General features: G+C 36.5%; 15 protein-coding genes and 4 pseudogenes across 26 annotated transcripts; 14 read left to right on the top strand and 5 right to left on the bottom strand.

The window, feature by feature from the left end:
• Positions 1 to 192: 192 nt before the first annotated feature.
• LOC141827709 (protein HESO1-like) lies at positions 193 to 20,989 on the top strand. Of its 2 annotated transcripts, none has more exons than XM_074715028.1 (9): positions 193 to 432; positions 1,059 to 1,251; positions 2,574 to 2,711; positions 19,310 to 19,488; positions 19,563 to 19,658; positions 19,792 to 19,858; positions 19,983 to 20,107; positions 20,268 to 20,363; positions 20,448 to 20,989. In XM_074715028.1, exons 2-9 carry the CDS (start codon positions 1,083 to 1,085, stop codon positions 20,718 to 20,720), a joined length of 1,143 nt encoding a protein of 380 aa, XP_074571129.1. In that variant the 5' UTR covers positions 193 to 432; positions 1,059 to 1,082; the 3' UTR covers positions 20,721 to 20,989. The 2 variants fall into 2 exon arrangements, with proteins under 2 accessions (XP_074571129.1, XP_074571128.1); XM_074715027.1 differs by having other exon boundaries at positions 2,568 to 2,711.
• A 1,194-nt stretch (positions 20,990 to 22,183) lies between these two features.
• Positions 22,184 to 23,396, top strand: LOC141827712 (noroxomaritidine/norcraugsodine reductase-like). Its single transcript, XM_074715031.1, has 5 exons — positions 22,184 to 22,288; positions 22,355 to 22,562; positions 22,639 to 22,855; positions 22,976 to 23,082; positions 23,177 to 23,396. Exons 1-5 carry the CDS (start codon positions 22,206 to 22,208, stop codon positions 23,351 to 23,353), a joined length of 792 nt encoding a protein of 263 aa, XP_074571132.1. The 5' UTR covers positions 22,184 to 22,205; the 3' UTR covers positions 23,354 to 23,396.
• An 8,433-nt stretch (positions 23,397 to 31,829) lies between these two features.
• LOC141827711 (noroxomaritidine/norcraugsodine reductase-like) lies at positions 31,830 to 33,934 on the top strand. The gene is made up of 5 exons (XM_074715030.1): positions 31,830 to 31,945; positions 32,005 to 32,212; positions 32,288 to 32,504; positions 33,188 to 33,294; positions 33,396 to 33,934. The coding sequence occupies exons 1-5, from the start codon at positions 31,851 to 31,853 to the stop codon at positions 33,570 to 33,572; spliced, it is 804 nt and encodes a 267-aa protein (XP_074571131.1). The 5' UTR covers positions 31,830 to 31,850; the 3' UTR covers positions 33,573 to 33,934.
• An 11,787-nt stretch (positions 33,935 to 45,721) lies between these two features.
• On the top strand, positions 45,722 to 47,164 carry LOC141828292 (noroxomaritidine/norcraugsodine reductase-like). 2 transcript variants are annotated; one of them, XM_074715693.1, is made up of 5 exons: positions 45,722 to 45,846; positions 45,921 to 46,128; positions 46,201 to 46,417; positions 46,531 to 46,637; positions 46,744 to 47,164. In XM_074715693.1, exons 1-5 carry the CDS (start codon positions 45,752 to 45,754, stop codon positions 46,855 to 46,857), a joined length of 741 nt encoding a protein of 246 aa, XP_074571794.1. In that variant the 5' UTR covers positions 45,722 to 45,751; the 3' UTR covers positions 46,858 to 47,164. The 2 variants fall into 2 exon arrangements, with proteins under 2 accessions (XP_074571794.1, XP_074571793.1); XM_074715692.1 differs by having other exon boundaries at positions 46,734 to 47,164.
• Positions 47,165 to 72,423: 25,259 nt separating this feature from the next.
• LOC141828293 (noroxomaritidine/norcraugsodine reductase-like) lies at positions 72,424 to 73,792 on the top strand. The gene is made up of 5 exons (XM_074715694.1): positions 72,424 to 72,556; positions 72,625 to 72,832; positions 72,912 to 73,128; positions 73,232 to 73,338; positions 73,458 to 73,792. Exons 1-5 carry the CDS (start codon positions 72,477 to 72,479, stop codon positions 73,632 to 73,634), a joined length of 789 nt encoding a protein of 262 aa, XP_074571795.1. The 5' UTR covers positions 72,424 to 72,476; the 3' UTR covers positions 73,635 to 73,792.
• A 16,123-nt stretch (positions 73,793 to 89,915) lies between these two features.
• Positions 89,916 to 90,946, top strand: LOC141826941 (L-ascorbate oxidase homolog). The gene is made up of 3 exons (XM_074714257.1): positions 89,916 to 90,058; positions 90,094 to 90,355; positions 90,434 to 90,946. The coding sequence occupies exons 1-3, from the start codon at positions 89,916 to 89,918 to the stop codon at positions 90,944 to 90,946; spliced, it is 918 nt and encodes a 305-aa protein (XP_074570358.1).
• Positions 90,947 to 92,564: 1,618 nt separating this feature from the next.
• On the top strand, positions 92,565 to 93,840 carry LOC141826212 (tropinone reductase homolog At5g06060-like; annotated as a pseudogene).
• Positions 93,841 to 107,434: 13,594 nt separating this feature from the next.
• LOC141826213 (tropinone reductase homolog At5g06060-like) lies at positions 107,435 to 108,773 on the top strand. The gene is made up of 5 exons (XM_074713457.1): positions 107,435 to 107,557; positions 107,624 to 107,831; positions 107,906 to 108,122; positions 108,226 to 108,332; positions 108,431 to 108,773. Exons 1-5 carry the CDS (start codon positions 107,478 to 107,480, stop codon positions 108,605 to 108,607), a joined length of 789 nt encoding a protein of 262 aa, XP_074569558.1. The 5' UTR covers positions 107,435 to 107,477; the 3' UTR covers positions 108,608 to 108,773.
• Positions 108,774 to 109,248: 475 nt separating this feature from the next.
• LOC141826211 (tropinone reductase-like) lies at positions 109,249 to 155,433 on the top strand. Of its 3 annotated transcripts, XM_074713456.1 has the most exons (5): positions 109,255 to 109,349; positions 109,426 to 109,633; positions 109,702 to 109,788; positions 109,904 to 110,058; positions 110,127 to 110,203. In XM_074713456.1, exons 1-4 carry the CDS (start codon positions 109,255 to 109,257, stop codon positions 109,904 to 109,906), a joined length of 393 nt encoding a protein of 130 aa, XP_074569557.1. In that variant the 3' UTR covers positions 109,907 to 110,058; positions 110,127 to 110,203. The 3 variants fall into 3 exon arrangements, 1 of the variants encoding a protein (XP_074569557.1); XR_012601627.1 differs by lacking the exons at positions 109,426 to 109,633; positions 109,702 to 109,788; positions 109,904 to 110,058; positions 110,127 to 110,203 and adding an exon at positions 155,228 to 155,433 and having other exon boundaries at positions 109,249 to 109,349; XR_012601626.1 differs by lacking the exons at positions 109,255 to 109,349; positions 109,426 to 109,633; positions 109,702 to 109,788; positions 109,904 to 110,058; positions 110,127 to 110,203 and adding exons at positions 155,055 to 155,149; positions 155,228 to 155,433.
• On the top strand, positions 152,101 to 153,319 carry LOC141826208 (noroxomaritidine/norcraugsodine reductase-like). Of its 2 annotated transcripts, none has more exons than XM_074713453.1 (5): positions 152,101 to 152,210; positions 152,279 to 152,486; positions 152,563 to 152,779; positions 152,866 to 152,972; positions 153,074 to 153,319. In XM_074713453.1, exons 1-5 carry the CDS (start codon positions 152,131 to 152,133, stop codon positions 153,248 to 153,250), a joined length of 789 nt encoding a protein of 262 aa, XP_074569554.1. In that variant the 5' UTR covers positions 152,101 to 152,130; the 3' UTR covers positions 153,251 to 153,319. The 2 variants fall into 2 exon arrangements, with proteins under 2 accessions (XP_074569554.1, XP_074569555.1); XM_074713454.1 differs by having other exon boundaries at positions 152,866 to 152,944; positions 153,074 to 153,283.
• A 6,873-nt stretch (positions 155,434 to 162,306) lies between the features above and the next one.
• LOC141826206 (noroxomaritidine/norcraugsodine reductase-like) lies at positions 162,307 to 163,715 on the top strand. 2 transcript variants are annotated; one of them, XM_074713452.1, is made up of 5 exons: positions 162,307 to 162,467; positions 162,550 to 162,757; positions 162,831 to 163,047; positions 163,168 to 163,274; positions 163,380 to 163,715. In XM_074713452.1, the coding sequence occupies exons 1-5, from the start codon at positions 162,373 to 162,375 to the stop codon at positions 163,491 to 163,493; spliced, it is 741 nt and encodes a 246-aa protein (XP_074569553.1). In that variant the 5' UTR covers positions 162,307 to 162,372; the 3' UTR covers positions 163,494 to 163,715. The 2 variants fall into 2 exon arrangements, with proteins under 2 accessions (XP_074569553.1, XP_074569552.1); XM_074713451.1 differs by having other exon boundaries at positions 163,370 to 163,715.
• Positions 163,716 to 166,907: 3,192 nt separating this feature from the next.
• On the top strand, positions 166,908 to 168,256 carry LOC141826209 (noroxomaritidine/norcraugsodine reductase-like; annotated as a pseudogene).
• A 14,491-nt stretch (positions 168,257 to 182,747) lies between these two features.
• On the top strand, positions 182,748 to 184,148 carry LOC141826210 (noroxomaritidine/norcraugsodine reductase-like). The gene is made up of 5 exons (XM_074713455.1): positions 182,748 to 182,840; positions 182,899 to 183,106; positions 183,180 to 183,396; positions 183,503 to 183,609; positions 183,746 to 184,148. The coding sequence occupies exons 1-5, from the start codon at positions 182,779 to 182,781 to the stop codon at positions 183,920 to 183,922; spliced, it is 771 nt and encodes a 256-aa protein (XP_074569556.1). The 5' UTR covers positions 182,748 to 182,778; the 3' UTR covers positions 183,923 to 184,148.
• A 30,317-nt stretch (positions 184,149 to 214,465) lies between these two features.
• On the top strand, positions 214,466 to 215,919 carry LOC141826205 (noroxomaritidine/norcraugsodine reductase-like). 3 transcript variants are annotated; one of them, XM_074713450.1, is made up of 5 exons: positions 214,466 to 214,576; positions 214,635 to 214,842; positions 214,926 to 215,142; positions 215,249 to 215,350; positions 215,482 to 215,919. In XM_074713450.1, the coding sequence occupies exons 1-5, from the start codon at positions 214,488 to 214,490 to the stop codon at positions 215,598 to 215,600; spliced, it is 735 nt and encodes a 244-aa protein (XP_074569551.1). In that variant the 5' UTR covers positions 214,466 to 214,487; the 3' UTR covers positions 215,601 to 215,919. The 3 variants fall into 3 exon arrangements, with proteins under 3 accessions (XP_074569551.1, XP_074569549.1, XP_074569550.1); XM_074713448.1 differs by having other exon boundaries at positions 215,249 to 215,355; positions 215,459 to 215,918; XM_074713449.1 differs by having other exon boundaries at positions 215,249 to 215,355; positions 215,477 to 215,885.
• Positions 215,920 to 222,369: 6,450 nt separating this feature from the next.
• Positions 222,370 to 223,493, bottom strand: LOC141827683 (factor of DNA methylation 1-like). Its single transcript, XM_074714993.1, has 3 exons — positions 223,325 to 223,493; positions 223,043 to 223,255; positions 222,370 to 222,874 (listed from the first exon to the last, which is right to left on the bottom strand). The coding sequence occupies exons 1-3, from the start codon at positions 223,469 to 223,471 to the stop codon at positions 222,647 to 222,649; spliced, it is 588 nt and encodes a 195-aa protein (XP_074571094.1). The 5' UTR covers positions 223,472 to 223,493; the 3' UTR covers positions 222,370 to 222,646.
• A 3,742-nt stretch (positions 223,494 to 227,235) lies between these two features.
• Positions 227,236 to 232,439, bottom strand: LOC141827682 (factor of DNA methylation 1-like). 3 transcript variants are annotated; one of them, XM_074714990.1, is made up of 8 exons: positions 232,353 to 232,439; positions 232,162 to 232,268; positions 230,772 to 231,670; positions 230,486 to 230,667; positions 228,736 to 228,825; positions 228,156 to 228,443; positions 227,874 to 228,086; positions 227,236 to 227,703 (listed from the first exon to the last, which is right to left on the bottom strand). In XM_074714990.1, the coding sequence occupies exons 3-8, from the start codon at positions 231,664 to 231,666 to the stop codon at positions 227,476 to 227,478; spliced, it is 1,896 nt and encodes a 631-aa protein (XP_074571091.1). In that variant the 5' UTR covers positions 231,667 to 231,670; positions 232,162 to 232,268; positions 232,353 to 232,439; the 3' UTR covers positions 227,236 to 227,475. The 3 variants fall into 3 exon arrangements, with proteins under 3 accessions (XP_074571091.1, XP_074571092.1, XP_074571093.1); XM_074714991.1 differs by having other exon boundaries at positions 232,190 to 232,268; XM_074714992.1 differs by having other exon boundaries at positions 232,195 to 232,268.
• A 9,725-nt stretch (positions 232,440 to 242,164) lies between these two features.
• LOC141828056 (protein INVOLVED IN DE NOVO 2-like) lies at positions 242,165 to 244,278 on the bottom strand. 2 transcript variants are annotated; one of them, XM_074715408.1, is made up of 4 exons: positions 244,243 to 244,278; positions 244,080 to 244,158; positions 242,659 to 243,557; positions 242,165 to 242,553 (listed from the first exon to the last, which is right to left on the bottom strand). In XM_074715408.1, the coding sequence occupies exons 3-4, from the start codon at positions 243,551 to 243,553 to the stop codon at positions 242,468 to 242,470; spliced, it is 981 nt and encodes a 326-aa protein (XP_074571509.1). In that variant the 5' UTR covers positions 243,554 to 243,557; positions 244,080 to 244,158; positions 244,243 to 244,278; the 3' UTR covers positions 242,165 to 242,467. The 2 variants fall into 2 exon arrangements, with proteins under 2 accessions (XP_074571509.1, XP_074571510.1); XM_074715409.1 differs by having other exon boundaries at positions 244,085 to 244,158.
• A 1,979-nt stretch (positions 244,279 to 246,257) lies between these two features.
• Positions 246,258 to 247,552, bottom strand: LOC141826940 (uncharacterized; annotated as a pseudogene).
• A 2,524-nt stretch (positions 247,553 to 250,076) lies between these two features.
• The window catches only part of LOC141826939 (uncharacterized), a 16,200-nt pseudogene continuing 8,120 nt past the window's right edge, over positions 250,077 to 258,156 (bottom strand).

Raw genomic sequence — 258,156 nt, 5'->3', positions numbered from 1 at the left:
CCTTTCCCGGATGGTCAACCACAGCCTTCGTTATATATCCAGTATAAAATGGGTATGTTCAGCGCGTCGATGTTTATGGAACGTAGAGCACGTCCCAAGGAGCTGGAGTCGACGCAGCCCACTTCACTTCCTTTGTTGTAGAAAAAGGTTAACTTATTCCCTAAGGAACCCACTTCACTTCCGAGTGAGAGTGAGAGAAAGAGGTGAGAGAGAGAGAGAGAGAGAGAGAGAGAGAGAAAGAGGCGAGAGTGAGAAGAGAGGGAGGAGAGGGACGCACACCGGTAAAGAAACGGCGAAAATGGTAATAAATTTTTGCTTTGTGGAGGATATGATTTGAAAAGATTCACCGGCGAACACTACCAATCTATCCGATCTCTTGCTCCGTGTTCTTTTCTCGGGCCTACGTCATTGTTGATCGTTACTGCGACTGAGGTATGCAGTGGAGTTTCTCATGTTTCTTGATCGTGCTTTTCTTTCTTCGCCATGCAAACTTTAGGGTTTTGATGGTTGACGGGGCGCTTTGTTTTTATCCGATGACGTTTCTCCTTTTTCTTTGTTCATCTGGATGCCTTGTTTAACGGATAAAGCGGATCTCTTGTTTTTCTGTCTGGGGCCTTTTAAAATCTTCTGGAGAAACCTAAAAATGTATGCAAAGTATGAGTTTTCCTGTTTGCTTTTGGAATTTTCGAATGTTCTGTTCATTAAATGTTAGAAAGGATAACTCGGTGTGCCTTTACTCTTGTTGGATCAGTATAGTCTCCTTACCAATCTAATTGACTCTTTCAAAACTGGAGCTGTAGGTCTCAACTCGCATATAACACTTAGCAATCTATCCAAGGGAATGGACAAGTTACTCTGGATTAATATTTTTTTTTACCAAAGGTCATAATGTTATATCTAGTGCAATTTCTCATAGTTTGCATGTTATGCACACTTGTTCTTAGAGAAAGCGTTGTTTGTCATTTCTTGGTATTTTGTAAATTAAATTGTAGAAAGATCCCAAACTTTCTTTGTTGATCATGTAATTTTCTACATATAACCATTGTTTGCTGTTGCAGGCACTCATATAATCTTGTTGACTAATGGACTCATATGGTTCTTCATCAACTAGCAACAATAGACTTCATGTGCTTGAGATTTGTCTGAGAGACATCCTTGTTGAGATAAAACCAGCGGAACATGATCGAATCAAACGGCTCATTGAGATCAATAAATTGGAAGATTGTCTTCAAGGTTTGACAGCCTTTCGAGGTAATTTTTGAGATTATATGGTTTATAGTATCTACAGCCACTTTCATGCTCAAACTTGAATTCCATAATGTATAAGTTTACTAGTGTCTAGATGAATTTTTTTCGGTGTTTGTAACCTAATATTTCCATTTCTAGTAGTGAGAGTCGATTCAATTAATAAACATTTTGTGGGTATAAATATTTAGTTTATTAAAATATTGTATATACTAAGCAGTTATACAAATTAATTGTTATTTTTTACAATTCTCGTATAAATTGATAAATATCTTATGGCATAATAATATTTAATAATTCATAAGTATCATAATTATCATATTTTAAAAAAAATTAAAATTACTTAAATGTTTACCAAAATAACAATAACTTTTAATAAATCATAATTTGTTATTAAATTAATATAAATTTCTTCATCTGAATAATTAAAAATTCTCATATTGATACTAACATTGCCTCCATTAATACCGATTAATGCATCTTCTTATTATATATTTAAGGTAAGATATTTAATAATGAGGAATGAAATTAGTAAAAGTGAATTTGTTTTTTGCAGTTGGATTAAATAGTAAAAAAGGTTGAAATATTCTTAAGATTTTTTTCAAAAAAAAATTAAGCTGACAATACATTTTATCAACAGAATGCTTGGGAACGCTGTTGTTTCTTTAAGAAAACAATGCAAAAGGATTCAACTACATTATGCTGTAGAAAATTATAAATAGATACTATTACCTTGTCCAAAGAATAGATATTCTCTACTTTTGTTTTAGTTTAATTACTTTAAAATAATATAGGGAATTTTGACTCAAAAAATATTTTAGTGATTTTATTTTAGACATCTAATTATATAAGATTTTACTTACAGGGTTTTCATGCTCATTCATCATAATCATTTCATCACATCTTTCTTGCTTCTAGAATTGCATGTCATATATTTCATTTTTTGTTCTACTAATCTTTAGGTCTCTAATTATCTTTTAAAGTTTTTTTGTCCAAAATTTGGGATTCAAATTTAATGTATCAATTAACACAATCTAATCTGCAGATACAATCGCAGAAAGTTATTTGTTTATCTTGAATATGATGGGTTAATTTGTCTAGTACCAAGAAAAAAATATCAAAATTTTATGTATATCCTTGCCTTGCAATTTGTGATTAACTTATCAAGAAAAACACATTGACCATAGATATATTTCAGTTTAATATCACATCAACACTAGGGGTGTTTTGACTTACCAAGTTTTGTTAAAGGAAACTGTCTTCAATTGAATCAAAATTTTGTCCTCGCAGTTTGCACTGAATTCTAGCTAATTATTTTATAGATGCAGTGTCAACAGTGAAGCCCTTTGGTTCATTTGTGTCCAACCTTTACACCAAATGGGGTGATCTAGATGTTTCAGTTCAAATTGATAATAGCCAAGAAGACAATATACTATGGAAAATAATGCGAGAATTGCGAAGAACTGGTGCGCAATTTCTTTGTATACTTTTTTTAAAACAATAATGCTGTTGTTTTTAGTTCTTAGATTATCAATTGTATATTAGAAAAGAACACGACTTTGGAATTAGTGTATTGATAATGATTTGAATTTTTACTGAAAATTTGGCTGCTATGATTATATTGCATGCTGTCTAGCAAGCATAAGTTTGGAATATTGCCATCAAAAAATTTGCATCGGGAGAATCTAAATATTATCTTCTCTTTTAAATCTTCACTAATCTTAGTTTCCTATTAATGTCTTTTAAATCTTCTCTTTTTTATGTATAGCTTCTGATCAAGGGTTTAGTACATATAAGATGATTAACACAGCAAAATGAGTGAAGCAATTAACAGAAAATAAATCTAAACAAGACACGATAATGTTAGAAAGTTCAAACTTGAAGAAAAATTCTCTGTTAAAAAAAAAAATGATAATCCCAGTAGCCACATCTCTGGGGGTGGTCGGTCCGGTCCCACGGAAGTTTCCCACCAACCACCAGGGTAAATCGGGAAGCGCATACGGCGGCCAATCCGGATGACCAGCATCCTTTGATTGCGTTCCCCATTTGGAGGAAAATTCCTGCAAATACGCCGTAGCTGGGGATCGAACCGCGGGTCCCTGAGTTACAACCCGGATGTCCTACCGTTGCACCATTGCCCCGGGGACAACAAAAAAAATTCTCTGTTAAAAATCATAAGATCAGATGGTTTTATCGAGCCCTCCACCCAAGATACATTCGGGATTTATCCTTTGACAACAAAAATGGAGAATTCTACCGAGAGAAAGAGAAAGAACTTGAAGAATTTTGTGAGAGAAAGAGAAGAATTGGAATGAAGAATTTCTCAAATTCTTGATATTAAACCTGTACATGAGGATCATTGCTTATTTAGATATTTCTTCCCTACTTATTTATGGAATGAAATACAATTAAATCAAATCAAATCTGCCTATAATATCTAATCAAATAAATCTAAATCAAACTATCCATGTTTACAATATATTTTACACTCACACTCAAGTTTGGTTGTACATATTATACATGCCCAATGTGTCACATAGTTCTTCGAAGTTGATCCTTGGGAGAGCATATGTATATCTGCGATTTGATGTCATGAAGGAATATACGAGAGTTTCATAGATCTTTTTGCTATGTTTTCTGAAATGAAGTGTTTGTCAATTTTTGTGTTTTGTTCTGTCATGATGAATAGGATTTTTTGCAATGCTGATGGCTACTAAATTGTCACATTATAGATTAAAGCTTTATCTGTGATTATACTGAGTTCTTTTAGGATTCTGTGAATCCATATACCTTCACAAATTCCAAGTGTAAGAGCTCTAAATTCTACTTCAACACTACTTCTTGCAACTACAAATTGCTTTTTATTTCTCCATGTTACTAGATTACCCTAAACATATGTACAATAGCTCGAGGTCGATTGTTTATCTGTAAGATCTCCAGCTCAGTCTGCATTTGAGTACACAAGTATACCTCGATCTTTGTTCTTTCGAAATAGTAACCCATTGCCTAGGGTACTCGTGAGGTATTTCAAGATTTCATAGACAACGTTCATGTGTTCTTCTGTAAGATTATTCATAAATTGACTTACCACACTAATGGGAAATCCGATATCAGGTCGTGTGTGGGATAGTTAGATGAGACGTTCTACAAGTTGTCGATATTTCCCTTTGTCTACTGGTGCATGGACCTTTCCAAAGCCAATTTTGTTGGAAGCATCCATCGGAGTATCCACAGGCTTGCACTCAAGCATGCCTGTTTCTTTTAGTAGGTCTAACATGAATTTCCGTTATGATAGGAATATTCTGTGTTTAGGAGCCAGTTCCATGCCAAGGAAGAATTTTGGATTCCTGAAATCTTTTGTACCAAATTCTTGAGTGAGGAGTAGGGGTGTAAACGAGCCAAGCCGCTCGCAAGCTATTCGAGTCTCGGTTCGAAAAAAAGTTTGTTTGATTAAGCTAACGAGCCGAGCTCGAGCTTGATTTCGAGCTTGAAAATATTATCGAGTCGAGCTCGGGCTTAATAGTATTTGGTTTGTGAGCTTGCGAACATGTTCGTTTAAAAGCTCACGAACATGTTTGTTAAGAGGCTCGCGAATGTGTGTATATATATATATATATTACATGAATTATAAATATTATATATTAACGAGCTAAGCTTGAACTAAGCTCGTTTAATTTTTAAACGAGTTATTTTCAAACCAAGCTCGAACTAAACTCGTTTAACTTTTAAATGAGTCATTTTTGAATCGAGCTCGAGCCGTTCGCAAACTATTTAATCTCATTACGAGCCGAGCTCAAGCATAAGAATTAAAGCTCGAATCGAACTCGAGCCGAACTCGAGCTTAGGGAAAACGAACCGAGCTCGAGCTCGAGTCTCTTACTATTCGGCTTGGCTCGGTTAGATTACACCTCTAGTTAGGAGCCCCTTTTGACTTGTAATTTCTTTCTCATTATCACCAATGATGATGATATCATCGATATAGACAATAAGAATGGTGATCTGCCTTTCGGGAGAGATTTTCACAAATAAGGTGTGATCTGCTTGACACTGAGTGTATCCATGCTTTGTCACAAAAGTAGTTAGCTTGTCAAATTATGCTATGGGAGATTGCTTAAGACCATATAATAACTTGTGAATGTTGGTGCAGGGAGCATCATATAATCGAACCTAAGTTTTGATAATGACAAAAGGGTCAAAGTTAAGCTTATTTATGATTTAACGAAGGTTAACTAAGTGTGTAGGTAGCACAACTAGAAAAGTTTTAGCTGGAAGTTAGGCAAGGCAAGTCCTAACTATAGGTTAGGCAAGGAAAAACCCTAATGGGCCAGTTGGACCATGGCTAGGTAAGGGAAAACTCTAGTGGGTCAGTTAGATCATGGCTACGTAAGGAAGTCTTAGCGGATTAGGGATATCAGATGGAGGGACTTGATGGGGTCTGGAGGACCAAGATCAAGTCGGATCAGAGACTAGGGGTCGAGGATCAAAGGCTAAGTAAGAAGCCCAAATAGGATTTGGAGGACCAAGGTTTGGTATCAAGTAAACTCTTTTGAGAGAAGTGGATGAGTTCACTTTCCCTTGGAGGGAACAATAAACGTCGATCTGACCTAGGATTTCATTAGAAATTTAAAAATCAAGACCATACAGTTGTAAGACTGTTACTATATATATTATGTCTATTATACTAATTTTGTGATGCAGGGATAGTATAAAATTGGTTTAAACAAAACTCTGGGCGCTTGGAAGGGATCCAGTGCTTGGATTGGTTGAATATAACCTCTCGCATCCAGATGAGTTGGCAGACTCTTTGGGCAGAGCACGTCAACATCCTGGCACTCGGAAAGGATCCAGGCCTCTGGGGATGGATAAGTCACAATCAGCTACGAATCAAATCGTTCGTCCAGTCTTGCCAGATCAGCAATCTAGGTGCCCGAGGATGGATAAAATCGTGATGATAGTGGATTGGATTAGATTGAGCCGAAAAGTTGCGATCAGCACCTTCATAACAACAAATTTTCATTGTCTTATACTCACGTTCTGCTTCAAAATTCTAACACAACATCGAAGTGCTACTCCGACAATTGCGCTTAAGTTTTTAGTAACTTGTCGGTAATTTTTATGTTAATTTGTCTTATTTTTTCGTACTTTCTATTCAAAAGGATTGAGAAAATCTGTTACTGGTCCCTATCGTTTGTTAAAGGCAAACCTCCTCCTTTTTGAGGAGGACATTAATATATTATCCATCGGAAGTGGTTAACGACTGCAACCCTTGAAGTAACAGTCGTAGGTTGTAAACCAAGTAAAAAGAAACGCGTCTTTTGTTTTGTTCTCTTTACTTTCCGTTGCCTACTTTGATAAACAAAATAAGTTTTACACAAACGAGTGGAAAAGCGAAAAGTGCTATTTACCCTCCTCTACCGTGTTTATTGATCCTACAATTGGTATCATAGTGAAGTGTTCGAAAAAAGGTGCAAGCACCAATCGAGCTTGTTTTCTTCGTTTGTTTTTGATTTTTCGTTCTTTGCCAGACTAGGTGCAATCACCTCTTTTGATTAATTTTTGATTTTTCGAATTGCTCGAAATTAGTGCAACACCACTCGAGTGAAATTTTCTTTCGGCTACTCTATTCTTCCCACACTACTAATCTAAGACAAAGTCTTGGAACGTTTTTATTTTTCTGTGTGCAAGATTCAAAATGACACATCAAGAGGGCTACAACATTGCTCGACCCTCGCTCTTCATTGGAAATGATTTCGGTTGTTGGAAAGGCTGAATGAAGTTCCACCTCAAAACTCAGGTAGACATATGGAACATCATTCAAACCAGATTCACACTCTTGACTGACAAGGAATGCCACTGGGATGCGAGAAGTGGGACAACGCCACCAAATGGAAAATCGAAGCAAATGCTAAGATGACCCAAACTCTCCAGTGTGATTTGATAAACGAACTAAATCGCGTCAACCCCTTCATCAACGCAAAGGACCTATGGGAGAAGGTAATCGAACTCCACGAAGGGACTTCTGACACAAAGGTAAGCAAGCGTGATTTGATATTAAATAAATTGTATAACATAAAAATGCAGGATAGAGAGTGGGCAAATCAACTTCACTCCCAGATCCAAGACCTCAATCGGCTCTACACGATCGGACAACTAATCGAGAATGGGATGTAATCAGGTATGCTTTGAAAGATTTTCCGAGAAATATCTTATGGGCGTCGATGATCGATGCTTACAAGGTCTTTCGAGATCTTTCAAAGGTAAGGTTAGATGAATATAATTTGAACTTCATGAGCAATCTAATACAACTACAGTCGAGAAAGGTATCACCTTGTTTGCACAGAAAATCAAGACTAAGGAGCCGAAGTTCAAATCTCGACCCGAATCCGAATCCGAATCCGAAGACGAATCGGATTTAGAAGACAACAAGGAGATCACCACCGAACTAGTCAATCTAGTTCGGAAGATGTTTAGAAGAAAGAACTGGTTCACCAAGCATGAGATTAAAAAGGTGATCAAGTCAAATCAAATGGGATTGAGTCGAACCACAAAAGCAAATGCTGACATCATTTGCTACGAGTGCAATGAAAAGGGACACTTTAAGACGAAATGCTCAAACTTGGAGAAAGACAAGAAGCAACTGAGGAAGGCGCTAAAAGCAACTTAGGACGGGTCTTTGTCAGAAGAGTCAGATGAAGAAGCTTAGGCGAGCTTCTTGGCACTACCGACATGAGAGCAACTGGCTGAGACCAAGTCTGAGCTCGATTTTGAAACCGAGTCCGAAGCTGAGTTTGAGTCAAGTCACGGATCCATATCCGTTTTAGAAGGTCTAAATCCCACTGTAAGTGCTCAATTAGTAGAGAAGTTGTACTTAATGATTTCTTGCTTAACTCATAAACTAATCAAATCTAATGTCCGAGTCAAATCTCTCCAAAAGGAGGTCAAATCCCTTAAGGAGAAGACTGATTGAAATGTTTCAACCGAGCAAGTTCAAATTGAAATTTCAACTCAAGTCCAATAACTTGAGGAAGAAAATTCTAATTTGTAAACTCAAATTGAAAACCTTAAAGGATCATTGGAATGGTTCACCTCGGGTTCTAAGCATCTTGATATGATACTCGGGACTTAAAGAGTCATGTACAATCGATCCGAACTCGGATATAAAGCCAAAATGCGATTTAAATCATACCTATCATTAATGAATCGAATCAATAGACAATAAATCTAAGCATGAGTTCCCAAGTTCAATTTGACTAATCAAGTTGGACTGAACCAATATTGGATCTCCAAGAATCAGATCCACTATTTGACCAGACTTTATCATGTCGTGATCCAGGGGGAGCTAATAGAAAAATCATCATAATTAGATAGATGCATGATTGTCTGATTTACTATTTCTTGATGCATGCTTAGTTTATTTTATGTTTAATTTAGAATAATTAGTTAGAAAAAACTTAATCTAATTTTGACAATCTAGCATCGGAAGGAATTGAGATGATAGTCAGTTAGGGAAACTTGATCGAAAGCATGTGTAAGCTGAATTATTCTATCTGGTACAATTGACTTAGTGAAACTAGTTGAAGCTATCTTAGTTTAACATGGGCTAGTTAGACTAGAGTTCCTAAGAAGAAGGTTGAATATACAATTTTTTAAAAAGGTTTTGTCTAGGAAGTGGTCGTTGCTCCGATAACCAAGAAGACCCTTACCTTGTCACAACTTGGAAGTCAATTTTTGAAATTTATATTTAATTAATTGATAAATAAATCTTAATCTAACACAAGACCAGGTAAAGTTATAGGTTTAAAATCAAAATTAATAAAGATAAAATTGACAAACCATCTCACAATTAAACCTACGGGACTAACATTGTTTGAAAATCTAAAAATGGATGAGATATAGTCAATTTAAATCTAATCCAAAAACCAACTCAATTAATTAAAACTAAGCTAATTACTTTAATTAATCAATCTAAAATTCATTAAATCAATCCAATTTAATTAATTAAACCTTAATCAATTAAGTGTAGTTAATCCAAAACTACTTAAGTTAATTAAACAATTAAATCCGAAAATTAAAACTTAAATAACTCAATTAAATTCTAAAAAATTAAAACTCAATTAAACTTAATAATTGAACTTAATTAAAAACTTTAAATAAATAATTCAAATGTATCTTAAATAAGTTTAACTTTAATTAACTCAAACTAAATCAAATTAATCTAATTAAATTAATAAACCTGATGTGATTTAAGTTAAATAAAATCTTAAAGAAATGTTAATCAAATAATATTTAAATTTAAACTTAATTATTAACTTGATCTTAATTAATCGATTTAATTTAACTTAATGTCCAATTAATCTAATTAATTTAATTTAACTCAATCACAACTCAATAATTCATAACCTAAATTAAAACACTTTAATTCAAAATTAATTAATTAATTAAAAATCTTAAGTTAATTAATTCAAAAATTAATTCAATTAGCTAATAAACCCAGTTCAAAATTAACTAATAAACCTGACTCAAAATTAATTAATAAATAAACCTAAATTTAATCTTAATGAAATAATTTTAAGCTTAATCATTATTTTAATCTTAATTAAATAATCCTAGTTTAATAATTTAACTTAATCAATAATCTTAATCTTAAACTAAAGTAATTAAAACTTAATCTAATAAATTCAATTCTAATAAAAAAACCTATTGAAACTAGCGGTTGGAACGAATCCAAGCGCCCTGTTAAAAACCCTTGAGGCGCTTGGGCCGCCTCCGGGTGTCCTGCCACACTATGCACTTTGGCGGGAAATCAACTTGAAAAGCTAGCCTTTTTAAGGGTTGAGACGCTCGGACCACCCCAGGTGCCCCACCTCGTTCCTTCTCGCCGCCACATGGCAGTCCGAAACGATGGGTTAGGCACCCGAATGGGGTTTTATAAGGCACTCAAAGCTTTCGGCTCCAGACACTTGCAATTGAGTTTCCGAGCTATTTTTCCATATTTTTTTTACTTCAGTTAACGTCTGAGCTGTCTAGGATTGTTCTTTCCAATTCTAGTGGTAAAAAATGCCTAGATAACACCCTAATCTTTCCTCATTTTTTATTTTAAGTTATTTTAGAAATAAATTATTTAATTATGTTGATAGGATTAATAAGACCACTGAGGTTGGCACCTCTAGTACTCTTAGTACTGACTCTAGATTTCCTATAGAGGAATTTGGGGCTAGGTTTTCATCTATTTTATACAAATTCTTGCATATTAAATACCTCTGTAAGACATTTTTCATGAGATCATGCATACCATCTGTGGAGGTAATTGATTATTATAGATTAGGTAATCTTGTTTATTGTACTAGCTCGGTTAACATAGGATTGTGTGCCGAGTTATATAATAACTTGGTTAAAATTGATGATCTTTCCTACAATACTGGAGTTGCAAATAGAGTCTTATATTGTCTCCTGTCATTAGGGATCATCTAAAACTTAGACCTTCATTATGTGCATTTTTGTATTATCCTTCTAGGGTCTTACCATTTGGCGAGTCCTACTCCCATATTATACTAGATATGATGCACTCGTATTTCTTTAAAGAGGAGAGGGTACTTACTGTGAATCAGTTCTCCTCTGTCAAACTCAGGATACAGGATTATGTTTTATATAGAATCTTAGTGACATGCATTCTACCCTTGACCACTAGAGATGTAGCGATGATGCGACCTTTCATTCATTCTTATTATATGCATTTTGTCATAGGCTGGATACAGATATCAGTCTGCACATGTTTCATGCCATCATATACTCATCTAGCATCAACACTAGCAGGATGGTGCAGATGCCCTACTGCTATATTTTGACATCTCTATTAGTTGGTTTAGGGATAGGGATTGATGTTATTAGTGGTGAGGTTACACCCTTGAGTGAATTTGACATGATAGGTGTTAGATAATTTTCATTAGCTAAAATCCATATAGATGACAACTATGTTATGCCATGGAGAAGGGAAGGCCAACCTTAGTCTGAGTCAGCACCAGCAGAGGATGAGGAGTTGCCTAACCTTAATCTTGCAGACCTTCTTGAGCTTCCTCCACCTCCAGCTTCTCTCACTTTAGAGTAGAGAGTGACTAGTCGTTAAGAGTCAGTCACCGGTTTACGACAGATTGTCATGAGTGAGTTTCAGAGACTCGAGGAGCAAAGGCAGATCTGACATCTTGAGATGATGGAGTTGTTCAGATCTTTGAGCACTAGTCATCCTCCATCTCCCAGTAGAGTAGCAGTTTCTAGCAACTTTCAGACTGACACTACCATAGCTATGATTGATTATGTTTTTGACTTGGTGTATACAAACCTTTATTAATCTTAAATTGTGTTACCATATTAATTAGGAATGTGCTGAGTACAGTAGAATTTTTTTTATGTTTTCTTGAAAACTTATGATTTTCAAAACCTATGTTTCAAAACCCATGTTTCAAAATAAATGTTTTTCAAAACTTAGACTTTTCAAATCCTATATTTTTCTATATCATTTTCAAAATTATTTGAAATCTTAGATTTAGACAGTCAGTATCTCACAAGCACACTAGGATTACTCTGCTTGTGTACTAAAACACTTAGAATGGTGTGGGATGTTTAGGGTCAAGTCTGGATTTCAGATGCTTATGTCAGTGCACCATCATAAATTTGAGCTAAAAATATAAATTAATATTGATCAAGTTAAGTGATCCTTTATAGTAAATGACTAGCTGGAGACATGCACTTGACTAAATTTAGTGAAAATTGTTATTTTTTTATAGTTAGTTAATGACAATAGTTGAGGATTATGTAAGGGGGAGTGGATTATAAACTTTTAAATTTAAATTTGCCCCTTATTTTCAAATTCAAATTTGCCCCTTAAATTTGTTTTTTTACTTTAGGACTATGTTTACTTAACTTGTACCGAATTGCTATAATCAAAAAGGAGAAAATTGTTAGTGTAGGGAGCACCAGATAATCGAACATAAGTTTTGATAATAACAAATGGTCAAAGTTAAGTTTATTTGTGATCTAAAAAAGGTTAACTAAGTGTACAAGTAGCACAACCAAAAAAGCCCTAACTAGAGGTTAGGCAAAGAAGTCCTAGTTGGAGGCTAGGTAAGACAAATCTTAATTGGAGGTTAGGCAACGAAAAATCCTAGTAGGTTAGTTGAACCATGACTAGGAAAGAAAAAGCCCTATTGGGCTAACTAGACTATGGCTAGGCAAGAGAAATCTCTAGTCGGTTAGTTGGACCATGGCTAGGTAAGGAAGTCTTAGCAGATCAGGGACATCAAATGGAGGGATTTGATGGGATTTGCAGGACTAAGATCAAGTTAGACCAGAGATTGACGGTCGAGGATCAGAGCCTAAGCAAGAAGTGCAAACGGAGTCTAGAGGACTAACATTTGACACCAGGTAAACTCTATTGAGAGAAGTGGGTGAGGGCTCGTTCTCTTGAAGAGAACAGTAGGCGTCGGTTTGACGTAGGATGTTACTAGAAATCCAAAAGTCAAGACCAGACAGTTGTAAGACAGTTACTATATATATTATGTCTATTATACTAATTCTGTGATGCAAGGATTGAGTATGAAATTGGCCCGGAACAAAACTACAGGCGTATGGAAGGGTTCCAGATGCCTAGATTGGTTGAATACAACCTCCCACATCCAGATGAGTTGGCAGATGTTGGTTGAGCAGAGCACGTCAGCATCCAAGCGCCTAGAAGGGACGCCCGAGGATGGGTAAGCCACAATCAGATACCAATCAGATCGCTTCGCCCATCTCTCGTCAGATCGGCAGTCTAGGTGTTCAGAAGGGTTCCAGGCGTACGGTGATGGATACAATCGTGGTGATAACAGATCAGATCAGATCGAGCCAGAACGCCCAAAAAGGGATTTAGGTGCCTGAAATGACTTTTAAAAGAAGCTGCGACCGACACCTTCAAAATAATAATTTTGCACTATTTCATACTCACGTTCTGCTCTAAAATTCTGACAAAATGCCGAAGTGCTGCTTTGACAATTGCGCTCAAATTTTTATTAACTTGTCGGTAAATTTTGTTTTAGTTTTTCTTATCTTTTCGTGCTTTCTTTTGAAAAGGATTGGTAACATCTATTATCGGTCCCTATCTTTTGTAAAAGGCAAACCTCCTTTTTGAGGACATTAGTATATTGCCCATCGAAAGCGGTTAACGATTGTGAGTCTTGGAGTTGCAGATGCAGGCTAGCTAAGTAAAAAAAACGTCTTTTGTTTTGTTGCTCTTTACTTTTCCCTGCCTACTTTGATAAACTAAACAAGTTTTATAAAAACGAGTGAAAAAGTGAAAAGCTCTACACCCCCTCCCCCCATGCACTCTAGCGCGCTCATCGATCATTCAGTGAAGCTTGCATACCTTGTTATGGGTGCTAAGGCCTAGGGAAATTTCCATGTAAACTGCTTCCAAGTCACCATTTAGAAAGACATTTTTGACGTTCAGTTGGTATAAATGCTAGTCCTTGTTTGCAGCTAGAGAGAATAAGATTCTGATAGTGTTGAGCTTGACCATTGGAGGAAAGGTTTCTTGTAAATTGATGTCATAGGATTGTGACAGCCCTTTGGTTACAAGACGCGCCTTTAGTCTTTAAACTATACCATCAACTTTGTGTTTGACTTTAAAAATTCATTTGCACCTAATTGCTTTCTTTCCCTTTGGTAGTTCACAAACAGATCATGTACCATTCTTTTGTAGGGTTTTACTTCGTCATCAACAACTTTTCTCCATCCAGGGTGTTTGAGAACTTATCAATTGTGGTTGGAACCAGAATATTATCAAAGGCAGATACACGTCCGATAATTTGGGGACAGTCCTTTATAAGAAATAAAGTTGGAGATGAGATGCATTGTGCAGGATCTAACTCCCTTCTTTAAAGCAATCGGAATGTCAAGGTTATTATCCACAGGCTATGCTGTCTGGAAACGGCAACTACACTGACGTCCCTGTTTCCGAAACGCTGGGAAACGTTTCCATCCGTGGAAACTTACAAGAAACGGCCAGATTTGGGAGAAGGCTGTGCGAGCTGCCGGGAGCAGGCTGTGCGCCGACGTAAAGGTCGCGCCTTTCCGCAGATTTCTCGCGCGATTTTGATCCGCAAACGAGCGGTTTCGCTCGGAGGTCCGCCGCCGGTCGGCCGATGGAGACGGAAGTCCCTCGGCGGTTCGAGCTCCCCGCCGCCGTTCCTCGTCAAGACGTACGAGATGGTGGACGACCCGGCAACGGACTCCGTCGTCTCGTGGAGCGCCAGCAACGCGAGCTTCGTCGTCTAGAACGCGTCGGAGTTCTCTCGGGTCCTCCTCCCCTGCTACTTCAAGCACAACAACTTCTCCAGCTTCGTCAGGCAGCTCAACACTTACGTAAGTGGAAAAAATCTTCCAACAAATCTCTGTTCATTCATCGATCGGGTAATCTCGCCGGCGTTGTGTTTGTTGAATTGCCTCCACCGGTTTAACATCCATATCTGTGTTTTTCCTAATGTTCTTCTTGTTGTTCGAAGATAATCGAGGTGCTCATCTTCTTTGTTCATTCACTGATCCTGTAATCTCGCCGGCTTTGTGTTTGTTGAATTGCCTTGATCGGTTGAACATCCATATCTGTGTTTTTCCTAATGTTCTATTCAAGTAGCCATGCTGCAAGAGGTAGGAATCGAGCAGTAACGGCTCTTGCTGCTCTTCCAGCAGCTCACACAACCTTCTCCCATGGCGGTGCAGTGACTTGGTCTTCGACGTTTCCAAAATTTGGAAACTTCAACTATTGCCGTTTTCCGTTTCCATTTCCGCGTTTCCCGTTTCTCGTCTCCAAGTTTCCAGACAGCATAGTCCACAGGTGAAGTAGATTTATGATTATCGTACCTGAGTTAATGTATGTGGGAGTTGGATCCGGTTCTACTCTTGAATTGGTGCTGAATGTGTCTTTCATCTTGTGTATACTTGAAATTGCTTCATTACAGGAGGAGGAGATGCAAGAATGGGAGGTGACACAAGGGGATTGGATAAAGGGTGAATTATGTCGGGGTCCAATCCAGAACAGTATAATGGATGATGATATTCACTTACATTCTCTTCCTAAATATCAAAACTAGAGTAGTATAGCTGTTGTTAAAAAAAAGTGACATCCATGGTGTTGTAGGTTTTCTTGGTGATAGGTGAATAGCATTTGTAGCCTTTTTGGAATGATGAGTAGTCGAGAAAAATGCATTTGGTGGATCTTGGATCAAGTTTACTACGATTGTAATGGTGGATGTGAACAAATGATGTACGACCAAATACTTTTGCAGGAATGTTTTGAGAGATTACTTTTGTAGGTATGATTGAGAAGTTGAATTGGACTATGGAAATTGAGAACTCGAGAGGGCATTCGATTGCTGAGATAGGTGGCTATGGAGACGACATCACCCCAAAATGGTTTTGGTACATTAGAAGTGAACGTGAGCGAGCGAGCTACCTTAAGAAGATGCTTGTTCTTGCGTTCGGCAATCCCATCTTGTTAAAGAGTGTTAATGCATGAACTAAGGTGGATGATGCCTTTTGAGGATAGAAAAGCACCAAGATTGGAGGCAAAGTATTCTTGACATTGTCGATTTTGATTATCTGAATAGATGTCTGAAATTGGGTTTGAATCATAGTATAGAACTATGTAAATATGTGACTTACTATAGATTTATTTTTCATTAGAAACAACCAAGTCAGGTGAGTATGATCATCAACAAATGAAACGAACCAACGATTTCCTATAAGAGTTTTAATACAAGATGATCTCCAAATGTCACTATGATTGAGTGAAAAGAGTTTAGATGGTATGTAACTTAACTTGGAAAGGATACTTGTGTATGCTTAGCAAGTTGACAGAACTCACACTGAAAGGAATTGACATCTTCATTAAGAAATAATTTTGCAAGATAAATAAAGTTTGGATGACCATGATGATAGTGTTATAATATGATTTCAACATATTTATTGTTGAAAGAGGTAGAGTGGTAGCTAGATAAATTTTTGCAGTGAGGCGAAGTCTCGTGAATAATGTAGAGTTTAGAGCACGATTCAACATTGCCAATCGTCTTCCTCGTTTTCGTATCTTGAAATTGACACTGTTTAGGAGAAAATTTAGCAAGACACTTAAAATAATGAGTCAACTTTCCTATGGATGATAAATTGCAGTCCACTGTAGGAACATGCACTGTTTTCAAGTATATATTTGACGTTATCGTTATGGAACTAATGCTGATGATTTTTGTGACGGACCCATTTGCAACATGAATACTGAACTTGTCTTGGCATGGAACATAATTATGGAGGGATATGTTGTCCATCATGTGATTTGATGTGTCCGAGTCAATAATCCATCGTTCGAGAGATCTAATGGCGGGAAAATACCTTCATTGTGGGTTGAATAACCAATGGACTCCAGATGGGCTGAGGCAGCAGTGGGCTTTTTTTGGCTTGAGTGGGCTGAAATTTCATATTGGGTTGACATGACTTTCAATTTTTTGTTGCAGCTAATGGGCGAGAACAAGATTGTGGTTTCTAAGAGTTTGTTGTACTTTGAAGAAAGAGATGGTCCATGTCTTGCTGTGCCGGAAGTAGCCTTTGTGACAAAATAGATTCAATGGCAGATTATTGATCCGATACCATGAAGAATTCTGCCGAGGGAAAGAGAAAGAACTTGAAGAATTCCGTCGAGAGAAAGAGAGAATTGGAATGAAGAATTTCTCAAATTCTTGACATTAAATCTGTACATGAAGATCATTGCTTATTTATACACCTTTTCCCTACTTATTTATGAAATGAAATACAATCAAATCAAATAAAATATGCCTATAATATCTAATCAAATAAATCTAAATCAAACTATCCATATTTACAATATATTCTACAAAATGATAAGATTGTCTCTAGACCTTATCACTCTATACAACTTAAAGGGAAAAGGTAGGGAAATAAGGGTACTTTGGGTTCAAGGTTATCATGTATGACCTTAGTTATGTGATTACCAGGTAATCACATAACTAGGTTATAGGGAATAAAACATAACCTAACATTGTTTGGTTCAATCTTAGGTAATAGAATAAAAACCTATTTATTTGGAAGTTTTAGTATATAACTTAGTACAGAGATTATATTATATCAATCAGTGCAGATGCGGGGTCCGGGGAACTAATAAAATAAAATAAAAAAATAATAATATTATTAATATTAATGATGATATATATAAATAAATAAATAAATAAATTTGGATAATATTTTAAATTTTTTATTATTTTAGAATTTTTGGGATAATTTTAAATTGGATCTATTTAGTTGATCTCAATTATAGCTAGGAGTTGATTAATTCAATTAATTAAAGTTTTAATTAAAAATCTAAGTTAAAAAAACCTAATTAAAAAAAATTGATTTCCCTTGTGTGATCTCCCTATTCTCACGCCCGCGACCCGCCACCCCTGCCCGCCACCCCTGCCGCCTCCTGCCGTCGGATGTCTGCCTCCCGTCGGACGCTTGCCGTCGCCACCTGCCTCCCTCAGAACGCCCACCACCGCCGCCCGCCCGCCTCCCGCCTCCCGTCGGACACCGGCTTGTCGTTGCCACTCCGTGCGAAGGAACAACAACGGAGGTAACTCCAGAATTGACAAAAACTAAAAAATCGGAGGTAATATGATTTCAGAGTATGATTGCCGAATGCTGACAAAAAAGTGACGTGGCGGACATCGATGATAACGGGAATCGTTGATAACCTGAACCAAACAACCTAAGATAGATAACTAAGGTTATCAATGATAACCTCAACCAAACGCCCCCTAAGAGATTGTGATGTCAATTTGCAAAGTCAACTGACATCTCTTAAACAGAGGAGATGGCCTGGTAGCAAAGACAACTGATATGTTAAGATTCTCACTCAGTAATACTTACAATGTTTAAAAGTCTTTAGTTTATACCAAATTCAATCTCAAGTTCATAACATTGATTGATTTCGTATCAGTGTTGACAGACACACAGTACTTAGGTAGTAGGTACGGGAGGGACTAATGCTGTAGTGAATGGGAAAATAACAGGACAATGGCCGAGGGTGACTGAGATGACGCCAGAGGTGAAGAATTAGAGGCTGTCGGATATGCTAGCTTTGCTTTTCTATAAAAATAGTCTATCTTGAAATAAATATGTAATTTAGAATTAATAAATAGGAATTCTTAAATTTCAATAGAAAAGCAAGTTCCCACAAAACTAAATCATTTCTAGTAGTAAAATAAGATGTTGCACAAAGAAGATTACGTTGTCAGTGAGTTGTTTTCAAAGCTCAAGTCTACACATTATGGAAAAAGCTCCTTTGGAAGGGCAAAGTTAGTCAATTCTTTAACTATCTTTAAATCTTAGAATGGAACACAAATCATGGAATAGGTTGGTAGAGTTGGTCATGCATCTTTAAGGGCATATTAGATGTTCCAACTCCTACTTGGGACCGTCTACTTATTCTCTCATATAGTAGAGCTCCTACTAAGTATATGTATAATGTCACATCACACTGAGACCATGATTTCATGCATGTGGTAGTTTTAGAAAACTCAAACTATCCTTTTACATAAGAATGCAAAATATCACGATAGAATGGGTTCTGTTTTTAAATTTTGGTTTTATATGTATTACTTTGATCAACCAATGGGTTTGTTGTCATCTCTTGGGCTGTCATTTTGTAAGAAGTTCAATTATGGACAAATTCCCATGAATTTAAGACAGTAGCCCTATTTGAATTTGAAGGTAATGAACACAATGTTGTTGATTCCTTATATATGAATATGGTGGTACTAATTTAAAAGCATGCAAAGCTAGATACCCACAAAGAAATAATTTTATACCGTAATAACTCATTATTTATATGGAGGTATACTTTTTACAATTGTTGGCCTATTTTGAAATATAAAAAAGGCACAACAAAATCTGCAAATAGGAAAATTGTAAAACTATGTTTATTGTCAATCTGGAATCTTCAACGCAAGGATAAAAATGTGTGAGTGATTTCTATTTGCTATCTCTGTTTCAGGCCTTGCTAGTTCTGTTGAGTACATTCCGAATGCAAGAGTTCCTCTGCTTAAATACGTTAGCAGGCAGCATAATATTTCTTTTGATGTCTCCGTTAACAATCATCTTGGTGTAAAGAAGTCCAACGTTCTCAAATGGCTATCTGAAATAGATGACCGTTTCCGCGACATGGTTTTAGTGGTCAGCATTCGTTGTAAGAATTTTTTATACTGTTATTAGACTCCTTTGTGATGTGACTCCATTCCTTTTCTCAGCTGAAGGAGTGGGCTAAAGCAGAAGATATTAATGATCCAAAGTCTGGGAGTTTAAGTTCGTATGCCCTTTGTTTGTTGGTTATCTTCCATTTTCAGGTAAAGTTGTGAGTCTGCGATTCTTTTCTGCTTCTTTCTTGATGCAATATCAGCTATCAAATGCTTTTCTAGAATTCTCCGTGTGGTTTGGTTATAAGACTGCTTATGTGTTGTTTTACTTTTTATTTACCAGACACGTGAACCACCAATTTTCCCACCACTGCGAGCAATAATTAACGAAGAAAGAATTTCTGAACGAGGTGTGAATCTTCTAGAGCCTAGTAACATCTTTATTTATTGCAGTCTTTTTTTGCACACCTGCATGTCTATAATTATGATATAGGAGTTTTCTCAGTGTGGATTTTCTACTGTTTGTTGCTGCAGGATGGAGTAGCTTCTCTGAGAGTCATTTTGAGGATGTGTGTTCTGCAAATATACAGAGGTTCAGATCTAGCAGACTTAGAAACCAAAACTCTCTTGCTCAACTTTTGCTGTCCTTTTTTGACAAGGTGCGGTCTTTTAGATTCGTGGCTAGGTACCTAATTGTATAGTACAACATTTAGTGTTTAGACTCAACAACTCTCGATTTTCTTATCTTAAAATTATTTAAAGTAAACTATGATAGAAAGGCTGTTGAGATATTGATCAAGATCTAATCTGTATGTGCAGTTTTCAGATATTAGAACTTATGGTTCGGATTATAGCATCTCAACATATGAAGGACGACGAATCAGCCGTCGTTTTTATAGATCGCCGCCCCTGATTGTAAGATTGTTGATGTTTCTGCTGAAATTTCTTGGAATGATTGCTTGCAGTCTGTGGCTAGTTGATGATCTTTTAACTTTACAGATAGAGGATCCTTTCGAGCGAATGGAAAATGCTGCTAGAACAGTCCGCTGGGTTGAACTACCTAAGATATCAAATGCATTTCAGAATGCACACAATAAGCTTTTGTCTGGTTTGGTGCTCTCTAATCGTGACTCCTTGCTCTACCTTTTGACTCGGCCTTTCCTTGCTTCTAAGCTTCGTGAGCAGCAATCATCATCGAATTACAATACGAGGAGCCAGTATCTTGACGTTGAGCAACAGTTTGAGAATGCATTAAGGCTGGATAGGGTTTGATCTCCACCCTCGACTTCTGTTGCCAATGTTGGATTCACTTATTGTGACCTTTTAGAGTTTTTCAAGTAACCTTACTGTCTGGTTAGCGTTGCTGCATTTGGTGTTAAGTTAATTTCATGTCAAGGTTGTAGAAATTGTCTTTTTTAGCGAACATATTATGTATTGTATCGTTGCACTGATGGACATATTATGTATTATGTATTGTATACTTGTATCGTTGTATTGTATCGTCTACAAGTACTTAATTAGACTGGATTTTTTTTGTTTTTTGTTTTTTTTTTGACTAAGTAATCACTTATTTCTCATATCTTCTGCGCTACAGTCCTAGTAGGGGTGTTTGGTTTATGGTTCCTCAGATGTAAATGTTCAGTTGAGTTCTCAAAATTTGTGCAATGGACATCATATGGGTGTTTAGGTTTAGATGGTGAATGTACATATGGTGTTGGGGTAATGAAAAATTGAGGGTTGGCAAAAAGGATCTCTATGCCAACCTGAAAGTTCAAATTACACATCTACCCTTGTAAAAAATATATAAATTTTTTTTCAAGTTTTTAGTAAGGGTAAATAAGTAAATGGACATCTAAAATACAACTCAACCTCATATTCACCAAACACTCCATTTACATTTTCTCAATCCCAACTATACATTTACATATTTTCAACCTCAATTTTTCATTGAAAAAATACAACTTAAAACCAAACGCCCCATAATCTTCCATCTCAATCTCAACACGGAAGGAATCAATTCCGTGTGGATAGCCACGTGATGCAAAATAAATACAAATTATGAATTAAAAATATAATCCATTCTGAAAAGTTTCATTTAAATAGGGTTCCTTTGCAATCCAATAACGTGTTCAAATTTGATGCAGTGCTTCTCATAAATATTCCCAAAACATAAATACGGATAGTGGCACGGCCTCTTATATTTTATGAAAAATAAATAAAAAATTATGGGAAAAAAATGGGGCGCTCCTTTATTTCTGATTTTAAAAATATCTTTACCTTATTATAGTGTTATAATATAAATTAAAATTATTTTAATTTATTCAAAATTATTATATATATATATATATAAAGTATTATTTTATCAAAATACTAGATTAAAATTATTAAACTTTAATTAAAATGATTAATTGAATAATAAATGATACTTATAAAATGATTTTAATTAACTTAAAAATAATTTTAATAAATTGATAAAAAAAAATATTCTAATATTCTAATATTATAATAGAAGCATGAACAGCGTCCCGAAACACTCCTCTATCCCTACATTTTAATATATCTTATTAAACATATAATAATTTTTAATAAGTTGATACATGCGCTCTATGTTTATTTTTTCAATATAAATTGAATCATCCGTCGCGACACTCTCGTCTCTCTCCTGCTTCCATCGAGACGAACAAAAGAAAAAGAAAAAGAACATAGAAGCGTGAGCAGCGTGCGGGAACAAACTCCCATCGAGACGAACATAGAAGCATGAGCAGCGTGCGGGAACAAACGAGCAGATGGTCTCTCGCCGGGACGACTGCTCTGGTCACCGGAGGCTCCAAGGGCATCGGGTACTTCCTAGCTCGAATACTTCATCTCTTTCTATCTATTTCTTTTACTCATCGATCAAGCTTTAGGTATGCGATAGTCGAGGAGCTCGCCAGACTCGGATCGGCGGTGCACACTTGTGCCCGCAACGAAGCAGATCTGGAGAAGTGCCTGCAGCAATGGCGCGATTCCAAGCTCAACGTCACCGGATCTGTCTGCGACGTTTCGTCCCCGAGCGAGAGAGAGAAACTCATGGCGACGGTGAAGTCCCAATTCGACGGGAAGCTCAACATTCTGGTATTAATTCCCTCCTTTTTTTCTCTCTCTCCTTCTAAAAACCCTGAATCAAATCTTAATCTTCTTCGTTTTGCAGGTTAACAATGCAGGGACGGCGGTCTTCAAACCGACCGTGGAGCAAACCATAGAGGATTTCAAGCTCTTGATGAGCACAAACCTGGAATCGGCGTTCCACTTGAGCCAACTTGCTTACCCTCTCCTTAGGGCTTGTGGAGGAGGTAGTATTGTATTCATCACCTCCATCGCTGGCTTCATTGCCTGGGATCATCTGTCTGTGTATGCATCGACCAAAGGTATACGTACTGCAATTGCATATTGTTCATTGAATTATTTGCTTGAATCATTTGCAAGATAAACTATTCGCTTCGATCTCCTTCTTCTTCTCTCTTTGTTTTTTCATTTGATCATGTCAGGAGCAATGAATCAACTCGCGAGAAATCTTGCTTGTGAATGGGCCAAAGATAACATTAAAACAAACTGTGTAGCTCCAGGGTACATACGAACACCACTCGTTGACTTCGTAAGCGAATACAACTTTTGTTATTTAGAAAGAAATGATACTGCTAAAAAAAATTGATTTTAACGGATGAATATAAATTTGTTTGTTGTGGCAGTTGGTGGAAGACGAAGATTTTGTGGCGAGGGAGAATCATCGCGTGCCTCTCGGGCGCTTGGGGGAGCCGGAGGATGTGGCCGGCGTCGTGGCCTTCCTTTGCCTTCCTTCGTCTTGCTACGTGAATGGTCAGGTCATCGTCGTTGACGGAGGTCGAATTGTGAACGGAAATCACTAAGTAGCTATATATGGAGATCGTTGAATAAGGTAGGTATTTGGAATCATGTTCTTATGAAGATCTCGAATAAAAGGGTGTTGTACTACACTTCATCTACGTTCTTGTGTGGAGAATTATCACTGTGACCTCTATGACAATAATTGAGGATAAAAATTGGTCTTTCAAATATTAATGACCCATTTTTTTAGTTTTTGATGAATGATCGCTAATTTTTGACAAGTGTAAATAGATAGTAGATGAGAGTTTTGAAGCTAAAATTATTATGGTATGATTTAAAAATCATAATTTGAATTACGATAAATATATAACTTATTACAATACACAATACAGGGTAACTTTGAATATAAAAAAAAAACTAATTGCAATCCATATCAATTGTGATAGTATAACTCTTGTAATAGACCAACTATACGAGCCAAGTTATATAATAATGTTGATTAAAAAAAATACAATAAGATCTTTAATTATATCTGGATTATTATCATCATTTTAGTAAAAGGTGAAATCTGTTACTCCAGCAGTCCTACACGATCGATCTCATAATCATCTATGAAAAAGTAAATTGAAAAGATACAGTTGACTATGATGTGAATTATTATCATCATTACTTAATAAAATAGTAACACCATAAAAAAAACAACGATGATAGGATTTATAATGCCATTTGGACTGTTAAAATGTAGTATCTTCTAGATCATTATTATCATTATCAATAAAATAATGATACGGTAAAGAAGTAATATAGTAAGATTGGTAATACAATTTAAACTCTTGCCGAATAATATGTGATATGGTTGTGTTTGGATATTCAATACCGAACACTCTTCAATATGTTTCCAGATCTAATGGAAACAATAAAGTGGGCAGCACTATTAGCTGAACGGTCTCCCATAAATACTTGCCCCCAATTTTAATTTTATGTCACCCATATTTATTAATTATTCTTTCCTTATATACTTCCTATTATAAATAAATAAATAAATAATTATGTAAAAAAATCGCTCGGCACCACAAAGGACGCTACTTTATTACTACTTTATTATAGTAGGTATAACAATTATGACGTTGTTACTGTAAGAGTTATAAAGTGATTTTAATTACATTAAAATAATTTTGACAAATTAATAAAAAAATATTTTTAAATAAATTGAATATATCATGCGTTTGTTTTAATATTTTATAATAATTTTAAATTAAAAAATTACTTTATTATTCAAAATTATTATTATTATATATATAAAGTATTATTTTATCAAAAGCTATTTAGTAACTTAGCTAAAATCATTAAAATCGGTTAATTAAAATTATTAATTATTGTAATAGTCAATTTATATTGTGTAATCTATGTATATAGGAGAGAATGATCACACTCATTCAATAGACCCTATAAATATTATAATCTAAATATAGAATTATATATGATTTTTTAAAAATTGATACAGTATGTTATGAAATGGTCCTATCAGAATGTAAAAGTCGTTTATCGGTCAATTATGAGGAGTCGATGATTATAAATGTAATATGATAAATTTAAAAATTAATTAATGTACGTACTCCGTTATTTATCTAGTACGATGTACTCGATTATGTATCTGTCGCTTATCAATCTTGTGTGTGGAGAATTATATTCAAAGTCTTGTCCTTATGACCTTTATGATAATAATTTAAGATAAAATTTGATGTTTCAAATGTTATTGAGCCTTTTTTTTCTTTATGGACGTATCTTAATTTGTCGACGAATGTATGTTTTGACATAACATTAAAATTATTATTGAATGATCTTACGATTGCGATATAATAAATCTTCATTCACCTAGAGGTGGCTGGCTTGCCCCACGGAAAATCTCATTGACCATTGGGTAAATTCGAGAAACTAAGGATGAGTCATGATCTACGGCCCAACATCACGAGTGATTCGATCACAACAGATGTTTTATTTGCATCATGGGAATCAAATCCTCATTGTTTGAGAAACTCATTTGCTGTTACCTATCGCACCGAGCCCTGGACAAATAGAATTATTTCGACTAAGCATCATGGATGGTCAAGTCATCAGTCAATGAACGGTCCGACTCATGCGAGACTTTACTTCCACCGACGAAGGGATCTGAGAGAGTAGACTAAGCAAAAGGGTTAGACTAGTGTCTGAGAGTTCCGGTGCCAAGTCACTCCGATGTTCAAGTTGGTATCAGTGGAAGGAAATAAAACAAAAGAAGACGAATATATGTAGTTGTTAAAATTGCAGAGAGTTTTTCTCATACCTGTTGGAGAACTTATATACCTACATGAAAGACATCTCCATGTCGGTGACCATCTGTCGGGGCTTGAAGAGACAGACTCTAATGATTACTGACATGAAGTCTTGACATGAGACATATGGGGGACAAAGTCTGCTAGCCTCATAACCGTCCTACGGCATGGCAGTCACTGATTATTTTTACCTTGTGACTTTATGCATAGGTACAAGAGTATCCAAAAGATCAAGTTTGACAATCTCGTTACCGCTAGATCTGACCCTTTTGTAGGCACCCCACGCTTGGGTATTTTTTGCGTAAGGCAAAGGGTGGCCGTCGATATGGCTCGCGGAGAGACCAAGGGGGCCAAGGGACCACCAGACTGAGAGATTTGGAGAGGAGAAGCGGTTAAGGAACTAAGTTATCTGAGAGCCGAGCCGCCAAGTAATCGAGCTGTTGAGTGTCCAAAGGACTAAGGGACCAAGTGGTTGAGAGCTGGAGTGACCAAGTGGCTGAGAGGCCAAGTGATCGAGAGGTTGGGAAGCCGAGAGGCCGAGTGGCCTAGAAACCGAGTGGCCGAGAGGTCGAGTGACTAAGAGGCCGAGCGGTCGAGCTGCAGAGCTGCCAAGTGGTTGAGCTGCCGAGTGGTCGAGCTGCCGAGTAGGCAAGTGGCCGAGCTGCCAAGTGACAGAGTTGCCGAGTGGTCGAGCTGCCGAGTAGGTAAGTGGCCGAGCTGCCAAGTAACAGAGCTGCCGAGTGGTCGAGCTGCCGAGTAGGTAAGTGGCCGAGCTGCCGAGCAGCCAAGATGCCGAGTGGTTGAGTTGCCGAGTGGCCAAGTCAATGGCGGAGTCAGCCTGAGTGATTTACTCGAGCTAATTCCGGACTATGGGTTATGCCAACGCAACCCCTGGGCTGCCTTCTTTATTATTTTGAATTTTTCTTTTTTTCGCCCGTAAATCCAAATTTTTTTCCTTCTTTGACGTTGTCAGGCCCCCGGGCTATAGCCTGGGTAGCTCATAAGGTGGCTCCGCCCTTGGGCCAAGCTGCCAATCTGCCGATCTTCCGAGATATGTTGAGGTTTATACATATAAATCGATAAATTTTATTTTCTCTTAATTTTTGATTTTATTGATTAATTTGATCTTTGACTATAAATGCCATGTAGGAATAAGATTCTGCCACATCAAGAATCACTGAAAATAAAATTAACTCTTTTAATAGATCATTTATATCGAGTCAAGTTATTAATAGTGAAGATTTAAAAAAAATCCAATAAGATCTTTAAACTGTTGTCAAATCATATCCTTTAGGATTATCAAAAGTTATCAAATCAATTCTGTGGATAACATAAAAATTTGAAAAAAAAATATAATCCATTTTCAAAAATCTTTCCTTTGAATTTAAATGGCGTGTCAAAGTTTCATATTTTCTGAACTAACCGTCTTAACAACCCATTAGTGGTGTTGACTGTTGATTAATGAAATAATCCTGATATAAGTTTGAGTCACAACGTTTAGTTTTCTTGATAATTTTTAAGACTTTTTCTTTCCTATTTTATTGCTTTAGGCTTATGTGGTGTAGTTTTATTGGTTCAAGTGACGTCACATCTTATCCCTTTTGGTGTATAAATACACCTCCGAAGGCTGTAGAGAATTCATTCACTGCAATAAAAACTTTCTCCTCTTCGTTGTTTGTTTTTATTCCTCGTTGCCTTTTACTTTTCGTTTTCTTTTCTCCTTGCTTTGTGTGCCGGGTGTGGTTTCATAGATTCTGAGCCAACAATTGGTATCAGAGCCTTGAATCCACGATTCTACAAAAATGTCGGGCATCCCACAAGCTGCTGCGAAGGAGAACGGCGGAGTGTCATTTCCCTATCCGATGCTAAGCCCTCACAATTACACTGTGTGGGCAATCAAGACAGAGGCGATTCTTGATGCCCAGGGAGTCTGGGAGACGGTGGAGCCAGCAGAAGGAGCCCAGGTAGATGCAAAGAAGGACAAAAAGGCACGTGCATATATCTTGCAGTGTGTCCCCGAAGACATCCTTCTCCAGATCGCAAATAAGAAGACGGCGAAGGAAGTCTGGGATAGCCTCAAGACGAGGTATCTTGGTAGTGATCGGGTGAAGAAGGCACGCGTACAAACATTGAAGAGCGAGTTTGACGCCCTCCGGATGAAGGAGACCGAGACGATTGATGAGTTTGCTGGGAAACTCAGCGCCATGAGCAGCAAATTCTCCACCCTTGGTGCCACGCTTGAAGATTCCTCGTTGGTAAAGAAGTTACTCGATTCTGTCCCTGATAAATTCTTCCCTATTGTTGCCGGTATTGAGCAGTTCCACGACCTTGAGACTATGCCGTTTGAGGAGGCTATAGGGCGACTGAAGGCGTATGAGGAACGAACACTACGATTACATGGCAACACCAACAACACTGAAGGTGAGCTCCTACTTACTCATGCCGAATGGCAAATGCGACAGAAGGGGAGCAACGTGGACACTTCATCAAGAGGCAAGGGGCGTGGATCCAGCAATCCCAGTCGTGGCAATTGGCGTGGGCGTGGGCGAGGGCGCGGACGTGGCCGTGGTACGCAGCGCCAAGACAGTGCAGGAGGCACTAGCGGCAACAACAGTGGCGCTCGTGACAAGAGACATATAAAATGTTTCAATTGTGAGAAAATGGGGCATTATGCGTCTGAATGCTACAACAAGCGTCGTGATGAGGCTCACCTCACTTGTGCCACCGATGAAGAGCCAGCACTGATGATGACCGTGTCCCACGAGGAGTCTCACACAAGGCGTGAGCGGCAGGATACCATTCTACTCAGCGAAGAAAGGTTCCTACCGGATATGTATCGCAATGTTAAGAAAGGAGAAGATAAAGACGTCTGGTACCTTGACAACGGTGCCAGCAACCACATGACCGGCCATCGCGAGAAGTTTCAAGAATTAGATGAAACCATCACCGGGAGGGTGAGATTTGGCGATGGATCAACCATTGAGATAATGGGCAAGGGAACGGTTGTGTTCGAATGCAAGAATGGCGATCAGAAGGCTCTCCACGAGGTATACTACATTCCGAAACTTTGTAGTAATATTATGAGTCTTGGTCAATTGACAGAAACTGGGAACGAGGTGCACATGGAAGGAGATACCATGAAGGTGATTGATAGGAGCGGGAAGCTCTTGATGCGGGTAAAGCGAACACAAAATCGCTTGTACAAGATAACCTTGAAGACATTCAAACAAGTCTGTCTCATAGCAAGCCTAGAAGACCCAACCTGGTTATGGCATGCAAGGCTCGGACATGTCAATTTCCAGGACTTGAAGCTTTTGGGGGAGAAGAAATTGGCAGTTGGTGTGTCACTATTGCCCCAGCCAAACAAGTTTTGCGAGGTGTGTGTGATGGCCAAGCATGCAAGGTCACCATTCCCGTACTAAGCAAACTTTAGAGCAGAGAAGCCGTTGGAACTTCTTCATGCTGATATTTACAGGCCAATCTCACCATGTACACTCGCCGGTAACAAGTATTTTCTTTTAATTGTTGATGATTTCACAAGATGGATGTGGGTGTTTGTATTAGCAGCAAAGAATGACGCATTCCAAGCTTTCAAGAAGTTCAAAGTCTTGACGGAGAACAAGACTGGGTACAAGATCAGAACACTCCGAATAGACCGGGGCGGCGAGTTTCTATCCACGGAGTTCACTCGATTTTGTGAAAATGAAGGAATTGAGCGGCACCTCACGGCTCCCTACACACCCCAACAGAATGGTGTTGTGGAGCGCCGTAATCGCACCGTTATGGCCATGGCAAGATCTCTCCTCAAGGGTACACATATGCCGGCAAGGTTCTGGGGAGGCGGTTAGGCATGCTGTCTATCTACTAAACCGTCTCCCAACTAAGGCGCTAGGAGAACGTACCCCATTTGAAGCTTGGATGGGGAGGAAGCCACATCTCACCCACTTGAGGGTGTTCGGTTGTGTTGCATATGTGAAAAACTCACCCGATATCTACGCCAACACTGAGGAAGTGGTTGGTATTGATGAAGAGGTGATGATGGTGATGTCAGAAGAGCCGACATGTTACTAAGAGGTTACAACCGAGGCTTGCTGGTACGAAGCAATGGAGAGACCCACAATCATGCATCACAAGGTGGTCAAACAGGTTCTCATGTATTTAAAAGGTACAATCTATTTTGGACTTGTTTACATAAAAGGACCCCAGGAAATTGGTATATTTGGCTACTCGGATAGTGATTTAGCCGGCGATCTCGATGGAAGGAAAAGCACAAGTGGAATGGTTTTTTATTTTAACGAAAGTTTGGTGCCCTGGAATTCACAGAAACAGAAGACAGTGGCGCTTTCATCTTGTAAGGCAGAGTTCATGGCAGCCACAACTGCAGTCTGCCATGATTTATGGTTAAGGAGCCTTGCCAGCGAATTAACCGGTGTAGAGCCAAAGCCGGTAACGTTATTTGTTGACAACAAATCTGCCACAGCTCTTATGAAGAATCCGGTATTTCATGGTCGAAGCAAGCATATAGATACAAGGTTTCACTTTATCAGAGAATGTGTTGAGAAAGGACAGATTGTGGTTGAGTCCGTTAATACTGGAGAACAGCGAGCCGATGTATTAACTAAAACATTATCAGGAGTGAAGTTAGCTACGATGCGACAACTACTCGGCGTTCATAATTTACAACCATATGTCAGGATTAGGGGGAGTAATGTGAGAAAAATAATCCTGATCGATAAAGTGTGATCACTTAACGTTTAGTTTTCTTGATAGTTTCTAAGACTTTTTCTTTCCTATTTTTTAGGCTTACGTGGTGTTACTTGGTTGGCTCAAGTGATGTCACATCTTATCTCTTTTGGTGTATAAATACCAATCCGAAGGGCTGTAGGCAATGCAATTCATGTTTGAAATAAACTTCTCCTCTCGGTGATTTAATTGCAAGAGTTTTATTTCTTGAAGCCACTGTCCCTCTTCGCTTTCTATTTCTTCTTTTTGCATATTATTGTGTGTTTTGTGTACGTGCGAATCATCGATTCTGAGCCAACAGTTTCTGCTGAAATTTCTTGGAATGATTGCTTGCAATCTGTGGCTAGTTGATGATCTTTTAACTATACAGATAGAGGATCCTTTCGAGCGAATGGAAAATGCTGCTAGCTAGAACAGTCCGCTGGGTCGAACTACCTAAGATATCAAACGCATTTCAGAATGCACACAATAAGCTTTTGTCTAGTTTGGTGCTCTCTAATCGTGACTCCTTGCTCTACCTTTTGACTCGATCGGCCTTTCCTTGCTTCTAATTAGAAGCAAGCAACAGTTTGAGAATGCATTAAGACTGGATAGGGTTTGATCTCCACCCTCGACTTCTGTTGCCAATGTCGGCCGGATTCACTATTAATTGTGACCTTTTGGAGTTTTTCAAATAACCTTACTGTCTGGTTAGCGTTGCTGCATTTGGTGTTAAGTTAATTTCATGTCAAGGTTGTAGAAATTGTGTTTTTTAGCGAACATATTATGTATTATGTATTGTATACTTGGATCGTTGTATTGTATTGTCTTGTATCGTCTACAAGTACTTAATTAGTTATTAAATGATATTTACGTAAATTTCTTTGGAATAATAAACTGGATTTTTTTTTCTGTTTTTTGTTTTTTTTGACTAAATAATCATTTATTTCTCATATCTTCTGCGCTGCAGTCCTAGTCTTCCATCTCAATCTCAACTTGGAAGGAATCAATTCCGAGTCGATAGCCACGTGAAAAGTTTCATTTAAATAGGCTTCCTTTGAAATCCAATGACGTGGTCAAATTTGATGCACTGCTTCTCAATAAATATCCCCAAAACGTAAATACGGATAGTGGCCCGGCCTCTCATATTTTATGAAAAATAAATAAAAAATTATGGAAAAAAATGGGGCACTCCTTTATTTCTGATTCTAAAAATATCTTTACCTTATCTATAGCGTTATAATATAAATTAAAATTATTTTTAATTTATTCAAAATTATTATATATATATATAAAGTATTATTTATCAAAAAAATATTTTAATATAATAATATTAAAATAGAAGCATGAACACCGTCCCGAAACACTCCTCTGTCTCTACATTTTAATATATCTTATTAAACATATAATAATTTTTAATAAGTTGATACATGCGCTCTATGTTTATTTTTTCAATATAAATTGAATCCATCCGTCGCTACACTCCTCGTCTCTCTCCAGCTTCCATCGAGACGAACATAGAAGCATGAGCAGCGTGCGGGAACAAACTCCCATCGAGACGAACAGATGGTCTCTCGCCGGGACGACTGCTCTGGTCACCGGAGGCTCCAAGGGCATCGGGTACTTCCTCGAATACTTCATCTCTTTCTATCTATTTCTACTCATCGATCAAGCTTTAGGTATGCGATAGTCGAGGAGCTCGCCAGACTCGGATCGGCGGTGCACACTTGCGCCCGCAGCGAAGCAGATCTGGAGAAGTGCCTGCAGCAATGGCGCGATTCCAAGCTCAACGTCACCGGATCTGTCTGCGACGTTTCGTCCCCGAGCGAGAGAGAGAAACTCATGGCGACGGTGAAGTCCCAATTTGACGGGAAGCTCAACATTCTGGTATTAATTCCCTCCTTTTTTTTCTCTCTCCTTCTAAAAACCCTGAATCAAATCTTAATCTTTTTCGTTTTGCAGGTTAACAATGCAGGGACGGCGGTCTTCAAACCGACGGTAGAGCAAACCCTGGAGGATTTCAAGTTCTTGATCAGCACAAACCTGGAATCGGCGTTCCACTTCAGCCAACTCGCTTACCCTCTCCTTACGGCTTGTGGAGGAGGCAGTATTGTGTTCATCACCTCCATCTCTGGCTTCATCGCCCAGGATGGTCTGTCCGTGTATGCATCGACCAAAGGTACTCCTTGCACATTATATTGTTGATTGAATTTCGCTTGAATCAATTGGAAGATTCACTGGTTACTTCGATCAATCTTCTTTCTTTTCCTTCCTTCTTATCGCCTCAAGTCACAAGACCTTCTCCACCTCCTCGTCCCTTTATTCGCCTTCCTTGCCTTCCTCCGCGATCGTGCTTAGCCCTTGCGCGACTTGTAAGCTCCTACGTCGACGACGATGTTACGAACAAGTGTATGCTTGCTCCTTAGTTTTCGCCCTATGACCTTCAAAAGTTCACTAATGCACATGGTATCTATGGCGCAAGCAATATCATCAAACTTTTATAGGTTTTCAATCGATCGAACTCCTTATAACATTTTCGCCCAAAGTGTTTTTATTCTCTTAGTCGAACGATTGATTTGTATTTGGACAATTTATGCTCCACTTAATTCATTGAATTGAATTGAATTAATAGATTTGGTTTGATTTTAAACTTTTAGTCTTTATGCAACGACTTGTTAGTGGTTATTTTCGAATGTTTGACTGTACTGCCGACTGAACCGGATGAACCGGCCGGTCCGGCCTTGGTACAATTAAAGGTACTTCTTGCATATTGTTAATGAATTTGCTCGAATCATTTGGAAGATGAACTATTTGCTTCGATCTTCTTCTACTCTCTTTCTCTCTTTTTTCTCATTTGATTAGGAGCAATGAATCAACTGACGAGAAATCTTGCTTGTGAATGGGCCAAAGATAACATTAGAACAAACAGTGTAGCTCCAGGGTACATAAGAACACCACTCATTGACTCTGTAAGTGAACACATGCTTCTTGTTATCAAGAAAAATTAAAAAGATTACCGGCGAAAGAAAATAAAATTGGCTGATGAATATGGATTTATTTGTTGTGGCAGTTTGTGCAAGACGAGGAATTCGTGGCGAGGGAGAATCATCGCGTGCCTCTCGGGCGTTTGGGGGAGCCGGAGGATGTGGCCGGCGTAGTGGCCTTTCTTTGCCTCCCTCCGTCTTGCTACGTGAATGGTCAGGTCATCGTCGTCGATGGAGGTCGAATTGTGAACGGAAATCACTAAGTAGTTATGGAGATCTTTGAATAAGGTGGGTGTTGGGAATTATGTGCTTACGAAGATTGGGAATAAGAGCAGCTGCAACGCAGCTGGCATTATAACTCCTCCCTCTCTCCTCTTTCACTGCCTCTCTCCTTCACTCCTCCCTCTCTCCTCCGATTAACGCGTTCAGAGTTCTGAACGCGTTAATACCTCTCTCCTCATTCACTGCTCTCTCTCTCCTCCACGTCGCTCCCTCCCTCCTCCACATCATCCTATTAACGCGCGTTGAATGCCCGTTGCGGATGCTCTAAGATGGTGTTTGAACTCTTGTACGGAGAAATATATTGAAGGTCTTATCACTATGACATATATGACAATAATTTAAAATTGGTGTTCCAAATGTTACGGAGCCAATTTTTTTAGTTTTCGGTCACTTAAAAGAATTTTAATTTAAAGATGAATTTTATGATAAATTTTATAAATAAATATATGGTAAAAAATTTTGCGATAATAATTATGACGAATGAATTTTTATTACTATTAAGTCATAGTGAAATTATGTAATGAAAATTTAAAATTTCATCATAATATTTTACTACAAAATAAGTATTCGTCATCAAATTCGTCATGAATTGACGACGAACTCAAATTCGTGGTCGATTGACGACGAATTCTTCATTTGTCATCAATTGACGATGAATTTGAAGTTTCATCGATAATTAACGATACACAGTAATTTACAATATATTTACGATGAAAGTAATTTTATTATAAAATTCATCGCAAAACATAAATTTTTCCGATCCCAACCATCCTATCTATTTTTGTATTTTTCTCATATATACAAATAATAGATCGGATCGATCCAAATTTTACAGACTTGTTTAACACAATAATTTACCTATTCATGCAACACAATTCAATTCATACATATCACATGCATATCAAAATAACAAAATCCATATCCAACATCCTTCGAGTCATGATACAAAATCCATATCAAATCTTCATTCAAGTCATGCTACAAAATTCAAGTCATGATACAAAATCTATATCAAACATTCCTTCAAGTTATATATACAAAATACATATCAAACAATCCTTCAATGATACAAGATCCAAATGACAAAATATATATCAATAAATCACCAAGTCATGATATCCAAATGACAAAATCCATATCAATAAGTCTTAGATGAGAGCAAGATACAAAATCATCATCGTCCTTTTCTTTCTTGAGAGACACTGCTTCCTTCTCCTTCCATATGTCTTTTTTTCTGCATAAGAAAGCATAGAAAGAAAAAATATCATTCTTAAAAATAAACATATAAACTAAATATTTAAAAACTTCTTCTAATATGAATTTCTGAATTGCAACACATTAGTTGACCTCTCTGATCCTGTTATAAAAAAATTAACAGTACTAATAAAAATTATGTAAATGAAGATATTACAAACTTAATCAAATAATAAATAATGTTAAAATACTAATTCTAATAAAAAATATTCACACAAAAAAAAACTCATGAATAACCACCACCACCATCATCATTATCGTCGTCACCCTCATCATGAGAAGCAAGAGATATTAGGATCGACCCGATATGTTGCGTGTGTTTACATGTTTCACAAACGTGCACAGTGAAAGAAAAGACAATAATAAAATCTAATTATTACAGCACTCGCAACACACGCATACATGATACAACATGTACATGACATAATTGAAAAAATTAAAATTTTATAATAACAATTTATTTTAGGTATACCTGTCATATATATGACGCTGAGCAAGAATGACAACATCAATCGAACGGCTCTATCAAAGCTCCACTTCTACCGGTGATCCACGCCAAACTCTCGTCTAGACGACTTCCCAAGCTACGAGTCGTGTCACCGTCTTCGTTACTAGCCGATGATCAACAACGGTCAATATGAAAGAAAATTCTAATATCAAAAACACGCAACAACACATGTTGCATTCATTTTCGGGGCTTTCTAATTATAGCTGACAATCTTATTTCCAGTGTAGTTATAGTGTAAGGCAAACGATCAAAACTCTTTCCGGCGAAGATGGAAAATCTCCGAAAGCACCCAAGCTTTCAGCAATGAGCCCCAATGGCAACCCAGTGTCTTGGCAGCAACTTCGACAATCCCTTTTCACTGGTGACTGGCGACAACCCTTCACAAGAGCTCCAACAACGACTAGGAGGTGAGATCCGATAGTGAAGGAGGGCTTCGAAGTCTGCAGTGGCTGGCGATCGAAAAGGAGGAAGGAGACAGGCGGTGTTGGCCGGTCTTCTCCTCTCGCGGTCGACACTGAGCAACGGGAGCTTGGATGGCGAAGGACGACACTAGGGTTTCGACTCACCTTCAACTTTCAACCGGCGACACGCTTTTAAGGAGGGATCACGTGAGTAGGAATCACAATTGGGATTCCTTGCCTTCTTCACGCGACGACCGATCAGAGGAGAAGATTGCGATTTCCTTCCTCTTCTGCAAGTGAGGCGACCAATCGGAAGAGAAGGGATCGTGATTCATTTCCTATTTTTCATGCGCAACAACCAATTGGAGGAGAAAAGGATCGTGATCCTTTCCTGCGCGTGTGATGATCGATCAAAGGAGAAGAACTTGGTTTAGGTTTTTTACTTAGATCAGGTACTGTAGCAAATTAGGGTTTAGGAATGGACCAAGTTGGTCCAATTTGGTTCATAACCAAATCGTTTGGTTCAGTAATCAAAATACTTCCAATCTGAACCAAGCCCTCCATTAGGAACCAAACCATTTTGGTTCATTTCGTCTTCATAAGATGAATTCCATCATCTTTGTCCTTTGTTCGGTCTAACTGGACTTTATTTTTCTCATTCTGAGAATTCAATTCTTAAACTCGTTTTAAGTCATTCGAAAAACTTATAGTGCGTGTGACTCAATAGGTTTCTGATTATGTTGATCATTCATAATTAACCATTAATTGTGGAACAATTATGAGTGACACCTAGTAGTGCATCATGATCCCTAATTGATGAAAAAATTAATGATTAATTCCAGAACCATTTCTAAATCCTCCTTCAGTAGCTACTGTTGGTGCAATAGTTGCCCCAAGTGCATTGAGTTTCAATGTTTGGCTAAACTATGTTTGAAGTTAGGCAATTCTTGTTGATCTAACATGTGTGATGCATGCAAGTTTGCAGGAAAGTCCAAGCGTAGTCTTGGCAAAGGAAAAGTCCAAGGGTGGTCTTGGCAAAGGAAAAGTCCAAGGGTGGTCTTGGCAAAGGAAAAGTCCAAGTGGGTGGTCTTGGCAAGGGTCCAAGGTCTTGGCAAGGAAAAGTCCAAGGGTGGTCTTGGCAAGGAAAAGTCCAAGGGTCTTGGCAAGGAAAAGTCCAAGGGTGGTCTTGGCAAGGACTGGTCTTGGCAAAGACTTGACATGACAAAGCTGATGGAAGCATCTCAGGCTAGTGCAGGGAGGCATGAGGCTGTGGGAGGTGTTTGAAGGCCGAGGTCTAGGTCAAGAGAAGCTGAAATGGGATTTTTCAGCTTCACCAGTCGACTGGCCCTGCCAGCAGTCGACTGCTCATAAATCAGACGCACACAGAAAGATCAGTCGAGCCAGAGGAAGACAGGAGTCGACTGGGCAGTCGACTGGTGTTATGGTGAGTCGACTGTTTCCAGTCGACTGGTCTTGGACAGTCGACTGCTATTTGAACGTTGCAGAAAATTGGCAAGCATTTAATGCGCTTTAATGCGAGATTTTGTTGCCGATTGAAGGCATCAGTCGACTGGCCCTGCCAGCAGTCGACTGATGTTGCAGAGATTATAAAAGAAGCCTGCACGAGAACAACTCAATCTTTTTGCTATTCTTTCATTCTTTTGTGCTTCTTTTGAGAACTTGTTTGTTCTCCATTCTCTGCTTTCTTCCTCTCCTCCTAAACAATATTTCATATCATATTTGAGGAGATCTAAAGAGTTGTAAAGGTTTCTCCGCCTTCGAGGTTTTCGAGAAGGAGAAGATTCATAGTGCATCGGGTGTGTGCGTGCGTGTGGATCCTTGGATTAGTCACCTCTGCGGAGGTGGATACCAAGTAAAATAAACCGGGTTAGCGTTGATCTCTTTCTTTCTCTTTTATATTTTTGCTTCCGCTAATCTCTGTGCAGAGAAAGATCAAGAAAAATCGAGAAACGCTATTCACCCCCCCTCTAGCTATTCAACCGATCCTAACAAGTGGTATCAGAGCCGGTTACGTTTCGGAGGATCTAACAATCAACCGGAGCAACTCATGGCATTCCAAGAGGGATATAGCACCGCACGACCACCATTCTTCAACGGAGACGATTTCGCATACTGGAAAGGTAGAATGGAATTTTATTTAATGAATGACTTTGAAAACTGGATTATTGTTGTAGAAGGCTTCGAAAAACCTAAGGATGCAACTGGAACAACGATACCTATCAAAAACTGGTCAAAGGACATATGTAAGAAGGCGCAGGCAAATGCAAAAGCCATAACGACCTTGCAGTGCGGACTCTCTAAAGAGCAATTGAGCAAGGTTGGTCCTTTCGACTCGGCCAAAGAATTATGGGAAAAGCTCATTGAACTGAATGAAGGATCAAGCGAATCTCGACGAGCCAAGAAGGATCTCTTGGTAAGCCAACTACAATCCTTTTCAATGAGATCTAATGAAAATGTAAGTCAGATGCATGGGAGGTTCAAGGAGATCGTAAACGGTCTCCATGTAATCGGTGAAAAGATCGATAACCGCGATCTTGTAAGGTATGTGTTACAAGCCTTTCCCCGAACTACTTTATGGGCATCTATGGTTGATGCGTATAAAGTATCAAGGGATCTATCCGCTGTTAAGCTTGATGAATTATTCTGTGAATTTCAACTACATGAGCAAGCTAATATGGCAACAAAAGAGAAAGGTATAGCCTTGATTGCAGATAAAAAGAAGAAGAAGAAAAAGGAGGAGGAGTCTTCATCCGAATCTGAACAGGAATCTTCTGATAGCGACGAAGAGATGTCAATCAGAGAAGCAGCGCACTATATTAAACAGTTGACTGGGAAGTCGAGAGGGTTCACTAAGAGAGATGCCAAAAGGATGATCAAATCACATCAAGGTAAATCAAAAAGGGTCAATTCTAATTCTAACGTAATTTGCTATGAATGCAATAAAAAGGGACACGTCAAGACAAACTGTCCAAGAGGAAGAAGAAAGAAATGAAGAAAGAGGATAAAAAGAAAAAGGAAGTCATGGTGGCCCAAGCCACATGGGATGATACATCAAGCAGTGACTCTTCAGATGATGAAGAGACATGTCACATCACAAGGCACATGGCGCTCATGGCACGTGGAAGGGACCAGGAGACTTCAAGTGACGAGGAATCAAGTAGCGACGAATCGTCATCAAGTGGTAATGAATCCTCCTCAAGTGAGGATGAGGTAATGGATAGAAAGAAACAAAAGTTTATTTTTCGTACTATGGCTTATCTTAGAAATGCTTTAATTGAATCAAAATCTAAGGTTAAGGCATTAAGGGAGAAACTTAGAACTATTAGGAACAATGCATGTGAACTTAGTAAATTCAATGAAATTAGTGAAGAAAATGTGAAACTGAAAGAGGAAACTGTTAACTTAAAGAAATGCTTAGAGAAGTTCACATTAGGGTCCAAGAACCTTGACTTGATCTTAAATAGCCAAAGGGCAGTATATAACAAGGCAGGACTAGGATATAAACCCAAAGAATTTGCCTACATTTCTCTAGTGGGAAGACAAGGGTCACTCAACAAACCAATCACCATGGGTAAAATAAGACAAGCATGGGTACCCAAGAAATATTTAGAAAATGTGAGTGAATCAAACTTTTGGATACCAAAGAAGGATGTATTTCATGTTATTTAGGTAAGAACTCATGTTTACCAAACCAAATATGCTAATGAAAGTATCAAAAATATTGGTTTGGAAAATACTATAGAACAAATGAGAACTTAGATAGTAGAGAATTTGATATGAATTTTGATTGGTTATGAACTTAGCATTGCATGATCCCATATCAAACTATTATACCTCACAAGACACTAGGATGACTTTGATTGTGTTTGTGTTTGCTTGAATGGTAATTGGATATTTAAAATGTTTGAAAAACATATAACAAATTCATTCACAATGCTAGACAGTCACAAATCTGTAAGGATCACAATAATGAATCATAGTGACACTAAACAATGCACATTAAGCACATTCTCAAAGTTTGTGTCAATCTAGGAAAATATGAAGAATTTTCATGAAACAAAATTTTTCCTCAACAGATATCACTAAAACAAATGTTCTCGCAAAATTTCAGATTTTTCTGAATTTTGTGGAATTTCTACGGAATTATCAAAATTCGACTGAAAAACAATGTTCAGAATATCAGTCGACTGATCACTTCATCAGTCGACTTCACAGTCGACTCAGGACCAAAATTCACTCGACTGAACTTTCTGTGAGTTTCGAAATTTAAGGGCAGTCGACTGATAGACCATCAGTCGACTGATATCAGGCGACTGAACTCTCACAAACACTCGACTGAACTTTCTGAGAGGTTCGAAATATGAGAACAGTCGACTGTTATTCCACCAGTCGACTGTCATCAGTCGACTCACTTACAATCAGTCGACTGATGGGCGAAAATCTTTATAAACAACCCCGACCGCAGGCGACTGGAACCCTAGTTTCCAGTCGCCGGCGCCGCTTCTTCCTCTTCTCCAGCCCTTCTCCGGCCACTTTGAAGCCTCCAATCTCTTCCTAAGCCTAGCCCTAGGGTTCTACTCCACTCTCCTCACTCGTTTGCAAACCCTAGAAGCCTCATTTCATAAATGGAGCAACAAAGAAGGTAAAATCCTTTTCCAACATTCATTTCCTTTCAAAATTCATGATCTTACTCGTTAACTAACTTGTTTTTATCTTGTTTTTGTGTTTGTATCATTGCATTCCATTGCATGCATCATATACATGTCATTTCCTTCATTTTTGGTGCATATAGTGGTCCTAGAATGAAACGGGCTGTGGCAAGCGTCCTAGGAGTGAGGGACCTTCAAATAGGAACCCTCCACCACCTAGGGAGCAGACACCACCTCCTCCTGCACCTATAGTACCAAGATTCCACTCAAATGAAGCCGAAAACCTTTTCAACACTCTTGACTTCCAAATGATGGGGTGTCGTTACCTAAACAATGCCTACTTCACTGCAAACACCCCTCAACTCATTGAACTCATAACTTACTACAATCTAGGAATCTTGATGTTTTGCACTCATGATATTAATCTTGATCTTTGCAAAGAATTCTACGTAAACCTTCGCAAGATAGGAGGGGACAACCTTAGGTATGAGTCTACCGTTGGGGGAACTGTCATAGAGTTCAATCCTGACATTCTTCAAGCTTTTCTACAATGCCGCCAATCTACAAATCCTTTTATTACTTATCCAAATCCACATGGTATCATCTCTGGATCTTTCAGTCATATCTCTCCTGATACCATACATCAATTCTATTTTGGCACTCCCAGACCACCACTGCAAAACATGTTTGATCATGACGGTATGTCTGCCATTCATTATACTTGGTACCACATGATTCTTGATTGCATCTTACCTATAGTCACTCGAGGGCGATCTACTATTCGCTGGCCACATCTCATTATGATGTACGCCCTCGAGCACCACCTTGACATCAACATCGCTTTAAATGTCTTTGCTTCTATCATTTATTATTCTGCTCCTCATCAAGGAAAACTATACATGCCCTTCTGCCACATTTTGACTGCATTCTTTGCATCCAAGGGCATAGATGTCACTAGGGGTCAAGTCAAGAAGCTTAGAAATCATATGACTGTATAGGATCCCTCCAGCTTAAGTTAGCAAAGATTGAGTATCATGATGGGGCCATGAGATGGGCACGAGACATACAGGCTCCTGCTGCTCCTGCTGCTGCTGGTGAGGAGGATGCACCTGATTGCTGATGATCTTGCTGCTCCTGAGGGAGTTGCAGCACCTGAGATCCCTGCTCCAGCTTCTGCATCTGCACCAGGACCATCTGAGGATCGCCTCACACGCATGGAGCAGCGCTTTGAGGATCTATATGGAGAGTTCTTGTCTTTCAGACAAGACATTCGTGTTGAGCTCCAGAGCATGAGGCAGGAGATTCTCGATTCACTGAGAGGCCAGCAGGCACCTCAGGCATCACCATCTGTTCATCCTCAGGATCCTCCTCCTCCTCCTCCTCCAGCTGCTGAAGATTAGATTTTGAGTGTTAGATGTCAAGATGTAATTAATGTTATCATTTAAATCTTGAACATCTAGTTTTGTTTGATTGTGTGTTATGTGTTGATAACTTTGATTTTGGTTGTCTCAAAACTATGACTTGTATATAACTGCTAATCTTTATGGTTTACTTTTAATGATCTTTATCTATATTGCTATGTGTTGATTATTATTCATTTGATGATTCTATTGATAAATTATTGTTGCTTGATTTCAAAATCATGATGTTTGATATGTTTATATTTTTGATGCATTATTTCAAACCTTAAGGGAGAGCTAGATGAGAAAATAGATTTGGAAGGATCTATGATTCTGAAAACTTAAGGGGGAGATTGAAATTTTTCAAGGAATTATATCTTAAAGGGAGAGAAAAAGGATTGGCATATTTAAAAGAAATCAAAATTATATTTTTAAGGGGGAGAGTTTATTTTTAAGTGATCAAACCTTAAGTGGGAGTTAAATTTTGCTAAGGAGTTATGATTTGATCCTTAAGGAAGAAAATTTTATGTGTGATTTTAAAATTTTATGGAGTTATGATTAAGGGGGAGCATATGATTTAAAAAGGTGTTTGAAAGAGGATAATGATATTTAGGGGGAGCCTTGGGGTTAATTCCTAAATTAACATAATCAAACACATTTTAAAATCCCTCAGCAATTTAAGGATAATATCCAAATCAGGAAATCTCTATTCATTAGGAAAGTTGATACAAACTTGGACATATATTGATTTTAATCAATCACTTTTGAATTTTGTATCAAACTACCATATTTGAGACCAAATAATTTTCAAAATATTTTTCTCAAATAAGGTTAGTCATAAGTATTGTACGTGTGAAATTTCACGAATTTTTGAATATCGTACAATTACTTATGCATTTCTCAAGTTCGTCTCTGATAACTGAAATTCAGTTTATCAGTCGACTGTGTCAGACTGCAGTCGACTGCTGAGTCGACTGATATACTAGAAGTCGACTGATACTACTGTTTTCAGCATATTTTGAGAATTTAACTTGTTTTTCCCTCCGAAACAATTGTTGGTGCAACATTAAAGGGGGATAAACATTTTTAAGGAAAATTTAACCCTACTTTGTCTATGTAATCACTTTTTGATCTTTGACAAAAAGGGGGAGAAATATGAATGTTTAAGTTAGAGAGAAAAATAAAGTTTTTCATGCCTATTCATATTTGATCATGCTATTCATGCTATTCATGTTAATACTCTCTGTTAATACTCTGATATCATGTGATTTATGCTTTACTTATCATGTTTTAATCACATGCTATGCTTTACATGATTTAAAGACCTAACTTAAACAAAGTTTTGCCAAACATCAAAAAGGGGGAGATTGTTGGTGCAATAGTTGCCCCAAGTGCATTGAGTTTCAATGTTTGGCTAAACTATGTTTGAAGTTAGGCAATTCTTGTTGATCTAACATGTGTGATGCAAGTTTGCAGGAAAGTCCAAGCGTAGTCTTGGCAAAGGAAAAGTCCAAGCGTAGTCTTGGCAAAGGAAAAGTCCAAGGGTGGTCTTGGCAAAGGAAAAGTCCAAGGGTGGTCTTGGCAAAGGAAAAGTCCAAGGGTGGTCTTGGCAAGGAAAAGTCCAAGGGTGGTCTTGGCAAGGAAAAGTCCAAGGGTGGTCTTGGCAAGGAGAAGGGGTGGTCTTGGCAAAGACTTGACATGACAAAGCTGATGGAAGCATCTCAGGCTAGTGCAGGGAGGCATGAGGCTGTGGGAGGTGTTTGAAGGCCGAGGTCTAGGTCAAGAGAAGCTGAAATGGGATTTTTCAGCTTCACCAGTCGACTGGCCCTGCCAGCAGTCGACTGCTCATAAATCAGACGCACACAGAAAGATCAGTCGAGCCAGAGGAAGACAGGAGTCGACTGGTCAGTCGACTGGTGTTATGGTGAGTCGACTGTTTCCAGTCGACTGGTCTTGGACAGTCGACTGCTATTTGAACGTTGCAGAAAATTGGCAAGCATTTAATGCGCTTTAATGCGAGATTTTGTTGCCGATTGAAGGCATCAGTCGACTGGCCCTGCCAGCAGTCGACTGATGTTGCAGAGATTATAAAAGAAGCCTGCACGAGAACAACTCAATCTTTTCGCTATTCTTTCATTCTTTTGTGCTTCTTCTGAGAACTTGTTTGTTCTCCATTCTCTGCTTTCTTCCTCTCCTCCTAAACAATATTTCATATCATATTTGAGGAGATCTAAAGAGTTGTAAAGGTTTCTCCGCCTTCGAGGTTTTCGAGAAGGAGAAGATTCATAGTGCATCGGGTGTGTGCGTGCGTGTGGATCCTTGGATTAGTCACCTCTGCGGAGGTGGAGACCAAGTAAACAAACCGGGTTAGCGTTGATCTCTTTCTTTCTCTTTTATATTTTTGCTTCCGCTAATCTCTGTGCAGAGAAAGAACAAGAAAAATCGAGAAACGCTATTCACCCCCCCTCTAGCTATTCAACCGATCCTAACACCTCATGAATTATTATCACCGTTAATAAAATAATAACATCACAAAAAAGTGACATGGTAGATGTCACTTGGACTCTTGTCAAATAATAATAATTTTTTGGATTTAAAATGACTAAAAAGCAATATTGTAGGATTGATGATGCCAAATAATATGGATTATTATTATTATTAATCAATAAAATAGTAATAAGACAAAGAAGTAATACGGTAAGATTGATGATGTAATTTGAACTCCTAGTCAAATAATATCCTTTTTATCGCTCTTGGACTATGGTGCAGTGACAGGATATTTGTGTAATTTTTTATATATTTAAAGATCGAATTCTAATTTTGATATTTGTGAAAAAAAAGGATCCATAAGATATTTTGATAAATGATGGACACACTTTGGCCAATTTCTTTTAAAAAATAAAATTAAAAATTTGTGTTTTATATTTTGATTAAATAGTCACTTATCTCCTCCTAATCTTATCCTATCTTCAGTGCTATCCTTTTGTTGTTTTTTGTTGGTAATTTAAATATTTAATTTTTTTTAAATCCGTCAATCGATTCGATCTCATAAAATTTTTTATCATCTATTAAAATAAATTTAAAAAATATATAAAAAACACGTCATTCTACAATTAATATTTCAGAATTAATTTTCATTTAAAAAATTAATCCATAATATATCATTATTAAAAATCAATTCATAAATATCTAATTAAGTAAAAAAAAAAGCATTTTACCATTGTATTTGTATCTTAGCGCGGGTCCTCGTCTCCCTCCTCAATCTCAACACGGAAGGAATCAATTCCGTGGATAGTTACGCGATTCATAATAAATTACAAATTATGAATAAAAAATATAATCCTTTCTGAAAAGTTTCATTTAAATAGGCTTCTTATGAAAAATAAATAAATAATTAAAGAAAAAAATCGGACAGTGCTTTATTTCTGATTCTAAAAATATCTTTACCTTAACTGTTGCGTTATAATAGAAATTAAAATTATTTTAATTTATTCAAAATATATATATATAAAGTATTGTTTTATCAAAAATACTCGATTAAAATCATTAAATTGCATAATAAATGATAGTTATAAAGTGATTTTAATTAATTTAAAAATAATTTTAATAAATTGATAAAAAAAAATTTTAATATAATAATATTGAAATAGAAACACGAGCAGCGTGCCCAAACACTACTAATATGTACATTTTAATATAAAAAATGACTTAATAAAAATATAATAATATTTTAATTTAATAATATTGAAATAGAAACATAACTACGTGAGCAGTGGCGAAACATTCCTTGTCTTTATATTTTAATATAAAAAATGACTTCATAAAAATATAATAATATTTTAATAAATTATACATGGGCTCTATGTTTATTTTTTCTATATAAACTCTTCGTCTGTTTCAATCTCCCATCGAGACGAACGTAGAAGCATGAGCAGCGTGCAGGAACACACTCCCATCGAGACAAACAGATGGTCTCTCGCCGGGACGACTGCTCTGGTCACCGGAGGTTCCAAGGGAATCGGGTACTTTCTCGAATAATACTCCATCCGTCGATCTCTTTCTATATATCTATTTCCACTCATCGATCAAGTTTTAGGTATGCGATCGTCGAGGAGCTCGCCAGACTTGGATCGGCGGTGCACACTTGCTCCCGCAACGAAGCAGATCTGGAGAATTGCCTGCAACAATGGCGCGATTCCAAGCTTAAGGTCACCGGATCTGTTTGCGACGTATCGTCCCCGATCGAGAGAGAGAAGCTCATGGAGACGGTGAAGTCCCAATTTGACGGGAAGCTCAACATTTTGGTATTTAATTTCTCCCCTTTTCCCCTCCCTTTCTAAACCCTAAACCAAATCTTAATCTTCTTCCTTTTGCAGGTTAACAATGCAGGGACGGCGATCTTCAAACCGATGGTGGAGCAAACCATGGAGGATTTCAAGCTCTTGATAAGCACGAACCTGGAATCGGCGTTCCACTTGAGCCAACTTGCTTACCCTCTCCTTAGGGCTTGTGGAGGAGGTAGTATTGTGTTCGTCACCTCCATCGCTGGCTTCATTGCCTGGGATCATCTGTCTGTGTATGCATCGACCAAAGGTACGTACTTCAATTGCATATTGTTCATTGAATTATTTGCTCGAATCATTTGCAAGATAAACTATTCGCTTCGATCTTCTTCTTCTCCTCTCTTTGTTTTTTCATTTGATCAGGAGCAATGAATCAACTCGCGAGAAATCTTGCTTGTGAATGGGCCAAAGATAACATTAAAACAAACTGTGTAGCTCCAGGGTTTATAAGAACACCACTCGTTGACTTCGTAAGCGAATACAACTTTTGTTATTTAGAAAAGAAATGATTACTGATAAAAAAAATTGATTTTAACGGATGAATATGAATTTGCTTGTTGTGGTAGTTGGTGGAAGACGAAGATTTTTTGGCGAGGGAGAATCATCGCGTGCCTCTCGGGCGTTTGGGGGAGCCGGAGGATGTGGCCGGCGTCGTGGCCTTCCTTTGCCTCCCTTCGTCTTGCTACGTGAACGGTCAGGTCATCGTCGTCGATGGAGGTAGAATTGTGAACGGAAATCATTAAGTAGCTATATATGGAGATCGTTGAATCAGGTGGGTATTTGGAATCATATTCTTATGAAGATCTCGAATAAAAGTGTGTTGTACTACTCTTCATCTATGTTATATTATGTTCTTATGTGGAGAATTATCCTTTAGTAAAAGACGAAAGAATAATTCGTCGCTCTGTGCATACCACACATTTCTTGCTGAAACGTGTGGAGAATTATCACTGTGACCTCTATGACAATAATTGAGGATAAAAATTGGTCTTTCAAATATTATTGAGCCATTTTTTTTTGTTTTTGATGAATGAGCCCTAATTTTTGACAAGTGTATATGGATATATAATAGATGAGAGTTTTGACGCAATAATAAAATTATTATAGCATAATTTAAAAGTCATATTTTGAATTACAAAAATAACTTCTTACGATACAACAGAATAATTTTAAATATAAAAAAATTGTAATTGCAATCCATATCAATTGTGATTATAAGTAAAATCATCAAAAATAAAGTATAACTCTTATAATATTGTAATAGACCAAATATATGCGCCAAGTTACATATTAATGGTGATTTAAAAAAAATACAAAAAGATCTTTAAAATGTTGTCTAATCATATCCTTTGGATTATTATCATCATTAAACCATCTCCAACCCACATCATCAAATTTGGTGTTATTTTTACACCAAAATGATATAATTTCAGCATCAAATACTATTTCAACTCTAACCCACTCACACTATTTCACACCAAAAAGAAATATTTCTTAGAATATTTTATTTATTCTTATTCATTTATTCATAATTTAATTATCGACATACATTTTAATTTAATAATTAATTTATGATAATTATTATATTTAAAATTAATATTTTATTTATATTTAATAAGTTATTTTTTCATATTTATAATTATTATGATTTTTATTTTTAATATTTATTACATAATTATTCAGACATAAATATATTTTAAAAATATTATAAAATCACACACAATTAGGATAAAATATATTATTAATATAAAACAGACAATGACACTTAATTAAAAATATAATATTATGAAAATTTAACATTCAAAATTACTATACTATTCTCATATATGATCAATTAATACATTTCGCAGAGCAATATGAGCTTCTTTGTCTTTGATTTATCTGTATCAAGTTAAAAAATCTTCAAATCGAGTACGATCATCTACAGCTGGCTCAATATTTGAAGTTAACATCTCGAAGTGTTCCACGATTGGTACATTTAAATCACGTTCATCTTCAATTATCATATTATGCATAATAATACACGATGTCATTATATCATGTAAAATATTTTTCTATCAAAAACGTGAAGGTCCTGCAATAATTGCAAAGCGTGATTGGAGCATGCCAAATGCTCGCTCAACATCCTTTCTATATATTTTTTGCTTTATTACGAATAATTTATTCTTTCTACCTCATGAATCATGAATCGTTTAAACCAGTGTTGACCATTTGGGATATATACCATCAGCTAAATAATAGCCCATATTATACTCTTTTCCTTGAATGATGTAATGAGTAGGAACAGTAATACCTTCAGCAAGATTAGTAAAAAGATGAGAAGACTCAAACACATTAATATCATTGTTCGATCCAGCAAACCCAAAATACGCATGTCAGATCCATGGATCATAATCAGCTATAGCTTCCAGAATAATTATTGATTTTCCACTATGACCATAATATTATCATGCCCATGCTGTTGGATAATTTTTCCATATCCAATGCATGCAATCTAAGCTACCTAACATATCTGGAAAACCACGTTGCTCACCAATCTGGAGTAGCCTAGCAACATCCTAAGCATTTGGAGATCGTACAAGTTTTACAGCCAATATCATAATTATTTGAGTGTAACATGGAGTGATTTTTTTTGAATATTATTTAAGTTATTTTAAATTTATATGTGTTTTATTTATAGTTATTTTGTTTAAGTATCTCAATATCATTTTTATTTGTATCCCTAAATATTTTTAAATTTATGTGTGTTATACTCCTTATGTATTTGGATGATTACTAGTAATATTTTAAATTTGTGTGAGTACTATTTTTACTTTATATGTTAACATAATAGATGATGCATTTTACATTTATGCATATTAATTTTTTTAAATATTTTATTATATATGTTTTTAAATTAGTTAAATAATGTATAAATATAATTATAGTTAAAATATATTAAATATATTATAAATAAAATTTATAATAAATTGAATATCTATAAATACGCATAATAAAATAAAATATATTGTTATATATATTTAATTTATAATTATAATAATTAATTAATATTACTATAAATAATGAGGAAAAAATTAATAATTATAAATTTATTTTTATTTATGATATTTAATAATGTATATTGTATTTATTTTTAAATACAATAATATATAATTTTTTATTTTTATTTTTATATTTTTATTTGATTATATAATATAATAATAAAAAAAGAAGTAAACGGTATCATCAAATTTGGTGATACATTTAGGGATATGAATTGGAGAGGAATAGTACAATTTTGATACTAAATTTGTGTTTTTGATGTATTGATTGAAGTTGCTGTAAGTAACGACGGTAGGATTGATGATGACATTTGGACTCTTGTGAAATATAGTATCTTCTGGTTCATTATGATATATCATTAATCAATAAAATAATGATACGGCAATAGTAAGATTGATATGGTTGAGTTTGCATATTCAATACCGAACACTCTTCCTTGTTTCCACTTTCCCGTTCTAATGAATAATTTTTCTGTCTAAAATTAATACGTAGTTAAAGGGTGTCAGTTTTATCCTCGAAAGAGAAAATAAAAATACTATGGAATCAAAGAGATGGTTTAGCGAGAGAAGCATAACCTGGTCCTTCAATTACCATTCTTCTTTTATAGCTCTTACATATATTATTATTCTTCTTCTTCTATAATGTTCACCAACCACTATTATTGGCCGCCTGTTGGTGATGACCACTATCATCTCCTTCCATAATTGCTAACGCAGGTCGCCATGGGTCGCCTTTATTGCTCGCGGCTCTTTCCTAAAATAATTCACCTTCAAGCATGGGCAGAGCAGGTCCAGTGTAGGCAGTTGCCCACACTAGGCCCAACACTAGGCCAAAAAATATATTAGTATATTATGATTTGATTAATTTGTGTGGATATTGTGAATTCTGAAACTGATATAAAATTAACAAAGCTGTCATATTACCCCAGTTACAAGGTAATGCATATATATTGATACCTACAAAAAAATTCAACAGTTTTAATTTATGAGTGACAAATATTAGTTGTGCAAATTAGTACAATATATACTTATACATTTTGCATTTACAAATTCCATGGTGATATTATTTTACACACTATCTCTATCTAAATAATAGATAGGTATATTGTTGATATTTCAATTTGTACAGTGGCAAGTATGACATTTCTAAAGAGTATTATTCTTTGTTGGATAAAATGCTGGATAGTATGATTGTCCATGTTTGTAGTCCACAACTCTCGGCTCCTCTTTCTCAATGTTCTTCATTTCATCACAATGCCTCATTTTGTTCCTCTTCATCTACAAGAATTGCTTCTTTAGGTTGCGTTTGGTTTCAGAATACAGAGACAGAAATAGGATTTCTTCTTTTGATTTTGAGAGACAGAGACAGAAATCATCAGAATTTCTGTCCACTATCAATGGGGACACTTGGAGACGGAGATAGAATTTCTACTCATCTCCGCTTCCGGCACCGTCACGCCGCCGTCCGGTCACCGCCGGCCGTCGGGCCGGGCGCGTTGGACACGCAGTTCGCCGGCGCTCCGGTCGGTGCCGGATTCCGACATTGTGACGGAAATCCGACCGGAATCCAACCAAAAACAGAGCCCTGCGCGCCTCAGCCACTGTCTCTGTATTACCAAAATCAAACACGATACAGAGACCATTGTAAATGCGTCCCTGTCTCTACTGTCTCTGTATTTCTGTATTTCTGTCTCTGTATTTCTGTATTTCTTAAACCAAACGCAGCCTTATTTCCTCATCATCCTCTAATTTACTAGAATGTCAACCCATTTCATAAAATTATGCTCTGAAATTGAAAAGATACTAATCTTCTCGCATGACAAAACACGACTAACATTCATAGATCTTTGGGAATGTGCATGCACTCAGATATTAGAATAGGCCCTGTACTTCATTACTCAAATTTTATATGTGAGATGTAAGCGTTATAAGATAATTGTGTCAACTAATTAGGAAGGCATACATCATAATCATAAAATTGAGTATGATTTATCTTGTCCTTTTTGTAGTTAAAATTTCACTAGGATATAATGTGGCAAATCTGAGAAATCTTTTCTTGTTCCAATTTATCCAAATAGATAGTTTTTTTTATATTAGGGAGGTTTATCCGGTTCGACAAACTTAGCAGGTTAGTTTTTATTTTACCATTTGGAGTTTAATTTTTATATCAATTTTTGTGCATCATATTGATGTGTTCTATTCTATTAGATAATAAAACATAGTTATTCCTTCATATGAGTTTTTTGTAGGGCACACTCAATATATATGTTATTTAGTTAATGTTAATGTTTAATTTTAAAGCATGCATAATTTTATGATTATAAAATTTAAATTTTATTTGACTTTATTAAATATATTATATTGTTGCCCACACTCGATCAATATCCTAGCTCCGCCCCTGCCTTCAAGCTAAATCTTCACCCATCTCATTCTAAGTTTCCCCAAGCCTGTGTCAGATGTCAAACACCACACGTTTAGAGCCCGTGCCCAAGGCACCAAGAACTACATGTTGATGCAATCATGCCCATGAGTCATAATTTTGATGGTTAACATCAGTGAAGTTGATAAGAGCAAAGTATGAAAAATCTCACTTGTGTATCAAGTGTGTAGGAAAGTCCCTACAGATAAGAAAACCGGATGTGAGACAAAGGAAATTAATCCAAGAAAGTCGAGAAGCAAACTTTTGACGAGAGAAAGTCCTTACAGATCAGAAGGCCAAATGTGAGGCAAATGAAGTCCATGAAAGTCGATAATCAAATTCTTGGTAAGAGAAGAAAGATCGAACGCATCACGGATTAGATACATAATAGGTAATTTAGATGAATTTAGTAAAAATTTTTATCAGTCGATTGATAATGATCACTACAACAAATTTGACTTTCCGCAGCTCGCAATTAAACTATCCGCAGCGCACATCGTGTGTTGCATAATTCTAAGCTGTTGAAAGTTATAATACATCGGCAGTGCGCGATGTGCGCGATCAACAAAATTAATATTCCGTCGTTAATATCATGATTTTAGGGTTCCCGATCTTTTTCTTTTCCTCATGCACGATTGAATTTTTTCTCTCAGCGAACTCAAGATTCAACTCCCGGCCAACTCTCCTCTTCTCCTGGCGAACTCTCCTCACAGTGTTCTCTTCTCCAGCCTTTCCTCCCGAATGGTATGGCCTTTCCTCTCAACACAGCTACGATTAAACATAGAAGTTAAAAGTGATAAAAGTTTTATATTACTTGAGAAAGCTAAGAGTTGAAATTTGCTCCATCATGCTAATTTCCATGGAGAGGAAAACAAACAATCTGTAACTTAGACAAGAAAGGTGAAAGGGCTATTTATTGATGTTCTGATTTTTCATATTACTTCATAATGGAATATATTTTCTCTGAACACAAATGACTGAAAAAAAATACTGAGTCAACCATTGTCTATTCAGTACATCTAGTTTCATGTGTATTCCCCTTTGAAATCTAAAATAAGAGTATGGGTACGATATTTTTTCCATTATTTTTTGGGGCTTTTCTTGATTGGACATTTCGCATCGATCGAGCAAAAGAACATTGACCTCTGTTTTTTCTCTGTGACATATTTGTGGTAGTAGAGATTTTTAGGGTGACCTCTGTTTTTTCTCTGGACATATTTGTGGTAGTAGAGATTTTTAGGGTGAGTGGTTTAGCTTTATGTTTTATTTTTCTTTTCTTTCTTTTGCCATTCAGATATACACGGTAGAAGCTGGTTCATCTGAGTAATCATCTGATTTGACCATGTTAAACACTTCTTTACCAAGGGTGGTTGGACGACCATTAATTTAATTGTCATGATCACAAGTAATGACATAGAATTGTTATGGTTTAATGAGATACACTTCTTTAATCATGTTTTAATAGTTTTCTACAAAATGTGTTCTTTGACATATATTTTTCAGCTCAGATATACATTTTACTGAATTGTCCAGAAGTCACGTCATATTTTGAGTGAGTATATATTTTATATTTTTTTAATTTCTTATATCGTAGCTATTTTGTATTATAATTTATTTTTTTGAAGGATTTTTCAACACTTATATTCTGAAATATCAGCACAAGACTTTGATCGATTTTGTGATGAAGAATTTGCACCATGGTTCAAATCATATGTAAGTAGTCAATCTTACTTGTATTATCATTTATACATATGTAAATTTTTAAATATATTTTTTTGATTTTAGGTTCATGATAATCAAGCTCACCTTGAGTAGGAATTTCTATTTTATCTTTCTCGAGGTCCAAAAGCATTGGTACACACTTGGTCAGCATATTTCAAAGATAGATTTATTTTTCATACTCAAGAATATGGAAAAGGAAACAGTACAATGAATAGTAGAGTATGTGTTCAGTCATCAGATAATGATAGAGGCAGTGCAAGCAATAATTTTTATGGTTTGCTGGATGAAATTATAGAGGTAGAATACCCTAGACCAGAAATGCGAGTTATTTTGTTTATGTATCGCTGGTTTGACCTTGTCAGAGGAATGAAGGTGCATCCACAGTCCACACTACAATTTTGTTGAAATAAATCATAAGAGATTTTATAAAAGATATGAACTATTTATGTTGGCACGACAAGTTATTCAGGTATTCTATATTTCATATCCTAGTTTGAGACGTGATAAAAATGATTGGTGGGTTGTTTGTAAAACTAAAGCACGGACAAAAATTGAAGAACGTTGGGAAGATATTGCATATCAACAGAGGAATGAAGATGCATCCACAGTCACACTACAATTTTGTTGAAATAAATCATAAGAGATTTTATAAAAGATATGAACTATTTATGTTGGCACGACAAGTTATTCAGGTATTCTATATTTCATATCCTAGTTTGAGACGTGATAAAAATGATTGGTGGGTTGTTTGTAAAACTAAAGCACGGACAAAAATTGAAGAACGTTGGGAAGATATTGCATATCAACAAGAGGAAGTTAGAAACACATTTGAGACTGAAGAATATATTATTTCAACATTACAAGATCCCAGCGGAATTATAATAAATGTGGATGCAAGTGAAATTAATAATAATGAATCAAACGACGACGACGACGACAATGACGATGACGATGACGATGATAATTATGGCAATGAAAATGAGGATTTTGATATTATATAAAAAATGAAATCTTTTAAAAATGGTAAGGAAATTTTTATGAGTAATTTAGTTTTATTCTGTGTTAAAATATTAATATAAAATATATTAATATGTGACCCGGTCATATGAACCGGTCCGTCCTAACTATCTATATATTGGCTGTAATCCTTGTTTATTTTCATACAGTTAATAAAGTTATTTTTCCGACATGGTATCAGAGCCCTAGGTTTTCTTTTTCCGCGTCGCTGCCTTCGCGGACATCCTCTGTCCACGCCGCCACGCTGCCTAGATATTCCTTCTTCGCCGCAATCAGCCGCTCCGTCTCCCGGCTCAGCCTCTCCCGCGGCCTCAATTCTAATGCCCGGTTAGGGCTGCTGATCGCGTGGAAGAAACCCTAGAGAAGGCTCTGCCCGTCGCGCCTTTCTTCGTGCTACTGCCCTGCCGCTGGATCTCGTCGTCACAGCACGGAGAATAAGCCCCTCCGCTGCGAGATCGCTGTCGACGCAATCCCTGCATCGACCTGTTTCCCTGGCTTTGGTCCTCGCGCTGGTGCTCCGAGCTCGAGAACAAGCACGAAGCCATCGTCGAAATCCGCCTCGACCGACTTCTGGTGCTCTGCAAGCTGACCGCAGCTACTTCTTTTCCTCTGCTGCCTCCTGCCAACGCTGCCGTGCCGCTGTTCATGCATCGCCGAGTGGAGATCAACGTCATCACTTTCCTCGATGTTGTTACTGCTGCCGTCTTCTTCACGCTTCCTGTCGAAAAGATTCTGAGGGAGTTCTTGGTCTGGATAAAGCAGAATCTTGGTTGGTCTACGAGGACCTGTTATGTTGACCATTGCATATATTCCTTTGACTATACTTGCTGTTCCAGTTGCAGTATTTAGTCTTGGTGGTGGATATCTATTTGGGTTTCCAATTGGCTTTCTTGCTCCCGCTGCCCTACTGCTCCCTTTTTCGCTCCGCCACGAAGTGATCCATCACTTGGCGGCCGCCTCCTTCGGGCTCTTCAGCCCCGTCGGGACCTTCACCACAGTCGGATTGAACACAGTTTCAGTTGGCGTTGCATCCTCTGCTCGATGCCGCGCGTCCATTTTTCGTTTCTGCCTCCTAGCAGACAGTCGACCACTGCAATGAATGCTTGCAAGGATGCTCAATCAGATAAGTCTGTTAGATGTCGTCGTTGTTCGAATGTAGATCATGCATACACTCTTTGCCCCAACATTGAGTGTCGTTATTGCCACCAAAAGGGTAATGTCCGTCAGAACTGTCCAAAACTGGGTCGCAGATCTTCTACAGCTGGCTCTTCCCCCTCCATGGCCGCCGTCACAAATGTTTTGCAGCCGCCTCAGTCCACTACTCCCACCCTCATGGATATCTATAAACTGCTCACTCAGGTTTTATCTACTAATCCTTCATTAGCCACCACATCAGGTAACCAACAATGGTTCTTAGATTCTGCTTGTTGCAACCATATGACCTCTAACATTAATCTATTACATTCTCTAAAACCTCTCACCACTTTGCCTCCCATTCACACTGCAAATGGTGCCCCCATGCATATCACACTTATTGGTCATGCCACTTCACCATCTCTTCAAGATGTCTACTACATTCCCCATTTAACATTAAACCTTGTTTCTATTGGTCAGTTGGTTGAGCAGGGACTTACTGTTATTTTCATGTCTTCTGGTGTACAGGTTTAGGATTCGCAGACGGGCCAGATTCTTAGGATGGGGCGCAAGAAGGGTTGCCTGTTTGAGCTTTGTTCCCTTCAACCCTTTTCTTCTATCTCTGCTGTCGTTTCTCCTTCTTCTATCTATCAGTGGCATCTCAGACTTGGGCATGCTTCATCACATAATCTCCGATCTCTTGCTGCTAAAGGTTTTTTTGATTCTATTAAATTTGAATCCTTTGATTGTGTGCATTGCAAGCTTGGCAAACAGCCAGCACTTTCTTTCTCAAATAATCATTCTATTGCTGATAAACCTTTTTCCCTAGTTCACTCAGATATTTGGGGACCCTCTCTTGTTGGTACGTTTAAAGTATATCGATATTTTGTAATCTTTGTTGATGATTATTCCCGATTTACTTGGATTTATTTTTTAAAAAATCGTTCTGAACTTGCCTCTACTTACTCCACTTTTGCAAAAATGATTCAAACACAATTCTCATGTCCTATTAAAACACTCCGCACTGACAATGCTTTGGAATATAATGATTCTACCTTTCTCAATTTTCTTTCTGCCCAGGGCACTGTTGTGCAGCGCTCATGTCCTTACACTTCACAACAAAATGGTAGGGCTGAACGTAAACACAGGCACATTCTAGATACTGTTCGTGCCATGCTTCTTTCTGCTTCGTGTCCTGATCGGTTTTGGGGAGAAGCTGCCCTTACTGCTGTCTATACAATCAATCGGATGGCTTCTTCTGTACTTCAGGATGTCATTCCTTACGAGAAGCTCTTTGGTAAGCCACCAGATTACTCCATTCTTCGTCCGTTTGGCTGTGTCAGTTTCGTCCACCTTCCCCCACATGAACGAAACAAATTGGAGCCTCAGAATCGTCTGTGTTGTTTGTTGGGATATGGGGTAGAACATAAGGGCTATCGTTGTTGGGATCCTGTGTCAAATCGAATTCGTATTTCTCGTCATGTCACCTTTTGGGAACATAAGATGTTCTCTTCTGAGTCCAAGTTTACCATTCCTTTCCAGACTGATTCCCCTTTCTTTGTTTTGGATCCATCTCCTTCTTTTGCAGGTCCCGAGCCCACACAGATTCCTGTTGACACTATCGATGCTTCCTCGGCACCAACTGATTCCCCTTTCTTTGTTTTGGATCCATCTCCTTCTTTTGCAGGTCCCGAGCTCACACAGATTCATGCTGTCACTGTCGATGCTTCCCCGTCACCTCAAGCTGACTCATCTGCGTCTCCTGAACAAGTATCTCAAGTCCCTGCTGCCACTGGTCGACGTTCAACCCGTATAAGTCGTCCTCCTGCTCATCTCCTTGATTACCATTGTTTCTCTGCCATTTTATCTAACCATGAGCCTAGGACCTTTCGTGAGGCAAACTGTGATCCATTGTGGCGTGAGGCTATGTCTGAGGAACTGCAGGCTCTTGAGAAGACTGGGACTTGGGAGATCGTTGATCTACCACCTGGCAAGAAACCTATTAACTGCAAATGAGTTTACAAGATCAAAACAAATTCTGATGGATCTGTTGAGCGCTACAAAGCTCGTCTCGTGGCCAGAGGTTTCTTACAGGAGTATGACATTGACTATGAAGAGACATTTGCTCCTGTTGCCCGTTTAACTTCTCTACGTTGTCTTTTGGCTATTGCTGCTGCTCGTCGATGGTCTCTTCACCAGTTGGATGTGAAGAACGCTTTTCTTCATGGAGATCTTTCTGAGGAGGTTTATATGAGTCCGCCGCCGGGTTCAGACATTTCGGGGAAGGTATGTAAGCTACGTCGTGCTCTTTATGGTCTAAAGCAAGCACCACGAGCTTGGTTCGTTAAGTTCAGCTCAGCACTTGTTCAGTATGGGTTTACTGCCTCTCCCTATGACTCTGCTTTATTCATTCGTCGCTCCTCATCCGGGATTATTATTCTATTATTATATGTTGATGATATGGTGATCACTGGAGACGATGTTTCTGGAATATCTGATTTGCAGACCTATCTTCATCAGCATTTTGATATGAAGAGTCTTGGTAAGCTGCGTTACTTTCTAGGTCTTGAGATTTCTGACACGGCAGATGGTATCTACTTGTCCCAGGCAAAATATGCTTCTGACCTCATCTCCCGTGCTGGCCTGACTGACAGCAAGACTGCCTCGACTCCACTTGAGGCAGACTGTCGTTTCACTCCTCTCGATGGTGCCCCTCTTGAGGACCCCACACTCTATCGTCAGTTAGTGGGCTCCCTGATATATTTGACAGTCACTCGTCCTGACATAGCTCATGCAGTTCACATCGTTAGTCAGTTTATGACTAGTCCCTGTACAGCTCATCACTCTGCTGTATTACGTATTCTCCGCTATGTTAAGGGCACTCTTCTACATGGTCTTCACTTCTCTGCTGATTCATCATTGGTACTCACTGGTTACTCTGATGCTGATTGGGCAGACGATCCCACTGACCGACGCTCCATCACTGGTTTTTGTTTCTTCTTGGGTGATTCTCTTATTTCCTGGCGAAGCAAGAAACAGACTGTCGTTTCTCGTTCCAGCGCTGAGTCAGAGTATCGTGCGCTTGCTGATTCTACTTCTGAGCTTCTTTGGATTCGACGACTTCTTTCTGATCTTGGCATTCCTCAACCGCCTGCCACCGATCTTCATTGTGATAGTCAGAGTGCCATTCATATTTCTCGAAATGATGTGTTTCATGAGCGCACTAAGCACATCGAGATCGATTGCCATTTTGTACGGCAGCATGTTAGTGCTGGCACTGTGCAATTGCGGTCTGTGTCTACCGAACATCAAATTGCAGATGTCTTCACCAAGTCTCTCTTGCCGGGTCGCTTCTCTGTGTTATTAAGCAAACTCAAGTTGATCTCTACTCTACCACCTTGAGTTTGAGGGGGGTGTTAAAATATTAATATAAAATATATTAATATGTGACCCGGTCATATGAACCGGTCCGTCCTAACTATCTATATATTGGCTGTAATCCTTGTTTATTTTCATACAGTTAATAAAGTTATTTTTCCGACATTCTGCATATTTATATAACTTGTTTCTTATTTACTTATTTATATACTGTCTTATTGTTAAATATTTATAATTAACAGTTACTTGTTTATATACTGTCTTATTGTTAAATATTTATAATTAACTGTTAATACACTGTATTTTTTCTTATAGGTTATTACAGGTGATATATATTTGCGTGTTGAGTTTTACACCTACTTATGTCGTACGTAGCACATATGGTAAGTTTTTTCATATTCCTCTTTATGTAATGAATATTTATTATTTTATCTCATAACAATTTTGTTTGAATGTTTCGCAGAGGTGATCATAAATGAAGTACTCCTGGACAGTCTGCTTCAGCACCTGGCACTGCAGGACCTTCCCATATACCTGGTCAGTCTCCTTCAGCACCTAGCGCTGTAGGACCTTCCCATGCACTTGGTCGGTCTCCTTCAGCATCTGGTACTACAGGACATTCGCATGCACCTTCGCCACCACAGTCGTCGCCTTTATAGTCTCTAGACCCTTCTCCTAGACAGTCCACTGCCGAGATGTAAATACTCGAGAGTTTATAGTCCCTCAAGGCGATTCGTAAGTATTTATCATTTTTTGGATATTCAGATTTTATTTTATTTAGGTTATTTAATAATGTTTGTCTGAAATTTTTGTATAGATTTCAAAATTTTGTACAAGTTATTTGTGAAATTAATAAAATTATGAATAACCATTGGGGAGAGGCTTCTATGACCCACACTAGCACTCCATCACCCATAAAAAATTTATGGTAGAATGAATTTAAAGTATATATTTTCTTTAATTGATATATCAAATTAATTTGAATATATCTAATCATTTGTTTTTTTCATTTTAGCGTGTATTTACTTGGGATCCATCAGAAGAAATGGAAATCAAGCAGATTTTTTAAAAAAAATGCAGGGATCATATTTGGCATATTCTAAATCATGCCAAGACTAGAGGCAAAAAATCACTGTGCATCACTGATGAAAATTAGACGAGGATCCTCGGTGTTTCAGAAATCGAGGAAAGTAAACAAAGAAGTCACCAGAACAGAGCAAATCAAACATTTAATTCTGGTGACTCATCTGCTACATATGCGGGATGCTTCATCAACATCGAGGAACACACACACAGATTAGTAATTTTTTTATAAATACTATATTATTAATTAAATTTAAATTATTATACTATTTCTAACAATGCTTTTTTAGGCTAAGGAGATGGGGAAGGAGCCACTTTTTATTGAGATATTTACCCGTACTTTTCAAAAAAAAGATAAGACTTGGAGTGGGCAGAGAGCTAGAGCGATAAAGGTTTGAATTTTAATATTTAACTTAATTGAATTCTAATAGTTATGTATCTTTTCTAACTTATTAAATGTATTTATATTTCAATACATGAAAAATATGATGAGCTCGAGCTAGCACAGAGAAGTTCAAGTGCTAGTGATAATGCTGATGGATCTGAGCCCTCCGTTGGGAATGACTTGAGTATCTAGTTAGAAGCGAGTGGAGGAACTAAGGGGGAAGAGGATATTGGGAATGGGTTCTCTGAGTAGAACTCATCAAGTTCCTGGCACAGCTTCTTCCACCCCACCAGCAATGAGGGCGCAAATTGTTGGGATCGACCCAGTGTAATGCGGGTGTTTACACGTTTCGCAAATGTGCGCAGTGAAAATAAACAAATAATTACAGCTAATTATCACAACAACATATGCATACAAAATAGGAAATAACATGTACAAGGCATGGTAGAAAATTAAAATTTTCTTAATAATAAATTATTCTACGCCTACAAATAAAATTTCTAGAATAAAAGATTATTCTCCACGTACGTCTTTGATAACGTTTGAATGGTGTTGGCATCAATCGAGTGGTCCTCGTCGGAGTCCCGCCTCTACTGGTAATCCACGCGAAGCTCCTGTCTGGACGGCTCGAGCGGCCACGAGTCACGTCATCATCTTCGGTACCAGCCGATGATCGATGACGATCGAATCGAGGGAAGCCTTATTCTGAAAACCACGCAATAACGTTTGTCGTGATCGTTCCGGGGCTTTCTAACTATCATCGAGAATCATATTCCTGATGTAGTTTATCGGTGGTCAACCGTTGACCGCCGATTATGACAAACAACCGAAAACTCTTTCCAATAATGATGATTAAATAATATTCTGACAACGATTTCATAAATTGCTTCGAGAAAAGAAAAACAAAACAAGGTTTCTTCTTTCCTCTCCCATACAACCACGACCACAAAAATCAGAGAATACAATTTTCTCTCCTCTCCCACGCGACCAAAATAGAGGAACCAGCAGATCTCTGGTTTCTCCGGCCACCTCCTCCTCCTCTCCCGCATGGCTGAAACAGAGCCAAAGAACTGAAGAAGAAGAACATTGAAAACAGATCTTCCTGCTTCTTCTCTTGGATGAAGAAGAACAAGTCTTCTTCTTCCTCTCCGGTGGCAGTGAACAGGGCAATCCGGTGGCAGTGAGTAGAGCAAGCGATTGCTCTCCGACGTTGCATCTCCTGGACGAAGAAGCTTCTTCTTCCTCTCCGGCGGCAGTGAGCAGAGCAAGCGACTGATCGGAGTAGGGGATGGCAGGCGTTGCCCTCTTCAACGTGGCTGAAAACCTCGCTTCTTCAGAGGCCTCCCAGCAGCGCAGACGGCGAGTGGAGATGGTCGGCCACCAGCCGAGCAGGCAAGTAGTGATCGGCGAAACTCTTTGCTTCTCCAGCGGCCTCCCATCAACGCTCAATCTAGAGTTCTCCACCTCCACACTGCCGGTGACGAACGACGACTGGCAAGCAGACATTGTCGGCCACCAGTTGAACAGGCAAGTAGCGGTCGACCAAGGCTGTGGTGGAGCAGGGGAGCGCTAAGGTTTGGGCAGCATTTTCGCGAGGAAGAAGAACAAAGAGCCCAACTCTGTTTTGTCGCGCCGTGGCGAAGAGTCAATGGGGCTAACTGGAATTTATCATTTTTTTATAGGAGCAAAATTGTGATCCTATTTATTTGAGGAGCTACAGTTATCGAGCTTTGCGGTGCGGGTGGAAAAAGAAACCCGATAACTCGAAAAACCCTAAATCTGTTTGAACCGGAGAATACCAAAACAAACCGGACCGAATTAGTTCTTGGTTCACTTGGTTCAATAACCAAACGACCTCCGATTTGATTCAAACTAGTTTTGTTCATTTCATCTTCACAAGACGAAGTTTTTCATCTATTCCATTTTGCCAAAATCTCTTCCATCATGAGCCAAACCAAGTTGCTTCAATTTTGATTCAAAACTGAATCATTTAGTTCAATAACCAAATGACTACTGATTTGAACGAAATTAGTTTCATTTCGTTTTGTCTTCGTAAGATGAATTCCATCATATTATCCTTTGTCCGATCCAACCAGACTTTATTTCTCTCATTCTGAGAATCCAATTCTCAAACTTATTTTAAGTCCTTCGGAGAACTTGTAGTGCGTGTGACCCAATAGGTTCCCGGCTATGTTGGTTGTCTGTAATTAACAATTAATTACGGAACGATCATGAGTGGCACCTAGTAGTACATCATGATCCCCAATTGATCAGAAAATCAACGATTGATTCCAAAACATGTTCTAAACCCTTCAGCAGCTACACTGAATCGTGTCTCGTTCCTTTCACCGTCTTATACCCGTTTGTTTCAGGACATGGTCTATGTGTCGGTCCCCACTAGGCTGACTACGTCACACTTAGCCCAAGCTGCTTTCTTGTCCTGTGAATTCAAGTGACTTGTATATGTGTCCAAGAGTACCGTACTCTTAACATGCAATGCTTTGGCCAAAGACTTTTAATAACAATTCTGACAAGCGGCCGCAAGGTATACGTCTCCTTTTTCAAGGAGCGGTGAATCCTCTGTGGGCTATTCAAACACCTTCGGGCACTTCGACTTATACCCAATCATCTCGGGTCCACACCTCCTCGGAGATATTTACTTAAGATGTCAAAGTATAAGCCTCCGTGACCAAGGTGACTTGAATACCGCAAGTCAAAGGAAACTCACACTTAAGCTGCACTGAGATCTTCATTGACATATATATCGAACCATATGAAGTCTCAAAGCAGGTCACTTCAATGAAATAATTACCTTTAACCAGCATCCACGTTTAACTCTCAACATCTAATGTCGATAGTAGTGAGATCAACTGCTTAGCTAATTAAGGAGTTCAAAACATGCTAGTCTTGATAGAATCGATGACGTCTGTGCTCATCAATTCCTCGATTAGGGATAACTTCAATACATTCATAATTGCACATGTAGAGATGCTCACGAGTTGTGATCCAATCACAAATTCTCTCATACTATGAATCATATTGCAGACATTCAATATTTGAGTTTAAGATCTAATCAAACACATACAGAATGTGCACTCAAATAATGAATTGATATTTATCCAATAAATAGTATAACTGTAAGGCGATTGCCTTAGGACACCTCTCAAATCTAACACAAATAGACAACCTAACTGAAAAAATCTCTCATTTAAAGGCATAATTTTGCAAAGAGATGAAGAAATGAGAAAAATGCTCAGACAACAGGATTTTATTATGCGTCATCTTCAGTTAGGCTCCGCTCGGAGTCAGCTTCCTCCTGTTTCTGGTGATGACGGTGACGACGATGATGACGATAATGACGGCGATTCTTCATAGCCTAGTTGTGTATCAATATAATTTGTTTTCACAATTGGTATTGCTTTAATTTTTTTTTCTATTTATAAATCTTTTATTTTTTATTGATTAATATTGTTATTTTATTTCGAACAGAGTTGATGAAACTAAGGATGACTAAGAGATAAGTTTTTACATATTATACTTTATTTGTATAAAATAATATTATATTAATTTTATTTTCTAATGTAGGAAAAGAAAAAGAATCTTCGATAGAGAAAAGAGTGAAGCAGAAAATATTATCCAAGACCGATGTCGTACACGGTGATACTTTTTGTTTCTTATCATTCGGAGACTTTATTATTGATATGTTTTTTATTATCGATAGATATGATGTTTTGACATTTTATTATACGTTTGGAAGATGTATTGGATAGTTTGATACTTTATTATATCTTTAGAGATGATATTGTATGTATGATTATGAATGTTAAAATTAGGATATGTTTGTTGTATTGTTTGCTAATTAGGATGTGTTTATTTGTTAATATATGAGTGTTTGTGATATAGGATGTGATATAATGATTGGTTGTGATGTTTGATTTCTTATAGAACGAATTGGAGGTATGTAACAAGATTTAGATTTGGAACGAATGAATTGAATCTGTGAAAATTTTTCAGGGTTTGCGATGAAATTTACGACGAAAATAGATTTGTCACAAATGTATCAAAATTTTACTATTCTATCATAAGATTGGCGATGAAATTGTATTTTCGTCATCAATTTTACGATGAAACTGTGTTTTAGTCGCCAAATTGGCGACGAACAATCACTTTCGTCTTAAATTGGCAACGAAAATGCACTTTCGTTGCCAAATTGGCGACGAACAAGTTTTTGTCACCAATTTGACAACGAAATCAAGAATTTGTCGCAAACTGTGGCGACGAACATATAATTTTGTGGCCAAATTTTGCGTAGAAATTTTATTTTACTTGTCTACCTTGGCGACGAAAATAGAGATTCATCGTCAAATTTGGAGATGAAAAATATTTTTTGTCGCTATATTTGCAACGAATTAGTAGTTTTTCCTCCCATAAGTTTGCGACAAGTTATTTGCAATGAAAAAATTTTCGTCGAAAAAATATTTTGCAACAAAATTTTTTTGTATTTTCATCGTAAAATTCATCGCAAAAGGGCTGTATTTTTGTAGTGCATGAGTTAACGACGGAAATAATAATCCTTGCCATTTTAACAACGGAATCATTATTTCTATCGCTAATGGTTAATTTAGCGATGGAAATTTATTTCTATCTCTAATTTAGAGACAGAAATAATATTCCGTTGCTATTTAGCGACGAAAATAATATTTAGCAGCAGAATATTAATTCCGTCGCTATCATAGCGATGAAATATTATTTTCATTGCTAATTTAGCAACAAAATTAATATTCGGTCGTTACTATCATGATTTTAGGGTTCCCGATCTTTTTCTTTTCCCCGTGCACGATTGGATTTTTTCTCTAGGTGAACTCAAGATTCGGCTCCTGGCAAACTCTCCTCGTAGTGTTATCTTCTCCGGCCTTTCCTCCCGAATGGAAGGCCTTTCCTCTCGGCACGGCTATGGTTAAACATAGATGTTCTGATTTTTCATATTACTTCATAATGGAATATATTTTCTCTGAACACAAATGACTGAAAAAAATATAGAGACGACCATTGTCTATGGTGGTTCAGTACATCTAGTTTCGTGTGTATTCCCCTTTGAAATCTGAAATAAGAGTATGGGTACGACATTTTTCCCATTATTTTTTGAGGCTTTTCTTGATTGGGCATTTCGCATCGATTGAGCAAAAGAACATTTACCTCTGTTTTTTCTCTGTGACATATTTGTGCTAGTAGAGATTTTTAGGGTGAGTGGTTTAGCTTTATGTTTTATTTTTCTTTTCTTTCTTTTGCCGTTCAAAAAAAATGATAATCCCAGTCAGTCTCATGGACTCAATCCTTGAGGGTGGCCGTTTTCCCAGGGTAAATCGGGAAGCGCATACGACGGTCAATCCAGATGTCCAGCATCCTTTGATTGCGTTCCCCATTTGGATGAAAATTCTTACAAATACGCCGTAGCTGGGGATTGCATGGGTCCCTGAGTCACAACTCGAATGTCCTACAATTGCACCATTATCCCGGGGACTTCTTTTGCCGTTCAGATATACACGATAGAAGTAGGTTCATCTGAGTAATCATCTGATTTGACCATCTTAAATACTTCTTTACCCAGGGTGATTGGACAACCATTAATTTAATATTGTCATGATCACAAGTAATGACATAGAATTGTTGTTTAATGAGATATATACACTTCTTTAATAATGTTTTAATATTTTTCTGCAAAATATGTTCTCTGGGCGTGTTTAATTAGTTTTACATATTATTTAATATGTATTTAATTTTACATATTATATCTATTCAATGGAAATTTTCTAATGCGACTACATCTAAAGTCTTGTCCTAACGACTATCCCATTGTCCTTTTTCTTTTCAGATACCTTTCCCCTTTAACAACCAATTATACAAGTAATATAAAATGAATATAAGATACAAATAGAAATTAAAGCAAATTAACTTTACAATGAGAATTTTATTTTGGATGCTTCTTTGTCGTTTTGGAATATCTCTTGATGATATGAAATGTAATAACACTTCGCTTCTAACCCCTCAAAAATTGGCACCGTCAATTTGCTTTAAAATCCTCTTTTATAGGGTTGCATTTCAGTTGATTTCCACCTAACAATCGATTATTTATCATCACCAATCGATTATTACGTCGGATTCGATCATTTAAATCTATAGAACAATTTTTTTTTACTTGACCAACTGATTACATCAATTGAACTAGCCAATCCATTCCACAACATTGTGTTTGTTGATAGCAATCAATTGCTCAAGCAACAAATCCCCTTTAAATCCTAAATTTTGAGTTTAAGGTTACCAATCGATTGTTCTATCTTATCAATCGATTGATCAAGTAGTAAACTCCATTTAAATCTTGAATTCTAAGTTTATAGTTTACTAATCGATTGTTGAATGAGATTTGCAATAAATTCCCTTTTGAAATTTAGGGTTTACCGATCGATAACTAATTAATATTTGCTTCTTTAATTAAAATAAATAATTTTAAAATATTCTGAAGTAAAATTTTTACCTCATCAGTATCATTCTGATCAAATTATTTATTTCTTTTAATTATATATTTTTCATAAAATTTTGATTTTTTATTGATTTTATTTGTAATTTCTTTGAAAAAAAATCACAACAAATGTACATATATTTTCTCAATAATCATTAAAACTGATCTAATATAATAACAATATTCAAATATTTATATCATAAATATTTACTAATAGTATTAAAGTGGTCATTTTTTATTGTATATAATTAAAAAAACTAACATTTTGCTTTGAGTTGAATAAACGAGGAACTCTGTTCTTATCCAGAAAAAGGAAGAAAGAGCCTTTGAAAATATCATTGCCGAGAGAGAGAGAGGAAGAATACAACTATACAAGGTCACTATGCAAAAAAGGGATAAACGATTAGACTTTAAAAAATAAAATTTACAATTAAAAAATTTACGATAAATAAAATAAAATAAACTAAAATTAAAACATTTTTTAAGATTATTTAAAATTAAAAGTGAACTTTTTTATTTAAAAATTATTATAATTAATATTAAAACTTATACATTATGACCCAATCAAATTGAGAGAATACAAGAAAAAAATCAATGGGAGAATAAGTTGGTATTAAATGCAAAAGGGTCTCAGCTACAAAATTATATGTGGAAATATTACCTTGTCCAAAGAATAGATATTCTCTACTTTTATTTTAGCTTAATTACTTTAAAATATTATAGGTATTTTTGACCCAAAAAATATTTTAGCGATTTTATTTTATTCATTTAATTTTATAAGATTTTACTTACAGGGTTTTCATGATGATCATCATAATCATTCTATCGCTACTTGCTGTGCTTGCTACTAAAATTGCATGTCATATATTTAATTATTTGTTCTACTAATCTTTAGATCTCTTTTTCTTTTAAAGTTTTTTCCTCCAAAATTTAGATTCAAAATTAATATAACAAGACATGATAAAGTTAGAAAGTTCAAACTTGAAGAAAAATGGTGTCTGTTAAAAATTATAAGGGGAGAAGGTTTTATCCTTCCCTCCACGATACATTCAGGATTGAGGCGATGGGTTCGATCCCGCCCCCACGGGCTTGCTCACATGGTTAGCGCAGGGCAGTTGCTTACAATGAGGCGATGGGTTCGATCCCTCCCCTGCGCTAGCCATGACATTCAGGATTGTGGGGCCGGGACTAGGGGGCCGCTATCCTTCGGATTGGCAACAAAAATGATAAGTTTGACTGTATACCTTATCACTCTATACAACTCAAAGTGAAAAATAGAGAAACAAGAGAGTATGATATTAAGATACAATTAAAGTTTCATATTAAAAATATATGGAAAAGATCTTGGGATTATAAGATAAAAGATATCTATATTAGTATGAGACCTTTTGGATAAATCTCAAAAACAAAACTATGAAAGCTTGAATCCAAAATTGACAATATCATACCATACTTAAGAAACGCAAATTGAACCAATTCTTTTACTACCTTCAAATCTTAGAATGTAGCACAAATCATGGAACTTGTTGGGTTGCAAGGGTGCAAATATAGTCCCACATCTAAAACACATGGAACTTTTTGGGAGAGCCCAAGAACAAAATCATGAGAGTTTAGGTCTAAAGTAGACAATATCATATCATTATGAAGATATTTTTATTCCATCAATTTTAATAGAACTATAGTTGATAGAGTTGGTTTTGTCATATTAGATGATCTAACTCTAGTTGTGACCTTCTACTGATTCTCTCATATAATTAAGAGAGCTTCTACTAAGTATACGTATAATGTCACATCTCCCTGAAACCATGATTTCATGCCTGTTATAGTTTTAGAAAACTCAAACTAGCTCTCCTTTTACATAAGAATGCAAAATGTCACCAGAAATGAGCTGAAATTCTTCTAAATAGAATTGTGTATTGTGTGCACACTTTTTTTCAAAATTTTGTTTTATATGTATTACTTTGATCAACCAATTTGTTGTCATCTCTTCGAAATGAAGAAATAGAATATACCTTAATGACTCATTATTTATATGGAGGTATACTTTTTACAATTGTTGGCCTATTTTGAAATTTAAAAAATGCACAACAAAATTTGCGAATAGGAATTTTTTAAAATTATCTTCAATGCCCATCTGGAATCTTCAACATCATGAAAAAAGTGAGTCCTTTCTAATTGCTACAGATCTTACGGTTAGGATACAATATAATCAAAAATTTCACATTGAAAATATATAAAAAAGATTTTGAGTTATACAATGGAGATATCTATATTGATATGAGACCTTTTGGATAAGCTCAAAAATAAAATCATGAGAGTATAGGTCCAAAATAGACAATATCATACCGTTTTGGAGATATATATGAATTTCATTAAATCTAACAGTGATATTAGAGTATGATCTATGTGGTATCATGTAAGGATCCTCACAAAGAAATGATTCGGGACTCTTAATAAGGGGTCCATTGGGACCGTTAAAGAGGCGGATCCATTAGAATCCGGATCAATAAGGAGTCCATTGGGACCGTTAAGAAGGGGTTCTTAGTGGTCCTTTGTTTAAAAGGTATATTGTTGGAATACAATCAAAAGTCTCACATTGAAAATACATAGAAAAAATCTTGGATTATAAGATGGAGATATCTATATTGATATGATGCCTTTTAGGTAAGCCCAAAAATAAAACAAACCATGAGAGCATGTTCCCAAAATAAACAATATCATATCATTTTAAAAATATATATCAATTCCACCTGTTCTAACACTTGCTAGATCTGTTGAGTGCATTCTGAATGCAAGAATTCCTCTGCTTAAATACATTAGCAGGCAGGATAATATTTCTTTTGATGTCTCCACTAACGATCATCGTGGTGTAATGAAGTCCAACGTTCTCAAATGGCTATCTGAAATAGATGACCGTTTTCACGACATAGTTTTAGTGGTAACCATTCGTTGTAAGAATTTTTTAATGCTGTTATTAGATTCCTTTGTGATGTGACTCCATTCCTTTTCTCAGCTGAAGGAGTGGGCTAAAGCATAAGATATCAATGATCCCAAAGTCTGGGAGTTTAAGTTCGTATGCCCTATTTGTTGGTTATCTTCCATTTTCAAGTAAAGTTGGAGTCTGATTCTTTTATGATTTTTCTTGATGCAATATCAGCTATCAAATTCTTTTGTAGAATCATTCGTGTGGTTTGGTTATAATTAAGACAGCTTATGTTTTGTTTTACTTTTTCTTTACCAGACATGTGAACCACCAATTTTCCCACCACTACAAGCAATAATTAACGAAGAAAGAATTTCTCATCGAGGTGTGTATCTTCTAGAGCCTTGTAACATCTTTATTTCTTAGCCAAAACTCTCTTGCTCAACTTTTGCTGTCCTTTTTCGACAAGGTGCGGTCTTTTAGATTCATATCTTGACCTTATAGAGTTTTTCGATTAACTGTTAACTGTTTAGTTATCGTTGCTGCATTTGGTGTTAAGTTATTTCATATCAAGGTTGTTCAAATTGTCAGATTTAGCAAACACATGCATTACTTAGTGTATGATTATTGCACTGATGAATGAATTTTGGCATTGCCTGAGTGCCTTCTGGTCGGCTTAGTTAGGTCCGATGCTTACTGATCTGGTACCGTGTGGCTCGATAAGAGTTAATCGAGGCTGGGCTTAACTCTCTTAAGGTCTAGCGAGTTTGTGCTGTGCATGACTTGTCTCCACATTTGATGAACCAAATGGAGGTTTGGTCTCTAAGCTAGCTTTCTTATCTTATAAATTAAAATTATTTTTTAAATTTTTTCCTAAATTGAATTCGCTATAAAGTCACAAAGTACTTAATTAGTTATTAAATGATATTTTTGTACTCATAAATTTCTTTTGAAAAATGAAGTTTGATTTTTTGTGAGTTTTTTTTGACAAAATAATCATGTGTTTCGGTTGAGATCATAGGACTGATTGACTCCTTGTAACATAATAGCAGAGTACTCTTGGTAGGTCAAACATGAGTTAGGTTGGCTCCTATCGGATTAGTTTTTGCTGAGTTAACTTTTATCATGTTGGCTTCTGTCAGATCTAATCGAACGGGTTCTTGGCAAGTTGAGTAGTGCAAGGGTTTCAAGACATCTAGTGAGCAAACGTCTAGTTTTGATGAAGGTTTTTGACGACGATGAAAGCTTTAGGAAAGTTGAGAATAACAAAAAGAGTTATAAGCGAAATCAAGGTGGACTTTGGTGAAATCCCTCCAACCCTCAAGCGAAGCCTCGACAATAAAAATAAAATAGTGGAAAAGAAAGTATACTAATAGAAGAAAAATATTTTGTCTGCGTACTTATATTCGTGTATATGGACACCTTTTTATACGATCTTAAGAGAGTGGAAAAAATCTTCATTGGACACTCCGCGCACTTTCCGTGCCCCCACGTTTTTAGATTGAGTCCACACTATGTCTTACACATTTGTCTATGTTATGAGAATGTGTTTATGCCACGTCTCCTGCTCGTTTGCCCATCTAATTGAGTCTCTCATCGAACTTAGCTTAGGTCGGACTATGGTCCCCCATCTTTCGGTATGTTAGCCTGATCTAGGCTCGGTCTAATCCCAACTAACTTGATTCGAGCTCAGATGTGAGTTGGGCTGGTAGGAGTTGAGCTCAATTGTGAGTCAAACTGACTTGAGTCGAACTCAATTTTGAATCAGGCTGAGTTGATCCGAGCTCAATTTTAAATCGGGACTTAATTCTATATTGACTAAGTCATGGGCCTGCCTCAGGCTCCGCCGTCTCCGCCCTATCAAATCATTCAAAGACGATACGATTGAAGGAGTGTGGATAGCCGTGTGATTCGTAAATATTGTTAATAAAAAAATATAATCCATTTTGAAAAGTCTTTAAAATCGATAAAATCCTCTTTTGCATTCCAACGACGTTGTCAAATTTAAAACGCACAGTTGAATACAGTTGAATGGACCATGGACCATCCCGATATACCTACCCAATTTGAATGTGGACCATCCCTATATACCTACCCCAGTTTAAATGTCAACCATATTTCTTAATTATTTTTTTTCTACATTTCCTATAAAAATAAATAAATAAATAGGTAAAAAAATCGCCCCGCTCCCTTATTATAATAGGTATAACAATTATGACGTTGTTACATTTATAAAGTGATTTAATTAATTTAAAATATTTTAAATAAATTAATAAATAATATTTTAATTTTAATTAAATTGAATTAATTAATTTTAATATTTTATAATAATTTTAACACAATAATGAATTTATTTTCTCATATATATTTTATGAAATTAAATTAAGTTAAAATAATTTTTTAAATATATTATAAACTTATTCGGAACAGAAAAATGGACAATTGAATTTAGTTTTTTATTATTGTACCATAATAGTACGACTAGAATTAAGACCCGTGTCAAAAATAATTGCGTTGAGTTTTCGACCCTTTCTCATATATGCTTCTAGAATAAAAAATATATTAAATGATAATAAGAAATGTCCTTATTATATATAGATATATATATGCGCCTTAACTTCTCGTGATTCTGCACAGAACTCCTCTCTCTCCTTATTCTCAACTGGAAGTTCCTTTCCGAAAATAGAAGCATGAGCAGCTCCATTGACACAAACAGATGGTCTCTCGCCGGGACGACTGCTCTGGTCACCGGAGGCTCCAAGGGAATCGGGTACTTCCTCGAATACTCCATCAATTTTTTTTTAATCTATTTTTACATACTCATCGATCAAGCTTTAGGTATGCAATCGTCGAGGAGCTCGCCAGACTTGGATCGGCGGTGCACACTTGCGCCCGCAGCGAAGCAGATCTAGAGAAGTGCCTGCAGCAATGGCGCGGTTCGAATCTCAAAGTCACCGGATCTGTCTGCGACGTATCGTCCCCGATCGAGAGAGAGAAGCTCATGGAGACGGTGAAGTCCCAATTCGACGGGAAGCTCAACATTCTGGTATATATTTATTCCCCCTTTTCTTTTCCTCCCCCTTAATTAAACCCTAAATCAAATCTTAATCTTCTTCGTTTTGCAGGTTAACAATGCAGGGACGGGGGTCTACAAACCAATGGTGGAGCAAACCCTGGAGGATTTCAAGTTCGTGATCAGCACAAACCTGGAATCGGCGTTCCACTTGTGTCAACTCGCTTACCCTCTCCTCAGGGCTTCTGGAAGCGGCAGTGTTGTGTTCAACAGCTCCATGTCTGGCTTGGTTGGCCAAAATAATCTGTCTGTGTATGCATCAACCAAAGGTACTTCTTGCACATTGTTGATTGAATTTGCTCGAATCATTTGGAAGATGCATGAACTATTTTCTTATATTTTCTTTCTTCTTCTTCTTCTCCATTTGATTAGGAGCAATAAATCAACTGACGAGAACTCTTGCTTGTGAATGGGCCAAAGATAACATTAGAACAAACAGTGTAGCTCCAGGGTACATAAAAACACCACTCAGCGAGCCTGTAAGTGAACACAGCTTCTTGTTATCTAGAAAATTAAGAAAGGATTACCGGCGAGAGAAAAAATTAATATAATTTTAGCTGATGAATATAATATGGATTTGTTTGTTGTGTTGTGGCAGTTGATGCAAAACGAGGAATTTATTGCGGGGGAGAATCATCGCGTGCCTCTCGGGCGTATGGGGGATCCGGAGGATGTGTCCGGCGTCGTGGCCTTCCTTTGCCTCCCTCCGTCTTGTTACATTAATGGTCAGGTCATCGTCATCGACGGAGGTCGAATTGTCAACGGAAATCACTAAGTAGTTATAAGCTATATATGGAGATCGTTGAATAATATGTTGTTTGGAATGCGTGTTGAAAAATCTTGAATAAGATGGTATTGGTGTTGAACTCTTCGTTTAAGTTCTTGTATGGAGAATTATATTAAAGCCTTGTCACTATGATCTGCATGGCAATAATTTAGAATAAAAATTTGTGTTTCGAATGTCATGGAGCTAAAATATTTTTATATTTTTGTGAAGACCTTGTTGAATTTTTTATTAGTACATTATAAAAATATATAATTTAGATGTTCAACTTTATTATATTGTTATTTATTTTCTTAAATGGTGAACCACTTACAACACTCATGACGACTTTGATGAGCGTATTGTAGATTTTCAATGCAATCCATATTGATGGTATATCAAGAGATTATAAGTAAAATAATTAAAAATAAAATTGACTCTTTTAATAAACCAACTAAAGTTGGAATTTGTGGGTGTATGTGTGTGTTTTTTTGGACTAAATAAACAAGATACAATTGAATTGAAGGAATAGATTCCGTAGATATATAGCCACGTGATGCAAAAAAAATATATATTAATAAATCCCCCACGTGTGCAAAAATATTTTAAAAAATAAATAAGAGAATTAGTATTTCAATAGCAATAGCAATAAATATTTTAGAGATTAATTTCTAAATATATATAAATTACATTTTAAATTTACACGTAGATGAATATGTCGGTTTGCCTGATCAATTGGACAAAATTTGGACAACTAAATTATATTTAAAAAATGAATAAAAAATATAATCCATTTTGAAAAGTCTTTAAAGTAATTAAATAAATAGCTCCTTTGAATTATTCCCATGACGTTTCCAAATTAAATATTTTTTAGCCAAATCACATGTATTCATTAAGGAGAGTCCGTACATCATATATGTTTTTAGATGCAACTTGACAAACCAACTTGGTAGGAAGCTTTTATCCATTCGAATGTCAATAGAAGAAGACAGGGCGACTTTTCAACTAGCAGCACTTTCAGTTGAACAACCAACCTCCTATTATCAATACCTGCCCCAATTTTAACAACCAGCCTCCTATAAATACCTACCCCAATTTTAATGTCCTATCACCCATATTTATTAATTATTCTTTCCGTACAATTCGTGTTAAAAATAAATAAATATGAGGAAAAAAATCGTCCTAGCACCGCAAAGGACGCTTCTGTATTACGGTAGGTATAACAATTATGACGTCCTTACTATAAGAGTTATAAAGTGATTTTAATTACATTAAAATAATTTTGACAAATTAATAAAAAAATATTTTAATATAATAATAATTTTAAATGAATTTAATCAGTTTATTTTAATATTTTATAATCATTTTAAATGAAATTAATAAGTTTATTTTAATATTTTATAATCAGTTTATAATATATATATAAAGTATTATTTTATCAAAAACTATTTAGTAACTTAGCTAAAATTATTAAAATCTGTTAATTTAAATTATTAATTGTTGTAATAGTTATAACAACTAGGAGGTTGATAGGTGATTTTAACTAATATGAAATAATTTTAATAAGTGGATAATATTTTTATTTTAATTAAATTGAGCTAATTTATTTTAATATTTTATAATAATTTTTATAAAATAGTATTCTATATTTATTTTTTTATATACCTTTTATAAATTATAAAATTATAAAAATTATATATATCTCAATTTATGTTGTGTAATCTATGAGAGAATGATTACACATGACTTCTATAAAAATTATAATCTAAATAGAGAGTTATGAGTTTTTTAAATTGATACCGGCCGTATCCTATGAAATGGTCATATCAGAATATAGAAAAGTTTATTGGTAGATTATGAACAATCAATTGATGGTGATAAATATACTATGATAAATTTAAAAATTAATTAATGTACTCCATTATTTATCTAGTACGATGTACTCGATTATTTATCGATCGTTTATCAATCTTGCGTGGAGAATTATATCCAAAGCCTTGTCACTGTGAGCTTAATTTATGGCAATAATTTATGGTAAAAATTGGTGTTTTAAATGTTATTGAGCCATTTTTCGATGAACGTGTCTTAATTTGTTGACGAGTATATTTTGACATAACAGTAAAATTGTTGAAAATATTGATGTGTTATAATTGTGACATATAATTTTTTAATACTTTTAGGGAATAATTATTTGGTATCGTATATTGAATAAGAAGTGTTTGATAAAATTAATAATGAAATTATTATTCAATATTTTTAAAGTATAAAATTTTGAAAAGTGTTGTTGTAAAACATATGAAGTTAATATATAATTTTTATTATATATTTTGTATCGTATATTTTTTTTTAATTTATTGAATTCGTCTCTCCTAATTGAAAATCTTGACTATGCCACTGTCATCGCCGTTCCTTTTTGAGGAAGGCTCGCTGGGGGCTAGCTGTAGCAATGGCTCCTCGGTCTCATAAATAGGAAGGCTGACAAATAGTACGAACTTGGCGTTGCCATCATTCCTTCGTGTGGAAGGCTCGTTGGAGGTGGCAGGCGGCTCGCTGGAGGTGGTAGGTGGCTCGACGGGTGCACGATCGCATGTGTGAGGTACAATTGTGTGAGGTTTTTTTTTTAACTTAGGTTTTTTATTAAAATTTTGATTGATTGAATCTATCAATTGTAGGGTCCAAAAGGATGTCTGTATCTCCACAATGGCATGATATTGTCCACTTTGGGCCTAAGCCCTCATGGCTTTGCTCTTGGGCTCTTCCCAAAAGGCATCATCCCAATGGAGATATCTTTCATCCTTTTAAACCCATGATCTTTTCCATGTGTTATAGATGTGGGACTATATTTGCACCTTTGCAACCCAACAATCCCCCCCTCAAACAAAGGACCACAGGCCCCCCTCAAACGGAAAGCTTCCGTTTGATGTCTGAATCCTCGACCCACCAGGACTTCCTGCCCAGTCGCAACCAGGACTTCATGCCCCTCAGTCCACTCGACCTACTAGGACTTCCTGCCCAGCCGCAACCAGGACTTCCTGCCCCTCGGTCCACTCGACTTACTAGGACTTCCTGCCCAACCGCAACCAGGACTTCCTGCCCCTCGGTCCACTCGACCTACTAGGACTTCCTGCCCAGCCGCAACCAGGACTTCCTGCCCCTCGGTCCACTCGACCTACTAGGACTTCCTGCCCAGCCGCAACCAGGACTTCCTGCCCCTCGGTCCACTCGACCTACTAGGACTTCCTGCCCAGTGTCTGGTCCTCTTGATTCAAACACGGGAGCCCCTACTTCCTTTGTTTTAAGGTTCAACCCACATGGTTAGATCTGGATCATGGCTCATCCGACGGTTAGTCTGGTGAAGAGCGGCCTCGCTCTGATACTAATTGTAGGGTCCAAAAGGATGTCTGTATCTCCACAATGGCATGATATTGTCCACTTTGGGCCTAAGCCCTCATGGCTTTGCTCTTGGGCTCTTCCCAAAAGGCCTCATCCCAATGGAGATATCTTTCATCCTTTTAAACCCATGATCTTTTCCATGTGTTATAGATGTGGGACTATGTTTGCACCTTTGCAACCCAACATCAACTCCTAATTAATATATATTAAATAGATCTAATCTAAATACCAACAAAATTATTTCAAAAAAATTCTAAAATATTATCCAAATTTATTTATTTATATCACCATTAATAATAATAATATTATTATTATTATTTTATTTTATTTTTCTTCTATCAAACTTAATTATTAATTATTATATTATTATTTGATATATTACAACACATGCATAAATAGTCGCGGTGACTGTCAAATTTCAAAATTTAAAGCAAATACATTCATAGATCATCGATTTGACAACTGATACAATTCTCTATACTAAACTAAGTTATATACTAAAACCTCCAAATAAACAAATTTATATCGCATTACTTAAGATTGAACCAAACAATATAAATTATATATGTTTTATTCTCCATAATATTAATTATATGATTATCTGATAATAAGATAATCAAAGTTATGCATGATAGTCTTAAATCAAACTTGCCCCAAGAGTTTTCCAACTTTAATTTTTTTTAAAAAATATTAAGAATTATGATAAGAATTTTAAAAGTGAATAACCTTTCATATGCATGTTTGTTGACAAATCTTGCTCTCCCACTTCTTGTGACTTTAGAGTCTTCTCACAACACAATTGATGATCTTCTTCACTAGAACCAAACAAATCGCGTTCAAGTGTGGAAGATATTCAACACTTTTGACTAAATTTAATTAAATTTCATTTAATTTGAATATAAAGTCCAAATTCTCTAGCGGAAATCATGGAATTTTGATACATTTTTCCATGGTCCTATTTGATGAGATCAAAAGTCAAATTAAGCTTTCGGTGATATTTGTGTGATGCGAGGAGAGTTGAGAAATGGTCGATGGATCGATCGAATTAAGCTTGTGGCTGGCGTTGCTTCCTTCCTAGCTCGTACCATCGTCTGGGTCATCGATCAGGTAATTGCGTTTCAACTCCAACCTCTCCCTCCTATAACCTCAAGGCAACTTTCGAACCCCCTCCAAGTTGAAGTTGTCATATCGCAAAAAGAAGATACTTAATTATCGATCGATCGATCGATCGATCGATCGATCGATATCTAATGAATGCCACCTACCTAAGCATTTAAATAAGATGGAAAAAAAAAGAATTAAGTGTACGTAGTTACTAGTTACATGCCAATCTGTTGACAAATGAGTCAATTTAATTGGCGTAAATTTGTAGAGAATGAGTTATATGTTCTGTCTTAAACTTCCTTAAGGGGGCCGGGTTTGTAATATTCCGTTGCTCAATTTGGCCTTCCTGTTTTCTTATAATTTTAAGCCTAATGAACTAATTAAAGACACACCTTTGATTTGATTTCTTGTTTGAAAGATTATAATCTTTTATGATTATTACAAAGTTTGTTATTTTTGAAAGTACAATTGGCTTACCTTCATTCATGTTAATTGTTTATCTTTTTTCTTCTTTTCTATCAAAATAGTGTTGGGACGGATGACATTATTAGAGGAGTGAATAGCGACTTGCTTTGTTCGATTTCGTCGATAGTGTGCTCGTTTACAAGATGTTAATATGCAGTAGAAATCAAATCTAGGTGTGTATTTTCTAGAGCCTTGTAACATCTTTATTTCTTACGTGTTTTTTTGCATACCTGCATGTCTATAATTATGATTCAGGCCTTTCCTTTGTTTATTATCCCCTTTAATTTGCTCTCTCTGTATGTATTAGATTACTTTAGATAGTGTCGTAGTATGCGTATTCACTTCTGTTTGTTGCTGCAGGATGGAGTAGCTTCTCTGAGAGTTATTTTGAGTATGTGTGTTCTGCAAATATACAGAGGTTCAGATGTAGCAGACTTAGAAACCAAAACTCTCTTGCTCAACTTTTGCTGTCTTTTTCGAGAAGGTGCACCCGTTCTTTTAGATTCATGGCTAGTTACAGACGGGTTGACCGTGCTGTTTACCACGGCCGTGTCGACGCCCACCGCTTCACAGGAGTTTTTCCAGAGTTCAACACGGGCTGACCGTGTCATCCAACACGGCCGTGTCAAAGCAATAAACGGCCAGGTTTTGTTTTCCAGAAATAAGTGTACAGAGAACGACACGGCCTGACCGTGTCATCCAACACGCCCGTGCCGCGATCTAGGGTTCCAGTATTTAAGCCAACTTGAAGCGTTTTTCCACGCCCGTGCCGGCCCTAATTCTCTCTTCAGCGCGCATCCCTCTTTCCTCTCCTCTCAAAGCTCCCTTCTACCGCCCGGATTCCCTCAACCATCGAGTTTCCAAGTCCAAGAAAGTGTTTTCTCCACTTCAAGGCTGCGAACCATGTCAAAGAGAACAAGGAGAGGAGAAGCAAGCTCTTCCACCGGACAACAAAGGGGTAAAGCACGCAACGAAGGTAACGACAATCCCCTTGGTATAATCTTTAGAAATCAAGAGCATCGTTTACGATTTAATGCATTATTTAAAAGGAGGATAGTTGCCACTAAATATATTGATGAGCATGCCTTGGAAACCCTAGGGATTAAGGACGATGTTCATTGGATGTTTAACAATGTAGGATGGGAGGAATTCATGAGTTTACATTATCCCACTTACCCTAGAATAACCCTTGAATTCTTGAGTTCGGTGGAAGCAGAAATTTTATCAAGGAAGAGATTGTGGAGAAGGGAGGATTACTTTTAGGCTATTCAATGAAGAGCATGATATGAATCTTGAGGAATTTAACATGTGCTATGGTTTACCATTGGGAGGTGAAAGAAGAATACATAGGGATTTTAATGAAGGTCAAGTATGGAATCAACTTTCAATCGACAATGGACGGTATGATTCTTCTAGGTCAAAATCGTCTGCTTTGCAAAATCCGGTTTTTAGGTACATCCATAGAACGATGTCAAAGACGATCTTTGGTCGAGGAGAAAGTGATGGAGTGGTTAGGCAGAGTGAACTTATGTTTTTGTGGGCTATGCTGAATTCTGTTAATCTTGATACTGGTGCCCATTTTATTAGACATTTAGTGAAAATGGGAAATAGTGCATCGGGAGATATAGTACAGGTGGTCTGATCACACATCTTGCTCTAGCTCTAGGATATGATTTGACGGGATTGAATGTTTTGGAAGGATCTCCTACCACCATTGATCTCAATGCATGCATAGCTATGAAAATGATCAGCACCCATCAAGGAAGATTTTGTTTGGTTTTAAAGGATCAACCCCCGCTACCACTCCCAAACCCCGAGCAAACCACGATTAGGCAGCCAGCAAATTGGCGAATGACTAACCTAGGGCAGCACGCACCACCTCCACAACCCGCCGAACCTGCTCCACATTTTGCTCCTGAACCTGCTAGACATTCTTTTGCTTTTGGTGAGTCTTCTGCAGGTACCTCCACTTGGGATTTTTCAGACTTCCGCTCCTCCATTACTGCTATCCAAGATGACCTTGCTACACAAAAGGCCTATTGGGAGGAGCGAAGCCGCGTAGAGGAAGAGCGCTACCAACGATCAGAGCAATTCATGACGCGCGCTGAAGGTTTCTTCACACAGGCTGGAAATTACTTTACTCAGGAAGAGATCCAAAGGAAAAGGCAAGAGGATCAGTGGAGAAGAGAGGAGGAACATCGGGCTCTGATGGCAAACACTAGCCGGCAGGTTGACAACGTTTACTCCCGCCTTTGGTATGGGGGACACCCTCCAGCTTTTCCCCGGAGAGATAACAACCCTCCTCGGTGATGTACTTACAACCTTTCTTTCTTACTCCACATGTGCATAAGTCGTTCTTTCCTTTACAGTCTTCGCATTTTATTTCTGTCAGTAGTTAGCATCTTATCGTCAGTAGTTGTTTCGTTGGTAGTTGGCATTTTATGATATGTGGTGTAGCTGAATGTTTCCTGGTTCTTAATGAGTTAGATCCCTGGTTCATGATGACAAGTAGTGAGCTTAGTCTGCAAGAAGATCATTAGTGTTAGTTTAATTTTTTTTAATTCACACCATGCTTGCCTTAGATTGCTGATGTTTCTTGTCATAGTCATGCCTCATTGAACAGTACAAAATCTTCCCTCCAAGGTGACCTCTTGACCGTATTTTGGTTACTGGATAAACTCGGATCATGGAAGCTCATCTGGAAAAATCAAGATCCCGAAAAAAAAAAAATAATACAGTGTCGTGAAAAAAAAAAAAAAAAAAAAAAAAAAAAAAAAAAAAAAAAAGAAAAGAAAAAAAAAAGGGATTAAAAAAAAACAGTGTCGTGAGTGGAAACTGATAAGATACCCCTTTGAGACCGAGTTAGGTTACTGGGGAAATATCTGTTGTGTTTCCCTTGATACCGAGTATTCCTTTGAGACCTTATGTGGACCGTGCAAAGCACTTTCAAGAGGGAGGAACCTAGCGTAAGGCAGGTAAGTGCCGCACGCTGGAGGGGGATGAGTATGTTAGATGATATTTTGACTGTGCTTGATATTGATGCATGATAGGGCTATACCACTGGATTTGTGAATTCCAATTAAACAACATGGGAGTTTTCTTGTGAATGTAGCTCATGATTGATCTGTATGATCGGGCGATATTGGCTTTTTAAGGAACATGACTTTCATGCTACACCTATTATGTCTTCTTGCTGATTTTGTTTTGCTTTGCTTGGGGACAAGCAAAAGTCTAAGTGTGGGGGTGTGATGCATTGAGAACATGTGCGTTCATCAGCATTATTTAGCATTGATTTGGCCACATTTCATGAGCATAACATAGGATATTGCACTCTATTTGGCGGTTTATGCTTTTGCCTCTTTAATTATTCTGTTTTCCCTTGGATACATGTCTTTGTGTGGTGTTTTGTCTTGTCAGGTAAACAGCATGGCCGTGCCGACGAAGTGGAGCTGCTCAGACTTGCTTGCCCAGAGCTCAACACGCCCAGGCCGTGCTGTTTAGCACGGCCGTGTTGTTTGCTGTGAAGCTGTTCAGAGTGATGCTGTGTGACGCCCAGAGATTGACACGGCCTGACCGTGCTGTTTAGCACGGCCGTGTCGACTGCCAGCTCAGTCAGATGTGAAGCTGCGTTTTCTGCTCAGAGTTTAGCACGCCCAGACCGTGTTGATCAGCACGGGCGTGTTTAAAACCACGGAAGCTATAAAAGGGCTGCGAAAGAAAACCTAAAGGGGGGGCTGGCGGCTGGAATAGGGTTTGGAAGGAGGAGGCTTTGGAGAGGAGCATCTGGACGCATCAGAAACGTTTGCATTGAGATTTGGATTGGTAACATCTTGTATTTGATGGTTGGATGCTTAATTTGGATTTTCATGTCGTGCTGTGAACTTTTGTTTATGGAGTAGTTTACTTAATCTCGAGATTTGGGAGTACCCTTTTGATGATTGATTTTGATTGATATCTTGCCTTCTCTCTCATTAATCCGAATCTGGTGTTGACGTGGTTTCAGCGAAAAGTCTTGTTTATCTTAGGAAGTTAGGGGATGTACGTAACGGTGAACCCTATTTCCGGAACTCTGAATATCATCTAGGATTGTTCCTTCTAGAAGTAGTGACAAGATATTCTAGGGAGGTTTGCGGGATTCGTGTGACAGTATCCTTAGCTGATTATGACCACCTGTGTTACTTGTTATGAAGGAGGGAGTTCGGTCCTAAGAGAAATTCTCATGAACAATCCCTGTACCTAATGGAGCTTGCCCAATTCGATTGTACTCTGAAGCGGCAGTAAGACTAGGGAGGTTTGCGGAGGTCACGTGACAGGTCCTCTTAGCTGATTATGATCACCTACGCTCGAATGCCAACGAAGGTAGAATTGCTTTAGGTAAGTACAACTGAGGAAGATCCTGAAAGGGGCCCTCAATTGAGTATAGGATAAACATGGGGATATCCGTCAAAACATCAGTAAGGGTTAATGGAGAGGGAAGGCTTATCTTCTGATTGATCGTTGAAGTGGGGAAACCATTATCTCGAGATTTCTTCCAATTCCAAAACTAGCCAACCTTACTTCTCGTCAGCTCACGTAGCAAATTCTCTCATTTGATCGACCTACTTCGTCTAGATAACTAAACATCACACATCGTCTGGTGATTAAACAAATCCCTGTGGATCGATATTATTACTTGACGACATCCGTGCGCTTGCGGAAATTAGACATCAATGGTTAAATAGAGTTCCACCTAATAAGTGTCTTACCAGTGTAAGAATTGTGTTGGTGCAAGGAGCACTAGTTTGTCCCTAGAGTTTCGATGTTTAACAATACACCTAGGTCTTGTCTGTTTACCAAAGGTTGATTTAAATAGGACCTAATATTTGGATGTGAGTGAAGTCTAGTCAGGTTAAGATTGATTAGAATACTAGCAAGAAGTTCTTGTCGGTTAGACCAGGCAAGGAGAAGTCTCAATTGAGGCTAGGCAAGGAAAGTCCTAGTTGAAGGCTAGACAGGGGAAGTCCTAGATGGAGACTAGGCAGAGGAAGTCCTAGTTGGAGGTTAAACAGTCCTAGTTGAAGGCTAGGAGAAGTCCTAGTGAGTGAAGCTGGGCAGCAAGTCCTAACTGGATGTTAGGCAAGGGAAAGTCCAAATAGGTCAAGGGTAATCGGATGTTTGGCAGGTGAGAAGTCTACCTATGAAAGTGACCAGTCATAACTGGAGGTTAGGCAAGAAAAAAATCTAAACAAGTCAAGGGTGACCGGATGTTTGGCAGGTAGGAAATTTACCTATGAAAGTGACTAGTTCTAATTGAAAATTAGGCATGGGTAAGCCTAATAGGTTAGACTTACATGGTAAGGCTTAGGTAAGTCTAGTAGGTCAAATGGACTACAGGTAGGCATAGGTAGCTTATTTATTTGTATGTTAATCTTGCAGGAACTAAGAGTTGGAAGCAAGACTGAAGAAGCATAAAAAGAGAAAATCGAAGCAGCTGAATCAAGCCAAACTCGAGTTGATTGGATTCGGACGCCCGAATGTTACTTCAGGCGCCCAGATGGTCTAGGCACTCCTGGATGGTCAGGGCGTCTGGATCAGGAAGAATCGACCCCGATAGATCGAAGGAACCGGATCAAGATAGAATTGGTTCCAAGCGTTTGGATAAGAATCCAAGCGCCCGAAAAATTCTACATAAGAGTCTCAACGTGCACCACAAGGAACAACCCTAATTTCCATCAACCATTCATCATATGGTGCTGCTGACATGAATGACATCCTGCTCATGTGACCGGGAAAGCTCCAAGAAGGGTGTGACGTGCTCAAGGGCCTCTAGATCGGCTACACAAGAGTTTGATTTTATTTTCAATCTTACTATTGTACTTCACTTTGTGTTATTATTTGGACTGTAAGACGAGTTTCTCCGCCTCTAAAAAAGTTTCGGTTAGGAAACCACTATTGAACGGATGCCTCCCGTACATAGGCCTTGAATGTACTAATCCTGGGAGGTTAGCAACCAAGTGAATCTGTGAGTTCCCTATCTTATTTACTAATTTCTCTGCAAGTATATGTGATAGAAAGAATGAACGAAAGCAACGAGCGCTATTCACCCCCTCTAGCGTGTTCACCGATCCTACAATTGGTATCAGAGCAAGCTTGCTCTCGATATGAATAACTACCATGGGAGTACGGCAAAAATGAAGGGGGAGAAAGGTAAAATGTCAAAGTTCATTTTAAAATAATCAAACAAATTTTTTAAATTTGATCGATTTATTCAGTTTAATCAAATTTTGGCTCACCCCTAGAGATTGTTGGTGCAAGGAGTACTAGTTTGTCCCTAGAGTTTCAATGTTTGATAATACAGCTAAGTCTGGTCTGTTTGACCAAGGGTTGATAAAAAAGGATCTAATATTTTAATGTGAGTGAAGTCTAGTCAGGTCAAGGTTGATCAGAAGACTAGCAAAAAGTCCTAGTTGGTTAGACTAGATAAGGAGAACTCCCAATTGAGGCTAGATAGGGCAAGTTTTAGTTAGATGCTAGGCAAGAAAAGTCCTAGCTGGAGGCTAGGCAGAGGAAGTCATAGTTGGAGGCTAGGAGAAGTCCTGGTGAGTGAAGCTAGGTAGAAAGTCCGACTTGGAGGTTAGGTAAAGAAAAGTCTAAACAGGTCAAGGGTGACTGGATTGTTGGCAAGTAAGAAGTCTACCTATGAAAGTGACTAGTTCTAACTGGAGGTTAGACAAGGGAAAAGTCTAAATAGGTCAAGGGTGATTGAATGTTTAATTTGGCAGATGGGAAGTCTAAGTATGGAAGTGACTAGTCCTAATTGAAAGTTAGACACTGGTAAGCCTAGTAGGTTAGATCTACAAAGTAAGGCTTAGGTAAGCCTAGTAGGTCAGACGGACTAAGGTAGGCTTAGGTTATTTATTTGTTTGTATGCTAATCTTGCAGGAACCAGGAGCTAGAAACAAGACTGAAGAAACATAAGAGGAGCAAGCTAAAGTAGCCAAACAAAGTCCAGGGTCAACTTAGGTCAAACTCGAGTTGACTGGATCTGGATGCTCGGATGTTACTTCAGGCTCTCGGACAATCCAGGCGCCCTTGGATGGTCCAGGCGCTTGGATCAAGAAGAATCCACCCTGATAGGCTGAAGGAACTAGATCAGGATAGGATCGGTTCTAAGCGCTCGCATAAGAATCTAGGCGTTTAAAAAGAGTCTATATAAGGGCCTCAAACTTGTACCACAAGGAACAATCCTAATTTGCATCAACCATTCATCGTGTGGTGCTACTGAAGTGAACGACATCCTGCTCGTGCGACCGGGGAAGTTCCAGGAAAGGTGCAACACGCTCAAGGGTTTTCAGATCGGTTACATGAGAGTTTGATTTTATTTTCAGTCTTACTATTGTACTTTACTTTGTATTATTATTTGGATTGTAAGATGAGTTTCTCCACCACTAAAAAAGTTCCAGAAATGAGACCACTAGTTTACGAATGTCTTCCGTATATAGGCCTTGAATGTACTAATCCTACGAGGTTAGGAACTAAGTAAATTTGTAAGTCCCCTGTCTTATTTTCTAATTTCGCAACAAGTATATGTGATAGAAAGAACGAACGAATGAAAGCAACGAGTGCTATTCACCCTCCTTTAGCGCGTCGATCGGTCCTACAAACTGAACCAAATTAGCACCTACATCTCTACCAAAGAACTCTGAAAAAAATTCCTAGAGCTCCATGAAGGCACCTCGAAAATCAAGCTAGCTAGAAGAGATCTGCTAAAAAATCAACTAAGCAATCTAAAGCTAGATAAGGGGGAAACAGTGGCTCAGCTACATGCACGACTTAAGGAGATATTAATAAATCTTCAGAATTTGGATGAACGAGTATTAAATCGAGACACTCTGAGGCATGCATTGAATGCTTTTCCACGGATCCCATAATGGATGTCTATAGTAAATTCCTACTATATTTTGAAGAATCTAAAGGTAAGTAGTTTAGAAGATTTATTTTCTACTTTAGAATGACACGAATCTAGATGTGTATGTTTGAAAGAAATAGGGACATCAAATCGCAACATTGCTCTACAAGCAAAAGGGAGCAAGTCAGACTCGAACACATCCTTGGACATAGATAGAGAATCCTATTTGGTAAGAAAAATGAATAATTTTTTAAGACTAATAACTTTGATAGGAGACAAGCAACCAAATTATTAAAAAAGAAGAAGATAAGGAAGATAAAATGCTTCAACTATGATAAAGAAGATCATATCAAAGAGAACTATCCTAAACTCAAGCAGAAGAACAAAGAGAAGGTGAATGATAAGACGAAGCCCAAACATATAAACCTAAAGGCAACATGGAGTGACACATCTTCCTCACAAGAATCAGAGTCTGAGCGTAGAGCTAGTCTTGCATTCATGGCAAACCATGAAGAAGAAGAGTTTGACTCATTCGAAGAGAGCAATAGTGCAGAGGGAGCCTCAACTGATGAATCAGAAACAGTAAATGAGATATGTAACCTACTCTCTAATCAATTATATGACATAATTAAAATGCTATCTAGGTTATTATGTCAAGTAAGGAATAAATGCATGGAGTTAAAACGAATCAATATTGAGTTAGAAAATAAATTAGCTAGTGCATGCCTAAAGAAGAATTTAAAATTTTTAAAAATAAAAATTTAAAGCTAAGGGATCAAGTAGATTCCCTAAATCATCATTAGAAAAACTTCACATGATACTTTGAACAAAAGATAAAAAAAAGAGAGATTGTTACTATCCTAGTGGAATTTAATGTGTAATGAAAATAACTCTAAAATTAAGTCAGAGTTATATTTGATGTGTGTATAAGTATATAGGGATTTAGGATAATACACATGTTTCAGATGATAAACTTTGGCAGAAGACCCAAGCGAGCGAAAAGTATGGTACGGGAAAGAAACAGACGGGTTCTGTGCATCTGAGGGATGAGAAGTCGGAAGGAAAACTGAGCAAAACAACCAAGACAGAACGAAGGAGGGTAAGGTTGACCATTTCTAGATGTCTGGAGTTGTTCTAGGCGTGTGAACTCTAGGCGCCTAGATAAATTCTAGATACTCATTTCAGGTCACTGCGAGTCGTTGTCGAATGGATGAGGGTAATATGCACGTCAGCAGGTTCTAGGTGTCCGGATCCCTTCCAGATGCCTAAAAGGCTAAGAGCCGGACAATTGCCAAGTGGTGGGGTTTCGACGAGTCCAGGGGTCCGGAAACCTTTCAGAAGCCCGAAAGTGTCATGTCATATAATAATCAGATCGAGGTGAATGCTATAAATAGATTGAAGTTCGAAGTAGAAATGAATACACACTCAATTTTTATTCTCATTCAGTTTGTGTTTATAGTTTTACATTCAACCGTTATACGAGATTTTTCCATCTTTGAATCGTTTTCGACGGAGAAATTTTAATGGAACTTTCATAGTTCTTGAATTAAGACTAGCTCCAAGAATTATAATTAAGTAAATTTGTGACTCGTAATCTTTTTATATTATATTTATATTTTTTAATTAATATATATCATTAATAAAATATTAATTAAAAATCAAACTTTTAATTTATAAATCATTATTCATCCCTTCTACTATCGATGATAATTGAGACAATACACTCCTTTGTCGTGACAAACTGTAATTTTTTAATTTATTTTTTCATATATGATCATGAAATCAATCATATAGGGGCTTTAGAGTGGCAGATTTCACTTTTTTCAGAAGAAAAGATGATAATAATTATGCTATATCATGATCTGATTCTATGTGGACTAAGTCATGGGCCTGGCTTAGACTTTGTCGTCTCCGGCCACCCTATCAAATCACTCAAACAAGACAATACAATTGAAGGACGTGGACAGTCTCGAGTTTCATAAATATTCTTAATAAAAAATATAATTCATTTTGAAAAATCTTTAAAGTAAGAGTAATGATACATTACATGAAAATGTAGTATGAAAACATAATATGACACACTCCATGCAGTGAGTCCCACATCTCATACAGTGAGTTTCACATTCATACATATAGTGTATCATGCATGAGTTTTCATACTATATGTTCATATAGTATATCATTTTTCTTAAAGTAAATAACTCCCTATTGTGAATTCCAATGATTCCCGCTTGTGAATTCCAATGATTGGTCAAATTTGGTAAGTTGAGCTAAATGGACCATCCTTATTTACCTACAATTTGAATGCCATCAATATTTATTAATTATTCTTTTCGTATACTTCCTATAAAAATAAATAAATAATTATGGAAAAAAATCGCCACGCTTCTTTATTATAATAGGTATAACAATTATGACGTTGTTATATTTATAAAGTGATTTTAATTAATTTAAAATAATTTTGATAAATAAATAAATAATATTTTAATTTTAATAATTTTAATTAAATTGAAATAATTTATTTTAATATTTTATAATAATTTTAATACAATAGTGCATTTATTTTATTTTATAAAATTAAATTAAGTTAAAATAAAATAAATTAAATTAAATTATTTTAATATATTATAATCTTATTCGGATAAGAACAATGGACAATTGAATTTAGTTTTTCCCGTATTTTATTATAGAGAAATGATAGAGAACAGGAAAACATAGCAGGAACCATAGCATGACACACGTGGCGGTCCACGTGTACCATGCCACGTGGACTGCCACGTGGGTTTCCTGCATTTTTTCCCCCTCCCGCTCCCGAAATCTCGAAACCCTTTCCCTCCTTCGCCGAAACCCTTTACCTCCGACGAACGCCTTTGCCTCTTCCTCCGCGCCGAAAGTCCTTCGCCTCTTCCTCCTCTGACCGCCGAACGAAATCCCCGCCGCCTCCGCTTCCCCTGCCCGCCGCTGCGCTCCCTTCTCAGTTCTCCCTCTGCTCTCTTCTCCTCTGATCGTCGCGCTCCCTTCTCCCCTTGCCCGCCGCCGCGCTTTGCTCTCTTCTCCCTCTGCTCGCCGCCGCGCCCTCTGCTCGCCTCTCCCTCTCGTTGCCGCCCCATCGCCGCCGATCTCGCAGCTCGACGAGAGAGCTGACGACATCGTCGCCTCTCGTCCTGGGAGAGCTCCAACCCCAGTAAAGCACACATCAAATCGGGGAAGAAGCAACAAGAACATGTGCCGAGGATCTTCCAAACGAGTCAAAATCTATCTAAGAACTCCAAGAACAGATCTTGCTAAACAACGTCACTAAACTGGTAATGTGATTCTTCACCAACCCCAGTAAATAATAACAGATAAATAAGTAGCACTTGATCTTCCTCCTAATCCTGACATGAGGTCGTTCTTGGAGTAGCATTTCTCCTCGATCTCTTTCTTCCTTGTTCATCTTCATGATGGGGACGAGAAGCCTCCTGGCCTCTTTCTTCTCTCTGCTTCTCTTGCTGGCTTCTTGTGTCGTCGGGGAAAACCCCTACAGGTTCTTCACCTGGAATGTGACCTATGGCTATATCTGGCCTCTTGGTGTCAAGCAACAGGTGTGTCTCTTCTTCTTCTTCTTCTTTTTTGAGTTAGAACTGATGGCCTGTTTCTTTTTGGCCGAGACAGGAGGAGAAACTCGTGGGAAGATGGCGTTTATGGCACCAACTGCCCGATCCCGCCCGGTGGCAACTTCACTTATGTGATGCAATTGAAGGACCAGATCGGTAGCTACTTCTACTTCCCCTCGCTGGCTTTCCACAAGGCCGCCGGCGGATTCGGCGGCATCAGGATTCTAAGCCGGCCTGCAGACGATTACACCCTTTTGATCGGCGACTGGTTCAAAGCTAACCACACTGTGAGCTCGAGGCTCTCCCTTATTTCTATCGAAGGATTCATCAAATCACCATGGCTGATGCTTTCTAAACTGTTGCAGGACCTGAGATACATGTTAGACAGTGGCAGAGATCTCCCTTTCCCCGACGGCCTCCTCATCAATGGCCGAGGACAGTATGGAAACACTTTCACCGTCGAGCAAGGCAAAACATATCGTTTCCGGATATCGAACGTGGGACTGGCAACGTCGCTGAATGTAAGAATTCAAGGACACACAATGTTGCTGGTGGAAGTGGAAGGATCACACACCCTCCAAAACACTTACTCTTCCTTCGATCTCCACTTGGGCCAGTCCTGCTCGTTTCTGGTCACGGCCGATCAGCCGCCGAAGGACTACCTCATCGCCGTCTCCTCGCGGTTCATCAGCACCGTGCTCTCGACCACCGCCGTCTTCCGATACAGTAACTCCGGCGGGAAGTCGGCCGGTCCGCCACCGGGAGGGCCAACTATGATAGACTGGTCGCTCGTCTCCTCGTGGAGGGATGAGAACCCGATTCCAAGGAACGCCCTCCTCTGCGGCCGGGCGTCGGGTCGTCTAACAAGGCCGCTCTGAAATCGTCCATGCAAGCTTTCAGATTTCGTCGTCGTCACGAGAGGGTGACAAGCTTGAGGAGAGCTCAGTTCATGTCTCAGCCGCCATATGCTTCATCACATTTATTTGAAAACTTTTACTCTTTTTTTCTCTTCTATTTCTTCTACTCCATCGATCTTAGGCTGTCATTTCTTGCATGGTGTATCTCAAACGTTGTTTACTGGTTGTTGCATTGAGAATTTGGTTTGGCCATGAAGCATGGCCTGAGATTAAAGCAGAAAGCCAGAAATGTGATATGAATGTTCAAAACTGTTTTTCATAATTAAATAAGAATATCTGTATGATCCAATTGGTGAGCATGGTCTATGAAATGTGTGTAAAACACAGTAAGAATGATGGATGAAATGGCTGATTTCTGTTCACAAGAGAGATGGATTATGAACCAGTTCAAGAAACATGAACAATGACAGGATGAACCATATTCTATCAACACCCCTCTTGAATCACAATGAAGACAATAACATATCAAGAAACTCCAATCTTCTATCCAGTGCTTAACTTTCATAGGTTTGTTGGTCCTGGCCAAACAAGTACTGAAAGGCTTTGTATAAATGCTCATCCCTTTCTAGTTTATGCCGGTGCATTGTAGCGGTGATGAATTCGATGTAGTCGATGCTCCCACTTCCATCGACATCAGCCTGAAAAGAGAGCCACAAGTAAATGAAACACAGACGAAGGGCTTCTGATGCAGTAATTCTTTTCTTTGGATCCATGGTTAGCATCTTCACAATTAGATCCTTGGCACTGCTTGATATTGATGGCCAAGGAGCACTTTCAAAGTCGATTTCCCCCTTCGAAATGGTATCAAATATCCCTCTTTCGGTTTCTAGGAATAGCAGAACAGAAGAGCAAAAGGGAAGAACATGAACAACTGCATTGTGAAGCAACAAAGTAGAATTGACAGTTTTCAGATTTTACCAGCCCAAAAAGGAGGAACACCACTGAGAAGGATATACAAAATCACACCAGCGCTCCATACATCGTCAGCTCTCTCGTCGAGCTGCGAGATCGGCGGCGATGGGGCGGCAACGAGAGGGAGAGGCGAGCAGAGGGCGCGGCGGCGAGCAGAGGGAGAAGAGAGCAAAGCGCGGCGGCGGGCAAGGGGAGAAGGGAGCGCGACGATCAGAGGAGAAGAGAGCAGAGGGAGAACTGAGAAGGGAGCGCAGCGGCGGGCAGGGGAAGCGGAGGCGGCGGGGATTTCGTTCGGCGGTCAGAGGAGGAAGAGGCGAAGGACTTTCGGCGCGGAGGAAGAGGCAAAGGCGTTCGTCGGAGGGAAAGGGTTTCGGCGAAGGAGGGAAAGGGTTTCGAGATTTCGGGAGCGGGAGGGGAAAAAAATGCAGGAAACCCACGTGGCAATCCACGTACGTGGCATGGTACACGTGGACCGCCACGTGTGTCCTGCTATGGTTCCTGCTATGTTTTCCTGTTTTCTATCATTTTTCTTTATTATAATAGTACGAATAGAAGACTCGTGTCAAATGCATGATCGTCCTGTCTAGGAAAAAAAAAATTAAATTATAATAAGAAATGTCCTTATTATATATTTTATGGCGCCTTATCTTCTCGTGGTTCCTGCACAGCAGTCCTTTCCTTCTTGAAAATAGAAGCATGAGCAGCTCCATCGACACGAACAGATGGTCTCTCGCCGGCACGACTGCTCTGGTCACCGGAGGCTCCAAGGGAATCGGGTACTTCTTCGAATACTCCATCTAATTTTTTATTATCTATTTCTACTCATCGATCAAGCTTTAGGCATGCGATCGTCGAGGAGCTCGCCAGACTCGGATCGGCGGTGCACACTTGCGCCCGCAGCGAAGCAGATCTGGAGAAGTGCCTGCAGCAATGGCGCGGTTCGAATCTCAAAGTCACCGGATCAGTCTGCGACGTATCGTCCCCGATCGAGAGAGAAGCTCATGGCGATGGTGAAGTCCCAATTCGACGGGAAGCTCAATATTCTGGTATTAATTAATTCCCTCTTTTTTCTTTTCCTCCCCCTTCAAAACCTAAATCAAATCTTTATCTTCTTCGTTTTGCAGGTTAACAATGCAGGGACGGCGGTCTCCAAACCAACGGTGGAGCAAACCCTGGAGGATTTCAAGCTCGTGATCAGCACAAACCTGGAATCGGCGTTCCACTTGAGCCAACTCGCTTACCCTCTCCTTAGGGCTTGTGGAGGCGGCAGTATTGTGTTCATCAGCTCCATCTCTGGCTTGATTGGCCAAGATTATCTGTCTGTGTATGGATCGTCCAAAGGTACTTCTTGCATATTCTTCATTGAATTTGCTCGAATCATTTGGAGGATGAACTATTTGGTTCTATCTTCTTCTCCACTCTTTTTTTTTTATTTGATTAGGAGCAATGAATCAACTGACGAGAAATCTTGCTTGTGAATGGGCCAAAGATAACATTAGAACAAACAGTGTAGCTCCAGGGTACATAAAAACACCACTCACTGTGCCTGTAAGTGAACACAGCTTCTTGTTACCTAGAAAAGAAAGGATTACCGGCGGAAAGAATTGATTTTAGCTGATGAATATGAATTTGTTTGTTGTGGTAGTTGGTGCAAGACGAGAAATTTGTGGAATTTGTGGCGAGGGAGAATCATCGCGTGCCTCTCGGGCGTTGGGGGGAGCCGGAGGATGTGGCCGGCGTCGTGGCCTTCCTTTGCCTCCCTCCTTCTTGCTACGTGAACGGCCAAGTCATCGTCGTCGACGGAGGTCGAATTGTGAACGGAAATCACTAAGTAGTTGTGGAGATGTCGAATAGTATGTTGTTTCGAATTATGTTCTAACGAAGATGTTGAATAAGATGGTGTTTGGAGTCATTTTGTGAATAAGATGGTGTTGTACTCTTCATTTAAGTTCTTATATGGAGAATAATATTCAAAGCCTTGTCACTATGACCTCTATGGTAATAATTTAGAGAAAAAATTGGTGTTTCAAATCTCATATAGCCAAAAAAAAATTTAGATTTTTGTGAAGACCTTGATGAATTTTGTATGAGTGCTTTTCAAATTTCCTCTATTAATTTTTGTTCCAATTGGAAGTCATGGATGGTCAAGCCAACAGTTAAAAATATGCCACCTCAACCGTTGGCGATCCTGCAAACGAAGGAACCTGAAAGGAGAGAGCTAAAAAAAGCGGTTAGCGAGGCGCCGAGATTCTCCGGCAAGCCACTCTGATCAGTAAAGAGAGAAAGAATGAAGAAACAGAAGTATGTATGTGTAGAAAATCTTCCAGAGAGCCCATTTTTCATACCTGCAGGGGTTTATATAGTAGCAGGGGAGAGCACAATCTTCGGGGAGTAACGTGTGTGATTAGCTGTCAATGAGCTATTAATGTGCCATTAAAGACACGATCTCTGAAGGTTTCCAATCATCCAATGGCTCAGCAATATAATGAAGATTATCCGTATCTGACAGTTATTGGCATAAGGGTGCGAGAATTCAGGAAGTCGGGTTTGAGAACCTCGTCATCGTTCTTATCCCTTTGGCCGAGCTTCATTCGTATGACCAAAACCCAGTTCCTGCAGAGTAAATGGGTCGGTATGTTGAGGATGCATGCAACTAAACATCTAAGTTGTCAAAGTATATGGTTGAATTGAACGGTTAAACCCAAACGGAGATCGAGGATGAGCTAAGCGGTCAAGCCAAATGACCGAACTGAGTGACCGAGCTGATCAATCATGGGGTCAGAGTATTGAGTCTGAGCTGCCTAAGCCATAAAGGTATGTAATCGAGATGCACAATTGGATGGCCAAGCTGTGAGAGCATGTGGCAGAGTGTTATGATAATTGGGTTGTCCAAGGCGCTATTGGATTGGTCAAATCGTGGTTTGATCATTGACTGTCGAGATGTCAGGTCGGACGCTAGCTTGGAATGATTATTGATCCCTTTTTTATCATGTCAACCAACAAAGACCATCTATATCAATTTTAAAGATAGATAAATAATTTGTTTCACTTGGATAAATTTAAATTTAAAGATTAATTTTTAAAATATTCAATCTCTAGAGGATTCAAATGATGATATTTAGAAAAGAAATGATTACCGATGAAAAAAATTGATTTTGGCTGATGAATATGCATTTGTTAATTGTTGTGGTAGTTGGTGCAAGACGAGGATTTATTGGCGGGGGAGAAACATCGCGTGCCTCTCGGGCGTTTGGGGGAACCGGAGGATGTGGCTGGCGTCGTGGCCTTCCTTTGCCTCCCTCCGTCTTGCTACCTGAACGGTCAGGTCATCGTCGTCGAATAAGATGGTGTTGTACTACTCTTCATTTAGGTTCTTGTGTAGAGAATTATATTCAAAGCCTTATCACTATGACCTCTTGTCAAATAAATAATGCCCTTCATTTCTTCTGCAAAAGAATAATACTCTTCTGAATTATGATCACCGTTACTCAATTAAATAATAACATCACGCAGAAGTAACATGGTAGTCGGTAGAATTGATGATGCCATTCTTTTGTCAAATAATAATAATTTTTATCTAGAATGATAAAAAAAGTAATATTGTAAAAAAAATGATAATCTCAATCAGTTTCATGGGCTCAATCCTTGGGGTGATCGGTCTGGTCCCACGGAAGTTTTCCATCGACCACCAGGATAAATTGAAAAAAAATATAATATTGTAGTTAGGATAGATGATGTCATTTGAACTCTCTCTCTTATCAAATAATATACTTTTGGATTATTATTATCATTAATCAATAATTAAATAGTAATAAGACAAAGAAGTAGGGACAAAAATTAAGATGATGTTTTTTTTTACCACCTTCAAATCTTGGACTGTAGCACAGACCATGGAACTATATATGCATGGTTGGTTCAGTTGGTCATTCACGAATACTATTTTCATCGTCGATTGACAACGAATTTGAATCGTCCCGATTGGCAACGATTTTTGTGACGAAATCAATTTTCATTGTAAAATTTATCGCTGATTTAAGATGAATTTGATTTTTACCGCAAAATTTATCGCAAAAGTAAGTTTTTTGCCTAATCTACTTATTCATTAATTATCCCGTATATACAATGAAATATCGATCCAATCGGATCGATTAATAAAATACATATGACCTATCAACATTCATATCAATATCGACAATACACATTTACACAAAGATATAAATAATGAAACAACATCCATAATCCATATCAACATCCATTCAATATACAAAGATCCATTTCAATATACAAATTCCATATCAACATCTATAATTCATATCAACATTTATAATATACAAAAATCCAAATGATGAAATCCATACAAAGATTCACAAAAATATTTTTAAAATCTCTTTTGAAATACATTGAAAAATTATTTTAAAACTTCTTTTTAAAACTATTTTGAAAATCTTTTTAAAATTAGTGTTGAAAAATCCTCTAAAAAATTATTTTATTTTGTTTAAAATCTACTATGGTCTTCAAGAATTGTCTAGACTAAGTTATGACCACAGGAAAAATCATTATTGTTGGTGCAAAAATATTTTTAAAATCTCTTTTGAAATACATTGAAAAATTATTTTAAAATTTCTTTTTAAAACTATTTTGAAAATCCTTTTAAAATTGGTGTTGAAAAATCCTCTAAAAATTTATTTTAAATTTAAAAAAAAAATCTACTATGGTCTTCAAGAATTGTCTAGACTAAGTTATGACTATAGAAAAAATTATTATTGTTGGTGCAAAATAATAACTTTTTAATGTATGAAAAGGGAGAGAATGGTACTTAAGTTAAAAATCTAGCTAGATTTCTCCTAAATTTATAAACCCTGATCGAGATTTAACTTAAAAAATTATCAAACATCAAAAAGGGAGAAATTGTTAGTGTAAAGAGCACTAGTATATCCCCAGAGTTTCAATGTTTGATAACACATCTAGGTTTGATCTGTTTGACCAAAAGTTGATCCAAACATACCTAATATTTGGATGTAAGTGAAGTTTAGCCAAGTTATGATTGACCACAAAACTACAAGAAGTCCTAATCGGTTTGATTGGGTAAGGATAAGTCATAGTTGAGGCTAGACAAGGAAAGTCCTAGATGGAGGCTAGCTAGAAAAAGTCTTAGCTGGAGGCTAGGCAGAGGAAGTCCTAGTTGGAGGCTAGATAGTCCTAATTGGAGGCTAGGAGAAGTCCTGGTGAGTGAAGTTGGGTAGGAAGTCCTAACTAGAGGTTAGGCAAGAAAAGTCTAAATAAGTCAAGGGTGATAGGATGTTTAGCAGGTGAGAAGTTTACCTATAGAAGTGACTAGTCCTAACTAGAGGTTAGGCAAGGGAAAAGTCCAAACATGTCAAGGGTGACAGGATGTTTGGTAGGTGGAAAGTTTACATATGAAAGTGACTAATCATAACTAGAACTTAGGCACAGGTACAGGGCAAGATTTAGGTAAGCCTAACAGGTCAAATAGACTACAGGTAGGCTTAGGTTGTTTGTTTGTTTGTATGCTAATCTTACAGGAACCGGGTGTTAGAAGCAAGACTAAAGAAACATAAGAGGAGCAAACCGAAGCAGTTGAACTAAGCTCGGGGTCAATTTAGCTCAAATCTAAGTTGACTGGATCCGGGCACCCAAATGTTACTCCAAGCGCCTAGATGATCCAAGTGCCCTTGGATGGTCCGAGCGCCCAGATCAGGAAGAATCAACTCTGATAGACTGAAAGAATCGGATCAGGATAGGATCGATTTCAGACGCCCAGAAGAATCTATATAAGGGTCTCAATGTGCACAACAATGAACAACCCTAATTTCCATCAACCATTTATCTTGTGGTGTTGCTGACGTGAATGACATTCTGCTCATGCGATCTGAGAAGCTCTAGGAAGGATGCGACGCGCTCAAGGTCTTCCAGATAGGCTACATGAGAGTTTGATTTTATTTTTAATCTTACTATTATACTTTTCTTTGTGTTATTATTTGGACTATAAGACAGATTTCTCCGCATCTGAAAAAGTTTCGAAAAGGATACCAATAGTGGATCCTTCCGTACATAGACCTTGGATGTACTAACCTTGGATGATTAAGAACCAAGTAAATCCATGAGTCCCCTGTCTTATTTACTAATTCCACTGCAAGTATATGTAATACAAAGAATGAATAAACGAAAGCTACGAGCGCTACTCACCCCCTTCTAGTGCGCCTACCAATCCTACAAACTGAACCGAATTAGCATCTACATTTCTACCAAAGAACTCTGGGAAAAATTCTTAGAGCTCCATGAAGGCACCTCAAAAATCAAGCTAGCTAGAAGAGATTTGCTCAAACATCAGCTAAGCAATCTAAAGTTAGATAAGGGGGAAATAATGGCTCAACTACACACACGACTTACGAAGATATTAACAAATCTTTAGAATTTGGATGAAAGAATGTCAAATCGGGACACTCTGAGGTATGCATATTGAATGTTTTTCCACGACCCCAGAATGGATGTCTATAGTAGATTCCTCTACTATATTTTGAAGAATCTACCAGTAAGTAGTTTAGAAGATTTATTTTCTACTTTGAAATGGCACGAATCTAGATGTGTAGGTTTGAAAGAAACAGAGATGACATCAAACTGCAACATCACTCTACAAGCAAAAGAGAGAGAGTCAGACTTGAACACACCCTTGGATGTAGATGGAGAAGCCTATTTGGTAAGAAAAATGAAAAGATTTTTTAAGACTAATAACTTTGATAGGAGACAAGCAACTAAATTATTAAAGAAGAAACAGATAAGGAAGGTAAAATGCTTCAACTATGATAAAGAATATCACATCAATTAGGACAACTGTCCTAAACTCAAGCAGAAGAACAAAGAGAAGGTGAATTCGCCTTAACATAAAAATCTAAAGGCAACATGGAGTGACACATCTTCCTCACAAGAATCAGAGGCTGAGCATAGAGCTAGTCTTGCATTCATGGCAAACCATGAAGAAGAAGAGTTCGATTCATGCGAGAGAGCATAGTGTAGAGAGAGCCTCAACAAACAATTCAGAAACAGTAAATGAGATACGTAACCTACCCTCTGATCAATTATATGACATAATTAAAATGCTATCTAGGTGATTATGTAAAGTAAGGAATAAATGTATGGAGTTAAAACGAACCAATGTTGAGCTAGAAAATAAATTAGCTAGTGCATACCCTAAAGAAGAATTTAAAATTTTGAAAAATAAAAATTTAAAGATAAAGGACCTGCATGGTAGATTCCCTAAATCATCATTAGAATAACTTTCACATGATAAACAAAAGAACATAATATGGAAGAAAAGACTTGAAATTTAAAGGATCAATATATAATTATAGAAATTTTAGGGCTAGATCAGAAAAATATCAAAATTATTTATTCCAAAAATAGTTGGTAGATCCAATAGGTTTAACTTTATTTTGGGTTTCAAAATCTATTATTACCACTTAGAAAAATTTAGAGGATAGTCAACCAAGGAAAAATATTATTTATATGGTTGATTTATATGCAAAAATAATCTTTCGGTATATTCTGTATGGAATTTTATGAAAATTATTTTCTATGAAAATACCACATGTTTTGAACATATAAAATTTTAATTTTTTTTTACGTTTTAATATTTTTAATAATTATATAAAAAATCATGTAATTTTTCATAATTGATGATATTGTGCTCTGTATTTGGTAAAAATTTTAGAATTTTCTATGGTTCGCATAATTCTTATCGAGATTTTTATAACCCCAATTTATTGTTATTGTCAAAAGGGACGAGAAATAAAAAATGAACTATAAATGCAGGGTATAGCCGTCAATTTGGATTAGGCCCGCTGGGTTGGCTCGCCCCGCCAAGTAATTTAGGCGGATTGGGTTACAATTTTATCAACCCATGTTAAGATGGTTCAGATGGTTTGACCTACCTAGGCCCGTGACCCGCGTGGGTTGGCCTGCGATGGGCTTGGATTGACCCGCGGGTTCAGAAAATTTATTTATTTATTTTAAATTTTAAAATTAAAGTAGAAAAATAAATGAATTAGTGGGTTTGATCCATTTAAATTACAATTCAAATTTAACAATTATAATTCAAACTTAAAAATTTCAACTTAATTAATTTAAATTATAATTTAAACTTAAAATTTTTAATATTTTTGATATTTTTTATATTTTTTAACAGGCCCGTGGGTTGGCCCGCCTAACCCGCGGTCCGCCTTGAGTTGGGTTGGGTTGGAGATTTTCCAACCCGCTAAGTTGGTGGATCGGCCCGCCCCGCCCCGCCATATGATGGGTCTGCCATGGGTTGGCCCGCCCCGCTATGGGTTGGCCCGTTTGACAGCTCTAATGTAGGGGGAGTTAATTTTTTTAACTAATTAACTTATTTACATTATGTTTGTTTTATTTTTATTTATTTATCTTAATTTCAAATTTAGTTTGACCATTACTAAAAAGGGGAAATTATTAGTATCCTAATGGAATTTTAATGTGTGATCAAATAAGTCTGAAATTATGCCAGAGTTATGTTTGATATGTGTGTCTAAGTGTACAGGGATTTAAGATAACACAAGTGTTCCAGATGACAAACCTTGGCGGAAGATGCAAGCGAGCGAAAAGTATGGTACGAGAAAGAAGCAGACGAGTTTGGCGCATTTGGGGGACGAAAAGTCGAAAGGAAGACTGAGCAAGCCTACCAAGGCAAATCGGAGGAGGGTAAGGTTGACCATTTCCAAGTGCATGGAGTTGTTCTAGGTATCCGAACTCCAAGCGCTTGGATAAATTCCAAATGCCCAGATACCCATTCCAGGCCACCGCTAGTCGTTATTGAATGGATGAGGGTGATATACACGTTAGCATGTTCTAGGTGTTCGGATCTCTTCCAAGTGCCCAGAAGGCCGAGAGTCGTTATACGGACCATTGCCAAGTGGATGGGGTTTCGATGACTCTCGGGGTCCGAAAGCTTTCCAAGCGCTTGAAAGTGCCACATCAACATAATAATCAGATCGAGGTGAATGCTATATATAAATAGACTAAAGTTCGAAGAAGAAATGAATATACACTCGGTTTTCATTCTTATTCAGTTTGTATTTATAATTTTACACTCAACGATTATATGAGATTTTTTTCATCTCTAGATCATTTTCGATGAGAAAATTTTAATAGAGCATTCATAGTTTTTGAACTAACAACCCAAAGATTTAAACCCAGTAAATTCATGGCTCATAATCCTTTTATATTATATTTATATTTATTAATTAATGTATATCATTGGTAAAATATTAATTACAAAAATTAAACTTTTGATTTATATATCACTATTCACTCGTCGATTATATTCCGCTACGTCAATTATACGATCCAAACTATTTTAAATCGAGATTGTTCTACATTGACTAAGTCATGGCCTACCTCAGACTCGACCCAGGCACCCGCGGTAGGACATCCAGGTTGTGACCCAGGCACCCGCGGTTCGATCCCCAACCACGGCGTATTTGTAGGAATTTTCCTCCAAATGGGGATCGCAATCAAAAGATGCTGGGGGTCTGGGTTGGCCGCTGCGTGTGTTTCCAGATTTACCTTGGTGGCCCGTGGGAAACTTCCGTAGGACTGGGCCGGTCACCCCCAGGGCTTGAGTCCATGAGACTGACTGGGATTATCATTTTGTCACCGGGGTCATGGTGCCGCGGTAGGACATCCAAGTTTTGACCCAGGCACCCGCGGTTCGATCCCCAGCTACGGCGTATTTGCAGGAATTTTCCACCAAATAGGGGATCGCAATCAAAGGATGCTGGGCGTTTAGGTTGACCGCTGCATGTGCTTCCCGATTTACCCTGGTGGTCGGTGTGAAATTTCCATGGGACTGGGCCGGTCACCCCCAGGGCTTGAGTCCATGAGACTGACTGGGATTATCATTTTGTCCCCGAGGCCATGGTGCCGCGGTAGGACATCAAGGTTGTGACCCAGACACCCGCGGTTCGATCCCCAGCTACGGCGTATTTGCAGGAATTTTCCTCCGAATGGGGATCGCAATCAAAGGATGTTGGACGTCTGGGTTGGCCGCTGCGTGCGCTTCCTGATTTACCCTGGTGGCCGGTGGGAAACTCCCGTGGGACCGGGCCGATCACCCCCAGGGATTGAGTCCATGAGACTGACTGGGATTATCATTTTAGTCCCCGGGGCCATGGTGTCGCGATAGGACATCCAGGTTGTGACCCAGGCACCCGCGGTTCGATCCCCAGCTATGGCGTATTTGCAGGAATTTTCCTCTAAATGGGGATCACAATCAAAGGATGCTGGGCGTCTGGGTTGACCGCTGCATGTGCTTCCCGATTTACCCTGGTGGCCGGTGGAAAACTTCCGTGGGACCGGGCCGATCACCCCCAAGGATTGAGTCCATGAGACTGACTGGGATTATCATTAGTCCCCGGGGCTATGGTGCCGTGGTAGGACATCCAAGTTGTGACTCAGGCACCCGCGGTTCGATCCCCAGCTACGACGTATTTGCAGGAATTTTCCTCCAAATGGGGATCGCAATCAAAGGATGTTGGGCGTCTAAGTTGGCCGCTGCGTGCGCTTCCCGATTTACCCTGGTGGCCGGTGGAAAACTTCCGTGGGACCGGGCCGGTCACCCCCAGGGATTGAGTCCATGAGACTGACTGGGATTATCATTTTTGTTGAAGTGCCTTATCCCAAGTGGTAAGCATGGAGACATGTGTTGCTTGAAGTTTCAGGTTCGAATCCTCTTAGCAACATGTATTTGTTGACTGAGGTACTGCACAAGAATCAAGTCTTAGCAATATGTATTTGTTGGCTGAGGAGCTGTTTCGGCAGTATGCTCTTATCAACCTAGTGGTACCGTGCCTCCAAAAAATCCTTTAGGGGGTTTTCTGATATGGGGTTATTTCAGCGGTGGGGCCGGTCACTATAAAAAGTTTACCTACTACAGTTTTAGATGGGAAACTTCCGTGGGACCGGGCCGGTTGACAAATGTTCAGAAATTGCTAATTAACAGAAACTGAAAACAACAGAAATCAGAGAAACAATTCGGATCTTCCCTTTAAAACAAATCCAATCTAGCTATCACACTAGATCTGAAGAACCCATCAAAAATTCCAGAGAATCAGCCACAAATCTCAGCTCAAAATGATCTGAATCAACTCGTCCGTATCCGTATCAGAAACCCTCAGATCAGACGCCGAACAGAGCAGATCAAGAATCTAAAGATCAAGCTGGAATCCTTCAAATCGCTGGTAAATTAATGCTCAAGAGACTTCCATAACCTTCAGAGAACCCCTCCGATTGCAATTGGAAGCTCCGATCAGTCTGGATCGAAGAAAATCCGTTTGAAACTCGCGGTGGAGAAGAAACGCTGGCAAAACCCTCACCACGCCTTTCCGTCCGTGATTGATTGACGAACTGAGCTCGTGATCGTCTCTGGAACTTAGGAATTGATTTGGAAGAAGAAAACCCGAAGATCTTGCGATGAAAAACGACGAAAAACAGCAGAAGAAATCAAACGGGACGAAGGCGCTACAGTGATCGCGATGATGAGCTACAGTGAAACTCCTCGTTATAACTGGGATTTGAAAATCGGCCGGCTTAGCACTGTTCAGACCGGGTTAATTTGTGATTTAGCGCCGGTTCAGCCCTGATTCAAGCTTAATTGGTCCGGTTCAGCTCCAATTCGACTCCGGTTCGAGTCAAATTCACATGGGATCAGTCCAAATCAAATGTAGGTCTTGATTCATGAGGTTGGATCCATCAATTTGGTCAATCTTAGCTCAATTTAACTCGATCTCAATTTGGGTTCCATCTTGGTTCAACTCGAGTCCTACAAAATCAAATCCAATTCATGTAAAATTAACCATCAAATTGCAGAAATATAATTGACCATCAAATTATGCAACATATGACAAATATACTCCAATCAATTCATTAAACCATTTGTTTTTCATGTAAAACCTCAACATAAAGCGATAAAATGCATAACAAACCCAACTTATCACCGGTCACCCCCAAGGATTGAGTTCATGAGACTGACTGAGATTATCGTTTTGTTGAAGTGCATTATCCCAAGTGATAAGCATGGATACATGTGTTGCTTGAGGTTTCGGGTTTGAATCCTCTTAGCAACATGTATTTATTGACTGAGGTGCTGTGCGAATCAAGTCTTAGCAACATGTATTTGTTGGCTGAGGAGCTGTGTCGACAGTATGCTCTTATCAACCTAGTGGTATCGTGCCTCAAAAAATCCCTTAGGGGGTTTCAGATATGGGGCCGTTTTGGCGGTGGGGTCGATCACTATAAAAAGTTTACCCAATACAGTTTAGTCCTCGGGGCCATGGTGCCGCGGTAGGACATCCAAGTTGTGACTCAGACACCTGATGTTCGATCCCTAGTTACGGCGTATTTGTAACAATTTTCCTCCAAATGGGGATCGCAATCAAAGGATGCTGGGCGTCTGGGTTGGCCGCTGTGTGCGCTTCCCGATTTACCCTGGTGATCGGTGGGAAACTTCCGTGGGACCGGGCCGGTCACCCTCAGGGATTGAGTCCATGAGACTGACTGGGATTATCATTTTTGTTGAAGTGCCTTATCCCAAGTGGTAAGCATGGAGACATGTGTTGCTTGAGGTTTCGGGTTCGAATCCTCTTAGCAACATGTATTTGTTGACTGAGGTGTTGTGCGAATCAAGTCTTAGCAACATATATTTGTTGACTGAGGAGCTGTTTCGGTAGTATGCTCTTATCAACCTAGTGGTACCGTGCCTCCAAAAAATCCCTTACGGGGTTTTCTGATATGGGACCGTTTCGACGGTGGGGTCGGTCACTATAAAAAGTTTACCCATTACAGTTTTAAGGTGGCCGGTGGGAAACTTCCGTGGGACCGGGCCGGTCACCCCCAGGGCTTGAGTCCATGAGACTGACTGGGATTATCATTTTAAGTTGAAGTGTCTTATCCCAAGTGGTAAGCATGGAGACATGTGTTGCTTGAGGTTTCGGGTTCGAATCCTCTTAGCAACATGTATTTATTGATTGAGGTGCTGTGCGAGAATCAAGTCTTAGCAACATATATTTGTTGGCTGAGGAGCTGTTTTGGCAGTGGGCTTTTATCAACCTAGTGGTACCGTGCCTCCAAAAAATCCCTTAGGGGGTTTTCTGATATGAGGCCGTTTCGGCGGTGGGGCTGGTCACTATAAAAAGTTTACCCACTACAGTTTAGTTGAAGTGTCTTATCCCAAGTGGTAAGCATGGAGACATGTGTTGCTTGAGATTTCGGGTTCGAATCCTCTTAACAACATGTATTTGTTGATTAAGGTGTTGTACGAATCAAGTCTTAGCAACATGTATTTGTTGACTGAGGAGCTGTTTCGGCAGTAGGCTCTTATCAACCTAGTGGTACCGTGCCTCCAAAAAATTCCTTAGGGGTTTTCTGATATGGGGCCGTTTCGGCGGTGGGGCCGGTCACTATAAAAAATTTATCCACTACAATTTTATAATCAAAGGATGCTGGGCGTCTGGGTTGGCCGCTGCGTGCGCTTCCCGATTTACCCTGGTGACCGGTGGAAAACTTCAGTAGGACCTGGCCGGTCACCCTGAGGGATTGAGTCCATGAGACTGACTGGATTATCATTTTATGGCCGCTGTGTGCGCTTCCCGATTTACTCTAGTGGCCGGTGGGAAAACTTCCGTGGGACCGGGCTGGTCACCCCAGGGATTGAGTCCATGACACTGACTGGGATTATCATTTAGTGGGACCGGGCCGGTCACCCCCAGGGATTGAGTCCATAAGACTGACTGAGATTATCATTTTTTTTGGTGGCCGATGAGAAACTTCCGTGGGACCGGGCCGGTCACCCCAGGGCTTGAGTCTATGAGACTGACTGGGATTATCATTTTTCAAACAAGACAATACAGTTGAAAGACGTGGATAGCCTCGAGATTCGTAAATATTGTTAATAAAAAAATATAATTCATTTTGAAAAATATTTAAAGTAAATAATTTTTTTTTAAAAAAAAATGGAATCCGTCGTCCCAACAGTCTTACACGATCAGTCTCATGACCATCTGTGAGGAATTAAATCGAAAAATTATAGTTGGTCACATGCAAGAGAATATTGTCTCGACGAATAACGTAACTCCATCTTTTTTCTGTAAAAAATGAAATCTGCCATCCCAACGGTCTCATACGGTTGGCCGTACGACAATCTATGAAGAGGTAAATCGAAAAACTACAGTTGACCATGACGAAGGAAAATATTGCTCTGACTTCACCAAGATTCGAAGTTTTGTCCTCTTCTACAACTCTGCTTCATCGTAACCAATTCAGGTACGTCTCGAGCAAAATAATTTCTTCTTTTCTACAAAAAAAGGTAGAATCCGCCATCCAGCGGCCTCACACGGTCGGCCCTACGACCATCTGTGAGCAGGTAAATCGAGAAATTACAGTTGGTCACAACGGAAGAGGGTATTATTTAATTTCATCAATATTCAAATCTTTGTCTTTTTTTATAAGTCTGTTTCATCGTAACCAACTCAACTATGCTCCGGAGACAAAATAACTCCCTCTTCTTTTTCTGCATAAAGGTGAAATCTGTCACCCCAACGGCCCCATACGATCGGCCCTACGACTATTTATGAGAAGGTAAATTGAGAAACCGCAGTTGGTTATGACGCAGGAGGGTATGCCTGACTTCGTCAAGATTCGAACCCTTGCCTTTTTCTGTAAATCTGTTGCATCGTAACCAACTCAGGTATGTACGAGGGCAAATAACTCCCTCTTCTGAATTACAACGACGTTGTCAAATTTGATACGTTCTGTTGAATGGACCATCCATATTTATCTACCTAATTTGCATGCCGTCCATATTTATTAATTATTCTTTTCATCTACTTCCTTTAAAGAAAAATAAAGAATTATAAAAAAAATCGCCCCACTCCTTTATTATAATAGGTAGGTATAGCAATATGACGTTGTTGATTTTAATTAATTTAGAATAATTTTGATAAATTAATAAATAATATTTTAGTTTTAATTAAATTGAATTAATTAATTTTAATATTTTATAATAATTTTAATACAATACTGAATTTATTTTTCCCATATATATTTTATAAAATTAAATTAAATTAAAATAAAATAAATAAAATAAAATAAAATTATTTTAATATATTATAAACTTATTCGGATAAGAACAATATTACTATAATAGTACGAATAGAAGATTCGTGTCAACAACATGATCGCACTGACGCACTGTCTAGAATAAAAATGGCGCACATGAGATAACATCAAAATGTGTCATGTTTCCAATTCCTCGAGCCACTATGCCCTGGCCAGTCCCGCATTCACTGTGATTTACTCCCCCTCATACTTGTGGGGCCGGGGTGGGGGCCGCTAGGTTGGCGGTTCCAACCTTTTGCAGTAGAATAAAAAATATTAAATTATAATAAGAAATGTCCTTATTATATATATGTGCGCCTGATCTTCTCGTCATTTCTGCACAGAGCTCCTCTCTCTCCTTATTCTCAACAGGAAGTTCCTTTCCGAAAATAGAAGCATGAGCAGCTCCATTGACACAAACAGATGGTCTCTCGCCGGGACGACTGCTCTGGTCACCGGAGGCTCCAAGGGAATCGGGTACTTCCTCGAATACTCCATCTAATTTTTTTTTTTATCTATTTCTACTCATCGATCAAGCTTTAGGTATGCGATCGTCGAGGAGCTCGCCAGACTCGGATCGGCGGTGCACACTTGCGCCCGCAGCGAAGCAGATCTGGAGAAGTGCCTGCAGCAATGGCGCGATTCCAACCTCAAAGTCACCGGATCTGTCTGCGACGTATCGTCCCCGATCGAGAGAGAGAGGCTCATGGCGACGGTGAAGTCCCAATTCGACGGGAAGCTCAACATTCTGGTATTAATTCCCTCCTTTTTCTTTTCCTCCCCCTTCAAAACCTAAATCAAATCTTTATCTTCTTCGTTTTGCAGGTTAACAATGCAGGGACGGCGGTCTTCAAACCGACGGTGGAGCAAACCCTGGAGGATTTCAAGCTCGTGATCAGCACAAACCTGGAATCGTCGTTCCACTTGAGCCAACTCGCTTACCCTCTTCTTAGGGCTTGTGGAGGCGGCAGTATTGTGTTCATCAGCTCCATTTCTGGCTTGATTGGCCAGGATTATCTGTCTGTGTATGGATCGTCCAAAGGTACTTCTTGCATATTGTTCATTGAATTATTTGCTCGAATCTTTGCAAGATGAACTATTCGCTTCTTCTTCTTCACTCTTTTTTTTTTTTTAAATTTGATTAGGAGCAATAAATCAACTGACGAGAAATCTTGCTTGTGAATGGGCTAAAGATAACATTAGAACAAACAGTGTAGCTCCAGGGTACATAAAAACACCACTCACTCAGCCTGTAAGTGAACACACAGCTTCTTGTTACCTAGAAAAGAATGGATTACCGGTGAAAAAAATTGATTTTAACTGATGAATATGAATTTGTTTGTTTGGTAGTTGTTGCAAGACGAGGAATTTGTGGCGAGGGAGAATCATCGCGTGCCTCTCGGACGTTGGGGGGAGCCGGAGGATGTGGCCGGCGTCGTGGCCTTCCTTTGCCTCCCTCCGTCTTCCTACGTGAACGGTCAGGTCATCGTCGTCGACGGAGGTCAAATTGTGAACGGAAATCACTAAGTAGTTGCGGAGATGTCGAATAGTATGTTGTTTCGAATTATGTTCTAATGAAGATGTTGAATAAGATGGTGTTTGGAATCATGTTCTTATGAAGAAGATCGTGAATAAGATGCTGTTGTACTCTTCATTTAGTTTTTTGAGAATTATATTCAAAGTCTTGTCTCTATGACCTCTATGGTAATAATTTAGAGAAAAAATTGGTGTTTCAATTGTCATATAGTTAAAATTCTTTTAGATTTTTGTGAAGACCTTGTTGAATTTTGTATGAGTGCTTTTCAAATTTCCTTGTTCGATTAATTTTAAAGATAAATAATTTGTTTCACTTGAATAAATTTAAATTTAAATTTATTTATATTTAAAGATTAATTTTTAAAATATTCAAACCCATGATCACTTTAATAAAAAAAAGGAATTTGTCGTCTCGTCTTGTTAGAATCAATTCCACGGATTTAGAGGGAAATAAATTTAAAATAATTTTAATTAAATAAATTTAATTTGTCTTAAACGTATTATATTATGATGGTAAAGTCTAGAATGAAAAATCCAAAAACTAATTATATTAATGCGCGCCTAATCTTATCCTCCACGGCACTCCTCGTCTCTCTGCCCAATTTCAACGCCAAGTTCCTTTCCGAATATAGAGAAGCATGAGCAGCGTGCAGGAACACACTCCCATGGAGACAAACAGATGGTCTCTCGCCGGGACGACTGCTCTGGTCACCGGAGGTTCCAAGGGAATCGGGTACTTTCTAGAATACTCCATCCATCGATCTCTTTCAATTCTATATATCTATTTCCACTCATCGATCAAGTTTTAGGCATGCGATCGTCGAGGAGCTCGCCAGACTTGGATCGGAGGTGCACACTTGCTCCCGCAGCGAAGCAGATTTGAAGAATTGCCTGCAAAAATGGCGCGATTCCAAGCTCAAGGTCACCGCATCTGTCTGCTACGTATCGTCCCCAAGCGAGAGAAAGAAGCTCATGGAGACGGTGCATTCCCAATTCGACGGGAAGCTCAACATTTTGGTATTTCTCCCCTTTTTTCCCTCCCTTTCTAAAGCCTAAACCAAATCTTAATCTTCTTCCTTTTTCAGGTTAACAATGCAGGGACGGCGATCTTCAAACCGACAATAGAGCAAACCATGGAGGATTTCAAGCTCTTGATAAGCACAAACCCAATAGTACTTTTCCGACTATCAATATTACTGGCCCAATCATTATCACAATATAGCCAACAAGCTTAAAGTTGTCCGAGAAATCATATAAGATCTTATAATCAATTGTACATTGATGCAGTGAAGAATTTTTTTGGCAATTTTCAAATGTGAAGTAGCGGGGGTTTCCATGTAATGACTTACCAGTCCGACGCTAAAAAGAATATCTGGTCTAGTACATGTCAGATACCTCAAGCTTCCATGCATTCCCAATTCGACGGGAAGCTCAACATTTTGGTATTTCTCCCCTTTTTTCCCTCCCTTTCTAAAGCCTAAACCAAATCTTAATCTTCTTCCTTTTTCAGGTTAACAATGCAGGGACGGCGATCTTCAAACCGACAATAGGGCAAACCATGGAGGATTTCAAGCTCTTGATAAGCACAAACCCAATAGTACTTTTCCGACTATCAATATTACTGGCCCAATCATTATCACAATATAGCCAACAAGCTTAAAGTTGTCCGAGAAATCATATAAGATCTTATAATCAATTGTACATTGATGCAGTGAAGAATTTTTTTTGGCAATTTTCAAATGTGAAGTAGCGGGGGTTTCCATGTAATGACTTACCAGTCCGACGCTAAAAAGAATATCTGGTCTAGTACATGTCAGATACCTCAAGCTTCCATGCATTCCCAATTCGACGGGAAGCTCAACATTTTGGTATTTCTCCCCTTTTTTCCCTCCCTTTCTAAAGCCTAAACCAAATCTTAATCTTCTTCCTTTTTCAGGTTAACAATGCAGGGACGGCGATCTTCAAACCGACAATAGAGCAAACCATGGAGGATTTCAAGCTCTTGATAAGCACAAACCCAATAGTACTTTTCCGACTATCAATATTACTGGCCCAATCATTATCACAATATAGCCAACAAGCTTAAAGTTGTCCGAGAAATCATATAAGATCTTATAATCAATTGTACATTGATGCAGTGAAGAATTTTTTTGGCAATTTTCAAATGTGAAGTAGCGGGGGTTTCCATGTAATGACTTACCAGTCCGACGCTAAAAAGAATATCTGGTCTAGTACATGTCAGATACCTCAAGCTTCCAACAAGACTTTTCAATAAAGTTGGATCAACTTTTTCACCATCTTGATTCATGTGTAGCTTGATCCTGCATTCCACGGGTGTCCCAATCGCTTGCAATTTTTCACATCAAACTCCTTGAGAATTTTTTCTGCATATCCTTTTGAGAAATAAATATGTCATCCTCTCGTTACTTCAATTCACTCCTTTTCCAAGATGGTAGAATATTATGCTAATATCTGTCATCTCAAATTCCTTTGTCATAGCTCTCTTGAAATCTCCAAACATTTTTGAATTATTCCTTGTAAAAATCAAGTCATCCACATACAAGCAAACAAGTAACATATCATCATTTTTATCATTCCTCACATAGAGAGCATGTTCATGTGGACACTTGATGAAACCATTTGCTTGAAAATATTTATCAATTCTGCAATTCCAAGCAAGAGGAGCTTACTTCAAGCCGTAGAGAGCCTTCTTCAATTTGAGCACTTTCTTTCCTTTGTTCGGTACTATATAACCCAAAGGTTGATCAACATAGACTTCTTTCTCCAAGTCTCCATTGAAAAATACGAATTTTACATTCATTTGATGAATTCTCCAACAGTTTTTGAGCTGTAATAGAAATGATCAACCTAATTATTTCAAGGCGGGCAACAGGTGTATTCCGACCAGATACCGTGGATGGTCAAGCCACCAGTCAATAAACGATCTGACGTGTGCCACTTCTTGGCGGAGCTCGAGGGAGCGAATGATGAGGACCTAAAATGCATTTCAACAGAAGGTGAGAATGGTGACAGAGAGTCCCGGCAAGCTACTTTGACGCTCAAGTTATAGTATTCCGTGGATGAAAAAATGAAAATACTGAAGAAGAAGAAAAGGAGTTCAAAAAGTCGAATCAATTCAACTAGCGGAGAAGAAGAAGAGCGCCCTTGAGAAAACCTTATTTACGATTTATATAGTTGTCGAGAGGGCAACTCCACGTTTGCTAAAGCGATATCATTATGGAAGTGTATGAGGAAACTAAATTTGACGAGTATTGATCACTTCTGTTTCTTTTGGCATTATGTGCAGAAGAAAAGGGTAGTGGGTATTCGAGGGATTTGAATGGTATATTGACAGCGTACAATGTGCGCTGTTAAAAATTTATATTTATGAATTAATAAAAATTTTAGTTATGTTTATAAAAATTTTATTTTCATTTATGTTTTATAAAATTATTTTAATTAAATATTTTATAAATATTTACGTTAATTATATATTTTATAAATAAATAAATAATTTATTATAATTTTCTTACATAATTATATTTTTATAAATTAATTAATAAATAACATTTAATTAACCCTAACACGGGGTCTTCCACACCGTCCGCACCGCAGCACCATATCCTCCTTATTCCGCACCGTAGCACCGCGTAAGAAGCATGAGGCACCGCTCGGCTCAAAAGGTCCGACGAAGAGATCCATGACCTGATCGAGCACGAGAAGCGGCGGCAGTCTCATGGCATCGAGCTAATCGCCTCCAAGAACTTCACCTCCTTCGCCGTTATTGAAGCCCTCGGCAGCGCCCTCACCAACAAGTACTCCGAGGGCATGTCCGGCAACCGCTACTACTGCGGGAACGAGCACATCGATGCAATTGAGAACCTCTGCCGCTCCCGCGCCCTCGCCGCCTATGGACTCGATCCTTCCAAGTGGGGCGTCAACGCCCAGCCCTACTCCGGCAGCCCCGCGAACTTCGCTGCCTACACCGCGTTGCTCAACCCTCACGATCGCCTCATGGGCCTCGACCTCCCATCCGGCGGCCACCTCACCCACGGATACTACACATCCGAAGGTAAGAAGATCTCCGCAACCTCCATCTATTTTGAGAGTCTCCCCTACAAGGTCAGCCCCGTGACCGGCTACATCGACTATGATAAGCTCGAGGAGAAGGCCCTCGACTTCCGCCCCAAGCTCGAGGAAATTTTAGTATGTTTAGATAATTTAAGTGACATATAACAATGATTCATTGTCCTGATTTCTTATGGATATATATTGTAATGATTTAGTACGTTGGTCAATGGTTTTGCAGAAATGGATTTCAGAAACTGGATAAGATCAAGGATGCCAACAGACGAAGTAGACAGTTAGAGGAACTGACTGACAAGATGAGGGAATGCAAGAGGTACACTCATAGATATACTCTTTGTTAAAGAATAGTCACTATCTATGATTATTTAGTTTCCTCTGTGATATTTTTTTTCACTGTTTTTGTTGCCTCTACCCTATAATCATAATTGTGTATATCAGACTTATCAAGGAGTTTGAAAGGGTCATGAAGGAAGAGGAGACTAGGAATTCACATGAAAACAATCAATGGTGCCATTTTCTTCAAACTCCTATAATATCTGATTACATAATCCTTTTATTGCAAACATCAACTTATTAATTCATTCGCTTTGCTTGAACAGATTAAAGAACTGAACTCATATGTTGCTCTGAAAAAGCAGTGAGTAGTTCTGTCCCTGCTATTTATTTTTTCCTTGACTGAAGTTGATGAAATTTTTTGCGTTTATCCTCTTTTTTCAAGTTCATCCTGTTTACAGCAGAATGTTGTAATGATTTTTCCTTAATTATCGATTGGTTAAAACATGGTGACCTTCTTGTTGATAAAATGTACCATTGATGTGGAGTGGAATATCAACATCTTGCTTTTCTGAGACTTGGTAGTCCATGTTAGTGAGGTTTACAATTTGGAAATTGGAGAACCACAAACACAAGCTGATGAATCCGTGTGAAGCAAAGTCTTTATGTTTCCTTTTATCATAAATGCAATTCTTAGTTTATCTTTCTTTCTTATTTAGAGTAATTACCGAAAACATTTCCATCAATGCTTTTGCAAATAGATATACTAGCTAGGGTTTGGTCTGGTTGAAATTTAGTGGCATTTAGTCTAGTTAACAATTCAATCTTTATTTTCTTACTCTAATAGTTTTATCACTAATTTTTCATTTATTAAGGCAATTTGAGTTATTCTTTATGAATTGTTTGTCTGTCTTATTTAGAGTAATCACAAAAAACGGTTCCATCAATGCTTACTAGTTTGGGCTGATTTGGTCTAAGTTTTCTAGCATGTAGTCTAGTTACCAGTTCATGCTTTTTTGCTTACTCTCATAGCAACATCATTGATTTTGCAGTTTTTGAGAGAATATAATGTTCTATATAACTTGAGTTATTCTTTTAAATGTTTTTTCAAAGAATTTTCTGTTAGAGACAACACTATAAAATTTTTGGACTTTCTTGTTATAGACGATCCATTTTACTTGCCATTGACAATGCTTGCTGCCCTTTTATCTTTTTTGTGATTCTATTGTCACTCTAATGGTAGTTCTATTAATCAATTTGTTTTATGAGTTTCAGAATAGCTAGTGGGTCATCTTTTGTTGAGTTTATGGTTTATGAGCTAATCATAAAATGTTTGAGTATTAATATCATAATTGGAAACAATATCATATTAGCATAATTATTAAATTACACAGTTGAAAATTCTGCAAGAACAAAATATGTGGCCTTCCACTAAGGCGAAGTGGATGTGAGTTATGCCTGTTAGAAATTTTATGTCATTGATGATTATACCTTCTGCTACTCCAATGGTTAAATTAGTGAAGAAGAATGACATGGAAATCCAAATAAAAGCCAGATGAGCTTAAAAAAAAAAAGTTGAAGCGTTTGTTTGATTAGTCAAACCTTTTCTTACTTGACAAAAAACACTTGGTTTTACCCAAGAATTCCTTGTTTATCCTTCTGTTTCACTTGCACACACATCAAGTTGTCAATTTGGCTATGATTTCTTAACTAAACCTTGCAATAGTTCCTTTATAAATTGCTTTTGGTTGATACAGGCATGCAAGTGAAAATAAAAGGATTGATCTCTTTGATGGACCTGATGGTGATGGGTTTGGGGAAGAAAATGTTCAATTGGCATCATGTAAGTATTCTTTTTTGTGGCCTATTGTCTAACTTCAAGTGCATTTAAACATACTGAAAAATACTGAAAAAAACCTAACATTTTAAAAGGATATGATCAAGTATTATTGTTTAGAACTCCTTGACTTCACATTTGTCAATATTGGATACATCATTCACATTGAACTTGACTTCACATTTAAATGCATTGAAGGTTCCTAAGAGTTTGTTTGTAGTTCTGATGAAAGACACTTCACTCTACATAAAATTATGATGTGGTTGCTGTGAGGACAATAAGAAAACAATGGGGGAGGCCCTTCAACCATAAACCTTTTCCAGAAAATTGTTCACTATTAGACTCTGGTTTAAACTTGTAGGTATTTGGTTGGTTCACATGATAATAAATTTGTAGTGGTTACTTTGTGTGAATAAAATGAGTAAATTTATTGTGTCATCCATTCTGATCCACCCATATTATCGGTTTATGTCTCATGTTGAATCAATTATGTTTGAGTAAATGGATTCTTTATATTCTTATAGATTATAAAACATCTTTACTTATCTGCAAATGAATCAATGGCTTTGTTTTAAGAGTTCTTTTGCCTCATACTTATCTGCAAATCATCTTCCATCACTTATAGAAACATATATAGTGCCTAAGTGTGCTTTGTGGCATCTGTTGTGTTTTTATGAATTATGTGATTTGTCTTTGCTTTCTACTTCTGCTGTTACAAACTTTTAGTGTTAGAAGATCATCCATGCTTTTCTGCAACAGGTGCTTATTAATTGCAGGAACAACAAGAAACTACTTGGTCAAGTTAGAGCATTTGATCGCCACTGCAACATGGTTCTCGAAAATGTTAGGGAGATGTGGACCGAGGTATTGCAACTTTACAAATGCATACAATTCATCATCTCTTTTCATGCATGGCTCCTTATGGTTTTTACCCTGATCACAGATACCCAAGACGGGCAAGGGGAAGAAGAAAGCTCTTCCAGTCAACAAGGATAGATTCATCAGCAAGATGTTCCTTCGCAGAGACTCTGTATTTTCGCAGAGATTTATCAACAAGGATAGATTCATCAGCAAGAAAGCTCTTCCAGTCAACAAGTGTATATGTGCTAAGTATCAGCACATATATACACATAACCTCATGTATTTTCTGTTTTTCTTTATGTTCAAGATAACAAAGTCTTGTAAGCTTATCAAAACAGATGTGAATGTTATATATAATTGTTGGATTATAAATGTGTAATTTTATATGGTATTTGTGTGTGGTATTTATGTTATTAATTATTTGAGTTTTGAGTTTACAATTGTGATTTGAATGGTTTAATTATTTTATTTTATCCACAGCGCACATTGCGCGCTGTGATTGATCACATCCGCAGCGTACATTGCGCGCTGCGGAAGCTCACATCCGCAGCGCGCATTGTGCGCTGCGGATGAGATCATCCGCGGCGTGCATTGCGCGCTGCGGATGCCTAATGACTTTTAACAGCTTGCAACTGTGCAGCGTGCGATGTGCGCTGCGGATAGCATATTTGCGCGCTGCGGAAAGTCATTTTTGTTGTAGTGGGTATTCGAGGGAACCAGGTTTGACAACCCTATAACCGCCATAATTATTCTGCGACAATCACTGAATATCCCTGCTATCGTTTGGCGTTGAGAGACTTGGATGAATGGCTGAGTGGCTGAGAGACTTGGATGAGTGGTTGAGTGGCTAAGAGACTTGGATGAGTGGCTAAGTAGCTGAGAGACTTGGATGAGTGCACTACAACAAAACATCAAAATAGCGATGGAATGTATTCTGTCACTAATTTAGCGGTGAATTTTAAATCTCCCGTCGCTAATTTAGCGACAAAAATAAATTTCATCGCTATTTGTAATTAAAATATTTCCGCCGATAAATTGGCGATGGAAAAAATATTTCTATCGCCAAGTTAGCGCCAGAAAAAATATTTTTGTCGCCAAGTTAGTGATGGAAAATATTTCCGTCACCAGTTAGCGATGGAATTTAATTTTGGTTGCAAAGTTAGCGATGGAAATTAAATTCCGTCATAAAGTTTACGATGGAATTTAATTTCTGTCGCTAAGGTCGCGATTTTTAGGGTTTCCGACCCAATTCTTTCCCCTCGCACAACCCTAAATCGAGATTTTTTGGCTCCCAATAGATCTTCTGGCTCTGACTCACTCCGGCGTTCCTTCCTGCGCTCGCTCCAGTGTTCCCGACTCTGGTAAGTCTCTCCAGCATTTAATGTTTTAGGGTTCGGCGGCCTCGGGACTAGCGGCCGACCTCGCCGGCGTCGGACCCAACCTTGGCGAGTTTGCGAGCGTTGGGCGCTGCCTTAGCGAGCTCACCAGCGTCAAACCCGTCTTGGCTAAGCTCGGCAAGTTCAGGGCTAACCTAGTCGAGCTCGTTGGGGTCAGGCCAGGCCTAGCCGAGCTCGCCGGCGTCGAGCCCGACCTGGCCGAGCTCGTCGGCATCGAGTCCGGCCTGGCCAAGCTCATCGGCATCGAGCCTGGCCTGGCCGAGCTCGCCGACGTCGAGCCTAGCCTAGCCGAGCTTGGCGGGTTCGGGGCCGCTCTAGCTGAGCTCGTCGGCGTCAGGACTGGGCAAGCCCAGCTCGCTGGCATTGGATCCAACCTTTGGCTAGCTCGTTGGTGTCGGATCCTACCTATCTGAGATCGTACGAGTCGGGGTCGACCTCAACCTGGCCAAGTTCGTCGGCGTCTGTTCAGGCCTGACTGAGATCATCGACATCGAGCTAAGCTTGGTCGAGTTCACTGACATCTGTGCAGGCCTAGTCGAACTCGGCGACGTCAGGCCAGGCCTGGGTGAGCTCGCTGGGCCTGGCCTGAATATGTCATTTGTACATGTTGAATACGATTGTAAGGTTTAGAGTTTTTAAAACGTAATCTATTTGTGTTTGTTTTAATATGCAATTCTGTTGTTCACAGTTGTCTGAGAGATGTCATTCCAGATACTCTGACCCTGTTCTTCTATTAGTACTATAAGTGATATTTTTTCTGTCATTTATATTATATATTTCTGTATTGTTTGTATTGATAAGCCAAGTGTATTATATCAACACTAGATGTTTTTTCTTGCTTTTTATATTGACACTAGATGTTTGTAATGATGTTATAAAGTTTATTTTTTTGATTTTGAATTATATGATTGATGTATGATTCTGAGTGCACGATACCAAAGTAGAATAAATATATGTTTAAAATAACTTGCCCACCACGCGAGGTCGTCCTCCCCATTAAACCTAATCAATCCTTTCACAATTAAATTTTATAGAATAGTAGAATCCTTTCATTATTATAATGCAACCAACACTATAATAAGTATTTTTAGAAATTTATTTGATATACAAATTTATTGGACTTATAAATTTAGAGGACTTACAAATTTAAAAATATTAATATTAACTATTATTTGGTAGACTTACAATATTAACACAACTAGAAATGGTTAACCTTGTCGACAAAAAAATACATTATGTATGTTCTAGTTATGTAATTAAATTTAATATAACTTGACCACATAGTAGTAAGTGGCTGCAATATCGTACTTTATTGATAGTAATAAGTCTAAATGCTTTAGAATTTATTTAAACTACTTACAAATTATTTTAACATATTATTTGTATTCAATGAAAATTTAATTTTGCAGTATTTATAATGTTTATGAATAAAGCTTGGATGTACAATAGATTAGACAATAGATTTATCCGAGCTGAATTTTATGCTTGAGTTGAAGAGTTTGTGAACTTTGCTAAGAGTCATCCAGACTGCATGAATGGTGCAGAGTTACATTGCCCGTGTAATCATTGTAAATATAGAAATAAAGTTTTCCGTGATGAGGATACCGTGAAAGTACATATATGTAGAAATGGTTTTGTTAAAACTATTATAATTAGTACTGTCACGGGGAGCCTTATGTGTCTGATCAAATTGGAACTTCGGCTGATTCTTCATCTGTCACAACTGTTTTAGGGGAATCAACATCTAATGAGAATATGATGCAATCAATGATTTATGACACAATGAATGCAGTTGATCCATCCAATGTAGATGAAATACTAATACCTACAGTTCAACAACTATATAACATGTTAAAGACTAGTGAAAGAGAAGTGTGGGAAGGTATTCCATCTGGTCATTCCTAACTATCAACTACTACAAAATTATTGAACATCAAGGCAGAACATCATTTCTCATAATGATGTTACGATAACATTTGTCAATTGATGTCAGGATATTGCTCCCTGCTGATCACTAAATGACTAATAGTTTTTACAATATAAAGAAATTAGTAAGGGGTTTAAGTTTGTCCGTAGAGAAGATTGATTGTTATATAAACAATTGCATGATATATTGGAATGAAGACAATAAACTGATTGAATGTAAAATCTGTAGTCACCCTCATTACAAGCATCGTAGTCGCATTCCAGGGAAGAAAAAGAAAAATATTACATGGAGGGTTATGTATTATTTCTTATTAACTGCTAGACTTCAACGTTTATATGCATCTGCCTCCACAGCTTGCCACATGAGGTGGCATCATCAGCATGTGCACGAAGGAGGTATAATGTGTCATCCTTGTGATTCTCCTACATAGAAACATCTTGATACAATATTTCCTACCTTTGTGATGGAATCACGTAATGTGAGATTGGAACTTTCTGCAGATGGATTCCAACCATTTGGTCAATTAGGACAGCAATATTCATCTTGGCCAGTTATATTAATACCCTATAATTTACTATCATGGATGTCCATGAAAGACGAATTTATGTTTCTGACTATGTTTATTCCTAGTCCAACAAATCTAAAAGAGAAGATAGATATTTTCTTGCAACTTCTGATTATTGAGTTAACTGAATTATGGAATGTAAGATCAGAGACTTATGATGTTGCAAGTAAAATATATTTTAACTTGCATGTTACTTTATTATGGACAATTAGTGATTTTCCAGCATATTCAATGTTGTCAGGATGGAACATGACTGGTAAATTATCATTTCTATATTGCATGACAGAGTCTGATGCATTTTCATTACCATGTAGTGGAAAGGTATCTTGGTTTGATAATCACCGTAAATTTTTACCAATTGATCACCCTTTTAGGATAAATAAGAGAAATTTTTTAAAGAATGTTGTAGTCAGAAAATTACAGCCAACAATGAAGTCAGGTGCAGAAATCATTGAACAAATATACAATTATGTATTTCTACCAATATATGATCAATTTTGAGGAGATAAATAAATACATTATTAGAATGTGCAAATATGGTTAGAAGAAAAGAAGCATTTTCTGGGACCTGCCGTATTGGAAGTATTTATTGATTTAACATAATTTAGATGTTATGCATATCAAAAAAAAAAATTAGATAACATCTTCAATATAGTGATGAATGTTCCTGGAAGAATTAAAGGCACTACAAAATCACGAGAGAAATTAAAAGAAATAGTTAACAGACCTTAATTGCATCAAAATAAAACAGCAAATCAATATCCAAAAGCTTGTTATACATTAGATAGAGAAGGTAAATAAGTTTTATGTAGTTGGTTGAAATAGATAAAATTTCTTCATGGGTATGCTTCCAATATGGCCCGATCCGTGGATATGAATAAGTTAAAAATGTTTGAAATGAAGAGTCATGACTGTCAGGTGTTCATGCAAAGACTTGTGCTAATAGATTTTCGTGACCTTCTACCTAATAATATTTGGCAAACACTTACAGAACCACTACAAGAAAAACAGTCATAGACATCGGTTTTCCACCGATGTCTATGAGAAAATCGACCGATGTCTATGAAGGCGATGTAAAAGGTCTGACATTTTAGACATCAGTTTTTAACCGATGTAATATCACTCAACGACATCAGTTTGTAACCGATGTAGTACCGATGTAATATCACTCAAAGACATCGGTTATGCAACGGTGTAAAACTGATGTAATATCTGTTTAACATCAATTTTAGCAACGGTTTTTGACCGATGTAATATCACTCAACGACATCGATTTTGTAACGGTGAAAAACCGATGTAATATCTGTTTAACATCAAATTTAGCAACGGTTTTCGACCGATGTAATATCACTTAATGACATCGGTTTCGCAACGGTGTAAAACCGATGTAATATCTGTTTAACATCAAATTTAGCAACGGTTTTCGACCGATGTAATATCACTCAACGACATTAGTTCTGCAACGGTGTAAAATCGATGTAATATTTGTTTAATATCAATTTTAACAACGGTTTTCGACCGATGTAATATCACTTAACGACAATGCTTCCAAACCGATGTCATTGAATTTAAAACTGTTGTAATAACACTTATTTTTTTTATGTTGTTTGTAAATTATGATCGAGCAAGATTACAAAATTATCATAATATTATAAATTTACCAAACAAATCACAAATAGAAAAGCACCGATATATTTAATCACCTCAATATTTATAAATAACCAAAAGTAACTAACACAAATATTCTTCTTGCAACATATTACACATTCCCTCAGCGTTTTCATCCTCAGAAGGAACTAATAGAATCCTCAGCGTTTACAAATAACCTTTTGACTGTTGTACTTCTTCTACAGATACAAAATCTCCATCTAGCATAGCAATGAATCATGAGCCACTCCATTCACTTACTTGGAAAAGGCTTGGACCAGCAAACTTTAAATTCTTGGATGCTCTCCGTAGACTTCTGTTCTTCCTTTAATGCATCAAATTGTATGACTGAAGTCTCTTTCACTGTTACCTAAAAATATGTAAATACAAGAAAAGAATTCAGAAAATATGTAATTTCCAAGTACAAGTAAAAGAATGCCAACAAGTTATGAGGTTCATGTTTAAGATTTTTCACAAAAAATAAATAAAAAACTGACCACAACAACAAGAAAAGTAGCCTTCAGATTCCCACAAACGTCACAGCAAGCTTAATTGTTGCTGTAGAATTACACTGGTCACGACCTATCAAATCACAACACATGGAATTTTTTCAATTAATATTATCTTCAGTAAATAAAAAATAGACAGCAGTGTTAATCAGTCATGTAGTAGAAGAAATGGATATATTTAACCTGAAAGATCTGCCAAAAGATCTGCCAAAAGTTAACCGGAAAGTACCATAAAATCTTTGCATGGACTCCTTCAATTATCCTTGAATTCTTGGCCAACTTCCACCTTGACATCCCACAAGTAGGACAATGGGTAAAATCCTTATACTCCTTCCAGTATAGGACACAATCATTAGGGCAAGCATGTATTTTCTTATAAGTCATCCCCATTGCACATAAGCTTTTCTTTGCATCATATAAAGATAAAGGCAATTCATTGCTAGCAGGAAGCATTTCTCCAAACAAGATAAGTAGGTCAGTAAAACTATTATCACTCCAGCTGTATTTCGCCTTCAAGTTATATAGCTGCACAATTGCAGATAACTTTGTAAATTTTGTACACCTAGGATACAGAGGTTTTTCAGCATCCTCAAGTAATTTTATAAATTGATCTGGATTCTGCGAACTTTCATATGAAGCGTGTACCATATCTACAGGTTCATCAGCAGCAAAATAGTTTTCACATTCTCCATATGCATCTTTCTCTTTCTTTAAATCCCCTAATATAGATTCTTCCCCATGCCATATCCATTTTTTGTATGTTAAGTCTATACCATTGCAGTACACATGTGCCCTTATGCTGTTAATATTATTGTTCCATAGATTACCACATTTCGTACAAGGACAAGGTATACTAGTAGGATTAGCAGCATGTTGCAGCGCAAATTGCAAAAAAGATTCCAATCCAAGTCCAAATTCATGTGATAATCTATCCTTTGACATCCATGCTTTGTCCATTTTGTTGTACTGATGAATCAAAAATATCACGTTATTAACAAAAATCAGCCATATTGATGACCTATTTCATATTGCCAGAATCAACAATTAACTTAGTATAACAAACAAAATTTGCACTTCATCATTATACCAATCAATGAACTATCAGTCATTCATGAATCATTAAGAAAAGATCCTATTTGGAACTGTTCACATGCATTCAGAAACTCAAAAATCATAAATATTAAAATGCAAGTGATATATCTCATACAACAAACTATTCAAATAAACCCACCAATTGGAGAATGAAATGACTATGAGACTTATATGTAGCATTGTTGTAAAAAGGGCTGATAGTTTTATGCTAGTATTTAACCAATCTAATAAATATATGCAATGTAAATGTCACTCCACTTGTGACAGTTCCAGGAAAGAAATATAAACTCCTTAGGCCAAAGCCTAGAAAATGTTAGCTTAATAAACACTAAAGAGAAACTACTCCAAACTCAGCAGACCATAGTTCTAGTTGATTTTAAATTAAGAATCAATCTATTACCAAACATAACCAAATCCCCTCTTAGGTTAAGGTCCATTAGCTCCATCTAATTCTTTAGCCTAAGCTACATACACCGATCTTGAAGGGATCTTGCCCCTCATTAAACTTCAAAGGAGACTATATTATTGAACATAGTATTATCATAATAGGAACCGGGCAAGTCTAGGACACATCCTTAAGGTTCAATCATGATCAAAGAAATGGTTAACTAGATTAGATTATACCTCAATTAAAATCCAAGAAAATCTAGGACCGATCTTGCCCTAGTTTCCCCTCAAGCTATGGTCTTCTCCACACTGGCAGCAAGGGCGGAGGACGGAGGAAGGAAATCAACGGCGGTGGTTCCCCTGTCTTCTCCCTGCGGCAGCAAACCGAAAAGAAAAGAATCTGGCTAAGGAAGGGGGAATAAGGCTTCAGCGTCGGTGACGTTGGCTCTAGGCGGCGCCGACAGAGGAGGGTTGCGGTGGCAGGGGAGGCGGCGATGCTCCTTTCGACGGACGGCTCAAACAGAGGAGAAGGGAGCTTCACTAAACCAAAGTCACAATGCTAGGCGGCGGCTACGAAGGAGGAAGAAGATGAGGTAGGGGTTGCGGTGTTGAAAGGCGACGGACGGCTCCTTTCTGTTGGGTCCAAAAGAATGCATGTATCTCCACAATAGCATGATATTGTCCACTTTGGGCCTAAGCCCTCATGGCTTTGCTCTTGGGCTCTCCCCAAAAGGCCTCATACTAATGGAGATACTTTCCATCCTTTTAACCCCATGATCTTTTCCATGTGCTTTAGATGTGGGACTATGTTTGCACCCTTGCAACCCAACAATCCCCCCCTCAAACAAAGGACCACAGGCCCCCCTGAATCCTCGACCCACCAGGACTTTTTCACCTAGCCGCAACTAGGACTTTTTGCCCCTCGGTCCACCCGACCTACTAGGACTTTCACCTAGCCGCAACTAGGAATTTTTGCCCCTCGGTCCACCCGACCTACTAGGACTTTCACCTGGTGTCTGGTCCTCTTGATTCAGACACGGGAGCACCCACTTCCTTTGTTTTTAAGGTTCAAAGCACATGGTTAGATCTGGATCATGGCTCATCCGGCGGTTAGTCCGGTGAAGAGCGGTCTCACTCTGATACCACTTGTTGGGTCCAAAAGAATGCATGTATCTCCACAATAGCATGATATTGTCCACTTTGGGCCTAAGCCCTCATGGCTTTGCTCTTGGGCTCTCCCCAAAAGGCCTCATACCAATGGAGATACTTTCCATCCTTTTAACCCCATGATCTTTTCCATGTGCTTTAGATGTGGGACTATGTTTGCACCCTTGCAACCCAACACTTTCGACGGACGGTGGTGAAAGGCGAAGGGGCTGCGGTGTTGGCTTGCTCTGTCGGCTACGAAGGAGGAAGAAGATGAGGTAGGGCGGCGGCGGTAGACGGTGGAGAAGGAAGAAGTAGGGCTCGGGTTTATGAGGCGCGAATACGAAGGAGGAAGAAGATGAGGTAGGGGCTGCGGTGTTGAAAGGCGACGGACGGCTCCTTTCGACGGACGGTGGTGAAAAGCGAAGGGGCTGCGGTGTTGGCTTGCTCTGTCGGCTACGAAGGAGGAAGAAGATGAGGTAGGGCGGCGGCGGTAGACGGTGGAGAAGGAAGAAGTAGGGCTCGGGTTTATGAGGGAAGGGGCGCGAATAATCCTATTAAAATAAGGAATGCAAATGAAACCGAGGTTAAAAAGGTTATTCGGCGGCTAAACCACTGTAAACCTAAGATTTATTATAATAGTTGAACCAAATATTATAGTGAATCCGATCCAAGTTTGATTTTGGAAGCGCGTAGTGGAAGAAATATTTGGAGGGAGAGAGGGAAAGAAAAAATGAAAATATACAACGGTTTTAAATTGTTGTTATAGCTTCCAAAACCGTTGTTGAAAGCGCAAATAGACATCGGTTTTAAAATGTTGTTATAGCTTCCAAAACCGTTGTTGAAAGCGCAAATAGACAACGATTTTCAAACCGTTGTCGTAGTCTTCAAAAACCGTTGTTGAAAGCGCACATAGACAACGGTTTTAAAACCGTTATTGTATCCTCCAAAAATCGTTGTCGTAGTCTCCAATCAACCTCTTAAAGACATCGATTTTTGTTAAAACCGTTGTAAAAAAGTAAAAGACATCGGTTTTGCTATAAAACCGATGTCTTTTGAGTGTTGTTAAAGACCGATTTTCTTGTAGTGAACTGAGTTTATTTTTTTGAGATTTGTCCGCTAGGTTTATTATGACAATTGATATGCTTAAGCTACAAACTGATATTTCTGTCATACTATGTAAGCTTGAGCGCATATTTCCATCAAGTTTCTTTGATTCAATGGAGCATCTACCCATTCACCTACCTTATGAGGCACAGCTAGTTGGTCCTGTTCAGTATAGATGAATGTATCTATTTGAAAAGTTTTTGAGAAAATTAAAGAATAATATTCGTAACAAAGCAAGAGTTGAGGGGTCGATATGTAATGCTTATTTGGTCGAAGAAACAACTTCTTTCTGCTCCTATTATTTTATTGATAATGTCAACATCAGACATTGCAAGAATCTTAGAAATTCTGATGATACTCAGCCAATTGACCCTATGATGCTTTCTATTTTCAAGTTTCTTGGTAAGCCAATTGGTGCTTCTATTTTGAGATGGTTAAATCAACAAGAATATCATGCTGCAAGAAATACATACTCCTGAATTGTGAGAAAGTTAAACCACACATAAGGTAAGTTGGTTGATATAATAAACTAGTAATCTCTTTTTATTTATGTTTGGTATCCCAATTATTTTAAATTTTACCTTTCATCCATTACAGTCTTTATGAACAACAACTTCAGTGTCAAAATCCATCAATCAATCCATATGAAGTTGAGGAAAAGTTAGAGATGAAATTTGCACTGTGGTTTCAAATTTATGTAAGTTAAAATAAATAATTTTCCATACAAAAGTATCAAACTTTGATCTAATTTATATCATATTTACTATTATAGGTGAACGATCATAAAATTTTAAATGTGGAAGATGGAAGGATAATCAATCTTGCATCTGGACCCCTCCATAAGATACAAGTGTATTCTGGTTACTATGTGAATGATTTCAATTTCATGTAGCACAATAGGATTCATAAAAACTGACCTTCAATTTTGGTGTTTACGTAAAAGGATCTATCAACAACAATAATTCAAAGTTTGATTATTACAGGAGATTCAAAGAAATTATTGAGATTGAATTTCCTACCTTACCCATAAAAAGGTGTGGTATTCAAATATTCTTGGTATGATCTGACTCCCAGAACAAGAATCATAATACACCCAAATTACAATTTAGTTGAGATTAATGCAAACAAAAGGTTTAAAAGTTTGACCCTTTCATTTTTGTAGTCCAAGCGGGTCAAATTTTCTATCTTGAATACCTGACAAAGGCAAGAAGGGTCAGTGAATGATTAGCTGTTTGTCGTACGAAGGCTCGTTCGACCATAGAAATATCAAACTCCAATACAGCAAAACACGATGACGCATTTTAAAATGAAGAAGTGGAGATACATTTAGTAGATTCCCAGATTCAATCAACATCCGTCTTCTTGTAGATGCTAATGTATCTTACAAGAGATAAAAAATGGAGAGATGTCGAGCAGTGAGGACATTGTTGAACTAACTGAGTCTAGCGAGGAGGATCAAGAAAATGTTAATGTTGATGATTTAGATTGTAACGATGAATGAAAACTGTTTGTTTTGTTAAAATATGTTTATCTCATGATTTAGATTGCATTCTTATTGTTTAGGTAAGGGACTGAAACAAAGTCCATTTAACACCAGCAGCAACTCTTGGAACTAAGTTTCCATTAACTTCTTCATTTTCCTAGTGTATATAGAATTGGCTATGCAAGTAGACAACTTATGTTTCTGATTTTGGGAAACCAAGCCAAACTTAACCTCCTGTTACCTAAATGATCCAATTCTATGCATTAGATAAGGTTGGAACAAAATTTGGCCACTGTCAACCAATATAATAAGCATTTGCAAATTTACCAAACCTATAAGCATGGCTGTCTAGAAAGACAACAAACATAAGAATAAATACGCACAAGATGTTAAAAGGATATAAGAGATTAGATGCGCGGATTATTAATTGGATGGATGTAGTAAAACCTCTATCAGTCGATTGATTGTTGTATATATAGTCGACCGATATTGGTGTCAGTCGATTGAAGGAAATATTAGTCGACTGATACTAAGTTTTTCAGCTAGTTTCAAAATTCCAGTCGACTGATATTCATGTCAGTCCAATGGATTTTTGAATCGACTCGACTGATTCTTCACAATAGTCGACTGATTCTATTTCGGAAGCAAATAGAATAGAATTAACTTGACTGACTCTTAGACTCAATCAAATGACACTGTTTGGAAGCAAACAGACTAGAATCGACTCGACTAATTCTCTAGATCAGTCGACTGATTATAAATTGACTCGATTGATTCCTTAAATCAGTCGACTGAGTCTGTTTCAGAAGCAAATATAATAGGATCGACTTGACTGATTCTTTATATCAGTCGACTGATTCTATTTATCAATCGATTGATTCTATTTATCAGTTGTCTGATTTTGTTTATCAGTCGACTGATTCTGTTTTAGAAGCTAATTGAAGAGAATCGAATCGATTGATGACTCGATTTATTCATTACAATATAATCGACTAATGAGTAAAATCAGTCAACTGATATTTGAAATTTGACAAAATCAGACATGATTTAAGACGTTTTCATCGACATAGATCAAATCAAGTTGGATAATAAAAATATTTTATTTTATCAAATGGTAACTGATCCAATACATGCATATAAGATTTATATTTTATTATTATTTCGAATGTGTATATGCTATAATGTTATTTTGCAGATACTGATATGTCAGATTATGCAACAACACCTAGTGGCCAGACTGTTTTACGAGTTATTGGATGTTATTAGTACTTTCAAATTCATAAAAAATTTTATACCATATGTCTAATATTTATATATTTTATAATGCAGTTTTACTCCAGATGATCATCGAGTTGCAGCCTATATTTCTAGTAAATTTCATGAGCGAGTTTGTCTTTCAGGTATTACTTGGAGGCATGTCGACGAAGACATGCGAAGCTTTTAGTACGATGAGTTTTTGGTAAGTCATTTTTATTATCAAAAGTTATATTTGTTTATACTAATTGAATAGTTTTTTTATCGAAAAATTATACCTGGGAGCCAAGGCATGACGAGGAATTTAAAGAAAATTGGAATAATGCTTGTGTCAAATTATACAAGGATCTGCTTTATAAATGCAGAAGAAAGAGCGTCCAACCAGCTTCATCCTAGTTGATATTTGGGATGCATGGCAAGCCATCTGGGGTGCAGAAAGATGACAGTAAAATTCAGCCATAGCTCGAGCCAATAGAAACGCTAAATTGACTGGCCCTAGCACCGGATCCACAAAGCATATAGTTAGATCCTATTCCATCGTCGAGCATACCTTGAACTTGATGAGTTTACAATTAATATATATTTTTTAGAATTATATAATTAGTAATGATATTATTTTGATTTAATCCTATTTTTTAATCTTCAGGAGCATGAATTACAGTGACCTCCTACTTGTTGGGAGATTTTTACTAAGACACACAAGTCTAAGGATGACACATTTATCGATCCTCAATCGCAGGCATTAGACGTAAGATTTTAAATTTTAAATTTATTTAACTATTATAAATGATTAATTTTCTAATTCTATATTTTATATGAATTTATTTTTAAACAGGCTAAAATGGTTGCTAGAGCTGCACAAGCGTCTCAGCCTGATAGAGAGGGAGGTGAGATGCAGACTCTCTCAACCAATCAGGTAAATGAGATATATTATGATGTGGTCGGTGGGAGGAAGAAGAGCTCCACCCTCTACGATCTAGGATCTCATGCGAAAGTCGTATATGATCGTGTGATGACCCCTAAAGCCCGAAGTCATCCCAACGGATCATCTTCTACAATAGAAGTCCTACAACAAGAAAACCAAGAATTAAATTATTGACTCTTGATATTAGAGCGGGCATATCACGAGTCTTGGCGAGAACAGTTGTGATACGAGGAGATTGCGCAGCTAATGCATGACTTTATGGCTGGCATGAGTAAAATGCCACAGCACCTGTATGGCTTTGACTCACAAGAGACTCAAGACCCTGATGATCCTGATCAGTAGTTGCTTGCCAGGTATGTTAACATTTGTATATTTTTTTTTGTAATTATGATTCATCAACATGCATTTTCAAAATAGATACATTTTATTGATTTATTACTAACCTATCTTATTATATTTTTTGCAGGATTAGATTTTTTGACGGTGAGTTTAGATATTTTTCAGATTTTTATATTGAAACATTTGATAGTATTGAAACATTTGATACAGTATCATTGTACTCAGATATTTTATATTTGTATTTGTATTGTATTAAGTTGTATTCAGATATTTTGATTGTTTGAAATATTGTTGTATTGTAAATGTTGTTTAAAATTCATATTTAATATGTTGGTTATTGTAAATTGTAGTATTGTTTATTCTTGTTAAACTATCACTTGTCATAGTTTTAGATTGTTGATGAAAATGTAAACAAGAAATTTGGATAAATAAATTTTTTTTTAAAAATTTAGAATATTAGCGATGAAAAATTAATTTTCCATCGCTAATTAGCGACGGAATATTAATTTTCGTCGCTATAACTATAATGGAACAGTGTTTTTGCTTGCCTGTTTAGTGACAGAATTTAAATTCCATCGTTACATTTAGCGACAGAAGTTTAATTCCGTCACTATGTTTAGCAACGAAAATTTAAATTCCATCGATAGAACTTTGACGAAACAGTATTTCTATTTGCCTTTTTATCGATTGAATTAAAATTTCATCGCAAAACTTAAGGACAGAATTAAACTTCCATCGCTAACTATAGCGACAGACTTTATAATTTCGTCGCTAATATTAGCGACGGAATTATAAATTTCATGGCTAAATTGTTACAGAATCGTAAATCCGTCACTAAAGTGACGTCAACGATCGAAAAAAGCAACGAAAAATTTCCGTTGATATTCAATCATTAATCCATTTTAGCGACAGAATATTTCATCGCTAATTTCAATTATTTTTGTAGTGGTGGATGAGTGGCTGAGAGACTTGGATGAGTGACTGAGTGGCTAAGAGACTTGGATGAGTGGCAGAATGGTCGAATGACCAAGTTACCGAGTGATAGAGTTGTCGAGTGGTCGAGTTGCCGAACTGCCGAGTGATAAATCTGCTGAAATATCGAGAGATGCCAAGTGATAGAGCTGCCAAGTGGTTGAGTTGTCGAGTGATAGAGTAGCCGAGCTGCTGAGTGATGTTGAGTGGCAGAGCTGCCGAGTGACAGATCTGCCAAGTGGTCGAGCTACCGAGTGACAGAGTAACCGAGCTTTTGAGCTGCCGAGTGGTCGAGTTGCTGAGTGACAGAGCCACCGAACTGCCGAGTGGCAGAGCTGTCGAAATGCCGAGAGATGCCTAGTGGCCGAGCTACCGAGTGACAGAGTAGCCGAGCTGCCGAGTGGCTGAGCTGTTGAGTGACAAACTTGCCAAGTGGTCAAGCTGCCAAGTTACCGAGTGACATAGTAGCCGAGCTGTCAAGTTGTCGAGTTGTCGAGTGCAGAGCTGTTGAATTGCCGAGAGATGCCGAGTGACCGAGCTGTCGAGTAACCGAGCTGTCGAGTGACAGGGCTGCTGAACTACGGAGAGATGTCGAGTGATAGAGATGCCGAGTGGGTGAGCGGTCGAGTGACAGATCTGCCGAGCTGCCGAACTATCGAATGATAGAGTTGTCAAAATGCTAAGAGATGCTGAGTGACAGAGTTGCCATGGTGGTCGAGATGATCGAGGTTTGCACATATAGGTCTTCGGATAAGTTCTATTTTCTCTTGACTTTTGACTCAATAGATCAACTTGATTTTTGACTGTATGTACCATGTAGGAGCAGTATGATTCCGCCACATCAGGGTTCAAATACCTCATTGAAGTCAATTCCGACCTTTTGCTTGTATCCCTTAGCAACCAATCTTATTTTGTATTTTTCAACCTCGCTTTACACGTTTCTCTTTATTTTGTACACCCACTTCACACCAATTGTGTTCTTGCCATTCGGTAATGATACTAGCTCTCATGTATCATTCTTTGTGATTGCTTGGATTTCTTCATTCATGGCATTTCTCCATTTTTTATCATGAGCAGAATCATCATAACTTACAAGCTCGGTTTCTGCTAATAAGTAAAATTGAGTAAAATCACTAAAATTTACCTTTTTGATGGCATCATAAATGTCACTCAAACTTCTGAATCTTTGAGACCCTTCACTTGAGCTTCATTTATTTGTGCATTTTGTGGTGATGTCGGTGGTGGAGTATTAGTTAGTGCCATGCTTTCTTCCTCCTCATCATCATCAAGGAAAGAACTATATCTCCTCTCTTTCTTTATAGTACTCCACTTCCAAACACCTACTTCATTGAACTCCACATTTCTGCTAATAACAATCTTCCCATTGCTTGGATTATACAACGTGTAATCTTTAGAGCTTTGATCATAGTCGATAAAGAGATACTTTGCACTTTTATCATCAAGCTTTGTTCTTTTCTCATCAAGAACATGCGTGTAGGCAATACTCCCAAAAACCCTCAAGTGTGAAACACTTGGCTTGTATCCACTCCAAGTTTCTTGAGGCGTCATACCATGAACACTTTTGGTGTGACACTGATTCATCAAGTATACTACACAAGAGACAGCTTTAGCCCAATATTTATTCGGCATGTTCTTGCTTTTCAACATACTCCTCACCATGTTGAGAATAGTTCGAGTTTTCCTCTCTACCACTCCATTTTGTTGTGGTGAGTATGGAGTCGTCATGGGACGATGAATGTCATTTTCTTCACAAAAAAGCTTGAATTCATTAGAGGTGAATTCTCCACCTCTATAGGACCAAAGAGCTTTGATTTGATAGCCATTATGTTTCTCCACTATTAATTTAAACCTTTTGAAGGTTCCAACCACTTTCGATTTTGTCTTCAAAAAATATACCCAAGTTTTTCGAGAATAGTCATCAATGAAAAGAGCAAAGTAATTATTCTCACCAAGTGATGATGGCTTGATTAGTCCGCACACATCCGAGTGTATCAGCTCCAATGGATGTTGAGCCCTCGTTAAAGACTCCATTGGAAAACTCTTTCTCGCTTGCTTTCCAAGAAGACATCCTTCACAAAGTTGATTAGGATGGTTTATGGAGGGCAATCCTTTCACCATTCTTCCATTGTTCATTATCTTCAACCCATTGAAGTTCAAATGCCCAAATCTCATGTGACATAGCTAAGATAAATCTTTGAAACAAGATTTCAAACACATACGAACACCACTTTGAATATTTAGCAAAAACATTCAGTTCTTTGTCATGGGCACCTTAGCAAGCAATCTTTCACTTTCATCTTTCAACATCAAGGATTTATCTTTTAAGGGAATATTATAATTCTTTTCTAATAATTGGCCCAAACTCAAAATGTTATTTTTCATATCCGACACATAAAACACATTGGAAATTAATTGATGGCTTCCATCTTTTGCACGAATCAAAATCGTACTTTTTCCTTTCACTTGAACTTTTGAAGAGTTGTCAAAAGTTTTATCTCCATCGGTTGATTCATCAAGTTCCATGAACAAATCTCTCCTTTCGCAAATATGGCTACTTGCACCAGAATCAAGATACCATGTACATTCATTCTCATCTTGATCAGTTTTGCAAGCTAGCAGCAGGTAGGGTTCGAATCTTCTTTTGTTTTAGATTTGTCATACCTCATTTGATGACCTCCACGACTTCTACCCCTTCCACGACTTCTTTGATTGAAGTTTTGACTCATCTCATTATTATATGAGAAGTTTTGTCACCTCGTGTACCTCTTCCATGACCATGGCCTCGACCTTGGCCCTATCCTCGAGATCCTCCACGTCTGCAGCCTCTTTGGGATACACCTTGGTTTGTGTCTTTCAATGATAGTTTTGCTTTCAAGGTTTATTCAATTGATTCTTGAATCGATTTTATTAAGCTTTCTTCGTGTGCTGTGCTTGTAAAGATCCAGCAAGTTCATCAACAATCACGGTGTCTAGATCTTTATACTCTTCGATGGCAACCAGGATATAATTAAATTTTTGGATCCAAAGATCTCAAAATTTTCCCAACAATTTGATCATCCTTCATATCATCTCCATATCTTTTCAATTGATTTATGACAACCAATACTCTTAAGAAATAATCTGAAATAGATTCAGAATCCTTCATGCGTAGAGATTCAAACTCTCCTCTCAATGTTTGAAGACCTACCTTCTTCACTTTATCAACACTTTTAAATGAAGATTTAAGAGTTTTCCATGCTTGCTGGGATGTAGTTGCCGCAGCAATTTTCTCGAACATCTTTTCATCCAAACTTTGATGGATGAGGGTGAGCGCCTTTTGGTCCTTCTTCTTGGCGGTTGCCTCATTTTCATCAACTCCATTCTCTATGGGATCCCAAGCTTCATATGCTCCAAGCAAAGCCTTCATTCTTATGCACCAATTATCATAATTTTCTTTGGTGAGAGATGGAACGACAAATGGGGTTATAAGCGACATCTTTCCTTCAAGCTTTGTCTCCAAATACAAAATGGTAGGCTCTGATATTAATTTGTTAAAAAATGGAGAGCATGAAAGTATATGTATAATGTCCCCAACAGCGCACGTCCCCCCCTCCCCACTTCAAGCTCTCTCTCCTCTTTCTAATGACAGTTTTATCAATTAATCTTTTCTTTGTATTTATTTATTTATTTTTTTAAAATTTTTATTTAGTTTTATTTTTTAATTAATTTTATTTAAAAATAACTCTCATATATTTTTATTTTTATTTAGTTTTATTTTTTAATTAATTTAATTTATTATTATTTTCATCAATATGATATTTTTTTAATTTTATTTAATTTTTATTTAGTTTTATTTTTAATCAATTTTGTTTATTATTTTTTATCAATACTTTATTTTTAGAATTTTATATAAATTTTATTTAGTTTTATTTTTAATCAATTTTATTTATTATATTTTTTTGATTTTATATAATTTTTATTTTTAATTAATTTTATTTATTATTTTTTTCATAATACTTGTATTTTTTTCAATGTATTATTTTTTAAATTTTGTTTTTTTATTGATTTTATTTTTTTGTTAATCAGTTTTTTTTCAATTTTTTTTATCAGTTTTATTTTTTTGAATAAATTTTTTATATGTTTATAATCTTTTATTTATTTTTAGTTATAAAGTTTAGGAGTTATTATTTATAAAATTATATAATGTTAAAAATTATATAAAATAAAAAATAAAAAATTTGATAAAAAAATAATAAACAAAATTGATTAAAGAAATAAAATAAATAAAATTTAAAAAATAATAAACAAAATTAATTTAAAAATAAAACTAAATAAAAATTAAATAAAATTAAAAATATATATATAAGTATTAATGAAAAAATAATAAACAGTTTTAATTTAAAAAATAAAACTAAATAAAAATTAATTAAAATTAAATATATATATATATATAAGTAAAATAAAATAAAAAACAAAGAAAAAAATGGTATAAAAGTCATTTGAATAGGAGAGAGAGATATAAGTAAAATAAAATAAAAAACAAAGAAAAAAGGGTATAAAAGTCATTTGAATAGGAGAGAGAGAGGAGGGGAGGGGGGGGGTGCGGTATCAAGGGGGTGGGAAAAGCAATTTGCTTAATCCATTTTGAACAGGTCTTTGGTAAATAACTGCCTCTAATTTTGAATTGCAATTAATTAATGACGAATTGTCAAATTTGATATGTACAGTGGAATGGATCGTCTATATATATTTATCTACCCCAATTTAAATATCAGTCATATTTATTAATTATTATTTTTTGTATACTTCCTTTAAAAATAAATAAAAAAATATAGAAAAAAATGGCCCCTCTCCTTTGTTATAATAGGTATAACAATTATGTGGTTGTTATATTTATAAAGTGATTTTAATTAATTTAAAATAATGTTGATAAATTAATAAATAATATTTTAATTAAATTGAATTAATTTATTTTAATATTTTATAATAATTTTAATACAATAGTGAATTTATTTTTCCCAGATATATTTTATAAAATTAATTTAATTTAAATTAAATTATTTAAATATATTATAATCTTATTCGGATAAGAACTAGGGACAATTGAATTTAGTTCTTAAATTATTATAGTATAATAATACGCATATCATTATTATACTATAATAATACGCAGAGCAAACTCGAGTCAAATATATAAATTATAATAAAAAAAATGTCCTTATTATATATATATATATATGGGCGCCTTATCTTCTCGTCATTTCTGCACAGCAGTCCTCTCTCTTCATTCTCAACGGGAAGTTCCTTTCCGAAAATAGAAGCATGAGCAGCTCCATTGACACAAACAGATGGTCTCTCACCGGGACGACTGCTCTGGTCACAGGAGGCTCCAAGGGAATCGGGTACTTCCTCGAATACTCCATCAAAATTTTTAATCTATTTTTACATACTCATCGATCAATCTTTAGGTATGCAATCGTCGAGGAGCTCGCCAGACTTGGATCGGCGGTGCACACTTGCGCCCGCAGCGGAGCAGATCTAGAGAAGTGCCTGCAGCAATGGCGCTGTTCGAATCTCAAAGTCACCGGATCTGTCTGCGATGTATCGTCCCCGATCGAGAGAGAGAACCTCATGGCGACGGTGAAGTCCCAATTCGACGGGAAGCTCAACATTCTGTCGCTAATTAGCGACGGATTTATAATTCCGTCGCTAAAATTTATAATTCTGTCGCTAATTAGCGACGGATTTATAAATTCCATCACTAAAATTTAGAGACGGAATTATATTTTCCGTCGCTATTAATTAGTGACGGAAACCAATTCCGTAGCAAAATTTAGCGACGGAATTAAAAATTCCGTCTCTAATTAGCGACAGAATTTTAATTCCGTCGCTAAGATGACGTCAGCGATCGAATTTTACGCGACGGTCGATTTTCGTCGCTAATCGGTCATTAAACTCGGTTAGCGACCGAATAGCGACGGAATTGGTCTGTCGCTATTTCCGTTAATTTTTGTAGTGGCATCTGTCTGCGACGTATCGTCCCCGAACGAGAGAGAGAAGCTCATGGAGACGGTGAAGTCCCAATTCGACGGGAAGCTCAACATTTTGGTATTTAATTTCTCCCCTTTTTCCCCTCCCTTTCTAAACCCTAAACCAAATCTTAATCTTCTTCCTTTGGCAGGTTAACAATGCTGGGACGGCGTGTTAGATAATTATTATTATCTAATTAATAATTGGTCTTAAAAATTAAAAGAAAATAACATAAAGCTAAACATAACTTCGTGCAATGGAAGTTACTAATTAAGTAAAACTCATCTATATATATTATAATTATTATTATTATTTATATTAATTATGATAGTTTGTGATCACCAAAGTGACCAAAACTAGAATAATTAATTGATATGCATATAATAATAATTTATTTATCATATTTATAAAAATGCCTATTAAAAAAAATGTTAAATAAATAAGATTCATTGATCATTAAAATTATGAATTTTCCCAAAGGAAAATTAATTTTTATGATGATTAGTGATATAAACGAAGAAAATTAAAATTCTTAAACCAAATATATTTTGTTTATCCAAAGATGACATATGTATTTGATTAAAGATTTTAATTTCTTAATAATGTTAGAAGGCATTTAATTTTTGATAATATATTGTAATATTAACCCAAAGGTATATTACAATATATTCTAATGTTTTATCTGAATCTGTATATCTTATTTGCAGCAATTTCTCTTCATTCACAAGCTTCTTCTGTTACCGTATTTAATGGTTTGAATTTCTCTGAATGGAGCGAGCAAGTCAATTTTCATTTAGGAGTATTAGATCTTGACTTTGCACTATTAAAAGAAAAACCCACTGCTATTACTGATTCAAGTAGTGAGGAAGAGAAATCCAAATATAAAATATAGGAACGGTCTAACAGATTAAGCCTTATGTTTATGCGAATGACTATCGCAAACAATATTAAGACTACCATTCCACAAACAGAAAATGCAAAGGAATATTTAAAGTTTGTGGAAGAACGTTTTCGTTCTGCTGATAAGTCACTCGCTGGTACATTAATGGCACAACTCACGACTATAAAGTTTGATGGATCGTGTAGTATGCAAGAACATACCATTGAGATGACTAATATTGTGGCAAGATTAAAGTCTTTAGGAATGGCTGTGGATGACTCCTTCTTGGTTCAGTTTATTCTGAATTCATTGCCTCCTCAATATAGTGCTTTTCAAATTAACTATAACACTATTAAGGAAAAGTGGAATGTTAATGAATTGATAAGCAAACTTATTCAAGAGGAAAATAGGCTTAAGAATTTGGGAAGTCATTCCATCAACCTCACTACTCAAGGAGCTATTAAAGCACCAAAAGCAAAAGCCAAAAGTTTTAAGAAAAAGACAAGGCCTATTAAAGCTTCTCAGGCTGATAAGAAGGAACACAATAACGATAAATGTCATTTCTGTAAGAAAGAAGGGCATTATCAAAAGGATTGTCCTAAACGCAAGGCTTGGTTCGAAAAGAAAGGTATATTAAAAACTTATGTTTGTTTCGAATCAAACTTGATTGATGTTCCTCATAATACTTGGTGGCTTGATTCTGGTGCTACTACTCATGTATCTAATATGATGCAGGGATTCCTTACAATCCAAACCACAAACCGAACTGACAATTTCCTGTATATGGGAAATCGTATGAAGGCTCCAATTGAAGGCATAGGGACTTATCGTTTGGTCTTAGATACTGGCTATCATTTAGACCTATTACAGACTCTTTATGTACCTTCAATTTCTAGGAACCTTATTTCTCTATCAAAACTTGATGTTTGTGGTTTTGATTTTAATTTTGGAAAATGTAGTTTTAATTTATATAAGAATTCAAGACTTATTGGTTCTGGAGTTCTTATTGATGGTTTATATAAATTAAAACTTGATAATAAATTTGCTGAATCCTTACTTACTGTGCATCAAAATATTGGAATTAAGCGTAATATGCTTAATGAAAGTTCTGCTTTCTTGTGGCATAAGCGTTTGGGTCACATATCCAAAGAAAGAATAGAAAGATTGGTAAAGAATGGAATTCTACATAATATAGATTTTACTGATCTTGGTTTATGTGTGGATTGTATTAAAGGAAAACAAACCAGACATAATAAGAAAGGAGCCACGAGAAGCACTCAGCTTCTTGAAATAATACACACTGATGTATGTGGACCTTTTGATACTTCATCTTTTGGTGGAGAAAAGTATTTTATCACCTTTATCGATGATTTTTCACGTTATGGATATGTCTATTTGCTTAAAGAAAAATCTCAAGCAGTAGATGCTTTTGAAATCTACATTAATGAGGTTGAAAGGCAATTAGATAAGAAAGTGAAAATTGTAAGATCTGATAGAGGAGGTGAATATTATGGGAAATATGATAAAAACAGGACAACATCCAGGTCCATTTGCAAAACTTCTTGAAAAATACTATACCATATACACCTCAACAAAATGGTGTAGCGGAAAGACGTAACGGCACTGTAACACCCAAAAAATCTCAAAAATAGTTTTAGAAATATTCTATGATTTTTCTGGAATTTTAGAATATTTTTCTGGAATTTTTAGATTAGCGGAAGTAGCAAAATTAAATAGGAAGAAAAAATATTCAAGGCGAGATTCGAACCCACAACCTATAGGAATCTGCAATTCTTTAGATATTTCCAATAACCAAAAACCCAATAGATCCGTTCCGAAAAAGAAGGAACCGAAATTTAATTATAGGCGAGTTAGTTTAAAATAAATAGGAAGGAAAATGTCCGAGGCAGGATTTGAACCCGCAACCTTTAAGAATTTGCAACTCTTAAAATATTTCCAATGACCAAGAGACCCAGCAAGTCTGTTCCAAAAAAAAGGAACCGAAATTTAATTATAGGCCAGTTAGGTCTAGGAATCACTTAATATAAATAGGAGGCTTAAGAGAGGGTTTTGATTATCTTCGAAAACTCTTCCCTCCCCTCTCGCCCAAAACGCCGTCGCCCTCTTTTCTCCTCTCTCTCGGGGCCCCAAACTCGAAGAACGAGGAGTCCATCCCCCAGGATCACAAGGAAAGTTTCCGGAGAACTTCTTCTACAAGGACGCTCCTCTCCGCGATAAGAACGCGTAGATATAGGAAGATCACCGAGAAGATCTTCTTCTCTAACGGAAGAATTGTAAGGAAATTAACGCAAAAGGTAAGTACATCTCTCACCTGCAGTATAAGTTATTTTCGTATTGTTCTTTCGCATGATTATGTTAAGTTTTCCATGACATGATTTCTGTTAAACATGAATGTATTTATACGTATGCTCTTTCCATGACATGATTTATGTTAGACGTGAATGTATTGATGTGTTCTTCCTCTAGTATGATTCATGTTAAAATAGGAATATATATATATGTTCTTTCCATAGCATGATTTAGGATTTAACCATGAATATGTAAATTATTCTTTATATTTAGGATGGAAGTAAAGCATGATAAATGATTGATGAAAGGACAAAGATATAGTTCTAATATTAATAATTTAATTAATTCTAAAATAAAATTAATCAAGATATTAAAATTAAAATCCTAATAATTACAAAATTTAAGATTTATTTAGAATTAAATAATCAAGATAATCCTAATAAAAAGATAAATTCAAATCCCACCAAGATAAATACTAAAATTAATAATTTAATTAATAAAAATTTAAAATTCAATCTTAAAATATCTTATAATTAATTTTTAAACTTTAAAAATAATTATTCAAATTTAAATATTTAAAAATACAAAATTAAATTATAAAATTAATTACATTCAAGAACCATTTAATTATGAAATAATTAATAATTCTAAAAATTTAAAATTAAATCCAAAAAATATGAAATTAAATCCTAAAATTCAAGAAATAATTCTACAAATTTTAAAAAATCAAATTTAAATTTTGAAAATTTAAATTTAAATAATGAAATTAATTATCATCAAATTTTATTTAATTATGGAACATAAGACAATTCAAATCTAAAATCAAATCACCAACACTTAATAAATTAATAATTCAATCATTCAAAAAAATAAATTAATAATTCATCAATAAATTAATAATTCAATAATTAATTAATCATTCAAAAATAAATTAATAATAATTTAAACAAACATAACTAAAATTTATAAACTAATTATAATAAAATACTTATAATTATATATGCAACTAATTTAAAATATTACCAAATAATATAAAATTTAATAAAATTTAAAATATGTCAAAGTCGGTTGACACCATGAAATGTATCAAATTAAGAATTTAATATATTATTAGAAATTAAAAAAGTTGCTTGCCTTGATTAACTAATGTATATCTGTCATGTATATACATGCATATGCTTTATTTTTTATGCACATAAATATTATGTCATCATGTTTATTTATTACTTAATATAGAATGATTAGTTAAGGATACATGAATATTTGATACTTACCCAACAAAGTACAGGGTGGAGTGAAATAATAATACATCAGAAAAGCTTAGTCTAGGTAGTCAAGTGGGGTAAGGAATACCTTACTTGGTTTGCTTACCTAAGTCAACCTAACTAAGGCTACCTCGCTACATCCTAGACTAGTTAGACTAGGACATTTCAAGAAGTTGATTAAAGTCATAATTTATTTAAAATCTTTGTCTAAGGAAATGGTCGTTGTTCTGATAACCAAGAAGGCCCCTATCTCGCTACGATCTGAAAGTCAATTTTTTATGTATGGACTTAATTACCAACTGACGGTTAAATCTAAATCTAATATAAAGTCAAACACTCGTTAGAACATAACATAAATTAATAAAGATAAAATTGATAAAACATCTCACAAAACTCATAAGGAAATTCTTGTATGCAATGTACTAAGACACTTATAATGAGTGAGATATTAAGGACTATTAAGATTCATTCTTATTGAGTGTACTTATATACTAAAGTTTTCAAAAATTTATATCTTTGAAAAATAGTTGACCAATACTTAGATACAGAACCTTTAGGTCAATATTAGGTCTAGAACCCCAAGAGACATAGGCAAAAAATCCTTGTAGTTAACAAGGATGCCCTAAGAGAGTGTCTAGTTAATGGAGAGGTTATTCTTAAAAGATCTAATTTTCAAAAGACCTTTTAAAACTTATTTTAAAAACTTTTTAAAATATCTTTTGAAAACTCATATGTTGAAAAATATTTTGAAACTTGATCTTTCGACTTGGAACAACCCCTAAGACACATAGAGAGGCTGCCTTGTGGTCAATAAGTAGTCCTAAGAGAGTGTCAGATTTAGGAAAAAATTCATATTGAAAGTTCAATCAAAATTTCTATTTTGAAAATTTATTTTGAAAATCATAAGTTATTTATTCTGTTGATTTGGATTAACCTCTTAAACACATAGAGAGTCTGTCTTGTGGTAATAAAGAGCCCTAAGGAAGTGTTAAATTGAGGGAGATGTCTAAATCAATAGAGCAAAATATATTTCAAAATTAGTTTTTATAAAATTTTTGAAAAATCTTTGGAAACACCATTTTAAAAATATAATCAAAATTATTTTAAATTATTCTTTTTTAATTTGGATCAAACCCTAAGACACAAAGGAAGGTTGCTTTGTAGTTAACAAAGAATCCTAAAAACGTGTGAGATAAAGGGGGAGATTCTGAGTTAAAAGGATAATAAATTATTTTTCAAAATCATCTATTTTGAAAATTCTTTGAAAAACATTTTTAAAATCTCTTTTGAAATAGATTGAAAATTTATTTTAAAACTTCTTTGTAAAACTATTTTGAAAATCCTTTTAAATCTGGTGTTGAAAAATCCTCTGAAAAATTATTTTAATATTATTTTAAAAATCTGCTATGATTTTTCAAAAATTATCTAGACTAAGTTATGACCATAGGAAAAACCATTATTATTGGTGTAAAATAACAACTTTTTAATGTATGAAAAGGGAGAGATAAAGTACTTAAGTTAAAAATCTAGATTTCTTCTAGATTTATAAACTCTGACTGGGATTTAACTTTAAAAATTATCAAACATCAAAAAGAAGGAGATTGTTAGGTTGAGTATTCGATTAAAATCGAATCGAACAGAATTAATTAAAATCGAAATGAACTAAATTTTTTTGAACTAATCGAACCGATCAAATTTTTAAATAAAACCCAAACAAATCGAACTGATAAAATATTAATTAATTTAATTTTTGACCGAATTAATCAAAATTTTAAATATTATAAAAAAATTTACTAGTTAGTTAGTGATTTATAAGTTTACATACTTAGAAATTTATAAATTATTTTTTTATTTTGATTAATTTAATTGATTTGATTTAATTGAATAAGAAATTTTAAAATCAAAACCGAATCAAATTATTTGAATAATTAATTTTAAAAAAATAATTAAAATTTTAAAATAACTGAACTGAATTTTTAAATTTGATTGGTTCGATCAGTTTATTCAATTTAATCAAATTTTTGCTCACCTCTAGAGATTGTTGGTGCAAAGAGTACTAGTATGTCCCTAGAGTTTCAATGTTTGATAATATAGCTAGGTTTGATTTGTTTAACGAAGGGTTGATCAAATAGGACCTAATATTTTAATGTGAGTGAAGTCTAGTCAGGTCAAGATTGATAAAAAAACTAGCAAGAAGTAATAGTCGGTTAGACCGGATAAGGAGAAGTCTCAGTTGAGCCTAGACAAGGAAAGTCTTAGTTGGAGACTAGGCAGGAAAAGACCTAACTGGAGGCTAGGCAGAGGAAATCCTAGTTGGAGGCTAGGAGAAGTCCTGGTAAGTGAAGTTAGACAAGAAGTCCTAATTGAAGATTAGGTAAGAGAAAGTCCAAATAGGTCAAGGATGATCGAATATTTGACAGGTAAGAAGTCTACCTATGGAAGTAACTAGTTTTAGCTGGAGGTTATGCAAAGGAAAAGTTCAAACAGGTCAAGGGTGATCGGATGTTTGGCAAGTGGGAAGTCTATGTATGAAAGCAACTAGTCCTAATTGGAAGTTAGATAAAGGTAAGCCTAGTAGGTTAGATCTACAAAGTAAGACTTAAGTAAGCTTAGTAGGTCAGACGGACTACAAGTAGGCTTAAGTTGTTTATTTGTTTGTATGCTAATTTTACAAGAACCAGGAGTTGGAAATAAGACTGAAGAAGCATAAAAGGAGTAAACTGAAGTAGCCGAACCAAGTCCGGGATTAACTTAGCTCAAACCTGAGTTGACTGGATCTGGACACTCGAATATTCCTCTAGGCTCCTAGACGATCCAGGCGCTCCTAGATGGTCCAAGCGCCCGAATCAGGAAGAATTAACCCCGACAGACCGAAGAAACCAGATCAGGATAGGATTGGTTTCAAGCGCTCGGATAAAAATCTAGGCACCCAAAAGAGTCTACATAAGGGTCTCAACGTGTACCACAAGGAACAATCCTAATTTGCATCAACCATTCATCCTGTGGTGCTGCTAACGTGAATGGCATCCTGCTCGTGCGACTGGGGAAGTTCCAAGAAGGGTGCAACACGCTCAAGGGCTTCTAGATCGGTTACATGAGAGTTTGATTTTATTTTTAGTCTTACTATTGTACTTTACTTTGTGTTATTATTTGGATTGTAAGATGGATTTCTCCGCCTCTGGAAAAGTTTAGAAAAGGAGACCACTACTAGGTGGATACCTCCCATATATAGGCCTTGCATGTACTAACCTTGAGGGATTAGGAACTAAGTAAATCCGTGAGCCCCCTGTCTTATTTACTAATTCCGCTACAAGTATATGTGATAGAAAGAACGAACGAACGAAAGAAACGAGCACTATTCACCCCCGCTCTAGAACGTCCACTGGTCCTACAAACTAAACCGAATTAGGACCTACATCTCTACTAAAGAACTCTAGAAAAAATTCCTAGAGCTCCATGAAGGCACCTCGAAAATCAAGCTAGCTAGTAGAAATCTGCTCAAAAAGCAATTAAGCAATCTAAAGCTAGATAAGGGGGAAATAGTGGCTCAACTACATGCACAACTTAAGGAGATATTAATAAATTTTCAGAATTTGGATGAAAGAGTGTTAAATCGGGCCACTCTGAGGTATGTATTAAATGCTTTTCCATGACCCCAGAATGGATGTCTATAGTAGATTCCTACTAGATTTTGAAGAATCTAAAGGTAAGTAGTTTAGAAGATTTATTTTCTACTTTGGAATGACACAAATCTAGATGTGTAGGTTTGAAAGAAACAGGGACATCAAACCGCAACATTGCTCTACAAGCAAAAGGGAGCAAGTCAGACTCGGACACATCCTTGGATGTAGATGGAGAAGCCTATTTGGTAAGGAAAATGAATAAATTTTTTAAGACTAATAACTTTGATAAGAGACAAGCAACCAAATTATTAAAAAATAAGTAGATAAGGAAGGTAAAATGCTTCAACTATGATAAAGAAGATCACATCAAAGACAACTATCATAAACTCAAGCAGAAGAACAAAGAGAAGGTGAATGATAAGGCGAAGCCCAAACATAAAACCTAAAGGCAACATGGAGTGAGACACATCTTCCCCACAAGAATCAGAGGCTGAGCATAGAGCTAGTCTTGCATTCATAGCAAACCATGAAGAAGAAGAGTTTGACTCATCCGAAGAGAGCAATATATAATGCAGAGGGAGCCTCAACAGACGAATCGGAATGGTACATGAGGTATGTAACCTACCCTCTAATCAATTATATAACACAATTAAAATGTTATTTAGGTCATTATGTCAAGTAAGGAATAAATGCATGGAGTTAAAATGAACCATTGTTGAGCTAGAAAATAAATTAACTAGTGCATGCCCTAAAGAAGAATTTAAAATTTTAAAAAATAAAAATTTAAATCTAAGGGACCAGGTAGATTCCCTACATCATCATTAGACAAACTTTCACATGATAATCTAAACAAAAGAACATAATAAGGAAGAAAAGACTTGGAATTTAAAGGATCAATATATAATTATAGAAATTTCAAGGGTTAAATTAGAAAAGTATCAAAATTATTTATTCCAAAAAATAGTTGGTAAATCTGATAGGTTTAACTTTATTTTGGATTTCAAAATCTATTTTTACCTCTTAGAAAAATTTATAGGATAGTCAACCAAGAAAAAATATTATTTATGTGATTGATTTATATGCAAAAATAATCTTTCAGCATATTCTGTACGAAAGTTTTATGAAAATTATTTTTTTGTGAAAATATAATATGTTCTCTATGAACGTATAAATTTTAAAAAAAAATAACTTTTTAATATTTTTTAATAATTATATAAAAAAATCATGTTTCTTGAAATTAGAAAGTTAGTTAAAATACATTTTCAGTGAAAATCAATTTTTTATAATCGAAGATATTGTGCTCTATATCTGGTAAAAATTTTAAAATTTTCTATGGTCCGCATAATTCTTATCAAGTTTTTTATAACTCCAGTTTATTGTTGTTGTCAAAAGGGGAGAGAAATAGAGTGTATAAATGTAGAGGAGTTAAAAAAAAATTAACTGATTAACTTATTTACATTATATTTTCTATATTTTTATTTATTTATTTATCTTAATTTTAAATTTAGTATGACCATCATCAAAAAAGGAGAGATTGCTACTACCCTAGTGGAATTTTGATGTGTAGTCAAAATAAATCTGAAATTAAGTCAGAGTTATGTGTGTATAAGTATATAGGGATTTAGGATAGCAAAAAGCTGCTTGTCGCAATAGACTCTCGTCATAAATTTGTGACGGGAATCTGCACCGTTCGATTTTAAAGTTAAGATTAAATCCAGGTCGTAGATTGAATGAGTGATTTGCTTGAGGGAACACAAATTCGGTCGTCGATTGAATAGGAAATTTGCTTGAGGGAACTTGCGACAGAGACAGAGCGAGAAGCCAGGCCCAGAGTTCAGACGATCGGCCATTGATTTGTACGCTTTTCAGCGAACGCTGCTGCTGGGTTTCCCATCTCTCTCGCTGTCTCCCAATTTCCTCAAACAAATCACTCATTCAATCGACGGCTTGGATTTAATCTTCTATTTTAAAATTGAACGGTCCAGATTCCCGTCACAAATTTGTGACGGGAGTCTATTGCGATAAGGATCCCAACCGTTTAGGATAACACATGTATTTTAGATGATAAACTTTGGCAGAAGATGCAAGCGAGCAAAAAGTATGGTACGGGAAAGAAACAGACAAGTTCAGTGCATCTGAGGGATGAGAAGTTGGAAGGAAAATTGAGCAAAACAACTAAGGCAGAATGAAGGAGGGTAAGGTTGACCATGTCCAGATGCCTAGAGTTGTTCTAGGCGCCGGAACTCTAGGCGTCTAGATAAATTCCAGATGCCCAGATACTCATTCTAGGTCACCACGAATCGTTGTCGAATGGATGAGGGTGATATCCACTTCAGTAGGTTCTAAATGTCTGGATCCCTTCCAGATGACTAAAAGGCCTAGAGCTAGGCGATTGCTAAGTGGATGGGGTTTCGATTGTTGGTGCAATCAATCTCAGGTCAATGTTGATCAAGTTGGCCAAGCTCGGTTTGACTCGAGTTGAATTTTGATGTTTGATCAATATGTTGATAAGATGTCAAGTAAGTCTAGGTTGACTGAATACTTGATGTTGAGAAGTCCAAGTGAGTCATGGAGGACCAGACACTTGGCACGAGATGGAAAGTCTAATATGGAAGTTGGCAAGAGGAAAGTCCAAGTGGGTCAAGGTTGACCGAACACTTGGTGAGCGAAAGTCCTTACAAGGTAAGGCAAATGGAGGAAAGTCTTTGTGGGTGAGAAAACCGGGCGTAAGGCAAAAGGGAAGTCCGAGAGGGTCGAAGAGGCGAGCTCTTGGCACTGGAAAGTCCTTACAAGGGTAAGACAAATGGAGGAAAGTCCTTGTGGGTGAGAAGACCGGGCGTAAGGCAAAAGGGAAGTCCAAGAGGGTCGAGGAGCGAGCTCTTTGCACGGGAAAGTCCTTACAAGGGTAAGGCAAATGGAGGAAAGTCCTTGCGGGTGAGAAGACCGGACGTGAGGCAAAAGGGAAGTCCAAGACGCGAGCTCTTGGCATGAGAAAGTCCTTACAGGGTAAGGCAAATGAAGATCAAGAAGATCGACGACCAAACTCTTAATCAAGCGAGGAAGTCCAAGAGGCGAGCTCTTGGCATGATAAGTCCTTATAGGGTAAGGCAAATGAAGATCAAGAAGGTCGACGACCAAACTCTTGATCAAGCAAGGAAAGAACTCGGTAAGACTTCATTTCAGCCACTTAATTTTTATGTCAGTCATCTGGTTATAAAATCTAGTTGACTGGTTTTACACTTCAGTCGACTCGGTTTATACTTCAGTCGACTGGGAGCGAACAAAAGGTAAAATGACTCAACTGGATCTTCACATCAATCGACTGGATTTTGAATTCTGATAAAAATCAAGTGTAATTTCAGCAATTCAATAGCCATTTTTTGGGTTTGACTAAATCAGTCGACTGTCATGGTAAAACCAGTCGACTGATGACATAAAAACTGAACCTGTTTAAATGGTGAAGAACTACTCGTGGAAGAATAACTCAACACTGTTTATGCTCCAAGTGCTTGTGCTCTAGTGATCAAGAAACCTGCTGGTGTTCATTTACAAAGCTTGGAGCAATCTCTTGAAGAAGAAGAAGAAGCATTCTCATCACTTTTGTGTAACATCCTTACTCTTCTTCTTCCTTTTATTGTTTGGTTGTTTGTATACAACTTGTAATCTGTTGTAATAAGGTTTCTCCGCCTTCGGGGTTTGTCCGAGAAGGAGAAGATATAGTGGAAGAGTGAGCTGAGTGAAGATCCTTGGATTAGTCGCCTCAAGGAGGCGGATACCAAGTAAATCCTTCGTGTTAGCATTGTTGAGTTGGGAGGGTGTGTAGCGAGGATTCTTCATTGACGAAACGTCAAGCTTGATCAAGTGAAGCTATTCAACCCCCCCTTTTAGCTCACAAGGTCCTAACATTGATGAATCCAGGGGTCCGAAAACTTTTCAAACGCCCAAAAGTGTCATGTCAGACAACAATCAGATCAAGGTGAATGCTATAAATAGATTGAAGTTCGAAGAAGAAATGAATACACACTCAATTTTCATTCTCATTCAGTTTGTGTTTATCGTTTTACGCTCAACCGTTATACGAGATTTTTTCGTCTTTGGATCATTTTCGATGAAGAAATTTTAATGGAGCTTTCATAGTTCTTGAATTAAGAAATCAAGAATTATAATTAAATAAATTTGTGACTCGTAATCTTTTTATATTATATTTATATTTTTTAAATTAATATATATCATTAATAAAATATGAATTAAAAAAATCAAACTTTTAATTTATAGATCATTATTTTTTTAAAAAAAAGTACATATTGTATAAATATACTTTGAGAGTTAAATACTCTCAAAGTAGAATCAAAGCATACAAGTCCATCTTGGAGCTTGGACCTCTACACTTGAGGTAAGTCCTCCAACACGCATCAACATCAAAACACATCATTTGGGCACATGTCGCCCAATGTGACACATTCAATCACTTACATACTTTCAACACCGAACTCTTCAAGACATCAACACCCAACAAGTAACGTATTCAACAAAATCATAACAATTGGAACACGTGTATTTGAATCTTCCGAAGCATCATCTCTTCGTTTGGTGTCTTCCCCTCATAGTGAGACTTGTTACGGGCCTCCCAAAGCACATAAATCATGCTTGAGATGCCAAGATATCGAGCCTTCGTCTTGCGGTTGATATTTTTGTAATGTTGTCCCAAAATCTGAAATAGCTCATTTAACGTTGAAAAATCATGTTGAATTTCTAACCATTGCTTTACTTTGTCACAAAGAGCCCTAGTGGTGGGGCACTCAAAGAATAAGTGGTCATTGGACTCCTCTTGTTGGTGACATAGTAGACATTCCTTATTCTCCTCATAGAGCATCCGATCCGCTGTTCGTAATTTGGCATGTGCTAGCAACCATAATATGAAACGATGCTTTGGTAATATTTTCGCCCTCCAAACAAATGACTCCCAAACCACCGAAGGCCCTCTTGGCTTGAAGAAATCATATGCATTTTTAACCCCTTTCTTTCCTCCGGCAGGCCACTCTATCATCTTCATGTTTGCCTCCCCAACTCCATTCATTCCACCCAAGATTTTGCTCCGGATATCCACAATCCACAAGCCGCTTGATGAGTTGTGACCATACCCCCCCCCCCCCCCCCCCCCCCCCCCTTCGTTTTTTGATAGACATAAGGAAGCCCAAGATATAGGAGGGTATTTAGAAGATCATACGAACATTCTACAAATAGTTTGGATCTTGTCAATGACTCCAACGGGGATAGGGAGAATAAATAATCAATAACATTCTATCCCTTATAATACCATTTTTACCAATTCCAATTGTCCGGCATATGAAAGAGTATGCTTAGGCCATGAATTTATCTTATTTGTGATTGCCTCAAGCAATGGACTATAGTTAGCAATCCTCAACTTCTCCACCACTAGTGGAATACCCAAATATCGAAATGGAAACTTCCCTTCTTGAAACCCAATGAGGTTAACTGGTTCTTCACTCTATCATCCACACCAACAATATATATGTGGAATTTCAATGGATATGCCCTCAGCCCCGCTTCTCTTCCAAACATATCAAAACAATCCGCTATATGCTTGATTAAGGTCTCATCCACTCGGGCAAAGAACATGAGGTCGTCGGCATAAATAAGGTGCGTTATGCCAACTTCTTTACACATGGGATGATGGTGAAATGATGGCAGCGAGGAGATGACCTGCATTCTTCTAACTAGCACCTCAATACATAATCCAAAAAAGTAAAGGGGATAAAGGATCACCTTGCCTCAACCCGCGCCTCCCACTAAAGAACCCATAGATGCCACCATTGAGGAAGATCGAGAACGAAGCTGTGGTTACACATTCCCTAATCCATGCACAAAATCGTTGGGGAAATCCAAAACCAACGAGAGCGGCCATAAGGAATTTCTAATCCACCATATCAAACGCCTTCTTCAAGTCCACCTTAATCATACACCCTGACGAAATTCTTTTGCGAGCATATTTCCTTAGGAGTTCTTGTGTCAAGTTGATGTTGTCTCCTATGGATCTTTCTTGCACAAATGCCGCTTGAGCCAGGTCCAATAAGTACTCTAAGATCAATGATAATCGTCTGACTAGTATCTTAGCAATTACCTTGTAGAACATATTACAACAAGAGATGGGCCGATAATCTGAAACACCTTCCGCATGATTCGACTTTAGCACTAAGTATTTCAAGGAATGATTCCATTCTTTTAAAAATTTATCCCCTTGAAAAAATTTCAAAATTACAATCATGAAATCTGGATCTATTGTGTCCCATAAAAAAAAATTTATAGATCATTATTCATCCCTCCGGACCTATTGTGTCCCATGTTCATCCCTCCTTCCAGCGATGATAATCATTCTGCTACATCATCAATACGATCCTAACTCAATTTTAAATCGGGATCCGACTAAGTCATGGGCCTGGCTTGGACTCTACCGTCTCCGCCATGTCAAATCAGTCAAACAAAGACAATACAATTGAAGGACGTGGATAGCCTGGCTTAGACTCTGCCGTCTGCCGTTTCGTAAATATTCTTAATAAAAATATATAATTCATTTTGAAAAGTCTTTAAAAGCTGAATGTACCGTCCATATTTTACCTACAATTTGAATGTCATCCATATTTATTAATTATTCTTTTCGTATACTTCCTATAAAAATAAATAAATAATTATGGAAAAAAATTCGCCCCGCTTCTTTATTATGACGTTTAGAAAGTGATTTTAATTAATTTAAAATAATTTTGATAAATTAATAAATAATATTTTTAATTTTAATTAAATTGAAATAATTTATTTTAATATTTTATAATAATTTTAATACAATAGTGAATTTATTTTTCCCATATATATTTTATAAAATTAAATTAAGTTAAATTAATTTATTTTAATATATTATAATCTTATTCGGATAAGAACAATGGACAATTGAATTTAGTTTTTCCTGTTTTTTTTATCTCTGGGGTGGTCGGCCCGGTCCCATGAAAATTTCCCACCGACCACCAGGGTAAATCGGGAAGCGCATACGGTGGTCAATCCAGATGTCCAGTATCCTTTGATTGCGTTCCCTATTTGGAGGAAAATTCCTGCAAATACGTCATAGCTGAGGATTGAACCGCGAGTCCCTGACAATCCGGATGTCCTACCGTTATACTAATATCCCGGGGACGTTTTTCCTGTATTTTATTATAGAGCAATATTACGCTGTAAAAAATTGCAACAGAAAATTACAGCAAGACAGACACATGGGAGTGGGAGTGGGAGTGGAAGTGGGACAGTGGGTCTGTAGTCCTGCTGCACATTCCTACAGCGTAACATTGTCCCACTCCCACTTTCATAGATCTGTCCTGGTGGATCTGTCCTGTACAGTTTTCTGTTACAGTGTCCTACGGCGTAACATTGTTCTTTATTATAAAAGTACGAGTCAGTGTGAAATGCATGATAGTACTGTCTAGGAAAAAATATTAAATTATAATAAGAAATGTCCTTATTATATATTTGTGGCGCCTTATCTTCTCGTGGTTCCTGCACAGCACTCCTTTCCTTCCCGAAAATAGAAGCATGAGCAGCTCCATCGACATGAACAGATGGTCTCTCGCCGGGACGACTGCTCTGGTCACCGGAGGCTCCAAGGGAATCGGGTACTTCCTCGAATACTCCATCAAAAATTTTTTTATCTATTTTTACATTCTCATCGATCGAGCTTTAGGTATGCAATCGTCGAGGAGCTCGCCAAACTTGGATCGGCTGTGCACACTTGCGCCCGCAGCGAAGCAGATCTAGAGAAGTGCCTGCAGCAATGGCGCGGTTCGAATCTCAAAGTCACCGGATGTGTCTGCGACGTATCGTCCCCGATCGAGAGAGAGAAGCTCATGGCGACGGTGAAGTCCCAATTCGACGGGAAGCTCAACATTCTGGTATTAATTCCCCCTTTTCTTTCCTCCCCCTCCTAATTAAACCCTAAATCAAATCTTAATCTTCTTCGTTTTGCAGGTTAACAATGCAGGGACGGGGATCTACAAACCGATGGTGGAGCAAACCCTGGAGGATTTCAAGTTCGTGATCAGCACAAACCTGGAATCGGCGTTCCACTTAAGCCAACTCGCTTACCCTCTCCTTAGGGCTTCTGGAGGCGGCAGTATTGTGTTCGTCAGCTCCATCTGTGGCTTCATTGGCCAAGATAATCTGTCTGTGTATGCATCAACCAAAGGTACTTCTTGCACTTGTTGATTGAATTTGCTCGAATCATTTGGAAGATGAACTATTTCTTTCTTCTTTTTTTTTTCATTTGATTAGGAGCGATAAATCAACTGACGAGAAATCTTGCTTGTGAATGGGCCAAAGATAACATTAGAACAAACAGTGTAGCTCCAGGGTACATAAAAACACCACTCACTGAGCCTGTAAGTGAACACAGCTTCTTGTCACCCAGAAAAGAAAGGATTACCGGCGGAAAGAATTGATTTTAATTAGCTGATGAATATGAATTTGTTTGTTGTGGTAGTTGGTGCAAGACGAGGAATTTGTGGCGAGGGAGAATCATCGCGTGCCTCTCGGGCGTTGGGGGGAGCCGGAGGATGTGGCCGGCGTCGTCGCCTTCCTTTGCCTCCCTCCGTCTTGCTACGTGAACGGTCAGGTTGTCGTCGTCGACGGAGGTCGAATTGTGAACGGAAATCACTAAGTAGTTGCGGAGATGTCGAATAGTATGTTGTTTTGAATTATGTTCTTATGAAGATGTTGAATAATTAAGATGGTGTTTGGAATCATGTTCTTATGAAGATCGTGAATAAGATGATGTTGAACTCTTAATTTAAATTCTGAAAATTATATAAAAAGCCTTTTTACTATGACCTCTGTGAAAATAATTTAGAGTAAAAATTGGTGTTTCAAATGTTATATAGCCAAAATTGTTTTTGGATTTTTGTGAATACCTTGTTGAATTTTGTACGAGTGCATTATAAAAATATATAATCCAGCTGTTCAAATTTTGTCGATTAATTTGAAAATACATAATTTATTTTACTTGGATAAATTTAAATCATAATTTATTTATATTTAGAGGTTAATCTTTAAAATATTCATCAAGAGGATTTAAACTAGGATATTTTATTTATTTTCTTAAGTGTTTGATATTTTTATTTATTTTTTTATGTGTTTAGCCATTGCACTACAACCCGTGATGACTTTAAAAAAAAAAAAAATCTGTCACCGTCCCTTTAGAACGGATCCAATAAGTTTGGAAGGACATAAATATTGGTACACAAATAGAAGATATATAGTGGGGTGAATGACATGTTATGAATTTTTATAAAATTTAATTTTTAATTGTTATATATTTAAAAATATCATATGTCCATAGTCTACGCTATACCTTAGGGTCATACCATGACGACTTTAACGAGTATATTATAAATTGTAAATGTAACTACAATCCATATTCATGATATACCAAGATATTATAAGTAAAATCATTGAAAATAAATTGACTCATTTAATAAACCAACTAGAACCAAGTTATTAATGGTGAAGAATTGCAGATCTTTAAACTCTTATCAAATAGTATCCTTCTGGACTTTTGCTCAAAATATTGATAAAAATGACTTTTTGTCCAAATTTATTGATGAATTTAAAAGTTCAATTTTTTAAAAATATATAAAAATAAATTTAAAATGTTATTTAGAACGAATAATATTAATTTAATAAAATTATTAGATTTTTAAGATCCTTAATAATTTTTAATGAAAATATTTAATAAAATAATTAAAAATTTATTTTATTAGTTATTATTATTATTAGTTTATTGTTTTATAATTAGATATTAAAAATAGAAAAAATATTTTTAATTTTTGTACTTTTATTTTATTTTTTAATTTTTTTTATTGAAATGTTAAAATAAAAAATAAAAATGAATGAATTTAGAGGATTATCAATTTAACGATTCAATTTTTAAAAATGAATTCAAGTTCTTGATAATATAATTAAGTTTTAAATTATTTTAATTTTGATAGGTTTAAAAAAAGAGATATTTATATGCATCTGAATGAATTAGAAAATTAATTTTTTAAAATTATGATTCGATCGCAGGAGTATAACGGAAGTACGGAACAAGTGCGTCTTTTAGAAAATCTAAGAGTGAGCTACAACTTTTACAAATTCTATAATTTTAAGTATAAATTTTTGATAAATTATCGTTATTTACATATACATATTTGATCGAAATTATATAAAATAATGAAAAAAAAATCATTTGCACAGCCAACGACATTATTATTATATTAATTTTAATCAATTTCAAATAATTTTAATTAAATAAATTTAATTTATCTTAAACTTATTTATATTATGATCGTAAAGTCTATGAAAAATCCAAAAACTTATTATATTAATTCGCGCCTAATCTTATCCTCCTGTCTTTTGTCCTGCACGGCACTCCTCGTCTCTCTGCTCAATTTCTACACGAAGTTCTTTTCCGAATATAGAGAAGCATGAGCAGCGTGCAGGAGCACACTTCCATGGAGATAAACAGATGGTCTCTCGCCGGGACGACTGCTCTGATCACCGGAGATTCCAAGGGAATCGGGTACTTTCTCGAATAATACTCCATCCATCGATCGATCTCTTTCTATATATCTATTTCCACTCATCCATCAAGTTTTAGGTATGCGATCGTCGAGGAGCTCGCCAGACTTGGATCGGCGGTGCACACTTGCTCCCGCAACGAAGCAGATCTGAAGAATTGCCTGCAAAAATGGCGCGATTCCAAGCTCAAGGTCACCGCATCTGTCTGCGACGTATCGTCCCCAAGCGAGAGAGAGAGCTCATGCAGACGGTGAAGTCCCAATTCGACGGGAATGGTATTTAATTTCTCCACTTTTTGTTGGGTCCAAAAGGATGTCTGTATCTCCACAATAGCATGATATTGTCCACTTTGGGCCTAAGCCCTCATGGTTTTGTTCTTGGGCTCTCCCCAAAAGGCCTCACGTCAATGGAGATACTTTTCATCCTTTTAAACTCATGATCTTTTCCATGTGTTTTAGATGTGGGACTATGTTTGTACCCTTGCAACCCAACAATCCCCCCCCCCCTCAAACAAAGGACCACTGGAAGCTCCCCTACAATTTCTCATGGTCCGACTGTCATTTCTCATGGTCCGGCTGCCATGTCCTCATGGTCCGGCTGTCATGTCCCTCATGGTCCAAGCCTCCTCTACTTCCTTTATTTTTTTTTTCCCGAGGGTTCCCACATGGTTAGATTTAGATCATGGCTCATCCGGCGGTTAGTCCGGTGAAGAGCGACCTCGCTCTGATACCAATTGTTGGGTCCAAAAGGATGTCCGTATCTCCACAATGACATGATATTGTCCACTTTGGGCCTAAGCCCTCATGGTTTTGTTCTTGGGCTCTCCCCAAAAGGCCTCACGTCAATGGAGATACTTTTCATCCTTTTAAACCCATGATCTTTTCTATGTGTTTTAGATGTGGGACTATATTTGTACCCTTGCAACCCAACAATCACCGGCAGCACAAAGAGAGAAGGCAACGAAAAATAAAAAACAAAAGAGGGACAGTGGCTTCGACGAAACAATTATGCAGTGAATACTCTTCTACATGCCTACACCCCCTTTAAATACATCATAAACGATAAGAATAAACTCTATCAGATCCATAAAAATAGGATCGGCTAAGACTAATCCATAAAAATAGGAAAACTTGAGTAATAAGAAACTATCTAGAAGATAAAAACTTAACGACACGTGGATTCAACCTTATCATGTCCGGATTATTTTCTTATATTACTCCCCCTAATCCTGACATGGTTGTAAATCACGGACGCCGAGTAATTGTCGCATCGCAGCTAACTTCACTCCTGACAATGCTTTAGTTAATACATCGGCTCGCTGTTCTCCGGTATTAACGAACTCAACCACAATCTGTCTCTTTTCAACACATTCTCTGATAAAGTGAAATCTTGTATCTATATGCTTGCTTCGACCATGGAATACCGGATTCTTCATGAGAGCTATGGCAGATTTGTTGTCAACAAATAACGTTACCGGCTTTGGCTCTACACCGGTTAATTCGCTGGCAAGGCTCCTTAACCATAAAGCATGACAGGCCGCAGTTGTGGCTGCCATGAACTCTGCCTCACAAGATGAAAGCGCCACTGTCTTCTGCTTCTGTGAATTCCAGGATACCAAACTTTCATTAAAATAGAAAGTCATTCCACTTGTGCTTTTCCTTCCATCGAGATCGCCGGCTAAATCACTATCCGAGTAGCCAAATATACCAATATCCTGGGGTCCTTTTATGTAAACAAGTCCAAAATAGATTGTACCTTTTAAATACCTGAGAATTTGTTTGACCACCTTGTGATGCATGATTGTAGGTCTCTCCATGTATCTGCTCGTCATTCCGACAGAATATGACAGGTCCGGCCGTGTATGTAACAAATATCTCAGACACCCAATGATGCGCCTATACTCCGTGGCGTCAACTGGAGTCCCTTCCAAGTCCTTATGCAGCTGTGTCTTGGGTTCCATTGGATGCTTTGTGGCATTGCAGTCTGCCATCTTGAAATGAGATAGAATTTTCTTGGCATAAGCTGATTGTCTAAGTAAAATCTGACTCTTCTGTTGCTCCACTTCAATCCCTAGGTAGTAGGAGAGAAGACCCAAATCACTCATCTCAAATTCTGCCATCATTTGTTGTTTGAACTTGTTGATGTTTTCTGTGCTACTTCCTGTCACGATGAGATCGTCGACATATACTCCAACAAGTATACTTGCTTCTCCTTTACGTCTTGTATATACTGCATGTTCTTGCGTACATTTTTTGAAGCCAAGCTCTTCTAGACTCCTGTTCAGTCGCATGTTCCAGGCTCGTGGAGCTTGCCGCAGTCCATAGAGGGCCTTGGACAATCTGTACACCTTATCTTTCTGATTTGGTACCTCAAACCCTTCCGGTTGAGTGACATATATTTCTTCTTCTAACTCTCCGTTGAGAAATGCTGACTTCACATCTAGATGGTGTACCTCCCAGCTTTGATTTGCTGCAAGCGCAAGAATGACTCGAACAGTGTCAAGTCTAGCGACAGGTGCAAATACCTCTTCAAAGTCGATGCCGTGTCTTTGTACATAGCCTTTCGCCACTAACCTTGCTTTGTGCTTAATGACTTTCCCATCTGCATCTTTCTTCAGTTTGAACACCCACTTTAGGCCGATAGGTTTGTGGCCTAATGGGAGTTCAGTTAGGGTCCAGGTCTTGTTCATCTTGATAGATTTCAGTTCCTCCTCCATTGCTTTGTACCAGCAAGCCTCGGTTGCAGCCTCTTGGTAACATGTCGGCTCTTCAGACATCACCATCATCACCTCTTCATCAATACCAACCATTTCCTCAGTGTTGGCGTAGATATCGGCAAGGGACCTATAACGGACTGGTCCTTCATAAGACTCGGGTGTATTTGATTCCGAAGATGAGGTAGCTGCATGGGCGTTCGATGATGGTGTAGATGGACTTGACACTCTTGTCATGGGCACCACGCCTACTGGTGGTGGTGCGACATCTTCCACCCCTGCCTCAGCATCTGCTGCAACAATCGCCTCGTCGGAATAGGATGCATCCAACATAATAAACTCCGGTAAGTTTTCTTCATTGTTAGCACCTGCATTCCATGTCCATTCACAATTTTCTTGAAATATGACATCTCTACTTACTTGTAGCTTGCCACGCCTTGGATCAAATAGACGATGAGCTTTGCAGCCTTCCTCGACACCCAAGTATACCATGGGTGAACTTCTGTCGTCAAGTTTCTTAAGGTGAGGGGTTGTGTTTTTCACATATGCAACACAACCGAACACCCTCAAGTGAGCAAGATGTGGCTTCCTCCCCATCCAAGCTTCAAATGGGGTACGCTCTCCTAGCGCCTTGGTTGGGAGACGGTTTAGTAGATAGACAGCATGCCTAACCGCCTCCCCCCAGAACCTTGTCGGCATATGTGTACCCTTGAGGAGAGATCTTGCCATGGCCATCACGGTGCAATTACGGCGCTCCACAACACCATTCTGTTGGGGTGTGTAGGGAGCCGTGAGGTGCAGCTCAATAACTTCATTTTCACAGAACCGAGTGAACTCCGTGGATAGAAACTCGCCGCCTCTGTCTGTTCGAAGTGTTCTGATCTTCTTCCTTTTGGACCCAACACTTTTTTCCCTCCCTTTCTAAACCCTAAACCAAATCTTAATCTTCTTCCTTTTGCAGGTTAACAGTGCAGGGACGGCGATCTTCAAACCGGCCATAGAGCAAACCATGCATGGAGGATTTCAAGCTCTTGATAAGATTAATTGGGATCATTTACCAAAAGTTTTAAAATGCAGATAGGATTTGGTCTCCGCCCTCGACTTCTGTTGCCACTGTCTGATCCGGATATCTTGACCTTATAGAGTTTTTCGATTAACTGTAACTGTTTAGTCAGCGTTGCTACATTTGGTGTTAAGTTATTTCATATCGAGGTTGTTCAAATTGTCAGATTTAGCAAACACATTACTTAGTGTATGGTTGCACTGATGAATGAATTTTGGCATTGCCTGGGCGTGCCTCCTGGTTAAGTAGTGCAAGGGTTTCAAGACACCCAGTGAGCAAACGTCTCTGATGAAGGTTTTCGATGATAATGAAAGCTTTAGGAAATTAAAGTTGAGAATATCGAAAAGAGTTAGAAGGGAAATCAAAGTGGACTTTGATGAAATTCCTCCGACGCTCAAGTCAAGCCTCGACAATGAAAAGAAGAAAGTGAAAAAGAAAGTATGCTAATAGAAGAAAAATATTTTGTGAGCGTACTTATGGTCACGTGTATGGGTACCTTTTTATATGATCTTAGGAGAGTGAGAAACGTCTTCATTGGGCACTCCGCGAACTTTCCGTGCGCCTAATTTGCCTATGTTCTGAGAACTTGTTTACGCCATGTCTCCCACTTGTCTGTCCATTTAACTGAGTCTCCCATCGAACTTAGCTTAGGTTAGACTATGGTTGTGTGACCCCATCTTTCGGTATGTTGGCCTAATCTAGGCTCAGTCTTAACCCCGACTAGCTTGATTCAAGCTTGGTCGTGAGTTGGGCTGACTTGAGTATAGCTTGGTCTTGAATCAGATTGATTTGTGTTAGTACGTACCTCAGTGTAATTTTAATATGTGGTCAAATAAGTCTGAAATTAAGTCAGAGTTATATTTCATGTGTGTATCTAAGTGTACAAGGACTTAGGATAACACACATGTTTCAAATGGCAAATCTTAGCATAAGCGCAAGCAAGCGAGAAAGATGACACGGGAAAAGAGTCGACGGACTCAGTGCATCCAAAGTATAAGGAGTTGTGGAAGAGTACTCCGACAGAATGAGAAGGACACATGGGAGCGAGTTGGAAAGGCTCAGTGAATCTGAGGGATGATAATCAGAAGGAAGACTAAGCAAGACGACTAAGGTAGAACGATGGAGGAAAATGGTCAAACTTGGGTTGACCATTCCAGGCGCTTAGAGTTGTTCTAGGCGCTTGGACTCCAAGTGCCCGAATCAATTCCAAGTGCCCAGATACCCATTTTAGGTCAGTACGATCCATTGTTAAATGGATGAGGGTGATGTCCACGTTAGCAAGTTCCATGCGCCTGGATTCCTTTAAGGCGCCTGAAAGACCCAAAGCCGTTATATGGACTGTTGCCAAGTGGATAAGGTTTCGATGACTCCAAGCACCCGGAAGCCTTCTAGGCGTCCGAAAGTGTTAAGTTAGTACAACGGTCAAATCGAGATGAAGACTATAAATAGATTGAAGCTCGAAGAAGAAATGAATACACACTCAATTTTCATTCTCGTTTAGTTTGTGTTTATAGTTTTACGCTCAACCATAGTATAAAATTTCTCCGCCTCCGGATCATTTCCGATGAGAATATTTTAGTTGAGCTTTCATAGTTCTTGGACTAACAACCTAACAGTTGTAACCAACTAAATTTGTGTCTCATAATAGTTTTATGTTATATTTGTGTTTTTAATTGATGTGTGTCCTTGCTAAAACGTTAGCAAGAGAAATCGACGAGCTTTTGATTTGCAGGTTGTTATTCACCCCTCCCCTCCAGCGATCAGAACTGTAGGATCGGGTTGGACTGACTAGAGGGGATGAATAAACGGTTTAATAGAATCACACTTGTCTTAAAAAAACTTGGTTGTAACTGGATTGTTGCTTCCAAGGCGGTTAGCACTCAATAAAAACTCCTTTAAGCAGAGAAACCTTTACAATTGTAGCACATAGACTTAGAGAATAAAATATAAAGTAATTGATATCCTAACTCTAAAATTCTAAGTCTATTTATAGCCCAAGAGAATAGATCTAGATCATTGATCGTAGATGAACTTTCTCTTGGTCGTTGATCCGTTGATGCGATCCTAACCGTTGATCAGAGATAGGCTTGATCGTAGCCGTTGAGTAAATAAGGATAAATTTTATCTTTAATAAAAGATAAAGAGAATTATTCTTAATAAAAAATAAGCATTTATCTTTAAAAGATAAATCTTACTATTTTTTCTTCTTCTTTTTTTTCAAGTGCCACGTCCAAACGGTCCAAGTCTAAATCTTCTTCTCTAGTCAAAGTCAATAGTTTGACTTTTGTTGACTTTTTGTAGAATCTTTGAATAGTGGATCGTGAATTTTTGTAAGATTCAACCCTAACTATTACATTAGAAATATTATATGTCCATTGCCTACGCTATACTTTGGTGGCAAACTCATGACGACTTTAATGAGTGTATTGTAAATTGTAAATGTAATTACAATCCATATTGATGATATACCAAGAGATTATAAGTAAAATCATTGAAAATAAAGTTATTAATAGTATCCTTCTGGACTTTTGCTCAAAATATTGATAAAAATGACTTTTGGTCCAAATTTATTGATGAATTTAAAAGTTTAATTTTTAAAAAATATATAAAAATAAATTAAAAATGTTATTTTGAACGAATAATATTAATTTAATAAAAATTTTAGATTTTTAAGATCCTTAATAATTTTTAATGAAAATCTTTAATAAAATAATTAAAATTTTATTTTATTAGTTATTATTATTATTTTTATTCTTTTATAATTAGATATTAAAAAATAGAAAAAAATATTTTTAATTTTTGTACTTTTTAATTTTTTTAATTTTTATTAAAATGTTAAAATAAAGAATAAAAATGAATGAATTTAGAGGATTATCAATTTAACGATTAAATTAAAAAAAATGAATTCAAGTTCTTGATAATCTAATTAAGTTTTTAATTATTTTAATCTTGATAGGTTTAAAAAATGAGATATTTATATGCATCTGAATGAATTAGAAAATTAATTTTTAAAATTGTGATTCGATCGCAGAAGGAGTATAACGGAACAAGTGCGTCTTCTAGAAATTCTAAGAGTGAGCTACAACTTTTACAAATTCTATAATTTTAAGTATAGTTTTTGATAAATTATCGTTATTATTTTTACATATACATATTTGATTGAAATTATATAAAATATTGGAAAAAAACATTTGCACGGCCAACGACATTATTATTATATTAATTTTAATCAATTTGAAATAATTTTAATTAAATAAATTTAATTTATCTTAAACTTACTAAATTATGATCGCAAAGTCTTGAAAAATCCAAAATTTTATTATAATAATGCGCGCCTAATCTTATCCTCCTGTCTTTTGTCTTTTGTCTTTTGTCCTGCACGGCACTCCTCGTCTCTCTGGCCTCTGCTCAATTTCAACACGAAGTTCCTTTCCGAATATAGAGAAGCATGAGCAGCGTGCAGGAACACACTCCCATGGAGATAAACAGATGGTCTCTCGCCGGGACGACTGCTCTGGTCACCGGAGGTTCCAAGGGAATCGGGTACTTTCTCGAATAATTAATACTCCATCCATCGATCTATCTCTTTCTATATATCTATTTCCACTCATCCATCAAGTTTTAGGTATGCGATCGTCGAGGAGCTCGCCAGACTTGGATCGGCGGTGCACACTTGCTCCCGCAACGAAGCAGATCTGAAGAATTGCCTGCAAAAATGGCGCGATTCCAAGCTCAAGGTCACCGCATCTGTCTGCGACGTATCGTCCCCGAGCGAGAGAGAGAAGCTCATGGAGACGGTGAAGTCCCAATTCGACGGGAAGCTCAACATTTTGGTATTTAATTTCTCCCCTTTTTTCCCTCCCTTTCTAAACCCTAAACCAAATCTTAATCTTCTTCCTTTTGCAGGTTAACAATGCAGGGACGGCGATCTTCAAACCAGCCATAGAGCAAACCATGGAGGATTTCAAGCTCTTGATAAGCACGAACCTGGAATCGGCGTTCCACTTGAGCCAACTTGCTTACCCTCTCCTTAGGGCTTGTGGAGGAGGCAGTATTGTGTTCATCAGCTCCATCTCTGGCTTCATTGCTTGGGATAATCTGGTTGTGTATGCATCGACCAAAGGTATTTCTTGCATATTGTTCATTGAATTATTTGCTCGAATCATTTGCAAGATGAACTATTCGCTTCGATCTTCTTCTTCTTTTCTCTCTCTCTCTCTTTTTTTTCATTTGATAATGTCAGGAGCAATGAATCAACTCGCGAGAAATCTTGCATGTGAATGGGCCAAAGATAACATTAGAACAAACTGTGTAGCTCCAGGGCCCATAAGAACACCACTCGTTGACTTTGTAAGCGAATACAACTTTTGTTATTTAGAAAAAAAATGATTACCGACGAAAAAATTGATTTTGGCTGATGAATATGAATTTGTTTGTTGTGGTAGTTGGTGCAAGACGAGGATTTATTGGCGGGGGAGAAACATCGCGTGCCTCTCGGGCGTTTGGGGGAACCGGAGGATGTGGCTGGCGTCGTGGCCTTCCTTTGCCTCCCTCCGTCTTGCTACGTGAACGGTCAGGTCATCGTCGTCGACGGAGGTCGAATTGTGAACGGAAATCACTAAGTAGCTATATATGGAGATCGTTGAATAAGGTGGGTGTTTGGAATCACGTTCTTATGAAGATGGTTGAATGGTGTTGTACTACTCTCCATTTAGGTTTTTGTGTAGAGAATTATATTCAAAGTCTTATCATTATGACCTCTTGTGAAATAAATAATACCCTTCTAAATTATGATCACGCAGAAGTAACATGCTAAAATTGATGATCCCATTCTCTTGTCAAATAATAATTTTTTTTATCTAGAATGATAAAAAAAAAGTAATATTGTAGGATAGATGATGCCATTTGAACTCTCTCTTGTCAAATAATATACTTTTGGATTATTATTATCATTAATCAATAAAATAGTGATAAGACAAAGAAGTAAGGGCAAAAATCAAGATGATGATGTGTCTTTTTTAACCACATTTGAATCTTATAATATAGCACAGATCATGGAACGATGATTCATGGTGGGTAGAATTGGCCATTCACGAGTATGCTGTTTTCTTCAAAAGCATATTAGACGATAGGATTGAGTATTCGATTAAAATCAAATCGAATTAAATTAATCGAAATCGAATCGAATTATTTTAAAATAATTGAACTAATCAAATTTTTAAATAAAAATTAAATAAATCGAACCGATAAAATATCAATTAATTCGATTTTCAACCGAATTAACTTATATAATTAATTTTTTTAAAATATTATAAAGAATTTATTAATTAGTTAGAGATTTATAAATTAATTTATTTATTTAGAAATTTAGAAATTATTTTTTATTTTAATTAATTAAGTTTATTTGATTCAATCGAATAAGAAATTTTAAAATTAAAATCAAACTAAATTAATCAATTTTTTTTAAAAATTAAAATTTTGAAATAATCGAATCGAATTTTTATATTCGATCGATTTATTCAATTTAATTAAATTTTTACTCATTCCTACTTAATTGTGACCTTTTGCTAACTCTCTCATATAGGAGAGCTCCTTCTCCAGCAAAATATGGAATCCGTCGTCTTAGCGGTCCTATACGATCGGCTCCACGACCATCTATGAGGAGGTAAATCGGAAAGTTACAGTTGACCACGTACGACGGAGGAGGATATTACCTCGGCTTCATCGAGATTCGACTTTTGCCCACTTTAGAAACTCTGCTCTATTATAACTAACTCAATTATATTCCAAAAGAAAACGAGCTCCTACTAAATATACGTATAATGTCACATCTCACTGAAACCATGATTTTATGCCTGTTGTAGCTAGTTTTAGAAAACTCAAAACTATTCTTTTTCTTTACCTGCAGACATGTGAACCAACAATTTTCCCACCATTGCAAGCAATAATTAACGAATTAAGAAAGAATTTCTAATCGAGGTGGATGATCGTTCAACTTGTTTCTTTAATCTTTACAGACAGATATAAGATCCTTTCGAGCGAATGGGAAATGTTGCTGGAACAGTCCGCTGGGTTAAACTCCTTGCTCTCGCTTTTAACTCGGCCTTTCTTTGCTTCTAAGCTTCGTGAGCAGCAATAATCATCAGCGAATTACGTACAATACGAGGAGCCATTATCGTATTGACATTGGGATCATCATTAATTTACCAATAGTTTTAAAATGCAGATAGGATTTAATTTGGTCTCCGCCCTCCACTTCTGTTGCCACTGTCTGATCCACATATCTTGATCTTATAGAGTTTTTCGATTAACTGTAACTGCTTAATTAGTTAGCGTTGCCGCATTTGGTGTTAGGTTATTTCATATGGAGGTTCTTCAAATTGTCAGATTTAGCAAACACATTACTTAGCGTATGGTTGCACTGATGAATGAATTTTGGCATTGCCAGGGCGTGCCTCCTGGTCGGCCTAGGTTCGATGCTTATTGATCTGGCACTGTGTGACTCGATAAGAGTTAATTAAGGCTGAGCTTAACCAGGCTGAATTGAGGTCTAGCGAGTTCGGGTTGTGTATGACTTATCTTCACATTTGATCAGTGAATGAACCAAACGGAGGTCAATTTGGTCTCTAAGCTAAGCTGGCTTTTTTATCTTATAAATTAAAATTATTTTTTAAATTTTTTCCTGAATTGAATTCGTTATATTATTAAATGATATTTAATTTATGTGCTCATAAATTTCTTTAGAAAAATAAAGTTTTTTTTTATTTTTACTAAATAATCATGTTCCAGTTGAGATCCCGGGATAGGCCGACATCTTGGAACATCGTAGCATAGTATTCTCAATAAGTCATACATGAGTCGGGTCGACTCCTATTTAGTTAGTTTTTGTCATTCTTGATAGGTTGAGCAGTGCCAAGGTTTAAAGTGGGGTTGTGATTTGAGTTGAGCTCGGTCTTGAATTGGACTGATTTGATCGAGCTCAATTTTAAATCGGGAGCCGATTCTATATTGACTAAGTCACAGGCCTGTCTCGAGTTCTGCGATCTCCGCCCTATCAAATAACTCAAACGCGTGGATATAGCCCGTGATTCGTAAATATTGTTAATAAAAAAAATATAATCCATTTTGAACCTTTGAAATTAAATGATTGTCTCTTTTTTTCTTCAACAAAAGGTGGAATCTATCACTCTAGCAACTCCCATACGGTCGATTCACGATTTTCTATGAGGAAGTAAATCGAGAAGCTGCAGTTGACCACGACGAAGGAGGGCATTGCCGAGGCCGAGATTCAATCCTTCCCACTTCAACAACTCGATCTATTCCATTGTAACCAACTCAACTATATCTCGGGGACAAATGACTGCCACTTTTTTTTTTTACAAAAGGTGGAATCTGTTACCTCAACGGCTCCACACGGTTGGTCCCACGATCATTTATGAGGAGATAAATCGAAAAGTTACAGTTGACTATGATGAAAAAGAATATTATTTTAACTTCAGAAATCAAAATGACTGCCACTTTTGAATTGCAATGACAAGCTTCAAATTTAATACCTACAGTTGAATGGATCGTCCATTTACCTACCGCAATTTAAATATCATTCATATTTATTAATTATTCTTTTTGTATACTTCCTATAAAAAAAAATTATGGAAAAAGAATCACAAATAGGTATAACAATTATGACGTTGTTACATTTATACAGTGATTTTAATTAATTTAAAATAATTTTGATAAATTAATAAATAATATTTTAATTAAATTGAATTAATTAATTTTAATATTTTATAATAATTTTAATACAATAGTGAATTTATTTTAAATTTCCATATATATTTTATAAAATTAAATTAAGTTAAAATAAATTAAATTAAATTAAATAGTACGCATGCAAACTCGTGTCCAATATATTAAATTATAATAAGAAATGTCCTTATTATATATATATGTACGCCTGATCTTCTCGTCATTTCTGTTCAGCAGTCCTCTCTTCTCATTCTCATCGGGAAGTTCCTTTCTGAAAATAGAAGCATGAGCAGCTCCATTGACACCAACAGATGGTCTCTCGCCGGGATGACTGCTCTGGTCACCGGAGGCTCCAAGGGAATCGGGTACTTCCTCGAATACTTCATCTCCTTCTATCTATTTCTACTCATCGATCAAGCTTAATTTAGGTATGCGATAGTCGAGGAGCTCGCCAGACTCGGATCGGCGGTGCACACTTGCGCCCGCAGCGAAGCAGATCTAGAGAAGTGCCTGCAGCAATGGCGCGATTCCAAGCTCAAAGTCACCGGATCTGTCTGCGACGTTTCGTCCCCGAGCGAGAGAGAAAACTCATGGCGACGGTGAAGTCCCAATTCGACGGGAAACTCAACATTCTGGTATTTCCCTCTTTTTTTTTTATCTCTCCTTCTAAAAACCCTGAATCAAATCTTAATCTTCTTCGTTTTGCAGGTTAACAATGCAGGGACGGCGGTCTTCAAACCGACGGTAGAGCAAACCCTGGAGGATTTCAAGTTCTTGATCAGCACAAACTTGGAATCGGCGTTCCACTTCAGCCAACTCGCTTATCCTCTCCTTAGGGCTTGTGGAGGAGGCAGTATTGTGTTCATCACCTCCATCTCTGGCTTCATTGCGTATGATGATATGTCCGTGTATGGATCGACTAAAGGTACTCCTTATATTGTTAATTCATTGAATTTTGCTTGAATCAATTGGAAGATGAACTGGTTACTTCGATCTTCTTTCTTCTTCTTCTTCTTCTTCTCTCTCTCTCTTTTCATTTGATTAGGAGCCATGAATCAACTGACGAGAAATCTTGCTTGTGAATGGGCCAAAGATAACATTAGAACAAACAGTGTAGCTCCAGGGTACATAAGAACGCCACTCATTGATTCTGTAAGTGAACACTACTAGCTTCTTGTTATCTAGAAAAAAAAATTACCGGCGAAAGAAAATAAAATTATATTGGCTGATGAATATGGATTTATTTGTTGTGGCAGTTGGTGCAAGACGAGGAATTTGTGGCGAGGGAGAATCATCGCGTACCTCTCGGGCGTTTGGGGGAGCCGGAGGATGTGGCCGGCGTAGTGGCCTTCCTTTGCCTCCCTCCGTCTTGCTACGTGAATGGTCAGGTCATCGTCGTCGATGGAGGTCGAATTGTGAACGGAAATCACTAAGTAGCTATGGAGATCTTTGAATAAGGTGGGGGTGTTGAGAACTATGTTCTTACGAAGATCTCGAATAAGATGGTGTTGAACTCTTGTACGGAGAATTATATTGAAGGTCTTATCACTATGACGATAATTTAGGGTACAAATTGGTGTTCCAAATGTTACGGAGCCAACTTTTTTTTTAGTTTTCGGTCAGTAAAAAAAATTTAATTTAAAAATGAATTTAACAATAAATTTTATAAATAAACTGGCCATAAAAAAATTTTGCGATCATAATCACACGGTGAATAAATTTTCATGGCTATTAAGTCATCGTTAAATTCTATAATAAAATTTAAAATTTTGTCATAATATTTTGTGACAAAATAAGTATTCATCGCCGAATTCGTCGTGAATTGACGATGGACTCAGATTCCTTATCAATTGACGATGAATTCTTGACGACGAATTTGATGACAAATTTGTAGTTTCATCATTAATTAACGATACATAATAATTTACGATATATTTGCGATGAAAATGATTTCGTTGTAAAATTCATCATAAAATATAAATTTTTTTTCAACCATCCTGTTCATTTTTTAATTTTCTCATATATACAAATAATGGATCGGATCATCCAAATTTTACAAACAACCTATTTAACACAATAACTTACCTATTCATGTAACACAATTTAATTCATACATATCATATATACATATCAAAATAACAAAATCCATATCAAGCATCCTTCAAGTCATGATACAAAATCCATATCGTGGGCAAAGGTCGAATCTCAACGAAGCCGAGGCAATGCCCTCCTCGTAATGGTGAACTGTAGCTATCCGATTTACCTCCTCACAGATGATCGTAGGATCAACTGTGTGAAGCCACTAGGTGACAGATTCTACCTTTTGTTGAAATGATACAAAATCCTTATCAAACCTTCATCCAAGTCATGCTACAAAATTCAAGACAACATCCATATATCAAATATTCCTTCAAGTCATAAATACAAAATCCATATCAAACAATCCTTCAAGTCATGATACAAAATCCAAATGACAAAACACATATCAATAAATCACCAAGTAATGATATCCAAATGACAAAATCCATATCAATAAGTCTTAGACGAGAGAAAGTTATAAAATTAATGTCGTCGTCTTTTGCCTTGGGAGACACTGCAGCCTTCTACTTCTATATATCTTTCTTCTTGCATAAGAAAACATAAAAAGAAAAAATATCATTCTTAAAAATAAATAAATATATATATATATATATATATTTAAAGACTTACTTCTTCTGATATGAATTTTTGAATTGCAACACAGTAGTTGACCTCTTTGATCCTGTTACAAAAAAAAATTAACAGTACTAATAAGAATTGTGTAAAGAAAGGAATTACAAACTTAATTAAATAATAAATATTAAAAATACTAATTCTAAGAAAAAAATATTCATTCACAAAAAAACTCATAAAGAACCACCACCACCATCATCATTGTCGTTGTCACCCTCATCACGAGAAGCGGGAGAAATCTAACTTGGAGCGAAATTTAACTAAAGATATTGTATGATTAGGTTTTGTTGTCGGTGTAACTCGTTAATTTCCTGATCCCTTTGCCTCATTTTTTGATTCTTGTGCATTATTATGTCTTTCAAATGGCTAACCTCTTCAGTCAAATTATGTATTTGTGTTGTTACTGGAGAGGTGGTAGAAGATGTACTAGGAACTCTATGAAGTTCTACTTAAAGAACTCATACCTAATATCCTTCCTCCTCTTTGGATCTCCCACTCACCTCCAGCCATAAACTCATATAATTATTCCCAACAGATGGCTTAGATTCATTATTATCATCACTGACACCTAAATTTCATTGTGCTAACTCTAACTCATCATATTTGTCTTATATTATCGTGAGAAAATTAAAATAAAATTAATATAGCAATATTTTAGAAACACATATAATATTGATTATATCTAATGAAACACATTTAATATAAAGATAGAGCAGATACACAACTAATAATATCTACTAATAGAATATAAATTATATTGTAATCTAAACCTTAATTGCTTTAGCTCTATCCCCGCTCTAAATCTTATCTCTTTTTTTTTAAATGGGCAAGTGAAAGTGTCTATGAATAATGGCTTCCACCCCATTTCCTTGACCTAAAAAATCATTGTTAGAAATAATGAAATAGTTTAAAATAGATTAAAATTTAAGTGTTTGAAAAAAATTACCAATCTGCGTGTATACTATCGATATTGATTGAGTTGCCTGCATATATCACAGATAAGTCTCCAGAATTATAAGCTTGATTGAGTTTATTCTGTTAACTTCTTTTTTCTGCTCTCTTGAGTTTCTCAAAAATTGAAGATCTTGACCCAATTTTCCTCAGTGATATAAGGTGACTTTTTTCCTCTCGTCTTTGCATGATTAAGTACATGCCGGATGTTATCACCATATTGTTTCTTAAAAATTCTCCTTATTTTTAATTCTTTATTAGGGTCCCAAGTGAACATTCGCTGGAATGAGAAATAAATAATTGATTATATATTCAAAATTAATTTTATATATAGACTCAAGGAGATAGGTTACCTTAAACTCATTCCACCATAGCTCTTTTGTGGGATCAGGAGTGCTTGTATAAGTTATCGAATCCCCTCGCCAATGGTTATTCATAATTCGATTAATCTCGTGAATAACATGTACAGAATTGATAAATCTATAATAAAGTATACAATAAACGATATTAAATAATTATGATAGTTGACAAAATTAGTTCCTACTAAAGTACTTACGAATCTCTGAGAAAGAATATAAACTCTCAATTATCGATCATCTCCACGGCTGATAGTCTAGTTGAAGAAACTTCCATGGGTATTGGGGAATGGGAAGGTCCTAACGAGTTATATATACAGGAAGGTCCTATAACTGAAGGAGGGGGTCGTAAGTACAGACTGCCCATGACTACTACGTAGATGACTACGTCGAGACTGTTAAAAACAATATTAAGATAAAATAAATACAATTTTGATGCATAATGAAGAAATGAAAAAACTTATCATATGTAAAAATTCTTGAAAGAGTATGCGAATCAACACACCAATAGGTCACCTCTAATAATTAATAGGAAAAAAGGTAGTACAGTTAAAATATATGACTCTAAGATGTAACTATATAAACAAATAAACTAAGGGGGTGTTTGGTTGGGGGTTATCATTGATAACCTTGGTTATCTGTCCAAGGTTATCGTTGATAACCTTGTTTGGTTCAGGTTACGATTGATTCCCAAGTAATACAACATCACCGCCACATCAGCAAATGGGTTATAACCCGGTAATGTGATTACCTTGGCAGCCTAAGGTTTTCTACGATTCCTGAGGTTAACGAAATTTTTTCCATGATTACCCTCGATTTTAAAACTAAGTCAATTAAAAAGTACTATGAAATCTAATTAAAATCAAATTATTTAATTCAATAAATTTTAATTTAAATATTTATAAATTAAAAATAATTTATTTTAAATTTAAAAAATAAAATTAATGAATTATTTTATTAGAATAATTATTTTAATAAATTATTTTATTAAAAAAAATATTTTTTAATTTTAAAAAAATTAACAAATTATATTTATTAATTTAATAAATTATTTTATTAAAATAATTATTTTTAATGAATTATTTTATTAAAATAAAATTATCATATTATCTTTATTAATTTAATAAATTATTTTATTAAAATAATCATTTGAATAAATTATTTTATTAAAAGAAGTATAAATTTATTTTAAATTTAAAAATATAAAATTAAGGAATTATATATATTAATTTAATGAATTATTTTATTAAAATAATTATTTTAATAAATTATTTTATTAATATATATATAAATTTATTTTAAAATTTAAAAAAAATTAACAAATTATATTTATTATTTTAATGAATTTTTTTATTAAAATAATTATTTTTAATAAATTATTTTATTAAAATAAAATTAACAAATTATACTTATTAATTTAATAAATTATATTAAAATATAATTGAATGAAGGGTAATATAGTAAATATAAAACTGGTTATGTTTTATTCCCTATAAATAAATAAAGCCCATAACCTTGGTTATGTGATTACATGGTAATCATAACTTGAACCAAACGCACCCTAAGAGTTTTGTAAATCTATATATTAAAACTAAATTTATAAATTTGAAGATTAAAAATAAATTTATAGATTAAAAATAAATTTATAGATTAAAATAAAATTTATACATACATTACATTACCATATATGAAAATAAATTATTAATATTTTTTTATTGTAATCTAACTTACCCATCATGAAAAATCAAAATTATCATCGTCATCGTTGTCATGAGCATGATTGTGGTGGTGGTGGTTGTCGTCATCATTGTCGTCGTCATCATTTTCATGAATTTCACTTGTATCCACGTTTATCACTACTTCACTGGGATCTCGTAATGTAGGAATATTATATTCCTCGATCTGAAATATGTTTGCAACTTCGTCTTGTTAATATGCAATATTTTGCCAATGTTCTTCAATTTTTTTTCCGTATTTTTATTTTACAAATAACCCACCAATCATTTTTGTTACGTTTCAAACTAGGATATGAAGCATAAAAAACTTGAATCGCTTGTTGTGCTAACACAAATGATTCATATCTCTTATACAATCTCTTATGATTTATTTAAATTAAATTATACCGTGGATACACCTTCATCCCTCTGACAAGGTCAAATCATTGACACATAAATAAAAGAATTTGTATTTCTAAACCAGAGTATTCTACTTCTATAATTTCATCCAGTAACCTATAAAAATCATTGCTTGCAGCTCTATCATTGGATGATTGAACACAAACTCCACTATTTCTTATAGTCTTCCCCATTTCATATTCCTGAGTATGAAAATTATATTTGTTTATGAAATATGTTGGCAAAGTTCGTACCATTGCTTTTGGATCACATGAAAGATGGAATATAATTCTCACTCAATATGAACTTGATTATCATGAACCTAAAGTCAAATTCCAAAATTAATTAAAAATTAAAATATATATAAACCAAATTTAAATTGTCTACTCACATATAATTTGAACCATGATGTAAATTTTTTACGTAGAAGCGATCAAACTCTTGTATTGATATTTTAGAATTTAAATTTTAAAAAATCCTATAAAAAATTAATTATAACACAAATAATTTACAATGTAAAAATACAAAAATTAGAAAATATATACTCACAAGAAATATAATGTTACTTTTGGATAATTCAGTAACATATATGTGTGGGATGCCCATCATTCTTGACGAGTTAAGGATCTCTGTTTACATGATCTACTTGGTCGACCAAGGTAATTAAAAATTGAAAATAAGCTTAAATTGGGATCAATATGACTCTTATCATTCTTTCCGCTCTCCGTCTTTTGCTCCGAACGTTAGACTCAAAATAATATGATGCAAAAGTTGTTACTTCCTCCACAATATATGTATTAACAATAGAAGCTTCAACATGAGCCTTATTTTTTACTTTTTTTCTTCAAATAATGTAGGGATCTGATTGTAATAAAATAAATTATATTAGATATTAATATATATTAAATTATTTCAATTTTTATGCATTAATAACGAAGTATATAAGAAATATGATTTTATCTTCCAAATAGATACATCCATCGAAAATGGATTATTAGAATTTGTCTCTCTAACATCTCCATGTGTGAGTGTCTCAAAACTGTTAAGCAAATATCATGAAGAAAAATATTTAACTCTGTAATGACACCCCATACAAAATTTGATAAAAGCTCCTTAAAAGTGATAGAAATGAGCATTTCCATGAATATATGACAATAATGACTTTTCAAATCAATCAATTTACATTCTTTCAAATTGACACATCTTCCAAGATTAGAGACATAATTATCTGAAAATTTTAAAGATTTCACACATTCACAAACAACACATCTCTAATTGCTATTCAATGTATTAACAACTTTTGGCTTTGGTCCCTTACTACTTTTATCAACATCAAGAGTAGATTTTTTACAAAGGAGTCACATATCTTTTCTTGCATTCAGATTATTTTTTTTCAATGATATCTATAATTGTATTAATTAAATTATTAAAAATATTCTTCTCAATATGTATTACATCAAAATTATAATAAATCAAATGATTATACCAATATGGTAAATCCTAAAATATATTATGTTTAGTCCATTTATGTATACTTCCATATTCATAAGTTTTACCATGTGAATCTTCAATAATAGATGGAAAGTTAAGCACTATGTACCAAATCTGCTAACCTGTTAATCTCAATGGCGGGGGTATTTTTTCAATTCTATTCTTAGTGAATTCTTCTTTATTCCTTTTGAAATTATGATTTGGTGGTAAAAATTATCTATGACAATCAAAATAACTCAACTTCTTCCTATATTTTAATTTGATTGATTTTGATCTCTTCATATATATTAGACATCCTAAAATTACAGTGATACTCCATCCTGATAACATGTCATAAGTCGAAAAGTCATTTATGGTCCAAAGAAGAGCAGCCTTTATTACAAACATCTGATTAGTATGCATATTTTATGTAGGAAAACTTTCATCTTATAGTTGTTTCAACTCTGCAATCAGTGGCTGCATATAAACGTCTATTAACTTTCTTAGATTTTATGGGTCAAGCACAACCAATGTTACAAATATATGTTGTATTTTCATGCATATTCCAGGTGAAAGATTATACAGAGTTACAATAATTGACCAACAAGAATAATTTCTTCTTGATTTATCAAATGAAGCAAATTCATCAGCACAGAAACTTACTTGAATGTCTCGAGCCTCCTTCGCAAATTCAAGATATGTTCTATCAAAAAATTTTTACTACTCTCTATCTGATGGATGATACATTAGTCCCTCTTCTGTTTCATGAGTTGCATGCCAAGTCATGTGTTGAGCAGTGACTTTTGATACATAAAATTTTTATAGCCTAGAAGTTAAAGGCAAATAAAATAACTAAGTGTATATTTTACGTCGCTGTTGACTCCTTCTAGTACTCTTGTACCTAGCTTGATTATAGAATTTATAAACTTCTGCATTTTCATCATCTCTTCAATATAACATACAACTAGCTCTATAAACATCAATTCTTTCCATCGGAAGATCTAAATTTTTCATAAATTTTTTTATATTGTAAAAATCATTGTGCATTATATGATCATGCGGCAATGCTTCTCTAATAACTTGAACATAATCATTAAAATAATCTTCAGACACATTATGATTTGTCTTAACTGTTAGTACCGATGGAATCAAAATATCTCCACAATGGTATGATATTGTCCACTTTGGGCCTAAACCCTCATAGCTTTGTTCTTGGGCTCTCCCCAAAAAGTCTCATACCAATAGAGATACTTTCTATCCTTTTAACCCCATGATCTTTTCCATGTACTTTAGATGCATGACTATGTTTGCGCCCTTGCAACCCAACAATCCCCCCTCAAACAAAGGACCACAGGCCCCCCCCTCAACGTCATCTTTGATGTCTGAATCCTCGACCCACTAGGACTTTTTGCCTCTCGGTCCACCCGACCTACTAAGACTTCCCACCTAGCCGCAGCTAGAACTTTTTGTCCCTCGGTCCACCCGACCTATTAGGACTTCCCACCTAGTCACAACTAGGACTTTTTGTCCCTCGGTTCACCCGACCTACTAGGACTTCTCACCTGGTATCTGGTCCTCTTGATTCAGACACGGGAGCATCCACTTCCTTTGTTTAAGGTTCAAACCACATGGTTAGATCTGGATCATGACTCATCCGGAGATTAGTCCGGTGAAGAGCGATTTCGCTCTGATACCACTTGTTAGTACCGATGGAATCAAAATATCTCCACAATGGTATGATATTGTCCACTTTGGGCCTAAAGCCTCATGGCTTTGTTCTTGGCCTCCCCAAAAGGCCTCATACCAATGGAGATACTTTCCATCCTTTTAACCCCATGATCTTTTCCATGTACTTTAGATGTGGGACTATGTTTGCACCCTTGCAACCCAACATTAACATTTAACAGTCTTACTGTGAAAGATAGTTTAATGTGATTGTCACAATCAAGCCACATTAGTTCATCTGCAACACTGAACAATTCTTGAAATTGGATATATGATTCATTATTCACATTTTCACCAACTTCTGGTACTTCTATCTCTTCCAACGGTGATGTATAAGTAGTAAACATTTGTTCAACTGTTGGAGGAAAACTAGAACTTGCATAACTCATTCAGCAATGAAATTCTGGTCCGCTGCATCAATTATCATCCTTTAATATGAATTTAATTGATTATAATAACTCTGATCCCCACTAACTGAGACTTGTATGTTTCATCCATAATCCTCATAAGATTTAAATGGTTCACTATGACAAATTCAATTATAATAATTGGGGGTGAAACTGAATCTATAATGATGCTCTCAAACTTTATCACACTATAAAAATTTACCATTGTGACACTTTCTGCACAAATATTTTATTTTATCTCTATCCATAAACTCAATATTACTAGAAGTAAAATCCAAAAATTATTCTAACCCAATAATAAACTCATTAGTTAAACCTCTACGTTCAAGTAAGTTCTTTTTATACATCCAACTTCTTGCTTTGTGACGTCGGTGACCGAATTAAAGGTGACGAAAAAATTCTATCGCTATTCAGTCGTTAATGCTAGTTAGCGACGGAATATTTCCTCGCTAATCCTGGTTATTTTTGTGGTGCCTAATTTTTGACAAGTGTATCTAGATAGTAGATGAGAATTTTGATGTAGTTGCAAAATTATTATGGTATAATTTGATAGTCATAATTTGAATTACAAAAATAATTTCTTGTAATACAGAACAACTTTGCATATAAAAAAACTTAACGTGGTCCAAGTTTTATACATTAGAATTATAGATGTAATTGCAATGCATATCAATTATGATTATAAGTAAAATCATTAAAAATAAAATTTGACTCTTGTAATAGACCAACTATATGAGCCAAATTATATATTAACGGTGATTTTTAAAAAAAAAATACAATAAGATCTTTAAAATGTTGTTTAATCATATCCTTTGGATTGTTATCATCATTACTTAATAAAATAGTGACACGATAAAGAAGTAACGATGGTAGGATTGATGATGACATTTGGACTCTTGTGAAATATAGTATATTCTGGATCATTATATATCATTAATCAATAAAATAGTGATACGGCAAAGAAGTAATTTTGTAAGATTGATAATGTAATTTGAACTCTTGCCAAATAACGTGATATAGTTGAATTTGGATGTTGAATAGCGAACACTCTTCGTCGTTTCCAGATCTAATGAATAATTTTCTGTCTAAAATTTGCCTTCGGAAGAGAAAATAAAAATACTATAGAATTAGTGAGGTCAAATAGACTAACTCATACGGCAATTGATCAACCATAAAAAATTTATCATATTGCGGAGCAGGGTAAAACAGGGCAAGATAGGAAGGGGTGGGTCGGCCCGTCATCTTAGCAAGTTAAGAAATCTGCAATCCAACCCAACTCAAGATAGATTGCGGATTAGACGGGTCAACCTACGGTCCTACTAAAAAATAAAAAATATATATATAAGTTTGAAATTTTTACATTTGAGTTGCGGATTAGGTGAGTTAAGTCTATGAGTCAATTAAAAAATAAAAAATATATAAAAAAAATATTAAAAATTTTAAATTTGATTCCGGATTAAGTGGATTAAGCCCAATTGCAGGCCCAAGTGGGCCAACCCACTTGCAATGTTCAGGAAAGATTAACCTGCTCAAGAAAGATGAATCTACTGATCAAGAAAGATTAATCTACTCAGAGAAGATTTGTCACACTACTCGAGAAAGATTAACATGCTCAGGAAAAACGAACCTACTCAGGAATTGGAAAGAATCAACCTACGTTTGGTACTCTTAATGATTTTTCTTCTTGGTACTTGAAAGCTTATAAATCTTTAATACCTTTGCATGTTTTTTCATTGTTGAACTCACTTTTCATTTTCAAGGTTGTAGGAAATATAAATCTCATTTAGTGCATTTTGACCAATCTTGAGGATTGTTCTAAGTGGAGGCCATCTTTTGTATTATTGGAAGCAAATTTTAAAATTAAAATATATTGTGAGTTTTTAAGCTTATAGAAGATTTATCTTTTTATTATTTCTCTAAATTCTTTGATGAATTTACTATAGTAGTGAGGATTGAGTCTTGCCTTGTATTATCTCATATTTTTTCTACACTTGTCAATGTCAAGTTGGTATCAAAGCTTTGGTTCACAATGATTGATCATAAAAGACAAAGGTCAAATGGTGATGACCCTGCAACTCATCAAAGAGACCTTCGTGATATTGAGTTGGATGACTTAAGGAGACAAGCGCAATAACTCAAGCAACATATCGCACATAGCGAACCTTTGGAACATGATGTTGAGGGTCACGATTTGGAGGCTATTATTTAAATCAAGAAATGGGTTTTAATCCATTTCATAGTAATGGAAATGATAATTCCAGTGATAATGCATCTCGTGGTCAAAGATTTCAAATGAACAATGTTCATGGAAAATCTTTTAACTTCAAAGTTGACATCCTAGATTTTGATGGAAGAAATAGCCTTAATGAATTCATAGATTGTCTGAACTCTGTTGAAAGAATCTTTGAATTTAAAAAAATTTTAGAAGATAGTAATGTGAAGTTTGTTGCTATCAAGTTAAAGAAATATGCATCCATTTGGTGGGAGCATCTAAAAAAGCAACGACTCATGATAGCAACAAAAAGATTCAAACATGGGACAAAATGAAAAAGGAATTGAACAACAAATTTTTGCCGGATAATTATCATAAAAATATTTTTCTCAATATCACAATCTCAAGCAAAATGATTTGTTCGTCGAAGAGACATTGCTAAATTTAAGAATCTCATGATGAGATGTGATATTGAGTTGGAGAAGCAATCTATCATCCAATTTCTTGGAGGACTTTGATATGAGATTGGAAATGTTGTCTAGTTGCAACCACATTAGACTTATGATCTATTTGAGTTGGCTCTCAAGGTAGAAAAATAACAAAAAGATTCAAAACAATTTGGTGGTCATTTCTCTTCAAGTAGTGGTGCTTCTGGGGAGTGCATCTACTTCGAAGAACACATCAACTTCAAAAGAGGCAAATCAAAAGGTTGTTGCAAGCAAGGAGAACAATGCACGTTTTGTTAAACCAAATGGTCCTAACAATCAAAAAACATATTTCAAATGCAAAGGTTTTGGACACTTCGCTGTAGATTGTTAAAATCATAGGATTATTACTCTTGTTAAGGAAGAAAATGAGAAGGAACCTTATGGGGCGCCACCTATTTATGATGAATCCGATAAAGAAGAAGAGATTACTTATGTAGATCATGGAGAATCTTTGGTGGTACAACGTAGCCTCAATGCTACTTATGTTGAAGATCAATCATGGCTTCGCAACAATATCTTTCACACTAAGTTTACTTCTCATGGTAAAGTGTGCAATATCATCATTAATAGAAGAAGTTGCAAGAATGCTGTGGCTACTACAATGTTGGAGAAGCTAAAACTAAAGATCAAAGATCATCCTCAACCTTATAAGCTATCAAGACTTTGAAAAGGTAATGAGTTGAAGTTTACTCAAAGATGTTTTGTTCAATTTTCTATTGGCCATAAGTATAAAGATGAAGTTTAGTAAAAGGTTATTCCTATAGATGTTTATCATTTGCTTCTTGGTAGACCTTGGCAATTTGATAGGAAAACTCATCATGACAACTTCAAGAATACTTATACTTTTATTAAAGATGGTAAGAAGATTATTTTGGGACCAACTATGGTGGAAAATATTCCTAAAATCTAAAAAGGCGATTGAAATACTTTATTTTCCAAGTTTCAAGTTGAAAAGACAATTTGTGAATCTGTCAAGACATTCGTATTAGTAGTTTTGGAAGAGAATGAAGAAGGTCATGTTGTCCTTTCACAAGCTCAGTCTCTTCTCCAAGAATTTCAAAATGTGGTGCTTTAAGAAATTCCCCTAGAACTCCTGCCAATGCGAAATATGCAACATTGCATTGATTTAATATCCTTGATGCTTCAATTCCAAACAAAGCATCCTATAGAATGAATCCTAAAGCGCACAAAGAGTTGCAAAGGCAAGTTGAGGACCTTTTTACCAAAGCTCTTATCCAAGAAAGTGAGAGCCCTTGTGTTGTCTCAACCCTTCTTGTGCCGAAGAAAGATGATTCATGGCGCATAGGCATTGCAAGTAGAATAGTGAACAAAATCACTATGAAGAATTGCCTTCCTATCCCTCGACTCAATGACCTTTTTGACCAACTTTATGGGTTCAAGATTAATTTCAAAATTGATCTACAAAGTAGCTATCACACAGCTGCAAATAGATTGGTGATAACGCTTATAAGGTTATGTTGCCTAGTGGTTATGGTGTTTCCACAACTTTTAATGTTGCCAACTTTTCTCTAGCTTTATATTGAATCTATTTTGCTTCAAGGGTGAATCTTTTTCAACCAAGGGAGAATGACACAGAAAAGTTCTAGAAGCCATTAGATTTTAATGACAAATTCAAAGATTAATATGCTTTTATTAGGAACAAATTACAATGCAAGTCATATATCATTGGAAAGCTACGGATGTTTAGTTTTCAACAAAAAAAAAATGATGCTCAAAAATAATATTTGTACGGGAAGTTATGACCATTTTGACTGAAATTCATTAGGTTGGACATGCTACTCGAGAAACCTTTATAACAGTGATTGTGGAAGATTTATAACAGTGTTGGGAAGATTAACGTGCTCAAGAATGATGAATACTTGGGACAATTTTGTCACAATATTTGGGAATGACTAACCTACTTGAAAATGAACATACCTGGGAATTAGAAAGAATCAACCCGCGTTTGGTATTCTTGATGATTTTCCTTCATGGTACTTGAAAGTTGACAAGTCTTTAATACCTTGGCATGTTTTTTCATTGTTAAACTCATGAGGGTTATTCCAAGTCTCGTTGTTAAAAGGCCATCTTTCGTATTATTGGAGGTAGATTTTTATTAAGTTTACTTCATCGTAACCAACTCAACTATGCCCCGGGAGTAAAATTAATGCAACGCAAGAAACTCACATATCTTCCAAACATAGAGCTCATCGCAGCAATAAAAAAGTAAACTGGTGGCAGATTCCACCTTTTGCAGAAGAAGAGGAGGTAGATTTTTAAGATTAAAATATATTAGAAAACTTATCTTCATTATTTCTCTAAACTCTTCGATGTATTTACTAGAGTGATGAGGATTGAGTCTTGCCTTGTATTATCTCCTATTTCTCCTACACTTCTCGGTGTCACACAGTGAAGCAGATTTGGAGAAGTGCCTATAGCAATGGTGTGATTCCAATCTCAAAGTCACTGAATCTGTCTGCAATGTATCATCCCCGATTAAGAGAGAAGCTCGTGGTGAGGATGAAGTCCCAATTCAATGAGAAGCTCAACATTATGGTATTAATCCATAAGGATCTTTAGGTTCCAGACGAAAATTTGAAAATTTTTTATGACTTCTTTTGATTTTAATAAAATGGATAGCAAAAGAAGCTCATGGCGAGGATGAAGTCCCAATTCAACAAGAAGCCCAACATTCTGGTATTACTCCATAAGGATCCTCAAGTTCTAGACGAAAATTTGAGAATTATTTTATGATATTTTTTTATTTTAATAAAACGGATAGCAAGTCAGATTTTAATATTCTATAATGGTGGTCGTAGAATATTAAAAGTTTTCTCATTCTCTTCATCATAACAAAAGAAGTTTTAAAATGTCTAGTATTAATCGTTATTATAAAATAAATGTTTAATTCCGGAGAAAATATATTATAATAGAAGAATGACGATTTACTACTTTATCCCTTGATTTTTTTTAAAGCATGAACATTACTTGATGATTATACAAGAGTTGCAAAAAAAATATAAGGAATATAATTTTCAAATAATGAGATAGAAGATTTTAATAGTTGCGAATCGTGAATCGAATATGACGATTTCTATTCGTGAAGCATAATCACCTTAGACGATTATGATTAAAAGTTGATATTCTAAAACTATTGAATCATGAATTTTTAATGACCGAATCATCGATTTTGAATCGTAAGTGGTCTATTTGATATAATATAAATTTAAATTACTTTAATTTATTCAAGATTATTATAGATATAAATACTTTTTGATAATTTGATTAAAATTATTAAAATTTAATTAAAATATTAAAATTATTAATGGAAAGATTTGTTATCACATGATTTTTAATGAATTTAAATTATTTTAAATAAATTAATAAAATAATATTTTAATTTTAACTAAATTGAAATAGTTTAATTTAATATTTAGTGATTTTAATATAATGTTATAAAAATAATCATTCGCACGGAATAAATAATTTTAATAGATTTAAATAATTTTAATTTAAAATTTTGATTAAATTAAGTTAATTTACTGTAATTTATTAGAATAGTAATGGTCGAAATGTTTTATCCGGCTCGGCTGGAAAAGACAAAAATCAGGCGATTATTTAGTGCACTCCTCGTCTCTCTCCTCCGCCAAGTTTCCTTTCCGAAAATAACAATATGAGCAGATGGTCTCTCGTCGGGACGACTGCTCTGGTCACAGGAGGTTCCAAGGGAATCGGGTACTCCTCGAATACTCAGTCTCTTTCTATCTATTTCTATTCATCGATCAAGTTTTAGGTATGCGATCGTCGAGGAGCTCGCCAGACTTGGAGCGGCGGTGCACACTTGCTCCCGCAGCGAAGCAGATCTGGAGAAGTGCCTGCAGAAATGGCGCGGTTCCAAGCTCAAGGTCACCGCATCTGTCTGCGACGTATCGTCCCCGAGCGAGAGAGAGAAGCTCATGGAGACGGTGAAGTCCCAATTCGACGGGAAGCTCAACATTTTGGTATTTAATTTCTCCCCTTTTTTCCCTCCCTTTCTAAACCCTAAACCAAATCTTAATCTTCTTCCTTTTGCAGGTTAACAATGCAGGGACGGCGATCTTCAAACCGGCCATAGAGCAAACCATGGAGGATTTCAGGCTCTTGATAAGCACGAACCTGGAATCGGCGTTCCACTTGAGCCAACTTGCTTACCCTCTCCTTAGGGCTTGTGGAGGAGGTAGTATTGTATTCATCACCTCCATCGCTGGCTTCGTTGCCGTGGAGGATCTGTCTGTGTATGCATCGACCAAAGGTACTTCTTGCATGTTGTTAATGAATTTGCTCGAATCATTTGGAAGATGAACTATTTGCTTCGATCTTCTTCTACTCTCTTTCTCTCGTTTTTCTCATTTGATTAGGAGCAATGAATCAACTGACGAGAAATCTTGCTTGTGAATGGGCCAAAGATAATATTAGAACAAACAGTGTAGCTCCAGGGTACATAAGAACACCACTCATTGACTCTGTAAGCGAAACATATATAACTTGTTCCTATTTAGAAATAAAGGATTATTGGCGAAAAAAATAATTATGGCTGATGAATATAGATTTGTTTGTTATGGAATTGTGGCTGATGAATATAGATTTGTGTGTTATGGCAGTTGGTGCGAAACGAGGAATTTGTGGCGGCGGAGAATCATCGAGTTCCTCTCGGGCGTTTGGGGGAGCCGGAGGATGTGGCCGGTGTCGTGGCCTTCCTTTGTCTCCCTCTGTCTCGCTACGTGAATGGTCAGGTCATCGTCGTCGACGGAGGTCGAATTGTGAACGGAAATCACTAAGTAGCTATGAAGATCTCGAATAAGATGTGTTTGGAATCATGTTCTTATGAAGATCTCGAATAAGATGTGTTTGGAATCCTGTTCTTATGAAGATCTCGAACAAGATGGTGTTGAACTCTTCATTTAAGTTGTTGCATGGAGAATTATATTCAAAGCCATATCACTATGATCTCTATGGCAATAATTTATGTTAAAAATTGGTGTTTCAAATGTTATGAAGCCAATTTCTTTTTTAGTTTTTGGTGATGCATATCATTGATAAACCAAGAGATTATAAGGAACATCATCCAAAATAAAGTTAACTCTTGTAATAGATCAACTATATGAGCCAAGTTATTAATGGTGAAGATTTTTTAAAATACCATAGATTTTTAAACTATTATCAAATAATATATTATCATTACTCAACAAAGTAATATGGTAGGATTGATGATGCCATTTGGACTCTTCAAATAATATTCTTTTGGATTATAATTATCATTAATAAATAAAATAGTAACAGGGTAAAAAATAATAATATTGTATAATTGATGACGCATTTGGATTTGAACTCTTGTCAAATAATATCCTCTTGGATTATTATCATCATTAATTAACAAAATAGTGGTACGATAAAGAAGTAATATGATAAGATTGATATATGATGCAATTTGAACTCTTGCTGAATAATACGCTTCTAAATTATTGTTTTTATTATTAATGATGTGATTTGAACTCTTGTGCAATAATATCCTTGATCATTATCATCACTAATTCAATAAAATAATGACAAGATTCAAAAAATCACTCTTTAGATAGAAAATCTTACTTTGATTATTTTATCAAATAAATTTAAAACACAACTAATGCATATCATACTTTAAAGGCTCTCTTTTAAATATTCATCTTTATTAAATTTTAATCTTCTTAACATATGCATACATAAAGGCCGTTTTTTAAAATATTCATCTTTATTGAGATTCAAATTTTAATCCTCTTATTTATTTTTTAAAATATTTTTAAAATAATTAAGTACAATCGATTAATTTTGAAAATAATCAATCCAGTCACATAAATATTTTCTATCGATTATTAAGGTGAATCAGAAACTATAAATGATTTATCGCTCTGTATTTAATATTTTAAAATTATCTTTTTATTAAAAAAAATTAATTTTATAATATATTATAATTAAAATCTTATTCATAAATATTTAATTAATTATGAAAGTATTTTATCTTATCTATGTAATCATTCATGTAATCATCGGACAATTAAGTATTTTATTATTGCATGGTATCCTTGGAGATCGTGATGATGTCATTCTTGAAATCATTGCTTTATCCTAGTGTTGAAATTTGATTCATGGGACACAAGTGTTCTGTTTGTCTTGGAAACGTGTTCATGTGACAGGAGTGCTCAATTTGTCTTTCTTGGAAATTTGGTTCATGTGTGGCGTCAATCAAACTTAAAGAATTCACGTTTGCCAAGGACTACTAAGCCATCAAGTTTGGTATATGAAAGGGAAACAAACAAAGAGAAAGAAGATAAGGAGCAAAACCTATGCATACTTTGAAAGCTACCTTTTAAAATAATCATCTTTATTAAGATTAATCCTCTTAACTTATACATACTTAAAGGTTGCCTTTTAAAATATTTAGCTTTACTATGATTCAAATTTTAATTAATTATTTATTTTTTTAAGTATTTTATTATTTTTTTAATAATTCAAGTATTTAACTTTTTCAAATCAATTAATTTTAAAAATTATCAATTCTTCTGCAAAAGATGGAATCCGCCACCTTATAGTTGGCCATCACGTCGGCCCCACGATCATTTGTGAGGAGGTAAATCAAGAAACTGCAATTGGTTACGACGCAAGAGGATATTACCTGACTTCGCTGAGATTCGAACCCTTGCCCTCTTCTGTAAATCTGTTGCATCATAACCAACTTAGCTATGCCCCGGGGGCAAAAAAAAAATCAATTCAGTCTATGATACAGTGGAGTTTCATGGTTGTTGATGGAATATCACGTGGCAGAGAAATAAGAAGGAAAAGAATCATTAAGAAAGATCCTCTAGGGTTTAACCTCGACACTTACTCGACATCACGAACTGACATCATCTCGACCTTAAGTCCCGACCTCGAGCTCCAACCTTAACATTGGCTCAATATCACGTGCCAACCTCATCTCAGCCTCGAGTCCCGACTCGAGCTCCAACCTTGGCATTGACTCGACATCACGTGTCGACCTCATCTAGACCTTAAGTCTCGACCTTGAGTCCCGATCTCGACGCTCACTCGGCATCACGCACCAACCCCATCTCCGTCTCGAGTCTCAACCTCGAGTTCTGATCTCAACCCTCACTCGGCATCATGCGCCGACCCCATCTCGGCCTCAAGTCCTGACTGTTAGGTTGCAAGGGTGTAAACATAGTCTCATATCTAAAACATATAGAAAAGATCATGAATTTAAAAGGATGGAAGATATCTTCATTGGTATGAGGCCTTTTGGGGAGAACCCAAGAACAAAGCCATCAGGGCTTAGGCCCAAAGCGGACAATATCATGCCATTATGGAGATATTTTGATTCCATCGGTACTAACAAGTGGTATCAGAGCGAGGTCGCTCTTCACCGGACTAACCGCCGGAAGAACCATGATCCAGATCTAACCATATGGGTTAAACTTTAAACAAAGAAAGTGGGTGCTCCCGTATTTGAATCAAGAGGACCAGACACCAGGCAGAAAGTCGTAGTTGCGGCTAGGTAGGAAGTTCTAGTAGGTCGGATGGACCGAGGGGTAGAAAGTCCTGATGGGTCGAGGATTTCGACATCAAACGGAGGCTTTCCGTTTGAGAGGGCTTGTGGTCCTTTGTTTGAGGGGGGATTGTTGGGTTGTAAGGGTGCAAACATAGTCTCACATCTAAAACACATGGAAAAGATCATGAGTTTAAAAGGATAGAAGATATCTTCATTGATATGAGACCTTTTGGGGAGAACCCAAGAACAAAGCTATGAGGGCTTAGGCTCAAAGTGGACAATATCATGTCATTGTGGAGATATTTTGATTCCATCGGTACTAACACTGACCTCGAGCTCCAGCCTTGGCATTGGCTCAGCATCACATGTCGACCTCATCCTGGTCTCGAGTTTCGGTCTCAGCGCTCATTCGACATCATGCGCCGATCTCATCTCAGTCTCGACTCCAAACCTCAAATTCCAATCTCAACGCTCATTTGGCATCATGCGTCGACCTCATCTCAGCCTCGAATCTCAACCTCAAGTTCTGATCTTAGCGCTCATTTAGCATCATGTGTCGTCCTCATCTCGGCCTGGAGTCCAGAGCTTGACTTTCGGTCTTGGCGTTCATTTGGCATCACGCACCGACCTCATCTCGGCCTCGAGTCCAGACCTCAAGTTTTGGCCTTGGCACTTGTCCGACATCATGTGCTGACCTCTTCTCAGTTTGGAGTCACGACCTCAAGCTCCAATCTCGACACTTACTTGGTATCACGAGCCAACTTCATCTCGGCCTCTAGTCCCGACCTCGAGCTCCAACCTTGGCATTGGCTCGACATCACACGCTGACCTCATCTCAGCCTCGAGTCTCGACCTCAAGTTCCGGTCTTGGTGCTCATTTGGCATCACGCGCCGATCTTATCTCAACCTCGAGTCCAGACCACGAGTTTTGGTCTCGACGCTCATTCAGTATCACATACCGATCTCATCTCGACCTTGAGTCTAGACCTTAAGTTTCGATCTTGGGACTTGCCTGACATCACATGCCGACCACTTCTCGGCTTCAAGTCACGACCTCGAGTTTTAGCCTCGGCACTTACTCGGCATCACGAGCCAACCTCATCTCGACCTCGAGTCCCAACCTCGAGCTCCAGCCTTGACATTGGCTCGGCATCACGTGGCGACCTCATCTTGACCTCGAGTCTCGACCTCGAGTTCCAATCTCGGCGCTCACTCGGCATCACTCCCCGACTCTATCTCGGCCTAGAATCTCGACCTCGAATTCCGATCTCAGCACTCACTCGGCATCATGCGCCAACCCCATCTCGGCCTCGAGTCTCAACCTCAAAACTTGCTTAATCTCAAGAGTCGATCATCCCACGCAATCAGGAGAGCCTAAGACTGTTTCTTTTTAAAAAATAGAAAAATATCCCCAAAAGGCATAGACGATCAAAATCTTTCTAAAACTGAAACGGATATCTAGGAATATTTCATAAACGTGCGCTAATATTTTAGAGATTAACTCTATAAAAGGTTACCCATATTTATAGGCACAGGTATGCATACATCAATCTTAATTTTTCCATGTCATTAAACTTCTTCCTCATGTAAAATCCTAATTTAAGTGTCAGAGTGACTTACCGGGATCTATCCCCGGAGCCATTCTAACTCCTATTTGAGTATTTTTTAGCAGAGCCGGCTCTAGGCATAGGCCACTAAGGCCTATGCCTAGGGCCCCAATTTCATAAGGGCCTATTTTTTTAAAATTTTAATTATTATATATATATATATATATTTGAAAGAATAATAAATTTTTAAAATATTTTTATTGTATTTTGGAGAGATTTGGCATGATCATTAGATTTTGTAGAGATTTGACATTTATTGAATTTCATAACGATTTTATCATGATTCCAATATATTTAATATTTCTTAATTCTCAAAACTATAATTTATTAGTTTCTTTATATTCCTTTCCTTTCTTCCTTATTAATCTAATAATCTATTTTGTCCAACTTCAAATATTTTACTTATTTGATAGCTTATTTTCTTTCCTCAAGACATTTCCGAGATCATCATAAGGGGTGCAAGGAGAGGAACGATCTTTTATTACAGATTTTTCGATGATCTTAAAATCTAAAGGTATCGTCTTCCTCATTTCCCTATTAAATTTTTTTTATACTTCTGTTAATTTCTTATTTTTTATTAATGATTCATGTTGTAAACTTGTAATCTTATTAGTTCACATTATAAACTTATGATTTATCTTCATATTTCATATTTATTTTGAATAGTTCATTTTTATTCTCAAAATTTTAGATTTTTTTTATTCTAAATATTTTATCTTTATTTACTAAATTACTCTCTTATTTTAATTATGATGATATTTTATCAATATAATAATTCTAATTTCACATTTCACAGGTTGTCAAACTTTGAAATATCATCAGATTAAAATTAGGTTTTATTATTATTTAATTTTAAATTATTTTTATTTCACCTTTTTATTGTAACGATCCGGCCCGTTCGCCCGTGGGAATTCTATTTATCCTGACCCCTATTTTTCTGTGGGTCATGGGCTGTCGACCATCGACCGTGCCGTTATCTTACTAGGACTTTCCACCTCTGTCCAGTGGATTTTTGCCTTCCCCAGATTTGAACTCTAGACCTACAAGCTAAAGTACTAAAGTTCCTTGAATCTGGTAACCAAGTGAGAAGTTAGCTTGCAGGTCTAGAGTTCAAATCTGGGGAAGGCAAAAATCCACTGGGCAGGGGTGGAAAGTCCTAGTAGGTAAGGCACGGTCGATAATCGACGGCCCATGATCCACAGAAAAATAGGGATCGGAATAAGTAGAATTCCCATGGGCGGATGAACCGGGTCATTATCAATTGAAAAAAAATTATTATTAAAACTTGAATATGAAAATTTAATTAATAATTTTGCATCTCAAACAGCTAAAAAATTTAATTTTATATAAAAAATTTAATTTTAAAATTAGGTGGTTTAGACAGATTCAGCTTCTAAGACATGGTAAAAGGCCCCGCAATGCATCACTTGCAGAAAACCTACAACTTTGGGGCCGTGCCTAAGAGGCACGGGGCCTTGCCTCTTCCACGGGGCCTTGCCCACTCTAGGGCGTGCCTAGGAGGCACGCCCGTGCCTCCCAACAGAGGGGTGCTTGCCCCAGGCCGTGCCTAAGAAACATGGCCGTGTCGCGGAGCTGTCAAGGGGGTATAAAAGCTGATTTTTGCAAGAAAAAGGTATTCTTCCCTTGGGACTTGCCCTAGCCGCCACCTACCTCCATTTCTTCATCACCATCTCCATTCATTGCCCCGGAGAAGAAGGCTAGGAGTTTTCCTTCCTTCAATCCGACCACCTTCCATCCATCAAGGAGCAAGAGGACCTTCTTCTCCGTCACATCATCTCATCCATCCACATCCTCTCCGGATTGCTTTGAAGTTGGAGATTCCTTCCTTCGGCGCATCATTCGTGGAGTCCGCTTCGCCTTGCATCCACCTTCGGCGAGAACCTTAGGGAGAATCATTAGTTTAACTCTTTTCCCATTTTTAAGCATAGATTAGACTTTTGGCATATCAAGTGTTTGTTAAAATTCCCCTTACAGTTTTGAATATTGTTTGTCCTTAGATTTCTCTTGTTTGTTTCTTTGTTCACGCACTTATTTACTTGTTGCACTCTTTACTTTATTAATGCAATTTGTTCTTGATACTTAGTGTTCTTTCCATTGCTTAGAACTAGAACTTAAGACAACAACCCCCCCCCCATCCAAACCAAAAGACAGAAAAATCCAAATCCCCAATTGTAATAACCACTAGAATTATCACACACCGTCTACAATCGTTGGGAGACGACTCGAGTTGCCCTATACTACTTTAGTTAGGGGATTCGGTATTAATTAAATTGACGTGCTCATTTATAACGACGATTTGAGCGCGCATCACTATGCATGACTTATGAATAATGGAATGTTTAAAGAACATTCACTATGAAAAGGAAAGAAATCATGTATGTTATTTTACTTTATGCATGGCTTGTACCGGATCCTGAAAGGGTCCAAGGGATGAGTACCTTAAGAATGCCCCTAGGTTGAAGGATAGTATGCCTAGTACCCTAGTAAGTCGAGACTAGCTACCTCGTACTTACTTAGGGATGCGCACAAATGATGAATGGGTACAAGCTGGGGACCCCAATAATGATGATGATGATTATATTTAACTACTATAATATATGTTTTCAAAAAGCATCCTCATTGTTTATGCACATGATTTAATGCTAATGTGTATTCATGCTTATGTGCTTTATTCAATGCTAATGTGTATTCATGCTTTATGTGCTTTATTTATGCTATGTACATTCATGCCTTATGTGACGTTTGAATTTTTGTGAGTAGGAAAGAAGCTTACTAAGCCTTCGTGCTTATAGTTTACCTTCTTATGTTGCAGATCAAACTAAAGGTTACTAAGGAATGGGAAGCAGCAGGAAGGGCAAGTGTGTGTGTGGCAGTGACTTGGCAGAGAACGATCCTATTACCATTTTAGATTCTGAACTTAGTACTTGCATGTTTTATATCTCACCTTTTGGGATGTTTGGATTTACTTTATGTTATGGATGTTTAGTCTAACTTTACATGTTGAGTTATGGTTTCTGGTTAAGAATGATATGCTATGTTTCTTTTAGTTAGAACTAGATACCCAGACATGCTTGAATTAGTTTTGAATTAGAAAGGTTTATTAGAAAGGTTTTCAATCGCATATGAATACATCACTATCATGTATGAATGTTTAATTTCCGCTGTAATGTTTGTGATTCATATGTATAATTGTATGAACGAAAAAGAAAATGTAGCGTCTGCTGCCCCACCTAAGGGCGGGCGTTACAGAGGAGTGAACATACTTGAAAATATAGAGCTTTCTTTTCTCTTGCTAATTGCTTAGAGAGACCATACACACATTAATTAAAATAACTAATAAACATAAAAGAAGAGACACGAGGATTTACTTGATTCACAATCCCCAAGGTTGCTACGTTCCTTTATGTTGTTTCAAATGCATGAATTATCGAACAAAAATGGTAAACACTTACAACGATTTTTTGTCGATCTTGTTCTTCTTACTTGTAGTCGGAAGGACGTTACGGATCGAACAATCCTTCGTTATTCACGAACCAAATTCCTATCGACAATGGATGTTCCTCCTTCGGAGAGATTTTTGCAAGACGCACAACTTTCAAAAAATATTCTGTAGCCTCTACTTCCGAAGTTGGACGCACTCTCTTATAAAGAAGGGAGAATAGTGGGATAACTCATGAGGTAAGTGGGCAGTTTTGGTAACTGTCCATGTTTCCCACTACCCCCACTACTAACATCTCCCACTCGTCCAAGTCAAACCACAAAGATCATATAACCACAAAGACTAATTAGTCACAAAGACCAAATAGAACATCCAATTCATACATCAGAAAAAATAGTTCGTGCGACAGCAAACATTCTGAGTGATTAATGCTAAGAAAGTTGTTACACCTTACATAGCCACTCTTCCAAACAAATTGGAGACATCAACATCTTGCATTTATCCTAGATTAAATCATTTACATCAATATGAACATCTCTAATCCCTCATAATGACTATTATGTCAAGAGCATGTTCACAATATCTTTATTCAATATAATTATTCACAATTATATTTTATGTACTCAACAAAAATATAATTGGTCGACCAGTGAATAAATGTCAAAGATGTAAATCTATTTTAATCTTTCTTTTTAGCTAAAATTTATTCATTTTAATCAGTCACTTTCCTAGTCATGTTCCACAGACCAAATCATACATAGTCAATAGGATACATGCTAAAGTAGCAAACCCTGATTAAAACTTTAAGAAGACAGCTAAATAGTCACTTAGGGTAAAATCGAGATTAACTCATAATCTCAAAGGTCTCACATAGTAGAGAAGCAGGGATCCATTCTCCTACTACCTTTATTGTCGCTATTGCACATGTGGTATGAATCACATGTTATGATGTTATTCTCTTTACTAATAAAGAGCGCATGTTATTCTTAAACATCGTACAGATTTTGATCTAGACATTCCCAATGCCTAATCCTGAATTCAACTCATGAATTCTAATCTGGCTTCTTGCAGGTTTAGTAAATGGTGGGTTCATTTACTCCGATCATTATTAATTCACAAATGATCTCATCTTGATACAACTATCAAGGCGACTCCAACTTACAGGTATGTCTCCATTCACAACTTCGTTAGCTGTCCCATAAGTAATAGTCTTACCTCTATTTATACTTAACAAATAGAGATGATTGTCCATGTGAGAGGACCAATCTCAACCTGCCAACATGCTCACCGAGACTTTATCCAAATGTCACAAAGACATATACACTGAATAGATCATGACATTTCATAAACAATCATCTTATAATATTTGATTGTCTTACAATATGTTACATTCTCCAAAGTCCCAAAGACTTCACATGTCCTTGAAATGACTCTCTAGTCAATGACTTAGTAAAAGGATATGCAAGCATAGCACGTGTAGGGATATACTCAAGAATTATCTTTTTCTTAGCAATTATATCCCTTATAAAGTTATACTTTATAGCTATGTGCTTGCCTTTGCTATGATATTTGGGATCCTTAGAAAAAGTTATCGCAGCTTGATTGTCATAGTACACTGTAACAGGACTCCCACTGTCCTCAGCAATCTTTAGATGCTTCAGAAACCTTCTTAACTAGACGGCTTCTTGCACAGCCGTTGAACAAGCCACATACTCAGCTTCCATTGTCGACAGCGCTACACAAGCCTGTTTCTTGCTGTTCCATGAGATGGCACCACCATTTAGCAAGAATGTATAACCAGATGTGGATTTTCTATCATCAAGGTCTCCTGCCCAATCTGCATCTGTATAGTCTTTCAAGCTCATATTAGATCCTTGAAAATAAAGATAATAATCTGTTATCCCTTTAAGATATCTGAATATCCTCTTCACCGCTTTCCAGTGTCTCGATCCTGGATTTGACTGGAAATAACTAACTAAGCCAACAACATAGCTGATATCAGAATGTGTACACAACATAGTATACATCAAACTACCAATGACACTGGCATATGATTTTTTCTTCATCTCGGCTATTTCTTCTGGAGTCTTGGGACACATACTCTTGCTCAGAATAGTACCTTTTACTATAGGTGTTTGTTCAATATTACAATTAGACATGCTGAAATGGTGTAGCATCTTAGTGATATAAGCCTCTTAAGATAAACCCAAAAATCTTTTTGATCGATCTCTTATGATCTTCACTCCTAAGATATACTTAGCTTCTCCCATATCTATTATGTCAAATTGTGATGAAAGCCACATTTTGACTTCTATCACAAATTTTATGTCATTTCTAACTATTAGTATATCATCAACATATAATGATAAAATGATAAACTTTCCTTATTTCTTTCTCAAGAAAACACAATGATCTTCATTGATCATTTCGAAACCATAAGATAAAATGATTTCATTAAATCTTATGTTCCATTGTCTTGACGCTTGCTTCAGACCATATATAGACTTTTTAAGTCTACACACTTTATTCTCTTGGCCTGCAGCAATATAACCTTCTAGCTGTGCCATATAGATTTCCTTGTCAAGCTCACCATTAAGGAAAGCTATTTTTACATCCATCTGATGTAATTTCAAGTCAAATTTTGCTACAATAGCTAAAATGACTCGTATTGACACAAACTTCACAACGAGAGAAAATATCTCTTCAAAATCAATACCCTCTTATTGGGTATATTCTTTTGCAACAAGACAAGCTTTGTATCTATTAATCGATCCATCTGCTTTCTTCTTAATTTTGAGAATCCATTTATTCCCAATAGCCCTTCGGTCTAGAGGAAGATCGACTAATTCTTAAACTTGATTCTTTTTCATTGACCCTATTTCTTCATCCATTGCAACTTTTCATTTTTCTCTAACTGAGCATCTCAATGCTTTCGCAATAGTTTGAGGTTCTTCATCATCAATTGGGAGAATCATTAATGCCTCATTCTCTAATATCAAACCTTTTCTGAGGAATAATCTTATGACTACTTCTTCGCAGGTTGAAATATTGAGAAATCATCTCATTAATTGACAAATCACTCCCATTGGGTTGACTAGCTTTCAAGCATCCCTTGTGATACCTCTATCATTGACAAAGTATTATCCTTCTCAAATAGTGGAATAGTTTTGTCAATATCACCTCTATTTGGGAACTCAGTTTTGAGAAAAGTAGCATCTCTCGATTTTAATTCAGAGATGATTCCATCTTGTTGCTCACCAATGAAAATATAACCTTTGGAGGTTTCAGAATACCTTATAAAGATACACTTCATACCCCTAGGTCCTAGTTTTCCATATTTGTGAGTACGATCATGAACATAGGCAGTTGACCCCCAAGGTCTCATATTACTCAAATCTGATTTTTTGCCTATCCAACGTTCATAAGGTGTAGAGGGAACACATTTAGAAGACACTTAGTTAAATATATAGGTTGCTACTAATAAAGCATCTCCCCAATAGGAAATTGACAAATTAGCTTGAGCCATTATAGACCTAACCATATCTAAAAGAGTTAATTTTTTCTTTCAGCAACCCCATTTTACTATGGAGTTCCTGAGATTATTAGCTGTCTAATAATCCCTTTATCATTATATATTATCTTGAATTGATCAGACAAATACTCACCTTCACGGTCAGTTTGTAAGGCTTTAACCTTACGATCTAATTGATTCTCAACTTCGTTCATATAACATTTGAAGCAATCTAATGCTTCATATTTATGAGCAAGCAAATACACATGACCAAAACATGTGAAGTCATCAATAAATGTAATAAAATAGGAAGCTCCATGTCTAGCCTTCACAGTCATCGGGACATAAATATCCAAATGAATTAATTATAATGGTGAATTAGCTCTAATAGTCTTTCCAAATGGTATTCTAGTTGATTTTTTAATAAGATAATGCTCACACATAGACAAGTTTATCTTAGCATGAGTGCCTAATAGGCCCTCTTTAGCTAATTTATTCATTCGTTCTTGTCCAATATGTCCTAATCTAGCATGTCAAACTTCATCATTAATATCAGCATCACTAGTAAGAGCAATGTTTGAAAAACAACCATCAATTTTATAATTAGTATTCAGTTCTACATTAAGAACCATAAAATCATTTATTTAAAAATCATATCCTATTAACACAGAGTTAATTCAAAGTTCCATACACCGACTATAAAAGTTAATACAATAATCCAATCCAAGAAGATAATTAATAGAAACTAAATTTTGTCTAATTTTAGGAGTATAAAGAATATAATGTGGAAGCAAGGTACGCCCACCACGTAGGTTGAGTTTGCAAGTGTCTACTCCTTTGACTTCAATCCTTGCATTGTTTCTTACATATATCCATTTGTTGCCAACTGGTACATGACGGTGCTCCACGAATGTAGCTCACTCACGTGTTATATGGTTTGTTGCTCCCAAATTTATAATCCATATAGGATAAAAATCAGTTAACAACACTGTACTAGCAACATTATGCTCATGAATAAAAGATAAACATGGATATACTTTTTTCGGCTCAGTACATTCCTAAGCGAAGTGACCCTTCTTGCCACAGTTAAAGCAAGTTAGTTTGCTGTTAGGTTTCTATTCCTGTTTATTTTCTTTGAACTGCTTTTTGTTTGGGCCTTGCCCAGCAACAGCAACACCAACTTCTTTTCTCTTTTCCTTCTTAGAACATTTTTTCTTATTCTTATATCCAGACGTTCTAACAGAACCTTCAGCTACAAAAGCTTATTTAGAAATCCTTGCGGATTTAATTTTCTCCGCCTCCAGTTCAATATGACATGAGACATCAACAAAAGTCTTGATACTTTCACTGTGTGTTAAATTCTATTTCATCGTCTCCCAAGAATCAGGAAGGGAAATGGTTTACTACTTAAACCTGTTATTCATCAGTCAACTCATGATCAACAGTCTTTAGCCCCCGAATCATATTGGTCATTTTCCTTAGATGTTGAGCTATAAAAATATTCAAGTGTTTTTTATAACTATCAAATTTAATTATTAGTTGCCGAAGCTTACTAAAGCTTACTCCACTATATTTTTCTCTAAGGGCAACCCAGACAGCATGAGCAGAGGATAATGACTCATACTCAAAAATCATGTCATCTACCATTGAACTTATCAATATACCCTTAGCAGTAGAGTCCTTTTTCTTCCATACCTTATAGACTTCAATATCATGTCTATGTTGTGCTGTCCGACTATCAACAAGTTCTTCCATAACTTGATTGACAGTCTTTAAAACTTCTTATTCCTTAAGAATATATCGTATTTTGAGATGTCATATCTTGTAATTATCCCCATTTAATTTCTCTTCTTTATTGAGTTCAACTATGATATTTTTAATAGTCATGATCTACCATAAATAAACACATTATTAGTTATTCAGTGTAAATCATATGTATGTAATTTTTTTAAAAATTGATTTAATGCAAATCTGAGTTGGTATACAAAATCAAGTAATAACTATATTTTCACTCATCATTCGTATTACCCAATCTAATCAACATTGATAAATTATATTACATACATCCCATCAAATGAACACATTATTAAATGAACACATCATTAAATGAACTAATCATGAAATGAACACATCATTAAATGAATTAATCATTAAATAAACACATCATGAACTAAATGAACTTATCATTAAATTTTAGATTATTAACACATAACACTTTTTTTATAAGTTTGTTAACACATAACATACTTTACTAACTCATAACATAAACAACTCTAAGAAACTAGATAGGTCACTACTGCTTCCACTAGGACAAACACTAGTGCAGTAGTAATCAATATAATCCCTATCTTTCTTGACTCGGCTAGGGCATTCTCAAGCAGACCTACTTTTTGATTTTTTGAATCCATATTTGGATTCTCTTTTGGATCCACCTCAATTTCTACAAGATCCTCTCAGGGAGGTGTTCCATAACTATCCACATAAACTAGACGATGAAGTAGCTTTTTTTCATCTCCACATATGTGATGTATCCTTCATAGCGCCCCTATATATGGTGTGTTACTTCATTGAGGTGTTTTAGTAGTGATTGAACTAGAGCCCAGATCCAATAATTATCTAGAACAGGAAAATATTGTTGCTCGAGACTCCAGAATAAATTATCAAGCCTTCCCATATGTTTTCTGACTCCATAAACAGGATCCTATACTATCTCCTCGATAGTCTCCCTCAGTTTATTTCGCAACACATCACGATGAGTTATAGTGCATATTGTCCGTGCCATCTAAAAAATTGAAATTAATATAGTTAGTACAAAATTGACTAACCAGTAACAAAACTAGTTCATTTTAATTCAAAATAAGCATATAACTAACATACTAAGAACACATATAAAACATAAAGAAAAATAAATTTTTTTATTTTAGGAGTTCTAGTCAACTGCCGATCAACTATTGTATCTAGATTCTATATGGTTCGAATGTGATCGACTCCTCCCAAGCACCCTAAGCGCTGCTGTACTTCGTTTGCCCGAGTCTGATAAAAAATAGACTCCTCAAGTCGAAGTCGAATCCAAGTAGGTACATCTTAGACAACTTGACTAGCATCCCCACTCGGCAAACTGAGTCATGCTGTTAACCAAGTCCGAGTACCCACTCGGCATACTTGAGTCGCTCGATTTGCGAACAATGTCGACTTTGTAAGCCAACCGAATCTAAGTTGTTTAAATTTGAGTCCATGTTCTCCCGAACAATTAGTCGACACGTTGAATACGAGTTTGAGTTATACGTGTTGATTTCGAGTGGGATTTAACCAACTCTGAGGTCGGAACATCATCCTGAGTCTCATTCAACATCCTCGTGTTGAAACCACTCTGCATGACTCGATAGTCATGCCAAACCATTTGGCAGTTGTGCTCTTGAGTACCAAAAATACTTAGTAGTACTCAATTGATCGAGTCTGAATGGAGTTGTTGAGTCTCGAGTGCAAGCTTAGTTGTTTTTATTAGAACTAATCTAATTGGACTTTTGACTAAACTCAAATGGATTTTTTTTAATTCTATTTCAATTCAATTGGAACAGTAAAAGAAAATATCACATCTATTTTAATCCAATTGAAACATCCCATGCATTAAAAAAAATTAATGCATTTTTTTGCATGATAATTGTTTATCTTAATTTTTTTTCCTTTTAAGAACACTGAAATAGTTTTTAAAAAACGTGTGAGCAGTAGACGTTTCTGTTTATGATGCAACATAAATTAATCAACAGTACAAGGAGTGTTCATGTAGCGTGAACAATCACGTGATAGGCGTATTGTTTCGTGTGAACATTAGACGTACTGTTCATGCAACATGAACACTAAATAATTTTTGTTTCACACGAACCACATAAATTAATTTTTATTTTCATGAACTCCGTGCTACTTGGTTGGTCTTAAACATACTTATCATAAGATAATCATAAAATAAAATTATACATTCAAAATATCACTCTAATATTAATATTGATTTGAATGTATAAATTATCAAACAAAATAAATTTAATTAAATAAAATAAATTTATAAACACTTACAGTGGAGCATTTAGATCTTTAAATTGCATTTTTTTGTTTGTCGTCAGAAGGGCGACTATAAACACGTATGAATAACTCTCGTTATTCACAGATCAAATCCTCTCAAATTGATATTTTTTTTGTTGATGTTAAGAAGTCTCTAAAAAAATCCAATCTCACTTGGACGCAATTGATGCCTTTTAAAGGCAAATAAATGCAAACACACGTTATCACATCTGCACATTGTGCAGACGTGATTTCCATCGAATATATATTAACATAAAAGTTTATTATTAACTTATTCAATTAAATTAACAAAAGGTTAAAGCAAGGGTATGAATATAGGCATGAATATATTCAAATTAATATAAACATTTGCTATTTTAAACAAATGGTCTATTAGAGACTCAAGTGTTGTGCAACTATATGATCACTTAACATTTGGGGATTGACAAGGTCATGTTTCAAGAATCAAAATAAGTAACAAATAAGAACTTTACCAAGAATGATATAAAAAAGAATCAAAACAAGTAGTCCGCAGAATGCGTATAGTTGAAAAACAAAAGAGATGATGAACTGAAGAAGTCAAGGAAAAAGAATGTACTGATGACAACTTGAGATGAATCAACATCAAAAGACTTAGACTCAGACAATGACAAATCGAATTAGACAAGAATTATGACATTTATGGCAAAAGATGAAGCACATGAGTTCCAATTTGACTATGTGTCCTCCCTAGATAATGAAGATCTAATTGGTGACTCAAATGAGTCAGTTGATGAGGTAACAAATACTTTTATTGATCCACATTATCAAATCAATGCATGTTTAACTAATAAGTTAACTAAATTCTAATGAACAAATTTTGTTACTTCTTAAGTAGGTTAAAGACTTTAAGAGGGAGAGTAACTAACTTCAACTCAACAACTAAAACGATTCAGGGAGGAACTTCAACTCAAGTTAAACAATATGAAGAAGAAAATTTCTCTTTGAAAGCTCAAGTTGAAGTAATGTTGGAAAGATTTTTGTTGAACTTTAAGTATTTAAATTTGATACTTGAGTCTCAACGATGTGTACAATAAGGTCAGACTTAGATTCAAGTCAAAAATTAAACAAAAATATTATATTTCTTTGTGAATAAAAAATGCATGACTATAATTCTCTTAAACCGTGGGTATTATAGTCATACTTGATTTAAAAAGTTGGGTTACATTGTTTTTGAATTCTCAAAGAACATGTACATGTTAGATTTGAGAGGTGTCCCAAGGTAATCACCTTACGGTTATACTATTTATTAGATAAATAATAATTCACTATTTAAGTGCACATTCTATATGTGTTTGATTGGATCTTAAACTCAAATACTGAATGTCCGCAATACGATTCATAGCGTAAGAGAATTTGTGATTGGATCACAACTAGTGAGCATCTCTACACGTGTAATTATGAATGTATTGGAATTATCCCTAGTCGAGGATTGATGAATACGGACGTCATTGATTCTGTCGAGACTAGCACGTTTTGAACTCCTTGGTTAGCCAAGCAGCTGATCTCACTGCTGTCAACATTAGATGTTGAGAGTTAAACGTGGATGTTGGTTAAAGGTAACCAGTTCATTGGAGTGACCTGTCTTGAGACTTCATATGGTTCTATATATATGTCAATGAAGATCTCAATGCAGCTTAAGTGCGAGTTTCCTTTGACTTGCGGTATTCAAGTCACCTTGGTCATGGAGACTTATAATTTGACATCTTAAGTAAGCATCTCCAAGGAGGTGTGGACCCGAGATGATTGGGTATAAGTCGAAGTGTCCGAAGGTGTTTGAATAGCCCACAGAGGATTCACCGCTCTTTGAAAAGGGAGACGTATACCTTGCGGCCGCTTGTCAGGATTGTTACTAAAAGTCTTTGGCCAAAGCATTACATGTTAAGAGTACGAGACTCTTGGACACATGTACAAGTAACTTGAATCCACAGGACAAGAAAGCAGCTTGGGCTAGGTGTGACATAGTCAGCCTAGTGGGGACCGACACATAGACCATGTCCTGAACCAAGTGGGTATAAGACGGTGAAAGGAACGAGGCACGATTCAGTCTAGCTGCTGAAGGGTTTAGAAGATGTTCTGGAATCAATCGTTAATTTTTCGGTCAATTGGGGATCATGATATACTATTAGGTGTCACTCATGATCGTTCCGTAATTAATAGTTAATTACGGACGGCCAACATAGCCGGAAACCTATTGGGTCACACGCACCACAAGTTCTCCGAAAGACTTAAAACGAGTTTGTGAATTAGATTCTCAGAATGAGAAAGACAAAGTCTGATTGAACCAGACAATAGACAAAATGATGGAATTCATCTTACGAAGATGAAATGAATGAAACTGATTTCGTTTAAATCAAAGACCGTTTGGTTAGTGAACCAAATGTTTCAATTTTGAACTGAATTGAACCAACTTAGTTTGGTTCATGATGGAAGAGATTTTGGTAGAACGGAGAAGATGAGGAGCTTCGTCTTATGAAGACGAAGTGAACAAAACTGATTTGGGTCAAATCGGAAGGTCGTTTGGTCATTGAACCAAGTGAACCAAAATTAAACCGGTTTGCTACAGTAGCAGTCTGGTTCACTGTATTATTTGAGCTAATTCCGGTTCAACCTTTGCCCTAATCTACCGGTTCACTTGACCCACGCCGACCCAGCTACTGTAGCTTCTCTTAAAGGAGAAATCGCGATTAAAAACAGAGGAGAGGATGCGTCTTCTTCCTCCTTCGCGTGGGGCGCCGCCTGCCATGGGCGCTGAAACCCTAGTTCATCCTCTTCCCTACGCCGCCAGGCTCTCCCCTGCTGTGCGGTCTTCCTTCCTGCGCGAGAAGGTTCTCCCGTTACGAGCTTCTCTTCATCGCGCGACAAAGATGAGGAGAGGGGCTGCCGGTTCTTTGTTCTCTACATTAGAGCCATGAGGAGCAGGGCTGCCGGATTCTTCTTCCTCTCTTGATGCTGCCAGTGGGCGCGGCGTGACAGAGCAGAGGACGACCTTCTCTTCCTCATCGCGCGAGCTGAGGCCGATCTTCTTCTTCCACGCGAGCAGAACCTCTTCTTCCTCCACGCGTGCAGAAGTCGGCGCTAGCTCTTCTTCTTCCTCTGCTGTTGGTGTGAGAAGCAGGACCGCCAACTTTCTTCTTCTCCTTGGTTGTCATGAGGAAAGAGCAGTAACTTCTTCACCTTGTTGCCGTGAGGAAGAAACAGCCTCTTCTTCACCTTATTGCCGTGAGGAAGGAGCAGCCTATTCTCCTCCTAGTTGCCGTAAGGAGCAACTGCTTCTCCTTGGTTGTCACGTTGATGAACATAACACCGGAGTAGCTGTCGAATTGTTCTATTTTGACGGTATGAGAGAGAGAAGACACTACAAAAATACAGACCATTTGGGACGAATTTTGCGACGAAAAAACTAAATATTTTCGTCGCAAAAATAATTAGCGACGAATTTGACGACGAAATCATTTCTGTTGCAAATAGGTCGTCGCAACAATTTGCGACGAAAAGTTCCTAATTCGTCGCCAATGTTGCGACAAAATTTGAAATTGGCATCGCAAAGATTGGCGACAAAAATTAATTGCCGTCCCAAAATTTGGCGACGAATTATTTTTTCATCGCAAACTTGGCAACGAAAATAATTTTTTCGTCGCCAACGGGGACGAGGCAGCCAGCAAAGGGGGATGCAGTGGCTGGCCAACTTTGCGACGAAAAAAGTAAATTCGTCGCCAAAATATCTCTTTTTTGCGACGAAACACAAATATTTGTCGGAAGCTTTTGGGACGAAAACTCAAATTTCGTCGCCAAGTATAACTAATTAAACTAGAATAATCACTACGATACGTTGGCGACGAAAACCCATTTTTCGTCGCAAATTGGCGACGAAAATTGGGATTTCGTCGCAAATTGGCGACGAAAAATAGGTTTTCGTCGTAAATTGGCGACGAAAAAGGGGTTTTCGTCGCCAACGAGCAAACGAACAGTGTTTTTCGATAATTTTGCGACGAAAACAGGTTTTGTCGCAAAAGTCGTCGCAATTTAAAAAAAAATTGACAGCTTCATTCTGTTTTTGTTAATATGAAACCTGTTTACATATATATCGCATCCACATACATTCAAAAATAAACATACTCACATCCACACAAAACAAACATCTAAAATATCACATAAACAAACTTCATTAAAAGATTACAAGCTACCAACATTCATATACAAGCAAAGAACATCCATATCCAAAAACAAACAGTATCAAACAAACTCTAAAAGTTTCATATCCAAACAACTAACATCCATGTCGAAGCAACATAAAAAAGTATCAAACAAACCAACATCCATATCCAATCTCCGGATAATATTCCATCATGATCGAAAATAGTTTTCAACCATGGGAGAAGTCGTGTATGAGTTAACTATCGAAAGTTTGCGAATCTTCCGGATAATATTCCATCATGATCGAAAATAGTTTTCGATTTTGTCCTAAATCGGTGATTAATGATCGACCACTGAAACTACATCGAGAATATGATTCTCGGTGATAGTTAGAAAGCCCCGGAACAATCGCGACACATGTTGTTGCGTGGTTTCCGAAACAAGGCTTCTCTCGATTCGATCGTCATCGATCATCGGCTAGTACCGAAGACGATGACGCGACTCGTGGCTTCCGAAGCCGTCCAGACGAGAGCTTGGCGTGGATCACCAGTAGAGGCGGGACTCGGACGAGGATCGCTCGATTGATTCAACATGGCTCAACATCGTTATCGCGAGGTATACGTTTAGAATAATTTTATTCTGCAAATTTTAATTGTGCAAGTAGAATAAATTTTATTCAGAAAATTTTAATTTCTTGTCATGCCTTGTACACATGTTATTTCCTGTATTGCATGCGTGTGTGTGATAATAATTAGTTTTTAATTATCTGTAAATTTCCGCTGCGCACGTTTACGAAACGTGTAGACACGCGCATTGCACCGGGACGATTCCAACAGTACATTATGTGAACTTAGACTTAGTAAGTAAGAACAAATTAAAACTTAGGACAAGTAATTTCCATAGCACCAATTTTGGGGGAGTTAAGGCTAACTTAGACAAGACAAAATATAAATCCAAAATTTAAAGGTTCAAATCAACTTAATCTTCTGCAAAAGGTGGAATTCGCCACCTTAGCGATCTCACATGGTCGGCCCCACGACCATCTGTGAGGAGGTAAATCGAGAAACTGTAGTTGGTCACGACGTAGGAGGGTATTGCCTGGTTTCGTCAGGATTCGAACTCTTGTCCTCTTCTGCAACTCTGCTGCGTCGTAACCAACTCAGCTATGTCCCGGAGACAGTTCATCTAACTTAGCCAATGATTGTACAAAACCAGAACCTAGGAAAGAAAACATTAGACAAGTAGCTCTAAGTATCAATTTAGAGAGAGCTAAGAACAAAACCCAAACCTAGTAAATAATAAAATTAACTCCATTTAGTAGAGTAGGTGTTTACTTAACTCTATTTATCTCTATTATCTATTTTTATTTTTGTTAATGGAACTACAGTTAGATCAACTTTGTAAATATATCTTCAATATCAATATAAAATAAAAAAAATCGAAAGGTTTAAACTTGAAACAAGTTAAAAAAAAAAGTTTTTTTTCGATAAAAAGGTGTATCCTAGGAAATCAATTCTTCGTATTCTATTTCTATGGGTATTCCATTTATATAGAAAAAAATAACAAAAAACAAAAGGTATGTTGCTGCCCTTTTGAAAAGGAGTAAGGATCACCGAAGTAATGTCTAAATCCAATGATTTTACAAAGGAAAGATAAAGGATTCCGGAACAAGGAAACACTATTTTCAATTGTCTATTTTAAATCTATTATCAGTCTCAAATCCGAATAAAAAAGATGAGAGAAAATTTTTTAAAATAATTATTATTATTTTTTAAAAAAAAAATCACCTAGGGCCTCCAAGAAGCTTGAGCCGCCCCTGTTTTTTAGGTTCCTTTATCTTTTTCGATAGCTATTTTCGAAGAGCATATACGTCAACAATTCATTAGTCAGTAGCTTGATTATCCACAGTATTTTAATAGGAATAGTCTCATAGAAATTTCCTATCGATCATCAAGATGAATCAAGAAGCGCAAATGGCTCATCGCTCCGCGATAAATGTAAACTATCTTTCTTTTAAAAAATTAATTTTATAATATGTGATAATTAAGAATCGATTCGTAGATATGAGAGCGCTTTATCATTACCATGTAATCCCGGGAACAACTAAGTATTTTATTATTGCGTTATCCTCATGTTGAAATTTGATTCATGTGACACGAGTGTTTTGTCTGTCTTGGAAATTTAGTTCATGTAACACGAATGTTTTGTCTGTCTTGGAAATTTTGTTCGTGTGTGGCGTTAATCAAATTAAAAGAATTCACATTTGACAAGTACCACTAAACCATCAAGTTTGGTAAAGAAAGAAGATAAGAGCAAAAAAACGAGGATTTTTTTTCACCATTTTTCTTTAGAGATGCATTCGTGTCATCAATTGATTGGGGAGGATTACGAAATTCATCTAAAGAGTTTTGGACTGCTTGTAGGCAGGCTGTAGCTATTAGAGCAGAAGATGGGCTCAACACAAGCACAAGCCTAATAATTAGGTTTGTCCCACTATTTAAAAAATAATAAAAATATTAAATAATATAGCAAATAGAAAGATATGCAAAATAGTAAAATATAAAAAATAAAATCCAAAATAGAAAAGAGTAAAAAATATATAAATTTTAAGTAGTTATCTGGAATCGTCGTTGTTCAGTACCGATACACTTCGCTATGCCAGATACTCCTTTAACCTCGTTGAGTTCTTCAAATGAGTTTGCAAAGATGAGAGCGGAGAAGTATCCTCCGCATTGGCGAGACTGCGATAAACTACTTCGACATATTCGAAATGTGGACTGTACAAATGGGATCGGAGGCGCATGCCGCTTTCGAGGCCAAGAGTTTCCCAGTCACCTGTTGCAACAAACATGTAGAGGTGAGCAAAACATACGAAGCAACACTGGATAAACTGAGTAGAATGTGTAAGATCTCATAGTTGAGAACTTTGATATAGCATACAAAAATAATGCTAGGATAAAGTTGTAGTTTGGCAATGGAGAGTTCTTTAAGTAGAAAATTTTGGGCTAATTTGGCTCCATGAATCCTAGACTAGTTCAATTCAAACATGTTGATGTCTCGTAACCATGCCTACTCAAGAATTAATTTGAATATTAGTCGTGATGTTGCCTAGCATAGGGACCGCAGAGGGCATGTAGCCAACCCCACATAACCACCACTCCACCAGGACTTTATGTGTGCTTAGGCATAGACTTTATGGCTAACATGACAAAATTTTACATATAGAAAGCTTACCGCGCTGCATCTCTTTTAAATAAGCATGCTTGCTGAAATGGCGCTCTCGCCACCACACTACAATAAATTTGACTTTCCGTAGCACGTCATTAACAGCACACATCTATAGTGCACTATTAATAATAATTTTTACAGCGCATAAAATCAAGTGTGCTGCGGATAAGTTATTATATTTTAAAATTAACAACGTGCATATAAACGTGGGCTGCGAAAAGTATTTTTTACAGTGTGCAAAAATTATACGCTGTTAAAGAAAAGTTAAAAAAATAATATTAACAGCGCAGATAAATAATACGCTATTAAAAATACCTGATTAATTTTCTTTAATTTCCTTTTCTCATCCGCCTTTACCCGTACCCATCCGGCTTTACCCGTACACAACTTTACGCCGTTTAGGTTTCTTCCCGACCGCACCCGTGCTCTTTGCGACCACCGTTCTCCCGCTCGCCTCTTCCCCTCGCCCGCCCGTGCTCGGCCGGCCGCGCTCGCTTCCCGGTCGCGCTCACTCTCCCGACGGCCCACGCTCGCTCTCCCGGCCGTGCTCTGTCCGCCGCCCATGCTCTGGCCTGCCCGTGTTCTGTTCGCCGCCCGTGCTCTGGCCCGCCCGTGCTCTGTCCGCTGCCCGTGCTCTGTCCGTCGCTCGCGCTCTGGCCCGCCCGTGCTCTGTCAGTCGCCCGTGCCCTATCCCCCGCCCGTGCTCTGTCCGTCGCCCGCGCTCTGGCCCGCCCTCACTCCAACGCCTAAACCCTATTTCCTCCCCTTGCAGCGGCATGCAGAGGTAAGCAGGAAGTTTTAACAATGTTTGGAATGGAAGATGATGAAGGAACAAATAACAATAAGAAAGATAGCTAGGCTTGAGTAAACTTGATATCTTTTTTGTACGGGCTAATGGATCCATTTCATCTTTTTCAGAGGTTGGTTCAGATGTGAATGCTGCTGCAGAATTTCCAACTAAAGTTATATGCTTGACTGAGGTAGAGTTTACCTCTAAGTTCCATTTTTTCCGTTGCTTCTGTTGCACCTTCTTCTCTGATGATGATATCATAATAAATTATATAAATAATCATCACAGAAGCATCTAGAAAATAAAAACCATTAAATTGACTAAGCTAGATTGATTAAAATATGATGCATGTACATTTAGTGAGCTTAGGGAGAGAAGATTCATTTGTTTGAATGCTTGTATCCGTCTTACCCATGCAAATCTGTTGTTTGTATTCATGTGTTTTGGGATTGCATTTACATTTTGAGAGAAATTCTGGAGAAATGATATTTGCAAATTTAGACTTTGTTTGTAGATATATATCAATATGGTTGAAATGCTTAATGATGGATATTTATTGTTTTTCAATTTTTTGAATTTTAGCTATTTAGAATACTTGCTTATTAAAAAACTACTGAGATTATTGTCTTATTTTTTCACTGGCAGGCAGATTAAAAGGATCAATTTTAATTCTAATTCTTAATTTTCAAGATATTCATATTTTAATAATTTCTATTTTGGTAATTATTACACACCCTGCTCTTTTGGTAATTATTGTTTTTCAGTGAAACAATAGATTCAAGAAAAGCATACATGAAATCCCTCTTTCACAGAGTCTAGTTGCCTAATGGCATCTAAGTTTGGACGGTGTCATTTCCTATGGTCCCAAATTATTGTGCTATTGAATGCAAATCCAGGCATATCAACATGAAATCTCCTAAGTCTCTTACTTTTCTCATTAGTGTACCATCAAATTACTTGACTTCCATTGCATATCGGGCCTTCTAGTATGGCCTTATTTTTGCTCTGAGAAAGCATTGCAACAGGCCAAACACCAAACCTCTTGAAAATGTCAAACTCACTACATAGTACTCGAGCATTGAATGTTCTTTTTTAGGGTTATGTTAATCTATGAGTTGCTATGTTGTTGATTTTAAGTTGTTAAACTTTGAGTGCTCATTTCATTTTGAGGGTCTAATTTCGTTGATTATTTGTGTGTATTTTAGCAATGGATTGTAAATTTGTTTTAGGGTTGTAGTCATTTAAGAAATGGATAAGGAATGGTCGATGCATTTGCCTTCAAGGCTTGTACCTGAATATGAAGAAGGAGTTTAGAAATTTCTTGCACAAGCTAGGAACTATGCCAAAACACGCAAAACAATTTTATGCCCTTGCAAGCGTTGTTAAAATAAGAAGTATATGAAATTTGATCAAGTGTACGAGCACTTAATTATGAAGGGGATAGATCCTTCTTACACTGTTTGGGTCTTCCATGGTGAAACTTATATATCACAATTTCAAAGTGAAGGTGGTTCAAGAAGAGTTCAAGAAGAGGAGGGTGGAAGTAGAGAGGCATATCACTTATATAGAGATGCCTTTGTAGCGGAAGAAGAGGCTTAGCACATTATGTCTGAAACAAAAGACTATGAGTTTGTTGATTTATTAGAAGATGCAGAAACTCCTCTTTTCCCTGGTTGTACAACTTATACAAAGTTATCAGCAGTTGTCACATTATATAATTATAAGTCTACTAATGGTCACACTGATACTAATTTCAATGAGCTTCTTAAGATCTTAGCTGGCATGCTTCTAGACAAAAATACACTTCCAGAAAATATTTACTCAATGAGAAAGTTATTGAAACCATTTGATTTAGGCTATGAGAAGATTCATGCTTGCCCAAACGATTGTTGTCTATTTAGAAAGGAGCTTAAAGATTTCGACTTATGCCCAAAGTATGGTTCCTCAAGATGGAAGGTTGACAAAATCACTACTAAAGTTCGTAAAGGAGTTCCAGAAAAGGTGCTTCTGTATTTTTCCATGATATATACCTAGATTCAATCCTTTTGGTGACCTTATTTATTTCTAATAATTTTTTTATATTTATATATGTCAAATACTTAAGGAAAAAGCAAGTCCTGCAGATACAACAATTACAAGGTCACAAGTTTGGATTGAAGGTCACAAGAAGAAAAATGGGCAACCTATTAGTCAAGCTATTGGAGATAAAATAGTAATAAGAGTTTTCATACCTATGCTAGCACTGCAGATAAAGCTATTTTACAATATTTGTATATTGATATTTGTAGAAAGAAATAGAAGACTGCCCACCCGAAGCTTTAAACACAACTAACATTGCCAATGATGCAATTAGCCTTGTATTTGGCAAGGAATCTCGAGGTAGAGTGCGTGGAATAGGCTTTGGAGTTAAACCATCAAAAGTCGGAGCTTTTGTGGAAAAAAATTCAACTGTTAAGCATCTTGAAAGTATAGTGCATAATCTTCAACAAGAAATGCAAGAAATGAGGTTCTACTTTCAAACTATAAAGTTACAAAATGAAAAAGAACAGGTTAGTAATGTGGCTATTTTTATTGTAGAGTTATATAGTTATTCAGATTTTATCCAGAATTATATTGTATTTCTTTTGATGAATTGCTGATTGATATTTCTATTTTAAATGCATGATTGGTTTTTATTGAATCTGAATCTGATTGATATTTATGTTTTTTCCCAACTTAGGTATGTTATGTATTTATGGAATCTGATTGATATCTACATTGCAATGTTGATAAAAAAAAGTCCAATTGAATAGCACCTACTGTTGGAAATTTATGTTTAACTTTCGCTTCGCTTTGCACATCAATTTAAAATATTTACCATACTTGAGGCAGAGTGCATGCAATTAGTTTTATTTTGTTATTATTGACCATTTAAAATTAAATGTAATAGTTATCTCCCTTTTTTCCTTTTTTGTTGTATCATTTTGAAGTGGCACGATGTTCATTTTGTTATATAGAGTGCATACATATATATTTTATCATACTACATTTGATATTATAAGATAAACGTATTGTCTATAAGACTAACAATAACTAATTTGTTTGTCAAATTAGGTTGCTAGTGATGGCATTGGAAGCGGTGTTGGAAATTATATTAGTGGTGATAGCAATATTGCAGCTCAGGTAACTATCTTAACCCAATATTATACTTTCGTTTATTATTTATAGCATGTTCTATTATAAAATTTGTTTAATCATTAATTATTGTTTATTGTGATATAGTCAAAACTGAAAAAGATGACTGCTGGAGATATCAGTGTTAATGCTAAATGTAAGCTGCTTCATTGGTCTGTTGATGGAGCTGTTGCAGAAGGTCGAATTGCATCCACAGATCCAAAAGCAAAAGTACATCACGTTCCTCTTGGTGGATCTTATTGGAAAGTTTGGATTGATAGAGTTCTTGTGGAGAAGGTGGAGCTAATTCGACCAAACGAAGAAATGCTTTTTCTTGAGGATGCAATAGGAAGCACAGTAGCTTGGGCATCGATGTTTATAGTTTTGTCTGACTGATTTGGACAAATCGATATACTGTTTGTAGTAAAGATGAACATGAACTTGGATTGTTTTGTCTAACTAGATGTAGATGATTATCTTTGATATATTTGAACTATGATTTTATAATTGTGAATGTGATGTTATCTAATATTTGTATGTTGGATTTTAAATGTTAGAGCTTTGAGTAGGTTATAATTATTTATATTTGTATTATATATTTGTGTATATAGGTCTATTTGTGTATATATTTGTGTATTTATTAAAAATATAATTATCCGCAGCGCGCGGGGCGCGTGCTGCGGAAAATGCACCTTTCCGCAGCGCGCGGGGCGCGTGCTACGAAACATTGCACCTTTCCGCAGCGCGCGACCCGCGTGTTGCGGATGTAACTTTCCGCAGCGTGCGCCCCGCGCGCTGCGGATGAATTAAAACTTTCAACAGCTTGGAGTTATGCAGCATGCAATGTGCGCTGCGGATAGCTTAATTGCGCGTTGTGGAAAGTCAAATTTGTTGTAGTGCCATATCTTAAGGAAGCACAAAGAGAACTCTCCCATGTGCTAGACTCCCCATCAATAGTAGCATCTAAATGCAGAAGTATCATCTCAAAGTGACATTCTCTAAAATAACTCAAACTTTAGTTGGTAACATAATGAGTCTTCCTATAAACCGACCCATTATGGGTACAATTTGACACTTTAACTGAGTTATATATTGATTTATAACTTACATCAACCTTAATCAACCACACAATATGTCTTCCTTTGAGCCGACATATTTTGTGCATGATCTAAACAAAATAAATTTATTCTATAATTGTAAGTTACCTTGAACATATATCTAGAGTATAAAAGTAATTTGCCTTTGGACCAATTACTTTTAACATAGATATACATTTATCCACATAAAATGCACTAAACCTTTCTAATATGTCTTCCTTTGAGCCAACACAATAGTTTAATTTAATAACACATGTGTAGATAGACCCAAAAAGAATTAGGCTTATTAATTGATTGATACCATATGACAATCGATTGATGATAAATGTCAATTCGATTGGTCTCAATCAATCAATTTCGCTAATCAATCACAAACCTTTATGTGTTTGATGTCTAACTCATTAATCGATTGTTGAATCATGACCATCGATTAGTGGTCACCAATCGATCATTTAAATTGATTACTAAAAGCAATCAAATTAGCTAATCGATTTTGTCGTCAACTTAGGATTGTCAATCATTTGTCAAAAGAAAAAAAATTACTTGAAAGGTTCTCACATTCTCAAAAAAATAATAATAATAATTTATTTATTTTTCTCATGTGGAAAATGTCCTTTCATTTTTTTAAGACAAAAAACCCAAAAAAAAAAACTCTTTAACGTGGAAAATGCCTTCCACGTTTTTTTTTCGGAACGTAGGAAAGAAAACATTTAAAAAAAAACCTAATGTTCCTTCCATATTATGAACCGTGTAGAAAATCGAGCCTACGCCCAATTCAATCTGTTCACAATCAATTTGGAACGAACATGCCACCAACCACATGGTAAGTGCGTAGGGACGGATCTTCTCAAGGACTATCCTAGGCTCTAGCCCACCCCAAAGATGTTTTTTATCTATTGTAAAAAAGTTTTTCTATAAAAATTTTCACTATTAAATTATTAGACATTGATTCTTTTTATAAAATTTTTTTCACTTAGTCCATCCCTTCCACACCCAAAGCCCAACCCACCTCTTTTTCCTGGATCCGTCCCTGTAAGTGCGATCTTATAAACTATGAAATACAATAAAACAGAACCTAAGCTCTGATACCAATTGAAAGAATTTGTAAATCCTAAACTGCATAAGTTCTATAAACCGAATAAGAACTTGGATAATTGAAAATACAAAAATACAAGGAGTTAGTTTCAACGAAACAAGGTTTAACATATTAAAATATATAAATAATGACAAGGAACCTGATTGAAGAGTCATTGTCCTTGTCCTGCAGCGTCAACTTCTCGATCCCTATAGAAGAAGATGAAGCGGAAGCAAAAGAGTGGTCTTCCAAGTGAATTAGGGCAACGCCATTTTAAAATCTTCGTCAATGGGAAACAAAGACAAGATGTCAATTTAAAATCCTAAACTCTTAGAGACCAAACCCTATATATAGAAATCTGATTCGTTATCAGCCCATAAATAATAACAGATCGGACTAACGGATTCTACATCTGATAATCCAAAACTCGATAAACCTTAATTAGATCACTTAAATGAGTTCGATTCGTGCCCACATATATAAATTATAATTAAATCCACCTTAAGAGATTAAATCCAATAATTATTCCTATAGATGTTTATCATTTGCTTCTTGGTAGACTTTTGCAATTTGATAGAAAAACTCATCATGACGGTTTTAAGAATACTTATACTTTTATTAAACATGCTAAGAATATTATTTTAGGATCAACTATGGTGGAAAATATTCCTAAACCCTCAAAAGGGGATGAAAATACTTTATTTTCCAAGTCCCAAGTTGAAAAGACAATTTGTGAATATGTCAAAACATTCATATTGGTAGTTTTGGAAGAAAATGAAGAAGGTCACGTTGTCCTTTTACAAGCTCAATTTCTTCTCCAAGAATTTTAAGATGTGGCGCTTTAAGAAATTCCTCCAGGACTCCTACCAATGCAAAATATTCAACGGTGCATTGATTTAATCCTTGATACTTTCATTCCAAACAAAGCATCCTATAGAATGAATCCTAAAGCGCACGAAGAGTTGCAAAAGCAAGTTGAGGACCTTTTTACCAAATGTCTTGTCCAAGAAAGTGAGAGCCCTTGTGCTGTCTTAATCCTTCTTGTGCCAAAGAAAGATGGCTTATAGTGCATGAGCATTGAAAGTAGAATAGTGAACAAAATCACTATCAAGAATTGCCTTCCCATCCCTAGATTCGATGACCTTTTTGATCAACTTTATGGGTTCAAGATTAGTTTCAAAATTGATCTACGAAGTAGCAATCACACAGCTGCAACAAGATTGTTGATAATGCTTATAAAGTTATGTTGCCTAGTTGTTATGGTGTTTCCACAACTTTTAATATGGCCAACTTTTCTCCTTATATTGAATCTATTTTTAATTCGAGAGCTAGTGAATCTTTTTCAACCAAGGGAGAATGGCACAGAAAAGTCCCAAGCCATTAAATTGTAATGACAACTTCTAAGATTAATCTACTTTAATATAATAATGTTATATATATATTATAAAAATAAATAAAAATAACCATTCGCACGGAATAAATAATTTTAATAGATTTAAATAATTTTAATTTAAAATTTTGATTAAATTAAGTTAATTTACTGTAATTTATTATGATAGTTATGGTCGAAATGTTTTATCCGGCTCGGCTGGAAAAGACAAAAATAAGGCGATTATTTAGTGCACTCCTCGTCTCTCTCCTCCTCCAAGTTTCCATTCCGAAAATAACAACATGAGCAGCGTGCAGAAACAAACCGACACGAACAGATGGTCTCTCGTCGGGACGACTGCTCTGGTCACCGGAGGTTCCAAGGGAATCGGGTACTCCTCGAATACTCAATCTCTTTCTATCTATTTCTATTCATCGATCAAGTTTTAGGTATGCGATCGTCGAGGAGCTCGCCAGACTTGGAGCGGCGGTGCACACTTGCTCCCGCAGCGAAGCAGATCTGGAGAAGTGCCTGCAGCAATGGCGCGGTTCCAAGCTCAAGGTCACCGCATCTGTCTGCGACGTTTCGTCCCCGATCGAGAGAGAGAAGCTCATGGCGACGGTGAAGTCCCAATTCGACGGGAAGCTCAACATTCTGGTATTAATTAATTCCCCCGGCCGCTTTTCTTTTCCTCCCCCTTCTAAACCCTAAATCAAATCTCAATCTTCTTCGTTTTGAAGATTAACAATGCAGGGACGGCGGTCTTCAAACCGGCGATGGAGCAAACCCTGGAGGATTTCAAGCTCTTGATCGGCACAAACCTGGAATCGGCGTTCCACATTAGCCAACTTGCTTACCCTCTCCTTAGGGCTTGTGGAGGAGGTAGTATTGTATTCATCACCTCCATCGCTGGCTTTATTGGCGCGGAGGATCTGTCTGTGTATGCATCGACCAAAGGTACTTCTTGCATGTTGTTAATGAATTTGCTCGAATCATTTGGAAGATGAACTATTTGCTTCGATCTTCTTCTACTCTCTTTCTCTCGTTTTTCTCATTTGATTAGGAGCAATGAATCAACTGATGAGAAATCTTGCTTGTGAATGGGCCAAAGATAACATTAGAGCAAACAGTGTAGCTCCAGGGTACACAAGAACACCACTCATTGACTCTGTAAGCGAAACATAACTTGTTCTTATTTAGAAAAGAAAGGATTACCGGCGAAAAAATAATTATGGCTGATGAATATAGATTTGTTTGTTATGGATGAATATAGATTTGTTGGTTATGGCAGTTGGTGCGAAACGAGGAATTTGTGGCGGCGGAGAATCATCGAGTACCTCTCGGGCGTTTGGGGGAGCCGGAGGATGTGGCCGGCGTCGTGGCCTTCCTTTGTCTCCCTCCGTCTCGCTACGTGAATGGTCAGGTCATCGTCGTCGACGGAGGTCGAATTGTGAACTGAAATCACTAAGTAGCTATGAAGATCTCGAATAAGATGTGTTTGGAATCTTGTTCTTATGAAGATCTCGAATAAGATGTGTTTGGAATCCTGTTGTTACGAAGATCTTATGAAGATCTCGAATAAGATGGTGTTGAACTCTTCATTTAAGTTCTTGCATGGAGAATTATATTCAAAGCCATATCACTATGATCTCTATGGCAATAATTTATGGTAAAAATTGGTGTTTCAAATGTTATGAAGCCAATTTCTTTTTTAGTTTTTGGTGATGCATATCATTGATATACCAAGAGATTATAAGGAACATCATCCAAAATAAAGTTAACTCTTGTAATAGATCAACTATATGAGCCAAGTTACTAATGGTGAAGATTTTTTAAAATATCATAGATTTTTAAACTATTATCAAATAATATATTATCATTAATCAACAAAGTGATATGGTAGGATTGATGATGCCATTTGGACTCTTCAAATAATATTATTTTGGATTATTATTATTATTATCATTAATAAATAAAATAGGACCACGGTACAAAATAATAATATTGTATAATTGATGAGGCATTTGGATTTGAACTCTTGTCAAATAATATCCTCTTGGATTATTATTATCATTAATTAACAAAATAGTGATTCGATAAAGAAGTAATATGATAAGATTGATGATGCAATTTGAACTAACTGTTGCTGAATAATACGCTTCTAAATTATTGTTATTATTATTAATGATGTGATTTGAACTCTTGTCCAATAATATCCTTGATCATTATCGTCATTAATTCAATAAAATAATGACAAGATTAAAAAACCAGTCTTCAGATAGAAAGTCTTCCTCTTAATTATTTTATCAAATAAATTTAAAATACAACTAATGCATACATAAAAGCTGTCTTTTAAATATTCATCTTTACTAAATTTTGATCCTCTTAACTTATGCAAGGCTGCCTTTTGCAATAATATTCAATCCTCTTATTTATTTTATAAGTATTTATTTTTTTAATAATTTAAATATTCAACTTTTTGAATTGATTAATTTTGATAATACAATTCAGTTACATAAATGTTTCCTATCGATTATTAAAGTGAATCAGAAAGCGCAAATAATTTATCACTCTGTATTCGATATTCTAAAATTATCTTTTTATTAAAAAAATAATTTCGTAATGTATTATAATTAAAAGTTTATTCATGAATATCTAATTAATTACTAAAGTATTTTATTATTATTCATGTAATCATGGGACAATTAAGTATTTTATTATTGCATGGTATACATGAGAGATCTTGATGATATCATTCTTGAAATCATTACTTTATCCTACTGTTGAAATTTGATTCATGGGACACAAAGTGTTTTGTCTCTGTCTTCAAAATTTGGTCAATGTGACACGAGTGTTTTGTCGGTATTGGAAATTTAGTTCATGTAACACGAGTTGTTTTGCCTGTCTTGGAAATTTAGTTCATGTAACACGAGTTGTTTTGCCTGTCTTGGAAATTTAGTTCATGTAACACGAGTTGTTTTGTCACTCTTGGAAATTTAGTTCATGTAACACGAGTTGTTTTGTCACTCTTGGAAATTTGGTTCGTGTGTGGCGTCAAACAAATTACAAGAATTGACATTTGACAAGTACTACTAAACCATAAGTTTGGTAAAAGAAAGAAGATAAGGAGCAAAAAAAACGAGCATGTTTTTTCACCATTTTTCTTTAGAGATCGATGCATTCGTGTCACAATTGATTGGGGAGGATTAAGAAATTCATCTAAAGAGTTTTGGAGCGCTTGTAGGCAGGCTGTAGCTATTAGAGCATTAGAGGATGGGCTCAACACAAGCACAAGCCTAATAGGTTTGTCCCACTATTTAAAAAATAATAAAAATATTAAATAATATAGCAAATAGAAAGATATGCAAAATAGTAAAATATAAAAAAAATAAAATAAAAAATAGAAAAGAATAAAAAATATATAAATTTTAAGTAGTTGTCTAGAATCATCATTGTTCAGTACCGATACACTTCGCTATGCCAGATACTCCTTTAACCTCGTTGAGTATCCTCCAAATTGGTGAGATTGTGATAAACTACTTCAACATATTTGAAATGTGGACGGTACAAATGGGAGGCACATGCCGCTTTCGAGGCCAAGAGTTTCCCAGTCACCTGTTGCAACAAACATGTAGAGGTGAGCAAAACATACGAAGCAACACTGGATAAACTGAGTAGAATGTGTAAGATCTCATAGTTGGGAACTTTGATATATCATACAAAAATAATGCTAGGATTAAGTTGCAGTTTGGCAATGGAGAGTTCTTTAAGTAGAAAATTTTGGGCCAATTTGGCTCCATGAATTCTAGACTAGTTCAATTCAAACATGTCGATTTCTCATAACCATGCCTACTCAAGAATTAATTTGAATATTAGTCGTGATGTTGCCTAGCATAGGGACTGCAGAGGGCATGTAGCCAACCCCACATAACCACCACTCCACCAGGACTTTGTGTGCTTAGGCATAGACTTTATGGCTAAAATGACAAAAATTTATATATAGAAAGCTTACCGTTTACATAGACTTTATGTGTGCTTAGGCCTCTTTTAAATAGGCATGCCTGCTGAAATGGCGCTCTCGCCACCATCTATAGCGAACCTTCGAAGTTGTTCTTGCTTACAAACTCAGGGAATTTTATCGGACATGAGGACTGCTGAAACTCATTGTCCATTTATCAATATGCGATCTTCAAAATCACCTGCTTAAGATGTCAGTATCTTAAGGAAGCACAAAGAGAACTCTTCCCATGTGCTACACTCCCCATCAGTAGTAGCATCTAAATTCAGAACTATCATCTCAAAGAGGTATAGTACCATAGTTGCCTAAAAGAGAACATAAAAACAAAACTCAGTCCAAAATTTAATTTAGAACATAGTGAATTTTGAAAGGCCAATACATGACTATCAATTTTGGGAGACTATTATCAATATACATGCTCACAATAATCGAAGGAAACAAATATTCAAGTTGTATAGACAGTTAATCGACCCAAATATCCATCTCAACATTCTCATACATCAACTTTTCACACGCGATGTATTTTCCAAACAGTATACTATTCCTAGAATAAATATACGACCCTGACTATATATATTTTTATATTCTATGAGGCACATGATAATCTCATTAATCTCCAGTAAACCATGTCCATTTTAACCACCTAACCTTTGTCCTATAAATAACATCATGAAACTTCCGTGGGACTGGGTCGGCCACCCCCAGGGATTAAGTCCATGAGACTGACTTGGATTTATCATTTTTTTATAAATAACATCATGAAATCTCATCTTAAATAATAAATCCTGATAAGATTATCTTAAATAATAAATATCATCTTAAATGATTGAATTAATTTCAGTATTATCAGTAATATTATCTTGCATGCAGCTCAATGGAAGGATAAGATTTAACTAGCCAATCCCAAATTTAAGCACGAGTTGATGATAATGACATGATGGCAAGTCAAGTTTTATACAAGCATATTTACAAACTATAAGCAACATAGATAAACAACAGTACTGTAGGTATGAACAAAATTCTAAATTTTGAACTGTCTTTGCTTTCAAGGAGCAAGACCATCACATGCAACATATAAGCTTCAATAAGTTTAGTTAAATGTCTTAATTTCTTTAAAAACATAATTGATACAATCTACATGAACGTATCTGAATTTGAAAGTGATACTTTTTGTACTTTGTTCATTCTTAAGCTTCTACAATCTATATAGCAGTTAGACTAGATATATTCAAATAATCTAATATAATTGTGCCATCAAGGTATCTTCATGAGGTGAAAAAAAAAAAAGATACCTTCTTAGGGTGCTTTTTCATCCACTGGAGCTTACTCATCCAAACATCATACATCTTCTCGATCGTAATCTGATAATGGCTCTCTGCTCCAGCAAAACGCCTTTGAATCTCCATTGCAAACTGCCAACGGACACTTAGCATCAAAAAAGGGGCACGCGGCAAGTAAGAGTTTGCTAGTTTTATGCAACTAAACAGGAAATTTCGCCGATCCTCCAACAAGGAGCTTCCCTCATGAGTCGCCTTCAGCAGAACGCTAAGGACCCCGCTAGCTTCGTTCCAGTTGTGCGCCTTGGTGAGACGGTCGAGGAGGCGGCGCAATATTTGCCTGTGTTGATACAACAAGGGCTTCGATGCACACCGATCTAGATGGCGGTGTCGCTTCCAAGATAGAAGCGTTGGTAACATCTGCTGCTGAGCAGCTTTCTCAGTAGCAAAAAATCCATTGTCATCCTTCGCCTCTTCCTCTTTGTGACGTCGGCTCTTGCGATGGCTGCTACCACCGCGATCATTACGGATTTTATGTGTCATTCTCGAACCAATCTACAAAGATGCAACTGCATAAATCGTTGTCCAAGTTCTGCAAATTAATGCAGTTTTTAAGTTTCGTTCCGCCCGCCACACGGAACATCTCGGCACCAACCCCACCCGCCAGAGAAGAAGAAGAGTAAAAGGGAGGGAGGGCCGCCGCTCGCTAAAGATGCGATTCCGTGTTCGGCTTCATGCGGGCGACGCAACGCAGGCGCAGGAGAGGCCGAGGGAGGAGAGATAGACAAAGAGAGGGAGAAGAAGAGAGCAGGAGAGAAAGCCAATCACCGGTGGTCTACGCCGGAGCGAGGGTTTGGGGGCGGGGCAGCGGCAACGCGCAGGTTCGCCGTTCGCCAAGGGAGGAGACGATAGCAAGGAAGGAGAATAGAGATTTATTTGCAAAGATTACGATTTTGGGCTGAGTTATCATTGATAATCTTGATTATCTATTTAAGATTATTAATAATAGTCTTATTTAATTTAGATTATGATTGATTCTCAAATAATATAGCATCACTATCACATCAATAAATAGATTATAATTTAGGAATGTGATTAGTTAGGAGGCGTTTGGTTTGAAATTTTTTTTATTTTTTATTTTTTATTTTCTATTTTTGTTTTTTTATATTCTGATCTAGTTTTTAGAAAACAGAAAATACGTTTGGTATGATATACTATTTTCTATTAAAATAAAATTATCAAATTATATTTATTAATTTAATAAATTATTTTATTAAAATAATCGTGTGATGAGGAGGTACGCGGCACTGTAGTCGTCTTTTCCTATTTTTTATTTTTCAATCGTAGTTTTCATTCTCTATAGACAATGATATTTTATCATTTTCTATTTTCTTAAAAAATGAATTCTCATTTTTTTTTAAATTAAGATTGGAAAACACAAAACAAACAGTAACTTCTAGAAAATAAGAAAATGAAAACGAAAAATGTCCAAATCAAACGCTCCCTTAGGTTTTCTATGATTCCTAAGATTAATAATTTTTTTTATAATTATTTATTAATTTAAAAATTAAATTAATTAAAAGGTACTATAAAACCTAATTAAAATTGAGTTAATTAATTTAATAATTTTTAATTTAAATATTTATATATTTAAAAAATATAATTTATTTTAAATTTTGAAAAATAAAATTAATATAGTATATTTATTAATTTAATAAATTATTGTATTAAAATAATTATTTTAACAAATTATTTTATCAAAATATATATAAATTTATTTTAAATTTTAAAAAATAAAATTTAATAAATTATATCTATTAATTTAATGAATTATTTTATTAAAATAATTATTTTAATGAATTATTTTATTAAAATAATTATTAACGAATTATATTTATTAATTTATAAATTATTTTATTAAAATAATTATTTTAATAAATTATTTTATTAATATATATAAATTTATTTTAAATTTTAAAAAATAAATTTAATGAATTATTTTATTAAAAATATATTAAATTATTTTAAATTTAAAAATTATAAATAAATTATATTTATTTTTTATATTATCAATTTATTATCATTATTAATATTATTAATTTATTTTATTTTAAAATAAATTAAATGAATGGTAATATAGTAAATATTAAACTAATTATATTTTATTCTCTCCAAATAAATAAGTTAAATCAAACAATATTAAGTTATATTTTATTTCCTATAAATTTGGTTATGTAATTATCAGGTAATCACATAATAAAAGTTATATATAATAACTTGAACCAAACACATCCTTAAAATATATTAAATACCCATGCAAATACAATTGAGCCGTCTTCCACCTTAAAATTAAATTATATATTTATATATATTTTTAAATAAAATTTATTGTTTTGTACTTAATCAAATTTTAAGCATTTTATTTTATTTTATTTTTAAATTTATTAATAATGAATTCGAGGAGGAAAACCAAATTAGAACTAAAATTTAAAATAAATAATAAATGCAAGGTTTAGATTTAATAGCCACTACAATCTTAATCTCTATTATATATTGTATCAACTTATCGCCAATGTTTTTATAACTATTGCGAGAGAATAATACAATCTAATTAATTAAAATATTCTAAATTTAAGTTTAAATTATTTATATTTATAAAATTAAAAATTTGAATCCTAATTACTATGGCACCATTACCGGAGACAATCAAACAAAGCGAGGATCAAATATACAGAGCTCAATAATGCAAAGCGAGGATGAAGCAAGCAAAGCTAGATAGATTAAGAGGCTTCACAAAACTGGAAAAATAACTGCACAAATAACAGGGAATATTTAGCTTCTATTTTCCTACATCTTAATATTCAAATATACCTATCAATAAACTATCACTTCAACCAAGATGGAAGCAGTTTCAACAAATGCATGAGCAAGCAACAAAATGAAAGTTTAGCCATGATTCCTAGAAGATGTCCATCAATTCAAAACAAGAAACAAAATGGTACCGTAGCCGCAAGGGATGCTAGTCTAGGAGATAAACCCGTGAGCTACTAAAAGATCAAGGTCACTACTTAATTAGATCACAGAGTAATATTACTCGGATTCCAAAAATGTCTAACGGTTTGCAGAACTAAGGGATAGCTTTTGTCTGCCTGTCAATTGTTAGCATTCAGCGCTTCCGCTTGTGGGCCTTCCATTGCTTCAGGATGTATCGTATTCCTTCCTGTAGCGTAGCCTTTTTGTCCTCTTGGAAGTTCCACAGCTCGGGAACAGGATATCTGCCGCTCGGATTATACTCGTTCATCTCCAGTAAAGCTGCAGTTACAACTTCGAAAATTTCTTCGCCGAGATCTTCCTTTAGAGCTTGTAATTTTTCGTCATCCTCTTGTATGATTTCCTGTAATCAAGCATCACCATCAATTGCAGAATCAGATAGTATCAGCTCGATTCCAATACCTTAGCTAACAGGGAATTGAATTTGAAATCTCAAAGTAGTATCGCTTTTGCTTCTTATTACCAACCAATACCTGCCTCTCAAGTACCAAATCATGCAATTATTCCATACCTTATACTTCCCTTCTGTCATAATAATTTTAAAAGGATGCCAGCTTGGTTTCCGCAATTCCTCCTGCCAATGTGAGCAGTATAATGCAGACATGGACTCAGCTTCATCTTTTCCAAATTTCTGATTGCATGTAGGTAAGAATTGTTTCACGTCAAGTTCGCCCATCATCTTGATGCCAATTGTGGCACGCAAGGTACCCATGTCTTTCAGGCCCTACACAATAGCATTAGATTTGTGAATTAAGTTCTTTCATCAAGAAACATGGAAAGATGAAAGGCATACATTAATCAGCTCTTTGCGAGCATGTTGAAGTTCATCATTACTATGGCGCTCTTTGACAATGAGTGTCTGGTTCCGATCCTCCAACCCTTCCATTTCTTCCACTTTTTCTCTAAGTTGCTCTGTCATCTCATCAATTTTCTTCTTCATTGCTGCTTCATCCTCTCCTTCCGTATGCTGCCCCTGCATTTGTTGTATTTCTAGTAAAGTGAACGTATAACATCTTATAAAAACTGAGAAAAAATCCCAATTATTTGGACCCTACCACATGGATAATCTCTCACCATTGAGCAATTTCCAAGGGTCATATAATATTATTACAGTATCATTAATATTTCTTCTAATTATATTTGTGTTCTCTCCCACATGAACCCCGCACTTAAATCCTAATTCTCAACATTTTCATCTCTGCTACACTAGTTTGTGTATGTATTCCTTCTCAACCAGCAAACACTCTAGCACCCCAAAATGTTATAGCATCGTAAATGAAGCGACAAGCTGTTGCACCAAAGAAACATATCATGAAGACATAAATGTGCCTTATTGAAGTAGAAAATTTTGAATGGCAAGATGTTGCTGCAAAGGAAAAAGGCACAAAGACACATACAGCAAGATATTGGGCCAGAGGAACAAAAAATTCCAGACAAAGAAAAACCCAGAAAAGGGTAAAAGGAATTTTAGCACCTTTAACAAGAGGTTGAGCCAGTTAAGCAACCCAAGTGAGGTGAGGGCCACCCAAATAGACCTAATGATTGGGCACGCTCCTGCCTTCAAATCTGATACCACACTTGCTCTGCTATCCGACCTGAATTGGCTTGACCTCTTGTTAAAGGCCTTAACTGGCTAAAATGACCTTTTCCTTTTCCTTTTACTATTAGTGTCAACTATTTGGGATTGACTGCACATCTTATCCCTCCATTGTGCAATTAGAATACATGCTCAAGATTTGAATACTGGCGATCAAGACCTAATTCAACCTTCCAACATTTTTCAACTGAAATTGGGATGACACTGGTGATCTTAAAAAAAGACATTTTTTTCATACATTCACCACAAAATTACATATGAAAGGTTCAACAAATGGTTTTGGCTAACATGGAAATTGGCAAGACTAAAGCTAAGCAAATATGGAATACACTCCATGATCATTATAAGGAGTGCATGCAGTCAAAAATTCATCAAGAAACTATTTGAATGTCCAAATGCAAGACCCAAAACAGATCTGAAGAAATCAGTTAGACAGTTTCAAATTAAAAATGATGTGCTACTCTGTTAAAGATACAGAAGGAGAAACAATATTTAACAAATGAAACTTTGAGAATATTGACACATAGGAGGCGTGAACATCTAACAATAATTTCTTAAAATTGAAATAATGTAATAAGTTCTACACTCAAGTGATAGAACAGGTGGATCCTCCAGTCTCCAGATGTAATAGAATTTAATGCATAATGATTGAACAGCAATCAACATGGTAGTGGGGAATAGTAGTTAATATTAGGAACTAAGAGTGCATTTTATGAGTTTACAATATGTGATTCAGTGTCACTCAATTGGCCAATGCAGATGCTTCGGTTCAAGTAAGATTCTGACTCTAGTAATATAACATTTATAAGTCTTATCCCACTTTCCTTGTATATGTTATAGTGATGGAAACTCAAACATAAAGAATTAAAAATAAATGATACAACTATAACTTTGAGCATTATTTAATTAATTTGCATTAGAAAGCATGTATAGAAATTGATGGTTGAATAACAAATGATTTGAACGTCCGGTCCTTTAAGGTTGCACTCACTCATCTCCCAAATGAGCACTATTTTAGGTTGAATAGCATTGCATGTTGACAAACATATACATGCATGTGGGAAAGAGTGTTGACTAGCATATCTGCTACTATGAGGGAGAAGCATGGTAGCATTCATACTCTCATAATTCCAGATAGTTCAGAAAATCAATAGGCTTTTAAACTTTAAAGAGCTATATGGCAGATGGACACAATGATAATGTTTTCAACACAAACCATTAGATATGCAATTCTCTGAAGCAGAGTAACTTACTTTATCTGGGTTGATTGAAACATCAATTCCAGGAACAGCATTTTCTGGTCCTACCATCACTTGTATAGCCCTTGTCTTGAAAGAATTGCATTGTTTGCTGGAAAAATTAGTTATTAGAGAAATGTTATAATGTAGTCAAAATCGCCGGGCTAATGTCACTGTAATAAGAAGTGTGTCTCTTGAACGGCCCTTGTACTATCCAAGTTCTATTCATATGCAATTCATAGCCACAAAAAATTAGACAATATGAATAAGATGACTATCTCAATTCCTTGCACCTTTAGCCTATAATATTTCTTATGAATACACGCATACTCTTTGTGCATCAGCTAACATCTTTAGAAGCAACAAATACAAGATTAAAAGCATAAACATAAAAAGGTTGTTTCTTTGCTATAACAAAATGCTCATAAAGACTTATGCTGCTAGAAGGTCAATCAGTGTGATACATCTTAGCACATTCTTAAGAACCCTTGCATGAACTGTACATGCAACAGGCTAAGCAAATTTTGAAGGGGACTGCTTAGCAGTCAACACACGCATATGCACTTGTGTATGCAGTGTAAAAAAGAACATGTTAATGTCATTTAAATCTATAAGTAAGCAAAAAAAAAACTGATTGCTCAATTTTCCTTACCAGAAATCATCTTTTTTGCAATAGTAAGTAGGATCACTCACCCCGCCTCGATGATTATAGTCTTCGACGGCGCCGGAACGGCGGCAGAATCATCCTCTTCTGCCCCCGGAGAAACGGGCGCCTTCTTGGCAGCATCGGACGTCCTTCTTCGCCGCGATTGAACCGGCGTCGGAGCCGTGGGTCTCGTCTTCGCTTCGTCTTCGGCGCCATGGTCTCCTTCGCCTCCACTTTCTCTCTCTTCCCGTTTATAGTTCGTACAAGTCGCTTCAGCTCCCCTGTGCCTCGTCTTCGGCGCCACGGTCTCCTTTGCCTCCACTCTCTCTCTTCCCGTCTCTCGTTCGTCAGCTCGCTTGGAACGGGGCGACTGGAAGCGTATTGAATAACCCAGGTATCACGATCATTTCCCCGCCATTTTACAATTGGCATCGGAAACTCCCGGTAAAAGTAAGCTCTTGTTTACCGGCTATCGTCGCCGACGGCAGACAGTAATCGAAGTATACATTTTTTTTAATTCCCTCCAATAAAAATTAAAAAGATGCTTTTTATTATATTTATTTATTTATTAATAATTCAGTGATCATATTTATAAGATAAATTGAGAATATAATTTAATATTCTTGTCTATTAAATTCAGATTCTCTTTCTCTTTTATATTCCTTTGAATACTTTAGAATGTACCACGTCTACAAAGGCTCACTAGATTCTGCTTCCCCCACGCCACGGCTCCGTGCTGCTTCATTTGTTGTCTCTTCCCTTGAAATCACAATCGATTCTGTCAAAGTTGGTTGACGGATGAAATGGTATGGGTCAGTTCTGTATTGTCCATCAAGTTGCATCCTTTTGCCACTTTGAAATTTGTGTTGCTGCACAGTTCAATTCTGTGGCTGATCAGAGTTGAAGCCGGGCAGAAGAGCAAGGTTCGATGACCCAGATGACGCCCCCAACTTGACTTGCATCCTTTTGCCACTTTCAAATTAATGCAAACAAAGCAAGGTTCAAGTAGGCAGAGCTCAATAATGCAAAACAAGCGGAGGATGAAGCAGGCAAAGATGGAGCAAGCAAAGCTGGACCGACTAAGAGGTTCCATAAAACTGGAAATATGACAGCACAAATAACAGGAAATATTTAGCCTCTATTTTCCTACATCTTAATATTCAAATATACCTATCAATAAATTATCACTTCATCCAAAGATAGAAGCAGTTTCAACAGTCGCATGAACAAGCAACAAAATGAAAGTTTAGCCATGATTCCTAGAAAACATCCATCAATTCAAAACAAGAAACGAAACGGTACCATCGCCATAAGGGATACTAGTACAGGAGATACCCGTGAGCTGATAAAAGATAAGGTCACTGCTTAGTTCGATCTCAGAGTGCTATTAATCAGATTCCACAAATGTCAAACGGTTAGCAGAACTAAGGGATAGCTTTTGTCTGCCTGTCAATTGTTAGCATTCATCGCTTCCGCTTGTGGGTCTTCCATTGCTTCAGGATGTATTGTATTCCTTCCTGTAGCGTAGCCTTTTTGTCCTCTTTGAAGTTCCACAGCTCGGGAACAGGATATCTGCCGCTCGGATTATACTCGTTCATCTCAAGCAAAGCTGTGGTTACAACTTTGAAAATTTCTTCGCCCAGATCTTCCTTTAGAGCTTGTAATTTTTCGTCATCCTCTTGTATGATTTCCTGTAATCAAGCATCACCATCAATCACACAGAATCAAATAGTGTCAGCTCGATCACAATGCCTTAGCTAACAGGGAATTGAATTTGAAATGTCAAAGTAGTGTTGCTTTTGCCTCTAATTACCGACCAATACCTGCCTCTCAAGTACCAAATCATGCAATTATTCCATACCTTACACTTCCCTTCAGTCGTAATAACTTTAAAAGGATGCCAACTTGGTTTCCGCAATTCCTCCTGCCACTGTGAGCAGTATAATGCAGACTGGGACTCGGCTTCATCTTTTCCGAATTTCAGCTTGCATGTAGGTAAGAATTGTTTCACGTCAAGTTCGCCCATCCTCTTGATGCCAATTGTGGCACGCACGGTACCCATGTCTTTCAGGCCCTACACAATAGCATTAGATTTGTGAATTAAGTTCTTCAATCAAGAAACACGGAAAGATGAAAGGCATACATTAATCAGCTCTTTCCGAGCATGTTGAAGTTCATCATTACTCTGGCGCTCTTTGACAATGAGTGTCTGGTTCAGATCCTCCAACCCTTCCATTTCTTCCACTTTTTCTCTAAGTTGCTCTGTCATCTCATCAATTTTCTTCTTCATTGCAGCATCATCCTCTCCTTCCATATGCTTCATAATTTTAAGCTGCCCCTGCATTTGTTTTATTTCTAGTTCCAGCTTCTGCTTTTGGTCGAGTTGCCTTTCGAGATGAAGTATTTTATTCAACGCAGTCTCCTTTTCCTTCTGTTGAAGTTAACACCAAACAGAAATAGCTTATTCCAATATGTAAAAAACTTTATTTAGTTTTCCTGATAAAAGAGTCGATAAAGGCAGCCCAATGCACGAAACTCCTGCCAATCCGGGATCGCGGAGAAGAGTCAGACCACATTGAGCCTATTATACATAACCTTACCTTGCATTGCAAGTGGCTATTTTCACGACTCGAATCCGTAACCTCCAAATCACACAGTAGTAACTTTACCATTGCACCAAGGCTCCCCTTCTATAAAAGAGTCAATTAAAAAGAAAAATAGACCTTATGAACTTCAAGAAGCCTCAGTACTTCTTCATCAGCCTTGCGTTGTGCCATTGTTGCCAATTCAAGTGAACTATTCTTCATCGCGTTCTGCATGAAGAGGATCAATATGTCACCACGATCATGTTATTCTTTCCCATTGGAGGGCATTTGAGTTATCTATGTAAGGTAGCTGCAATAAATTAGCGATAACAGCCTAAAAATTGTTTTAGGATTTAGGATATCAGCTAGCTAGATTATCCAGAAATTAAAGTTTTATAATGTGTTCAGAAATATAATCAAGGTTACAACATAAGGAAATATTTATTGCAGAATAAATCTTGAGAAAGAAAATATAATTTTTTAACCAGCCCAAGCATACAGTCTTAACAGTAAAATAAATGTATAACATCTTATAAAAACCAAGAAAAATCCCAATTATTTGGACTTTACCACATGGATAATCTCTCACCATTGAGCAATGTTGAAGGGTAATATAATATTATTACAGTATCATTAATATTTCTTCTAATTATATTTGTGTTCTCTCCCATATGAACCCCACACCTAAATCCTAATTCTCAAAATTTTCATCTCTGCTACACTAGTTTGTGTGTGTATTCCTTCTCAACCAGCAAACATTCTAGCATCCCAAAATGTTATAGCATCATAAATGAAGTGACAAGCTGTTGCACCAAAGGAACATATCATGAACGTCCCTAAGGTGTAGCCGAGTTAGTACCGGAATGGTAGAGTTGCATCAAAGAAACATATCATGAAGACATAAATATGCCTTATTGAAGTAGAAAATTTTAAATGGCAGGATGCTGCGCCAAAGGAAAAAAGCACAAAGACACATACAACAAGATATCAGGCCAGAGGAACGAAAAATTCCATAATAGTAAAACAAAGAAAAACTCAGGAAGCCCAGAAAAGGAGAAAAGGAATTTTAGCACCTTCAACAAGAGGTCAAGCCAGTTAAGGCCAGAGGTCAACCCAGTTTAGGTGGGATAGAATGGCAAGGGATCAACAAGAGGTCAAGCCAGTTAAGGCCAAAGGTCAAGCCGGTTCGGGTCGGATAGTAGAGCAGGCATGGGATCAGATTTGAAGGCAGGAGCACGCCTCCAAGACAGGTCGCAACCTCCTTACCACACCCGATACTCATCCCCCTACAGGAGGTTTTCTTCCGCCTTGGAGGTTCCCCCATCAATAGGTCTATTAGGGGGGGGCCAGGGTACAGGCAACCAAAATGAGGTGAGGGCACTCTGATTTGATCCCATGCTCTGGCTTGACCTCTTGCCATGCAATCAGACCTAAACTTGGCCTTAAATGGCTCAACCTCTTGTTAAAGGAGCTAAAATTCTTTATCCCCTTTTCTAGGTTTCTTAGGTTTTTCTTTGTTTTACAATTATGGAATTTTATACAAGAAAAGAGGAACATATCACAAATAAAATAACAAACTCTTAAACAACAGTGAGATGAGAATTCTGAAAAAAAAATACTTTGAGTTTATGAATCCAACAACCAAAAGTAATGGACATAATGAATTGCATTTTCTTTTAGGGGCATCTTCTTGCAAACCATCTCAATCAGTTCAGTGATAAATATGCAGACCAATGACCATATATCATAATTAAGCTTGATATGGATGAAATAAATATTGGTTCCTAAGGAAAAAACACTGATTATAAGTGCAAGTTCAAAAAGGCCAAATTTGTGCACAACTGTTCTGTAGCATGTTTAGGTTTCGTGTCAAAATTGAAAATGCTACCTTTTTCTTCTCAGCATCAAGGTTCCTTTTGTGAGTCTCATCCTTAGCAACTAGCTTATCAAGTTGTTTGCATCTAACTTCAAGTTCTTTCCTTTTGGAGTCCAACTCTGATCGTAGCTTTTCATTCTCCACAATTATCTTACGCGAATGATCACGAGCAAGTAGCTGCATCTTTTTAATTTCTGATGCACCAAAGGTCAAATGCAAATTAAAATGGTAGTTCACGATGAAAAAAAGATGAAAAGAAACACAAAAATGTCATCAATTATATCAAGGGTAAACAAACCTTCATTATAAGTATGGACTAATGAATCCCTTTCCTCCATCATTTTATCCAACGACAAAGTAGTTTCGTTACATTTGCTTTGTAACTCTTCTAAATGTTTGTTTTTCACTTCAATTTGGCTAGCCAAATTTGCAACAAGCCTACTTGTTTTATGTGATTCTTCATTAGAAAGGTCATCAACAGTTTTCAAATCTCCATTTTTCCTTAAATGATCACCAACAGGACCAGGATTATTGTAATCATCTGCCCTTGCAATCCAACCATAAATTTCTGATCCCCGATGTTTATTCTCTAACCATTTTTTTTTCCCAAATTGTTCTGCTTCAAAATGAGTTTCAAAAGCCATTGCATCCCTAAAACCATTCCAATCTTTTGAAAAATCCACAATGGCATTTCCTGTGTGTCCTCTGAAATTCCACAAAGAATGAACTTTTAAAGGATGAAATCTGGAAAGTTGTTCCTTCAGTCTGTTTCCACTTTCACCTACATAATGTCCATTCTTGTACTCAGTTGGAACATTAACAATAACTCCCATCCATGGAAAAACAAATTGCTCATTTGATTTGCTTTTAGAACTTTTTGGCTGTAAAACAACTGCCTGTGATGAAGCTGCATGGTCTACCATATCTTTGTTCAAATATTTTGCCAAGGCACGATGTTTTGCCTTCACATTACCATTCCGGTTGGATGCACCAATTCCGGTAGCATGCTGAAGCAACTCATTATATGTATATTCCTGCTTCTTTTTACCAGCACAGAATGGGCATCGAGATGACCCATTAGTGTTTCTAACTTTATAATGTCCTTGTTGGAGACGTCTGTAAAGTTTCTCCTCATAATCAGGAATGTCTGATTCACTTATCTCAGATTCCTCTGAACTTTGATCCATTTCCATTCAACTGTGGCAAATGAAGGTGAGAATAGGGGAACAGAAACATAGAAAATGCCAAGTGAAATCAACATATTGAAAAATATAAGGAAAGTAATAAATAAAGAATTTGAAAATGAAAAACAAGATTACGATTCCAACTATTCCCCAATAATACTGTGTATATCGAAAAACAAAATTAGAAATATTCCTAGTTTATCTGAGAATGGAGAGACGACTGCTGAATGGAAGCATTCAACTAGAAGTGTATGGCATCGAAACTAATACCCTAGAAGTAGTTTTACATCTCTAAGCTTCATTTTGGCCCGAAACAAAAATGAGAGTTCTAGATAACAAAAATCTCAAGCAAATTAAAGGTCTGCGAAGATCAACATTTGCTCCATTTTCTCATCAACTGAAACCAACATCCATGGCTATAATCACTAGCGATTAGTTCAGAGACAAACAAATAACAGACAGTTTGTAGGATTAAGCGAGAAACATAGGGCATTGATCATATACCCGCCGTAAATGTGGGGGAAAAAACGACCTAACCCAGTGGTTTTCCGGATTCGGGACTCCGATGCTCCGTTCCTTCCGGTCCCGCGGATCGCGACGCTAGAAGAGGACTGGTTGCCAATTAACATGCAAATCAAAAGCATTCACCAAAATCTTTCGAATACAAAAGAGGAATCAGGGATTAGGGTTCTTACACAGGACGGCGAGAGAGAGAGAGAGAGAGTGCGCGTTTCCTGTCGCGCTTTAGGGCCGAGGGATATTGATCTCCACCGACATCGTCGATCAAATATCCTATCTCTCAATATTTCATAATCAGTATTTCATAAATTAAATATTTATAAATCATTTATCAAATATCTTATTTTTAAAATTTATAATTAAATATTTCTTTAAAAAATTAAAAAAATAAAATCTAACCGATAAAAATTACTGAGCCAATACTACTTTATTTTTAAATTTTTTATTATTAAAAAATTAAAAATTACTAAATACAAATTTATACTTGATAATTTTTAATCATCATTAAAATATTCCCACGATGAGAGATATTTATTCACAAGGAGATTTTTCTAAATCTTTCGAACAAACATATCCACTAATGAGGATGCCCTTTTTATTATAGTTTTATATGCTTGCATGATTTTTCAGTCCTTTTTGTTGGTAAAAAATAAAAAAGTTCCATTATTCTTATTAAGAATATCCTAATTTTACTTTTTAAAATATCTTATTTTTATTTAATCAGCGTAATATTATAGGTTTCTCAGATTTTTTAAATTCTAAAAAAAGAACGCTCTTAATTATCATTTTAATTTTAAAATAAAATAAAATAATATTTCAGTATTTTTTTTTTTTAAAATATTTTTATTTTGACCCGTACAACAAATTAGAATATTATTATATTAAAATATTTTGTGACTAACTTAATTAAAATTATTTAAATTTATCAAAATATCTTAAAATAATTTAAACTAAATTAAAATAACTTTAATAAATCCAAATGATTCATTATTATACCAAAATATTCTTTATTGACATAATTAAAATTATCCAAACTTAAGCAAAATTACTTTACGATAATTTTAAAATGATTTAAACTAAGTTAAAATAGTTTAAATCAAATTTAAATAATTTTAATAAAATTGATTAAAAAAGAATATTTTGAGTTTTATATTGCTAAAATAACTTTGAAATAAATATATTTTCAAAATGAAAAATATATTAAGTCTTATTTAATATTCTTTTAAAAAGGGATAATCTTTTGAGAAAAATGATAATAAAGGGGTTCTTTTGCATAAACAAAGGCCAAACCTTTCGCCGATAATTTAACCATTCAAAAAATGATAAATCTACGGCTTTCGCCGATAATTTAACCATTCAAACATTGTCTTCCTCCCAAAGGACAGTGTTTTGATAATCGGATCAGGTCGAGTCAACTAACTCATCGCAATGGTTAACTGAAAACGGTCTTTACCGTTAAAATTGGACCCATCGACCTTCATTATCTACTTGTGGGGAAATAAACCTTTGACTTCTTTAAGGGAAGAAGGGGGTGAATAGTTCGTAAGCGAACGACGTCCCATTATTTTGGATTTGAAAGGTCACAGAAGCTTCAACATTTCATTTATTTTCCACTAATTTGATAGTTGTATACAGTTATAAACAATACTTTCTATAATTTTCAACTCGAGCAAAAATAATTTAAGAATTAAGATTTGTGTAAGTCTGAGGTGAAATGATAAATATTTAATTTGAGCTTGTTTTGACAACAAAATAATAAAGGGAAATAGATTTTTTTACATGATTTCTAACAATTTACAGCTTGAAGAACAATGCAAGATCTCTTTTTGTACAATTAGATGGACAACGAAGTTTGTACAATTAGTCTGAGGCCAGGACGGTGATCGAAGTTTGTCGGCACGAAGGCGGAGGCCGACGGGAACGGCAGACCCGGCCACTGCGCCAGGCACGTCGGCGGGATGTCCAGCAGCCGTAGCAGCTCCAGTGGCGCCGCCTTCCGGACCGTGAACGACTTCACCACGAACTGCCCCCATGTGTGGTTTGTTGAATCCACAAAAGAAGCAGATGCCCTTCACGTCGACGCTCGCCTTGAAGTGACCTTCCGCCCCCTTCTTCTTCTTCTGCTCCTCCATGTGCTTCTGCTTCTTCTCTTCTTCATCTCCTCGCCGGCGGCGATGGCGAGACGGCTGATCCGGTGGCGGAGCGGAAAAAAAAAGGTAGGACTTTGAAGTTGCAAAAGGAAGGGGGAAAAGGTGTTTTTCTTCATGGCGGTTATTTTTTCAGATCGGAGATGGGAGAAGAAGTCAGAGCTAATGGAAAAAATAATGCTGTTTCCCACCCTTTTGCAATCAAGTTTTAGCCATTTTTGTGTTTATTTATTTAAAAAATGATAATCCCAGTAGTCACATCTCTGGATGTGATACGGAAGTTTTCTACCGACCATCAGGGTAAATCGGGAAGCGCATACGACGGCCAATCCAGATGTCCAGCATCCTTTGATTGCGTTCCCCATTTGACAAAACGTCGTATGAAATCCCTGAATTACAATCCGGATGTCCTACCGTTGTTGTGTTTATTTATTTAGGCATTATGTAAATGATGACAAAATAAGAAATCGTTGCTTTTATCGGCTTAGGTGACCCCGCACACTTGAATGCGATAAATCATAAGGACTTTTTATCTTAATATAGTATAGTGGTCATTTTACATAGGAGAGGTTAGGCATCCAATCGAAATATTTTGTAGCCGTTGAAAATTAATTAATCTCAAGACTCATTGTAGAGGCAAGGTATTATTTTAATGAACATTGAGACCGCAGGTCTTTATAGACCTGACGTGGCAAAACGAAAGTCAATGATTAATTCAATTTAATAGGTCAATGGGTTAATGATCAAACTTTATATGACTGATTCAATTATGATCCCACTCGGCACTCGACCACTTAGCCATTCGGTACTCAGCTATCTGGGCTACTCGACCAGTTGGTACTCGACTATCTCGGTTACTCGGCCACTTGACCACTCGGTACTCAGTTATCTCAGTTGCTCGGCCACTCGACACTCGGTTGTCTTAGCTACTCGGTACTTGGTCATCTCGGTCACTTGATCGCTTGGCCCGAACCCTGACTATTTCGAACACTCAGATATAGACTCATTTACCTTACCCACTCAGCCACATGCTCAGTCCAGACCTTGACTGTTAGTAGAAGCCCTAGAGTCAATTATGTGATGATTGACTAAGAATTTTATATATCATATTCTATTATTAATAAAGACATAGTTTTTAGTTATTATACTTACTTTGTATTAGTGTCAAATAACTCAGTATAATAATGTCCTTAGGTAGCTAGTTCTAATCTATATCATATATATTGTTTGAATCGATAGTGAAATAATATAGAGAACATTAGTCGTAATCATTCCTAATTAGACATTAATATTTAAGGATGATATTAATATGTAGGTCAACTGGATGATTTGATCTCACAAGTCATGGATATGAGATATCGAGTTGACACATGGTGTAACGCCCGCCCTTCTAGCTCTCTAAGAGCGGGGTTACCTTCCATACTTTACTTACTTTATCAATAGAATCGCTACTTTATTTAGCAATAATTTAAGTTTTTCTAACTTGTGCGGAAACTTTTCTAACATGCTCAATTATTACTCGTACTAAACATGGGTGCTTTTCTTTCTTTCCTTTTTATACTTCATCAGTCGACTGTCCGTACCTAGCCCGCCCCATAGCCTCAGTCCTTACCAGAGCCTTTCGAAATCAAGCATCAGACTGATATCTGTACCAGTCGACTGGTCTCAGGATTTCAGAACATTCTACATACATTGTAACATTACATGCTACTATTATCTATCATATATACGAAAATCTAAAAACTCTGCAGCGGAAATAAACATTATAGCAAAACATGGATTCGTATATAATAAATAAAACTTAAATAGCATGATAAGTCTAGATGCTAAGTTCACATCAGGAACCAAATATAACATGATAGTTTTTATCTAACTACAACCCATATGAATATAGAACATATTTATACGGCCGAGGCTTGGTCAAGTCACCACCACACACATCATTCCAGCCTTGTCCCGCTGCCTCCCTTAGCTCAATACCTGTTAGTCGGATCTGCAATATAAGGAAGAAGTCTATAAGCATAACGCTTAGTAAGTTCCTTTCCTACTCACAAAATCCGAAATGCTACCAAACATATCATTTCTAGCATACAACATAGAAGCACATTAACATTTCATGAGCATGTATATTCACTTACTGTAACATTCCTGGCATATACCTTTAACATGATAACCATTGCTTTTTCAAAATATATTATCTTATTAGATAAACATAATCAACATTGTTGGGGTCCCCTGGCTTGTACCCATTCATTTCTCGCGCGCATTCCTTCAAGTAAGTACGAGATAGCTAGTCTCGACCTACCTGCATACTAGGTTTTCTCTAATGTCCTTCAACCTAGGGGCGTTCTGAAGGAGCCCATCCCTTGGATCCTTTTCAGGTTCCGGTACAAGCCTTTCATTAAAGTAAAATAACTTTATACTTTCTTTTCATTTTCATAATGGATGTCCCTTCACATTTTCCTTTCATGACATACTGGACATTCATATTTAACTTGAACTCATTACATACATTTGGCATAGAGTATAACATAACCCTAGGGCTGTCATCAGTGAACTTATGTTGACCCTAGACCTTAACCTTTCCATAAGGTGGTTAGAAACCTGATTGGTTATGTTTAGAACATCGTTTAAGCCTAACTTAAGTTCAGTCGAACCTGGTAAAACATGAAATCATAGAATTTATCCATCTGGAACTTACTCCGACCAAAACAGAAGGCTTAATCGATCAGATGATCGATTACGTCCCCTTGTAATCGATCGAACGATCGATTACAAGTTACGTTCACAGAAGGTCGGGTAATCGATCAAGTGATCGATTACCCTCTGCCTTAATCGATCACTTGATCGATTAGGCGTCGTGATTTCTTCTTCCGAGGCTTCGTAATCGACCTGGTGATCAATTACCACCCCTAATCGATCAAGTGATCGATTTGGTGACGTAACTTGGCTCCTCTTTAAAGCTAATAATCGATCTGTTGGTCGATTAACCTATTTGTAATCGATCCAGTGATCGATTACAAATCCTTCTGATCAATTCACAGAATCGATTCTTACCCGTTTCAACTACCGTTCTTTCAGATTCTAACTATCAAACCAAATCATAAATCAAACAACAGATTCACGATTACTTGGTTATGTTTAACATGGTCATCTATAGTTTGTTCTAAGAACTATGTTTACGAAGATTAAAACAGACATAAACCTGAGAAAATCTGAAACTGTCAACACCATAACCAAAATCTTGAGAGCATCGTAACTATTACATTGCAGGTGAGGGAAACTTATAGGGTTCTGAAGTTTCTAAAGATTACCCAACACCTTCGACCAGCAAAGCTTTCGGCCAGAGAGCAATGGAGCAGAGGAAGAGGGGAAAAGACTCGGCACGGTGAAAGTTCTTGCTCTCGGTGAGGAGCAGGGTTTATAAGGAGCTATTTAAACACTCAACTAATAGTTCTAAAACTATCTAAAGCATTTCTAACTATAATGACATGCATAGGATTACAATCGAACTTCTTAAACGCTTTAAAACTAATCTAAACATAAAGTATCAAATCCTATGTTTCATGTGCCAAGAGTATTAAAAAGTAGCAATATCGAAAACAGATCATGCATTGGTTCATTTCATTGCTTTGTAATTACATGAATACTTATTGAAAAGGCATGGGATCATGATAGGTTACTAATACTAACCAGAACTAATCTTATTGATTATTAGCAATGGAAATACCAAATAGAGATCTAACAAATGAAAACTAACAATTCACAAGATTTTCTTAACAATGCATAAAAGTAAAATCTTTAAGTTCTCTTAGTAATTTAATACTTAATTTGCTCTTAGCAAATTCCCAAGGCTTTCCATAGTCCAAGCACCACACACACCATCACGCATCCCCTTGTCGCCTCCCTTCACATTTGCTTTCCTTTTCCTTTGTCTGCAGTAAGAGGAAATGCAACTATAAGCGGATATGCTTAGTAAGTACTATCTAGCTCACAAAACTGATATGTGCATACATACGAAAATTCTACAACTTCATGCTCATGATAAGAAACTTTGCATGCTCTTTGAAATAATTTTCATGCTTGGGAACTTTTAAAACTTGAAATATATGATCTTTCATGCTCATGCTACATTATCATACAATTACTAGCATTTCTCATCTTATAAACATGCAATCTCAATTATGAACATTCTTGATTCACACTTGCTAAAACTTGAACTTTTGTGTAACTTGCTTTATTTAATTTGAATACATATAACTTCAAAATAATAAACAACTTTCTTGGGCCCTGGCAATGCACCAATCTTCTTTGCGCGCATCCCTACAAGACCCGAGGTAGCTAATCTCGAACCCGTAGGGTACTAGACACTTCTGGGGTCTAGGGGCATCTTGGAGCCCATCCCTTACTAGACACTTCTGGGGTCTAGGGGCAACTTGGCCCAGTGCATGCCAACTAAAGTAAAATAGTTTGATACTTGTACTTTTAAAAACCTTTTCTATTGAGAAACTTCACTCAGACATTTCTGCAAGCACTTAGCATGCCAAATCCTTAAATTCTTGGATTAAGGATCTTTTCTCAAGGTTTTTCTTTCTTTTCTTGCTTATAACTTAATAAACTGATATAACATGCATAGAGATATTTTCTAAACATCTAAAGCATGCAACTCACATGTAAAACTGGATTTTCATATACAATTAAAGGAAACTATTTTCTAAACATGTAAATCATGCAATCTCATATGAAAAACTAGAATTTCACATATAATCAAGGAAAACTACTTTCTAAATCATGAAACACGCCGATAACAACTCTTACTGCAGGTGAGCAGTACTTACCTCGACTCTTGCACTTACTACGTGTAGATCACAGGATTTTTAGGCGAAACCTATGATTTTTGGAGCGTCGTACGCCTTTCTTCCGCGTGGTTGTGCGTGATTTCTCGTGAAAACTCCTTAGAAATCTCCTCTTGAACCACCTTAGGCGTTAGACGTGACCTAGGAGCCTTTGGGGACGCAAAACAGGGAAGGGGAAGCGACGACGGCGAAAATACCTAGGGTTTCCGTCCGCCCTCGCGCGATTAATATTTATAAAAATCGCGCATCAGTCGACTGATCTTAACTCCAGTCGACTGATCCCAGTCGACTGATCCATGCTTGTCACTCGACTAATTTTTCTGTTCGTTTCGAATTTTAACATCAGTCGACTGCTATAATATCAGTCGACTGACCCAGTTTATAACTAAGTTACCTTAGCCCATGTGGTAGTGCATAATTTTGTTATTGTGCAGGGTCATAGGTTCGAATCCCCACTGCTCCATTTTCTTATTTCTTTTGGAAACTTGCTAAAACATCCTTAAAAATTCTATAAAAATTCTATAAAATTTCTAAAATTATTCTAAGCATTTATAAATATTTAAAATCTATTTTTAAACATTTATAAATCCTAGAGATGAATTTACGGGCGTTACACAGAAGTTATATCGGATCTCGACATTCTTGTCACTTGGGTAGCAATAATGCATTGTTAGATGTTGCTCATTGTTTATGTTTCTAAAATGAGTTTTAAAAATATTGCCAACGTTACAAGAACTTATTGGGTCATACATAAATAACACTTTATTTGGAGATGAGTTCATTTTAATATGACTAAAGACAATTAAGTTAGATGGCTAGACTTAAGTTGGTTGAATTTGAGTTAGATTCAAATTAAACCAAGATGAATTTTGGTTCATCATGCATGATTAATGTGGATTAATCATGCAATAAAGAAGAGAAAGTTACATGCATGAAAGTCATCATGCATGAGTTGAATTTGAATTAGACTCAAATTAAATCAAGTTGAATTTTAATTCATCATGCATAATTAATGTGAATTAATCATATATTGAAGAAGAGGAGGTTACATGCATGGAAGTTATTATGCTTGATTAATAGGATTAATCATGCATTGATGAAGAATACCAAAAGTCTAAAAACTGGTATTCATGGCATGCCTATAAAAGAGCTCCTCTTGCAAGAACTCTTGGATGGTTCATTCTTCTCCTCTCCTATTCTTCTTGGCCAAGTTCTTCAAGGTTGCTAGCACAACCAAGTTTCTCCAAAGTGTGAATGTTAGTGGGGATACGCATAGAGGCACGAACACTTGAACGTGCTTGAGATCCGACCATCTTTGGACGAGCGGGATAAGCGAAGGGCACGCATCAAAGGTAAATCCTATTAGATAGGATTTGAATTTTGTAGATTAAACTTGTATGGATTTTTCACATGGATCGCTCGAGGGATCCTAATTTTCGTTGCGATTTTTGATTTTATCGTATAGGATTCCCAACATCGACTGTCCGCCGTTGCTTTCGGCTCTAATCGACTCAGTTGTTCAGTCTCTTTCTCGACCTCAATCGACTCCGCCTCAGCAAATCTGATCGCTGTATGTCACTCCGATGCAGTACTTCTCTGGTACCTCCCCTGTCAAAAAGCTACCTAGCCACATTTAGCAGTATGACGCTCAAGCGTGCGAGCTCAGCCACACGATAGGGGCGGTTACTAGGAATTGTCAGACCTTTATCCTCTTGGGTTTCCATTCTCGGCTAAAAGACAAGAATAATCCCCATGCCCGAGTCATAGGACGGTTATTAGGTTGACAGATCTTGTTCCCTAAATGCTATCCCGTTTGCTCACTTGTCAGGGATGTGCAAAACCTGTCTCCGCAGCAACCTCACACCTTCGCACAAATATCTCCCTCAGTGAGTATAAAAACTTGGGAACTAGTATGAAAAACTCTCTCTCAAATTCTAGATTCTTCAAGCACTATTTCTCCTTCTTTCTTGCTACTTCTCTAGACTAATTTGAGTGTCAGAGTGGCCCCGTCGGGAATCCCCGTTGCCCTGCTAATCTATTCGTTCAGTTCTCTTCTTCCTTAGGTTCTTCTCGTCGGGGGGATCACTAATGGTTGAGGTGACATATTCTTGACTGGTGACTTGACCGTCCGCAGCATCCAGCCGGAACAAATATATCGAAAGAGGGCTTTTGATAAGATCAATTGTCGACATCGCAATCTCCACCTATACTGATTGTCCATCATATTGTCTCTGAGGTATAGTTGAATTGATTATGATAGAGCAAACTTGCTGAAGTGGGCAAGAATCGAATCTTGATAAAACCGAGGCAATGTCTTCCTCCGTCATAATCAACTGCAGCTTTTCGATTTACTTCTTCACAGATGATTATGAGGCCAATCGTGTAGGACCGTTGGAATGACAAATTATATGATTTGGAGTATATTATTTGTCTGTAACTCACATATCATATTCAATCCTTTTAACTGATTAATTATTAAAATAATTGATCCGATAAAAAATTTTCAACTATCATTAAAATAAATTTATCATTCTATTAGAAAAAAATACTTTACAATACATCATAATTAAAAATTAAATCATAGATGTTTGAGAAATTGCATGACAACCTATAGCTACACTGTACCTTAACCCGACGACATCTCTGAGTGTGTTACGAACTTACAGAGATCAGACATTTCAATCGTCAAGTAAGCAAACTTTGTTCCACAACGATCAACTACCTCTCACGATATGTCCCTTGCTAGTGACCTAACATCTCTCCTCCAGCCATGATAGGAACCCTCCACATCTTCATCTTCCTAAGAAATGATTGAAGTTAGAAAACGCACACATCCATAGTCTTAGCAAGGAGTTAACAACATGGATCGATGATTCGCACAGAAGCTTGAATATGCTAATAACTAACAATATCAAATTTAAAGAAGACCACAATAGAAATGTGGACGCGATAAGTCATAAATTGCTACTCGAACGAGAACAAAGAAAACAAATGATATAACCACACTTGAAAATAGAACCAGTTCAGTAAAACAAGTTTGGATGAGATTAGAATTTTTAATCAGCTTCATATTACAACTTGCAGCCATCAAAAGACTCACTAGAAGCACAATTCTGTTATCTGCCAAAGCTAACTACCAGATCTCCAGCCAATCTACACAGATTTCTACTAAATCATTTACTCGGATTCGTATTACAACTTGCGGCCACCAAAATAGAGTGAACAGATCATTTAGTCATTCTCATTCAGGTGATCTTCTTGACAATATCCTTGATCACTTCGTTCATGTCAAGCTTCTTCATGGGGATAAGATACATTGCCAGATAAGATGTTACGCGAATGATCACGAGCAAGTAGCTGCATCTTTTTAATTTCTGATGCACCAAAGGTCAAATGCAAATTAAAATGGTAGTTCACGATGGAAAAAAGATGAAAAAAAAACACAAAAATGTCATCAATTATATCAAGGGTAAACAAACCTTCATTATAAGTATGGACTAATGAATCCCTTTCCTCCATCATTTTATCCAACGACAAAGTAGTTTCGTTACATTTGCTTTGTAACTCTTCTAAATGTTTGTTTTTCACTTCAATTTGGCTAGCCAAATTTGCAACAAGCCTACTTGTTTTATGTGATTCTTCATTAGAAAGGTCATCAACAGTTTTCAAATCTCCATTTTTCCTTAAATGATCACCAACAGGACCAGGATTATTGTAATCATCTGCCCTTGCAATCCAACCATAAATTTCTGATCCCCGATGTTTATTCTCTAACCATTTTTTTTTCCCAAATTGTTCTGCTTCAAAATGAGTTTCAAAAGCCATTGCATCCCTAAAACCATTCCAATCTTTTGAAAAATCCACAATGGCATTTCCTGTGTGTCCTCTGAAATTCCACAAAGAATGAACTTTTAAAGGATGAAATCTGGAAAGTTGTTCCTTCAGTCTGTTTCCACTTTCACCTATATAATGCCCATTCTTGTACTCAGTTGGAACATTAACAATAACTCCCATCCATGGAAAAACAAATTGCTCATTTGATTTGCTTTTAGAACTTTTTGGCTGTAAAACAACTGCCTGTGACGAAGCTGCATGGTCTACCATATCTTTGTTCAAATATTTTGCCAAGGCACGATGTTTTGCCTTCACATTACCATTCCGGTTGGATGCACCAATTCCGGTAGCATGCTGAAGCAACTCATTATATGTATATTCCTGCTTCTTTTTACCAGCACAGAATGGGCATCGAGATGACCCATTAGTGTTTCTAACTTTATAATGTCCTTGTTGGAGACGTCTGTAAAGTTTCTCCTCATAATCAGGAATGTCTGATTCACTTATCTCAGATTCCTCTGAACTTTGATCCATTTCCATTCAACTGTGGCAAATGAAGGTGAGAATAGGGGAACAGAAACATAGAAAATGCCAAGTGAAATCAACATATTGAAAAATATAAGGAAAGTAATAAATAAAGAATTTGAAAATGAAAAACAAGATTAAGATTCCAACTATTCCCCAATAATACTGTGTATATCGAAAAACAAAATTAGAAATATTCCTAGTTTATCTGAGAATGGAGAGGCGACTGCTGAATGGAAGCATTCAACTAGAAGTGTATGGCATCGAAACTAATACCCTAGAAGTAGTTTTACATCTCTAAGCTTCATTTTGGCCCGAAACAAAAATGAGAGTTCTAGATAAAAAAAAAAATCTCAAGCAAATTAAAGGTCTGCGAAGATCAACATTTGCTCCATTTTCTCATCAACTGAAACCAACACCCATGGCTATCATCACTAGCGATTAGTTCAGAGACAAACAAATAACAGACAGTTTGTAGGATTAAGCGAGAAACATAGGGCATTGATCATATACCCGCAGGAAATGTGGGGGAAAAAACGACCTAACCCAGTGGTTTTCCGGATTCGGGACTCCGATGCTCCGTTCCTTCCGGTCCCGCGGATCGCGACGCTAGAAGAGGACTGGTTGCCAATTAACATGCAAATCAAAAGCATTCACCAAAATCTTTCGAATACAAAAGAGGAATCAGGGATTAGGGTTCTTACACAGGACGGCGAGAGTGACAGAGAGAGTGCGCGTTTCCTGTCGCGCTTTAGGGCCGAGGGATATTGATCTCCACCGACATCGTCGATCAAATATCCTATCTCTCAATATTTCATAATCAGTATTTCATAAATTAAATATTTATAGATCTTATTTATCAAATATCTTATTTATTAAATATTTTATTTTTAAATTTTATAATTAAATATTTCATCAATAAAATATTTATATATCTAATATTAATTTATTAATTTATATTTAAATAAAATTATTTATAATTTTTAAATAAAATATTTATTATAAGTCAACATTTAAAAATTTAAAAAAATAAAATCTAACCGATAAAAATTACTGAGCCAATACTACTTTATTTTTAAATTTTTTATTATTAAAAAATTAAAAATTACTAAATACAAATTTATACTTGATAATTTTTAATGAGATATTTATTCATAAGGAGATTTTTCTAAATCTTTCGAACAAACATACCCACTAGTGAGAATGCCCTTTTTATTATAGTTTTATATGCTTGCATGATTTTTCAGTCCTTTTTGTTGGTAAAAAATAAAAAAGTTCCATTATTCTTATTAAGAATATCCTAATTTTACTTTTTAAAATATCTTATTTTTATTTAATCAGCGTAATATTATAGGTTTCTCAGATTTTTTAAATTCTAAAAAAAGAACGCTCTTAATTATCATTTTAATTTTAAAATAAAATAAAATATTTCAGTATTTTTTAAATATATTTTATTTTGACCAGTACAACAAATTAGAATATTATTATATTAAAATATTTTGTGACTAACTTAATTAAAATTATTTAAATTTATCAAAATATCTTAAAATAATTTAAACTAAATTAAAATAACTTTAATAAATCTAAATGATTCATTATTATACCAAAATATTCTTTATTGACATGATTAAAATTATCCAAACTTAAGCAAAATTACTTTACGATAATTTTAAAGTGATTTAAACTAACTTAAAATGGTTTAAATCAAATTTAAATAATTTTAATAAAATTGATTAAAAAAAATATTTTGAGTTATATATTGCTAAAATAACTTTGAAATAAATATATTTTCAGAATGAAAAATATATTAAGTCTTATTTAATATTCTTTAAAAAAGGGATAATCTTTTGAGAAAAATGATAATAAAGGGGTTCTTTTGCATAAACAAAGGCCACCTTTCGCCGATAATTTAACCATTCAAACATTGTCTTCCTCCCAAAGGACAGTGTTTTGATAATCGGATCAGGTCGAGTCAACTAACTCATCGCAATGGTTAACTGAAAACGACTCTTTACCGTTAAAATTGGACAATTAATTCCATATGACAAGGCAAGACCTTCATTATCTACTTGTAGGGATTTTTAAATTTAGATTGTAGTTTAAATAAACCTTTGACTTCTTTAAGGGAATAAGGGGTGAATAGATTCGTAAGCGAACATAATCGACGTCCCATTATTTTGGATTTGAAAGGTCACAGAAGCTTCAACATTTCATTTATTTTCCACTAATTTGATAGTTGTATACAGTTATAAACAATATTTTCTATAATTTTCAACTCGAGCAAAAATAATTTAAGAATTAAGATTTGTGTAAGTCTGAGGCCAAATGATAAATATTTAATTTGAGCTTGTTTTGACAACAAAATAATAAAGGGAAATAGATTTTTTACAAGATTTCTAACAATTTACAGCTTGAAGAACAATGCAAGATCTCTTTTTGTACAATTAGATGGACAACCAATGATCGATCTCTTGTTCAGAGCAATCAAATTTATGAGTTTGAATGCAGGAACAAACAAAAGGAACAATTTTTACCAAAAAGAGAGAGAGAGAGAGAGAGAAATCATGTTTTGGATCGCGATCTCAGAGCGCCACCGCCGCCGGATTTTGCAAGGTGATGTACAATGCAATCGAATCGAGGTTGCTTTTGAAGAATTCGTAGGGAGCAAACAAAAAAGGAACGATTTTTACTGAAAAATTTCTCATCTTGGATGGCGATCTCAGTGCGCCACCGCCGCTGGATTCTGGAAGGTGATCTCCGGTGGCTGGGGAAGGGCGGTGTGATGCGCGACGACGGCCTCGAGGATTCTGCGGAGGTCGTCGGCGCGAGCGAACCCGGCGGCGCCGAGGCGGCGCACGGCGTAGACGTAGAAGGTGAGGCAGCCCTTCCGGAACTTGAACCGCGACATCTCGCATCCGGCGAGGCCGTGGATGAGGCGCCGGTTGACGTCGCCAAGCGGCAGGACGCGCGGCCACAGCGGGTCCACCGCCACCCGCATCGCCTCGCTCTCGAACACGAAGATCACGACCTTGGACTTCCTGGTGCCGAGGCCGAGCGTGAGCGTGAGCGTGCGCCAGGACGGTGAAGTTGGTCGGCACGAAGGCGGAGGTCGACGGGAACGGCAGACCCGGCCACTGCGCCAGGCACGTCGGCGGGATGTCCAGCAGCCGTAGCAGCTCCAGTGGCGCCGCCTTCCGGACCGTGAACGACTTCACCACGAACTGCCCCCCGAAGCGGATGCCCTTCACGTCGACGCTCGCCTTGAAGTGACCTTCCGCCCCCTTCTTCTTCTTCTGCTCCTCCATGTGCTTCTGCTTCTTCTTCATCTCCTCGCCGGCGGCGATGGCGAGACGGCTGATCCGGTGGCGGAGCGGAAAAAAAAAAGGTAGGACTTTGAAGTTGCAAAAGGAAGGGGAAAAAGGTGTTTTTCTTCATGGCGGTTATTTTTTCAGATCGGAGATGGGAGAAGAAGTCAGAGCTAATTAATGGAAAAAATAATGCTGTTTTCCTCCCTTTTGCAATCAAGTTTTAGCCATTTTTGTGTTTATTTATTTATTTAGGCATTATGTCAATGACGACAAAAGATGAAATCGTTGCTTTATCGGCTCAGGTGACCCCGCACACTTGAATGCGATAAATCATAAGGACTTTTTATCTTAATATAGTATAGTGGTCATTTTACATAGGAGAGGTTAGGCATCCAATCGAAATATTTTGTAGCCGTTGAAAATTAATTAATCTCAAGACTCATTGTAGAGGCAAGGTATTATTTTAATGAACATTGATACCGCAGGTCTTTATAGACCTGACGTGGCAAAACGAAAGTCAATGATCAATTCAGTTTAGTAGGTCAATGGGTCAATAATTAAACTTTATATGACCGATTCAATTACGATTTTACTCAGCACTTGACCACTTGATCACTCGGTACTCAGCTATCTGGGCTACTCGACCACTTGGTCACTCGGCACTCAGATATCTCGGTTACTCGGCTACTTCACCACTTGGCGCCATTTGGTACTCGGCTATCTCGGTTACTCGGCCACTTAGCCACTCGGTACTCAGTTATCTCGATTACTCGGCCATTCGACACTCGGCTGTCTCAGCCACTCGGTACTTGGTAATCTCAATTACTTGATCGCTCGGCCCAAACCCCGACTATTTCGAACACTCAGATATAGACTCATTTACCTTACCCACTCAGCCACACGCTCAGTCCAAACCTCGATTGTTAGTAGAAGCCCTAAAGCCAATTATGTGATGATTGACTAAAGATTTTTTATATCATATTCTATTATTAATAAAGATCATGATTTTTAGTTATTATACTTACTTTGTATTAGTACCAAATAACTAAGTATAATAATGTCTTTAGGTAGCTAGTTCTAATCTATATCATATCGATTGTTTGAATCGATAGTGAGATGATATAGAGAACACTACTCGTAATCATTATTAATCAATCATTAATATTCAGGGGCGATATTAATGCGCTGAGACTAGCATGTAAGTCAACTGGATGACTTGATTTCACAAGTCATGGATATGAGATATCGAGTTGACACATGAGGTATACATTAGAGAATATATACTGAATTGACTTAGCTATGAGAAAGTTTCATAGATCGTTATATGAGTGTCATAAACTTTCTCATGTGACTATTGGTATGAATAGTCCTTAGACCTGAAATCACTACGATTCCCTACATAAGAAGTTATGTACTTTGGTATCGTCAAACGTCACCCGTAACAAGATGGACTATAAAGGCGATCACTGGGTATGTAACAAATTATGCGGAGGGATGTGAGTGATGTAGATGGGATCTATCCTTCCCATATAACGGGAGTAATATCTTACGGCCTCTTGATAGAGTAGGACCACGAAATACATGATCATGCTCAAATGAGTCAATATGAGATATTGAGCTCATTTGCTTGAGTGAGTTTATTTGGTGATCAAGAAACATAAAGATTGATAAAAAGATGACACAGTCTATGCCTCATTGATCAATCTAGATATCGAGGATAAAAGGACATGGTCATACATTATCATAGTCATGGAGGTTATGTCGGATCTCGACATTCTTGTCACTTGGGTAGCAATGATACATTGTTAGATACTGCTCATTGCTTATGTTTCTAAAATAAATTTTATTTGCCAACGTTACAAGAACCTATTGGGTTACACACAAATAACACTCTATTTGGAGATGGATTCATTTTATTTTGACTAAAAGAACAATTAAGTTTATTGGATGGCCTAGACTTGAGTTAGACTCAAGTTGGTTGAATTTGAATTAGTTAAATTCAATTAAACCAAAATAATTTTGATTCATCATGCATGATTAATGTGGATTAATTATGTAATAAAGAAGAGGAAATTATATGCATGGAAGTCATCAATTTTATTATTTTTTAAATTTTGTTTTTTATTGATTTTATTTTTTTATTAATCAGTTTTTTTTCAATTTTTTTTATCAGTTTTATTTTTTTGAATAATTTTTTTATATGTTTATAATCTTTTGTTTATTTTTAGTTATAAATTTTAGGAGTTATTATTTATAAAATAATTAAAAAAGTATAAAATTAATTTAAATTAAAAAAACTAAATAATAAACAAATTTAATTTAAAAAATAAAACTAAATAAAAATTAATTAAAATTAAAAAATATATATATATAAGTAAAATAAAATAAAAAACAAAGAAAACAAGGGTATAAAAGTCATTTGAATAGGAGAGAGAGAGAGGAGGGGAGGGGGGGGTGCGGTGGTAAGGGAGGTGGGAAAAGCAATCTGCTTTTTAAATTTAGATTGTAGTTTAAACAGATAAAATTAAAACTTTTAAATTTGAATTACGATTTAGACAGTCAAACTCACTAATTGATTGAATTTTCTCATTTAATTTTAAATTAAAAAAATAAATGTTCTCAATCTGCGAGTTAATCCACGAGTCACAAGTTGACTCACGCGAGTCACGGACCTAGACGAATTGATCTATCAAAATCATTTTAAAATGAATTGATAAAATTTTAACTAAATCTGTTTAAATTGTTCAAAATTAATCCGACGAACATAATCTAAATTGACGACTCTCTTACATGTAGTTGTTTGATTGAAGTTCGTAAGCGAATGACCGATTATTTTGGATACGAAAGGTCCCAAAAGCTTCAACATTTCATTTATTTTCCACTAATTTGATAGTTGTATACAGTTATAAACAATACTTTCTATAATTTTCAACTCGAGCAAAAATAATTTAAGAATTAAGATTTGTGTCAGTCTGAGGTGAAATGATAAATATTTAATTTGAGCTTGTTTTGACAACAAAATAATAAAGGGAAATAGATTTTTTACATGATTTCTAACAATTTACAGCTTGAAGAACAATGCAAGATCTCTTTTTGAACAATTAGATGGACAACCAATGATCGATCTCTTGTTCAGAGCAATCAAATTTATGAGTTTGAATGCAGGAACAGAAAAAAGGAACAATTTTTACCAAAGAGAGAGAGAGAATCATCATGTTTTGGATCCGATCTCAGAGCGCCACCGCCGCCAGATTTCGCAAGGTGATGTACAATGCAGTCGAATCGAGGTTGCTTTTGAAGAATTCGCAGGGAGCAAACAAAAAAGGAACGATTTTTACTGAAAAATTTCTCATCTTGGATGGCGATCTCAGTGCGCCACCGCCGATGGATTCTGGAAGGTGATGCTCGAGGATTCTACGGAGGTCGTCGGCGCGAGCGAACCCGGCGGCGCCGAGGCGGCGCACGGCGTAGACGTAGAAGGTGAGGCAGCCCTTCCGGAACTTGAACCGCGACATCTCGCATCCGGCGAGGCCGTGGATGAGGCGCCGGTTGACGTCGCCAAGCGGCAGGACGCGCGGCCACAGCGGGTCCACAGCATCGCCTCGCTCTCGAACACGAAGATCACGACCTTGGACTTCCTGGTGCCGAGGCCGAGCGTGAGCGTGCGCCAGCCTGCTGCGCCAGGACGGTGAAGTTGGTCGGCACGAAGGCGGAGGCCGACGGGAACGGCAGACCCGGCCACTGCGCCAGGCACGTCGGCGGGATGTCCAGCAGCCGTAGCAGCTCCAGTGGCGCCGCCTTCCGGACCGTGAACGACTTCACCACGAACTGCCCCCCGAAGCGGATGCCCTTCACGTCGACGCTCGCCTTGAAGTGACCTTCCGCCCCCTTCTGCTTCTTCTGCTCCTCCATGTGCTTCTGCTTCTTCTTCATCTCCTCGCCGGCGGCGATGGCGAGACGGCTGATCCGGTGGCGGAGCGGAAAAAAAAAAGGTAGGACTTTTAAGTTGCAAAAGGAAGGGGGAAAAAGGTGTTTTTCTTCATGGCGGTTATTTTTTCAGATCGGAGATGGGAGAAGAAGTCAGAGCTAATGGAAAAAATAATGCTGTTTTCCTCCCTTTTGCAATCAAGTTTTAGCCATTTTTGTGTTTATTTATTTATTTAGGCATTATGTCAATGATGACAAAATATGAAATCTTGCTTTATCGGCTCATGACCCCGCACACTTGAATGCGATAAATCATAAGGACTTTTTATCTTAATATAGTATAGTGGTCATTTTACATAGGAGAGGTTAGGCATCCAATCGAAATATTTTGTAGCCGTTGAAAATTAATTAATCTCAAGACTCATTGTAGAGGCAAGGTATTATTTTAATGAACATTGATACCGCAGGTCTTTATAGACCTGACGTGGCAAAACGAAAGTCAATGATCAATTCAGTTTAGTAGGTCAATGGGTCAATAATTAAACTTTATATGACCGATTCAATTACGATTTTACTCGCACTTGACCACTTGATCACTCGGTACTCAGCTATCTGGGCTACTCGGCCACTTGGCCACTTGGTCACTCGGCACTCAGCTATCTCGGTTACTCGACTACTCGACCACTTGGCCATTTGGTACTCGGCTATCTCGGTTACTCGGCCACTTGACCACTCGGTACTCAGTTATCTCGGTTACTCGGTCACTCGACACTCGGCTGTCTCAGCCACTCGGTACTTGGTAATCTCGGTTACTCGATCGCTCGGCCCGAACCCCGACTATTTCGAACACTCAGATATAGACTCATTTACCTTACCCACTCAGCCACACGCTCAGTCCAGACCTCGATTGTTAGTAGAAGCCCTAAAGTCAATTATGTGATGATTGACTAAAGATGTTTTATATCATATTCTATTATTAATAAAGACATGATTTTTAGTTATTATACTTACTTTGTATTAGTACCAAATAACTAAGTATAATAATGTCTTTAGGTAGCTAGTTCTAATCTATATCATATCGATTGTTTGAATCGATAGTGAGATGATATAGAGAACACTACTCGTAATCATTATTAATCAATCATTAATATTCAAGGGCGATATTAATGCGCTGAGACTAGCATGTAAGTCAACTGGATGACTTGATCTCACAAGTCATGGATATGAGATATCGAGTTGACACATGAGTATACATTAGAGAATATATACTGAATTGACCCGCTATGAGAAAGTTTCATAGATCGTTATATGAGTGTCATAAACTTTCTCATGTGACTATTGGTATGAATAGTCCTTAGACCTGAAGTCACTACGATTCCCTACATAAGAAGTTATGTACTTTGGTATCGTCAAACGTCACCCGTAACAGGATGGACTATAAAGGCGATCACTGGGTATATAACAAATTATACGGAGGGATGTGAGTGATGTAAATGGGATCTATCCTTCCCATATAACGGGAGTAATATCTTACGACCTCTTGATAGAGTAGGACCACGAAATACATGATCATGCTCAAATAAGTCAATATGAGATATTGAGCTCATTTGCTTGAGTGAGTTTATTTGGTGATCAAGAAACATAAAGATTGATAAAAAGATGACACAGTCTATGCCTCATTAATCAATCTAGATATCGAGGATAAAAGGACATGATCATACATTATCATAGTCACGGAGGTTATGTCGGATCTCGATATTCTTGTCACTTGGGTAGCAATGATACATTGTTAGATACTGCTCATTACTTATGTTTCTAAATTTTAGAAACATTGCCAACGTTACAAGAACATATTGAGTCACACACAAATAACACTCTATTTGGAAATGAGTTCATTTTAGTTTGACTAAAAGAACAATTAAGTTCATTGGATGGCCTAGACTTGAGTTAGACTCAAGTTGGTTGAATTTGAGTTAGATTCAAATTAAACCAAGATGAATTTTGATTCATCATGCATGATTAATGTGGATTAATCATGTAATAAAGAAGAGGAAATTACATGCATGGAAGTCATCATGCATGAGTTGAATTTGATTTAGACTCAAATTAAACCAAGATGAATTTTAATTCATCATGCATGATTAATGTGGATTAATCATGTAACGCCCCGCAAGAACCCTTCCGATATTCTTTAAATAGGTTACAAGGAATGATGGATTAGGGTATGAAAGTTCTAATGGGTTTATAGGTTGTAATGGGTCTAACTCTTATATGGGCTCTCGTATGTGGGCTTTGCCAAAAGAAAAAGGAAAAAGGAAAGGAGGTGCCAAGGATTAAACCTTGGACCTCATGCAAGGTGGCAAACCCAAATGGAGCATGAGTTAGCCATAAGTGTTGGCAAACAATTGTTAAGGAAACGATAAAGGAAATGTTAGTTGTATGTTAAGGCATGTGAAAGGAGTAAGCATCGAGGGATATGAAGAGGCACAGGCAAACGTTAAGGGTGTTGCGTTATTATAAAGTGTTAATCGATCATTGGATCGATTAAGCACGCTTGTAATCGATCATTGGATCGATTACGATGATGTTTAATCGATCAGTCGATCGATTAATAGGGTTAATGAGAACCGAAACTACGACACCTGATCGATCACTTGATCGATTAAGCCATGTAATCGATCCTCTGATCGATTACACCACTCGTACAACGCAAGGAGATGAAGTGATCTGCGTTATTACGTTACACCGAACCTTAATGCTATACTTAATTACGTTGTAAATGTGCTACGTTACCGAAACGATGTTATAAAACAAAGCCAATGGAGGAAGGTTCTCTTCTTTACCGAGGGTGCTTCTTCTCTGTTGCTGAAGGATCTGAGCTGTTGCCGAAGGGTGGAGGCTGAAGGCAAGGCTAGAGGACGCAGGAACAGTTTCGCACAGAGAGGTTTATCTTTCTCGTTAGCACAAGCACAGTAAGTATTCCCTCACCTGCAGCATAGTACTATCGTTTGTATGTTTAAGCTGTATATGTTGATTCGTAGTTTAACATGTCTAAACCTTATGTTATGCTATGTATGAATTAGGGATTTACAGCATGTTCTAAACTAGTTATGCTCTAAAAAGTTTAAAGAGTAAATATCTTTCATGTGATTAAAAACCTAGATTTCACCATGTTTAGGTTTCATCTTAAAGGTATGCATACTGGTGATGTTTAAGAACTTCCCGTGGTCGACCAGAAGGCACTGATCGACCACTGGTCGATCAGACCATCTGATCGACCAGTGTCGGTCGATCATCCGATCGATCACCGACCCCTGTCCCAGGAAGATCGAATGGAGGAAATTGTAATCGATCACTGGATCGATTACAAGGGCGCATAATCGATTCCATGATCGATTATTGGGTTTAAAGAGGAAACATTTACGGAAACTAATCGATCACTAGATCGATTAGGGGAGCGTAATCGATCACTGGATCGATTACCAAGCTTCTGATAGGTTACAGAAGTTAATCGATCTCCTGATCGATTAAGATGGGAAGTAATCGATCACTGGATCGATTATGGTGAGTACAATCGATCACTTGATCGATTACCAAGCGTAAATGGGTTACGACCTTTAGTCGATCTTCTGATCGATTAAGGGGAAAGAGTAATCGATCACTTGATCGATTACGGAGCGTTCTGTGGAAAAAAAAATAAGATGACTTCTAATCGATCGTTTGATCGATTACAGGGATATTTAATCGTTCATCTGATCGATTAAGCCCTCTAAAATGGTCAGTTTAAAGATTATGTGGTTAAATCTTATGTTGCATGTTTACCAAGTTCGGCCAAACTTGGATTAGGGCTTAAATGTTATTAGAAGTGTAACCAATGATATCAAAGTTCATGTTTAAACCTGAGAACCCTAAGAAGACTTTGATCCTAAGAGACTAGGGTTTAGTTGGGTTAGGGTTTCAAGTATAATGAATAATGGTAACATGTTTAAAAGAAATGGAATGGGATACCATGGTTTAGGATAATATGAATGTTTGATCACCTTAAGGGAAGGTTAGGGTTGATCCAATTGGAATAATGTTAATCATAATGCTATGTCTTATCTCATGCCAAGGCTTAACAATGAGATTATGAAATGAATGATGTAACATGCTTATATGAAATGAAAGATGCATGAATGTTCATTAAGCTATGCTAAAGACCAAGGTCTTTTAAAAGAAATGAAAGGAACATTCATGATAAAGATGAAAGAAAGCATGTACAACACTATTTTACTTTAATGCATGGCTGGTATACGACTTCCAAGGTTGTCGTTAAAGAAAATCCAGGTGACCAATTCCAAGGTCTTGGGCCTGGTAAGACCCTCGTAGGGATGGTGGCTCGCTACCCCAGTTCTATTAGGGAGCGCGCATTGGTACCAAGCCGGGGATCCCAAACAATGATGATGATGATTATGTTGATCTATTATGATATTATGTTTTAAAAAGGCATTTTCATCAATTGTATACATGTTTCAAATGCTAAGGATGAAAGATTAATGTTTATGTGCTTCATGAAATGTTTAAATGTTTCCATGTTTATATGTTTATGAAATGTTATGCTTTATGTGACGTATGGGTTTTGTGAGTAGGAAAGGAGCTTACTAAGCCTTGTGCTTATAGATACTTTCTTATGTTGCAGATCCCTCTAGCAGTCACTAAATAAAGGGAAGCAGCAGGAAGAGGCTGATGAGAATGTGTGTGATAGTGACTTGGCGAAGCTCGGCAATATGAACTTATAGTTGCATGCTGATTGTCTGAATTAACTTTATGTTGAATGTTGTTGCTAAGATGTTGTTAATATCCACTTAGTAGGTAGACAATAGATGCATGATAATATATATGTTTATTTATCATATATGAAACCACTGCCATGTATACATGTTTTATGTTTTTCCGCTGCATAGTTTCGTGGTTTTTCGTATGTGACATAAGATGTATGAATGTAAGAATAACTGTAGCGTCCGTCAAGGCTCTGTGTAAGGGCGGGCGTTACAAATCATGCATTGAAGAAGAGGAGGTTCCATGCATGAAAGTTATCATGCTTAATTAATAAGATTAATCATGTATTGATGAAGAATACAAAAAAGTCTAAAAACCTTTGGTATTCATGGCATGCCTATAAAAGTTCTCCTCTTGCAAGAACTCTTGGATGGTTCATTCTTCTCCTCTCCTATTCTTCTTGGCCAAGTTCTTCAAAGTTGCTAGCACAACCAAATTTCTCCAAAGTGTGAATGTTAGTGGAGATACGCATAGAGGCACGAACACTTGAACGTGCTTGAGATCCGACCATCTTTGGACGAGCGGGATAAACGAAGGGCACGCATCAAAGGTAAATCCTATTAGATAGGATTTGAATTTTGTAGATTAAACTTGTATGGATTTTTCGCATGGATCGCTCGAGGGATCCTAATTTTCGCTGCGATTTTTGATTTTATCATATAGGATTCCCAACATCGACTGTCCGTCGTTGCTTTCGGCTCTAATCGACTCAGTTGTTCAGTCTCTTTCTCGACCTCAATCGACTCCGCCTCAGCAAATCTGATCGTTGTATGTCACTCCGAGGCAGTACTTCTCTGGTACCTAACTCCCTGTCAAAAAGCTACCTAGCCACATTTAGCAGTATGACGCTCAAGCGTGCGAGCTTAGCAACACGATAGGGGTGGTTACTATAGGAATTGTCAGACCTTTATCCTCTTGGGTTTCCATTCTCGGCTAAAAGACAAGAATAATCCACATGCCCGATTCATAGGACGGTTATTAGGTTGACAGATCTTGTTCCCTAAATGCTATCCTGTTTGCTCACTTGTCAGGGATGTGCAGAACCTGTCTCCGCAACAACCTCGCACCTTCGCACAAATATCTCCCTCAGTGAGTATAAAAACTTGGGAACTAGTATGAAAAACTCTCTCTCAAATTCTAGATTCTTCAAGCACTACTTCTCCTTCTTTCTTGCTACTTCTCTAGACTACATTGAACGTCAGAGTGGCCTCCCCGGGAATCCCCAGTCCCTGCTAATCCGTTCATTCAGTTCTCTTCTTCCTTAGGTTCTTCTCGTCGGTGGGACCACCAATGGTTGAGGTGACATATTCTTGACTGATGACTTGACCGTCCGCAGCATCCAGCCGGAACAAATATATCGAAAGAGAGCTTTTGATAAGATCAATTGTCGACATCGTAATCTCCATCTATACTAATTGTCCATCATATTGTCTCTGAGGTACAGTTGAGTTGATTATGATAAAGCAAACTTATTGAAGTGGGCAAAGGATCGAATCTTGATGAAACTGAGACAATGTCTTCCTCTGTCATAATCAACCGTAGCTTTTCAATTTACTTTTTCACATATGATTATGAAGCTAATCATATAGGACCGCTGGAATGACAAATTATATGATCTGGAGTGTGTCATTTGTCTGTAACTCACATATCATATTCAATACTTTTAACTGATTAATTATTAAAATAATTGATCCGATAAAAAATTTTCTACTATCATTAAAATAAATTTATCATTCTATTAGAAAAAAATACTTTACAATACATCATAATTAAAAATTAAATCATAGATGTTTGAGAAATTGCATGACAAGCTATAACTGCACTGTACCTTAACCCGACGACATCTCTGAGTGTGTTACGAACTTACAGAGATCAGACATTTCAATCGTCAAGTAAGCAAACTTTGTTCCACAACGATCAACTACCTCTCACGATATGTCCCTTGCTAGTGACCTTACATCTCTCCTCCAGCCATGATAGGAACCCTCCACCTCTTCATCTTCCTAAGAAATGATTGAAGTTAGAAAACGCACACATCCATCATAGTCTTAGCAAGGAGTTAACAACATGGATCGATGATTCGCACAGAAGCTTGAATATGCTAATAACTAACAAGATCAAATTTAAAGAAGACCACAATAGAAATGTGGACGCGATAAGTCAGTCATAAATTGCTACTCGAACGAGAACAAAGAAAACAAATGAGATATAACCACACTTGAAAATAGAACCAGTTCAGTAAAACAAGTTTGGATGAGATTAGAATTTTTAATCAGCTTCATATTACAAGAACTTGCAGCCATCAAAAGACTCACTAGAAGCACAATTCTGTTGTCTGCCAAAGCTAACGACCAGATCTCCAGCCAATCTACACAGATTTCTACTAAATCATTTAATCAGATTCGTATTACAACTTGCGGCCACCAAAATAGAGTGAACAGATCATTTAGTCGTTCTCATTCAGGTATTTTCTTGACAATATCCTTGATCACTTCGTTCATGTCAAGCTTCTTCATGGGCTTAAAGGGCCGCGGCATATTCTGCGAAGAAACATAGCAGGATAAG

Source organism: Curcuma longa, chromosome 4 (assembly GCF_044706935.1).
Source record: "Curcuma longa cultivar G26 ecotype Majalengka, Jawa Barat chromosome 4, ITB_CL_G26_1.1, whole genome shotgun sequence".
NCBI classification, from domain to species: Eukaryota; Viridiplantae; Streptophyta; class Magnoliopsida; order Zingiberales; family Zingiberaceae; genus Curcuma; species Curcuma longa.
Note: the sequence above shows the minus strand (reverse complement) of the source record. Positions and strands in the feature narration are given on the sequence as shown.

What these genes read in the sequence shown, in the direction of transcription:
- LOC141827711 (XM_074715030.1), top strand. Translation starts at nt 31,851, where the DNA reads ATGAGCAGCGTGCGGGAACAAACTCCCATCGAGACGAACAGATGGTCT. An exon ending in ACGGGAAGCTCAACATTCTG is followed by an intron (nt 32,213 to 32,287) that starts GTATTAATTCCC and finishes TTCGTTTTGCAG; the next exon opens with GTTAACAATGCAGGGACGGC. An exon ending in CGTGTATGCATCGACCAAAG is followed by an intron (nt 32,505 to 33,187) that starts GTACTCCTTGCA and finishes TCATTTGATTAG; the next exon opens with GAGCAATGAATCAACTGACG.
- LOC141827682 (XM_074714990.1), bottom strand. Translation starts at nt 231,666, where the DNA reads ATGGAAATGGATCAAAGTTCAGAGGAATCTGAGATAAGTGAATCAGAC. An exon ending in CTCGGAAAGAGCTGATTAAT is followed by an intron (nt 228,087 to 228,155) that starts GTATGCCTTTCA and finishes GCTATTGTGTAG; the next exon opens with GGCCTGAAAGACATGGGTAC. An exon ending in CGACTGAAGGGAAGTGTAAG is followed by an intron (nt 227,704 to 227,873) that starts GTATGGAATAAT and finishes GCTTGATTACAG; the next exon opens with GAAATCATACAAGAGGATGA.
- LOC141826208 (XM_074713453.1), top strand. Translation starts at nt 152,131, where the DNA reads ATGAGCAGCTCCATCGACATGAACAGATGGTCTCTCGCCGGGACGACT. An exon ending in ACGGGAAGCTCAACATTCTG is followed by an intron (nt 152,487 to 152,562) that starts GTATTAATTCCC and finishes TTCGTTTTGCAG; the next exon opens with GTTAACAATGCAGGGACGGG. An exon ending in TGTGTATGCATCAACCAAAG is followed by an intron (nt 152,780 to 152,865) that starts GTACTTCTTGCA and finishes TCATTTGATTAG; the next exon opens with GAGCGATAAATCAACTGACG.
- LOC141826941 (XM_074714257.1), top strand. Translation starts at nt 89,916, where the DNA reads ATGGGGACGAGAAGCCTCCTGGCCTCTTTCTTCTCTCTGCTTCTCTTG. An exon ending in CTTGGTGTCAAGCAACAGGT is followed by an intron (nt 90,059 to 90,093) that starts GTGTCTCTTCTT and finishes TTTTTGAGTTAG; the next exon opens with AACTGATGGCCTGTTTCTTT. An exon ending in GGTTCAAAGCTAACCACACT is followed by an intron (nt 90,356 to 90,433) that starts GTGAGCTCGAGG and finishes AAACTGTTGCAG; the next exon opens with GACCTGAGATACATGTTAGA.
- LOC141828292 (XM_074715692.1), top strand. Translation starts at nt 45,752, where the DNA reads ATGAGCAGCGTGCAGGAACACACTCCCATCGAGACAAACAGATGGTCT. An exon ending in ACGGGAAGCTCAACATTTTG is followed by an intron (nt 46,129 to 46,200) that starts GTATTTAATTTC and finishes TTCCTTTTGCAG; the next exon opens with GTTAACAATGCAGGGACGGC. An exon ending in TGTGTATGCATCGACCAAAG is followed by an intron (nt 46,418 to 46,530) that starts GTACGTACTTCA and finishes TCATTTGATCAG; the next exon opens with GAGCAATGAATCAACTCGCG.
- LOC141826210 (XM_074713455.1), top strand. Translation starts at nt 182,779, where the DNA reads ATGAGCAGATGGTCTCTCGTCGGGACGACTGCTCTGGTCACAGGAGGT. An exon ending in GGAGGTTCCAAGGGAATCGG is followed by an intron (nt 182,841 to 182,898) that starts GTACTCCTCGAA and finishes ATCAAGTTTTAG; the next exon opens with GTATGCGATCGTCGAGGAGC. An exon ending in GAACACCACTCATTGACTCT is followed by an intron (nt 183,610 to 183,745) that starts GTAAGCGAAACA and finishes GTGTTATGGCAG; the next exon opens with TTGGTGCGAAACGAGGAATT.
- LOC141828056 (XM_074715408.1), bottom strand. Translation starts at nt 243,553, where the DNA reads ATGGAAATGGATCAAAGTTCAGAGGAATCTGAGATAAGTGAATCAGAC. An exon ending in AGTCCATACTTATAATGAAG is followed by an intron (nt 242,554 to 242,658) that starts GTTTGTTTACCC and finishes TTGGTGCATCAG; the next exon opens with AAATTAAAAAGATGCAGCTA.
- LOC141827683 (XM_074714993.1), bottom strand. Translation starts at nt 223,471, where the DNA reads ATGAAGAAGAAAATTGATGAGATGACAGAGCAACTTAGAGAAAAAGTG. An exon ending in CTCGCAAAGAGCTGATTAAT is followed by an intron (nt 223,256 to 223,324) that starts GTATGCCTTTCA and finishes GCTATTGTGTAG; the next exon opens with GGCCTGAAAGACATGGGTAC. An exon ending in TGACAGAAGGGAAGTATAAG is followed by an intron (nt 222,875 to 223,042) that starts GTATGGAATAAT and finishes GCTTGATTACAG; the next exon opens with GAAATCATACAAGAGGATGA.
- LOC141826211 (XM_074713456.1), top strand. Translation starts at nt 109,255, where the DNA reads ATGAGCAGCGTGCAGGAACACACTCCCATGGAGACAAACAGATGGTCT. An exon ending in GGAGGTTCCAAGGGAATCGG is followed by an intron (nt 109,350 to 109,425) that starts GTACTTTCTAGA and finishes ATCAAGTTTTAG; the next exon opens with GCATGCGATCGTCGAGGAGC. An exon ending in ACGGGAAGCTCAACATTTTG is followed by an intron (nt 109,634 to 109,701) that starts GTATTTCTCCCC and finishes TTCCTTTTTCAG; the next exon opens with GTTAACAATGCAGGGACGGC.
- LOC141826205 (XM_074713448.1), top strand. Translation starts at nt 214,488, where the DNA reads ATGAGCAGCGTGCAGAAACAAACCGACACGAACAGATGGTCTCTCGTC. An exon ending in GGAGGTTCCAAGGGAATCGG is followed by an intron (nt 214,577 to 214,634) that starts GTACTCCTCGAA and finishes ATCAAGTTTTAG; the next exon opens with GTATGCGATCGTCGAGGAGC. An exon ending in ACGGGAAGCTCAACATTCTG is followed by an intron (nt 214,843 to 214,925) that starts GTATTAATTAAT and finishes TTCGTTTTGAAG; the next exon opens with ATTAACAATGCAGGGACGGC.
- LOC141826206 (XM_074713451.1), top strand. Translation starts at nt 162,373, where the DNA reads ATGAGCAGCGTGCAGGAACACACTCCCATGGAGATAAACAGATGGTCT. An exon ending in TGTGTATGCATCGACCAAAG is followed by an intron (nt 163,048 to 163,167) that starts GTATTTCTTGCA and finishes TGATAATGTCAG; the next exon opens with GAGCAATGAATCAACTCGCG. An exon ending in GAACACCACTCGTTGACTTT is followed by an intron (nt 163,275 to 163,369) that starts GTAAGCGAATAC and finishes TTGTTGTGGTAG; the next exon opens with TTGGTGCAAGACGAGGATTT.
- LOC141826213 (XM_074713457.1), top strand. Translation starts at nt 107,478, where the DNA reads ATGAGCAGCTCCATTGACACAAACAGATGGTCTCTCGCCGGGACGACT. An exon ending in GGAGGCTCCAAGGGAATCGG is followed by an intron (nt 107,558 to 107,623) that starts GTACTTCCTCGA and finishes ATCAAGCTTTAG; the next exon opens with GTATGCGATCGTCGAGGAGC. An exon ending in TGTGTATGGATCGTCCAAAG is followed by an intron (nt 108,123 to 108,225) that starts GTACTTCTTGCA and finishes AAATTTGATTAG; the next exon opens with GAGCAATAAATCAACTGACG.
- LOC141827712 (XM_074715031.1), top strand. Translation starts at nt 22,206, where the DNA reads ATGAGCAGCGTGCGGGAACAAACGAGCAGATGGTCTCTCGCCGGGACG. An exon ending in ACGGGAAGCTCAACATTCTG is followed by an intron (nt 22,563 to 22,638) that starts GTATTAATTCCC and finishes TTCGTTTTGCAG; the next exon opens with GTTAACAATGCAGGGACGGC. An exon ending in TGTGTATGCATCGACCAAAG is followed by an intron (nt 22,856 to 22,975) that starts GTATACGTACTG and finishes TGATCATGTCAG; the next exon opens with GAGCAATGAATCAACTCGCG.
- LOC141827709 (XM_074715027.1), top strand. Translation starts at nt 1,083, where the DNA reads ATGGACTCATATGGTTCTTCATCAACTAGCAACAATAGACTTCATGTG. An exon ending in AGGTTTGACAGCCTTTCGAG is followed by an intron (nt 1,252 to 2,567) that starts GTAATTTTTGAG and finishes ATTATTTTATAG; the next exon opens with ATGCAGTGTCAACAGTGAAG. An exon ending in ATAGATCGCCGCCCCTGATT is followed by an intron (nt 20,364 to 20,447) that starts GTAAGATTGTTG and finishes TTAACTTTACAG; the next exon opens with ATAGAGGATCCTTTCGAGCG.
- LOC141828293 (XM_074715694.1), top strand. Translation starts at nt 72,477, where the DNA reads ATGAGCAGCTCCATTGACACAAACAGATGGTCTCTCGCCGGGACGACT. An exon ending in ACGGGAAGCTCAACATTCTG is followed by an intron (nt 72,833 to 72,911) that starts GTATATATTTAT and finishes TTCGTTTTGCAG; the next exon opens with GTTAACAATGCAGGGACGGG. An exon ending in AAACACCACTCAGCGAGCCT is followed by an intron (nt 73,339 to 73,457) that starts GTAAGTGAACAC and finishes GTGTTGTGGCAG; the next exon opens with TTGATGCAAAACGAGGAATT.